This window comes from Hordeum vulgare, chromosome 7H, assembly GCF_904849725.1.
Source record: "Hordeum vulgare subsp. vulgare chromosome 7H, MorexV3_pseudomolecules_assembly, whole genome shotgun sequence".
Classification (NCBI taxonomy): Eukaryota; Viridiplantae; Streptophyta; class Magnoliopsida; order Poales; family Poaceae; genus Hordeum; species Hordeum vulgare.
The window spans coordinates 490,575,518-490,863,875 of record NC_058524.1 but is presented as its reverse complement, the minus strand read 5'-3'; the positions used below and the strand labels follow the sequence as shown (position 1 = coordinate 490,863,875).

General features: G+C 44.6%; 1 protein-coding gene across 1 annotated transcript; it reads left to right on the top strand.

The window, feature by feature from the left end:
• Positions 1 to 190,641: 190,641 nt before the first annotated feature.
• LOC123407310 (26S proteasome regulatory subunit 8 homolog A) lies at positions 190,642 to 194,137 on the top strand. Its single transcript, XM_045100414.1, has 8 exons — positions 190,642 to 190,953; positions 191,435 to 191,532; positions 192,236 to 192,460; positions 192,534 to 192,596; positions 192,683 to 192,846; positions 193,015 to 193,270; positions 193,353 to 193,463; positions 193,833 to 194,137. Exons 1-8 carry the CDS (start codon positions 190,740 to 190,742, stop codon positions 193,971 to 193,973), a joined length of 1,272 nt encoding a protein of 423 aa, XP_044956349.1. The 5' UTR covers positions 190,642 to 190,739; the 3' UTR covers positions 193,974 to 194,137.
• Positions 194,138 to 288,358: the final 94,221 nt, after the last annotated feature.

Here is a 288,358-nt window from a genome sequence, read left to right as displayed (position 1 = left end):
ATGTCGACCGCAGGTATGATCAAGGTTACTGCAGGATGTCCTACCTTCGAAGGAAAGGACTTCCCCTACTGGAATACCAAGATGCAAATGCATCTTCAAGCTATTGACAATGATCTCTGGTATATTGTGGAAAATGGTATTCCATGCATCACTGCTACTATCTCTACTGCTGATGTGAAGAAGTTCAAGCAACTTGACTCGCAAGCGAAGAATATCATCTGCGGCCATACGGGCAAAGGTCAGTATGTCAGAGTGAGTGCTTTGGGCACAACTAAGCTTATCTGGGATAGGTTGTCCAAGGTCAATGAGGGAGTCTCAACAAAACATGACTCTCGTGTTAGTGTTGTTCGCAATCTCTTCAATCACTTCAAGAGGCTTGAGAATAAAAGCTACCAAGATAGCTTTGATCACCTCATTGACATCTCAAATGAACTGCAAGCACTGGGAGCTAGAGACATCACTAACCATGAAGTTGTGAAGAAACTGCTAAGATCTCTTGATCCATCATTTGACACACTGGTTCTGATGATTCAAGAACGAAGAGACTACACGATGCTTGATCCTGGTGATATACTTGAGAGACTCAATACTCATGAATTACAACAAGAAGAAAAGAGAGATCTGTATGGACCAAGCTACTCAAGACCTCGTGTGCTGAAGGCTAAGGCTATTTCCTCATCTGAAGAAGACTCGGATTGCAGTATTGGTGACCCTGAAGAACTTGGACAGGAACTTGCAATGCTCGTGAGGAAATTCCAGAAGTTCACAAAGCATGGCCAGTTCCAAAAATCTTCAAGAAGAGATATGAGGAAATCATAATCTTCATCCGAGGACTACTAGAAAAGAACCTGCCACAAATGCAAGAAATTTGATCACTACATTGCTGATTGTCCTCGCTGTGTGAAAGAATCAAGGATAAGAAATACAAGGATGAAAGTTCTGATGACTCGAAAAAAATAAGAAATCTTCAAAATCCTCATCTTCAAAGTCCTCATCGCACAAGAAGACCAGTTTCAGAAAGGCTCGGGCACTCATTGGCAAGGAAATGGATTCTGAAGAAGAATCTGAGGAATGTGATGAAGAGGAAGGTTCTGAAATGGAGTCTAAGTCTGGTGTGGCAAGTCGTGCACTGGCTACCACATTCGTGAGCAAGTCAATATTCAACCTTGAAGAAAATGACAACTATCTATACTGATGAATATGCTGGTGACTTCGCTCCAACCTATTGCTTCATGGCAAAAGGTTCAAAGGTACCAAACCATACTTCCTCCTCTGATTCTAGTGACTGTGAACGTGATGATTATCAAAAACCCAGTTACTATAAACTTGCCAACATTGCCACTAAGCAATAAAGTGCCATGGAAAAGCTTCAGAGACAACTAGACAGAAGCGATGATCTGTTGAACGATGAAATGAATCGTACTCAAGTCCTCACTAAAGATGTAAAATGTCTCTAGTCTAGATTTGATAGTCTTCAAGATCGTTATGGCACACTCTTGGCTGATCATGAGAAACTTTCCTATGAATTTCTTCAAAGGAAGCTTGATCTTGAAAAGTTGAGAATGTCTCATGACGATCTTCGAATGGAAAATGATTCATTGCTTGCTGAACAGATCAGTACCGCTCAGGTTGAATTCATTCCACCACGTCTGAAATGCATCGAGTGTGAAACTGTTAATTCTTCACCAGAATCATCAAATGCTTCTATCACTACAAATTCTTCAACTGTTCATGTGGTATCAAATTCTTCACTTGAGGAAACCACAAATGCTACTAATGAAAATGCAGGGTTGAAGGAATTGTATGTGACAGGCATATACAAAAGTCTCAAAGGGCATCAAACCCTTTGCGATGTGCTCAGAAAGCAGATTCTGAACACGAACCCTAGGAAATAAGGCATTGCCTTTGAGAGGAAATTGAATGCCGATGGATCAGAGTGGAAACCCGAGCACCCCAAAACCTCACGGGTTGCTGCTAAAGGCTTTGCATGTGAAATGTCCTATTCCTGTGATGAGTCATTTGACTCCAACTATAAACTATTCAAAAATCAATTTGGTGAAGTATTTGCTTGATATGTTGGAACTAAATGCAGGAATGGAACACCCTTGAGGAAAATCCGGGTCCCCAAAATTGCTTGGAAAATCTTCACGTGAATGTCCTCATGGCACCACCAGTGAAGAACCAGAACCCTAGATCAAATTCCTCAAGTGGACCAAAGTTTTCACGAGGATCAAATTCCTCAAAAGGTCAATATTATGCTCGTACTCGCACTAATGCTTCTGATATGCAGGGAAAATGAAAGGGACATGAATATGAGTGTTATTCCTGAAATCATTATGTTCATAAGTCCTTGAAAAATTTCTCTGCCTATTCCTTTGATTACTCTAAGCCCACTATTGTGAAAAGAAGTGCATTAGCTTCAATGCCTCCATTCTCATATGGTGCTCGCAAAATGATGAACTCTTTTCCACCCCTTCAGATGTGGGTGGTGAAGAAATTGAACTAATCACTTGTGTAGGTCAAGTCTCGAGATGAAAGTCATCATCTGAAGAATTTGCTGGAGACCTGAGGAAATTGCTTGATTGGACGCAAGCTAAAAATACTGAAATGATAACATTTCACACGTCCTCAAATTTACTGTTTATAATGAAATTCTTATCTGATGAAATTGATATCATATACTTCAAGTCTGAAGCATATGAGATTGTAAGCTGTACTAATTCATCTGCAGGATGACAAACCCAAGAATATAGAATGGGTTCTTGACAGTGGTTGCACAAATCACATGACTGGTGACAAAATCTTGTTGATCAATATGCCACTGACTCCATCACCACTGAAGCAAATCACTTACGCTGGTAAATGTAAAAGCAAGGTATTGGGACTTGGTAAAGTGGCTATCTCCAAGGACCGTCACATGGACAAAGTCATGCTTGTCGAATCCCTTGGGTTTACCCTCGTGTCAGTCTCAATGCTTTGTGATCTTGATATGATTGTCATCTTTGGAAAATATAGATGTGTAGTCATCATGGAATCTGACAAATCCAAAGTCCTCTAAGGCTTTAGGAGAGGAGATTTGTATATTGTTGTTTTTTCCACAAGTCCTCAACCAGCCACATGCTTACTAGCAAAAACCTCAGAGGGCTGGCTATGGCATCGACGACTTGGTCATGCAGGAATGAGGAATTTGCACACACTCGCGAAGAAGAAGCATGTAATTCACATCGAATCTGTCAAATTCCTCAAGGACCATCTTTCCAGTGCTCGTGAGTATGGAAAAATAACCAGATCCAAACACCCCTCGAAGACTATCATGACTACTACTCGTCCGTTTGAATTGCTTCACATGGATCTGTTTGGACCTGCTCATTATGCTATTTTGACCAACGCAACATATTTATATGGCTTCGTCATCGTTCATGACTATTCTCGTTATACTTGGGTACACATCATTCTGTATAAAACTGAAGTGCACGAAGTCTTCAAAACTATGTTCCTCAAGGGCCTCGACGAACTTCGGCGTCAATATCAAACACATCAGGAGTGACAATAGGACATAATTCAAAAATACTAGTCTTGATGATTATCTTGATGAACTTGGTATTAGTCATGAATTGTCTGCTCCTTATACTCCTCAACAGAATGGTGTCGTTGAACGCAAGAACATGACTCTGGTTGAAATGGCACAGACTATGCTTGAAGAATACCAGACTCCTCGTCGCTTCTGGCCTGAAGCAATCAACACTGATTGCCACATCATCAACCGGGTATATCTTCACAAATTCCTCAAGGAAACCTCATATGAACTCCTCACTGAAAAGAAACCCAATGTAAGTTATTTCAAAGTCTTTGGTGCAAGATGCTGGATTAGAGATCCTCACCGTATATCCAAGTTTGCACCTAAAGCACATGATGGTTTTATGCTTGGTTCTGGAAAGGACTCGCACACCTACAGAGTCTTCAACACCTATCACAACAAGGTTGTTGAAACTGTAGATGTGCGGTTCGATGAAACTAATTGCTCGCAAAGAGAGCAACTGCCTCCTATGCCAGATAAATTACCTCCTGAGGAAGCCATCAAGCTCAAAGCTACTGAAGATATCATTCCTACTGAGGAACAACCCCTTGTTGAGTAAGTCGTACCCAATACTGAGGAAATTCAAGCAGGTGCACCTGAGGAAAATGCTATAGATCAAATTCCTCAGCCCAAGCAAAGTCTTCAACCAGCTCATCCAAGGATTGCAAATGAAGTGGAACTTGACAAAATCCTCGATGACATCAATGCGTCAGTCCTCTCACTCGCTCAAAAGCTTCACATTTAGTTAACTTTTGTGGGCATTCCTCGTTTGTGTCTATCATAGAACCCTCAAAAGTTGCTGAAGCCTTCATGGAACCTGAGTGGATTCAAGCCATGCAAGATAAACTTCTTCAGTTCAAGCTAAATGACGTATGAGAACTCATCAAAAGACCAGATCCTCGCAAGCACAATATCATCGGTACCAAGTGGATTTACCAAAACAAGCAAGATGAGGATGGTCAGGTTGTGAGGAACAAGGCACGACTTGTAGCCCAAGGTACACTCAGGTTGAAGGAATTGACTTCGGTGATTTTTTTGTACCTGTTGCTAGACTTGTAGCTATTCTAATATTACTTGCTTATGCTAACCATCACAATATTACTCTATATCAAATGGATGTGAAAAGTGCATTCCTCAATGGTAAGCTTGAGGAATAAGTATGTGTTGCTCAGCCCCTAGGTTTTGAAGACCCGAAGCATCCTGACAAAGTCTTCAGACTCAAAAAGGCACTCTATGGCCTCAAGCAAGCCCCTCGGGCGTGGTATGATACATTGAAGGAATTCCTCATGAAGAAAGGCTTCAAACCTAGTTCACTTGATCCTACTTTTTTCACAAAATCCTATGACAATGAACTATTTATGTGCCAAATATATGTCGACGACATTATTTTTGGTTGTACTGACAAACGTTATAGTGATGAATTTGCCTACATGATGGGTGAAGAATATCAAATGTCCATGATGGGGGAGCTGAAGTTCTTCTTAGATCTGCAAATTCGTCAACAACGCAATGACGTCTTCATATCTCAGGAGAAATACCTCAAGGATATTATGAGGAAATTCGGCATGCATTAATGCAAAGGCGTCAAGATTCCTATGCCTACCAACGTGCACTAACGAAAATGGTAAAGATTTCGATCAGTAGGTATATCGTTCTATGATTGGCTCGTTACTGTACCTATGTGCATCCAGACCAGATATTATGCTTAGTGTTTGCATGTGTGCTCGTTTGCAAGCAAAACCGAAGGTGTGACCATAAGGCTGTGAAACATATTCTTCGATATCTAGCTCACACACCAACACTAGGATTATGGTACCCCAAGGGCTCAAATCTTCACCTCGTTGGATATTCTAATTCTGATTATGTTGGTGACCGTGTGGATCGCAAGTCAACATCAGGCATATGCCATATCCTCGGAAGATCATTAGTCTGTTGGTACTCAAAGAAGCAGAACTGTGTGTCACTCTCCACTGTTGAAGCTGAATACATTGCTGCTAGATCTTGCTGTGCTCAACTGATATGGATGAAGAAAACCCTCAGAGACTACGACATCAACATGAAGAATGTGCCCCTCTATTGTGACAATGAGAGTGCAATCAAGATCGCCTACAACCCAGTACAACACTCAAAGACCAAGCACATCCAGATTCGTCATCATGTTCTTCGAGACCATGTCCTCAAGGGAAACATCGTCATCGACAATGTGAAGATTTATGATCAACTAGCAGATATCTTCACAAAGCCCTTGGACGAGAGAAGGTTTTGCAAGTTGCGGTGTGAGCTAAATATCCTAGAATCTTCGAATGTCTTGTAAACATGCACACATCCTGACACTTATGCAAAATTGATGACTTAGATGTGCAACACACAAAGTAATGATTTTCTTCAATCAATGAAGAATATCACTCTAAGTGTGAAGAAAACAATGAATAATTTGGTTCTTAGGGCCCTACGACAATTGTACGCGGTGCCTGAAATCATCATTCATTTACATTGGGTCACGCCACCACCCAACTTCAAAATTCTTCAAAGTTGAAATTCTTCAATCTGGGACTTTGTCACAAAATCCTCAAAATTTTCAAAGTCTTGAAATTTTCCAAATTCTTCAAAACTTTTTGTGATGATCTTCATTTTACTATATATATATATTGAGCTTTCAATGTCGTCAACAACATTCACTTATTGCTCGGTCTTCAATTTGAAATTTCTTCTAAGTGAATGTGATCGGACCCGACTCCCCTCTATGCTAAGCTCAACTCAGTCTATTCTCAATTCTTCATATGCATTCTGTTTGACACTTATTCAAAAATTCTCATTGAGTCCTTGTCAGCTGAGGGCTTTGCAACGAAATCCTCAAAATTCATAATTATTTTGAATGTTGCCACAGTAACCGCACCCACTACTCACGTTCAGATAACCACGATCTCCACCGCTTTGATCGTGGGTAGCACGTGTCATGCCAAGACGAAGGGGCAAGGCAGTTCGGTCCGAAAGTTTCGGCCCGGACCAATTTTCACCTGAGCTATAAATAGCCCCTTACCCCCCTCAGTCAAAACTCTTCTCTTCCTCTCGACTTCTCCGCTCGAGCTCAAACCCTAGCGCCGCCACTAGCATCTTCATCGCCGGTGAGGAAAAGCTTCACTGCCTTGCCCTCTTCGTCGCTGGACTCACACCGACTGCGGAACATCTTCCTCCGCCGCTGCCATAGATGTCTTCAGTCGCCAAGTTAGGGCACTGAACATCTAGACCGAATAACTTCTTCTTTTACTACTTTAGTTCATCGTGTTCTTCACACATGGTAAATAAAATCCTATTTTATTGCCCGTGTTGACCTCTTTATTCTCTTTAGATTCGTGAAATCAGTTTTTCCTCAGAAATTCTCTCAGCTGTGCACACCCATGTCTAGAACACTTGATGAATTTCACTAAGACACTAAATTCTTCACGAGATTCCTCAATTGTGTAAATTTTCGAATGTGCACAACTCTGGAACCCAAGATCAGAATGCTTAATCAAATTTCTCAACAAAAGCCTGAGCAAAAGCCTCAGCTGAAGAAAATGGAGGAAGACCAAAAACAGAAAGGTGGTAAGAAGCTGGAACAGAACACTGCTTTTGAGATCCCCGAGGAGATCTATGCTGAGTACTGTACACCCGATGAGGAAATTCATGGTAAAGAGACCATGGAAAAGCGCAAAATAAGGCTTCAAAAGATTGAGCGTAGATGGGCAAAGGAGTGGAAGGAGTATAGGTATGCCACTCCAAAATGTGCCAAGAAACTTGCCCTGAAGCCTCCGTGGAGAAGGTTGCCACAGGGAGATCAACAAGCTGCACATCCCTCAAGCGTAGCCACAATTGAGGATTACCGTGATGAAAAAGACAAATATTTGTCTAAGTTGCAGAAAAAGGCTAAAGCTGCAGTCACAAAATTCAGTGAGGACTCTCCTGCTGCAGCTACTGCTGCCACATCTTCTGATGCTGAGGATTCTGCCACAGCAAATCCTCAGAAGAAGGCTGTGTTGAAGAAACCAAGTCTGAAGCCAAAAGCCTCAACAACAGTATCAAAAGAGCAACTTCCTCAGAAAGTAGCAACAATTGCAAAATCCTCAACTGCAGCAAAGTCTTCACCTCCTCCGCACAAGGAACTCAGTAAGCTTCAATAAAAAAACCCAAGTTCCTTTGTACCATCAGCCTCGGGCTCAGCTTCAAAATCTTCATCAAGTCTATTGAAGACTAAGATGACTGCTAGTAGAGGTACCAGACCAAGTCCAGGCAAAGTCGTCAACATTCCTTCTGCATTAGAAGGAAGTGAAGAATATGATGATGAAACTCTTCAAGCCATCATCAGAAACAAGCAACAAAGAGTTGCACAAGCCACTGGTAGCACCATTCCCCTCGTACTGGATCCGAAGGAATTGCTAAACTTCATCGATCTTTGGAATGAGGATCCAAACACTCCAATTGATGATTTGAAGCTTCTTCCTGGAGTAAGCCATATGGTTGCAACTTTCATCAATGAAGCAAAATGGAAGGATCAACAAGCCAAACAAGTTAGGCTTGCAAAGATAAAAAAGGAGAAATTCTTGAAGCAGAACCTCCTCAACCTATCCCCTGAGAAACTTGTTTCTACTCAGGATGAGCTGAAGACCCTCACTGATAGATATACAAGTCTTCATGCTGATCAAAAGGGTGCGAAAGTGCAATTCATGAAAGCCGCAACTGCCGCTGTTGATGAATACAACAACAGGGTTGCCGCTCCAAAGTAGCCAACAAAACCTCATCCAAGCTATACTGTGCAAATGGCTGAGGATGATGAAAATGAAGAACGAGCTGCTGAAGAAATTCCTCAGAATATTTTAGCTGAAGAATCTGCCAGGCCAGACACTAAAAGGCAGTGCCTGATAAATCTGCACCTTCACCTAAGTCTTCAAAGGTGAAGAAAGTGACTACTCCGTCTGGAGCAGGCGTGAATAAAACCAAAGCTATTGAAAAAGAAGCTAAGAAAAGAAAAACTTCAATTACTTCAGAGTCTTCAGAGGCAAAACTTCTGAAGACTATGCCTTGAGAGTCTTCATCAGCCCTAGTGGATGCTACTCCCCTCAATGTGGCACCATCGTATATGATTGTTCCATTCGGTGAAGAATACGTAATTCCAGAAGAGGATGAAGAAATGGAAGACAACCGCTCTGGTGCATCCACATCGATGGATGAGGAAATTCAAGCAGATGATATTCCTCAAGTCACAACACCTCCAATGACTACTGAAGAAAAGGAGGGTGATGAAGAAATTGGATGCAGCACACCAGTTATCCATGATGAGTTCTAGGAAGAGTCTCACCCAAACTCACCAAGAACAACTCCAATTCCTCAAACTCCTGCAACCATGGAGATTCTGACTGGCTCTGATGAAAAGAGCTCACATGAGGAATCAACACAAGACCGAGAATCAACTGCATCAGTTGAAGAAAATGCAGCACCAAAAACTGCAACTGCTTCCTTGGATCAGGAAATTCCTCAAGCTTAAGAAAATGCTCCTGCCCAAAATGCTGAAACTGCAATTGTCGTGGTAAATCCTGAAACTGCAATTGTGGTGGCCACAACTCCTCAAGAGCATAATATTCAACCAAAGCCTCATCAGGACTTCTCCAAGGGGACGAAGTTTCAGAAGGAAGCATTCTATGATGAACGTCATTACTTCATAGGACAAAAATCCCTATGATAGGCTTCACATCAGGCACATAAAGTTCTGGACCAGAACTCAATTCAACTACTATGCTTCTGTGCTCTATGCAAGAAAAAATATATTTCATCACACTCACATTCCTCACTGTGACATGGAGGAAATACCTTGCTTCACCCTAGTCGTGAATGTTCTTCACGAAGCAGGGCTACTGCCATCCTGTACAGATATCGGTGACTGGAATACTGACATAATTCTTCAATTCTATGCCACACTGCATATCTTTGGAGACCCCAAAGACGTCAACACATGGGTCTTGGACTGGATGACTCAGCACACTCATTACAAAGGTTCAACCACAGAATTGCTTCGAGCTCTTCAAATATTAATTCCTTCAGAGGATGCAGTCAGAATGTATGATGAAAGAGACCTGCCAAACAAGCTCATGGAAGTCCTCATGAAGCCTTTGGCTCAGGGCCAACCTCCAAGGACTAGATTCCTAGTGAAGGACTTGAAGTATGAGCCTAGAACTGTCTATAGAATCTTGTCATATTCCTTCACACCTATCAAAGGGCATGACAATGAAGAATATGTTGTAGGCATCATGAAGAATATCCTGTTCAACTTCATTCATGGAATCCCTATGAACCTTCATGATTTCTTCTTGAGGACTTTGGCTGACAATGCTTTGTCACCATTTGAGCTGAAGATTTATGCGCCATGGATCATGAGATTCATCAGGAACAGATTCGCCATCAACTACCAAGCTGACTTCCAGAATCACCTTGGCTATCTGCCGCCTATCAAAGTCATCAAGGAATCGTTTGAACCAGTTGAAGGCAAAGGCAAGTCAGTGATTGATGAAGGAAATTGGCCCCTCGATCGTCAATTTCGCAAGGCTGACTCTTATTCCTCATATGATGACACTGCCACTCAAAACCTTCAAGCCCAACCGCCTCAAGGGTGATGACTAACAGAGAGCTTCTCCTCAGTCTTCACCAGAAAGTCGATCGCAATCACAATTGGGTGAAACGCCAGTTTGGCGCCATTGTGAAAACCCTCAACGAGACTCAAAATGCAGTGAAGAAAAATCACTATTATGTTAATGAGGTATTTGATCGCACTTGGGCCACCTTGGCTCACCTGAAGGCTCCCGAGGAATTTGAAGAAATGGAATTTACTCAAGACTTTGACTGGTCGTGGCCTCCAAAGAAGAAAGTCGAGCCTATTCCAGTTCCTGACTTGGAGGACAATTCATTTTCTTCATTTCGCACTGCAAAATCAGATGAAGAACTAGAGGATACTGCAACTGGTCCAAGAAAGAAGCCTGCCTCCAAGGATGTTGATGCCTCTACATCAACACAACAATGAAATTCTTCAAGGGCGTTAGTCCTCAGTTTTGTCCCTTTTCGTCACTGGATGACAAATGGGGAGAAATCTGAGAGATAGTCTTCCAGCGGGATTCATTATGGGCTTATAAATTTTACTAAGTTACAAACTCTTGGTTCTTCTAAAGTTTTTGATGTAATGAGTTGTAACTTAAGCCCGATGGTGTGCTGACTCTTTTGAACGTTTCTCCTCACATGCTTATTCCTCAAAGTTTATTAATGCAGGCATGCTGAAATTCGTCAGACACCAATTTTCATCATGCATTTAAAATTCCTCATACTATATGTCAAATGCATGCATAATTTGCAAGATATAGGGGGGGGGTCTCCATGATATAAATCATCAATGTGCATCTGCTGTACAAAGCTAATTCCATAATATATGCACATCTTCAGGGGGAGTTTCTTTGTATCTTGATTTTAAATTACTCAAACTCTGTACTTACATTCCATATTATTATCCCCGTTGAAAACTTAACCTAATTGTCATCAACCACCAAAAATGGGGAGATTGTAAGTGCATCTAGTGCCCCTTAGTGATTTTGGTGGTTTGAAGACTTATAGGTTAAGAGACTGACATGTTTGTGAGTGTACACAAACTCTATAAGTCGATGAGGAGTTTGAGTTATCCGATGAATATTGACCCCTAAAAATGTATGGCTTCAGGTGAATACTTTGGTCTTTCCTTGAAGACTTTGATCGCGAATAAATTGCGATGAAATTGATATTCCTCTTGAAGGTATTGAAATGAGGAATTCGGTGTGTCCTAAAGAAAACACTCTGAAGACTTTGAAGTGTGAAGATTTACTCTTTCTATTTCATTCTCTTTACTCTTGAGTCATAGAAACACCATACTGTTAAAGGGGGTCGATGTAAAACTACGGAATGATTTTCCTCATGATGCTCAACCCAAGCCTAAGTGTACCAAAGTCTCAAAGTGAGGAATATGAGAGACATGAGGACTTTCACAGTTGAGACCGTTCTCACGCCACGCGCCACCTCACTGATCTTATCCACCCAACGGACATATTATTAAAGGGCATTTAGGTCAAATCATGTCGCGATGCTCCCAAGCTATAAATAGCTGCCCCCACAACCACTAGCTGGTTGGCTGCTCCGAGAGAAACTGACACTTGTAATTTAGAGCAACCCAGATTCCTCAGAGTCTTTGAGAGAAAATCATCAAGTGAGGAAATACCCCAAACACCAAACCCAAACCAAAAATCCAAGTGATTGACTATCACTGAAGAAGTTGTTCCTGTGTGGAACCGACGCTTATTACCTTTGAGGACTGTGTATCCTCCATACGGTTAGGCGTCGTGGTCTAGAGCATCCAGTAGTCAATTGTGGATCATTAGGTGACCGAGTTTGTGAGGGTTTGGAAGTCTGCCCTGAAGACTTACCACGAGCATTGGGCGAGGACTGTGTGTCCTTAGCTCAAGGAGAATACAGTAGGGACTGTGTGTCCCGTGACTATGTGTCATTTGGTTTCAATACCAAGCCGCTCCGAACCAGACGTACAACTGTCACAACAGTTGGAACTAGGTCATCAACAACTGTCTTCATCAAGCTACGGGTTCTATTTCTTTAACCTTCTCATTTCATCAGTTGTATGTTGAAGACTTTTATGTGTGTTGTTTGAAGAATTTGTCTGAGGACTTTTGCTGAATTTCTTCAACCTCAAATTCTTCACTTGAGTTAATCTTCACCTGCTTACTCTGTACTTGCGAACTGTGCAAACCGAATCTCTGACATCTCATTGAGTACTTTGTTGTAAACGTTTTTGCACACCTCATCCTATACTATTTCCGCTGCACTCAGTTCATGACTGAGGACTTTCCTCACTAGGAATTTCCTTAGTGCTGAAATTATAAAAATGTCCTATTCACCCCCCTCTAGTCGATATAACACACTTTCAGGAAAAGGCAAAAAATATCTTGTCAATTCCTCTATTGAGGGTATAGGGTGTACTTGACATACTTTCGATCCTACAAGTGGTATCAGAGCTTTGGCCTCCATTTCATTGGTTTAACGACCTAGGAGAGTGTAACACCCAAGATGCGACCCTATCCTTATTTTGGCGCGAGGGCCTCGACAGAGATAGATTCACATCTCGTCGTTTCACAAGACTGGATATCGTTACAAGTACATGTACTGAAAATATGAGTATAAGGAGTTGGCTTACAATCACCACAAGCTACATCAAGTTCACTTCAATACAACAATATACAGTCATCATGAAGAATAGCAGGGTCCGACTACGAATGAGAACAAACGATAAAAGAACGACGTCCATCCTTGCTATCCCAGGCAGCCGGCCTGGAACCCATCTTAGATCGATGAACAAGGAGAAGAAGAAACTCCAAATGAACAATCAACACGCTTGCGCCAAGTAACCCTTTACCTGTACCTGCAACTGTTGTTGTAGTAATCTCTGAGCCACATGGGACTCAACAATCTTATTTCCAAAGGTATCAAGACTAGCAAATCTTAATGGGTGAGGTATGGTTAAGTGGTGAGGGTGCAACAAGCGACTAAGCATTTATTTGAGGTGGTTAACTTACGAGTACAAGAATAAAAGAGGGGAATGATCTACGCATAGCGGACATGAACTACTGATGATCAAATGAATGACCCTGAACATCTACTGACATCAAACATAACCCCACCATGTCCTCAGTCAGAGCAGGAGCTCACGAAAGGGACAGTCACGGTTACACGGTCAGTTGTCAAGTTTTTAAATTAAGTTTACTTATCTAGAACTGGATGTTAAACAAAGTTTCAAAGTTTCCCACATAACCATGGGCATGGCTTTCCCAAAGATTTAACCCCTGCAGGGGTGCTCCAACTAGTCCATCACAAATTACCACAAACCGCATAGAAAGCCTTGCTCATGAAACACATCATATCCTCGGATTCCTTAGTGGAAAACCTCAACTCTAAGATAACCCAAAGCATCACCGGAATCCCGATGCAAAAGATATTTTGCAAAAGGTAAAACAAGTCCAACAAGGCCACCCGACGTGTCGACAAACCCAATAAGACCCGCGTATCTCGTTCTCACGACACGATTGGATGGGACTAGCTACGAGTAAAACCAATCCTCGAGTTTCCTCGCGGTGGCCCCGTAGGCAGCCCGTTTTGGACCAATAATCATGAGGAGCACTGGCCCGGTTTGTTGATTAATTCTCCACGGGGTCCGAAAAGTCCCTATGCAATTTTATTAGGTTATTAGGCAAATGTATTACCAAAGTTAGGCCTTGCCAAACAAGCTTTAACTCAGACGAATTATCAAGGGGGTCCCCATAACAAACCCGATCGTGTTAGGAGTGCTCAGTTATGGACTATAACACGGGTAGCCTAAACTAAGGCGACAAAGGTGGAACAAAACACCAGGCTAGAAAGCCGAGCCTTCCACCTTTTACTAAGTATATAGGTCCATTAAATTAATTATCAAATAATATGGTGATATCACAAGGAACCGATGTTATCACATGGAAGCAACTGCACCTGCAACCAGCAACGCTAACACATGGTTAAGAAAACGGTAACATAGCCAAACAGTGGTTTGCTAGGTTGTAGAAGGTTGAAGGTTGCATGGCAATGTTGAGAGGCTGACATTTGACAGGTGGTAGGTAGCGAGACATAACGAAAGAAACAAGACACCTAGCATGGCAATGATAGTAATGGCATCTAGGCAAATGGCCATCTTGTCTGAGATCCCGCTTCGAAGAAGAACGACTCCATGAAGCAGACGAACCAACGTAGTCGAACGGATCCTCACATTCTGACACGCCTGCGGAACTCTATCGAGAATAAGCAATCCGGAAACAAGAATCAACACACAATATTCACCACGGCGCATGCACGATATGATGCACAACCTAATATGATGCATGTCCGCTTCAATTATGCAAGGCATGGGATGACAATTCATAATAGTCAAACACTACACATTAAGTGAAGCTCAATATGCAACAAGTTTCATATTGACAAAACTCCACATACGAATTATTTAGTTCACTCCCATTAAGGTACACGACAAATTTAAAATATTGTTAACATGGCAAGAGGTGAAGCATGTGATCCTACATTGCATTCTAGCTATCTTACAACTTAGAACAAATGAACTGAGCTACGGTCTACCAGATACGTGCAACACAAGATACTATGCCAAGGATGCAAAATGTATGCAATGTGTGTGTGTGTGCAAAAAACTAAAGCAATCATGTAAAAAATATTGGGGGGCATGGGACTCAAACCTAGGACCTCATGGAAGGATGTCGTGGCTTTGCTAACCAGCAAGGCTAATGCATTATATGTGTTACAAATGGGACTCGTCTATTGATAAATGTGCTACTCTAAGTGAGCTTGACCAAAACACAAGCGAAGGACGTGAACAATAAAAACAAGGAAAACTTTGGAGCCAGCCTATGGTTCAAACCACGGTCTCCTTGTTTGACTCAAGAGGCGCTAGCCACTCGGTTACTCAGCATGCTCATGCTCAAACTTAGCCGCGAAACCAAATGACCTCTCCATACTAGAACGGATCTCACAACACGAAACTTTCAGGTATGCACGAGTTTCATTACAATGGGGAACCAGAGGACCTAGCACGATAGCAGCTTGTCGCGGGAGCTATGCATCGCGGGGATGTAGCCCACGCAAGCATGTGTTGGAATTATGCCCTAGAGGCAATAATAAATATAGTTATTATTATAATTCCTGTATCAAGATAATCGTTTATTATCCATGCTATAATTGTATTGAATGAAGACTTATATACATGTGTGGATACATAGACAAAACACTGTCCCTAGCAAGCCTCTAGTTGGCTAGCCAGCTAATCAAAGATAGTCAGGGTCTTCTGATTATGAACAAGGTGTTGTTGCTTGATAACTGGATCACGTCATTAGGAGAATCACGTGATGGACTAGACCCAAACTAATAGACGTAGCATGTTGATCGTGTCATTTTGTTGCTACTGTTTTCTGCGTGTCAAGTATTTGTTCCTATGACCATGAGATCATATAACTCACTAACACCGAAGGAGTGCTTTGTGTGTATCAAACATCGCAACGTAACTGGGTGACTATAAAGATGCTCTACAGGTATCTCCGAAGGTGTTCGTTGAGTTAGTATGGATCAAGACAGGGATTTGTCACTCCGTGTGATGGAGAGGTATCTCGGGGCTCACTCGGTAATACAACATCACACACAAGCCTTGCAAGCAATATGACTGAGTGTAAGTTGCGGGATCTTGTATTACGGAACGAGTAAAGAGACTTGCCGGTAAACGAGATTGAAATAGGTATGCGGATACTAACGATCGATTCTCGGGGAAGTAACATACCGAAGGACAAAGGGAATGACATGCGGGATTATATGAATCCTTGGCACTGAGGTTCAAACGATAAGATCTTCGTAGAATATGTGGGATCCAATATGGGCATCCAGGTCCCGCTATTGGATATTGACCGAGGAGTCACTCGGGTCATGTCTGCATAGTTCTCGAACCCGCAGGGTCTGCACACTTAAGGTTCGACGTTGTTTTATGCGTATTTGAGTTATATGGTTGGTTACCGAATGTTGTTCGGAGTCCTCGATGAGATCACAGACGTCACGAGGGTTTTCGGAATGGTCCGGAAACGAAGATTGATATATAGGATGACCTCATTTGATTACCGGAAGGTTTTCGGAGTTACCGGGAATGTACCGGGAATGACGAATGGGTTCCGGGTGTTCACCGGGGGGGGGGGGGGGCAACCTACCCCGGGGAAGCCCATAGGCCTTGGGGATGGCGCACCAGCCCTTAGTGGGCTGGTGGGACAGCCCAAGAAGGCCCTATGCGCCATAGGAAGAAAATCAAAGAGAAAAAAAAGAGGAGGTGGGAAAAAGGGGAAGGACTCCACCTTCCAAACCTAGTTGGGTTCGGTTTGGAAGGGGAGGACTCCCCCCTTGGCTCGACCGACCCCCTTGGGGCTCCTAGAGCCTCAAGGCAAGGCCCCCCCTCTCCCACCTATATATATGGAGGTTTTAGGGCTGATTTGAGACAACTTTGCCACGGCAACCCGACCACATATCTCCACGGTTTTACCTCTAGATCGCGTTTCTGCGGAGCTCGAGTGGAGCCCTGCTGAGATTAGATCACCACCAACCTTCGGAGCGCCGTCACGCTGCCGGAGAACTCATCTACCTCTCCGTCTCTCTTGCTGGATCAATAAGGCCGAGATCATCGTCGAGCTGTACGTGTGCTGAACGCGGAGGTGCCGTCCGTTCGGCACTAGATCGTGGGACGGATCGCGGGACGGTTCGCGGGGCGGATCGAGGGACGTGAGGACGTTCCACTACATCAACCGCGTTTCTTAACGCTTCTGCTGTGCGATCTACAAGGTGTTGGAATTATGCCCAAGAGGCAATAATAAATATAGTTATTATTATAATTCCTATATCAAGATAATCGTTTATTATCCATGCTATAATTGTATTGAATGAAGACTCATTTACATGTGTGGATACATAGACAAAACACTGTCCCTAGCAAGCCTCTAGTTGGCTAGCCAGTTGATCAACGATAGTCAGTGTCTTCTAATTATGAACAAGGGGTTGTTGCTTGATAACTCGATCACGTCATTAGGAGAATCACGTGATGGACTAGACCCAAACTAATAGACGTAGCATGTTGATCGTGTCATTTTATTGCTACTGTTTTTTGCGTGTCAAGTATTTATTCCTATGACCATGAGATCATATAACTTACTAACACCGGAGGAATACTTTGTGTGTATCAAACGTCACAACGTAACTGGGTGACTATAAAGATGCTCTACAGGTATCTCCGAAGGTGTTCGTTAAGTTAGTATGGATCGAGACTGGGATTTGTCACTCCGTGTGACGGAGAGGTATCTCGGGGACCACTCGATAATACAACATCACACATAAGCCTTGCAAGCAATGTGACTTAATGTAAATTGCAGGATCTTGTATTACGGAACGAGTAAAGAGACTTGCCGGTAAACGAGATTGAAATAGGTATACAGATACTGACGATCGAATCTCGGGCAAGTAACATACCGAAGGACAAAGGGAATGACATACGGGATTATATGAATCCTTGACACTGAGGTTCAAACGATAAGATCTTCGTAGAATATGTAGGATCCAATATGGGCATCCAGGTCCCGCTATTGGATATTGACCGAGGAGTCTCTCGGGTCATGTCTACATAGTTCTCGAACCCATAGGGTCTGCACACTTAAGGTTCGACGTTGTTTTATGCGTATTTGAGTTATATGGTTGGTTACCGAATGTTGTTCGGATTCCCGGATTTGATCACGGACGTCACGAGGATTTCCGGAATGGTCCGGAAACAAAGATTGATATATAGGATGACCTCATTTGATTACCGGAAGGTTTTCGGAATTACCGGGAATGTACCGGGAATGACGAATGGGTTCCGGGAGTTCACCGGGGGGGGGGGGGGAACCTACCCCGGGGAAGCCCATAGGCCTTGGGAGTGGTGCACCAGCCCTTAGTGGGCTGGTGGGACAGCCCAAGAGAGGCCTATGTGCATTGGGAAGAAAATCAAAGAGGAAAGGAAAAAAAAGAAGGAGGTGGGAAAGGGAAGAAGGACTCCACCTTCCAAACCAAGTAGAATTCGGTTTGGGAGGGGGAGACCTTCCCCCTCGGCTCGGCCGGCCCCCTTGGGAGTCCTTGGACCCCAAGGCAAGTCTCCCCCCTCCTCCTCCTATATATAGTGGGGTTTTAGGGCTGATTTGAGACAACTTTGCCACGGCAGCCCGACCACATATCTCCACGGTTTCACCTCTAGATCACGTTTCTGCGGAGCTCAGGCGGAGCCCTGCTCAGACGAGATCATCACCAACCTCCGGAGTGCCGTGACGCTGCCGGAGAACTCTTCTACCTCTCCGTCTCTCTTTCTGGATCAAGAAGGCCGAGATCATCGTCGAGCTGTACGTGTGCTGAACGCGGAGGTGCCGTCCGTTCGGCACTAGATCGTGGGACTGATCGCGGGATGGTTCGCGGGGCGGATCGAGGGACGTGAAGACGTTCCACTACATCAACCGCGTTCACTAACGCTTCTGCTGTATGGTCTACAAGGGTACGTACATCACACATCCCCTCTCGTAGATGGACATCACCATGATAGGTCTTCGTGCACGTAGGAAATTTTTTGTTTCCCATGCGACGTTCCCCAACAGTGGCATCATGAGCTAGGTTCATGCGTAGATGTCTTCTCGAGTAGAACACAAAAGTTTTTGTGGGCGGTGATGTGCGGTATTGTTGGATCGAAGCGGCTCGGACCGACATTACTCGTACGCTTACGAGAGACTGGTTTCATCGCTACGAGTAACTCCGTTGCTCAAAGATGACCGACGAGTGTCAGTTTCTCCAATTTTAGTTGAATCGGATTAGACCGAGGAGGTCCTTGGATGAGGTTAAATAGAAATTCCTATATCTCCGTTGTGGTGTTTGCGTAAGTAAGATGCGATCCTACTAGATACCCATGGTCACCATGTAAAACATGCAACAACAAAATTAGAGGACGTCTAACTTGTTTTTGCAGGGTATGCTTGTGATGTGATATGGCCAACGATGTGATGTGATATACTGGATGTATGAGATGATCATGTTGTAATAGTTAATATCGACTTACACGTCGATGGTACGGCAACCGGCAGGAGCCATAGGGTTGTCTTTAAACTAACGTTTGTGCTTGCACATGCGTTTACTATATTGCTAGGATGTAGCTTTAGTAGTGAATAGCATGAGTAGCACGACAATCCCGATGGCGACACGTTGATGGAGATCATGGCGTGGCGCCGGTGACAAGAAGATCGTGCCGGTGCTTTGGTGATGGAGATCAAGAGGCACATGATGATGGCCATATCATGTCACTTAAGAATTGCATGTGATGTTAATCCTTTTATGCACCTTATTTTGCTTAGAACGACGGTAGCATTATGAGGTGATCTCTCACTAAAATTTCAAGACGAAATTGTGTTCTCCCCGACTGTGCACCATTGCTATAGTTCGTCGTTTCGAGACACCACGTGATGATTGGGTGTGATAGACTCAACGTTGACATACAACGGGTGCAAAACAGTTGCGCACGCGGAACACTCGGGTTAAGCTTGACGAGCCTAGCATGTGCAGACATGGCCTCGGAACACATGAGACCGAAAGGTCGATCATGAATCATATAGATGAGATGATTAGCATAGGGATGCTTACCACTGAAACTATACTCAACTCACGTGATGATCGGACTTGGGCTAGTGTAAGTGGATCATGAACCACTCAAATGACTAGAGAGATGTACTTTTTGAGTGGGAGTTTAGCGAATAATTTGATTAAGTTAAACTCTAATTATCTTGTACATAGTCTAAGTCCACTTTGAATATATTTGTGTTGTAGACCATGGCTCACGCGACAGTCATCCTGAATTTTAATACGTTCCTAGAGAAAGCTAAGTTGATAGATGATGGAAGCAACTTTGTAGACTGGGCTCGTAATCTTAAGCTAATCTTACAAGCTGGGAAGAAGGATTATGTCCTTAATGCTGCGCTAGGAGATGAACCACCCGCTACGGCTGATCAGGATGTTAAGAACACTTGGATAGCACGTAAGGAGGACTACTCAATAGTTCAATGTGCAGTCTTGTATGGCTTAGAACCGGGACTTCAACGTCGCTTTGAGCGTCATGGAGCATTTGAGATATTCCAGGAGTTGAAGTTTATCTTTCAGAAGAACGCCCGGATCGAGAGGTATGAGACCTCCGATAAATTCTATGCTTGCAAGATGGAGGAGAACTCGTCTGTCAGTGAGCATGTGCTCAAAATGTCTGGGTACTCAAACCATCTAGCTGAGCTGGGGATTGAACTCCCGCAAGAAGCTATCACTGACAGAATCCTTCAATCACTGCCGCCAAGTTATAAAGGCTTTGTGTTGAACTACAACATGCAAGGGATGAACAAGTCTCCCGACGAGTTGTTTGCGATGCTGAAAGTCGCAGAGTCTGAACTCCGTAAAGAGCATCAAGTGTTGATGGTGAATAAGACCACTGGTTTCAAGAGAAACGGCAAAGGCAAGAAGGGTAAATCGAAGAAGAGCGGCAAGCCTGTTGCCAATCCGACGAAGAAACCCAAAGCTGGACCTAAGCCTGAAACAGAGTGTTACTATTGCAAGGGTATGGGTCACTTGAAGCGCAATTGCCCCAAGTATCTGGCTGATAAGAAGGCGACCAAAGAAAAATCAGGTATATTTGATATAAATGTTATTGATGTGTACTTAACTGGCTCTCGTAGTAGTGCCTGGGTATTCGATACCGGTTCTGTTGCTCATATTTGCAACTCGAAACAGGAAATGCAGAATAGACGAAGGCTGGCGAAAGATGAAGTGACGATGCACGTGGGAAATGGTTCCAAGGTTGATGCAATCGCCGTCGGCACAGTCTCACTTTAGTTACCATCATGATTAGTTATGAACTTAAATCATTGTTATTTAGTGCCTGCGTTGAGCATGAACATTATATCTGGATCTTGTTTATTGCGAGACGGTTACTCGTTTAAGTCAGAGAATAATGGTTGTTCTATTTCTATGAGTAACATCTTTTATGGTCATGCACCCAATGTGAGAGGATTGTTCATATTGAATCTTGATAGTGATACACACGTACATAACATTGAGACCAAAAGAGTTAGAGTTAACAATGATAGCGCCATATTTTTGTGGCACTGCCGCTTAGGTCATATTGGTGTAAAGCGCATGAAGAAACTCCATGCCGATGGACTTTTGGAGTCACTTGACTTTGATTCACTTGACACATGCGAACCATGACTCATGGGCAAGATGACTAAAACTCCGTTCTCCGGAACAATGGAGCGTGCAAGTGACTTGTTGGAAATCATACATACCGATGTGTGTGGTCCGATGAGCGTAGAGGCACGCGGCGGATATCGTTATTTTCTCACCTTCACTGACGATTTGAGTAGATATGGTTATATCTACTTAATGAAGCACAAGTCTGAAACATTTGAAAAGTTCAAGCAATTTCAGAGTGAAGTTGAAAATCATCGTAACAAGAAGATCAAGTTCCTACGGTCTGATTGTGGGGGTGAATATCTGAGTTTCGAGTTTGGTGCTCACTTAAGACAATGTGGAATTGTTTCACAGTTAACACCGCCTGGAACACCACAGCGTAATGGTGTGTCCGAACGTCGTAATCGTACTTTATTAGAGATGGTGCGATCTATGATGTCTCTTACCGATTTGCCATTATCATTTTGGGGTTATGCATTAGAAACAGCTGCATTCACTTTAAGTAGGGCACCATCAAAATCCGTTGAGACGACACCATACGAACTGTGGTATGGCAAAAGGCCAAAGTTGTCGTTTCTTAAAGTTTGGGGATGTGATGCTTATGTCAAAAAGCTTCAGCCTGAAAAGCTGGAACCCAAAGCGGAAAAGTGCATCTTCATAGGTTACCCAAAAGAGACAGTTGGGTACACTTTCTATCTCAAATCCGAGGGCAAAGTGTTTGTTGCTAAAAACGGAGCTTTTCTCGAGAAGGAGTTTCTCTCGAGAGATTTGAGTGGGAGGAAGATAGAACTTGACGAGGTTGTCGAACCTCTCATCCCTCTGGATGGTGGCACAGGGCAAGGGGAAACCTCTGTCGTTGCGACGCCGGTTGAGGAGGAAGTTAATGACGATGATCATGAAACTCCAGTTCAAGTTTCTGTTGAACCACGCAGGTCGACGAGACCACGTGCTGCTCCAGAGTGGTACAGTAATCCCGTCTTATCAATCATGTTGTTAGACAACAATGAACCTGCAAATTATGAAGAAGCAATGGTGGGCCCAGATTCCAACAAATGGCTAGAAGCCATGAAGTACGAGATAGGATCCATGTATGAGAACACTTTGGAGGTACTACCTGAGGGCCGCAAGGCTATTCAAAACAAATGGATCTTTAAGAGGAAGACGGACGCTGACGGAAATGTGACCGTTTATAAAGCTCGACTTGTGGCAAAGGGTTTTTCACAAGTTCAAGGAGTTGACTACGATGAGACATTCTCACCCGTAGCGATGCTTAAGTCCGTCAGAATCATGTTAGCAATAGCTGCATTTTTCGATTATGAAATCTGGCAGATGGATGTCAAAACGGCGTACCTTAACGGTTTCCTTAGGGAAGAGTTGTATATGATGCAACCCGAAGGTTTTGTCGATCCTAAGAATGCTAACAAGGTGTGCAAGCTCCAGCGATCCATTTATGGACTGGTGCAAGCATCTCGGAGTTGGAACAAATGCTTTGATGAGGTGATCAAAGCATTTGGGTTTATACAAGTGGTTGGAGAATCTTGTATTTACAAGAAAGTGAGTGGGAGCTCTGTGGCGTTTCTAATATTATATGTGGATGCCATATTGCTGATTGGAAACAACGTAGAGTTTTTGGAGAGCATAAAGGATTACTTGAATAAAAGTTTCTCTATGAAGGACCTAGGAGAAAGTGCTTACATTCTAGGCATTAAGATCTACATGGATAGATCAAAACGCCTGATAGGACTTTCACAAAGCACATACCTTGATAAAGTTTTGAAGAGGTTCAAAATGGAACAGTCCAAGAAAGGGTTCTTGCCAGTTTTACAAGGTACGAGATTGAGTAAGACTCAGTGCCCAGCAACTGATGAAGATAGAGAGCATATGCGCTCCGTCCCCTATGCTTCAGCCATAGGTTCTATCATGTATGCAATGCTGTGCACTAGACCGGATGTTAGCCTGGCCATAAGTATGGCAGGTAGGTTCCAGAGTAATCCAGGAGTGGATCACTGGACGGCGGTCAAGAATATCCCGAAGTACCTGAAAAGTACTAAGGAGATGTTTCTCGTGTATGGAGGTGACGAAGAGCTCGCCGTAAAAGGTTACGTCGATGCAAGCTTTGACACAGATCCGGACGACCCTAAGTCGCAAACCGGATACGTATTTATTCTTAACGGGGGTGCGGTAAGCTGGTGCAGTTCCAAGCAGAGCGTCGTAGCAGATTCTACATGTGAAGCGGAGTACATGGCTGCCTCGGAGGCAGCTAAGGAGGGTGTCTGGATGAAGCAATTCATGACGGATCTTGGAGTGGTGCCAAGGGCACTGAATCCAATAACCTTGTTCCGTGACAACACGGGTGCCATTGCCCTAGCAAAGGAACCACGGTTTCACAAGAAGTCCAAACACATCAAACGACGCTTCAACCTCATCCGCGACTACGTCGAAGGGGAGGACGTAAATATATGCAAAGTGCACACGGATCTGAATGTAGCAGACCCGCTGACTAAACCTCTTCCACGGGCAAAGCATGATCAACACCAGAACTGTATGGGTGTTAGATTTATTACAATCTAAATCGCATGATGATGTGAGGGCTAGATTATTGACTCTAGTGCAAGTGGGAGACTGTTGGAATTATGCCCTAGAGGCAATAATAAATATAGTTATTATTATAATTCCTGTATCAAGATAATCGTTTATTATCCATGCTATAATTGTATTGAATGAAGACTCATTTACATGTGTGGATACATAGACAAAACACTGTCCCTAGCAAGCCTCTAGTTGGCTAGCCAGTTGATCAACGATAGTCAGTGTCTTCTGATTATGAACAAGGGGTTGTTGCTTGATAACTGGATCACGTCATTAGGAGAATCACGTGATGAACTAGACCCAAACTAATAGACGTAGCATGTTGATTGTGTCATTTTATTGCTACTGTTTTCTGCGTGTCAAGTATTTATTCCTATGACCATGAGATCATATAACTTACTAACACCGGAGGAATACTTTGTGTGTATCAAACGTCGCAACGTAACTGGGTGACTATAAAGATGCTCTACAGGTATCTCCGAAGGTGTTCGTTAAGTTAGTATGGATCGAGACTGGGATTTGTCACTCCGTGTGACGGAGAGGTATCTCGGGGCTCACTTGGTAATACAACATCACACATAAGCCTTGCAAGCAATGTGACTTAAGTAAGTTGCGGGATCTTGTATTACCGAACGAGTAAAGAGACTTGCCGGTAAACGAGATTGAAATAGGTATACGGATACTGACGATCGAATCTCGGGCAAGTAACATACCGAAGGACAAAGGGAATGACATACCTGATTATATGAATCCTTGACACTGAGGTTCAAACGATAAGATCTTCGTAGAATATGTAGGATCCAATATGGGCATCCAGGTCCCGCTATTCGATATTGACTGAGAAGTCTCTCGGGTCATGTCTACATAGTTCTCGAACCCGTAGGGTCTGCACACTTAAGGTTCGACGTTGTTTTATGCGTATTTGAGTTATATGGTTGGTTACCGAATGTTGTTCGGAGTCCCGGATGAGATCACAGACGTCACGAGGGTTTCCGGAATGGTCCAGAAACGAAGATTGATATATAGGATGACCTCATTTGATTACCGGAAGGTTTTCGGAATTACCGGGTACCGGGAATGACGAATGGGTTCCGGGAGTTCACCGGGGGGTGGGGGGGGGGGCAACCCACCCCGGGGAAGCCCATAGGCCTTGGGAGTGGCGCACCAGCCCTTAGTGGGCTGGTGGGACAGCCCAAGAGAGGCCTATGCGCATTGGGAAGAAAATCAAAGAGGAAAGGAAAAAAAAGAAGGAGGTGGGAAAGGGAAGAAGGACTCCACCTTCCAAACCAAGTAGAATTCGGTTTGGGAGGGGGAGACCTTCCCCCTTGGCTCGGCCGACCCCCTTGGGAGTCCTTGGACCCCAAGGAAAGTCTCCCCCCTCCTCCTCCTATATATAGTGGGGTTTTAGGGCTGATTTGAGACAACTTTGCCACGACAGCCCGACCACATATCTCCACGGTTTCACCTCTAGATCGCGTTTCTGCGGAGCTCCGTCACGCTGCCGGAGAACTCTTTTACCTCTCCGTCTCTCTTGCTGGATCAAGAAGGCCGAGATCATCGTCGAGCAGTACGTGTGCTGAACGCGGAGGTGCCGTCCGTTCAACACTAGATCGTGGGACTGATCGCGGGACGGTTCACGGGGCGGATCGAGGGACGTGAAGACGTTCCACTACATCAACCGCATTCACTAATGCTTCTGCTGTACGATCTACAAGGGTACGTAGATCACACATCCCCTCTCGTAGATGGACATCACCATGATAGGTCTTCGTGCGCGTAGGAAATTTTTTGTTTCCCATGCGACGTTCCCCAACACAAGGGTGCGTAGATCGAATATCCCCTCTCGTAGATGGACATCACCATGACAGGTCTTCGTGCGCGTAGGAAATTTTTTGTTTCCCATACGACGTTCCCCAACAGCATGGTCAACGGCTGCGCCTGCATCTTGCTAGAACGACACGAACATGACGACGTGTGACTCCTAGTTCAAAGAAGAGGAGCCAGCTGTGGTGCGAGGTCTGGACGGCTTGCCGAATCCTTCATGAAGAAGCACGGGGATGAAGTCCGGTTGGAGACGAGCACGGGCAGAGGAGCTTGGCAAGGCGGCGACCTTGATAAGGTGTTATTCCTACCCATTCAAAAGAGAGAGAGAGAGAGGCACAATTGAAAGAGAGGGATGAAACGCGAGGAGGAAGTTGAGCAGAGGAAGAAGGAAAAGGACCAGGGACGATGCTCATCTGCTGGGTGCACCGTAGATGTGCTGGTGGTAGAGGTGGAGAGGCCGGGGCCTCCGCCTGGAGAAGAAGCACGAGAGGCCCACGTAGACAGAGGCGCGCAATATGCTGGTGGCGCGCTCCGACCTGGCGGCGAGGTGCTCGGGGACGTGCGCGGGGACGCCCTACTTATGCGGTCTCTCGCGACGGCAAACTGCTTGAGGTCGACAATGAGGCTACGCCTCGGGCTGCAGGGGCGCTACAACACGCGGAGGGTGAGCCTCGGGCTCCTTTCTTGCGGCGGACGCGTCCAGGAGGACATGCGAGCGGATCGGCTAGAACTTTAGTTGACTTGGCGGAGAAAACATGGTGGTAGGCGGCTGGATCGGGAGGCGATCCCGATGGAGAGAGGAGTGGCGGCGGACGATGTGACAAGAGGATAGGATCTAGAGTTAGGGTAGGATTGGACTGCATTTTGTATATAAATAGCCACTATTTTCTACATAGGGTCTGATTGGCCCTCCAATCTAAATCGAACGGTCATAGAAAAATAGGCTGGGGGGTCCTATTGAAAAACCGATGACAGTTTGCGGTAAAACGGGGTTGATCTGGACCCAACGGTCACAACCGCCTAGTTCGGGACCGGGAAGTTTCTGGACTAGGTTGCAAGCAGGTCGGTGCACTGTACAGAGGGGCTAGGCGGAGATGAGAGGGAAAACGGGCAACCAGGCGAGAGAGTTTAAAACGGCGAAAAACGTCCGACGATGGGCCAACTATAGTGCCGCTATAGGTTTAACGGTTCGGGTATCAAACAAAATCCGATTGCGACGAAAGTTGACATGCGGCCTACCTACACTATATTAAGACCGCACACCAAGTTTCATCCTAATCCGAGAAAGTTTTAAACACACTTTTAAAAACAAGATTTTATAAATGCCGCGGACGCGTGTGTCTGTGGTTGGACTCAAGACGGTCAATGACGGAAACGAAGAGAACCGGCAACTAATAACGGATGCAAGTTTTGAAAACTGGCGGCAATGAAGTGCCGATGCAATCCAGAAGATACACAAGACGCGATGATGAATGCGACAAACAAATAAATCACACGATGACAATGAAATAAAAGGGGAATTTTCTGGAGCGCCGGTCTTGGGCTGTTGCAAAGAGTATGGCTTCTAGTGAGGGAAACTATCACTATAGATGTCCATATTTCGATGGCACTAATTTTGCTAGTTGGAAGCATAAGATGAAAATGCATATTATTGGTTTTAATCCTCATGTTTGGGCTGTTATTCGTGTTGGTATGCAAGGTAACTTCTTTGGATAAGGACAAGAACTTGATCGTGATGCGACAACTCATGAATTGAAGATGTTGCAACTCAATGCTCAAGCCTGCGACATCATCTTCAACTGTCTATGCCCCGAAGGATTCATCAAAATTAATCGTCTTGAGAATGCAAAAGAAATTTGGGATACTTTGATCGATATGCATGAAGGTACTGATTCTGTCAGAGAATCTAAGTTGGATGTGCTTCAAAGTAAGCTTGATAAGTTCGAGATGAAGGATGGTGAAGGTGTCACTGAAATGTACTCTAGGCTAGCTCTCATCAGCAATGAGATTGCTGGCTTAGGAAGTGAAGAGATGACCGACATATTAATCATCAAGCAGATACTTAGAGCTCTCGATGGCAAGTATGACACAGTGTGCACATTGATCCAAACGATGCCAAACTACAAAGATCTCAAGCCAACTGAAGTCACTGGTAGGATTGTTGCTCATGAGATGTCACTCAAGGACAACAAAGAGCTGCACAATAAGTCAAGCGGTGCTCACAAAGCTTCATGTGATGCCCCGCTACTTCAAATGACAATCTTGTCACTGATGAAGAGATAAGCCTGATGGTCAGAAAATTCAACAAGTTCTACAAGAGTAGAGGCAAAGAGAGAAGCTCAATCTCAATACATGATGAGAAGCGTGCGTCCAGTCGTGACCAAAACTGCTACTGTTGTGGGAAGCCCGGACACTACTCCAATGAGTGCTTGGCTCCCTACAAACAAAGAGAAGAGTCACATCAAAGATGAAGCTCAAGAGACGAGTCACCTCTCAGAGAGAGAAGGAGTAGAGAAGATCGCTATGAACGAAGACACTCACAGAGAGGCAAGGAATCGAAGAAGAAGGACAACTACGCCAAGAGCAATTCAAGAAGAAGACATCAAGCTCATGTTGGTGAATGAGTTTCTGGATCCGAGTCTGATCACCACTCCGAGAGAAGCTATCACTCCAACTCCGACTATAGTCAAGATGATGGTGTTGTCGGCATTGCACTTGTTTCCTGCAACTCCTACGACCTATTTGACTCACCAAATGAGGGGTTCAGAAACTACTTCATGGCTAAAGGCCCCAAGGTATCACACCCCGAGTATCTTGATTTTAATAGTGATGAGGATGACTTGTTTGGAGAATATGACTTGCTCTTTGATAAAACTAGTGATTGCAATGAAAGTGAACTTGCTAATCATCATGCTAGTCAAGAGAAATCGAATGATGATGATAAGAAAGAGATTGAACGACTAACTCAAGAGTTAAACACTCTTAAGTTAGCTCATGAGACTACTCTAGAAGCTCATAGAGATCTTGCAAGAACCCATTAGAAGCTACGTTTCGATAAGCTCAATTTGGAGCAAGAGCATGAGTTCCTAAAAGTGATCAATGATGATCTTCGAAAGAAGAGTCCTTCTTATCTAGCCAAACGACTACTCTTGTCTAATTTTGTTCCACAAGTTAAACCTAGGAACACTAGTAACAGAGGCAAGAAATTTTCTTCATCTAGTAACAACAATGCTAAAGCTAAATCCAATAATGTTGTTGCTAGTAGCTTTATTGATTCCACTAATGATTCTCTTAGCCAAGTTACACTTGAGCAAGAAAATGATCTATTAAAAGGGACTATAGAGAGAGGTGTCTTCAAGAGTCTTGCCGGAAGTAAGCCATTCGAGGAAATTGTGCGCAAGCAAGGAGGACATCGGAAGAAGCAAGGTGTTGGCTACTTCAACATCAACGGAGATGATTGGGAAGAGGGTCCATATCCCATTCCTAAGTTTGTTCCCCCAAGAAGAGAAGCATCATCCTACTCCTCCCGAAGGAACAAGCTCACAAGATGGCCTTCTACCACAAGACCACAAAGGCAAGGGAAAGCTTCAAGATGACATTGGCCAATTTGAAGAAGAACCCCAAGTCAAGGTTAAGTGGGTTCCCAAGGACAATACTAAATCTACCTCAACTAGTGCTACCATAACTCCAAGGATTCCCATCAATTTGACGTGGATCCCCAAGAGGAAGAACTAGGAAGTTCTTGACGGGTGACTCCGACAATGAAATTCACTCTTATTAATTTTGGCAAGTGTAAGTGCATCTAGTGCCCCTTAGTGATTTTGGTGGTTTGAAGACTTATAGGTTAAGTATCTAATGTGTCTATGAGTGTACACATGATCTATAAGTCATTGAGGAGTTTGAGATATTTGAAGAATATCGACCCCTAAAAATATATGTCTTCAGTTGAAGAAATTGGTCTGAAGCTGAAGAAATGAATCGCGAGGAATCTGCGATGAAGTTGATATTCCTCATGAAGATACTGATATTGAGAAGTCCGGTGTGTCGTGAAGAAAATCACTCTGAAGAATTTGAATCATGAAGACTTACACTTTCTGTTTTATTTTCTTCGCATTTGAGTAATAGGAACACCGTACTGTTAAAGGGGGTCGAAGTTACACTATGGAATGAATTTCCTCATGATGCTCAACCGAAGCCTAATCCTACCAAAAGCCTCAAGTGAGGAATATGAGTGACATGAGGACTCTCACAGTTGAGGGTTCCGACCGTTTCGATACCCACACCAAGTCATTGGTCTTATCCACTCCAACGGTCATATTATTTAAGGGCATTAGTGTCAAATCATGTCGGGATGCTCCCAGGCTATAAATAGCCACCCCCACAACCATTAGCTGGTTGGCTGCTCTGTTAGAAACTGACACTTGTCATAAGAGCAACCCAATTCCTCGGAGCCTTCGATAGTAATTCATCAGTGAGGAAATACACCATACATCAAAACCACAAACCAAACCTAGTGATTGAGCATCACTGAAGAAGTTGTTCCTGTGTGGGACTGAAGCCTTTTACCTTTGAGGACTGTGCAACCTCCAGACGGTTAGGCGTCATGGTCTAGAGCTTTCCAGCAGTCAATTGTGGATCACCGGGTGACCAAGTTTGTGAGGGTTTGGAAGTCTGCCCTGAAGACTTACCACGAGTGTTGGGCGAGGACTGTGTGTCCTTAGCTCAAGGAGAACACGGTAGGGACTGTGTGTCCTTTGGTTTCAATACCAAGCCACTCCAAAACAGATGTACGACTGTCACAAAAGTTGGAACTGGGTCATCAACGACTGTCTTCATTGAGAAACAGGTTCTAATTCCTCAACTCCTTACTTTCCTCGTATTATGTGTTGATGACTTTCACTGCGACTGTTTGAAGAATTTGCTGAAGACTTTCTCTGAATTTCCTCAACCCCAAATTCTTCGCGTCAGTTAATCCTCATCTGTATTCTGCGTGCCTGCTCACAGTGCAATCTGTTTTCACTTTCTTCACTCTGAAAAACTGCTGTTGTGAAACTTTGCACTTCTGATCCTTTACTGTTTCCGCTGTAAGTTAGTCATCAGTGAAGAATTTCCTCAAAAGGAATTTCCTCAGTGATGAAATTCTAAAAATCTCCTATTCACCCCCCTCTAGTCGATATAACGCACTTTCAATTGGTATCAGAGCAAGGTACTCCCTTGTTCTGTGTGATTTTGGTTTAACCACCTGGAGTTTTAGTTATGTCGACTGCAGGCATGTTTAAGGTGACTGCAGCATGTCCTACCTTCGAAGGAAATAACTTTCCCTTCTGGAAGAACAAAATGCAAATGCATCTACAAGCTATTGATAATGATCTCTGGTATATTGTGGAACATGGCGTCCCCATCATCTCTGCCAGTGTCTTTGCTGCTGATGTGAAGAAATTCAAGCAACTCGATTCTCAAGCGAAGAATATCATCTGTGGCCATCTGAGCCCAGGCCAGTTTGGAAGAGTAAGTGCTTTGGGCTCTGCAACACTGATCTGGGAGAGACTATGCAAGGTAAATGAAGGAGTATCAACCCAGCGTGACTCTCGTGTTAACATTCTTCGCAATCTCTTCAATCGCTTCAAGAGACATGACAATGAAAGCTGCCAAGACACCTTTGATCGCCTCACTGACATATCAAATGAACTGCAAGCAGTGGGAGCTCGAGACATCACTGATCACGAAGTTGTGAAGAAACTGCTGAGATCTTTGGATTCTTCATTTGATACTTTAGTTCTGATGATTCAAGAAAGACCAGATTACAAGATGCTTGATCCAGCTGATATACTAGAAAGGCTAAATACTCATGAATTCCAGCTAGAAGAAAAGAGAGATCTATATGGACCAAGCTATTCCAGACCACATGCACTGAAGGCTAGAGCAATTTCCTCATCTGAAGACGAAGACACAGATGACAACATTTGTGACCCTGAAGAATTTGGACAGGAGCTTGCAATGCTCGTGAGGAAATTCCAGAGATTTACACGACGTGGCCATTTCGGTAAATCTTCAAGAAGAGACATGAGGAAATCAGAATCTTCATCTGAGGACTACAAGAAACGAACCTGTCACAAGTGCAAGAAATCAGGTCATTACATTGTTGATTGTCCCCGTTGGGGAAAGGAATCAAAGAAGAAGAAATACAAGGATGACAGTTCTGATGACTCGAAGAAGAAGAAGAAATCTTCAAAATCCTCATCTTCAAAGGCCTCATAGCACAAGAAGACTAGTTTCAGAAAGGCTCAGGCACTTATTGGCAAGGAAATGGACTCCGAGGCAGAATCAGAGGAATGTGATGAAGAAGAGGGTTCTGATGAAGACTCAGAATCCAGACATGCTAGTCTTGCACTGGCAACCACTTTCGTCAGCAAGTCAATCTTCAATCTTGAAGAAAATGATAGCACCATCCGCACTGATGACTATGCTGATGACTTCGCTCCAACCTTTTGCTTCATGGCAAAAGGTTCAAAGGTACCAAATAATGCCTCCTCCTCTGATTCAAGTGACTGTGAACCTGATAATTATAAGAAACCCAGTTACAGTAAACTTGCTATCATTGCCACTAAACAACAAACTGCCGTGGAAAAGCTTCAGAAACTTCTAGATAAAAGTGATGATCTGTTGAATGATGAAATGAACCTTACCCAAATCCTCACTGAAGATGTGAAAAGTCTTCAGTCTAGATTTGATAATCTTGAGGATCGTTATGATACACTCCTCACTGATCATGAGAAGCTTTCCTATGAATTTCTTCAAAGGAAGCTTGATCTTGAGAAGCTGAGGATGTCTCATGATGATCTTCGTATGGAAAATGATTCATTACTAGCTCAACAGATCAGCGCTGGTCAAGTTGAATTCATTCCTCCATGTCTTAAATGCATTGAACGCGAAACTGCTAATTCCTCACCAGAATCATCAAATGCTGCTATTGCTACAAATTCTTCAACTGCACCTGTTGTGTCTATTTCCTCACTTGAGGAAAACACAAATGTTACTGATGAAAATGCAGGGTTGAAGGAATTGTACGTGACAGGCATATACAAAAGCCTCAAAGGACATCAAACCCTTTGTGATGTGCTCAAAAAGCAGATCTTGAACAGGAACCCGAGGAAAGAAGGAATTGCCTTTGAGAGGAAATTAAATGCTGATGGATCTTATTGGAAACCTGAGTAGTATCCCAAAACCTCTTGGGTTGCTGCTACTAGGCCTCCTTTTGATCCATCTAATCTAACTGGTTTTTCATGTGAATTATCCTATTCCTCGGATGAGTCATTTGACTCCAACTATAAACTATTCAAAAATCAATCTGGTGAAGTATTTTCTCGATATGTTGGAACTAATTGCAGGAATGGCCCTCCCTTGAGGAAAATCTGGGTTCCCAAAAGCTGTCTCGAAAATCTTCAGGTGAATGTCCTTATGACACCACCACTGAAGAATCAGAACCCCAGATCAAATTCCTCAGGAGGACCAAAGTCTTCAAGAGGATCAAAATCCTCAACTGGTCAAAACTATGTTCATAGCCATGCTAATGCGTCTAACATGCAGGGAAACTACAAGGAATATGAATATGAGCGTTACTCCTCAAATCATTATGTCCATAAATCCTCAAACCAGTTCTCTGCATATTCATATGAGTACTTTAATCCCCCTACTGTTAAGAGAAGTGCATTGGCTTCAATGCCACCTTTCTCATATGGTGCTCGCAGGATGATGAATGCTTTGCCACCCCTTCAGATGTGGGTGGTGAGGAAATCGAACTAATCACTTCTGCAGGTCAGGTCTCCAGATGAAAATCATCATCTGAAGAATTTGTTGGAGACCTGAGGAAATGCTTGATAGGATGCAAGCTAATGATTGATGAAATAGAAATATTTCACACGTCCTTACATTTCTGTTATGATGAAATTACTGATCTGATGAAATTAGTATCATATTCTTCAAATCTGAAGCATATGAGATGGTAAGCTGTACTAATTCATCTGCAGGATGACAAACCCAAGAATACTGAGTGGGTTCTTGATAGTGGCTGCACACATCACATGACTGGTGATAAAAGCTTACTGATGAATATGCCACTAACTCCATCACCTCTGAAGCAAATCACATATGCTGACAAAGGTAAAAGCAAGGTATTGGGACTTGGCAAAGTGGCTATTTCGAAGGATAGGCATATGGACAAAGTGATGCTTGTTGAATCCCTTGGTTATAACCTCATGTCAGTCTCGATGCTTTGTGATCTTGATATGATTGTTATCTTTGGTAGATATAGATGTGTAGTCATTATGGAATCTGGCAGATCCAAAGTCTTCGAAGGTGTAAGAAGAGGGGATTTGTACATTGTTGATTTCTCTACAGGTCCTCAACCAGCCACTTGCTTGCTAGCAAAAACCTCAGAAGGATGGTTGTGGCACCGAAGACTAGGTCATGCAGGCATGAGGAATTTGCACACGCCCGCGAAGAAGAAGCATGTCATCGGCATCGAATCAGTCAAATTCCTCAAGGATCATCTCTGCGGTGCTTGTCAATCTGGGAAAATGACCAGATCCAAGCATCCCTCGAAGACTATCATGACCACTACACGTCCATTCGAATTGCTTCATTTGGATCTATTTGGACCTACTCACTATGCCACACTAACCAATGCAACATCTTTATATGGCTTCGTCATAGTTGATGATTATTCCAGATATACTTGGGTGCATATCATAGTGTATAAAACTGAAGTGCAGGAAATCTTCAAACGATTTTCTTCAAGGGCCTCGACGAACTTTGGCATCAAGATCAAACATAGCAGGAGTGATAATGGAACCGAGTTCAAAAACACTGGTCTTGATGATTATCTTGATGAACTTGGTATTACTCACAAATTATCTGCTCCTTATACTCCTCAGCAGAATGGTGTCGTCAAAAGGAAGAACAGGACTCTGGTTGAAATGGCAAGAACTATGCTTGAAGAATATCAGACTCCTCGTCGCTTTTGGCCTGAAGCAATCAACACTACATGCCATATCATCAACAGGGTATATCTTCACAAATTCCTCAAGAAAACCTCATATGAACTCCTCACTGACAAGAAACCCAACGTAAGTTATTTCAAAGTCTTTGGTGCAAAATGCTAGATTAGAGATCCTCACCATAGCTCAAAATTTGCACCTAAGGCACATGAAGGTTTTATGCTCAGTTATGGAAAGGACTCGCACACTTACAGAGTCTTCAACAACTATCACAACAAAGTTGTTGAGACTGTAGATGTGCGGTTCGATGAAACTAAACGCTCGCAAAGAGAGCAATTGCCTTCTGATCCAGATAAGTTGTCTCCTGAGGAAGCAATAAAGCTCAAGCCTACTGAAGACATTGTTCCAACTGAGGAAATTGATGAAGAAACGATCCCTGTCACTCATGAAAATCAAGAAGATGCTCCTGAGGAAATTGCACCAGCACCACTTCCTCAGCCCAGACAAAATCCTCAACCAGCTCATCCGAGGATTGCAAATGAAGTAGAACTTGACAAAATCCTCAATGACATCAACGCGTCAGGTCCTCTCACTCGTTCAAAAGCTTCACACTTAGTTAACTTTTGTGGGCATTTTCCCTTTGTATCTATCACAGAACCCTCAAAAGTTGCTGAGGCTTTTCTGGAACCGGAGTGGATCCAAGCTATGCAAGACGAACTTCTTCAATTCAAGCTGAATGACGTATGGGAGCTCGTCAAACGACCAGATCCTCGCAAGCACAACATCATCGGCACCAAGTGGATTTTCCGAAACAAGCAAGATGAGGACGGTCAAGTGGTGAGGAACAAGGCACGACTTGTAGCCCAAGGCTACACCCAGGTTGAAGGAATAGATTTCGATGAAACTTTTGCACCTGTTGCTAGACTTGAAGCTATTCGAATACTACTTGCTTATGCTAATCATCATAACATCATCTTATATCAAATGGATGTGAAAAGTGCATTCCTCAATGGCAAGCTTGAGGAAGAAGTACATGTTGCTCAGCCCCCAGGTTTTGAGGATCCAAAGAATCCAGACAAAGTCTTCAGACTCAAAAAGGCTCTTTATGGTCTCAAGCAAGCCCCTCGGGCATGGTATGACACATTGAAGGAATTCCTCATGAAGAAAGGCTTCAAACCTGGTTCACTCGATCCAACTCTTTTCACTAAATCCTATGATAATGAGCTATTTGTGTGTCAAATATATGTCGATGATATCATATTTGGCTGTACTGACAAACGATACAGTGATGAATTTGCTTACATGATGAGTGAAGAATATCAGATGTCCATGATGGGGGAGCTGAAATTCTTCTTAGGTCTTCAAATTCGTCAACAAAAGCAATGGAATCTTCATATCACAGGAGAAATACCTCAAGGATGTTCTGAGAAAATTCGACATGCATGAATGCAAAGGTGCCAAGACTCCAATGCCTACCAACGGCCACCTCGGCACTGATGAAAATGGTAAAGATTTCGATCAGCAGGTATATCGTTCTATGATTGGCTCTTTATTGTATCTATGTGCATCTAGGCCAGATATAATGCTTAGTGTTTGCATGTGTGCATGTTTTCAAGCAAAACTGAAGGAATCACACCATAAGGCTGTGAAACATATTCTTCGATACTTAGCTTACACACCAACACTAGGATTATGGTATCCCAAGGGCTCAAATCTTCATCTGGTAGGGTATTCTGATTCCGACTATGCTGGTGACCGTGTGGATTGCAAGTCAACGTGTAGCACATGCCATTTCCTCAGAAGATCACTAGTTTGCTGGTCCTCAAAGAAGCAGAACTGCGTATCACTCTCCACTGCCGAAGCTGAGTACGTTGCTGCTGGTTCTTGCTGTGCTCAATTACTTTGGATGAAGCAAACCCTCAAGGACTACGGCATCAACATGAAGAATGTGCCTCTCTACTATGACAATGAGAGTGCTATCAAGATTGCATACAACCCAGTACAACACTCGAAGACCAAGCACATCCAGATTCATCATCATTTTCTTCGGGACCATGTCCTCAAGGTCAATATCCTCATCGACCATGTGAAGACTGATGATCAACTGGCAGATATCTTCACTAAGCCCTTGGATGAGAAAAGGTTTTGCAAGTTGCCGTGTGAGCTAAATATGTTAGAATCTTCAAATGTTTTGTAAAAACATGCACACATCCTAACACTTATGCAAAATTGATGACTTAGATGTGCAACACATGATGAATCGATTTTCTTGAAATAATGAAGAATGTCACTCTGAATGTGAAGAAATCAACGAAGAAATTGATTCTCAGGGCCCTACGACAATTGTACGCGGCATTTGTAATCAACATTCTTATATGGTGGGTCACGCCACCGCCCAATGTGAAATTCCTCAAGTTGATTTTCTTCAAATGTTCTATTTCCTCAAAATGTGTTTTTCTTCAAAACAACTGTTCTTCATTGTGATGATTTATCACAAAATCTTCAAAAACACTTGATGACTTTCATTTGACTAGATAGACTGTGATTTCTAGTCCTCAACATCATTCACTTATTGCTATTTCTTCAAGTTGATTTTTCTGCTAAGTGAATGTGATCGGACCCTACATTCCCTCTATGCTATACTCATCCAGTCTATTCAATTCTTCATATGCGTTCTACTTGAAACTTTGTTCAAAATCCTCACTGCATCCTTGTTAGCTGATGATTTTGTAACAAAAATCCTCAAATCTTCAAAAATTGTTTCTTTAATACACAGTAACTGAACCCCACTTCCCACGATCGGATAACCACGATCTCCACTATCTCCACCGCACTGTTCGGGAGCTACACGTGTCATGCGGAGACATAGGGGCAGGGGCTGTTCGGTTCGAAATTTTCGCGCCAACAGTAACTTTTGGCTATAAATATGTCCTTATCCCCCTCTGTATACTCTTCTTCGCTCCATCTCTCTCCTGCCACATCATACACCACCGAACCCTAGCGCCATCGCTGGTAGTCTCTGTCGCCGGTGAGGAAGAGCTTCACTGCCTCGACTTCTCCGTCGCCGGAACCACGCCGGAGTCGGACCATCTTCGTCCGCCGCCGCCGTAGACGTCCTCTGTCGCCGGGTTAGGGTGCATTGGACACGCGACCGAAGAGCTTCTCCATACACACCTTTCTGTGTTCTTCTTGCGCACCTTCGAGGGTAAATAAATCCCATTTTTACCGCAAGATTAGATCTAAATTTTTACATCTTCTATGTGAAATCTGTTTTTCCTCAAGAATCTATAAGCACTTGATTCCTCAAACACTACCTTTCACCACATCATTGATGAACTATGCTAAGCATCTAAGATTTTCATGAGATTCCTCAATTGTGCGAATTTTCGGATTTGTACAACTCTAGAACCCAAGAACAGTATGCTTAGGCAAATTCCTCAACCACTGGTTATATTCCTCAAACTGTCAAACTTTTTCATTTTCTTCAAATCTGAGAACGCATATGACCTCTCCAAATTCCTCGCAACTATACTCTGTTCACAGGTACACGCATGTCAGCTGATGAATCTCTCGGTTCTCATCACATTAACTCATTTGCAGCGTTTCTGGAAGAAAATCTTCAAGTCTCATCAGAATCCTCAAGAGTTCAATCTCATCAGCAAAATCCTCAGCTAAAGAAAATGGAGGATGGCAGAAAACAGAAGGGAGGAAAGAAACTTGAGCAAAACACAGCTGTGGATATGCATGAGGATATCTACTTGGACTATTACACGCCTGATGAAAATGAGACAATGGCAAAGAGAAAGATACGGCTGCAGAAGATAGAACGCCGATGGGCGAAGGAATGGAAGGAATACAGGTTTGTGACTCCCAAGTATGCCAAGAAATTCGCTCTGATGCCCCCTGGCAGACGGGCCCCACTTGAGGATCATCAAGTAGCACATCGCTCAAGCCTCATGACCATTGATGACTATCCAGATGAGAAAGAAAAGCATCTGGCTAAGCTCAAGAAGCAGGCAGAAACTGCTGTGAGGAAATTCAATGAATCCTCAGCTGCTGCCTCAGCTGCTGCTACTTCCTCTGTTGCAGAAACCTCTGGCTCAGAAATTCCTCAAATGCAATCTGTGCCGCCAAAGCCAAGGCTCCAAAGCCTCAAGAGAAGTCTGCTCAGGCTTCAGTCACAAAACCCTCAGCACCAAAACCTTCAACACCAAAACCATCAGCGCCAAAGCCCTCAGTACCAATCTCCTCAGCTCCAAAATCCTCAGCACCACCACCAAAGCCTCAAGAGAAACTAGTACAGAAGCAAGTCATGAAGCCTATGACCGCCAGCTCCAGCTCCTCACTCCCAGCTGCAACCAGCTCGGAGACAAAGTCTTCAACACCTCCTGCGAAGAGTCTGGTAACTACTGAACGTGCAACTCTGCCAAGCCCCAGCAAAATCATCACCGTCCCGTCTGCATCAGAGGACAGTGATGAATATGATGATGAAACCCTACAAGCCATCATCAGAAACAAGCAGGAAAGAGTTGCTCAGGCATCAGGCAGTGCCATTTCTCTGGCAATGGACCCCAAGGTCCTCCTTGACTACATCAACATCTGGTATGAGGACCCAAATACTCCACTTGATGATTTGAAGCTTCCCCCTGGCATCAGTCACATGGTGACCACTTTCATCAATGAAGCCAAGTGGAAAGAACAGCAGGCCAGGCAGGCCAAAGTTGCAAAGATTAAAAAGGAGAAATTCCTCAAACAGAATCTCCTCAAATTAACTCCTGATGCACTGGTGTCAACACAGGCAGAGCTTAAGAAATTGACTGACAAGTACTCCAAGCTGTCAGATCGCAAAAGTCTCAAGAGAAATTTCATCAAGCTGGCCACTAGTGCTGTTGATGAATACAATAAGAAGACCGCACCCCTAGCACCAACTTCTCAGCCCCTGATTGAGGAGCCAGCAGATGAATCTCCTCATGATGAGGAAACTCCTCAAGCTGAGGAAGTACACCAAGAACGCCGTGTGGATGAACCGGCTATTGAAGAAATCATCATGGAAACTCCTGCTGATGAATTTGCTGCAGCTGATGAGACTGCCCCTGACCCAGTTGCTTCGCCAAAGCAAGCTGATGACTCTGTTCCAGCTGGTTCCTCAATACCAGCTAAAGAATCTGTCAAGAAAACCCCTTCACCGAAAGCTTCAACGGTGAAGAAGATGACTCCGTCTGCATCAGACGTGAAGAAAACCAGGGCTGCTGAGAAGGAAGCCAAAAAGAGAAAGGCCTCCTCAGCAGAAGAAGAAGCAGAGGCCAAGCGCCTCAAAGCACTTGAAGAAACTGCTCCTCTGGACCCTGTGCCACTGAATGTCACTCCTTCCTATGAAATGGTCATCATTGATGATCCAGCGAAAAAAGTAGATGAGGAAATGAAGGATGCCGCCTCTGAGGAACACACTGATGAGGAGATTCAGATAGACGAAAGTCCTCAGCCTTTCATTCCTCAGAAAGACACTGTTCAAGCATCAGCTGCACCAGCTGATGAAACTGCATCTGCCACCAAGCCAGCTGAGGAAGAACAAACTGAAAATCCTCAAGATGATGAAATTCAATGCTCTGAGCAGAATCCTCAAGATGAGGAACATGCTGACCCAACTCCTCAAACTGAGCAAGAAGAAGCTATTCCTCAGCTTGATGCACAGCCAGAGCAAGCCCCTCAGCCTGAAGAACCAGCCGCTGAAATTCCTCACCGTGAGGAAAATGCTGAGGAGAATGCACCTGACCAAGACAACGCATTCATCGTGCTCAACCTAGAGACTGCCATTGTTGTCTCCCCTCCAATTCCTGAGCAAAATCTTAAGCCAGTTCAGCGTCAGCCATTCTCCAAGCGTCCTAAGTTTCAAAAGGAAAACTTCTTTGAAGAACGCATGTACTTCATTGGAGAGAACCCATATGACAAGCCTCAAATGAGGCATCTGAAGTTTTGGACTAGGACTCAGATGAACTACTGTGACTCTGTGCTATGTGGACGAAACAAGATATTCCAGCACACGCATATTCCTCATGTTGAACTTGAAGCAATACCTTGCCTGGAGCCAGTCCTCAGTGTACTCCATGATGCTGGTTTACTCCCAATGTGCTCTGACATCTCTGACTGGAAGATCGAGCTAATTCTTTAGTTCTATGCCACTCTTCACATATCTGGCAACCCTGAAGACATTAACACTTGGGTGTTTGATTGGATGTCACAAAACACTCACTACAAGGCTCCTGCTACTGAACTCCTCAGAGAACTGCTTGTACCAATTCCCTCAGAAGAGGATGTGAAGCTTTATGGTGAGCGTGAGCTGCCCAATGGGATGATGGAAGTCCTCATGAAACCTTTGGCTGAAGGAAAATCTCCGAGAACAACCTTCCTCGTCCACGAGCTCAAGTACACACCCAGGTCTGTTTAGAGAATCCTTTGCAGTGTGCTCGCACCGATCAAAGGCCATGATGATGAAGAAGATGCTGTAGGCCTCATGAAGAATATCCTCTTCAACATTATCCATGGTATTCCTATCAACATCCATGATTTCTTCTTGAGGACTTTGGCCGACAATGCTATGTGTCCTTTTGATCACAAGATATATGCCCCATGGATCATGAGATTCATCAGGACAAGGACAGGTATCAACTTCCACGCTGATTTCCAAAACCATGTTGGTTATATGCCTCCTATCCAGGTCAACAAGAAGACTTTCGAGTCCATTGAAGGAAAAGGAAAATCTGTGATTGAAGAGGGCAGTAGGCCACTTGATGGCCAGTTCAGAGAGCCAGAAGCTTATTCCTCATGGGATGATACTGAGACTCGTCCGGCAAGCCCCGTTCCTCCTCGCGTGATGAATACAAGAGAGCTCCTCCTCAGTCTTCACCAGAAGGTGGATCGCAACCACAAGTGGGTCAAACGCCAGTTTGGTGCCATTGTGAAAACCCTCACTGAAACACAGAACTCTGTGAAGCTAAACCATCACTATCTACATGAGGTCTTTGATCGCACCTGGGCTACACTTGCACATCTGAAGACTCAGACTGAGCTTGAAGAAATGGACTTTGAGCGAGACTTTGAATGGTCATGGCCTCCCAAGAAGAAGTTCAGACCTATTCCAGTGCCAGACCTTGAAGACAGCTCCTTTTCTTCATTCCCACTGCTGAAACTGATGAAGAACAGCTTGACACTGCTACCGGTCCAAGGAAGAAGACTACTCCCAAGAAGCATCACGACTCTTCCTCAACTGCCACAAAGTGAAGTCTTCACGGACGTTAGTCCTCAGTTTGTCCTTTTTGTCACTTGATGACAAAGGGGGAGAAACTTGAGAGTTAGTCTTCAAGCGGGATATTTTTGGGGCTTATGAACTATATTTAAGTTACAAACTCTTGGCTCTTCTGAAGTTTTTATGTAATGAGTTGTAACTTAAGCCCGATGGTACTCTGACGCTTTTGAACATTTTTCTTCGCATGCTTATTCCTCAAGTTTTAATGCACGCATGCTGTATTTCGTCAGATACCATCTGTCATCATGCATTTTCATTTTCTTCATATGATATGTTATATGTATGCATGATTTACAAGACTCAGGGTGAGATCTCCATGATATAAATCATCAATGTGCATTTTCTGTGAAAAGCAAAATCCTCAAGATATGCACATCTTCAGGGGGAGTCTCTCTGAATCTTGATTTCAGATTCCTCGAATGAGTATTTACACTTCATATTTTTGATCCCTGTTGAAGACTTAACCTAATTGTCATCAACCACCAAAAAGGGGGAGATTGTAAGTGCATCTAGTGCCCCTTAGTGATTTTGGTGGTTTGAAGACTTATATGTTAAGTATCTAATGTGTTTATGAGTGTACACATGATCTCTAAGTCATTGAGGAGTTTGAGATATTTGAAGAATATCGACCCCTAAAAATATATGTCTTCAGTTGAATAAATTGGTCTGAAGCTGAAGAAATGAATCGCGAGGAATCTATGATGAAGTTGATATTCCTCATGAAGATACTGATATTGAGAAGTCCGGTGTGTCCTGAAGAAAATCACTCTGAAGAATTTGAAGCATGAAGACTTACACTTTCTGTTTTATTTTCTTCGCATTTGAGTAATAGGAACACCGTACTGTTAAAGGGGGTTGAAGTTACACTATGGAATGAATTTCCTCATGATTCTCAACCCAAGCCTAATCCTATCAAAAGCCTCAAGTGAGGAATATGAGTGACATGAGGACTCTCACAGTTGAGGGTTCCGACCGTTTCGATAGCCACGCCAAGTCATTGGTCTTATCCACTCCAACAGTCATATTATTTAAGGGCATTAGTGTCAAATCATGTCGGGATGCTCCCAGGCTATAAATAGCCACCCCCCACAACCATTAGCTGGTTGGCTGCTCCGTTAGAAACTGACACTTGTCATAAGAGCAACCCAATTCCTTAGAGCCTTCAAGAGTAATTCATTAGTGAGGAAATACACCATACACCGAAACCACAAACCAAACCTAGTGATTGAGCATTAGTGAAGAAGTTGTTCCTGTGTGGGACTGAAGCCTTTTACCTTTGAGGACTGTGCATCCTCCAGACGGTTAAGTGTCATGGTCTAGAGCTTTCCAGCAGTCAATTGTGGATCGCGGGGTGACCAAGTTTGTGAGGGTTTCGAAGTCTGCCCTGAAGACTTACCACGAGTGTTGGGCGAGGACTGTGTGTGCTTAGCTCAAGGAGAATACGGTAGGGACTGTGTGTCCTTTGGTTTCAATACCAAGCCGCTCCAAACCAGATGTACGACTGTCACAGTAGTTGGAACTAGGTCATCAATGACTGTCTTCACTGAGAAACGGGTTCTAATTCCTCAACTCCTTACTTTCCTCGTATTATGTGTTGATGACTTTCACTTCGACTGTTTGAAGAATTTGCTGAAGACTTTCTCTGAATTTCCTCAACCCCAAATTCTTCGCGTTAGTTAATCCTCATCTGTATTCTGCATGCCTGCTCACAGTGCAATCTGTTTTCACATTCTTCACTCTGAAAAGTTGTTGTTCTGAAACTTTGCACTTCTGATCCTTTACTGTTTCCGCTGTAAGTTAGTCATCAGTGAGGAATTTCCTCAAAAAGAATTTCCTCAGTGATGAAATTCTAAAAGTCTTCTATTCACCCCCCTCTAGTCGATATAACACACTTTCAGCAAGAGCTATATGCAATCAACCTCAACCATATTCATTAGTTCAAGGAGTCACACATTCCCTCAAAGGTAATCAAGGAACAAGGTAATTAATGCATCGTTGGACATCATCCCATTTGTGTTTCACTCCATTTCCACAGATATTCTTGCATATGTTCCTCGTGCTTTGGGACTAACCCATGTAGGTGAGAAGAGTAAGAAAACAACTAGGATTGCTCCCAACTCAAGATGATCTTCATCACTTCGAGCATCCACTACTACTTCACTTACTTGAAGTCTTCTATGACAAAATCCAAGGTTAGTTGATCCCTCTTAGGGGGGATGTCATATCAAGGGGGAGCTTTACTCTAAGACTTGAGTATAAGCATCTCCTAAGGATATGAACACATTAATCCTTATGTAAAAGTGGTAACCCCACTTGTGCTTAACGATGAATATGACCTATGATCAAGTATTCTTACTTGGATCCTATGTCAATATACTCATATATAGATGACTTTTGTCATCGCCCAAGTGCTTGATAGATGTTAGGATGTGTGTGCATGTTCACCATGATTTATCTCTCATTCTTATTGTGTGAGAATGTTGGTCTGCATGTGTTTGATCATCGGAGGACATCCGATTGTTGTTATTTGTCTCTTGATTTATCTTTTGCCAATTCGATGGAAAAGAATGCCTAGGACCCTTCTCTAGCTATCTATGCTATCTCATCTCAAGTTCTATTCATGCTTTTTAACAAAACTTGAACAAGCACTTGTCGATCCCTCTAGGTGAAGGTGCACTCGGAGTTCCGTATCGTCAATGGCCCACTTACAAAACCTCCTTGAGACCAACTTCACAGAATCGGTTCCACCAAATTTACAAAGTTGATCTGGTTTTCCATCTCGGTACCACCGAAATCACAAACTCGGTTACACCGAGTTTCCCTGTCAACAGACAATAGAGGAACTGAGTGGCACCGATTTCCTCATCTCGGTGACACCGACAACGCAAGGGTATATATTCAAACGGAGTGAATCTTTGATTTCCAATCGTCAAAGACGTTTCGCCTCAAGCCCCAAGCTACTTTCCCTAACTCCTGGTCGTGGCCCTTTACTCCACGTGCATCTCCGCCGCTCGGAATCACCATCGTAGATGTATTCTTAACCGCCATCGCCACCGTAGCTAGACCGCCACCAAATTAGGGTATGGTTTGGATCTCCTTTTGCGTTCCTCTATCCAAATCTTACGCATTGGGAAGTTTTATCCACAAGCCACAATGTGCAATCCCTCCATACACCAGATGCTCCTATAGATGAGAGAACAAGGAAATTTTTAGGGTTAGCCGTCCGCAGAACCCATCTCGGTGCCTCCGAGTTGCAAAACTCGGTGAGACCGATTTTGAACCTAGGGTTCCTCAGAATGGACTCGGTGAAACCGAGTTGTCAATTTTGGTTCCACCGAAATGATGACCAAGTTTGTGTAAAGGAGTTCATGTGTCTGGTGACTCCGAAAGTTCAAGCTCGGTGCTACCAAAATGTGATTTGCAGAAATCTAAAATTCAGGATTTCTTTGTTCAATTTTTTTGAAAACATGTGAAATTTGTGATGCTTAACCCTTCTGTCTTTCCTATATCTAGTTCACAGGTTTTGCTGTTTGCTTCTGCGTTTCTGCTTGTGTGCCAGAGATGTCTAGTTCAGAAGATAGTCAGAATGATTCCATAGAACAAAGTGTTGAGATGACTTAGGCACTAGTACACAGAAGTCCGACTCTGACCCTGGATCCTATAGTTCCCATGGCTTGCCCAAGGCAGCCACCAGGCAGAGGAAGAAGCTGAATTCTAATGAAGAGGACTCAGACTTTGTGCCGGAGGAAACTTCAGCTCCTCCAAAGGCTCCAAGGAAGATTGTCAGGAAGGTAACTGCTGATCCCGCTGATCTGAGAGCACCTGCTTATGTAAGGAGAAGCTCAACACTTTCCAGTGATGAACCTATCAAGAAGGCTAGAGTTAAGAGAGCAAGGAAAAGGATAGTTCGTGTTGTGGGGAGACCTACTTCTATGTATGAAGAAACTGAAGAAGCTGCTGAAGAAGAAGTTTCTCGTGAGATCCCAGTTCCTCCTAAGAAGAAGAAGCTCATGGAAGATGCCATGAAATCTGTTCCTAAGCCTCCATCCAAGGCAAAGAAGGTTGTAGCTCCCAAGAGGACTACAAAGGACATTCCTGTAGCTGCCAAGGAGAAAGGCCCTGCATCCAGTGCCCCTGCTGCAGAGGAGGTAGAAGATGATAATGCACTAGTTCTCGGGAAGCTTAGACCAACCCTGCCAACTCACAATGTTGCTCACCTAGTAGCAGAGGATACGAGGAATAGAAAGGATGCATGTTTGAGAAAGTGGAGAGCTGTTGACCCATATGCTGTCAGAAGAAGAACTGTTGTTGATCCAAGGTTTCACACCAAGGAACAACAAGATTTTTATGAGATAGTCTTGTTTGACAAGAGTCCAGCTGTCAGTGATATGAGGTATGTTGACTCGGAATATATCAAGGATAATGAAGACTTATTTCCCCATGTCCGAGAAAATTTCAGGTTAGTGGAAATTGAAGATTTTGTTGGAAAGGATATGACCCCATAGAATCATGAGCTGATCATGCAATTTTACGCAACTGTTCATTTCTATGGAGATGGTTCTTTGGTCTGGATGCCTGATGGTCACAAGTGCGAGTCTACGATTGATGAGTGGGCCACTATCATTGGTGCCCCAAAGCAGGAAGATCGAGATGTTGATGTCTATTCTGAAGCAAAGAAGAGCCACAACTCTATGGCCAATATGTACAAGCCAATTCCTCACAAGTATTTGGCTAGTCACAAGATGGGCTCAGTATACTTTTTGCAAGCAGGAATACCCACTATTAACAATATTATGAGACACACCTTGATGCCTAAATCAGGTGATGATAAGATGATCAGAGGACACTCCATCAACTTTCTGCACCTTTTGGACACCCACACCGGATTCAGAGTGATGGACTTGATAGTAGAGACTATCCGAAGAACTTCTGCTGATCAGAAGAGATCATATGGACATGCCTCTTACATTCAGATGCTTATCAATGCCAAGCTAGGCAAGCATGTATATCTACTTGATCGTCCCCATCTACCTCTTTAGCCAGAGTTTAAAGACAACAAAGTGCTAATGGATGACAATGATCCCAGCTCGACTGTAGCTAGAATGGCAGCAGAGGTAGCAAAAGCCGAGGCTGCTAAAAATAGGCCACCACCAGTTCCACAGCTCAGAATTCAAGCTGAGCAAATGGTATTTCTAGTTAGCTATGTACAAGGCATGGAGAAGAACATCCAGGAGATACTGAAAAGTCAGGAAAGCCTTGAGAGAGTCGTGGGAACAAAGTTTCATGACATGGATGTGAACGTTACTGAGTTGACCACTATAGTCAAACAACTTCGACATGAAGTTGAATCAGTAGAGATCACACACTCAGATGATGAAGAAGAGTCTCCTCCTTCCACTACCACACGGTTCAACACTAAGCCTAGATCAGCTGTTGTTCCTGCTCATGAGAAAAGACAGACATCTTCAGCTCAAGCATCGACGCCTTCAGCACCAACTCCAGCTCAAGCACCTCTAGTATTAACTCCTCCATCTCCAGGACACTCAACAGATGCCTTCGTGGACGCTCCTCTGTCGACTCTGTCATCAGCTGCCCAGAGAGATGAGTAGTTCTATACTTTTTGAACTTTTTGGCAACTTGTTTCCAAAGGGGGATAAATGTATATATCATAGACTTCGACAGAGAGAGAGAGAGATTTTGACTTTATTTCGTCTCGTTTGTTTTCAAAAACTTTGGTCTTTTGTATGAGTTTATCCCGTTACGCGTGTTTGATCATACGCTTTCGATTGATTGTTGCTACACTAATATCTTTTAGCTATCTATGTGATGATCATCCACTTATCTTGTTGGTGTCACGTGCATTGCTATTCATTCTTATCTTGTATGCGCACCACCAAGATGTATGTGACATGGAAGAGTGACCCATGATCCTAATCGATTGTGCATTTGCATTCAAACACAAATTTTAAATAATGCACAAATTTAGGGGGAGCTCTTGCTTTTCACATACTTCTCAAAAGCGTCGATGCTAATCATTGATTATATCTTTTGTCGAAGCTTTGATCTATATGTTGTCATCAATTACCAAAAAGGGGGCGATTGAAAGCACAATTGCTCCATAGGGTGGTTTTGATAATTTATCACAACATGTGCATCATTTGACTAATATGTATTCCAAGTATATTTCAGAAAAGTTCAAAAGATTCTATGGCTAAAGGCTTATGTGGAGATGCCCCTTGATGCGAGAAAGGAATAATATTGGCTCAAGCTTCAAGCTATAAGACTCTTCATTTTATATTTGTGAGAAATCACATTTGAGTCCATAGGAAAGCCAATACTATTATAAGGGGGTGAGGTAGTTAAAATGACCTGGAAATTTACGAGGATTTTTTGTGGAATATATAAAAAATACTGGCGCAAGAATCACCTGGAGGGAAGGAGCCAGGAGCTCACAAGCCCACCAGGCCCGACCCCCCCTGGTCGGGCCTGGCAGGCTTGTGAGCCCCTCGTGGCTCCGCCGCCTCCAATTCCAGCTCTATATATTCTCTTTCGACCGGAAAAAAATAAAGGAGAAGAGTTCATCGCATTTTACGATACGGAGGCACCGCCACCACCTGTTCTTCCTGTGGAGGGCAGATCTGGAGTCCGTTCTGGGCTCCGGAGAGGGGAAATCATCGCCGTCGTCATCAGCAACCATCCTTTATCGCCAATTCCATGATGCTCTTCACCGTTCGTGAGTAATCTCATCGCAGGCTTGCTGGACGGTGATGGGTTGGATGAGATCTATCATGTAATCGAGTTAGTTTTGAGGGGGATTGATCCCTAGTATCCACTATGTTCTGAGATTGATGTTGCTACTACTTTGCTATGCTTAATGCTTGTCACTAGGGCCCGGGTGCCATGATTTCAGATCTGAACCTATTATGTTTGCACCAATATATGTGTGTTCTTGATCCTATCTTGCAAGTTGTAGTCACCTTGTATGTGTTATGACCCGGCACCCGTAGTGACAATGTCCGGAACTACTCCCGGAGATGATCGTAGTATGACGAGTTCATGTATTCTCTAAGTGCTAATGCTTTGTTCTAATTCTCTATTAAAAGGAGACATTAATATCCCTTAGTTTCCATTAGGACCCCGCTACCACGGGAGGGATGGACAATAGATGTCATGCAAGTTCTTTTCCATAAGCACGTATGACTAAATACGGAATACATGCCTACATTACATTAACGAACTAGAGCTAGTTACATATCTCCCCATGTTATAACTGTTACAAGATGAATGTCAACAGACATAATTATCCATCACCGATCCAATGCCTACGAGTCTTTTCCTACTAGTCCTTGTTGTCACTGCTGCTACTGTTACCGCTATTATTGTCACTGTTGCTACTGTTACCGCTATTGTTGTCACTACTGCTACTGTTACCACTGCTACCGTTACTATCATGCTACTCTGCTACTGAAACTTTGCTGAAGATACTAAATCTTTCAGGTGTGGTTGAATTGACAACTCAACTGCTAATACTCGAGAATATTATTTGGCTTCCCCTTGTGTCGAATCAACAAATTTGGGTTGCATACTCTACCCTCAAAAACTGTTGTGATCCCCTATTCTTGTGGGTTATCAGTCCCCTATGCTTCAGCCATAGGGTCTACCATGTATGCAATGTTGTGCACAAGACCGAACGTCAGCCTACCATAAGTATGGCAGGCAGGTTTCAAAGTAATGCAGGAATGGATCACTGTAAGGCGGTCAAGAATATTCTAAAGTACCTGAAAAGGACTAAGGAAATGTTTCTCGTTTATGGAGGTGACGAAGAGGTCGTCGTAAAGGGTTACGTCGATGCAAGCTTTGACCCCGATCCAGATGACTCTAAATCTCAAACCGGATACGTATTTATTCTTAATGGGGGTGCGGTAAGCTGGTGCAGTTCCAAGAAAAGCATCGTAGCAGATTCTACATGTGAAGCGGAGTACATGGTTGCCTTGGAGACAGCTAAGGAGGGTATGTGGATGAAGCAGTTCATGACGGATCTTGGAGTGGTGCCGAGCACACTAAATCCAATAACCCTGTTTTGTGATAACACTGGTGCCTTGCTTTAGCAAAGGAACCAAGGTTTCACAAGAAGACCAGACACATCAAACGATGCTTCAACCTCATCCGCGAGTATGTCAAAGGAGAGGACGTAAATATTTCCTTAGTCGAGGTGAAGATACCCCGAACAAGCTCCTCAAAGGATTAGTTTCCATAGTGACAAGTGACAATAAATTTCAGCACACTATATAAATGTTCCCTTACCAGATTCCACTCACCAAAGGCACTTCACTCCCTGGCAACGGCACCAGAAAAGAGTCTTGATGACCCACAAGTGTAGGGGATCTATCGTAGTGCTTTCGATAAGTAAGAATGTCGAACCCAACGAGGAGAAAAAGGAAATGACAAGTGGTTTTCAGCAAGGTATTCTCTGCACGCACTGAAATTATCAGTAACAGATAGTTGTGTGATAAGATAATTCGTAACGAGTAGCAAGTAACAATAGTAACAAAGGTGCAGCAAGATGGCCCAATCCCTTTTGTAGCAAGGGACAAGCCTGGACGAACTCTTATATAAGGTAAAGCGCTCCCGAGGACACATGGGAATTTCTGTCAAGCTAGTTTTCATCATGTTCATATGATTCGCGTTCGCTACTTTGATATTTTGATATGTGGGTGGACCGGTGCTTGGGTGTTGTCCTTACTTGGACAAACATCCCACTTATGATTAACCCCTCTCGCAAGCATCCGCAACTATGAAAGAAGAATTAAGGCAAAGTCTAACCATAGCATCAAACTAGTGGATCCAAATCAGCCCCTTACGAAGCAACGCATAAACTAGGGTTTAAGCTTCTGCCACTCTAGTAACCAATCATCTACTTATTACTACCCAATGCCTTCCTCTAGGCCCAAATAATGGTGAAGTGTTATGTAGTCGACGTTCGCATAACACCACTAGAGGAAAGACAACATACAACGCATAAAAATATCGAACGAATACCAAATTCACATGACTACTTATAGCAAGACTTATCCCATGTCCTCACGAACAAACGTAACTACTCACAAAGCATAATTATGTTCATGATCAGAGAGGTGTTGAATAGCATTAAGGATCTGAACATAAGATCTTCCACCGAGTAAACCAACTAGCATCGACTACAAGGAGTAATTAACACTACTAGCAACCTTACAAGTACCAATCGGAGTCGCGAGACGGAGATTGGTTACAAGAGATGAACTAGGGTTTCGAGATGAGATGGTGCTGATGAAGATATTGATGGAGATGAGTCCCCTCCGATGAGAGGAGTGTTGGTGATGACGATGGCGACGATTACCCCCTCCAGGAGGGAAGTTTCCCCGGCAAGATGGCCCTGCCGGAGCTCTAGATTGGTTCTGCTCAAGTTCCGCCTCATGGCGGCGGTGTTTCTTCCCGAAAGCTCTCCCTTTGATTTTTTCTGGGACGAAACCCTCCTTATAGAAGAAGATGGGAGCCGGAGGGGTAACAAGGGGCCCATGTGCCACCCAGGCGCGCCCAGGGGGGTAGGGCGCGCCTGGCAGGCTTGTGGCCTCCTGATGGCTCCCCTCCAGTATTTCTTCCGCCCAGTATTTTTTATACATTCCAAAATAATTCCTCGCTGATTTTCACGGCTTTTGGAGTTGTGCAGAATAGGTATCTCAAACTTGCTCCTTTTCCAGCCCAGAATTCCAGTTGTCGGCATTCTCCCTCTTCATGTAAACCATATAAAATAAGAGAGAAAAGGCATAAGTATTGTACCATAATGTGTAATAACAACCCATAACTCGATAAATATCAATATAAAAGCATGATGCAAAATGGGCGTATCAACTCCCCCAAGCCTAGACCTCGCTCGTCCTCAAGCGGAAGCCGAGATCAATAAATATGCCCACATGTTTAGAGATAGAGGTGTCGATAAAATACAATACGGACATACAGGCATCATGATCATATTTAGAACAGCAATATCGTCATATAACCTCTTATGCTAATGTGACAATTCCTTCACAATGTAAAGTATGCATCAAGAACCTTATTGAGAATTAACAACCAATAGTCTTTAGTCATTGAAGCAATTGCAATTTATCATAACATCGGAAAGAGTCAAATAAGAGCTTGTAAAGCAAATCCACATACTAAACCATCTTTAGTCTTCTACAATGGCTAATACTCACGCGGTACTCATGAGATCAAATTTTCAGTTGGACACAGAGAAAGATAGGGACTTATAGTTTCGCCTCCCAACTATTTACCTCAAGGGTAATGTCAACAATAATAGTTCATGATTACTTACTTCCAAGTTGATATATGAATATAGATCTTTCCCTAGCACATGACGTTAGCCAAGATACTAGCGAAATAAGGAATTGGTGTCGATCACCATGACTCTTTTAAAGATAAAAAGTAAAGGTACAAGATAGGCCCTTCACAGAGGGAAGTAGAGGTTGTCATGCGCTTTTGAGGTTTGGATGTGTGATCTCTTAGTGTGAAGGAACGTCACTTTATATTGCCTCCTGTGATAAAGAACTTTATTATGCAGTCTGTTGCTCTTATGTCTTCCTCATCACAGGTTCGTACAAAGCTTATTTTCCACACACTAATAGATCATACATATTTAGGGAGCAATTTTTTATTGCTTGCACCGATGATAACTTACTTGAGGGATCTTATTCAATCCATCGGTGGGTATGGTGGACTCTCATGGCAAAACAGGGTTGAGGGTTAATGGATGCACAAGTAGTATCTCTACTTAGTGCGGAAGTTTTGGCTGATATGAGGTGGAAGCAAGTGTCACATGCTAAGGGATCTCTGGTCATATAACATTGTTCGGAACCAAGCAAACATAATTCATTATGCTGTCTTCCTTGTCCAACATCTACTTCTTAGCATGTAATAGTTTAATGAGTGTTCACAATCATAGACGGTGTCAAAGATGATATAATTATATGTGAACCTCTCTTTCTTTATTACTTCCTATTAATTGCAACAATGACCAAGGTCTACATTTGTCCACCCACAACAAGTTTAAATCAACATTGTTTTTATATGTGAAGCCATCACTTCCCATAAGATCATTACATGATCTTTCATGCTTTTGTTCTTTTATTATTCTTTTCTTTAGATCATGGCATGAAGCAAGGCCCTTAACTAAAACACTCCTCAATATATAACTCACGAACTCAATTACATTGGGGGTAACACAAAGCCAAACTCAAGCCTAGAGCATGCTAAGAACTTTATTCTACTAGATAAATATATTACTAAAAAGGATCGAACTAAGAAAAAGGTAAAGGCAAAAGATGTGATGGTGATATGATACCGGGGTCACTCCCCTAAGCTTGGCACAAGCCAAGGGAAGTGAGCATACCCGTGTGTTTAATTATCTTCCTTCAGGGGTGATGGTGATGAAGTAATCCTGTCTTTTAGTTCCAAGAGGGCCATCAATCTTCGATTTATACTTTGGAGCTCTATGATTCGTTTCTCCAACAAAATAACTTCACGGGTGAGATAAGTATTGCAAACACGAGTTATTTCACATAACCTCAAGAGTTCGATAAAGGATGGAGATAGCAGGTGGAGGTAGGGTTGGAGGAAATCCTGTTCCTCAGCTTCTTCCTTGTTGAGCACATATTTCCCTTTGTCCGACGCCGGATTCTCCTCCTTAGTTTTGCCCTTGGTTTCTTCCAACAGCTCTTCCTTAGCCCCCGTGACTTCCACCCTTTTCAAATCAGCATTTACCTCTTCATAGACTTGAGGGAAATCATTCTCCCCGACAGATTCTTGAGATGACATAATTTCCCTAAATCTGCTACTGAAACAAGCTCGAAACAAAAACAGAGAAAATTTGTGTGATACAAGGATCAGACCTTTCGGGAGACAATATAATGAATTTTTACCGACCATAAGGAGTATTCCACAAGAAAACGGAGTCCGGGAGGCACACGAGGTGCTCACGAGTCCCCCAGGCGCGCCCAGGGGGTAGGGCGCGCCTGGCAGGCTTGTCGCCTCCTCGTGCACTTTCCGGACTACTTTAAATTTTTCTATTTTTCTAAATATTCCAAAATGGAGAAAAAATTTCTATTGGAAAAGTTTTGATGTCGGTTTACTTACCGAATCACATACCTCTTCGTTTTTGGAGTCTGAAACAAGCTGGTAAATATCCCTTATGTACTCCTGCGGAGTTATGGTATTAATAATATTGCTTTCAACATTTATGGGAGTACCTGAGATATAATGCTTGATTCTTTGCCCATTTACAACTCTCGGGAAATTACCTTCCGCGTTTTTGATTTTTATGGCACCGGAACGATATACTTCCTCAACAATGTAAGGACCTTCCCATTTAGAGAGAAGCTTGCCTGCAAAAAATCTTAAACGAGAATTGTATAGCAAGACATAATCACCTACATTGAACTCACGTTTTTGTATCCTTTTATCATGCCACCTCTTAACCTTTTCTTTAAACAACTTGCATTTTCATATGCCTGAGTTCTCAATTCATCAAGTGAGCTAATATCAAATAACCTCTTCTCACTGGCAAGTTTGAAATCAAAGTTGAGCTCTTTGATTGCCCAATAAGCCTTATGCTCTAGCTCAAGAGGTAAATGACATTCTTTATCGTAAACCATTTTATACGGAGACATGCCCATGGGATTCTTATAAGCTGTTCTATAAGCCCACAGTGCATCATCAAGTTTCTTAGACCAATTCTTTCTAGACCTATTAACAGTCTTTTGCAGAATTAATTTAATTTCTCTATTACTTAACTCTACTTGACCACTAGACTGAGGATGATAAGGGGATGCAATTCTATGGTTGACATCATACTTAGCAAGCGTTTTACGGAAAGCACCATGAATAAAATGTGAACCACCATCAGTCATTAAATATCGAGGGACTCCAAATCTAGGAAAAACGACTTCTTTAAGCATATTAATAGAGGTGCTATGATCAGCACTACTAGTTGGGATAGCTTCTACCCACTTTGTAACATAATCAACATCAACTAGAATATGAGTATATCCGTTGGACTTTGGAAAAGGTCCCATATAATCAAAACCCCAAACATCAAATGGTTAAAAAACAAGTGAATAATTCATAGGCATTTCCTGACGTTTACTGATATTACCTATTCTTTGACATTCATCACAAGAAAAGACAAACTTAGGAGCATCCTTGAAGAGAGTAGGCCAATAAAACCGGATTGCAATACCTTGTGTGCAGTTCTATCTCCCGCATGGTGTCCTCCGTAAGCCTCGGAGTGACACTTTTGTAGAATCTGTCCCTGTTCATGCTCAGGTACACAACATCTAATAACACCATCTACTCCTTCTTAATAAAGGTGATCATCCCAAAAGTAATGTCTCAAATCATAAAAGAACTTTTTCTTTTGTTGGTATATGAAACTAGGTGGTATATATTTAGCAACAATATAATTCGCATAATTAGCATACCAAGGTGTACTACGTAAAGCATTGATGACATTCAATTGTTCATCAGGAAAGCTATCATCAATAGGTTGTGGGTCATCAAGAACATTCTCTAACCTAGACAAGTTATCTGCTACGGGGTTCTCAGCACTCTTCCTATCAACGACACGCAAATTCTTGTAGCGAGAGAACCCATCTAATAAGTCTAGGTTTAGCATATTTCTTGTCCATGAGATATTTAATAGCAGCATGATCAGTGTGAATAGTAACTTTGGAATCAACAATATAAGATCTAAACTTATCACATGCAAACACAACTGCTAAAAATTCTTTTTCAGTAGTAGCATAGTTTCTTTGGGCACTGTCTACAGTTTTACTAGCATAGTGAATAACATTTAATTTCTTATCAACTCTTTGTCCTAGAACAACACCAACAACATAATCAATAGCATCAGACATAATTTCCAAAGGTAGGTTCCAATCAGGTGGTTGAACAATAGGTGCAGTTACAAAGGCCTTCTTAAGTATTTCAAATGCTTCTTCACAATCACCATAAAAAACAAATGGAATATCTTTTTGCAAGATATTGGTGAGAGCCCTAGAAATCTTAGAGAAGTCTTTAATGAACCTTCTATAGAAAACAGCATGACCAAGGAAACTTCTTATACCTTTAATGTCTATAGGGCATGGCATTTTCTTGATCGCATCAACATTAGCCTTATCGACTTCAATACCTCTTTCAGAAATTTTATGTCCTAAGACGATGCCTTCATTAACCATAAAGTGGCACTTCTCCCATTCAAGACAAGGTTAGTATCTTTACATCTCTGCAAAACTCGATTAAGGTTGCTCAAGCAATCATCAAAAGAAGATCCGTAAATGGAGAAATCATCCAGGAAAACATCAACAATCTTCTCACAAAATTCACAAAATATAGCCATCATACATCTTTGAAAGGTACCAGGTGCATTGCATAAACCAAAAGGCATACGTCTATAAGCAAAGGTACCGAAAGGGCAAGTAAAAGTGGTTTTCTCCTTATCAGAGTGTGCAACATGTATTTGGGAGAAACCAGAATAACTATCTAGAAAGCAGAAGTGTGTATGTTTAGACAATCTTTCTAGCATTTGATCAATAAAAGGCAAAGGGTAATGATCTTTCTTAGTAGCTTTATTTAATTTCTTAAAATCAATTACCATCCTATGGCGAGTAACAATTCTCTATGGGATCAATTCATCTTTATGATTAGGGACAACGGTAATACCTCCCTTCTTAGGGACACAATGCACCAGACTTACCCAATCACTATGAGCAACATGATAGATATAATACCTGCTTCGAGGAGCTTTAGTATTTCTTTTCTTACCACCTCTTTCATCTTAGGATTTAATGTTCATTGATGATCGGCAACTGGTTTGGAATCAGGATCATTTTTAATTTTATGCTGGCATAAAGTGGGACTAATGCCCTTAGGATCATCAAGAGTATATCCAATAGCAGCACGGTGCTTCTTCAGAGTTTTCAATAATTTCTTTTCTTCATGCTCTGAAAGGTTAGCACTAATAATAACAGGATATATCTCTTTTTCATCCAGATAAGCATACTTAAGAGTATCAGGTAATTGTTTAAGCTGAAACACACGATCACCCTTTGGTGGAGGTGGATTTCCAAGTAATTCAACAGACAAATTATTCTTAGGGATAGGATGTTGTTCAAAGATTACTCTATCTATCTCATTCCTTTCATCCATTTGCATATCATTTTCATGTTCAAGAAAGTATTGCTCTAAAGGATCAGTAGGAGGCACAACAATAGAAGCAAGAGCAATAATTTCATCCTTACTAGACAATTCTTTTTCATGAGGTTGTCTACCAAACTTAGAAAAATTAAATTCATGTCACACACCTTCAAAGCCAACAGTAACAGTTTGTTTCTCACCATTAATCTGAGCATTAACAGTATTGAGGAAAGGTCTACCAAATATGATGGGACAAAAGCTATCTTGTGTGGTAGCAAGAATGAGAAAATCAGTAGGATACTTAGTTTTACCACACAAGACTTCGACATCTCTAACAATTCCCATAGGACAGATAGTATCTCCATTAGCAAGATGAATAGTAACACCAATAAATTCCATCTCGACAAGTGCAATCTCATCTTTAATTTCATTATATAAATATCGAGGTATTGCACTAACACTAGCACCCATGTCACATAAACCATGATAACAATGATGTCCTATCTTAACAGAAACAACAGGCATGCCAACAACAGGTTTATGTTTGTCTCTAGCATGAGGTTTAGCAATTCTAGCAGCATCTTCACAGAATTGAATAGCATGCCCATCAACATTATCGGCCAAGAGATCTTTAATAATATCAATGCTAGGTTCAACTTTAATTTTCTCAGGGGGTGTAGGTGTTCTAATGTAGCCCTTACGTATCACAGTTGAAGCTTTAGCATGATCCATTATTCTAACAAGGAAAGGTGGTTTCTCAATGTAAGCACTAGGAACAATAGAATCATTATAAGCAATGACTTTCTCTTCAACTGGATTGGGTTTTACTACATTGACTTCTATGGGAGGATGATATTTAAACCACTTCTCCCTAGGGAGATTAATATGAGCAGCAAATAATTCACATAATGAAGCTACTATCTCAGAGTCAAGTCCATGTTTAGCGCTAAAATCACGAACATTATTTGTTTCATCAAAGAATTTAACGCAATCAAACTTAAGATTCATACCTGACTCCTTACATTCATCAAACTCCCAATCTTCAGAGTTGCATTTAATTCTTTCCAATAAATCCCATTTGAAGTCAATATCTCTCTTCATAAACGAACCGGTACAAGAAGTGTCAAGCATGGTGCGATTATCATGAGAAAGCCGAGCATAGAAGTTATGAATAATAATTTCTCTCGAGAGCTCATGGTTGGGGCATGAATATGACATTGACTTAAGCCACCCTCAAGCTTGAGAGATACTTTGTCTATCACGAGGCCAAAAATTATAGATATAATTCCGATCACGATGTACCAAATGCATAGGATAAAACTATTGATGAAATTCCAATTTCAATCGGTTGTAGTTCCATGATCCAGTGTCATCACATAGCCTATACCAAGTCAATGCTTTATCCCTCAAATTTAAGGGAAAGACCTTCTTCTTGACCTCATCCTCGGGAAAACCTGCAAGCTTAAATAAACCACAAACTTCATCTACATAGATTAGATGCAAGTCGGGATGTGATGTTCCATCTCCTATAAAAGGATTAGCCAACGGTTTCTCTAGCATACCCGAAGGAATTTGATAATAAATATTTTCAGTAGGTGTAGTAGGTTGAGGAGCATCTCTTTGTGCTTTCGGTCGAGGTGAATATACCCCGAACAGGCTCCTCAAAGGATTAGTTTCCATTGTGACAAGTGTCAATAAATTTCAGCACACTATATAAATGTTTCCTTACCAGATTCCAATCACCAAAGGCGCTTCACTCCTCGGCAACGGCGCCAGCAAAGAGTATGGATGACCCACAAGTGTAGGGGATTTTTCGTAGTCCTTTTGATAAGTAAGAGTGTCGAACCCAACGAGGAGCAGAAGGAAATGACAAGTGGTTTTCAGCAAGGTATTCTCTACACGCACTGAAATCATCGGTAACAGATAGTTGTGTGATAAGATAATTCGTAACGAGTAGCAAGTAACAGTAGTAAAAAAGGTGCAGCAAGATGGCCCAATCCCTTTTGTAGCAAGGGACTAGCCTGGACGAACTCTTACATAAGGTAAAGTGCTCCCGAGGACACATGTAAATTTCTGTCAAGCTAGTTTTCATCATGTTCATATGATTCGCGTTCGCTACTTTGATATTTTGATATGTGGGTGGACCGGTGCTTGGGTGTTGTCCTTACTTGGACAAACATCCCACTTATGATTAACCCCTCTCTCAAGCATCCACAACTACGAAAGAAGAATTAAGACAAAGTCTAACCATAGCATTAAACTAGTGGATCCAAATCAGCCCCTTACGAAGCAACGCATAAACTAGGCTTTAAGCTTCTGTCACTCTAGCAACCCATCATCTACTTATTACTTCCCAATGCCTTACTATAGGCCCAAATAATGGTGAAGTGTTATGTACTCGACGTTCACATACCACCACCAGAGGAAAGACAACATACAACGCATCAAAATATCGAACGAATACCAAATTCACATGACTACTTATAGCAAGACTTATCCCATGTCCTCATGAACAAACGTAACTACTCACAAAGCATAATTATGTTCATGATCAGAGAGGTATTGAATAGCATTAAGGATTTGAACATAAGATCTTCCACCGAGTAAACCAACTAGCATCAACTACAAGGAGTAATTAACACTACTAGCAACCTAACAAGTACCAATCGGAGTCGTGAGACGGAGATTGGTTACAAGAGATGAACTAGGGTTTGGAGATGAGATGGTGCTGATGAAGATGTTGATGGAGATGAGTCCCCTCCGATGAGAGGAGTGTTGGGGATGACGATGGCGATGATTTCCCCATCCGAGAGGGAAGTTTCCCCGACAGGATGGCCCTGCCGGAGCTCTAGACTGGTTCTGCTCAAGTTCCGCCTCGTGGCGGCGGCGTTTCTTCCCGAAATCTCTCCATTTGATTTTTTCTGGGACGAAACCCTCCTTATAGCAGAAGATGGGAGCCGGAGGGGTAACAGGGGGCCCACGAGCCACCCAGGCGCGCTGCTACCTCTTGAGCTTGCGTTGGTTTTTCCCTTGAAGAGGAAAGGGTGATGCAGCACAGTAGCAGTAAGTATTTCGGTGAGTTTGAGAAACAAGGTATCCATCCAGTAGGAGAATCAAGCCAAGTGTCCGGAGTACCTGCACAAACACAAACGAGCTTGCACCCAACGCTATAAAGGGGTTGTCAATCCCTTCAAGATTGATTGCAAAGTGAGATCTGAAGGTGGAAAGTGCAACAAAGTAAAAGGGTAAGGCTGAAAATGTGGTGTGAAGTAGACCCGGGGGGCCATAGTATTCACTAGAGGCTTCTCTCAAGATAGCAAATATTATGGTGGGTGAACGAATTACTGTCGAGCAATTGATAGAACCGCGCAAAGTCATGACGATATCTAAGGCAATGATCATACATATATGCATCACGTCCGAGACAAGTAGACCGATACTGTCTGCATCTACTACTAATTACTCCACACATCGACCGCTATCCAGCATGCATCTAGTGTATTGAGTTCATGACGAACAGAGTAACGCCTTAAGCAAGATGACATGATGTAGAGGGATAAATTCATGCAATAGATATAAACCCCATCTGTTTACCCTTGATGGCAACAACACGATGCGTGCCTCGCTACCCCTTCTGTCACTGGGTGAGGTCACCGCACGGTATGAACCCAAAACCAAGCACTTCTCCCATTGCAAGAATCATAGATCAAGTTGGCCAAACAAAACCCACAACTCGAAGAGAATTACAAGGATACGAAGTCATGCATATAAGAGATCAGACGAAACTCAAATAAGATTCATAGATAATCTTATCATAAATCCACAATTCATCGGATCTCGACAAACACACCGCAAAAGAAGATTACATTGGATAGATATCCATGAAGATCATGGAGAACTTTGTATTGAAGGTCCAAGAGAGAGAAGAAGCCATCTAGCTACTAGCTATGGACCCGAAGGTCTATGTTGAACTACTCACGCATCATCGGAGAGGCAATGGTGTTGATGAAGAAGCCCTCCGTATCCGAATCCCCCTTCAGCAGGGCACTGGAACGTGCCCCAGATGGGATCTTGCGGAGACAGAAGCTTGCGGCGGTGGAAAAGTATTTTCGTGGATCTCTCGCGTAGTTTTGGATTTTTCGAGAATATATAGGCGGAAGAGGTAGGGTAGACGAGTCACAGGGGCCCACAAGCCTGCTAGGCGCGGGCCCCCCTGGCCGTGCCTAGGGGGCTTGTGGCCTCCCCTGGTGGCCTCTGCCTTGGTACTCACGCCTCCTGCGTATCTTCTGTTCCAAAAAAAAAACTTTTCGGAAGTTTTATTCCGTTTGGACTTCGTTAATTATTCTCCTCTGAAAAGGGTCAAAAACACGGAAAAAACAGGAACTGACACTTGGCACTGAGTTAATAAGTTAGTCCCAAAAAAGATATAAAAGGCATACAAAACATCCAAAGTTTGACAAGATAATAGCATGGAACCAGCAAAAATTATAGATACGTTGGAGACGTATCACCCGCCCAGGGAGGTAGGGCGTACCTGGCAGGCTTGTGGCCTCCTGGTGGCTCCCCTCCAGTATTTCTTCGGCCCAGTATTTTTTATATATTCCAAAATAATTCCTCGCTGATTTTCACGGCTTTTGGAGTTGTGCAGAATAGGTATCTCAAACTTGCTCCTTTTCCAGACCAGAATTCCAGCTGCCCGCATTCTCCCTCTTTATGTAAACCTTATAAAATAAGAGATAAAAGGCATAAGTATTGTACCATAATGTGTAATAACAGCCCATAATGCGATAAATACCAATATAAAAGCATGATGCAAAATGGACGTATCACTGGATCAAAAAGGCGGAGATCGTCATCGAGTTGTATGTGTGCTGAACGCGGAAGTGTTGTCCGTTCGATGCTAGATCGGGACGGATCGTGGGACGACGGTGATTTGAATCACGAAGTTGTACCACTACATCAACCGCATTTCTTAACGCTTCCCGCTTAGCGATCTACAAGGGTATGTGGATCCGATCTTCCACTCGTAGATGAACATCACCATGATAGGTCTTCGTGTGCGTAGGAATTTTTTTGTTTCCCATGCAACGTTCCCCAACACAGTCAACGAGGTCGAAACATCACGACGACGTTTGATTTCCTTTAATAATAGATATAATCATCTAATCATGGGTTGGTTCACACTTTATTTATTTGTTTTGTTGACCAGTTTATGTGGTGCGAAAGAAATATATTCTCTTTGTTACTAAATATAAAACATTTTATATTTTTATTATAAACTACATACAAATACATATATATATATATGTGTGTGTGTGTGTGTGTGTGTATTTTAAAGTGTAAGAGAAACTCCAACGCGCCGATCCATTTCGTGTGCGCGTGTCCATTTTGGTCGCTGCGGAAAGAAAAGTCGTCCCAACACGTCGACCCAAATGGACGCACCTCCGCTTTTTGTCCATCTACGGACCCATTCCCCACACATTTTTGAGCCTCATTTGCATCGACATGGACATGAGACGGTCGCGCATGCCACACGCCAACTACTCCCCCTGGCCCGCCAGTTGGTGGCAAATCCTCCACCATTTCCCTCCACTTTCCCAAAACCCTCCCGCCCGTGCGCGCTCCCGGCCACTCGCCATGGATGACGACCTCAATCTCGCCATCGGCCTCACCTTCCTCGCCTCGTCCGGCAGCATGACCACCTCCTCCTGCAAAGCTTGGAGGATCCCAACAAGACCTCGAAGCTTTACCACGATGGAATGTGGCTCCGAGGTGACCTCAACCGTCTAGGGTGCTCAAACACCCAAGAGTAACAAGATCCGCAACGGATTTGTGGGGGGAATCAAATATATCTTGGTGGAAGTGTAGATCAAGGCCCTCTCAAGCAATCCCTAGAAAATCAACAAGTTTTATTGGCTAGGGAGAGAGATCGGGCAAAAATAAGCTTATGGAGCAACAATGGAGCTTGGAGAGGTTAAAGGTGAGCTCCTCGAAGAAGAAGACACCTTTATATAGTGGGGGGTAAGATCCAACCGTTACGCACCCACCACATCAATAGCCAAGTGGTACTACCGCTCCTAAGAGCGGTACTACCACTCTGCATCTCACCAACCACGGTAGTAATAAATTACTACCCTGGCTACTACTATGGGCGAAAAGTATGCGAAAAAGTCCGTCGGAGCGGTAGTAAAAAATTACTACCACTCTGAGGGCGGTAGTACGTACTGCTCATAGAGCGGTAGTAAATAATTACTACCGCTCCTAGAGTGGTACTACCGTTGTGCCAGTGGTACTACCGCTAACACCGGCGGTACTACCGCTAGCCCTTTTGCATAAAGATCAAAGATGGGTATGGAGATCCATTGTAGCTAGGGAAAAGGTGGTGCACTAAATGTGTACGTGATGATTCCACCCAAACCTTTCCGACATGGACCCCCTCTTAATAGTATGGCTTTCCTATGACTCAAATCCACCAAAGAGAAACATGGAAAGCAACCATCTTTGAGAGATTCCGAGGGGCATCGAATTGTCTTGTGCCTAGATATGAGTTATATGAAATGCTCAATGCACACGATTAGTCCGCACAGGCATTGTCATCAATCACTAAAACCACTTAGGGATAAATATGCCCTAAAAATCTCCCTCTTTTTGGTGGATTGATGACAATATATGATTTGCACATAACAGATATAGAGAAAGCATACGCAAACCCAAAATTTATAAACTAGAGACACACTCCTCCTGGGTGTGTGCATACCAACACACAATGAAGGACAAAGCACCCCCCTAGATTTTATAGACTATGCAATCCTTTCAACATAAAAGAGTAGATAATTATATATGGAAGCAAGGCATAACATGTGAGCATGAAGATAAAGGCACAATATAATAAGACTCACAAGCTATTAATAAAAAAGGTAATAATGAGAAAAAGGATAGGGAAGATATAGCATATATCTCACACCATATGACAAAGTCTAACATCTCATAGTTTCACCCATAAAGCAAAGACAACCAGAGAAAGCAACTAAAGTTCAACAAACAAAACAACCATGAAAACGAGAAAACAGAGCAAATCCTATAAAACGAGAAAACAACCATGAAGATGGCGCAGTTTGATGGACTCATGATGAATCCAATTAGGAGCAAGAAAGTCAACAGCTTGAAATGCATTGGTCCATGTCATCTTGATTAGGTAGAATAGGTAAGGACCCTAGATTGGGACCTTACGGTTGAAGACCGCGGAGTACAGATTGCTCCACATAACATGAGAGACATCCAATGATCCAGAGGGGCGAGTCCGCCCCTTCTGACACATTATAAGCATATCTACCAGGTATGAGTGGATCTGGTCCTTGTTGCCAACTCTAGGAAACAGTGTGTTGCGAAAAATGTTGTGCATCACATCCAGACAAGGGTTCATAACATAGGAGACCTCACCATATGGGGTTTCCTTCACAATATAGAATGTTAGCAACTTCTCCTTGGCTATAGCAGTAGGGTTAGCATGTGGGCGCAAGCCAACTGGGTGGTGAAGCCCCTCATCCTGGACATGCATAATATCCATGAAGTCCTTCCACTTAGCAGACAATACTTCTCCATTTGTTAGCCAGGTCATCGTGCGGTCACCATAAAGTTCGAAAGTGAACAGTAGCAAAGAAGTGTGCCACTACCTCATAATAAAAATCTTGCTGAAAAGTGATGAGCTCCTCAATCTGAAGTTGTTCCACTATGGACAGAGCATCACCAATGTATGCAAGGTCTTTCTTCAGATGGTTGATATCAATCCAGTGCATAGGAACATACATATTCTTCTTTGTTTTGATGACGTCTTCAAAAATAAGAAACTGGTCTTTGTTCCAGAACATTTCACCTCCAGGGAACTATTCCCTACTGCTGTGTAGGGCTTGACCTTTCGGCGCAGCTGAAACTCTGCAAGTGGCATGGTATTCCAGTCAACAGTGTTCCTGGGCTTCTGAGCAGTTTTCTTGAAGTTGCACTTGGGTGATTTAGAAACTTCAGGGACATCTGATGAGCGGGGATGCTTGGAGCTGGCATCCCGAGGTGGGTTAGAGCGCCTGGAACCACCACCTATGATACACAAAAAGCAAACACAACACAGAGGACACAAGACGTCAAGGCAAAGATCAAGAATCAACAGAAAATCCCAAAAAAAGAGGGTGCAATGTGTGTGCTAAAGTAGGAGTAGTAGTACCACCGCTGGCGCGTGCTACGACAACAGACAACAGTGCCAGAGATTGACACATTGACGGAGACTGGGCTTGCGTTGGCCTTTTTCCCTTGAAGAAGAAAGGGTGATGCAGCACAGGAGCAGTACGTATTTCCCTGAGTTTGAGAACCAAGGTATCAATCTAGTAGGAGAATTTCGTCAAGTCCAGAGTACCTACGCAAACACAAACGAGCTTGCAACCAACGCTATAAAGGGGTTGTCAATCCCTTCAAGATTGTTTGCAAAGTGAGATCTGAAGGCGGAAAGTGCAATGAAGTAAAAGAGTAAGGCTGAAAATATGGTGTGGAGTAGACCCGGGGGCCATAGTGTTCACTAGAGGCTTCACTCAAAATAGCAAATATTACGGTGGGTGAACAAATTACTGTCGATCAATTGATAGAACCGCGCAAAGTCATGACGATATCTAAGGCAATGATCATACATATAGGCATCACGTCCGAGACAAGTAAACCGATACTTTCTACATCTACTACTATTACTCCACACATCGACCACTATCCAGCATGCATCTAGTGTATTGAGTTCATGACGAACAGAGTAACGCTTTAAGCAAGATGACATGATGTAGAGGGATAAACTCAAACCAGTGATGAAAAGTCCATCTTTTTACCCTTGATGGCAACAACATGATGCGTGCCTCGCTACCCCTTCTGTCACTGGGTGAGGTCACCGCACGGTATGAACCCAAAACCAAGCACTTCTCCCATTGCAAGAATCATAGATCAAGTTGGCCAAACAAAACCCACAACTCGAAGAGAATTACAAGGATATGAAATCATGCATCAGAGATATCAGAAGAAACTCAAATAATATTCATAGATAATCTGATCATAAATCCACAGTTCATCGGATCTCGACAAACACACCGCAAAAGAAGATTACATCGGATAGATCTCCATGAAGATCATGGAGAACTTTATATTGAAGATCCAAGAGAGAGAAGAAGCCATCTAGATACTAGCTATGGACCTGTAGGTCTATGGTGAACTACTCACGCATCATCGGAGAGGTCATGGTGTTGATGAAGAAGCCCTCCGTATCCGAATCCCCCCTCCGGCAGGGCACCAGAACGTGCCCCAGATGGGATCTTGCGGATACAGAAGCTTGCGGTGGCGGAAAAGTACTTTCGATGATCTCCTGATTTTTTCTGGAATTTATGGGAATATATAGGCGAAAGACCTAGGGCAGGGGAGGCCCGGGGAGCCCACAAGCCTGGGAAGCGCGGGCCCCCCTGGCTGCGGCTAGGGGGCTTGTGGGGTCCCTGGAGTCCCCCTGCCTTGGTTCTCAAGCTTCCCGATCTTCTTCTGTTTTGGAAAAAATCTTTTTGGAAGTTTCGTTCCGTTTGGACTCCGTTTAAAATCCTCCTCTGAAAAGGGTCAAAAACATGGAAAAAACAAGAACTGGCACTTGGCACTGAGTTAATAAGTTAGTCCCAAAAACATATAAAAGGCATACAAAACATCCAAAGTTTGACAAGATAATAGCATGGAACCATCAAAAATTATAGATACGTTGGAGACGTATCAAGCATCCCCAAGCTTAACTCATGTTCGTCCTCGAGTAGGGAAGTGATAAAGACTGAATTTTTGATGTGGAATGCTACCTAGCATAGTTGTCCTTTGTAACTTCTTTCATGTGACATGAATGTTCAGATCCGTAAGATTCAAAACAATAGTTTGCTATTGACATGAAAACAATAATACTTCAAGCAAACTAGCAAGGCAATCATGAACTTTCAAAATAACAAGGCCAAAGAAAGTTATCCCTACAAAATCATATAGTCTGGCTATACACCATCATCCTCACACAACTAATGTAAATCATGCACAACCCCGGTATTGGCCAAGTAATTGTTTTCGCACTCTTACTTTCTCAAACTTTTTATAACTATCATGCAATACATGAGCGTGAGCCATGGATATAGCACTATAGGTGGAATAGAGTGTGGTGGTGATTGTGAGGCAAAAAGGAGGAGATGGTCACATTGACTCGGCGTATCAAAGGGCTATGGAGATGCCCATTAGTAGATATCAATGTGAATGAGGAGGGATTGCCATACAAAGGATGCACTAGAGCAATAAGTATGTGAAAGCTCAAAAGGAGAACTAGTGGGTGTGCATCCAACTTGCTTGCTCACGAAGACCTAGGGCAATTTTGAGGAAGCCCATCATTGGAATATACAAGCCAAGTTATATAATAAAGATTCCCACTAGTATATGGTGGTGACAAAACAAGAGGCTCTCAATCATGAAGAACATGGTGCTATTATGAAGCACAAGTGTGGAAAAATATAGTAGCATTATCCCTTCTCTCTTTTTCCCTCTTCTCCTTTTTTTATTTGGGCACTTGGGCCTCTTTTTTTCTTTTTTTATTTGGGCTATTTGGACTCTTTTTTTTCCTCACATGGGACAATGCTCTAATAATGATGATCATCACACTTTTATTTACTCACGGCTCAAAGCTTAGAACGATGATGACTCTATGGGAAATGCCTCCGGCAGTGTACCGGGATGTGCAACGATCTAGCTTGGCGTATGACGTTGCAACATCTCGCTAGCTATCTTACGATCATGCAATGGCAATATCAGAGTGACGGCACAAGTCATGAGACGGAACGGTGGGAGTTGCATGGCAATATATCTCGGAATGGCTATGAAAATGCCATAGTAGGTAGGTATGGTGGCTGTTTTGAGGAAGGCATATGGTGGGTTTGTGTGCCGGCGAAAGTTGCGCGGCACTAGAGAGGCTAGCAATGGTGGAAGGTGAAAGTGCATCTATACCATGGACTCACATTAGTCCTGGAGAACTCACATACTTGTTGCGAAAGTTTTTATTAGTAATCGAAACAAAGTGCTAAACGCATACTCCTAGGGGAAGGGTTGGTAGGTGTTAACCATCGCGCGATCCCGACCTCAACACAAAGGATGACAATCAATAAATCAATTATGCTCCAACTTCCTAACATAGTGGTTCACCATACGTGCATGCTACGGGAATCACTAACTTCAAGACAAATATTTCAAGATTCACAACACCCTACTAACATAACTCTTGATATTACCAAATCCACGTCTCAAAACTAATTGAGAGGAATCAAGACTTCTCTTTCTACTCAATGCACATGAAAATGGAGGTTTTTGTATCCTCTTTGGGTACCTATCACCTTGGGACTACTTTCATAGCATAAGCCAACTACCAAGTTACGCACCTCCGTGCTCTAAAAGATCTAAGTGAAGCACATAGAGCAAAATTATCTAGCTCAAAATATATAAGTGAAGCACGATGAGCATTCTAGCAAAATCACGATGATTGCATGTCTCTCTCTAAAGGTGTGTAGATAGGATGATTGTGACACAACAAAAAGAAAAGACTCCTACGATACAAGACTCTCCAAGCAAAATGCTGGAATTTTGTCCAATTATTTGAGCCAGCCCAATATATAATTCCTAATAAATCATAGAGGCCCACGCAACCCATTTGTGTAAGGCAAGAGGTGGAAATGTTTAGTCCCACATTGCTAGTTTAGTGGGAGTTGGATCTCCTTATAAGGGAGGATGTTTCCACACGTGTATGAGCTTGAGAACAAGAGAGATATACACGCGCGCTCCTCCTCCGCCGCCGCCCGCCTCGCCTCGTCACGGTGCCCCGCGGGTTGCGGGAATGAGCCGAACTAAATTTTTGCCACGCACGACTGGTATATGAAAGTCCACTCGGAGAAGTTGAACGTGTTTGCTAGTGGATATTGAAAGTGAATGCTGCAGTTTCATCGCTGCAGTCTGTTCGTTTCATATCTCGTCGTTCTCTTCGGCTCCCGTCGCTGGCCTCTCGCCTCCTTCTCCTGAGCCTATAAAAGAGAGGTCGCTCCTCTTCAAAAGTGTGCATCACAAGTTCCTCTCGCCACCGGTTCCTTTCTCTGTGTTGCTGGTACGTTCTTCCCCATCCCGTCTTGCGGCGTGCACCGTTCGTCGGGACAGTAGGCCTCCGAAACTCCGTCTCTTCGAGTCCTGTACGGGAGAAGGGCGATAAGGTTTTTGGGGAGCACTCAGCACGACTACTGGCTTCCATCATGGACACCGACGATTTCTTCCCGGACGATGACTACTTCCACGACGTCGACCACCTCTCTGGTAACATGGCCAACGACAACGCCAACACCAATCCTGATGCTGCTGCAACTCGGTACGTAATCATGTTCTTCTTCTTTCAGTTTCTATCACAACTTTTTTCTATAGTATCTCTTCTAGATATGTTCCGTGTCTGCTCATCACTTCCTATGATACCTTGTCTATATAGAACGGTTACACATATGTTCTTTTCTAGATCATATGTGCACATGTCTTTTGTCATTTCATCTCTATATTGCATGCCTTCTGCCGTCTTAGTTATGATGGTTATGTTTATCCTAGATTTTATTTTAATAAAATCCTTTGGTAAATTGCTCATATTTCCAATACAAAACACATATCATGTGGTGAATAAAAATATAGCTCCAACTAATGTTACCGATGGATTGAAGACGAAAGAGGGGATGCCTTCCCGGGGCATCCCCAAGCTTAGGCTTTTTGGTGTCCTTGAATTAGGCTTGGGATGCCTTGGGAATCCCCAAGCTTCATCTCTTTCCACTCTTTATCCCTTTGTCCATGAGAACATGACCCAAAACTTGAAAACTTCACAACACAAAACTTAAACAGAAACTCGTGATATCATTAGCACAAGAGAAGAAACTACCACCTCTTTAGGTACTGTAGCAATCTTGATTTCTATTTATATTGGTGTTGGGATACTGTATTCTCACTTTTTCATGGCTATTACCCCCCGATACTATCCATAGTTTCATCAAAAAAAGCAACCAACTCAACAAAAACAGAATCTGTCAAAAACAGACCAGTCTGTAGAAATCTGTATACTTTGTATACTTCTGGTATCTCAAAAATTCTAAAAACTTACGACTGCGTGGGAAAAAGGCGTATGAATAAACTCAAAAGCTCTTTCTGAATAAAAATTAAAAATCATCTCGTGAGCGAAAAGTTTCTGTCTTTTTCCAGAAGGATCAAACAACCATCACCGAGACTAGTCATAAAGGTTTTGCTTGGCTCAAACACAAAAAGAAACACAAAAGACACAATCATAACAGAATTATGATAGTCTGGACGCAACAAAACATAAAGAAAGATAAATTTATTGGGTGCCTCCCAACAAGCGCTATTGTTTAATGCCCTTAGCTAGGCATAAAGCGATAGAATCACGTATCGTCGTCTTTAGTGCTCAAACCATAAGTAGCATGATCACTCATCATCTTAAGGTCTTCATCTTTCTTACTAGATGACTCACCACTATTTTTAGGAACAAAAATAGACTTGGTGGCCTTAATGTGGGCAAAGTTTGGAGTATTCTGCACAGCGGGAAAAGCGGAACCCAAGTTGGTTATAACATCCTCTAGTTTGCCAATCCTAGCGGAATCATGACCTAGTTTTTCGTTAACTGTGGATTCCTTCTCCTTTAAATTTTTCAAAATCTTTCCCACCTTGGATCCGTACCGAGTGATTTGATTTTGGCTATTTTTATCAAAATTCTCAATAAGTATGATCGTAGCAACTTTATTTTCAATGACATCCAGCCTACGCATCACATGTTCCAGAGTTAAGGTAGTTCCATTAACCATGATTGGGGGTGAGCCTACCAAATTTATTACAGCTCCGTAAGAATCAAGGGTATGGCTACCCAAGAAATTTCCACCTACGATGGTGTCAAGAATATACCTATTCCAAGGAGAAACACCCACATAAAAACTGTGAAGCAGGACGGTAGTAGATTGCTTATGAGTAGACCTACTCTGAGCATTGCAAATCCTATACCAAGCGTCCTTAAAGTTTTCTTCCTCAATTTGTTTGAAATTGAGGACTTCGTTCTCGGGAGTATCGTTTGAAGTGGTGGATCTAGCCATGAGGACAGGTAGACTATCCCACATAAACGAACAGAAAGCAAGCGAGAGAAAAGGGCGAACGAAAAGGCAAACGAAAAAGGCAAATATTTTTTGTAAATTTTTGTTTTTGAGAAGTGGGGGAGAGGAAAAAAGAGGCAAAAAAAGTAAATGTAATAGATGAGTTTGCGACACTTACTTGGATGAGTTCTTGACTTGATCCTCCCCGGCAACGGCGCTAGAAATTCTTCTGCTACGGCAACAGACAATAGTGCGAGAGATTGACACGTTGACGGAGACTGGGCTTGTGTTGGCTTTTTTCCCTTGAAGAGGAAAGGGTGATGCAGCACAGGAGCAGTAAGTATTTCCCTCGGTTTGAGAACCAAGGTATCAATCCAGTAGGAGAATCTCGTCAAGTCCAGAGTACCTGCGCAAACACAAACGAGCTTGCACCCAACGCTATAAAGGGGTTGTCAATTTCTTCAAGATTGTTTGCAAAGTGCAACGATGTAAAAGAGTAAGGCTGAAAATATGGTGTGGAGTAGACCCGAGGGCCATAGTGTTCACTAGAGACTTCTCTCAAAATAGCAAATATTACGGTGGGTGAACAAATTACTGTCGAGCAATTGATAGAACCGTGCAAAGTCATGATGATATCTAAGGCAATGATCATACATATGGGCATCACATCAGAGACAAGTAGACCGATACTTTCTGCATCTACTACTATTACTCCACACATCGACCGCTATCCAGCATGCATCTAGTGTATTGAGTTCATGACAAACAGAGTAATGCTTTAAGCAAGAGGACATGATGTAGAGGGATAAACTCAAACCAATGATGAAAACCCCATCTTTTTACCCTTGATGGCAACAACACGATGCGTGCCTTGCTACCCCTTCTGTCACTGGGTGACGTCACCGCACGGTATGAACCCAAAACCAAGCACTTCTCCCATTGCAAGAATCATAGATCAAGTTGGCCAAACAAAACCCACAACTCGATGAGAATTACAAGGATATGAAATCATGCATAAGAGAGATCAGAAGAAACTCAAATAAGATTCATAGATAATATGATCATAAATCCACAATTCATGGATCTCGACAAACACACGGCAAAAGAAGATTACATCGAATAGATCTCCATGAAGATCATGGAGTACTTTGTATGAAGATCCAAGAGAGAGAATAAGCCATCTAGCTACTAGCTATGGACCCGTAGGTCTATGGTGAACTACTCACGCATCATCGGAGAGGTCATGGTGTTGATGAAGAAGCCCTCCGTATCCGAATCCCCCCTCCGGTAGGGCACCAGAACGTGCCCCAGATGGGATCTTGCGGATACAGAAGCTTGCAGCGGCGGAAAAGTACTTTCGATGATCTCCTGATTTTTTCTGGAATTTATGGGAATATATAGGCGAAAGACCTAGGGCAGGGGAGGCCCAGGGAGCCCACAAGCCTGGGAGGCGCGGGCCCCCTGGCCGCGGCTAGGGGGCTTGTGGGGTGCCTGGAGGCCCCCTGCTTTGGTTCTCAAGCTTCCCGATCTTCTTCTGTTTTCGAAAAAAATCTTTTTGGAAGTTTCGTTCCGTTTGGACTCCATTTAAAATCTTCCTCTGAAAAGGGTCAAAAACATGGAAAAAACAGGAACTGGCACTTGGGAGTGAGTTAATAAGTTAGTCCCAAATAAGATATAAAAGGCATACAAAACATCCAAAGTTTGACAAGATAATAGCATGGAACCAGCAAAAATAATAGATACGTTGGAGACGTATCAGAGCGGTAGTAAAATTTTACTACCGCTCTCGCAGTGGTAGTACCGCTCCGAGAGCGGTAGTACCGCTGCTCGAGCGGTAGTAAAATTTTACTACTGCTCTAACAGCGGTAGTACCGCGCCCAGTCGTAGTACCACTCCAAGGGGAGCGGTAGTACCGCACTGGAAGTAGAGTGCCAGATCTGCCAGTTGCATGAAACAAAAACTCCCCCAAAAATTTAGATTTGGAGCTACCGGGGTCCCATCACACAAGGCACCCTACTACAGGAAGGATCTACCACCGAAGAACTTCCCTAATTCATCTAGCAAGAGGATATGGTGCCATGACAGAAAGAACACATACATGCCCCTAACCCTAGATTCAACAAAAAACTAAACTAAAACGAAGGGAATGAGGGGCAGTACCGAGGTCCATGGCATGAGGGAGAGGATGCCACCATTTGGAATCAGAGAAGGATGGCCGGAGATGGAGATCAGCGAGTCCCTTGGGCAGCAACTTGAGAGAGGAGAGATAGAAAAGAAGAAGAACTCGGGATGAATGGGAGAAGGGGGAAAACTATCTCCCCTGCCCTTTAAATAAGCCCTGAGGTCGTTGTAGTGCGGTAGTACCACTGTCATTGCGGTAGTAGCGCTAGGCCAGCGGTAGTACCGCTCTCCCAGCGGTAGTAAAAATTTACTACCGTGCTGGGGTGGTAGTACCGCTTGGCCAGCGGTAGTACCGCTCTCCCAGCGGTAGTAAAATTTTACTATCATGCTGGCGGCGGTAGTACCGTGAACCTATTGTCAAAACTGCCTGGAAAACTTGCTCTACTCTCCTCGACAATAAAAAGGATTTGAATAATGCGAGTGATCAAGAAAAAAGAAGAGAAAACCAAAACAAGGATAAGAAGCAACTGATGACGAGATGATGTATATACTTCTCGCACCTCCACTACAAGAAATATACTCATATGTGATGTTTTTTAAAATGTCGTTGATGAATTCGTCATAAATCTATGACGATTTCATCCGAGATCGTCGTAAACCGTTTGAGGGGATCAAATCTACATATAAATTACGACGATGTGAGTCAAAACGTCGTAACCGCATAAGATGAGATCGTCATAACTTTTACGACGATTGTAAAAATGTCGTAACATGTTCTAACTATGTTGACATGTCACTCGTGGGTCCATTATATCCCACCTCATCCTAGTTTGTGAAGCAACCTACTATTCTATCATTCCAAAAATTCTCGAAAAATTCTCATAAATACTTTGGATCATATATTTCTCAAATATGTGAAAACCCTTCCTTCCATAGTTCAAAAATAATTCAGCAATATTCATTTTCCTATTCTGTTCAGAATAGCACTTCGTGAAGGAAGTGTTATTTCTATTTCTTTGATTACCCTCATATTTTTTTGGGCACTCTTTCCTATCCAAATCATTGCCTCATGAAAACTTTTGTAACGATTTGCCTAGTAAATCTTTCTCAACAAATATCCAAAGTTTGTGTTCAGCTAATAGCTTTGTGAAGGAAGTACTAGATAGGAATATCCTGATGAGTTGAATTTTTTCCACATCATCAATGTGCCCAAAACATAGCTCTCCATAAAATTGTAGCCACATCTCACAATCCATGTGAGCTCATGATCCAATCTTTGTTTCTGGTAATATTTTCATTTTGTGAAGCAACTACATTTTATATTGCTTTATAGTTGATGAAAATTTACCATGGGATGACACTGACCATATAACCTTACTCCACCAAATTTTAGCACATTTAATTCAGCCAGTTTCTCTCAATATTTTTCCCAATATTCTGTTCAGTAGAGAGCATTGTGAAGGAAGTACAATTTTTGTTTATCCAAATTTTATGAAATTTTTACAGTACCTTAATGTGCCCAAATTATCATCCTCCTCCAAATTTCAGCTCAATCCAATCATCTATGTGAGCCCAGTTTCAATTACCATTTTTTGTCCAGATTGGCACATTGTGAAGGAAGTGTCACTTTGGCATGTCCAAATGGTATAATTTTTATACAGTGCCTTCATATGCCCAAATTAACATCATACACCAAATTTCAGCTCAATCCATTCATTAATTTGATCCCACCTTCAACATTCATATTTCTGCACAGTGTGTTACTTTACAAAGAAAGTGCCACCTAGGTTCATCCATTTGAGCTAAAAATTTGCCAATAGAGTGTCCTTAGTAGATAATCATCCTCAGCCAAAATTTAGGCCCATTGTCTATGTGAATTACCCGCACCGCTAATCAAACACTTGAGTGCTAATTCATGTTTGAGCTTAGTTCAGTCTCCTCGTGAGATTCTTCTATTGTATTCTTCTTGCTAACACCTACCGAAGGATTGTCCAACCCATGAGACATGCATATTCCACCTAGAACGCGTGGCAACGCAACAGTCAGGCGGTGACCATGCGGCTGGCATACAAGTTCATGCACTCTGGAGTTGGGCCCTCGACCACCATCCAAACCTCAACGTCAAGGCACCACACCATGTATTTCTGATTAAATAGATAATTATGTACCAAAAAATGATTTTTGGGAAAAATAAAGAGCAAACTATAATGCAGCTGCAGTTCAAATTTAACTCGCTTCCAACTGAATCGACATAAATTTGTCTTTTTCACGAGAGGTGGATAAAAGCTTTTAACATCCAACCATTTTGTAAATTGTACATTAAATATGACCTAGTATTCTATAAAAATGATTTGGTCCAATTTTGAAACAAATATATGGTAGGTCCTTCACAAAAAAATTCATTTTGGGCACTTGAAAAATGAAAAATGATTTTTACATACAAGGAAAATGAAAACTTCCTTAATCAACATTGTTTTTCATTCCAATATGCATCCTTGTGCATAATATTAGATCATTTCAACAAACTATGTCATGAATGTGACCATAAGATTGATCATTTGGCTTGAAAGCCATGAATCTTCCTACATGATAGCCCATTTCTAAGAACACTTTTTAAAAATAATTGTTGTATTACAAGTTTATTATTTTTCCTGGTAACTTTGTCACATATAATGACACAATGCGAAGGTTTCCCATTTTTTTGATTTTTTTGAATTTTTCATAGCCATTTCAAAATGCGGTCAAAACGACGGCCATGACCGTTCGTAGCTAGGGCTTGATTTTTGCAACTACTTCGGAGTATCTATGAAGAAATAGATACTCTTGTACCTAGAAATACTTTTTGAAAAAAATAAATAGCAAACTATGAGGCAGCTACAGTTCAAATTTGACCCGCTTTCAACTGAATCGGCAGAAAGTTTTCTTTTTCACGATAGGTGGATAAAAGTTTTTGATACCCAACCATTTGGTCAATTGTATACTAAATATGTACTAGTATTTTAGAAAATTGATGGAGTTCAATTTTGCAACAAATATTTGGTAGGTTCTTCAAAAAAAACCCATTTTTGCCACTTAGAAAATGATTAAAAATAGCTATAAAGATGAGAAATGCATATAAATTGATCCTCATCCATAAAATGTGGTCTAACTCTAGTGAAAATTTGTGTGATGCCCTTTTGCAATATATTTTTGATAGATGCTTCATAAAATTCCTCTATTTTTAGTAGTTGGAAAGTATTTTAAATCACTTATTTTTCGAACCAATCAGAACTCTTCCCGCGGATCGATGACATGGCGCCCATCCATCCATCCATCTATCTCATCATCTCATATCCATCCATCCATGTATTACAGAAAAATGAAAAAAGAATAACCCCACCCGCTGTCCAAACCCTAGCTCAGACCCCTCCCTCCTCCCCATCTCTTCGCCGCCGCCACCTCCTCCCCATATCCCCACCACCTCGCTCCCCATCTCCTCATGGAGCCTCCCTGGCCGAGCGAAGGGGCAGGGCCAGCCATGGCCACCGCCAACCTGTCCAACGTGGTGGTGGCGGTCGACGGCAGCAAGGAGAGCATGAAGGCGCTGCGCTGGGCGCTCGACAGCCTCCGCCTCCGCCCCGACGGTGCGCTCATCGTGCTGCACGTCCTGGCGGCGGAGTTGCCGACGGGCACCATCCGCTACTCCTGCAAGATCTTATCCATCGACGAGCACTTCGACGGTGCCAAGATCCTCCACCTCGCCCACGGCTCGACTCTCCGGAAAAGGTGCTGGTAGGCTGCGACGGGATCAACTCCGTTTAGTAAGCTATTCTCTACATCCATGGCGATGCCCTGATGTCCGATGTCCATTTAACGGCTCGCGTTGACTGACGTGACGTGCAGATGATGGTGTCGACAAGAGTCGCGCCAACATGAAGCAAAACATGCTGATGAAGCTGAGAAGCTCCAAGGTGCCCGCGGAGGCACTGGATTTTTTGGAGAGGACCGAGGATGCGCCCGTCACGCCTCTGCGGTTCCGGGCACCCCTGTCCCTCTTTTTCGCGGGCATCAGCAAGGGGAACGTGTGTGTGGCAGGTTCTTCAATGGGCCGCGGCGTTGGGTGCTCAGGGGGTGGCGGAGGTGTCGGTGTTCACGCAGGCCATCGAGTCGCACCAGCGGCGGATCCCAGAGGCGATCCTGGAGCACGCGCTCAAGATTTTCTCCGATAAGAATGTAAGTGGGGGTGATTAAATGAGGCACATCTGTACTGATTGCTGAATTCTTGTGATTTAGCCCGGCTGCTCATGCTTGAATGGTGCTTAAATTGGGTTGGATTCTTGGTCTGTTGAAGGTGGAGGTGAAGACACACGTGGTGGTGGGGGATCCCAAGGAGAAGATATGCGAGGTGACGACCGAACTCAAGGTCGATCTGCTCGTCATGGGGTGTCGTGCTTTTGGTCCTATCAAGAGGTAAATTGAAACACCAGCATTGTCTTTTGCACTTTGGTTAGCTGATGAATGCCTGATTGTTCTGGCGCTGGCTTCCTACCTGACACAAACACGAACTGCAAACGAAATTTGCGGTTTCTGAATTCAGCTTTCTTGCCAGTACAACCCCTGTGGTGAAACTCATTTGTTCCAGAATCCAAATTCTACTGAAGATATCGCTTGGATTTACTGCAACACACTACAATATTTGGGCAAAACTGGGTTATCAGAAAATTGTGCTATGATATAAAGACCATTTTGTGTTTGAACCTGATACAGTGTAAAGTTTATGTTACATTTACTCCCACAGGCATGAGACTGTATAGACAAATTTCTCTTGATCTGTAACGCATCTCTTTCACTTGCTAATGTCTTACTAGTTGCTGCAAACAACTAGCATTTCTTCTCTCACAGTGAAGAACTCTAATTCTACAGCCAAAACTGATAATGAGTCTGACAGCAAAACCGCATACTCACATTCTTTAGTGCACTCATGTATAGCAGTAATCTAGCAGCCTTCTAGGTCAGTTCATCTAGTAATCTAGTGTTGATGCATTTAGATGATGAAGTTTCTAGGATAATTCTGGATGGCTTCCAAAGTTTGATTGGGCTATTTTTGCCTTCCTTAGTGAAGGATACTGTTTACCAGCTTGGCATCGTATGCCCTACAGTATTATTGAGATTATGAAGTTTATTTATTTACAGTGTACTGTTCTCCTATCTTTAGGAGATTGGAGAAAAACTATCATAAATCGGAGGCAGGTCGTTGCTTGGCAAAGAACTCATACATGTTGTAAGAAAATCAGGGGAGGATCCAGCCATTCATGTGAAAATAACTTATTATTTTGGTTTCTGTAAATGTGTACACTGTCGAACAAACATCTTAATTATAATGTAACACATCTGTAGATAACTTACTCATGTAGCTATTTGCCGCTTACTTGCATTCAGGAATTAATTTGATTTCCTGTACTGGACGGTCATGTAATCACCTCTACTGTAGAAAGTATTATGTTTGTTTGCATTCACAAAATGGTTGGATGTTCTGCTAGCATGTACTAGATGGTCATGTATTTGTGAATATATGCCTGCAAGTCTTGTCTTTGTTTTACGCAAGCAAATTGTCGATGCTCTGCTCTCGCCTGCCGCCTAGTTTCTATCTATATATCCTGGTTCGGTCATGAATAACTTATGCATGTGGTGTAGGAAGCATGGTAGAGTGGCTAGTATATATAGCTGACCCTATCACTTTATTCTTTAGAGCTATGAATGATGTACACACCACTGTTTTGCTGTGGCCGAAAATTCCTCCTCTCTGAATAAATGAAATGAATCCCCTTTTCCCGTATCGTCTTTGTTGGTGCAGCGTCCAGAGGAGGTGGACCAGCGGGCCAACATCCATCTTCACCTCCCACCTAGCGGCTGGACCGCCCCTTGCAGCGAACATGGTGAGCCCAACTACCCCCTCATCTGAATATCACCTGCACTTTCTACGTTTCGGTTGAAGTCTGGTTCAGTTTGTACGTTTCTTTACTTTAGTTCACCTGCACCTTCTGTTCTCCTGTTCTGTACTTTAGTTTCCTTTGGCATTAACTGCAGACTTGGCAATGCAATGCTCTAATTGCCAGTCGAAATGGTAGATCAACTTTAGGACTTAATAAACCATACTAAACAAATTTATCGCAATATGTGGATTCTTATTGTGATTTGTAGCTGTTGGACATGATTAAGCATAGCTCGAGCATTAATCTTTACGAGCATTAATTTACGCTCTGAATGTGTGCCACCCAAAATAAAGTTCCTTCACAAATAATTCAACCATGACATAATTGTGCCAGTTCGCTGTTTTCCTAAGATACATTTTAAGAAGAAAGTGTATTTTTCAGTTTGCTGTTTTAGAATTTATGTGTCAGTTCGCTGTTTTAGAATTTGTAGGTGTCAGTTCACTGTTTTTCTAAGATCAAGGCTCACGGTAATCTTCTTGTTAAAATGTATTTTTCTAAGATCAAAGCTCACGGCAATGTTCTTACACCCTGGTTTGCACCTGGTTATCACACTAATGTGGAGTAGCTCATTTTGTATTATCTTACATGTCTTCTAATTATTGTGTCATTGACTCCTGCTTTTGTCAGTGCTTAAATTCCTCCACTAAAGCGAAAATACCAAAAAGATATTGAGTTTGGTTGTCTGCATTTTCTTTGTCCAGAATTTCCTGGAACAATCTTAGATAGTTTGAAGTTTAATTTTCTGTTTCTATGACCTGTTTAGGTTGGACTAAGTATACTCCAGAATTTATATCTCAGGATTTTTAACATCATCTTCAGGAACATAGTGGCAGCTCTATTCATTCTTATAGATTTGCTACCATCTATATTATAATACTTTTTTATTTGAAACCATAATTTTTTTGTTGTTACAGTGCTTCAAAGGATACATGCTAGACAATGGACGAATGAGCAGACCATCCTCGAGCAGAGACTGCTCTCAACAACATCCTTCCATGTGTGGACGCGAGTACAACCAACCGAACCATAGAAGCAAGTGCTGCTTTTGATTTGCTTCTAGCCTTATGCTGGAAGCAAGTGAAACTTTGTTTGTAGTAGTGTCAGTTTACTAGTTTATCAGCCATGTTGGTGTTGGTGTTAAAGTGTAGTGAAACTTTGTTTGTAGTAGTGTCAGTTTACTAGTTTATCAGCCATGTTGGTTTTGGTGCTAAAAGTGTGTATTTTGATTGTGCAAACCTGGGAGATGTATTATGTGATGTTATATGATGGATGATTTTAATTCGACTTGGAGCTTTCTTGATTTGAATATGAAATAGTGCTACATTTAATATTGGACAAATAATTGGTTGAAAAGGCCCAATAAATAGAAATGAAACCAAGTTCTGGAAAAAAAATCTTGAATTCAAAAATGAAAAAGGCTAAAACTAAAACTGGATCAAATGTATTTGGGCATGAAAAGGCCAGGGCCCAAATTAGAATGATAAAAAAAATTCCAAAAAAAAATACTAAAGTGGCTGTAAATAGGCCAAGGCCCAATAAGAAAAGCCCCAAAAAATAAAACGAGCCCATGTTATCAATTGAAATGGGTTGGGCTGATTTCAGCCATGACGTTTTGATTTCGTCGTAATTTTGCCACGTAGGACTGCCACGTAGGACTGGGTTTGATTGTCAGCGATGATTTAAGATCGTCGTAGAGATTACGACGATTCAGGAATCGTTGTAAAGTTACGACGATTTTGACCAAAACGTCGTTGCTGTTCATTTCTGACGCTCCGTTTTCGACGCTTGGTTTTTCGTCGTGCGATCGTCGTAAATGAAAAACCGTGACGATGTAGCGACGAAAAAATAGCGTCGCGTACTAGCATATTCCTTGTAGTGCTCGTTGGTTACCCCAAGTGGAAGGTTGAGACGTAGTCACCAACAAGTTTTACCTCACACGGAGATTGTAAGGTTCATCGAACTAGTAGGACTCCTAGGATCAACAAGTAGGTGTCTTCCACCCTGGCGCTAGCAGAAGACGTGGACCTGCATACACACAAATAACTTTGCTCCCAACGAGCACAGAGAGGTTGTCAATATCTCCGGCCTTGTAGTTTGCAAAGGATCAAAACACAAGCGGGAATAGTAATAGTGATTGCAACGGAAAAGTAAATGAAAACGGTAAATGATGGAGATGTAAACAATGATGGTGATATGGACCGGAGTCACATGATATTCACTAGTGATATCTCTCTCCTAAAAGACAATAATCAACTATGCTTGGGTAAACAAATTACAGTTGGGCAATTGAAAGAATTTTGAACGCACCGCAATGCTAATTATGCTACTTGATAGTTAGAGGTTCAATAGTAATGGGCACTACGCCAAGACAAGTAGACCGTTTATTCATCAGCATCTACTTACTAATCATCCACCTTGAGATATCTATCCAGAACATCTCGTCTGTATTAAGTTGCGAGCCCCACCCAAAGTGTAAACTCAAAGCAACGGACAACTGCATTACCGAACTATGCGTAAGGATCCTAGCAACCATGGTCACAAGCACCGTTGTTTTCTCCCTGGTGGCAACAACACATCCCCTAGTCTCATGTTTCTGTCACTCAAGCTAGACATCGATGGGCATGAACCCACAATCATGCATAACGCTCCCTCAGGAGTTACAATCTACTACTCGGCCAAAGCAATAAATAACAACGGAGAACAGGCATGAATCACTAAGGAACATAATATAAAAGGATAATCAAATATATAACTCATAACAATCTGAAAATAATCTCATAATCCATCGGATCCCAACAAACCCAGCATAGCAATAGCAAGAGAATTACATAGATGCCTTGATCATATAGGGCAACTCACAAGGACTAACCATTGAAGCACAAGATTGGAGAGAAGACATCACATAGCTATTGGTCATGGACCCATGGTCCAAGGAGAACTACTCACGGCACGTCCATGAAGTGTCCATGGTGGTGGAGAAGCTCCCGGAGGTCAATCCTCCCTCCGGCAGGGTGCCGGGAAGGGGTCTCCAGACGCTCCCGTTCTTGAAAGCGCTGTGGCGGTGGAATGATGGAGAAATTCGCGATTATGGATATGATGGAAGGTCTTTCTAGCGGAGGAGTAAATATAGGCCAAAGGAGGGCACCCGATGAGGTGGGACCCAACCAGGCGGCCTCCAAGCACGGCCAGGGGGTAGGCCCGCCAGGGGGTCACCTGAACGGCCCGTGGCCCCCTGTGGCCCATCTTCGGTGATCTGGAAGCTTCTGTTACACTGATTTTTTATATTTTTTTCCTAGAATTTTTCGGGCTTTAGAAAATTGGGTAAAAGTCCCGGCAAAATAGACATCAGCAGACAGAAACTAGCACTGGGTGCACTGAGTTAGTAGGTTAGTTCAAATATGTGTAAATTGATATAAAAGTGTAGCAAAACATATAACAATGTCACCCAAAAGATCATGGAACAAGCAGAAACTATAGATACGATTGGGACGTATCAACATCCCCAAGCTTAATTTTTGTTCGTCCTCGAGTAGATAAATGATAACACAATAATTTATGTGGTGACATGCTAACACGCATGTAAGAACTTCGAAGTAAAGCAAGTAAGATATGCAATTCAAGTCAAGACAATAACAAGCAAAAGTTTATATCTAGTATTGAGTTTAGCAAAGTAAGAACATAAAGGTGCAAGAGCTCTCGCTGTCCGTGACTCGAGTGTCTCCAAATGGTGTTTGCGTGCAAGAAATGGGAGATGGTTTTAGATCATAAAATATTTTTTAATTGAGAACTGAATCTACTAAACCTCACACTTGGTCTCCTTCAGAATCTTATTTTGACTCATCCCCAGACCACTAGTCAGGCACAAGTCAAAATGATCCTCTCCCTTTCGACTTTGAGCACTCATGCAATGTATGAGCGTAAGAAAGATATGTTGGCACTTAGGATGGAAAATAGAATAATGATGGGGAAGGAAGACAAAAAGGTGTGAAAGGCTCACATCAATGAGGACAACCATAGGCGAGAAAAAGCCAAATGATAGATATGATGTGAGGAGTAGGGATTTCCATGTAATGGATGCACAGATGAGCTAAGGTAAGCTCTCTAATGGAACTAGTGGGGGTGCATCCAACTTGTTTTCTCATGAAGACCTAGATCTCATTTGAGGAGGCTCATCATCGGAATATGCAATCCAGGTTCTATAGTGTAAGGGTCCCCACATAGTTATGCATGAATGATAATCTCTATGTAGTACAAATACAACAATGGAGTACGAGTGTGAATCTTTCAAAAGGAATAGTAGTGTTGCCCCCTTCTCTCTTTTTTTCTTTTTTTCTTTCTTTCTCTCTCGCTTTTTTTCTTTTTTGTGGCCTCTTTGGCTCTTTATATTTATCTCTCGTTTGTCCTCTTTGGGATATTTTGTTTGTCCTCTTTGGGATCTTTTCCTCACTTAAGAGAAACACTCTATGTTTTACATGAATAAAAAGGAGATCGTCACACTTTATAAGAATTACTCAACATAAATACAAGTGAAAACTATCATGATGTATGCAAATGTATGCCTCTGCGAGTGTAGTAGGATATGCAATGATACTAGCGCGCCATGTAGCAATAATTGCGGCAAAGCCCAACTATCAGGCGGCTCTACGATCAAGCAAAAGCATGTATGACATGAAGATCAAGTCATGAGATGGTGGATGTTGCATGGCAATGTATCTCGGAAAGGCTATGGAAATGCCTTAATAGGTAGGTATGGTGGCTGTTTTGAGGAAAGATATAACGAGGCTTATGTATGACAGAGCGTATCATGTCATGGGTTTGGATGCACCAGCGAAGTTTGCACCAACTCTCAATGTGAGAAAGGGCAATGCACGGTACCGAAGAGGCTAGCAAAATATGGATGGTGGAAGTGGCAACAATCGAATACTCACATTAGTCCGAAGAACTCATACACTTACTATCGGTAACTCTCTATCTAATTAGGAAATTCACAAAGAGACAAGTACCCCGAGGAGGATTGTTTGGGGGTTTGGTTATTCTTGCGCATCCTCGACTCATGGTAACGTGAGGGTACTCTATATATTCCAACCCCTCCACAGGTTAGCGATCAATTTAGTAGCTAGAGTTCTCAACTAATTTTTAGTTTTTGAAAAACACATGGATTTCCCAAAATACGACACCTATCACTAATAGGCTCAAGTTCTTGGCACCAATAGTCCAAACATTACTCAAAGCAATACATAAAAAATATTGCAAGTTACTACTATACTTAAATAGCAACCTTAATTACCTACTCATGCAAGACACACAACTCAGTGCAACAAGCCAACTCTCTAAACAAGATAAGCATGATAACTCAAGAGAGTTCCAAAACCTACCTAAATAAAAGCTCTTAAAAAGATAAGCATGAAAACTAAGAGCTAAGCATGAGAGTAGCTATGGAAAGATAAAGAACACACAAAAAGGATAAGCATGAAAACCTATGTTCTGTTCTAGAGTGGAATGGAGCGTGTTTCTCTCCCAAACAAGGTAGGCTAGGTTCCAACTTGTTACGAACAACAAGCAAAACTAAAACAAACTAAAAAGTAAATAGCGGGACGCTCCAAGCACAGCACATAACATATGAAGTGATAAAAATATAGCATGGAGATGGACGAACTGATGATTGTTGATAGAGAAGGGGATGCACGGGGGCATCCCCAAGCTTAGATGCTTGAGTCTCCTTGAATATTTCTTGGGGTGCATGGGGCATCCCCAAGCTTGAGCGCTTGACACTCTTGTATCTTCTTTCATCATCTCCCATCGCATACTTGAAAACTCCCTTCATACGAAACTCATCATAAGCTGATTAGAGTGGTTAGTACCCTTAATAAAATAATTCATTACCTGCTGGAAATAAAGATTTTCATGAAAAGCTATTATTTCTCATGATTGCCAAAAGGTTTTTGCAAATAAAAAATAATCTTAGGATTTGCAAAACATGGCAGAATCTGTGAAAAACAGAACAACCGGTAGTAAATAATTTATTCGGGGCACTTCTGCAACTCAAATAAAAAAATCACAACAGATGCCAGAAGGCAATTATATAGAGCATGCTTTCAAAAAAATCAGATAAAAAAGATGATCTGGTGATTTTTGGCAAATTGTTTTGTCAAGGAGACAAAATCTGTTTCTGGACAGCATGTCACAATTTTTGAACTTTCTTGCAACCAGAGGCTATAACTTGGTACAAAGCTTAAAAATAAAGATACAATGATGTTGCTATAGTAGTAACAAGCATCAAGACCACTAAAACTGAAAGTAAAAACAAATTGGGTTGCCTCCCAACAAGCGCTTTCTTTTATGCCTTTGAGCTAGGCATAATGCAAGAAGGAGGATCAAGATTCTACGAGGTCATCGGAATTATAAAAACCTTCAAACGGATCCTCAACAAGTTCATCCTTATTTTTCCTAGGGAACGGGTACGTACCTTTCGCTTTTGCTTGGAGGAAGTCCCTTCCAAGCACTATGTTTCCTTGGCTTGGATCCATGATGAAGAAATCAACCATTGCATTCATTTTAGAGAATGTAACCTGGACATCTTTTATCTTTCCCTGGATTTCAGTAATATCCCCATTACCATGTTCATGAGAAGATGAAAATTTGTCCATGTCTAACCAAAGAGAATCATAAACAACTTTTGGCATTGTAGAAACCATGGATCCAATATCACAATAAGCAAGGAAGTCTTGGTTAGAGATGCTAATTCTAAGAAAAGGCTCCGAGTCATCATCTGTTTTTAAAATTATTTGCTTATCAATCATGGGTTTCTATCTTTCTCTTAAGTCTAGAGCATCTATTCTTCTTTCAATAATAGCAAGTTTATCTATAATAGTGCAAAATCCATGATAATAAACAAAGTAATTGGGTAGACCATGTATAATATCAAGAGCTCTAGCCTCATCACACTCTAAAAAATTTCCTTCAGCTTTAATATCAAGAGAGTGTTGACACCACCTACAAATACCATGATAAAAATTTCTAAGCACAATTTTGATAGGGATCCAAGGCATAATTCTTTTATGTGCTTAAGAAATTCTATCCCAAGCTTTCTTCACATTCTGTCCAACCCTTTGATGGAAATCTAGGACCTCAGACTCCCTCAAAGCACCAAATCCTAACATGCTTGACAACTAAAAGCAAGGTAACTAATTTTTTTGTGGTTTTTGGTATAAGACTCTAAAGCAAAAACTAAAAAGCAAACTAACAAGACTAAAAAGCAAAGGTAAAGGATAGCGTGCAACTCCTCTATCTTGAAGACTGGAGTCCCCGACAACGGCGCCAGAAAACTTTGCTTGATGATGAGATGATGTATATACTTCTCGCACCTCGTTGGTTACACCAAGTGGAAGGTTGAGATGTAGTCAGCAACAAGTTTTCCCTCACACGGAGACTGTAAGGTTTATCGAACCAGTAGGACTCCTAGGATCAACAAGTAGGTGTCTTCCACCCTGGCGCTAGCAGAAGACGTGGACCTGCACACACACAAATAACTTTGCTCCCAACGAGTACAGAGAGGTTGTCAATCTCTCCGGCCTTGTATTTTGCAAAGGATCAAAACACAAGCGGGAATAGTAATAGTGATTGCAATGGAGAAGTAAATGAAAATGGTAAATGATGGAGGTGTAAAAAATGATGGTGGTATGGACCGGAGTCACTTGATGTTCACTAGTGACGTCTCTCTCCCAAAAGATGATAAACAACTATGCTTGGGTAAACAAATGACAACTAGGCAATTGACAGAATTATGAATGCACCATAATGCTAATTATGCTACTTGATAGTTAGAGGTTCAATAGTAATGGGCACTACGCCAATACAAGTACAACGTTTATTCATCAGCATCTACTTACTAATCATCCACCTTGAGATATCTATCCAGAACATCTCGCCGGTAATAAGTTGTGAGCCCCACCCAAAGTGTAAACTCAAAGCAACGGACAACTGCATTAACGAACTATGCGTAAAGTAAACAATCCTTGCAACTGTGGTCACAAGCACCGTTGTTTTCTCCCTGGTGGCAACAACACATCCCCTAGTCTCATGTTTCTGTCACTCAAGCTAGACATCGACTGGCATGAACCCACAATCATGCATAACGCTCCCTCTTGGAGTTACAATCTACTACTCGGCCAAAGCAATAAATAGCCACGGAGAACATGCATGAATCACTAAGGACCATAATATAAAAGGATAATAAAATATATAACTCATAACAATCTGAACATAATCTCATAATCCATCGGATCCCGACAAACCAAGCATAGCAATAGCAAGAGAATTACATATATGCATTGGTCATCTAGGGCAGCTCACAAGGACTAACCATTGAAGCACAAGATTGGAGAGAAGACATCACATAGCTACTGGTCATGGACCCATGGTCCAAGGAGAACTACTCACGACACGTCCGGGAAGCGTCCATGGTGGTGGAGAAGCTCACGGAGGTCAATCCTCCCTCCGGTAGGGTGCCAGGAAGGGGTCTCCTGACGCTCCTGATCTCGGAAGCGCTGCGGCGGCAAAACGATGGAGAAATTCGCGATTCTGGATGTGATGGAAGGGTTTGCTCGCGGAGGAGTAAATATAGGCCAAAGGAGGGCACTAGAGGAGGTGGGACCCACCCAGGCGGCCTCCTGGCGCAGCCAGGGGGTAGGCCGCGCCAGGGGGTCGCCTGGACGGCCCCTGGCCCCCCTCTGGCTCATCTACGGTGATCTGGAAGCTTCCGTTATGCTGATTTTTTATATATTTTTCCTGGAATTTTTCGGGCTTCGGAAAATTGGGTAAAATCCCCTACAAAATAGACATCGGCACACAGAAACTGGCACTATGTGCACTGAGTTAGTAGGTTAGTCCTAATATGTGTAAACTGATATAAAAGTGTAGCAAAACATATAACAATGTCACCCAAAATATCATGGAACAAGCAGAAATTATAGATATGTTTGGGACTTATCAGCAACACATACATACAGAACCGAATCTTCTGACGGGGAGAGGGCGGTGGCCGAAGCCACCAATGTTTGAGACAAGTGGTATGACACCGCGAAGAATTATCCTTTTGTTCATGACCACTGCTCGTCTTTGAAGCACAAGTGCCATCAACAATGGCTAATGTGAAAGACTTGATCAATGTATGCATGATAGGGGGAGGAGAAGTTCATTGAGAGAACACCACTCCCCCTATGTCCATGCCTACACCTAGTGCCAAATATAATGATGAGTGAGGTGTGGTGTGCTTGGTTTCAATCTACATTACTTGATTCAATGATATTTAGCTCATGCCTTAACTTGAGAAACCTTGCTTCATCTAGAGGTTTGGTTAAAATATCCGCAAGTTGCTCTTGAGTGTTGATGAAGAGGACCTCAATATCTCCTTGCTTGATATGATCTCGAATGAAATGATGACGTATATCAATATGCTTGGTCTTGCTATGTTGCACTGGTTTAAGGGATATATTGATAGCACTATCATTGTCACACAGAAGAGGCACTTTGTCACAAGTGACACCGTAATCCTTTAAAGTTCGCCTCATCCATAATATTTGAGCACAACTACTTACAACAACGACATACTCAACTTCGGTGGAAGAAAGTGACACACAGTTTTGCTTCTTGGAAGACCAACTTACCCAGGAACGACCAAGGAATTGTCATCCTCTAGAGGTTGACTTCCTTCCAACACAGTCTCCAACCCAATCTGAGTCAGAGTAACCTACTAAACTAAAGCTTGCTCCTTTGGGGTACCATAAGCCAAAGTTTGGGGTATGAGCCAAATATCGAAAGATTCGTTTGACTGCCGCATAGTGGCTTTCCTTTGGTGTGGATTGAAACCGTGCACAGATTCCCACATTCAGCATGATATCGGGTCTAGATGCACAAAGGTAAAGCAAGGATCCAATCATGGAGCGATATACCTTTTGATCCACGACTTTACCATTGGGATCATTGTCGAGCTTGCATTTGGTTGGCATGGGAAACTTGACTGGCTTGACATACTCGAGCTCGAACCTCTTGAGCATGTCTTGAGTGTACTTGGCTTGTTTGATGAATGTTCCTTCTCTTCCTTGTTTGATTTCAAACCCGAGAAAGAACTTCAACTCTCCCATCATTGACATCTCAAACTTGTCGGTCATTAATGCAGCAAATTCTTCATTGAAAGATTTGTTTGGAGAACCAAATATAATATCATCAACATATAGTTGGCATATGAACAACTCCCCTTTGACCTTCTTGGTAAAAAGAGTGGGATCATTTTTCCCAATCTCAAACCCACGGTCTTGCAACAACTGAGTAAGGTACTCATACCATGAACGTGGGGCTTGTTTAAGACCATAGAGTGCCTTCCTGAGTTTGTATACATGAGTGGGGAACTTGGGATCCTCGAACCCGAGGGTTGTTTGACATATACCAACTCATTTAAAGGACCAATAAGAAAAGCACACTTCACATCCATTTGTTGCAATTTAAAGTCATGATGAGAAGCAAAAGCAAGTAACATGCGAATAGATTTAAGACGAGCGACATGAGAAAAGGTTTCACCGTAGTCGATACCCTCGACTTGGGAGTAGCCTTGCCCCACCAGTATTGCCTTGTTTCGAATGACAACACCATTTGCATCCTGCTTGTTCTTGAAGATCCATTTGGTTCCAATGACATTATGTTCCTCCGTTGGCCTCGACACTAATTCCCAAACTTGATTGTGCTCGAAGTTGTTAAGTTCATCATGCATAGCTTCAATCCAATCCTCATCATCAAGCGCATCATCTACCTTTTGGGGTTCAACACACGAAACAAACGTGTGATGCATACAAAAGTTTGATAATTGTTGACGAGTGGTTACCCCTCTATTGAAGCTACCAAGTGATACGTCTCCAACGTATCTATAATTTTTTATGGTTTCATGCTATTATCTTGTCAAACTTTGGATGTTTTGTATGCCTTATATATATTTTTTGGGACTAACTTATTAACTCAGTGCCAAGTGCCAGTTCCAGTTTTTTCCATGTTTTTGACCCCTTTCAGAGGAGGATTTTGAACGGAGTCCAAACGGAATGAAACTGCCAAAAAGATTTTTTCCGGAACAGAAAAAGATCAGAGAGCCGGAGAATCAAGGCAGGAGGCCACCGGGGACCCCACAAGCCCTCACGCCACGGCCACCAGGCTTGTGGGCTCCCTCGGGCCCCTTTTCCCTAGGTTTTGCGCCAATATATCCCCAAAAATTCCACAAAAAATTAGGAGATCATCGAAAGAACTTTTTCGCCGCCGCAAGCTTCTGTCTCTGCAAGATCCCATCTGGGGCACATTATGGTGCCCTGTCGGAGGGGGATTCGGATACGGAGGGCTTCTTCATCAACACCATGACCTCTCCGATGATGCGTGAGTAGTTCACCATAGACCTACGGGTCCATAGCTAGTAACTAGATGGCTTCTTCTCTCTCTTGGATCTTCAATACAAAGTTCTCCATGATCTTCATGGAGATCTATCCGATGTAATCTTCTTTTGCGATGTGTTTGTTGAGATCCGATGAATTGTGGATTTATGATCAGATTATCTATGAATCTTATTTGAGTTTCTTCTGATATCTCTTATGCATGATTCCATATCCTTATAATTCTCTTTGAGTTGTGGGTTTTGTTTGGCCAACTAGATCTATGATTCTTGCAATGGGAGAAGTGCTTGGTTTTGCGTTCATACCGTGCGGTGACCTCACCCAGTGACAGAAGAGGTAGCGAGGCACGCATCATGTTGTTGCCATCAAGGGTAAAAAGATGGGGTTTTCATCATTGGTTTGAGTTTATCCCTCTACATCATGTCATCTTTCTTTAGGCGTTACTCTGTTCGTCATGAACTCAATACACTAGATGCATGCTGGATAGCCGTCGATGTGTGGAGTAATAGTAGTAGATGCAGAAATTATCGGTCTACTTGTCTCGGACGTGATGCCTATATGTATGATCATTGCCTTAGATATCGTCATGACTTTGCGTGGTTCTATCAATTGCTCGACAGTAATTTGTTCACCCACCGTGATATTTGCTATTTTGAGAGAAGCCTCTAGTGAACACTATGGCCCCCGGGTCTACTCCACACCATATTTTTAGCCTTACACTTTTTACTTCGTTGCACTTTCCGCCTTCAGATCTCACTTTGCAAACAATCTTGAAGGGATTGACAACCCCTTTAAAGCGTTGGGTGCAAGCTCATTTGTGTTTGTGCAGGTACTCTGGACTTGACGAGATTCTCCTACTAGATTGATACATTGGTTCTCAAACTGAGGGAAATACTTACTGCTCCTGTGCTGCATCACCCTTTCCTCTTCAAGGGAAAAACCAACGCAAGCAAGTCTCCATCAACGTGTCAATTTCTGGCGCTGTTGTTTGAGAAGTAGCAAGAAGAATTTCTGGCGCCGTTGCCGGGGAAGGACTTTTGTTGCCATAGCAGAAGAATTTCTGGCGCCGTTGCCGGGGAGGATCAAGTCAAGAACTCATCCAAGTAAGTGTCGCAGACTCATCTCTTGCATTTACTTTGTTTGCCAGTTGCCTCTCGTTTTCCTCTGTCCCACTTCACTATTTGCCTTTTTTTCGTTTGCCTTTTTCGTTCGCCCTTTTCTCTCGCTTGCTTTCTGTTCGCTTGTGTGCCATGTGCCTTCAATATGCTTGCATCTTCGCTTGCTGAAAATCTAGTGATATGGATCCTCACCCACTTGCTAATCTCTTTAAGAGATCCACTTATGTGGAACCAATTGCTAGTGAGTTGAGTGCACTTGACTTTCTCTATGGAGTTTTGCTTGAGATGCGTGAATCTGAAAATCGTGATGAAGAAATTTATGAAATGGTTCACGAGGGCTCCTTGAATGAAAACCATGGTTGCAATTATTTCATTATAAATTCTATTAATGACAATCATGCTAAAAATATGCAAAACCCTAAGCTTGGGGGTGCTAGTTTTGCTATCTCCACTACTTGTTGCAATGATATTTGCAATAATATTGAAAGTGGGTTTGGAGAAGTCATGACTTTAGTTGATGATAATCCCACTATTTTTGAAGAGCGTCAACTTTGCATGCATGTGGAGCATGAAAAGAATATCCTTTGTGATAGCTATTTTGTTGAATTTGATTATGATCCCACATGTAATTGCTATGAGATAGGAAAATATTGTGGTAGAAACTTTCATGTTAGAAAATTACCTCTCGTTATGTGGAGATTGTTATTGTCTTTCTTCTTCCTTGCATATGGCAACTATTGGTTGTCTTGACAATCTGTTTTCCTATAAAATGCCTATGCATAGGAAGTATGTTAGACTTAGATGTGATTTTCACATGCTTTATGATGCTCTCGTTGTGCTTCAATTCTTGTCTTTAGTGTGAGCATCATTGATTTATCAATACCTAGCTAAGGGCGTTAAACAATAGCGCTTGTTGGGAGGCAACCCAATGAATTTATCTTTTTCTTTCTGTTTTGTTGCGTCCACACCATCATAATTCTGTTGTGATTGTGTTTTTTGTGTTTCTTTTTGTGTTTGAACCAAGCAAAACCTTTATGACTAGTCTTGGTGAGGGTTGTTTGATCCTGGTGGAAAAAGACGTAAACTTTTCGCTCACAAGATGATTTTTCATTTTTATTCCGAAAGAGCTTTTGAGTTGATTCTTTTTGCTGCTGGTTGATATGCCTTTTGCCCAGGCAGTCATAATTGTTCAGATTTTTTGAGGTACCAGAAGTATACGAAGTATACATATTTCTACAGACTGGTCTGTTTTTGATAGATTATGTTTTTGTTGAGTTGGTTGCTTGTTTTGATGAAACTATGGTTAGTATTGGGGGGTACTAGCCATGGAAAAGTGAGAATACAGTAGCCCAACACCAATATAGATAGAATTCAAGTTTGCTACAGTACCAAAAGAAGTGGTAGTTTGTTTTTTTGTGCTAATGTTATCACGAGTTTCTGTTGAAGTTTTGTGTTGTCAAGTTTTCAAGTTTTGGGTGATGTTCTCATGGAAAAAGAGATAAGGAGTGGAACGAGCTCAAGTTTGGGGATTCCCAAGGCATCCCAAGCCAAATTCAAGGACACCAAAAAGCCTAATCTTGGGGATGCCTCGGGAAGGCATCCCCTCTTTCGTCTTCAATCCATCGGTAACATTACTTGGAGCTATATTTTTATTCACCACATGATATGTGTTTTGCTTGGAGCGTCTTGTATCATAGGAGTCTTTTCTTTTTGTTGTGTCACAATAATCCTTGCTGCACACCTTTTTGAGAGAGAGATACATGCACTCATCGTGATTTTGCTAGAATGCTCATAGTGCTTCAACTATATCTTTTGAGCTAGATACTTTTGCTCTATGTGCTTCACTTATATCTTTTAGAGCACGGCGGTGCGTGACTTGGTAGTTGGCGTATACTATGAAAGTAGTCCCAAAGGTGATAGGTACTCAAAGATGATACAAAAACCTCCATCTTCATGTGCATTGAGTAGAAAGATAAGTCTTGATTCCTCTCAATTAGTTTTGAGACGTGGATTTGGTGATATTAAGAGCTATGTTAGTAGGGTGTTGTGAATCTAGAAATACTTGTGTTGAAGTTAGTGATTCCCATAGCATGCACGTATGGTGAACCGCTATGTTAGGAAGTCGGAGCATAATTGATCTATTGATTATCATCCTTTGTGTTGAGGTCGAGATTGCGCGATGGTTAACACCTACCAACCCTTTCCCTAGGAGTATGCGTTTGGCACTTTGTTTCGATTACTAATAAAAACTTTCGCAACAAGTATGTGAGTTCTTCATGACTAATGTGAGTCCATGGTATAGATGCAATTTCACCTTCCACCTTTCCTAGCCTCTTTAGTGCCGCGCAATTCTCGCCGGTGCACAAACCCACCATATGCCTTCCTCAAAACTGCCACCATACCTACCTACTATGGCATTTTCATAGCCATTTCGAGATATATTGCCATGCAACTCCCACCGTTCTGTCTCATGACTTGTGCTGTCACCCTCATATTGCCATTTCATGATCGTAAGGTAGCTAGCAAGATGTTTTCAACGTCATACGCCATGCTAGATCGTTGCACATCCCGGTACACTGCCGGAGGCATTTCCTATAGAGTCATCATCGTTCTAAGCTTTGAGCTATGAGTAAATAAAAGTGTGATGATCATCATTATTAGAGCATTGTCCCATGTGAGGAAACAAAAGAGGCCAAAGAGCCCAAATAAAAAAAGAGAGGCCCAAGTGCCCAAATAAAAAAAGAGAAAAGGAGAGAAGGGACAATGCTACTATCTTTTTCCACACTTGTGCTTCATAATAGCACCATGTTCTTCATGATTGAGAGCTTCTTGCTTTGTCACTACCATATGCTAGTGGGAATCTTCATTATATAACTTGGCTTGTATATTCCAATGATGGGCTTCCTCAAAATTGCCCTAGGTCTATGTGAGCAAGCAAGTTGGATGCACACCCACTAGTTCTCCTTTTGAGCTTTCACATACTTATAGCTCTAGTGCGTCCCTTGTATGGCAATCCCTACTCATTCACATTGATATCTATTAATGGGCATCTCCATAGCCCTTTGATACGCCGAGTCAATGTGACCATCTTATCCTTTTTGTCTCACAACCAACACCACACTCTACTCCACTTATCGTGCTATATCCATGGCTCACGCTCATGTATTGCATGATAGTTATAAAAAGTTTGAGAAAGTAAGAGTATGAAAACAATTACTTGGCCAATACCCGGGTTGTGCATGATTTACATTAGTTGTGTGAGGATGATGGAGCATAGCCAGACTATATGATTTTGTAGGGATAACTTTCTTTGGCCTTGTTATTTTGAAAGTTCATGATTACCTTGCTAGTTTGCTTGAAGTATTATTGTTTTCATGTCAATAGCAAACTATTGTTTCGAATCTTACGGATCTGAACATTCATGTCACGTGAAAGAAGTTGCAAAGGACAACTATGTTAGGTAGCATTCCACATCAAAAAATCATTCTTTATCACTTCCCTACTTAAGGACGATCAGGAGCTAAGCTTGGGGATGCTTGATACGTCTCCAACGTATCTATAATTTTTGATGGTTTCATGCTATTATCTTGTCAAACTTTGGATGTTTTGTATGCCTTTTTTATATTTTTGGGGACTAACTTATTAAATCAGTGCCAAGTATCCTGTTTTTCCATGTTTTTGACCCCTTTCAGAAGAGGATTCTGAACGGAGTCCAAACGGAATGAAACTGCCAAAAAGATTTTTTTCCGGAACAGAAAAAGATCAGAGAGCCGGAGAATCAGGGCACGAGGACACCAGGGACCCCACAAGCCCTCACGCTGCAGCCAGGGGGGCCTGTGGCCACCAGGCTTGTGGGCTCCGTGAGGCCCCTTTGCCCTAGGTTTTGCACCTATATATCCCCAAAAATTCCACAAAAAATCAGGAGATCATCGAAAGTAGTTTTCTGCCGCCGCAAGCTTCTGTCTCCGCAAGATCCCATCTGGGGCACATTCTGGTGCCCTACCGGAGGGGGAATTCAGATACGTAGGGCTTCTTCATCAACACCATGACCTCTCCGATGATGCGTGAGTAGTTCACCATAGACCTACGGGTCCATAGCTAGTAACTAGATGGCTTCTTCTCTCTCTTGGATCTTCAATACAAAGTTCTCCATGATCTTCATGGAGATCTATCCGATGTAATCTTCTTTTGCGGTGTGTTTGTCGAGATCCGATGACTTGTGGATTCATGATCAGATTATCTATGAATCTTATTTGAGTTTGTTCTGATCTCTCTTATGCATGATTTCATATCCTTGTAATTCTCTTCGAGTTGTGGGTTTTGTTTGGCCAACTAGATCTATGATTCTTGCAATGGTAGAAGTGCTTGGTTTTGGGTTCATACCGTGCGGAGACCTCACCCAGTGACAGAAGGGGTAGCGAGGCACGCATCGTGTTGTTGCCATCAAGGGTAAAAAGATGGGGTTTTTGTCATTGGTTTGAGTTTATCTCTCTACATCATGTCATCTTGCTTAAGGCGTTACTTTGTTCGTCATGAACTCAATACACTAGATGCATGCTGGATAGCGGTCGATGTGTGGAGTAATAGTAGTAGATGCAGAAAGTATCGGTCTACTTGTCTCGGACGTGATGCCTATATGTATGATCATTGCCTTAGATGTCGTCATGACTTTGCGCGGTTCTATCAATTGCTTGACAGTAATTTGTTCACCCACCGTGATATTTGCTATTTTGAGAGAAGCCTCTAGTGAACACTATGGCCCCCGGGTCTACTCCACACCATATTTTCAGCCTTACACTTTTTACTTCGTTGCACTTTCCGCCTTCAGATCTCACTTTGCAAACATTCTTGAAGGGATTGACAACCTCTTTAAATCGTTGGGTGCAAGCTCATTTGGGTTTGTGCATGTACTGTGGACTTGACGAGATTCTCCTACTGGATTGATACATTGGTTCTCAAACTAAGGGAAATACTTACTGCTCCTGTGTTGCATCACCCTTTCCTCTTCAAGGGAAAAAACAACACAAGCAAGTCTCCATCAACGTGTCAATTTCTGGCGTTGTTGTTTGAGAACTAGCAAGAAGAATTTCTGGCATCGTTGCCGGGGAAGGACTTTTGTTGCCGTAGCACCAAGCACATTCTTGAAGATGTGTTGTCGAACTCGGAGCTTGTTGGCTATCTTGGCAGCACGACGCTTCATGACTTCCCTACTTGATAATGTAGGGTTTTCTGCTTGAACACTTTGAGCACCGTCTTGAGCTTGATCTTGTGGTATCACTTGATCTTGAGGTTGCACTAGATCTTGAGTAGGCTCAGAATCTCGAGCATGATCTTGGATATCATTTGGTGCAACACCATCTCCATGAGGTTGATCTTGTCCTTGATCAGGTTCGTCGGATTGAGGGCCTTCACTTTGTTCTTCGGAAGCGTGTGGGTCTAGCGAGGGTGATGGCTCCACTTGAGTAGAGCATTGTCCTTCTCCTTAAGCCACAAGGGTTTCCTCACTGGGAGTATTTGACCAATCCCCATTCTTCTTATGGCTTGAGGAGGAGTTTCATCACCTACATCACAAAGACCACTTTGCTCCACTTGGGAGCCATTATTCTCATCAAACTCCACATTACACGTCTCCTCAATGAGTCCGGTGGACTTGTTGAGAACACGGTAAGCATGGGAGTTTGTAGCATAAGCAAAAAAGATGCCATATTGAGCTCTAGCTTCAAATTTAGACAAACAAACATTTTTCTTGAGTATGAAATACTTACAACCGAACACCCGGAAGTACTTGAGGTTGGGCTTGTTCCCGGTAAGAAACTCATACAGGGTCTTGTTCAAGCCTTTGCGGAGGTAGAGCCGATTGGATGCCTGACACGTGGTGCTAATGGCTTCAGCCCAAAAGTTGTACGGAGATTTGAATTCCGCCATCATGGTTCTTGCCGCGTCCATCAATGTTCGATTCTTCCTTTCCACAACACCGTTCTGTTGGGGGTATATGGTGCTGAATATTGATGCTTAATACCCTCACCACAAAGGAACTCATTTAAGGTGTAGTTCTTTAACTCAGTGTCGTTGTCACTTCTAATCTTCAATATCTTTGCTTCTTGTTGACGTTGATCTTCATTAGCAAAGTCGATGATAGTTTGTTGAGTCTCACTCTTCTTCTTGAAGAAATATACCCAAGTGTATCTTGAGTAGTCATCCACAATCACCAAGCAATACTTTCTTCCCCCAAGACTATCAAAAGAGGGAGGTCCAAAGAGATCCATGTGAAGGAGCTCCAAAGGCCTCTTAGAGTAGATGATAGTTGTGGGACGGTGAGATGTTTCATGAAGATTTCCTTCAATACAAGCACTGCAAGCACGGTCTCTGGCAAAACTCACATTTGTGTGGGGACCCCGACTTACGAGTCGAGATCGCCAAATGAACGTGCTCAGTGATCCCAGAGATCAATGCTCACCGAAGACACAGATGATGAATAATAAGAGTCTTACATCCAAGTACCGAATTATTACAACACATGACCGAATGGTCAAGTTCACAAGGTAGGGCCTATAAGGCCAAATCACACTCATACAACTAGTAGCGGACATCTTAGGGCTAAGCGGGTGTCCATGCCATCAGCCTACCCCCAACAGGCATTCTGACTAGGAAGCGTCCTAGTTCGCAGGGCCGTCTCCGAAGACGTACTCTTGTCCAAACTCCGGTCCTTCCATGTCTGGTCAATAATATAACCAGTAGCAAGCCAATGAGTACTTTGAATGTACTCGCAGCAGCCCACGATATGAACAATGCAATTGGTATATTAACAAGTACTATGCAGTTGGTGAATAGCTGCTTAATTGTAAATAAACATGTTCATGGATATGCAACATAAGCTAGATGTTGTTTGGAAGAACAAGTTACATATATCAATATATCTGTTATGGGTTGAACACTCCAGGTTCACCCGATATGCCAAGTCACCAAACTTGGTCATATCCACTCTTTCTCAGGTAACACCATTAAACACACAAACACACACTTGCACTTGGTTTATGCGGAAACGACTGGACGTAGTTTAAGCAGGATTACCCAACTGTCCTTGACCGTGGACATGGCTTTTCGAATAGTTTTACACTCTACAGAGGTAGTACGTTGGACCCACGAGATCCGAGAAACTTCCGTGTCATCCACGACTCGCGGTATATAACATACCCGAGGTAAGTACCCGATCAATGCCTTTCCACTGACGATACTAGACAAAGAGGTCCACTCGATTGGTACCCAGCCCACATGTTGTATGTGTTACGAGCACTGACTCTGGATAGTATCAACCATGCGAGGACCAACAGTGTGCCCGGATCACATAAAAACGGCATAGTCGTCCTACCTGGCATGACCCCGTCACGAGAGTGACCACACATCACTCCCGCCACTAGTAATGTGGTTCTTTGCTAGCACCAACCAGAGTAATCAACAAAGCTCCATCCCATAAAGGGGTAACATGGTCGTACATGTAAGGTTGGGACGGTCGACACATCATAAATCTATTCCCATTTCCGAAACCATATACACACAAAATACCCGGTGCACCACTTCACCAAAAGTGGTCACCTAACTCATCATCACCTTCGGGCAGTAGTGGCACCCGACGAGGTTTTCATAAACCTTTGATTTATACCATCATCATGCTCATGCTACTATTATGCTTAGCTCTACTTGTCAACATGATATTAGTGTGACCCTCATAGGTGGTAGGATCATGCTCAAATACAAGTGCTTCAGAGGAGCCATCGGTAACATCACTTCAATGATTCACCGTTACTTATGATCATATGCAACGGAAATATTTTCTTTCTAGCATGCAATATAACATATGCTCAAACATGGTCAAAGGGCTGCTTCCCTTGATCACCTAAGTATCCGGGGTCTTCGGGGTCTTCAAGTCCAACTCCTTCGTCAAATGGGGTTTCTATCGTCGTAATAAATAAAAAGCAATAAGTAGCTCACTCAAAAACATCTCACAAAGTCACTTTAAAAATGTTGTTTAATTCTGTTAAATCCATATTATTATTTTCAAAATATTTGTCTCTGGTTTTAGTGAAATGAATATTTTTAAAATCAATTTAACAGAAGCAAAACTATTCCAAATTAGCCTTTTTAATTATTATAAAACAGAGATGTTGTCCTAAAAATTTCTCTAACAGTTCTATTAAATACTCCACATTTTTAGAAGAATAATGGTGGAAGAATCATTAATTTCCACTGGTTAAATCTTTTTATAAAGATCTTTTAAAACAGAGTTTTAAAATAAAAGGGAAAGGGCAACAGCCCTGGCCTGGCTCGGCCTGGGGCTCGGCCAGCCCAGATGGCCAGCCAGCCTGCCTGCCCACGCGCACACGCCGTCAGGTTTGAACCTGACACGCGGGCCCCTGTGGTCAACGGCTGCGGGGCGCGAGGGAGAGGAGGATGGGCCACCGACAGGTGGGACACACCTGTCGGGATCGTCTCCTACCTCTGGACAAAGAGGAGGAGGAGCACGCCCGCGTGGCTACCGACGTCCTCGGGCCCTAACAACGGAGGGAATGGGTCCGACTCATCGTCGCTTACCTGCTGGTGGTCGAGTCGACGATGGGGTGTACCTGGTTCACCGGCGACAAGGTGGCCACGGCGGAGAGGTTTCGGTCAACGGTGGAGATGGTGGCTACGGGCACGGAATCGATCGGGGAAGTGGGGGGAAAGTTCCTGGGGTCACGGGGAGTGTGTAGGTGGGCAGAGGGGTGTGAGAACCGACGTGTAGCCGGAGATCGACCAGAGCTCCGAGGCAGGGGGCTCGGTCGATCTCGAGCACCGGGGCTCCTCTTGCTCAATGGGGTGGCTAGGGAGGTGATTGGGGTCTAGGTGGAGTGGAGTGAGGGGTGCTGGAGCGAGGGGTGGCCTTATATAGGCCCGCGACGGTGCACCGGGCGGGAAGCTCCGGTGGTTTCACCATGGCACACAGGGGAGCACAGAGAGAGGTTGGGGACGAAACCACGGTCTCAGGACATGGTTTTGGACCTCTAGGCTCACTGCGAGAGAGAGGGGAGCGAGGAGTGGCGTGCCTGCATGGACGCATTCGTCTGGCTGAACCTGGTGCGCAAGGGCACGTGTTGCACCGGCTCTCAGCGTGGGAAAGGAGGGGCCCTGGGGGTGCCTGATGCAGAGGAGCTGTCAGGGGAGAGGAGAGACACCGCGGGGAGGCTGGAACTGGCCGTGGGAGGTCGCCCCCACCTCGGTTGCTCTCTGTAGAACGCCCAGAGCGTAGCTTTGGCATTCCACGACATGATGGCGCGCTCTGGGTGCCTTGGACGCATCTGGCGTGTCCTAGGCCCTTGCTTGGAGATGCCTAGCCGTTGGAATCCCGTGGGAGCTTCAGCTAGTCAAAGGAGGGGCGGAAACCGGATGCTGTCAGCCTTGGGCTGAAGCTTAGATTGGGGTTTTTGGATTTTCTACTTAGAACCAGAGAAGAGCCACTTGACTGGAGTTAGGCATTGATGTTGGCCACCTAATCTAGGAGTTTGAGAGAAAGGGCATGGGTGAAGCTAGGGTTAAGAGGGGTTTTGCCAAACTGTCAGAAGGTGCTCGACAGTGGTTTGGGGTGGTTACACTCCACCACTGGCTATGCAACTTAGCATGATTAGGTTTGGTGCAAAAACATGAGGCTATACCAAGTTTGAGCTCCATAGGATAAGTTTAGTAATGTAAACTTGAAATCACTCCTAAATGGCCAGATCTGTCCCTTCCAAAGTAAGTGTGGGCAAATCAAGTCCTACAAATCCTATTTTTGGCAGGGAGTCTTCATTTGAGGTATTAGGCACTCCTGGAAATTTCAGCTCCAATGGATAAACTTTGCTATGTAGAGTTGCTCTAACTTCATACTGGACAAAAAGGGTTTTGGAATTATTTGGTGACCCTAACCACCTTGGATCAAGATGAAACTTTATATGGGCATCAAATACGGTTTAGGGAGGTCACTCGAATTTTCTAGGAATTTATTGAGAATATTTCCTTTGGAAATATTTCGAAAGGTCAAAACAAACATAATAGGTTTTCAGGGTTTTACTCAAATATTTATAATATAAATAGGGGTTGAAAATCTTATGTATGGAAATATATGTGCTCTGAGTATCTCCAATTTTTCTCAGATTTTTCTAAGGCAGAAAAGTATTTTTCCATATAGGAATATCATTTCTGGCCTCAGAAATGGACATGCAAATAAAATAGGAAAATAATTTATAAAATAATTATTTTATGGTTTTGGTAAACTAAAATAGTTTTAGAACCAGATCACCAACTTTGGGTAAGAGCACTCTCTTGCCATCAAGGACTTGTAGTGCAATCCAAAGGAGGGTTTTGAAATAACTAGAAATAAGAAAAAGGATTTTGAGAATATTTAAGTTATGAAAAACATGGTTTTGATAATACACAATCAAGCATACAAGCATAAATGACAACCATGGCACTCACAACATTGGTTTTGGAAAAGTTTTAATAAACTCGGATTTTTGAATTACAGTAGAAGTGCAGTGAAAACAGCGTGTGACAATTTGTTAGTCCACGAACATGGTCCCCTTTGAGGAGACTTTGCAAAGATCTCATATTGACATGGGCTAGTTGGTGATGCCATAGCCAACCCACATCAACCTTAGCCATTATACAAGTCGCGGTCTTAGTAGATCGCTCCGAAAAGTTCACTACATAGAGACCGTTCTCGACATATCCAACAAAGGCTACTTTAAGAGTCTTGCTCCACAAAAGGGCCATGGTATCAAGATTAAAGAATGTGGCAAAGACAATAATTGCAAGCTGACGAACAGAAAACAAATTGTATGCAAGGGACTCAACAAGCATGACCTTCTCTATAGATAAATCTTGATAGATGACCACCTTACCAAATCCCATTACCTTAGATGTTGAAGCATCAGCAAATTGGACATGGGTGGGCATAGATGGTATTGGATGCACATCCACCACCAAGTCATTGCTCCCGGGCATATGATTTGTTCCTCCACTACCGAGAAACAATGACGCTCCACCGGAAGCAAACTTCTTATTTATACCTTTGTCTATGAGGCACTTGGCGATACGGTTCTCGTTGGTGGTGCCGAAGAGAGATACCTTGGGGGAGAAAGTGGCAACGGCGACGATGGCCGTTGCCATCCCCTCACGGCCTGCATCGTCTTCATCATCACCGGAGGTGTACTCTTCATGGGCCACCAAGCCCCTTGGATGAGTCTTCTTGGTGAAGGTGTTCTTATTAGGGAAGGACTTGGGCCTATCCTTGCGAATGAGCTTGCCCCCGTTGTCCTCCCTCTTCTCATAAGGACAATCTGCAACAAAGTGACTCACATTGCCGCAGTTGTAGCATGTCCATACTCGTTGTTTGTTCTTGGACCCACTTGAGTTGTCCTTAGAGAACTTGGGTCTTGAGTTTCTTTTGTTTCCCCCAAAACTGCCTTGAAGCAAGAGCCATGTGCTCATGATAAGCATATTTTGTGTCTTCGGGGCAGCCATCTTCTTCCTCTTCTTCTTCATCAACAATGGCCTTGATCTTTAAGGCAAGGTTAGCTGATGTTGTTTTTGACCGAACACGAGAAAGTGCATTCTCGGCGGTCTTGTTCATAATATCCATAGCAATGAACTCATCCAACACTTCGCCTGAGGACAAAGACTGAAAATCTGGTCTTTGCCGAATGATGGAATACATGGCTTTGTTGAAAGGCATGATTGCCTTGAGAAACTTGCGCTTGATCCACGTGTCATCCGTATCTTTGCTCCCATGGTCTTAGAGAGTAACAGCGAGGGCAGTCACCCTCCGATAGAGATCACAGGGATCCTCATCTTCTAGCATCACAAACTCATCGGCCTGATCAAGGACCACTTCAAAGTTAGACCATTGAATGCTTGAGATCCCCTTGTACAGCACCATGATGTGCTCCCAACAATCCTTTGCACGAGTGAAAGGGCGCGGGTGTGGGAGATCTTCTGGTGGAACTATGGATTGAAGGATCAACAATACGGAATGATCGTATTGGTTGTTCGCTTCTTCTCTTGGAGTAAGGTTCCTTCGATCATGAGGGTAATAGCCTTGCTCGATGATTCTCCAAAGATTTGTTGAGCTGTGATTCAAATGAGACTTGATGGAGAAAAACCAATTAGCGAAATCACCTTTAACAAGTTCTGGAGGAGGTCCTAGGTTATTAATATGCGGGGTAGGAAACGGTCCTCCATAGACCGGGGGAGGGGGAACCGAGGCAAACGTCCCCGTCCCATTCTTGTCATGATATAAGGAAGTTTGAGTACCTTTAACCGCTTCCTTATAGGAATTGGCCTCCAACACCGATGAGGTGGGTTTAACCACAAGCAACGGGTCGGGAGAATTCGTCATCCCCTCAAGTAATTATTTAAGCATGGATTTGACTTCCGTCATCACAGACGTCTTGAGTGAAGCCATGGCCTCATTCAAATCGTCTCGTGTGACAGAAACCACCTCCACAGCCTCAGACCCTTCGGGCCGAACCTCACCATCGTCAACCATACTCTTCGGGTGGTGAAACCCTTAATAAAGAGACGTAGCTCTGATATCAATTGAAAGGATCGATATGGTTGACTAGAGGGGGGTGAATAGGCAACTACCAATTTTTAGCTTATCTTAACAAACTAGCGTTAGCAACAAAGGTTCTCTATGTGAACAACTAGGTGAGCGCCCTATATGATGCTAACTACAAGGATAACAAGTGCAAGCAAATAATATACCACAACAACAATAAGTACAAAGTAAAGGTGAGAAATAACCGCAAGTGGAACCGATGGAGACAAGGATGTGTTATAAAAGTTCCTTCCCTTTGACAGGAAGTACGTCTCTATTGGAGCGGTGTGGAGGCACAATGCTCCCCAAGAAGCCATTAGGGCCATCGTATTCTCCTCACGCCCTCACACAATGCGAGATTCCGTGATTCCACTATATGTACCCTTGAAGGCGGCGACCGAACCTTTACAAACAAGGTTGGGGCTATTTCCACACAAAGCTTGGAGGCTCCCAACAAGACCACGAAGCTTCACCACAATGGAATGTGGCTCCGAGGTGACCTCAACCGTCTAGGGTGCTCAAACACCCAAGAGTAACAAGATCCGCAAGGGATTTGTGGGGGAATCAAATATCTCTTGGTGAAAGTGTAGATCAAGGCCCTCTCAAGCAATCCCTAGAAAATCAACAAGTTTGATTGGCTAGGGAGAGAGATCGGGCAAGAATAAGCTTATGGAGCAACAATGGAGCTTGGAGAGGTTAAAGGTGAGCTCCTCGAAGAAGAAGAAACCTTTATATAGTGTGTGGGGGGGGGGTAAGATCCAACCGTTACACACCCACCACAACAATAACCAAGCGGTACGACCGCTCCGCATCTCACCAACCACGGTAGTAATAAATTACTACCCTGCCTACTACTGTGGGGGGGAAAGTATGCGAAAAAGTCTTCAGAGCGGTAGTAAAAAAATTACTACCGCTCTGAGGGCGGTAGTACCGCTCATGGAGCGGTAGTAAAAAATTACTACCGCTCTTAGAGCGGTACTACCGCTGACACGAGCGATACTACTGCTGGCCCTTTTGCATAATCATCAAAGATGGGTATGGAGCTCCATTGTAGCTAGGGAAAAGGTGGTGCACTAAATGTGTACATGATGATTCCACCCAAACCATTACGACGCGGACCCCCTCTTAATAGTACGGCTTCCCTACAACTCAAATCCACCAAAGAGAAACGTAGAAAGAACCGTCTTCAAGAGAATCCGAGGGGCATCGAATCGTCTTGTGCCTAGATATGAATTCTCTGAAATGCTCAATGCACATGATTAGTCCGCACAGGCATTGTCATCAATAACTAAAACCACTTAGGGAGAAATGTGCCCTTATAGTAGTGCAGCGGGAGGATAAGGGAGCCGCTCTTTTACGTAGGGTTAAACCCTGGACAGCACGGGCTCGCCAACACCACCATGGCCACGACCAGCACAGGCTTGTCTATGTTTCCTTGGATGGTGCTGCGAAAGTCACCCCGCGCATCGACGACTCACCTAATTCTCGGCTTCCACGTCTACCCGCAAGCCTCACGCCTCTAAGGAGAATGCTCGCCAGAGGTGAGTGTGGTGGCGCCTTCCACGCCCGCGCCCCGCGCCCGTCGACCTCAATGCCACACCGGTAGCCGGTGGATCATTGATGACCCACAAGTATAGGGGATCAATCGTAGTCCTTTTGATAAGTAACAGTGTCGAACCCAATGAGGAGCAGAAGGAAATGACAAGCGGTTTTTAGTAAGGTAATTTTTGCGAGCACTAAAATAGCGGTAACAAGTTGTTTGATAGCAAGATAATTGTAACAAGTGACAAGTAGCAATAGTAACAATAGGTGCAACAAGGTATCCCAATCCTTCTGTGGCAAAGGATAGGACATAATGGTTTCTTATAATAGGCATAGCGTTCTTGAGGGCACACCGAAATTTCATCTAGGCACTTTCGTCATGTTGGGTTAATTCGCGTTTGGTACTTTGATAATTTGATATGTGGGTGGACGGTGCTTGGGTGTTGTTATGACTTGAACAAGCCTCCCACTTATGATTAGCCCTCCCGCAAGTATCGCAACTATGAGAAAAGTACTAAGAATAAATTTTAACCATAACATTAAACATATGGGTCCAAATCAGCCGCTTACGGAATAGCGCATAAACTGGGTGTAAGTTTCTGTCACTCTCACAACCCACCATCTAATCACTACTCCACAATGCATTCCTTTAGTCCCAAAGATGGTGAAGTGTTATGTCGTCGATGTTCACATAACACCACTAAGGGAATTAGAACATTCACATCATCAAAATATCGAACGAATATCAACTTCACATGGCTACTTGCAACCTGACCTATCACGTGGCCTCAAGAACAAAAGTAACTACTCACAAGTAATAAACATGCTCATGATCAGATAGGTATTAATAGCATATTGGATCTGAACATATAATCTTCCATCAAATAAACCAGGAAGCATCAACTACAAGATGTAATCAACACTACTAGTCACACCCCATGTACCAATATGAGGTTCCGGCACAAGATTGAGCACAAGAGATGAACTAGGGTTTTGAGAGGAGATGGTGCTTATGAAGATGTTGATGAAGATTGGCCTCCCCAAGGCGAGAGGGTTGTTGGTGATGATGATGGTTTCGATTTCCCCCTCCGGGAGGGAAGTTCCTTTGGCGGAATTGCTCCGCTGGAGGGAAAAAGTGCTCCAACCCAGGTTCGGCCTCGAGACGGCGGCGCTTCGTCCCAAAAGTTATGTCCTTTTTTAGGTTAAAAGAGAATTTATACCAGAAGATAGTCGCCGGAGGTGGGCCAGGGGGGCCACTAACCACCAAGCCACGCTAGGGACATGGCGTTCCCTCGTTCCTAGTGGTCGTCGGGTAGCCCCCCTCTGGTACTTCTTTCCTCCAGTATTTTTCATTTTTTCCAACATAAATATGTGCAAAGTTTCAGCCCATTTGGAGATGTGCAGAATAGGTATCTTTGATGTAGCTTTTTCAGGCCCAGAATTCCATTTGCCGACATTCTCCCTCTTGATGTAAACCTTGAATATTATGAGAGAAAAGACATTAGAATTACTCCATAAAGTGGTATAATGCATAAAACACTATAAATAACAGTAACAAAACATGATGCGGAATGGATGTATGAACTCCCACAAGCTTAGACCTCGCTTGTCATCAAGCGAAAGCCGATAACGAAAATCATGACCACATGCTTTGAGAGAGAGGTGTCGATAAAAAGAAAATAAGGACATAGTAGCATCATGCTCATTATTATAACAACAAATAAAACTTCATAACATACTGCATCACAGCATTTTCATCATATAACTTTCATCATAAAGGCTTCTTATAAACAAGTAACAATATATCACAACATCGAAGTATGAAGGAGAAACTCTAGTGAAAACAAACAAATTATGTTTTCACTCAACTTTGCAACATAATTCATCACATTTTCAGGAAGGATCACATATCGGAGCTTTTAAGCAAGTCTACATACTCAACCATCATTTAGTCTTCTATGATTGCTAACACTCACTGCATCCATACAAGGAAAAGGTTTCAACTGGACACATAGAAAGATAGGGGCTTAAACTGTCGCCTCCCAACGTATTCACCTTAAGGGTGATGTCAACAATTATAACTCATGACCACCCACATTCAACTGGATGTATATGCTGTAGTACCCCAGATGTAATCCTTCCATATTTGGAACCTATCTCATGTGGGTCCACCTTGCCAATGCTATGAGAGAGCCCATGCTCATTATTTCATGTGTTGTCACCTTATTATTTTCTCATCCTTTGCTTGCATGCATTCCATAACATGCCATGTGTTCTTGTTGTTGCATTGTGTTCTTGTGATTTCATGTCTTGTCCTGGTGTTGTTGTGCATGTGATGTGTGGCTTGTGTGGAGTGAAGCATGTGTTAGCAAGTGCTAAGTTTTCAAAAACAAACCACCTTCACTCCCTCTCTATTTTCCCTTATGTAAAATTTCACCTCTTCCTTTCCCCTTTTAAAAATGCCCATGTTTTAGCTAAAATTGTGGTGGATGAGTGATGTGTATTGCTGGTTTTGAATGGGTGTACAAAGGTGCATAAAATTACAAAACAGATCAAACTAATGCTGTTTTGTAAAATATCTACGTGCTCCTAAATTCTTGTTCTTATTTTTATTAAGTAGGATTTGGTTTTCCAAGTCCATGGATGTGCTTGTGATATTTTTTATCATTTGTATACACCCATGGGCATTTCTTTCTTCCCTAATTATTTCTGTAAATAGGAAACCAAAGGGAATGGTTTATTCCTTATCTGCCGCCCTGGTGGGATGGCTCCCGCGCAGGCGTGGCCCATCTACCCCCTCCCTCGCGCGTAGGAGCCCAGTCCCACAACGCCTACTTCCTCCTCTGACGCCGTGTCTTTCCCCTGCATCTTTTCCGTCAGACCAACGAGAGCGCTTGTTGACGCCGTGAGGGCGCCAACGTCGAGGGGCCTTTATAACCTGGGCGTTCGTGCCTCCCCCCTCCTCCTAGGGTTCCTACTCTTCCCAGTTCGCCGTCGCCACCTCTCTTCCTTCCTTTCTCTCTTCTCCCATCGGCAGGTGAGTCTCTGTAGGGTTAGACTGAGAGAGAGCAGCTCCTCGCCGGTGTATGCCGCGCTCCCATCTCCGTTCGCCGCCGTCGCCATGTCTGGGAGCTCGGGGTGGATCCCCGTGATCCATTCCCAGCGCTAGGAGCCCCAAGGACCGACTGCTCTCACGGACCCGACCACGTCTACGGCGAGTTCCCAGTGCTCCTTCCCCTGCATTGGTTCTGCAGATCAGGAACTTCTTCGTCTACGGCCTTCTTCCCCTCCGGCGCTTCTCCCTCCACAGATCGGCCCCCTTCCTTCCCAAGGAGAGGCTGCACGTCTCCCCTGTGCCTCTTCCTCCTTAGGTCGGCCGGATCCACCGTGTGCTCGCCGTGCCTCCCGTGTGTTGCAGTTCGTCAGGCCAGTAGTTGTTGTGGTGCAATAGCTTGGCGCGCTAGGTGATCGAGAAGCAGGGCTTCTTCCCCCCTCGTAGTGGTGTGTAGATGTGCAGTGGATCCCCTCCGGCGTGCAGTAGCAGCGGGATGCGGCGACCTCCCTGCCACCTTGCTCTCTGTTGAAGAGAGCAGCAGCTTCGTGTTGTAGTGTGTTTCTTCTGTGTCAAGTGCGCCATACTTGTGTGTAGCATTAGCAAGGCTCCCTTCCCCCCGCGTAGCAGCATCGGCAGCAGTGACTTACCCTGTTGTAGCGCAGCAGCAGTAGCAGGCTTGCTCCGGCGACCTCTCTGTTGTCGGCTCGCTGTGCAGAATCGAGCAGGGCGTTGAAGAAGGTTACCTTGTTTACATCCTCCTCTCTATCAGTAACCTTGCCCGTAGTGTAGTTGTAGTGCTTGCTGAATGCCTGATGAGAAGGCGCGGGTTCGATCCCCCCTCGGCACATCTTTTATTTATGATTTTTTTCATGCACAGCAGCAGACACGGACATGTTACTCTGCTCTGTTCCCCTCTCTCTATCAAAACAATGCCAGCAGCAGAGTGGTAGGAGTCAGTGTGGTGCACTATGGGGTACAGGGTTCGAATCCCTTCCAGCCCCTTTTGCTATTTTCTTCTTTCTTTCTTATTTTTGTTTTCTTTGCTATGCTTTGCTACTTTTTGTGCCTAAATGATGGGCATTAAAAGGAGTGCAATTATTTCTCCTTCCTGCAATGCATTAGAGGTGTGTTATATATGTGTGGTGTGAAGGTGGTGTGTTGTGCACATACATGGTGATGTGCATGTGTGTGTGTGTGTGTGTGTGTGTGCACATGGTGATGTGCATGTGTGTGCAAGTATCATGTAGTGTGTGCACCTTGTGAGTGATTGGCACCATGAGATGATGCATAAGTAGATGCATGTGCTAGTATAATCTTGTGCTTGCAAGCATAGTGGAGTGCATGTATGTGTTGTTTCCAAGTTTACTTGTTTAGTAGATTTTACCTTCATGTTATACTTTGGTTCAAGTGCTTGTGAAGTGTGTGTGATGACTAGAGTTTCATATGTAAGTGCATGTTATGGGGGTTATGATGTGTGTATGGTGGCCATGTGATGCAAGCTATGATTAGCATGTGTAGGTATGTGATATGATCTTGAGCAAGATGTGCTGGTGGGTGATGCGGAGTAGATGTGTGTGTGAGAAGCAATCCACCTTGGCAAGCAAAGCCATGCACCTCCACATGTCCATATGTGAGAGGGCATGGTATATTGTTTGTGTGGGAAGCTTAGTAGTAGGGGTTGTGAAGTTGATGTGCATGACACAAACATGGGGTTCAAACCCCCATGTCACTTTGTCATTGTGCACATGAGCTCAACCTTTGTAGTTGTTGTTCTAGTAGGAACTACATGAAATGATGCCCATTCCCTAGGCATGATTTGGAGTAGATCCCTCTCCCTTAATTTGTGGTCACTTGTCCCAAGTAGGTGCCCACATTTTATATATGATTTTAGGGTAGAAACTCCCAAGGAATCCAGTGGTGAAGTTAGTTTTGCCATTGGGATACTTTATGGAGTTGACATATTCAGATTTGTTGCAAGGTTGCTCTTTGTTGTTTCCATGGAATAGGTGGAGCCCAAGGACATGAGCTTTTGTGTGATAGTAGTAGGGGTTTTGCTCTACACCATAGTGGTGTCATTTATCACTTGGTGTTATTTGTGTGCAAGCTATGCCTAGACAAAGTGGGCATGTGGCTGAAAAAGTCCAGCTTAGTGAAATCTGGAATTTCACTAAGTCTGGGAATTCTGGAAACATTTTCTTCTCCTATAGATGAGGATGTGCTGGTCATTGTGTTGAGAACTAGCCTTAGTTAAGTTCTAGGATTTTGGACCTGATATGTTTGTGAAGCTCCCTGTAAAATTTCATCTCATTTGGAATCCAGTAGGTTGTGTTTTGATTGTTGTCAAAAAGCTTCAGAACAAAGACAGAAAGTCAGGTGCAGGAATTTTCACTAAGTCCCTGAGATCTGTTGGTTTTGGGAAAGTTTGTGGCCTTGTATCTTCTAGAGTTTAATTCCTTTTGCTGTGATTCTTGCTGGTGTTGGTAGTGTTCTTGGTTGGCTACAGCCACATGTATTATTTGTCATGTTTGGAGGTCTGTAGCTATGTTGCATGTAGCTCCCAAAGAGCTAAGATGCAGTTTATGGCAGATTATGTAGTATAGTCATTTTGATCAATGTGTGTGCTTAGTTGATGTTGTGATGTTCTTCCTTGCTCCAATCCATTCATGTTGGGTTGTTATATGTCTTGGCAACCTGGGAATACCAGATTTGGGCCAATTGAGTGTGTGTTGTTGATTCTTCCACGTAGAGCTTCATATCTTGTTTCGTTGATTCCCGTTGAACCGTAGCTCCGTTTGTAATGTTATTTATATGGTTTTGCATCGTTTTCACGAGCCGCATCTGTTCATGAAATCCTCATGCATGTCAAAATAGCTTAGTGTACAGTTCTGTCCAGAAACTTGTAGTAGTTTCTTTTGCTTGTTCTAGTGATAGAAATAGTGGTGCATGCTCATTTTTCATCTCATGCATCATGTGATTGTTGCATCTTGTGGTGCTGCTGTTCATTAGTTGTTATTCTTATGTTGGGTAGCACCGGGATCGGAGAATGAATACGTGGAGTCAGGAGAGTACGTGCAGGACGAACCAGAACCATTCCAAGCTGAGGATATCACAAGCAAGATGATATGACCTTGATTCCATCTCTAGACTTGTTATGCTAGTTTTGTTTCCATGTCATATTGCTCGCTGCCTACCACTGAAATTAAATTGCCTCTTCACATGCCATGAGCCCAAACACTGTTCCCCTTCCTAGCAAAACTTGTATGGCTAAGTAGGCTTTGCTCAGCTACTAATGTTAGCATTGCTAGTTGCAGGGGCTTTGACTCATGTAATAACATGAGCTTGATATCATTATCTTAAATTCTGTTATTTAATTAATGCACCTATATACTTGGTAAATGACGGGAGGCCTAGCCTTTTGCCGGGTGCTTTGTTCCGTTATTGCCGCCTTAGTTACCGGTTACCGGTGTTTGTTTCCATAATGATCGCTCCTAACACGTTCGGGGTTGTTATGGGGACCCCCTTGATAAATCGCGTAGTGCTAAGGCTTGTCCGCCAGGACCCAACATTGGTTTTAATCTGCTAATCACATAATAACCTGCATAGGGAATAGCTACCCCGAGGAATTTAATCAACAACCCGGGCCAGTGCTCCTCATGAGTGTTGGCCCCACCTGAGCGATGTCTGGGGCCCCACTGGTCACCCAGAGGTTTAGCCATCCCGACATCTAGCTCATCCGTCGTGTCCTGTGACTGAGATACGCGGCTCTTATCAGGGTCGTCGACACGACGGAAGGTCCTGCTAGCCTTGTCTTACCTTAGCGGTATATCTTGTGTATAGGAATCCCAGTGAAACTTTGGTTTCCCCTAGAGTTGAGGTTTTCCTCTAAGGAATCTGACGAGATCACGAGATTCGTGATAGAGGACGCCTTTGCGGCCTGTGTTCGTTTCTGATGGACTAGTTGGAGCACCCCTGCAGGGTTTAATCTTTCAGAAAGCCGTGCCCGCGGTTATGTGGCAACTTGGAATATTTTGTTAACATCCGGTATTAGAGAACTTAAACATAAGCTAATAAAATTTCCAACTGTGTGCGTAACCGTGACTGTCCCCTCGAAGATCTCTCTTCGATCGGGAACATGATGGGGTTATGAATGCCGTAGGTAGGTGTTCAGGATCACTTAGTGATCAAGTAATCCCGACCACTAGTGTAGACCACCTTCACAATTACTTTGCGTAAGTTAGCCACTTAATCAAGCTTAGGATGTTGCAGCCTCATACACCTCACCCTTACCCTACCTAATAACATGACTAGTTCTGGCACCAAGTGTTGGAAATATGCCCTAGAGGCAATAATAAATTAGTTATTATTATATTTCTTTGTTCATGATAATCGTGTATTATCTATGCTATAATTGTATTGATTGGAAACACAATACTTGTGTGGATACATAGACAAAACACTGTCCCTAGTAAGCCTCTAGTTGACTAGCTCGTTGATCAAAGATGGTCAAGGTTTCCTGACCATAGGCAAGTGTTTTTACTTGATAACGGGATCACATCATTAGGAGAATCATGTGATGGACAAGGCCCAAACTATGAACGTAGCATATTGATCGTGTCGTTTTATTGCTATAGTTTTCTGCGTGTCAAGTATTAGTTCCTATGACCATGAGATCATATAACTCACTGGCACCGGATGAATACCTTGTGTGTATCAAACGTCACAACGTAATTGGGTGACTATAAAGATGCTCTACAGGTATCTCCGAAGGTGTCCGTTGAGTTAGTATGGATCAAGACTGGGATTTGTCACTCCGTGTGACGGAGAGGTATCTCGGGGCCCACTCGATAATACAACATCACACACAATCCTTGCAAGCAATGTGACATTGTGTATGTCACGGGATCTTGTATTACGGAACGAGTAAATAGACTTGCCGGTAAACGAGATTGAAATAGGTATGCAGATACTGACGATCGAATCTCGGGCAAGTAACATACTGAAGGACAAAGGGAATGACATACGGGATTATATGAATCCTTGACACTGAGGTTCAACCGATAAGATCTTTGGAGAATATGTAGGATCCAATATGGGCATCCAGGTCCCGCTATTGGATATTGACCGAGGAGTCTCTCGGGTCATGTCTACATAGTTCTCGAACCCGCAGGGTCTGCACACTTAAGGTTCGACGATGTTTTCGTTATAGTTGAGTTATAGGTGTTGGTCACCGAAAGTTGTTCGGAGTCCCGGATGAGATCTAGGACGTCACTAGGAGCTCCGGAATGGTCCGGAGGTAAAGATTGATATATAGGAAGTCCTGTTTTGGTCACCGAAAAAGTTTCCGGCTTCTTGGTAATGTACCGGGAGTGCCTGGTGGGGTGCCGGGGACCATCGGAGGGGTGTCACGCCCCAAGGGGTCTCATGGGCTATGTGAAGATATAAACCAGCCCCTAGTGGGCTGAAATAAGTTCCCACTAAGGCCCATAAGGTTTGAGAAGGAAAAAACACAAGGTGGAAAGAGTTTCCAAGTGGGAAGGTGGAATCCTACTCCAAATAGGATTGGAGTAGGACTCCTCCACCTCCAATTTCGGCCAAACCTTGAGGTTTTGAGGCTACCTCCTCCCCTCCCTCCCTCCTATATATACTAGAGGTATTGGGGGTTTTTGAGACACAACTTTGCCACGGCGGCCCGACCACAAACCTACACGGTTTTTCCTCTAGATCGCGTTTCTGCGGAGCTCGGGCGGAGCCCTGCTGATATAGATCACCACCAACCTCCGGAGCACCGTCATGCTAACGGAGAACTCTTCTACCTCTCCGTCTCTCTTGCTGGATCAAGAAGGCCGAGATCATCGTCGAGCTGTACGTGTGCTGAACGCGGAGGTGTCGTCCGTTCGTGGGATGGTTCGCGGGGCGGATCGAGGGACAGGAGGACGTTCCACTACATTAACCGCGTTTCTTAATGCTTCCTGCTATGCGATCTACAAGGGTACGTAGATCGGAAATCCCCTCTCGTAGATGGACATCACCATGATAGGTCTTCGTGCGCGTAGGAATTTTTTTGTTTCCCATGCGACATTCTCCAATAGTGGCATCATGAGCTAGGTTCATGCGTAGATGTTATCTCGAGTAGAACACAAAGTTTTGGTGGGCGGTGATGTGCGATTTGCTGCCCTCCTTAGTCTTTTCTTGATTCCGCGGTATTGTTGGATCGAAGCGGCTCAGACCGACATTACTCGTACGCTTACGAGAGACTGGTTTCATCACTACGAGCAACCCCGTTGCTCAAAGATGACTGGCGAGTGTCGGTTTCTCCAACTTTAGTTGAATCGGATTTGACCGAGGAGGTCCTTGGAGATAGGTTAAATAGCAATTCATAAATCTCCGTTGTGGTGTTTGCGTAAGTAAGATGCGATCCTACTAGATACCCATGGCAACCACGTAAAACATGCAGCAACAATTAGAGGACGTCTAACTTGTTTTTGCACGGTATGCTTGTGATGTGATATGGTTAACGAGGTGATGTGATATATTGGATGTATGAGATGATCATGTTGTAATAGTTAATTTCGACTTGCAAGTCGATGGTACAGCAACCGGCAGGAGCCATAGGGTTGTCTTTAAACTAACGTTTGTGCTTGCAGATGTGTTTACTATATTGCTAGGACGTAGCTTTAGTAGTAATAGCATGAGTAGTACGACAACCCCGATGGCGACACGTTGATGGAGATCATGATGATGGAGATCATGGTGTGGCGCCGGTGACAAGAAGATCGTGCCGGTGCTTTGGTGATGGAGATCAAGAAGCACATGATGATGGCCATATCATGTCACTTATGAATTGCATGTGATGTTAATCCTTTATGCACCTTATTTTGCTTAGAACGACGGTTGCATTATGAGGTGATCTCTCACTAAAATTTCAAGCTCAAATTGTGTTCTCCCCGACTGTGCACCGTTGCGACAGTTCGTCGTTTTGAGACACCACGTGATGATCGGGTATGATAGACTCAACGTTCACATACAACGGGTGCAAAACAGTTGCACGCGCAGAACACTCGGGTTAAACTTGACGAGCCTAACATGTGCAGACATGGCCTCGGAACACATGAGACTGAAAGGTCGAGCATGAATCGTATAGTTGATATGATTAGCATAGAGATGCTTACCACTGAAACTATTCTCGACTCACGTGATGATCGGACTTGAGATAGTGGATTTGGATCATGTACCACTCAAACGACTAGAGAGATGTACTTTTTGAGTGGGAGTTCTTAAGTAATGTGATTAATTGAACTAATTATCATGAACATAGTCTAATGGTCTTTGCATATTACGATGTAGCTTGCTCTATAGCTTTACTATTTTTAAATGTTCATAGAGAAAATTTAGTTGAAAGTTGATAGTAGCAACTTTGCGGACTCAGTCCGTAAAACTGAGGATTGTCCTCATTGTTGTGCAGAAGGCTTATGTCCTTAATGCACCACTCGGTGTGCTGCACCTCGGGCGTCGTCTGTGGATGTTGCGAACATCTGACATACACGTTTTTTGATGACTACATGGTACCTCAGTGCGCAATACTAAATGGCTTAGAAGCAAGGCGCCAAAGACGTTTTTAAAACGTCGCAGAACATAAGAGATGTTCAAAGAGATGAAATTGAGATTTCATGCTCGTGCCCTTGTTGAGAGGTATAAGACCTCCGACAAGATTCTTTGCCTACAAAGTAAAGGAGAAAATCTCAAAATCACTGAGCATGTTCTCAGATTGTCTGAGTACAACAATCGCTTGAATCAAGTGGGAGTTAATCTTCCAGATGAGATAGTGATGGTTCTCCAAAGTCACTGCCACTAAGATACTAGAGCTTCGTGATGAACTATAAACAAACCAAGGATAGATATGATGATCCTTGAGTGATTCACAATGTTTGACACTGCAAAAGTAGAAATCAAGAAGGAGGATCAATTGTTGATGGTTAGTAAAACCACTAGTTTCAAGAAGGGCAAGGGCTAGAAGGGATACTTCATGAAACGGCAAACCAGTTGCTACTCTAATGAAGAAACCCAAAACCCAAACCCAAGACTAAGTGCTTCTGTTATGAGGGGAAAGGTCACTGAGGCGGAGCTACCCTAGATACTTGGTAGATAAGAAGGTTGGCAAAGTCGACAGAAGTATATTTGATATACATGATATTGATGTGTACTTTACTAGTACTCCTAGTAGCACGAGGGTATTGAATACCGGTTCGGTTGCTAAGAGATTAGTAACTCGAAATGAAAGCTACGGAATAAACGGAGACTAGCTAAAGGCGAGGTGACGATACGTGTTGGAAGTGTTTCCAAGGTTGATATGATCGAACTCGCACGCTCCCTCTACCATCGGGATTAGTGTTAAACCTAAATAATTGTTATTTTGTGCTTGCGTTAAGCATGAATATGATTGGATCGTGTTTATTGCAATACGATTATTCATTTAAAAATAATAATGGTTACTCTATTTGCTTGAATAATCACCTTCAATGGTTTAATGAATCTCGATCGTAGTGTTACACATGTTCATGATATTGGTGCCAAAAGATACAAGGTAATGATGATAGTACCACTTACTTGTGGCACTGCCGCTTCAGTCGTGTTGGTATAAGTTGCATGAAGAGGCTCTATACTGATGGATCTTTATACTCACTTGATTTTGAATCACTTGTGACATGCAAATCATACCACATGAGCAAGGCCTTGTTTTCATTGAGATGAGACAAGATAGTAACTTGTTGGAAGTAATACATTTTGATGTAAGCAGTCCAATGGGTGCTGAGGCACGCAGTGGATATCATTATGTTATTACTTCAATGACGATTTGAGTAGATACAAGAGTATTTACTTAATGAATCACAAGTCTGAAATATTGAAAAGGTTCAATTCTGTTTCAAAGTGAAGTTCGTCGTAACAAGAGGATAAATTGTCTACGATATGATCATAGAGATGAATATCTGAGTTGCAAGTTTTGGTACACATTTAAGACAATGTGGAAGTTGTTTCACAATTCATGCCACCAAGAACACCATGGTGTGATGGTGTCATAGCCACGACCTATTTGATATGGTGCATGCTATGATGTCTCTTATTGAATTACCACAATCATTTATGGGTTATGCATTAGAGACAACCGCATTCACTTTAAATAGGGCACCACGTAATTCCGTTGAGATGACACAGTATAGACTGAGGTTTAGAGAAATCTAAGTTGTCGTTTCTTAAAAGTTTGGGGCTGCGACACTTATGTGAAAAAGTTTCAGTCTGATAAGATCGAACCCAAAGCGGGTAAATGCATCTTCATAGGATATCCAAAACAGTTGGGTACATCTCCTATCTCAGATCCGGAAGCAAAGTGTGTGTTTCTAGAAACGGGTCCTTTCTCAAGGAAAGGTTTCTCTCGAAAGAATTGAGTGGGAGGGTGATAGAACTTGATGAGGTTAGTGAACCATCACTTCAACTAGTGTGTAGCGGGGCGCAGGAAGTTGTTCCTGTGGCGCCTACACCAATTGAAGTGGAAGCTGATGATAGTGATCATTGAGCATCAGATCAAGTTACTACAGACCTCGTAGGTCGACAAGGTTGCGTACTACTACAGAGTGGTACGCTAACCGTGTCTTGGAGGTCATGTTGTTGAACAACAATGAACCTACAAGTTATGGAGAAGCAATGGTGGGCTCGGATTCCGACAAATGGCTGGAGGCCATGAAATCCGAGAGAGAATCCATGTATAAAACAAAGTGTAGACTTTTGAAGAACTGCTTGATGGTAGTAAAGCTATTAAGTAAAGATGGATCTTTAAAAGGAATACACACGATGATGGTGATAAGTCACTATTAAGAAAATCTCGACTTGTCGCAAAGATGTTTTCCACAAGATCAAAGAGTTGACTATGAAGTGACTTTCTCACTCATAGCGATGCTAAAAGTCTGTTGGAATTATGTTAGTAGTTGCTGCATTATTTGTGAAATATTTCACATAGGAAGTCAAAACATTCTTTCCTTAATGGTTTCCTTGAGGAAAGATTGTATGTCATACAATCAGAATGTTTTGTCGATCCTAAGGATACTAACAAGTATGCAAGCTCCAGCGATCCTTCAATGGACTGGTGCAAGCATCTCGGAGTTGGAATATACACTTTGATGAGATGATCAAAGATTTTGGGTTTGTACAAGGTTTATGAGAAACTTGTATTTCCAAAGAAGTGAGTGGGAGCACAATAGAATTTCTGATAAGTATATGTGGTTGACATATTGTTGATCAGAAATAATGTAGAATTTCTGTGAAGCATAAAAGGTTGTTTGAAATGAGTTTTTCAAAGGAATACCTGGATTGAGCTACTTGAACGTTAAGCATCAAGATCTATGGAGATAGATCGAAACACTTAGTAGAAGTTTCAACAAGATGCATGCCTTGACAAGTTTTTGAAGGAGTTCAAAATAGATCAGCAAAGAAGGAGTTCTTGACTGTGTTGTAAGGTGTGAATTTGAGTAAGACTCAAAACCCGACCACGGCAGAATAAAGAGAATACACGAAGGTCATCTTCTATGCCTTGGCAGTAGACTCTAAAGTATGCCATGCTGAGTACCGCACCTGATGTGTGCCTTGCAGCAAGTCTGTTAAGAGGTACAGAGAGTGATCCAGGATTAAATCACTGAGGAGCGGCCAAAGTACCTTAGTAACTAAATGGACTAAGGAATTTTTCTCGATTATGGAGGTGGTTAAAGAGTTCGTCGTAAAGGGTTACGTCGATGCAAGTTTTGACACTAATCCGAATAACTATGAGTAGTGAAACGAATTCGTATAGTAGAGTAGATATTTGGAGTATTTCCGAATAGCACGTAGTAGCAGCATCTATAAGATGACATAAAGATTTTTAAAGCTCACTCGGATCTGAAAGGGTTCAGAACCGTCAACTAAAACCTCTCTCACAAGCAATACATGATCAAACCCCAGAAATGTAAGGGTGTTGGATTCGTTAGAATCACATAGTGATGTGGACTAGATTATTGACTCTAGTGCAAGTGGGAGACTGTTGGAAATATGCCCTAGAGGCAATAATAAATTAGTTATTATTATATTTCTTTGTTCATGATAATCGTTTATTATCCATGCTATAATTGTATTGATTGGAAACACAATACTTGTGTGGATACATAGACAAAACACTATCCCTAGTAAGCCTCTAGTTGACTAGCTCGTTGATCAAAGATGGTCAAGGTTTCCTGAACATAGGCAAGTGTTGTTACTTGATAACGAGATCACATCATTAGGAGAATCATGTGATGGACAAGACCCAAACTATGAACGTAGCATATTGATCGTGTCGTTTTATTGCTATAGTTTTTTGCGTGTCAAGTATTTGTTCCTATGACCATGAGATCATATAACTCACTCGCACCGGAGGAATACCTTGTGTGTATCAAACGTCACAACATAACTGGGTGACTATAAAGATGATCTACAGGTATCTCCGAAGGTGTCCGTTGAGTTAGTATGGATCAAGACTGGGATTTGTCACTCCGTGTGACGGAGAGGTATCTCGGGGCCCACTCGGTAATACAACATCACACACAAGCCTTGCAAGCAATGTGACTTAGTGTATGTCACGGGATCTTGTATTATGGAACGAGTAAATAGACTTGCCGGTAAACGAGATTGAAATAGGTATGCAGATATTGACGATCGAATCTCGGGCAAGTAACATACCGAAGGACAAAGGGAATGACATACGGGATTATATGAATCCTTGACACTGAGGTTCAACCGATAAGATCTTTGGAGAATATGTAGGATCCAATATGGGCATCCAGGTCCCGCTATTGGATATTGACCGAGGAGTCTCTCGGGTCATGTCTACATAGTTCTCGAACCCGCAGGGTCTGCACACTTAAGGTTCGACGATGTTTTCGTTATAGTTGAGTTATAGGTGTTGGTCACCGAAAGTTGTTCGGAGTCCCGGATGAGATCTAGGACGTCACGAGGAGCTCCGGAATGGTCCGGAGGTAAAGATTGATATATAGGAAGTCCTGTTTTGGTCACCGAAAAAGTTTCCGGCTTCTTGGTAATGTACCGGGAGTGCCTGGTGGGGTGCCGGGGACCATCGGAGGGGTGTCACGCCCCAAGGGGTCTCATGGGCTATGTGAAGATATAAACCAGCCCCTAGTGGGCTGAAATAAGTTCCCACTAAGGCCCATAAGGTTTGAGAAGGAAAAAACACAAGGTGGAAAGAGTTTCCAAGTGGGAAGGTGGAATCCTACTCCAAATAGGATTGGAGTAGGACTCCTCCACCTCCAATTTCGGCCAAACCTTGAGGTTTTGAGGCTACCTCCTCCCCTCCCTCCCTCCTATATATACTAGAGGTATTGGGGGTTTTTGAGACACAACTTTGCCACGGCAGCCCGACCACAAACCTACATGGTTTTTCCTCTAGAACGTATTTCTGCGGAGCTCGGGCGGAGCCCTGCTGATATAGGTCACCACGAACCTCCGGAGCACCGTCATGCTAACAGAGAACTCATCTACCTCTCTGTCTCTCTTGCTGGATCAAGAAGGCCGAGATCATCGTCGAGCTGTACGTGTGCTGAACGCGGAGGTGTCGTCCGTTTGTGGGACGGTTCGCGGGGCGGATCGAGGGACATGAGGACGTTCCACTACATCAACTGCGTTTCTTAACTCTTCCTGCTATGCGATCTACAAGGGTACGTAGATCGGAAATCCCCTCTCGTAGATGGACATCACCATGATAGGTCTTCGTGCGCGTAGGATTTTTTTTGTTTCCCATGCGACGTTCCCCAATACCAAGGTCTTAGATTGCTAAGTCCCCGTGGCTCACGGATTCCTCCGAAACTCCCAACAGGTACAGGTACCCCAGAGACAGATGATCCCGATGGCAAGCAGCTGGCGTGGCAGTACGACGAGGAGACAGACCGCCTCTACGTGAACTATCCAGAGGACTGAGGCGTGGTCGGGATCGTGGGCCTGCAGGCAGGGTAGCATAGCATTCTCATGTTTTGTAGTCCGTAACGGAACTACCTTGATTGTATCTATGATGTACTCTGAGTTATTAATGAGAAGACAGTTGAATCCCGAATTGTCTACTTTTATTATTATTTGTGCTATGTTACTTTCTTGCAAAACGCTTAGATGCGCTTGTTTCCTATTCGGGGCCCTCGACCCCGAGATCGGAAAGGACCGCATCTTGGTCGTTACAAGTTGGTAATCAGAGCCTTACGACCATAGGAGCCTTTGTGTGATCGTATTTGGCCAAGTCGAGTCTAGAAAATGTTTTGAGTCTTAGTTATATCGGAGAGTAGGATTCTTTTTTCTCCTCTTCTATGCTCTAGTGAGGTTCCCGTCTTAGGAAATCTTTAACTCTACTCCTTTTCTCGCTCAAAAATTTTTTAGGATCACGCGGGTATTTGTGAAATCTATATGATTTCAATGTGATGGAATCCTGTCCTGGTGCCTCCTATCTGCTCTAAGTATCAGGGGAGTTGAGCTCCAGGGATTATCGCGCACATCGCCATCATTCAGATTTCTGAGTATCTAAGAACAGAGGGTGTTCGTTATTGCTTCAATACTTGTAGTGGTGAGATAACCCCGATGTCCCCAGTACTGGTGTAAATTGTTCGGGGGTATTACCACACTTGGTATCGTTGTGATCACGAGGATCTGTTGTAGATGAAGGTCCGAGATGCTGATTGTGTGTTGAAGGATGTGATACAGGTGACGGGTTAGTTTAGGAGTTGTGTGAAATACTCCTTGTATCCTTGTACCTGATTGCATGACCAGTTATTTCGGGAATTCATAGGTGGGATATCTAGTAGTATCTTATAGGACTATCTTCCTACAGACGCTTGATTGAGGTTTGGGAAATCTCGGTCATATGTTTGTTCCGAGCAGTTCTAGCTCACACTTGTTTGCAGTGGTCCTTATCTGAATTTTGTCGTCTGTTACTTTGAGGATGCACTCTTGCTATGTTGTTCGAGTGCAATGCTAAATTCTGTTCAGATATTCTGTCTTTTGATTCAGCAATATCTTCAATTATTCTGTGGACTAATATGTTGTCCGTCTTCAGGATGGCTCCAACGACTCGTCAGACCCCAGCGCGTGAGGATATGCCTCCACCACCTCCTCCGCCGCCGCCGCCACCTCCTCCTCCTGCAGAGGCCTGACAGGCGATGATGGCAGCTACTAATGCAAACACTTAGATGTTGTTGTAGTTGATCCAGGAGAGAGCCAATCATCAGCAGGGCAATTTCCAGCAGGGTGGCAATCACTTCGCCAATCTGAGTCAGTTCCTATCAAACCAGCCTAAGACGTTCACTTCTTGCGACCAGTCGTTTGATGCGGAAGATTGGATCCGTTGTATGAACAAGCATATTGAGTGTAGCAATGTGAGTCCGGAGGACTATGTCAAGTTTGCAACGTTTCAGTTGAAGGGACAGGCTTCTATATGGTGGCAGCAGCTCAAGGATTCCAGAGGTGACAGGGTGATGTCTTGGGACGAGTTTTATCGTGACTTCAGGTCCCACTACATCCCTTCCAGTTTTGTTGAGGATATGCGTGAAAAGTTCAGGCGTTTGAAGCAGGGCAGCAATTCTGTGTACAATACAATGTCGAGTTCCACGAGCTGGCCCGTTACGCGCTGCAGGATGTCCCGGATCAGAAGAGCAAGATTTACCAGTTCAGGGGTGGCTTGAAGGAAGACTTGCAGTTAGCGCTTGCTTTGCACGATCCTGAGGAGTTTGACAAGTTCTACAACTTAGCTCTCCAAGCAGAGTCAGCCTTGCTCAGGGTGGAAAACTCCAAGAAGCGCTTTAGAGATTCCAGCTCTTCCTCGACTCAGGTGGTTCAGAAGCAACAGAGGTTTTGGGTTTCTCCTCCTCCTCCTCGGCACTCACAGCAGCTGAAGCACTCAGGTGGACGTGGTTCTTCCCACCCACCCAACCCTGGCTTCCAGCAGAGATACCAACATCAGAAGCAAGGGCCTCCTCAGATTCAGTTCCGGCAGCCAGTAGATGTCACTTGTCACAAATGTGGGTAGAAGGGCCACTATGCCAACAAATGTACTTCTCAGCTCCGTTTGCTGCCTCCTCCTCCACGCAAACCTCCAAGCAACGCTCTTGTCAAATTCAACCCCAGATCAGCTCGATTCAACAAGGTGAATGCAGCTGAAGCAGACAACTCCTGTGATGTGATCATGGGTAATCTCCTAGTCAATGATTTTCCTGCTCAAGTGTTATTTGATTCTGGTGCTTCGCATTCGTTCCTCTCCATTCCATTTGCATCCAAGCATAATGTTCCTGTTGAACAGCTTCCTAGTCCGTTGTCAGTAGTTTCACCAGGCAAGTTCATGCATGCTAGTACTCGTGCTCCCGATGTTTCTATCAAGATGGGCAATTATTCTTTTCTGGCCTCTCCGTATGTCTTCGGCAAGTCCGACATCGACTTGATTCTTGGTATGGATTGGTTGGCCATGAACAAGGCATCAATTGATTGTGAAGCTAAAGAAGTGAAGCTTACCCACTCTTCGGAGGATGTGATTATATTCACGGCGCGCGATGATACAATCCGTCTGTTCTCCTTGAATGAAAAGGGTGAGATCAATCCTATTGAGCAAGTTCCAGTAGTCTGCGAATATCAAGATGTGTTTCCTGAAGAGCTACCAGGCATGCCTCCGCACCATGAAGTTGAGTTCTTCATTGAGCTTGAGCCAGGCACAGAGCCAGTGTGCAAATAGCCGTACAAGCTGGGTCCAGAAGAATTGAAGGAACTTAAGAGGCAACTCGATGAGCAGGAGCGTTTGGGTGTGATCAGACCAAGCTCGTCTCCGTGCGGATGTGGTGTTCTATTTGTCAAGAAGAAGGATGGTTCAGACCGGCTGTGTGTCGATTACCTCCCATTGAACAAGAAGACAATCAAGAACAAATATCCACTTCCGAACATAACTAAGTTGTTCGAACAGTTGAAAGGTGCTAAAGTATTCTCCAAGCTTGATCTCAGAATGTGCTATCATCAGATTCGCATTCGCGAGGAAGACATTCCGAAGATGGCATTGAGGAGTAGTTTTGGCTCGTATGAGTATATGGTCATGTCTTTTGGTCTGGCTAATGCTCCTCCAACAATTTTGTCAATTGATGAACTATATTTTCTCACCATATGTCGTGGGTATAATCCTGACAGTAGATGTGTAGGGTACGAATGAAATGGGCAGAGTCCTAGCTACGGCGAGGTTGTATGAGTTCAGGCCCCTCTACGGTGGAGGTAATAGCCCTACGTCTCAGTGCTCTTGGAGCTTGTTACCGAGTGTAATATGGAGTACAATGTTTTTCTAACCCTTTTACCAGTGGGGGAGGGCGGCTTATATAGAGTGCGCTGCCCTCCACAACGGTTCTGATTCAAGGGTGGAGTAGTGGCGATTGAATGCATGCGTTACAGGTAACGTATGCTATAAATGCTAGTTAATGCACCCGGAAACGTACGGCAGTTTCCCTCCAGGGAGGTTACGACGCACCGAGTGTATCTAGTCGGTAGGTCCGGTGTCCTCCGAGTCTTAGTCTCCGACTGGATGATTCTGGGCCCGTTACCGACTGGATGATGGGGGCACCTTAATACAGTCGGGCATACTTAAGGTCATGTCCCTTGCGTGGGGTAGTCCTTGGGTAGGACCTGTAGGACAGGCCTATGACCCTACCCTAGGACTATGACCCCATCATTAGTCCCCGAATGGATTGGGGTTGAAACGTCAAAGCAGTGCTCGATGTTCAGATCCGACTGGACTAAGTTCGGCTTGGGCGTTGCTTGCCTCTATCCATTCTATCTCTCGTGGCCAAAGATCCGAGTGGATGTGTTCTGCGGAACGGACTGTCGGGAACCGAGTGCTTTCGCGGCATCTTTTGACACGACCGGTCAACTGACAGCGGCGGATTTTCCGGGATCTCAAATTTCGGGTTCCGCACGCTTAGCGGGGGCGACGTCAGCGTGCTCGAGTAGCGCCTGACTCCTCGATCCTCGCGCCTTCAACTCTTCCGCCGATATCGCCGCGGCTGGTTGGGCGGATAAGATTTCGGGCCCGCTCGCGAGCGACCCAGTCGATGTTCTATTTAACTCTGGCCGACGAGACCCTTCGGTTACGCTCGCCGAATCCTCTGCTCTTGCTTGCTCCGTCTTCCTCGCCACCTCTTGCGCTCATACACCTTTCTCTTCCCATCCTTCTCGAAAGCTCGCCATCGCCGCCATGACCAAGGGCCAGACCAGCAAGATGGAGGCAAGGAAGAAGAAGGGCAAGGCGGCGGCTGCTCAGCGGCGGTAGCGGCCATTGCCAGCGGGATGGATCCAGGGAGACTTTCTCCTCTCCACAGTGACGGAGGGGGACCTGCTGGAGCTGGTAGAGCACGGCCAGCTCATGCATAAATCTTGGAGGTTGCCGGTGGACGACGAGGTTGAGCCGGCGCCATGGGAGGGGGAACGCGTCTTGCTCCTCAGCCACGTTCACCGAGGTTTCTCTCTGCCCCCCCCCCCCACCCTTTCTTCAAAGGCATCATGAATCATTTTGGTGCTCAACTCCATCACTTCCCTCCAAATGCCATTGCCCACCTTTCTGCCTTCATTGTTCTGTGGGAATGCTTTATCGGTTTCCCCCCTCATTGGGGTTTATTCAAACATATCTTATCCGCCCGCTCTCAAACCATCAAACGTCTTAGTCAGTCGGATGACAAGACGCATCTCCTCCAGCTCTGCGGGGGTTTAGGGTTTCAGAAAAAGAGTCGGAGTAGCTACCCTGCTCTCCAGTTGAACGAGTCGGTTAGGAACTGGTAGTCGACGTGGTTCTACTGCCAGGACATAGCCTGTCCGAACGCATCGACTGGGCTGCCTCCATTTAGTCTAGACCGCCCTGCTCCACCCAAGCAACTCGCCCTCTCGAAAGCCGAGAGGAATGACATCCGGCCTTTGGTCGAGGCACTCGCGGATGTTGTCAAGAGGGGGGTCACCAGTATTGACCTGTTGGAAGTCTTCATCGGTCGGCGGATCTAGCCTCTTCAAGCTCGCCACCATGCTATGTGGCTCTACACAGGGCCCGAGGATTCCACTCGGACCGTCGCGGTGGGCATACTCGAGGAGAAGGTGACCTCGATAGTGCTCCAAATCACGGGACCTTGCGAGAACCCTAAAGGAGCTCGCCGCGTGGTGCCTTACAGCGCGGACAACCCGCCACCGAATCAGGTGAGTAGCATTAGCCGAATATATCGAACTATTTTGATTTCAGTCGTTCATTTATATCCTCGTGTGATGCTTAATGTTTCCGACTGAATCTCATGTAGGAATGGACCAACTGGTCCTCCCCTGTCTCGAACGGGGATCCGGAGGAGGAGGAGGAAGAAGGTAGCCAGGAGGGGAGCATGGATAGCGCTGAATATGTCTCCGACAGCAGGGAGTCGGAGGAGGAGGACAGCGAGGAGGAGGAAGAAGACGAAGAGCGCGACTCTCCGCCTCCACCGCTAGAACAGCGGAGTAAGCGTCGACATGAGCCTGTCGTCCCTTCGGCTCCTCCCGCGTTGTCGAGTGCTCTACCTACCGCTCCGGCGGTCCCGAGTGCTCGAGGCACGAAGAGGTCCAGGGACGCCCCCGCTGAGCCTGCAGGCCAATCTCCCAGGGCGCCCAAACCGAGTGGGACCAAACCTCGGAGGGCTCTGCCGCGCATGAGGGTTGCCATCCCCGTCACATCCACGTAAGCGAATACAACTCTCGGCTTTTTATGTTATCCGAGTGAACTCCCGCTTTACAAGTCGAATGGGCTTCACTTGACAGGGTCGCCACTTCTACAACCTCTCCGGTCCGCCAAGGGGATGACCCCATGGACACAGACAACGTCGTCTCGTCCCAGCCGGGTATGTTGTAGGAGAGTCAGGTGTTTTATTCCTGTAGACTGTACTATCCTTTTCTTTTTCTGAATCATCATGCTATTCGGCTTGTCAGGGGCGATTCACCCGGACGAAGACGGGCAAGGGAGAGCCGAGGCGGCCGCGGAGCCTGTCGTGGAGCCTGTCCTTGAGGTTGCTCCTCCTGCTGCTGCCCCTGCCGCCGACGCTCCGCCGACTAAAGTGCCTCCACCGACCGAACCAGTGTCGGTGGGCGACGAACAGACTGGGGCGAATCTTGGGATGCCCCAGGATCTTCCCACGATTCCCGGTTCGTCGAATGTTGAATTCAGCATTCGGTGTGTCCCAGAGGAGCAGGTGGGAGCGGCCAAGGGAGCCATGATCCAAGCGGAGCTGATGACCGGGGAGGCCAAGAAGGCTTATGACTCCGTTGCGGCTTTGTACCAGCGGAGCTTGGAGCTGCGCGACGACATCCGAGTAAGTAGTCTAGTAAGTACTTACTTTTCTTTTGTAACCCACTGGGTGTTGTCGTAGTCTGTTGTTTGCAATGGGTTCACTCCGAGTGAACCCAGTGGGTGTAGTTCCCGAGACTTCTGTCGAGTGCTTGCACCGACGGTTGTCTTTATACATTTGGTCTTTATTTTTGTCGTGTCCGTAGACAAGATTTCTGAGTGCAAGTTCTTCCTGCAGTCGGAGCACTCTTGCGGTAAGAGTTCCCTAGAGTAAACTGCACACAGGTGGAGTAGCTTTAGCCTCGGAGGCGTAGGTAAAAACGTGCACCTCAATAGGGCAGACCTGCTTGAGGTGCATGCCAGTGGGGTCACTCTTAGTGAACCCACTGGGTGTAGTCCCCGAGACCGCTGTCAACTGCTTGCGTCGGCAGGGGTCTGAAGAACATAGTTTGTATTGAGAAAGTTGCTGATAACCCTTTGTTTCGTTTTGTAGAAAACTTGTGATATGGGGAGCGCTTATGAAGCCTTGAAGGCTGAGAAGAACCAATATGCTGGTGAACTAGAAGCCGCGACGCTCGCCATGGCTGGCCTGAAGAACGCGTTGGAAGTTCGAGAGAAATCCTTGGAGGAAGCGTTGGAGGCAAACAGGGCGTTGGTGGCGGAGGTGGAGAGGCTAAAGAAACAGAGGACCGAAGTGTACGATCAAATGGCTGCTCGGAATAAGCGATGGACAGCTCAGGAGAAGTATGTGAACGACTGGGCTGTTCAGATGATGAGTCGTCTGGCTGGTAAGTCTGATGATTTGTCGAGTGGTTGTATCTTGTGACGAACACTCGGTTTGTAATTTCTATTTGCTCGTTTGTGGCAGATTTTTGTGGTGACGCTGAAGCTGAAGCGGCGGCCGTGGAACGATCCATGAAGGACAATGTGCCACTCAGTGAGGACGCCAACCGGAATCTACTCCGGGCTCATATCCGCGTAGGCAAAGTGGGTCCGTTCATCAACCGACTGAGAGAAATCTTCGGCCGCATTGAAAAGGAGCTTTGGCCGGAAGACGAGTCGCGGGAGAAGATGGAGACTCTGTTGGGGCGACTGGGGGAGATTCCGGCCCGAGTGCAATCTTGGAAGAAATCGGCAGCGCGTTGCGGTGCTGATGTGGCGCTGTCCTTGGTCCGAGTCCATTGCAAAGAAGTGCGGGAAGATAAGCTGAAAGCCTTGAAAGTCGCCAACACGAAGAAGCTTCAATTCGAAGACTTCATGGAGACATTCCTGGAGACGGCGACCCGCATTGCTGATGGAATCGACCTGGATACCTTTGTGGAACCCTCCAGTCCTGACGCGGGCCCAACTGACTCATGATCGAACTTTATCCTCGGTATGCCGAGTGTTTGCGTGTACGATATTCTCGCCACTTCTGTTGGCCGTCATACTTTTGGATCGGTGCGGGTAAGCTTGATCCGCACCGAGTCCGTTATCGTTTCTAGACTGCTGGAGTCACAACGAAAACACTTATTCTTTTGCTTGTGTGCTGTTTGGAGTTGAACACTTAATGTGTACTCGTAGAATATTAGGACTTAGGTGATTCATGATCAGTGCTAAGTTCCCGAGTGTAACATATAGAGCACACTCGGAGGAGCGATTAGTACTTAGGCGATGCAGGATCGCAGCTAAGTCCTCGAGTGTGACGTGAAGTGCACACTCGAAGGAAGATTAGTACTTAGGCGATGCGTGATCGCAGCTAAGTCCCCGAGTGTGACGTAAAGTGCACACTCGGAGGAAGTTAATACTTAGGCGATGCGTGATCGCAGCTAAGTCCCCGAGTGTGACGTAAAGTGCACACTCGGAGGAAGTTAATACTTAGGCGATGCGTGATCGCAGCTAAGTCCCCGAGTGTGACCTGAAGTGCACACTCGGATTAAGTTAATACTTAAGCGATGCGTGATCGCAGCTAAGTCCCCGAGTGTGACGGAAAGTGCACACTCGGAGGAAGTTAATACTTAGGCGATGCGTGATCGCAGCTAAGTCCCCGAGTGTGACGCAAAGTGCACACTCGGAGGAAGTTAATACTTAGGCGATGCGTGATCGCAGCTAAGTCCCCGAGTGTGACGTAAAGTGCACACTCGGAGGAAGTTAATACTTAGGCGATGCAGGATCGCAGCTAAGTCCCCGAGTGCGACGTGAAGTGCACACTCGGAGAAGTTAATACTTAGGCGATGCGTGATCGCAGCTAAGTCCCCGAGTGTGACGTAAAGTGCACACTCGGAGGAATTTAATACTTAGGCGATGCAGGATCGCAGCTAAGTCCCCGAGTGCGACGTGAAGTGCACACTCGGAGAAGTTAATACTTAGGCGATGCGTGATCGCAGCTAAGTCCCCGAGTGTGACGTAAAGTGCACACTCGGAGGAATTTAATACTTAGGCGATGCGTGATCGCAGCTAAGTCCCCGAGTGTGACGCAAAGTGCACACTCAGAGGAAGTTAATACTTAGGCGATGCAGGATCGCAGCTAAGTCCCCGAGTGCGACGTGAAGTGCACACTCGGAGAAGTTAATACTTAGGCGATGCGTGATCGCAGCTAAGTCTCTGAGTGTGACGTAAAGTGCACACTCGGAGGAATTTAATACTTAGGCGATGCAGGATCGCAGCTAAGTCCCCGAGTGCGACGTGAAGTGCACACTCGGAGAAGTTAATACTTAGGCGATGCGTGATCGCAGCTAAGTCCCCGAGTGTGACGTAAAGTGCACACTCGGAGGAAGTTAATACTTAGGCAATGCAGGATCGCAGCTAAGTCCCCGAGTGTGACGTGAAGTGCACACTCGGAGAAGTTAATACTTAGGCGATGCGTGATTGCAGCTAAGTCCCCGAGTGTGACGTAAAGTGCACACTCGGAGGAATTTAATACTTAGGCGATGCAGGATCGCAGCTAAGTCCCCGAGTGCGACGTGAAGTGCACACTCGGGGAAGTTAATACTTAGGCGATTCGTGATCGCAGCTAAGTCCCTGAGTGTGACGTAAAGTGCACACTCGGAGGAATTTAATACTTAGGCGATGCGTGATCGCAGCTAAGTCCCCGAGTGTGACGCAAAGTGCACACTCGGAGGAAGTTAATACTTAGGCGATGCAGGATCGCAGCTAAGTCCCCGAGTGCGACGTGAAGTGCACACTCGGAGAAGTTAATACTTAGGCGATGTGTGATCGCAGCTAAGTCTCCGAGTGTGACGTAAAGTGCACACTCGGAGGAATTTAATACTTAGGCGATGCAGGATCGCAGCTAAGTCCCCGAGTGCGACGTGAAGTGCACACTCGGAGAAGTTAATACTTAGGCGATGCGTGATCGCAGCTAAGTCCCCGAGTGTGACGTAAAGTGCACACTCGGAGGAATTTAATACTTAGGCGATGCAAGATTGCAGCTAAGTCCCCGAGTGCGAAGTGAAAGTGCACACTCGGAGATAGTTAATACTTAGGCGATGCAGGATCGCAGCTAAGTTTTTTTTTGTGACCATAGTCTGCAACCACGGAAGAACTCTGAATCTGCAAAAGAAATTGAATCTGCTGTATATTATTTATCCAAAACTTGTTCGTTACACTGCTTCAGTCGGCGATCACGTATAAAAACGCTTGAGGAAATTGAATCTGCAAAAGAAATTGAATCTGCTGTATATTATTTCTCCAAAACTTGTTCGTTACACTGCTTTAGTCGGCGATCACGTATAAAACGCTTGAGGAGGTCTCGGTTCCACGCGCGGGGTTCGTCGGTCTCCTTCCGAATGTTGTAGAGTCTGTATGCCCCGTTGTTCAGCACCTTTGAAATGATGAAAGGACCTTCCCAGGCCGGAGCCAACTTGTGTGGTCTTTGCTGATCCACTCGGAGCACCAAATCGCCAGCCTGGAACGTGCGGCTTCTGACATGTCGTGCGTGAAAACGTCGCAGATCTTGCTCATAAATTGTTGAGCGAGTAACTGCCATCTCGCGCTCCTCCTCTAGAAGATCGACTCCATCTTGCCTTGCTTGTTCTGCTTCGGCTTCGGAGAAGAGTTCGACTCGCGGGGCATTGTGAAGCAGGTCACTCGGAAGGACCGCTTCTGCTCCATAGACGAGGAAGAACGGTGATCGCCCTGTTGACCTGTTCGGAGTGGTGTGGAGGCCCCAAAGTACTGAAGGTAACTCGATTACCCATGCACCAGCAGCATGTCCTATCTCTCGCAAGAGCCGAGGCTTCAAACCTTGGAGGATAAGTCCATTTGCACGCTCAGCTTGTCCATTGGATTGCGGATGTGCTACGGAAGCAAAATCCACTCGGATACCTTGACTCGCGCAGAAACCTTTGAATCTGTCCGAGTCAAAGTTTGTCCCATTGTCCGTGATTATGCTGTGAGGCACTCCGAATCTGGAGATGATGTCAATGACAAACTTCACGGCTGTGGAGGCGTCGAGTTTCTTGATGGGCTTGGCTTCTATCCACTTTGTAAACTTGTCGACTGCCACCAACAGATGTGTGTAGCCTCCTTGGCCTGTCTTGAATGGTCCGACTGTGTCTAATCCCCAAACTGCAAACGGCCACACAAGTGGGATTGTCTTTAGTGCAGATGTTGGCTTGTGGGACTTGTTGGAGTAGAACTAACAGCCTTCGCATCGATCGACCATAGCTTTGGCCATTTCGTTAGCCTGCAGCCAGAAGAATCCAGCCCTGAACGCCTTGGCGACGATTGCTCTTGAAGAAGCATGATGGCCGCAGGTTCCCGAGTGGATATCCTCTAGGATCAACTGCCCTTCCTCTGGGGAAATGCAACGTTGGAGAACGCCTGAAACACTCTCCTTATACAATTGACCGTCAATGACAGTGAACGCCTTCGACCTGCGAACTATTTGTCGGGCTTGGATTTCATCTTCTGGAAGTTCTTGCCTTAGGATATATGCCACAATCGGCACAGTCCAATCGGGAATGATTACCAGAATCTCTGTGACCAGATCAACCATAGCAGGCACATCGACTTCAGTCGGGTCTGTTGCGCTCTTGGGTTGTACTGGCTCTTCTGTGAAGGGATCTTCTTTGACTGAAGGAAGATGGAGGTGCTCAAGGCAGACATCACTCGGGACGGGTCTCCGAGTGGATCCGAGCTTCGCCAACTCGTCCGCCGCTTGGTTCTTCAGTCTTGGAACATGATGAAGTTCTAGACCTTCAAACTTCTTCTCCAGCTTCCTGACTGCATTGCAGTAGGTTGTCATAGTGGGGTTCCTTACGTCCCACTCTTTCATCACTTGGTTGACCACCAAGTCTGAATCACCGTAGACCATCAGGCGACGGACGTCGAGTGAGATGGCCATGCGCAATCCGTAGAGAAGGGCTTCATACTGTGCCTCATTGTTAGTGGAATCAAAGTGTATCTGAAGCACATACTTGAGCTTGTCGCCCTTTGGTGATACGATCACAACGCCAGCGCCGGATCCATTCAACATCTTAGACCCATCGAAGAACATTGTCCAATGAGCTGAGTAGATGTGAGTCGGTTGCTGTTGTTCTAGCCATTCTGCTATAAAGTCAGCCAGGGCTTGAGACTTAATAGCTTTCTTGGCCTCGAACTTCTTCGCAGTCAAATAGATCCCATAGATAAGCTTTTGATAATGGGGATACCTCTGCTTGGAAGGTGTCAGGACTTCGGAGACGTAGTACACTGGCCGCTGAACTTTGTATGCTTTGCCTTCTTCTTCTCGCTCGATTGTAAGAACAGTACTGACGACTGGATTTGTAGCCGCGATATACACAAGAAGGGGCTCTTTACTGAGCGGAGCAGTAAGAACCGGCTGGGTGGAAAGTAGGACTTTGAGGTCGTCGAACGCGACTTGGGCTTCGTCTGTCCACTCGAAGGTATCTGATTTCTTCATGAGTCGGTACAGAGGAAGTGCTTTTTCGCCGAGTCGACTGATGAACCTGCTCAAAGCTGCTAAGCAACCTGTGAGTCGTTGAACATCGTGTATTCTGACCGGCCTCTCCATTCGGATGATGGTCCCGATCTTTTCGGGGTTTACATCGATCCTCGTTCGGAAACGAAGAAACCGAGTAACTTTCCGCTGGGAACACCGAATGAACACTTGGCAGGATTTAGCTTGATATCGTACCTACGAAGGTTGGCCAATGTTTTTGCCAAGTCAGTCAGCAGGTCGGAACCTTTGCGGGACTTGACTACGATATCATCCTTGTATGCCTCCACATTGCGACCGATCTGGTCGAGGAGACATTTTTGGATCATGCGCATAAAGGTAGCTCCTGCATTCTTCAGACCGAAAGGCATGGTGATGTAGCAGAAGCACCCAAACGGGGTGATGAAAGCTGTTTTCAACTCATCGGGACCATACAGACGGATCTGATGATAGCCCGAGTAGGCATCAAGGAATGATAAACGCTCGCACCCCGCAGTCGAATCGACAATTTGATCTATGCGAGGGAGCGGAAAATGGTCTTTCGGGCAGACCTTATTGAGGTGCTTGAAGTCAATGCACATTCGGAGTGACTTGTCCTTCTTGGGCACCATGACTACATTGGCGAGCCACTCGGAGTGGTGAACCTCGCGAATGAATCTGGCACCTAGCAGCTTAGCCACCTCTTCTCCAATTGCCTTCCTTTTGTGCGCGGCGGACCGGCGCAGGCACTCTCGGACGGGCCGAGCAGCGGGATCCACATGCAGTCGGTGCTCAGCCAACTCCCTAGGTACACCCGGCATGTCACATGGCTTCCATGCGAAGATGTCCCAGTTCTCACAGAGGAATTGGGTGAGCTCGGCTTCCTATTTGGGATCCAAGGTGGTGGAGATGTTCGTCGGGGCGGCAGACTCGTCCGTCAGGTGGATGCTGACCTTCTTAGTCTCTCCCGCCGACTGGAACGCGGACTCAGAAGCTGGCTTCTTTGAGCGCATTAAGTCGGCGGGGTCGACTGTCTTCTTGTACTCTTTGAGCTCGAGTACAGCCTCGTTGGCGATCCTCGACCCCTCTTGCAGACACTCCTCGGCTCGCTGGCGGTTGCCGGTGATGGTGATAACGCCTTTTGGACCGGGCATTTTCAACTTCAAGTACACATAACACGGTCGTGCCATGAAACTCACATATGCCGGGCGGCCCAAAATTGCATGGTAACCGCTCTGGAAGTCCACCACCTCAAACATGAGCTTCTCCTTGCGAAAGTTCTTGTCGGAGCCGAAGATGACCTCCAATGCAATCTGGCCGAGTGATTTGGCCTTCCGCCCTGGGACGACTCCGTGGAACTGCATATTGCTCTCGCTGAGTCTGGACATCGGAATGCCCATCCTCTTGAGAGTGTCGGCGTACATAATATTCAATCCGCTGCCGCCGTCCATCAGGACTTTGCGCAGTCGGACTCCTTCCACCACCGGGTCGACGACCAGAGCCTACCTTCCTGGGGTGGGGACTTGTGTTGGATGATCCGACTGATCGAAGGTAATCGCAGTCTGAGACCATTTGAGAAACTTGGGGGCAGTCGGAACGGCCATGTTGACTTCTCTGTTTACTAGCTTCAGTCGACTCTTGCTTTCGACGTCAGCGAAGATCATGAGGGTTGCATGGACTTGGGGGAACGGATCCTCCTTGTCCTCCTCATCCTGTTCAGGATTCTTCTCACTCGGCTGCCCTTCGCTGAAACCCTGGATCAGGAGACGGCACTGCCGAGTGGTGTGCTTTGCGTATATGGGGTTACCTTCCTCATACATCTTCGTATGGATTGGACAAGGCTGGTCCAGGATGGGATTGTTGAAAGGCTTTTTCTTGGGGGTGAACTGCGCTTTCCCTTTGCCCTTGAATTTGGCGTTGGTTACAGCTGCAGCTTCTGCTTGCGGTGTGGGCGGAACCTTCGGTTTCTGCTTCCGAGTGTTACCTCCGTCGGCATCGCCGACTGTCTTGTGTTTACCGCTCCGGATGCGGTCCTCTTCTTTGCCATTTGCATAGCGAGTTGCTATCTCCATCATCTTGCTCATGGAGATGTCGCCGGTTCGACCAAACTTCAAGTACAGCTCCCTGTACCGCACGCCTGCCTTGAAGGCGCAGACTGCTTGATGCTCGGTGACGTTCTCCACCGTGTGGTAAAGAGTCGTCCATCGCTGGATGAAGTCGCGCAAGGGCTCATTCGGCTTTTGGACACAGTGCTGAAGCTCCACAAGACCTGCAGGGCGCTTGCACGTTCCTTCGAAGGTTCTGATGAACACTCGGGCTAGATCTGCCCAACTGTAAATGCTTGAGGGGGCCAACTGGTTCAGCCAAGCTCGTGCCGAACCGTCGAGCATCAGAGGGAGGTGCTTCATAGCGACATGGTCGTCTCCTCCTCCGATCTGGACCGCCACTCGGTAGTCGTCTAGCCATGTTTCGGGCTTGGACTCTCCTGAGAATTTACCGATTCCCGCAGCCAATCGGAAGTTGGGCGGGATATCAGCCGAGCGGATGGCTCGACTAAAACACTCGGGGCCAGATATGATGGCCCTGCTTCCACTCGGACGGTCCATATCGCGACCATCGCGGTGGGCTCGACCCCTGTCAACTCTTTGCTGAGCGATTCGGCCCCTTGCGTCGGTTCTTGGGTCGTAAGTGTCGTCGACTGAATGCCGATCATCATGATGCCGGGACCCGTAGGGCCCACCCCGTGGAGGGGTGCGTGAGCGACGGCGATACTGATGAGATCCAGGGCTGTGAACCGATCTATGCGTGTTTGCATGGACGGAACTATTGCGGATCCGATTGTGTGACTGGGAGACTGCCGAATTCTGCTGCTGCGCCGTGCGCAACAGGGCTCGGATTTGTTCGATTCCCCTTCCTGCCTCTGAATCAGTCGGCTGGAGGGAATCGGCAATCTGGGCAGCCGCGGCCAGGTTGAGGAGAGGTGTGCGGAACACCTCCATGTTGCTCCGCCGAGTGTGTCGGCTGGCAGAACGACGAGGCGGACGACGCGCACCGGATGCTTCGCCAACTTCACCTCGGTCGGCTTGACGAGGATCTTCATGGGAGTTGGCCATGTGTACTTCTGCTGCAGGCCCACGACCCACGTACTCGGTAGGAAGCTCAGTCGGAACCGAGTCCGAGCACTGGGAGCGTGGGGCGACTACAACAGAGTCCAGGACTGCCACCTGAGAGGACGCGAACTGGCGCGCTCGGGCATGCTGCACCCAACGTTGTAGATGCGGACTGCGTGATCGCCTGCTGCGGCGCACGACGAGGGTGCAAGCCGGCAATGGAGCCGATTGTTGGAGAAGAAGAACGCCGCGAGTGCCAGCACGGAAGTGCGTGGCCCCGCGACGGGGAAGCGCCTCGATGTCGAGAGGTGCATCCCGAAGCCACGCCGAATCGTCGACGACGAAGGAGAGAGCGCCGAAGAGGATCTGGTGACCCATGCTCGAACCTCCACCGGACGACATGACGAAAGGAAGTAGTCGCAAACTCGCCGGAAGTCGCTTAGACGCCTGCCCTACGGTGGGCGCCAACTGTCGTGGGTATAAGCCTGACAGTAGATGTGTAGGGTACGAATGAGATGGGCAGAGTCCTAGCTACGGCGAGGTTGTATGAGTTCAGGCCCCTCTACGGTGGAGGTAATAGCCCTATGTCTCAGTGCTCTTGGAGCTTGTTACCGAGTGTAATATGGAGTACAATGTTTTTCTAACCCTTTTACCAGTGGGGGAGGGCGGCTTATATAGAGTGCGCTGCCCTCCACAACGGTTCTGATTCAAGGGTGGAGTAGTGGCGATTGAATGCATGCGTTACAGGTAACGTATGCTATAAATGCTAGTTAATGCACCCGGAAACGTACGGCAGTTTCCCTCCAGGGAGGTTACGACGCACCGAGTATATCCAGTCGGTAGGTCCGGTGTCCTCCGAGTCTTAGTCTCCGACTGGATGATTCTGGGCCCGTTACCGACTGGATGACGGGGGCACCTTAATACAGTCGGGCATACTTAAGGTCCTGTCCCTTGCGTGGGGTAGTCCTTGGTAGGACCTGTAGGACAGGCCTATGACCCTACCCTAGGACTATGACCCCATCACCATACAAGAATGAATTTGTCTTGCTCTATCTCGACGACATTCTGGTCTTTTCTGAGAATGAGGAAGAACATGAGAGACATCTCAGGTTGGTGCTTGATAAATGAGAGAATACAAGTTGTATGCCAAGTTTTCCTACTGCGAGTTCTGGCTGACAGAAGTGGTTTATCTTGGGCATATTATCTCTGCCGAGCGCATTAAGGTTGACCCGTCCAAGGTTCAAGCCATTGTTGAATGGGAACCTCCGCAGAATGTGAAGCAGCTTCGAAGCTTTCTCGGGCTTGCCGGATATTGCAGAAGATTCATTGAGAACTTCTCCAAAAGCGCCAAGCCGCTCTCTAGTCTTCTTCAGAAGGGTGTTAAGTATGGTTGGTCTCGAGAGTGTTAACTGGCTTTCTATACACTCAAAGAGAAGCTTATCTCCACTCCGGTCTTGGCCCCTCCAGATGATTCCAAGCCGTACCAGGTCTTTTGCGACGCCTCTCTCCAGGGTCTCAGTGCAGTCTTGATGCAAGATAGGAAGGTGGTTGCTTATACCTCCAGGCAGCTGAAGCCTGCGGAGAAGAACTATCCTGTGCACGATCTCGAGCTAGCAGCTGTTGTGCACGCCTTGATGACTTGGAGACATCTCTTGTTGGAACGTAAGGTTGAAGTTTTCACCGATCACAAGAGTCTCAAGTATATCTTCACTCAGCCTAACTTGAATCTTCGGCAAACACGTTGGGTGGAAATGCTCCAGGATTTTAATCCGAGTGTTGAGTACACGCCAGGCAAGGCAAATGTTGTGGCAGATGCATTGAGCAGGAAGGCATATTGCAACAGTCTGATTCTGCAACCTCTCCAGCCGGGTCTTTCTGAGTCTTTCAGGAAGCTTAATCTTCAGCTAGTTCCTCAGGGTTTTCTTGTGAACCTTCAGATCTCTCCTACCTTGGAAGATCAGGTCAGAGCAGCTCAGCTACTTGACGCTATCGTGAAGAAGGTCAAGATTGGCGTGGAAAAGAGTCTCCCCAAGTATAAGTGTTTCACTGTTGATGCCAGGGACACGTTGTTTTTCGAGGATCGCCTTGTCGTCCCGAAAGGTGATCTCAGGAAGGTGATCATGGAAGAAGCTCATAACTCTCTGCTCTCTATTCATCCTGGAAGTTCCAAAATGTACCATGACTTGAAGCAGACTTTCTGGTGGACTCGTATGAAACGTGAAATTGCACGGTTCGTAAATGAGTGTGATGTATGTCGAAGGGTGAAAGCAGAACATCAAAGACCAGTAGGCCTCTTGCAGCCTTTGCCGATTCCCGAGTGGAAGTTTGATCACATTGAGATGGACTTCGTCACCGGGTTTCTGAAGTCCAAGAAGGGCAATGATGCTATCTTCGTCGTCATCGACAAATTGAGTGAAGTGGCTCATTTCCTTCCAGTTAAGGAGTCCATTTCAGCAGCTCAGCTGGCAGAGTTGTACACCTCCAGGATTGTCTCTTTGCACGGCGTGCCGATGATGATCTCTTCAGGTCGCGAAAGTATCTTCACTTCCAAGTTCTGGGACTCCTTTCAGTCTGCTATGGGCACGAAGATCCGCTTCAGCACAACGTTCCACCCTCAGACTAGTGGTCAAGTGGAGAGAGTGAATCAAGTTCTTGAGGATATGCTGAGAGCCTGTGTTATCTCTTTTGGCATGAAGTGGGAAGATTGTCTGCCTTTCGCGGAGTTCTCGTATAAGAACAGTTAACAAGCTAGTTCTGGCAAGGCTCCGTTTGAAATTCTCTATGGCAGGAAGTGTCGTACTCTGCTCAACTGGTCCGAGACCGACGAGCATCAGATCCTTGGCAATGATATGATAGAAGAAGCTGAAGAGATGTGTCGGATCATTCGTGACAACCTCAGAGCAGCTTAGTCCCATCAGAAGAGCTATTACGATAGCAAGCACCGTGACATGTCCTATGAGCTTGATGACTTTGTCTATCTCAAGGTGTCGCCTATGAAGGTATGCAGAGCATTGGCATCAAAGGCAAGCTTGTGCCTCGTTTTGTTGGTCCGTTCAGAGTGGTTGGCAAGAGGGGCGACCATGCGTACCAGCTCGAGCTTCCATCAACCTTTGCAAATGTCCATGATGTGTTCCATGTTTCTCAGCTTCGGAGGTGTTTCAAGACCCCCGAGCGCACTGTGAATCTTCAAGATATCGACCTTCAGCCTGACCTTTCTTATCGTGAGCATCCAGTTGCGGTTCTCAAGGCAACTGAGCGCAAAACCCGTAACAAGACTGTCAAATTTCTCAAAATGCACTGGTCTCACCATTCCGATAAAGAGGCTACATGGGAACGCGAGGATCACCTCCGTTCCGAATTTCCCGATTTCTTTCAGTCTTAGATATCGAGGGCGAGATCTTCTTTGTAGTGTGGGAGAGTTTGTAGTGCCCCAGATGTAATCCTTCCATATTTGGAACCTATCTCATGTGGGTCCACCTTGCCAATGCTATGAGAGAGCCCATGCTCATTATTTCATGTGTTGTCACCTTATTATTTTCTCATCCTTTGCATGCATGCATTCCATAACATGCCATGTGTTCTTGTTGTTGCATTGTGTTCTTGTGATTTCATGTCTTGTCCTGGTGTTGTTGTGCATGTGATGTGTGGCTTGTGTGGAGTGAAGCATGTGTTAGCAAGTGCTAAGTTTTCAAAAACAAACCACCTTCACTCCCTATCTATTTTCCCTTATGTAAAATTTCACCTCTTCCTTTCCCCTTTTAAAAATGCCCATGTTTTAGCTAAAATTGTGGTGGATGAGAGATGTGTATTGCTGGTTTTGAATGGGTGTATAAAGGTGCATAAAATTACAAAACAGATCAAACTAATGCTGTTTTGTAAAATATCAACGTGCTCCTAAATTCTTGTTCTTATTTTTATTAAGTAGGATTTGGTTTTCCAAGTCCATGGATGTGCTTGTGATATTTTTTATCATTTGTATACACCCATGGGCATTTCTTTCTTCCCTAATTATTTCTGTAAATAGGAAACCAAAGGGAATGGTTTATTCCTTATCTGCCGCCCTGGTGGGCTGGCTCCCGCGCAGGCGTGGCCCATCTACCCCCTCCCTCGCGCGTAGGAGCCCAGTCCCACGATGCCTCCTCCCTCCTCTGACATCGTGTCTTCCCCTGCACCTTTTCCGTCAGACCCACGAGAGCGCTTGTTGACGTCGTGTCTATAACCTGGGCGTCTGTGCCTCCCCCTCCTCCTAGGGTTCCTCCTCTTCCTAGTTCGCCGCCGCCACCTCTCTTCCTTCCCTTCTCTCTTCTCCTGTCGGCAGGTGAGTCTCTGTAGGGTTAGACCGAGAGAGAGCAGCTCCTCGCCGGCATACACCGCGCTCCCGTCTCTGTTCGTCGTCGTCGCCATGTCCGGGAGCTCGGGGTGGATCCCCCGATCCATTCCCGGCGCTAGGAGCCCCGGGGACCGACTACTCCGACGGACCCGACCACGTCTACGGCGAGTTCCCAGTGCTCCTTCCCTTGCATCGGTTCTGCAGATCAGGAACTTCTTCGTCGACGGACTACTTCCCCTCCGGCGCTTCTCCCTCCACAAATCGGCCCCCTTCCTTCCCAAGGTGAGGCTGCACGTCTCCCCTGTGCCTCTTCCTCCTTAGGTTGGTCGGATCCGTCGTGTGCTCGCCGTGCCTCTCGTCTGTTGCAGTTCGGCAGGCCAGTAGTTGTTGTGGTGCAATAACTTGGCGCGCTAGGTGATCGAGAAGTTGGGCTTCTTCCCCCCCCCCCCTCGTAGTGGGTGTAGATGTGCAGTGGATCCCCTCCGGCGTGCAGTAGCAGCGGGATGCGGCGACCTCCCTGCCACCTTGCTCTCTGTCGAAGAGAGCAGCAGCTTCGTGTTGTAGTGTGTTTCTTCTCTGTCAAGTGCGCCATACATGTGTGTAGCAGTAGCAAGGCTCCATTCCCCCCGCGTAGCAGCATCGGCAATAGTGACTTACCCCGTTGTAGCGCAGCAGCAGTAGCAGGCTTGCTCCGGCGACCTCTCTGTCGTCGGCTTGCTGTGCAGAGTCGAGCAGGGCGTCGAAGAAGGTTACCTTGTTTAGATCCTCCTCTCTGTCAGTAACCTTGCTCGTAGCGTAGTGGTAGTGCTTGCTGAATGCCTGATGAGAGGGCGCGGGTTCGATCCCCCCTCGACACATCTTTTATTTCTGATTTTTTTTTCATGCACAGCAGCAGACAGGGACATGTTACTCTGCTCTGTTCCCCTCTCTCTGTCAAAACAATGCCAGCAGCAGAGTGGTAGGAGTCAGTGTGGTGCACTATGGGGTACACGGTTCGAATCCCTTCCAGCCCCTTTTGCTATTTTCTTCTTTCTTTCTTATTTTTGTTTTCTTTGCTATGCTTTGCTACTTCTTGTGCCTAAATAATGGGCATTAAAAGGAGTGCAATTATTTCTCCTTCCTGCAATGCATTAGAGGTGTGTTATATATGTGTGGTGTGAAGGTGGTGTGTTGTGCACATACATGGTGATGTGCATGTGTGTGTGTGTATGTCTGCACATGGAGATGTGCATGTGTGTGCAAGTATCATGTAGTGTGTGCACCTTGTGAGTGATTGGCACCATGAGATGATGCATAAGTACATGCATGTGCTAGTATAATCTTGTGCTTGCAAGCATAGTGGAGTGCATGTATGTGTTGTTTCCAAGTTTACTTGTTTAGTAGATTTTACCTTCATGTTATACTTTGGTTCAAGTGCTTGTGAAGTGTGTGTGATGACTAGAGTTTCATATGTAAGTGCATGTTATGGGGGTTATGATGTGTGTATGGTGGCCATGTGATGCAAGCTATGATTAGCATGCGTAGGTATGTGATATGATCTTGAGCAAGATGTGCTTGTGGGTGATGCGGAGTAGATGTGTGTTTGAGAAGCAATCCACCTTGGCAAGCAAAGCCATGCACCTCCACATGTCCATATGTGAGAGGGCATGGTATATTGTTTGTGTGGGAAGCTTAGTAGTAGGGGTTGTGAAGTTGATGTGCATGACACAAACATGGGGTTCAAACCCCCATGTCACTTTGTCATTGTGCACATGAGCTCAACCTTTGTAGTTGTTGTTCTAGTAGGAACTACATGAAATGATGCCCATTCCCTAGGCATGATTTGGAGTAGATCCCTCTCCCTTAATTTGTGGTCACTTGTCCCAAGTAGGTGCCCACATTTTATATATGATTTTAGGGTAGAAACTCCCAAGGAATCCAGTGGTGAAGTTAGTTTTGCCATTGGGATACTTTATGGAGTTGACATATTCAGGTTTGTTGCAAGGTTGCTCTTTGTTGTTTCCTTGGAATAGGTGGAGCCCAAGGACATGAGCTTTTGTGTGATAATAGTAGGGGTTTTTCTCTACACCATAGTGGTGTCATTTATCACTTGGTGTTATTTGTGTGCAAGCTATGCCTAGACAAAGTGGGCATGTGGCTGAAAAAGTCCAGCTTAGTGAAATCTGGAATTTCACTAAGTCTGGGAATTCTGGAAACATTTTCTTCTCCTATAGATGAGGATGTGCTGGTCATTGTGTTGAGAACTAGCCTTAGTTAAGTTCTAGGATTTTGGACCTGATATGTTGTGGTGTTCTTCCTTGCTCCAATCCATTCATGTTGGGTTGTTATATGTCTTGGCAACCTGGGAATACCAGATTTGTGCCAATTGAGTGTGTGTTGTTGATTCTTCCACGTAGAACTTCATATCTTGTTTCGTTGATTCCCGTTGAACCGTAGCTCCGTTTGTAATGTTCTTTATATGGTTTTGCATCGTTTTCACGAGCCGCATCTGTTCATGACATCCTCATGCATGTCAAAATAGCTTAGTGTACAGTTCTGTCCAGAAACTTGTAGTAGTTTCTTTTGCTTGTTCTAGTGATAGAAATAGTGGTGCATGCTCATTTTTCATCTCATGCATCATGTGATTGTTGCATCTTGTGGTGCTGCTGTTCATTAGTTGTTATTCTTATGTTGGGTAGCACCGGGATCGGAGAATGAATACGTGGAGTCAGGAGAGTACGTGCAGGACGAACTAGAACCATTCCAAGCTGACGATATCACACGCAAGATGATATGACCTTGATTCCATCTCTAGACTTGTTAGGCTAGTTTAGTTTCCATGTCATATTGCTCGCTGCCTACCACTAAAATTAAATTGCCTCTTCACATGCCAGGAGCCCAAACATTGTTCCCCTTCCTAGCAAAACTTGTATGGCTAAGTAGGCTTTGCTCAGCTACTAATGTTAGCATTGCTAGTTGCAGGGGCTTTGACTCATGTAATAACATGAGCTTGATATCATTATCTTAAATTCTGTTATTTAATTAATGCACCTATATACTTGGTAAATGATGGGAGGCCTAGCCTTTTGCCGGGTGCTTTGTTCCGTTATTGCCGCCTTAGTTACCGGTTACCGGTGTTTGTTTCCATAATGATCGCTCCTAACACGTTCGGGGTTGTTATGGGGACCCCCTTGATAAATCGCGTAGTGCTAAGGCTTGTCCGCCAGGACCCAACATTGGTTTTAATCTGCTAATCACATAATAACCTGCCTAGGGAATAGCTACCCCGAGGAATTTAATCAACAACCCGGGCCAGTGCTCCTCATGAGTGTTGGCCCCACCTGAGAGATGTCTGGGGCCCCACTGGTCACCCAGAGGTTTAGCCATCCCGACGTCTAGCTCATCCGTTGTGTCCTGAGACTGAGATACGCGGCTCTTATCAGGGTCGTCGACACGACGGAAGGTCCTGCTAACCTTGTCTTACCTTAGCGGTATATCTTGTGTATAGGAATCCCAGTGAAGCTTTGGTTTCCCCTAGAGTTGAGGTTTTCCTCTAAGGAATCTGACGAGATCACGAGATTCGTGATAGAGGATGCCTTTGCGGCCTGTGTTCGTTTGTGATGGACTAGTTGGAGCACCCCTGCAGGGTTTAATCTTTCGGAAAGCCGTGCCCGCGGTTATGTGGCAACTTGGAATATTTTGTTAACATCCGGTATTAGAGAACTTAAACATAAGCTAATAAAATTGCCAACTGTGTGCGTAACCGTGACTGTCCCCTCGAAGATCTCTCTTCGATCGGGAACACGGTGGGGTTATGAATGCCGTAGGTAGGTGTTCAGGATCACTTAGTGATCAAGTAATCCCGACCTCTAGTGTAGACCACCTTCACAATTACTTTGCGTAAGTTAGCCACTTAATCAAGCTTAGGATGCTGCAGCCTCATACACCTCACCCTTACCCTACCTAATAACATGACTAGTTCTGGCACCAAGGTCTTAGATTGATGAGTCCCCGTGGCTCACGGATTCCTCCGAAACTCCCAACAGGTACAGGTACCCCAGAGACAGATGATCCCGACGGCACCCAGCTGGCGTGGCAGTACGACGAGGAGACAGACCGCCTCTACGTGAACTATCCACAGGACTGAGGCGTGGTCGTGATTGTGGACCTGCAGGAGGGTAGCATAGCATTTTCATGTTTTTTAGTCCGTAGCGGAACTACCTTGATTGTATCTATGATGTACTCTGAGTTATTAATGAGAAGACAGTTGAATCCCGAATTGTCTACTTTTATTATTATTTGTGCTATGTCACTTGCTTGCGAAACGCTTAGATGCACTTCTTTCCTATTCGGGGCCCTCGATCCCAAGATCGGGAAGGACCGCATCTTGGTCGTTACATATGCCTAGATCTTTACCCACCACATGATGCTTGCAAAAGAGAAAATAAAAAGGAGTAGAGAGGAATACTTTGATTCTTGCACAAAAGTAAATACATAAAAGTAAAAGATAGGCCCTTTGCAGAGGTACCCAGAGGTTATCATGCGCTTTTTGATTGTATGCCAAATCCCTTAGTGCAAATGAACGTTACGTTACATTGCCCCTTATGATGGAAACCTTTATTATGTGTTTTATTGCTTTTATTATTGCCATCACAAGTTCGTACAATGCTTAATTTCCCTTAGACTAAATGATCGAACACATTTAGAAGCATTTTTTATTGCCTTGTGCACCGATGACAACTTACTTGAAGGATCTTACTCAATCCATAGGTAGGTATGGTGGACTCTTAAAACATGGATTTGGATTTAAGGTTTTGGATGCACATGTAGTATCTCTACTTAGTGTGGAGTTTTGGCTCGCAAAGATATTGGGAAAGCACCACATGTTAGAGGATTTATAAGAATATAACTTCTATGTGAATGTGAACAAACATAAATCATTACGTTGTCTTCCTTGTCCAACGTCAACAGTTTTGGTATATTATAATTAATGGGGGATCAAAATCATAAAAGATGTCACGGGATAGTGTATTTGCATGTAAATCTTCTCTTCCCTTATTAATTCTTTCATGGGTTGCATCACCGACCAATGATATGTTTGTCAATCTTCAACAATTTGTACCACTTATACTTTTCCTTGTGTGATGTCACTACTTACTATAAGATTATCATACGATCTTTTTCATTATTTTTCTTTATTTTGATTGCAGCAAGAAAGTAAAGAAGCAAAACTCAAACTAAACTTTATTATATAACTCTCACTCGATTACATAGATAGATAGATAGATCACAAAACTAGCACTCAAAAGGATGGACCAAACTAAACTTTTATTTGACTAAATCACGAAATAGCCAAGATCAAACTAAGATGGATAAAGATAATAAGAGTGATGGTGACATGATATTGGGGCACCTCCCCCAAGCTTGGCACAAGCCAATGGGAGTGCCCATGCTCGTGTACTCAAGTCTCCTTCTTTGGTGATGAAGATGGAAGTGGTGGTGTAGATGATGAGGTAGCGTCAAACTTGTCCTCCGGATTCCATGGTAGTGGCTCACCATTATAAGAGGAGGCACGAGTCTCGAGAGTCCTGCAACTGGCAGCTAAACTCATACCTTTAAACCTTGCTTTATACTTAAAGATTTGATTTTGAAGATCGAAGATTTGGCCTTGCTGAAAATTGATTTGCTCGTTGAGGGTGAAGACGATATCCTCCAAGGACCTTCCATCCACCTTTTGATCGCTGGTGAATTCCGTGATCATGGAGTGGTTGACACCGTGTCCATGCTCCACCATGCCTTGGCACTTGAAGATCTCCTGCTCCACTCATAATCCCCAAGTGCAAGGAATCATCGTAGCAATTTCCAAAGGTGGAAGTGATAAGTATGGAGTGTCGAACCCACAAGGAGCTAAAGTTAAGATCAATATTCTCTCAAGTCCTATCTTCCAATGATACGACTCTATGTACGCCAGACGTTTGCTTCCAACTAGAAACAAGAAATAAAACTATGTTGTGGGTATGAGGAGACTAGCTTTGCATGATGACGGAGAACTAGAATATATAAATAGGTGATATTATCAAAAAGTTATAATATATTACAAACAGCAAGTGTGGAATAATGATGGGTCGGTGTGCGGAATTGTCCTAGGCAATTGTTAACAAGATCGGTAATCATTATTGCAATTTTATATGACGGAGAGGCATAAGCTAACATACTTTATCTACTTGGATCATATGCACTTATGATTGGAACTCTAGCAAGTATCCGCAACTACTAAAGATCATTAAGGTAAAATCCAACAATAGCATTAAAGCATCAAGTCCCCTTTATCCCATACACAACAACCCCCTTACTCGGGTTTATGCTTCTGTCACTCAAGCAACCCACTATAAGCGAATCATGAACGTATTGCAACACCCTATAGCGCGAATCCTTCACGTGTGCGTGGCACAGACGACACCATAGGACAACACCAAAATAAATATACAACTCACACCAATCTAGATCATCAATCAACCCAAAGGACAAAAGTAATCTACTCAAAACATCATAGGGTGGTAACACATCATTGCATCATAATATGTGGCATAAAGCACCATGTTCAAGTAGGGGATTACAGCGAGGTGCGGGAGAGTGGACCGCTGAAACAAGATGAGGATGGTGATGAAGAAGGTGATGTTGATGAAGACGATCACCGCGGTGATGGTTCCCCCGATGCCACTTCGGTGCCACCGGGAGAGAGAGGGAGAGAGAGAGAGAGAGGTTCTCCCCCTTGTGCTTCCTCCTCCATGGCCTTCCCCCTGAGTGGGGAGAGGTTCTCCCTCTGGTCCTTGGCCTCCATGGCGATTATGGAGACCGCCGGGATGATGAAGATGGCCTCTGGTGAAGATAACCTCCTCTGTCACGGTACCGGAGAGGGCCAAGATTGATCCTTCGTGACTGTGGAGGCTTGCAGCGGCGGAACTCCCGATCTAGGTTTCTTTTTGGGGATTTTGGTATTTATAGGAATTTTTGGCATTGGTCTCACGTCTGGAAGGTTCCCGAGGAGGTCACGAGCCACAGGGGCGCGACCTAGGGGGTGGTCGCGCCTAACAGGCCTGTGGCTTCCTCATCCACCTCCTCGCCCAACTCTGGTGCTTCGTGTTGGGGAACGTCGCATGGGAAACAAAAATTTTCCTACGCGCACGAAGACCTATCATGGTGATGTCCATCTACGAGAGGGGATGAGTGATCTACGTACCCTTGTAGATCGTACAGCAGAAGCGTTAGTGAACGCGGTTGATGTAGTGGAACGTCCTCACGTCCCTCGATCCGCCCCGCGAACAATCCCGCGATCAGTCCCACGATCTAGTACCGAACGGACGGCACCTCCGCGTTCAGCACACGTACAGCTCGACGATGATCTCGGCCTTCTTGATCCAGCAAGAGAGACGGAGAGGTAGAAGAGTTCTCCGGCAGCGTGACGGCGCTCCGGAGGTTGGTGATGACCTTGTCTCAGCAGGGCTCCGCCCGAGCTCCACAGAAACGCGATCTAGAGGAAAAACCGTGGAGGTATGTGGTCGGGCTGCCGTGGAAAAGTCGTCTCAAATCAGCCCTAATACCTCAGTATATATAGGAGGGAGGGGGAGGCAAGAGGCAGCCTCAAACCCTCAAGGTTTGGCCGAAATTGGAGGTGGAGGAGTCCTACTCCAATCCTACTTGGAGTAGGATTCCACCTTCCCACTTGGAAACTCTTTCCACCTTGTGTTTTTTCCTTTTCAAACCTTATGGGCCTTAGTGGGAACTTATTCCAGCCCACTAGGGGCTGGTTTATCTCTTCCCATAGCCCACGAGACCCCTTGGGGCGTGACACCCCTCCCGATGGTCCCCGGCACCCCTCCCGGCACTCCCGGTACACTACCGATGAGCCCGAAACTTTTCCGGTAATGCACGAAAACCTTCCGGTAACCAAATGAGGTCATCCTATATATCAATCTTCGTTTCCGGACCATTCCGGAAACCCTCGTGACGTCCGTGATCTCATCCGGGACTCCGAACAACATTCAGTAACCAACCATATAACTCAAATACGCATAAAACAACGTCGAACCTTAAGTGTGCAGACCCTGCGGGTTCGAGAACTATGTAGACATGACCCGAGAGACTCCTCGGTCAATATCCAATAGCGGGACCTGGATGCCCATATTGGATCCTACATATTCTACGAAGATCTTATCGTTTGAACCTCAGTGCCAAGGATTCATATAATCCCGTATGTCATTCCCTTTGTCCTTCGGTATGTTACTTGCCCGAGATTCGATCGTCAGTATCCGCATACCTTTGTCCTTCGGTATGTTACTTGCCCGAGATTCATATAATCCCATATGTCATTCCCTTTGTCCTTCGTTTGAACATCATGAACATGTGTAACACTACGATCGAGATTCAATAAACCATTGAAGGTGATTATTCAAGAAAATAGAGTAACCATTATTCTCTTTAAATGAATAATCGTATTGCAATAAACACGATCCAATCATGTTCATGCTTAACGCAAGCACCAAATAACAATTATTTAGGTTTAACACCAATCCCGATGGTAGAGGGAGCGCGCGACGTTTGATCATATCAACCTTGGAAACACTTCCAACACGTATCGTCACCTCGCCTTTAGCTAGTCTCCGTTTATGCCGTAGCTTTCATTTCGTGTTACTAATCACTTAGCAACCGAACCGGTATCCAATACCCTTATGCTACTAGGAGTACTAGTAAAGTACACATCAACATTATGTATATCAAATATATTTCTCTCGACTTTTGCCAGCCTTCTTATCTACCAAGTATCTAGAGTTGCTCCACCTCAGTGACTGTTCCCCTCATTACAGAAGCACTTAGTCTCGGGTTTGGGTTTAGTCTTGGTTCTCTTCATTAGCGTAGCAACTGTTTTGCCGTTTCACGAAGTATCCCTTCTAGCCCTCGCCTTTCTTGAAACTTAGTGGTTTTACTAACCATCAACTATTGATGCTCCTTTTGATTTCTACTTTCGCAGTGTCAGAACATCACGAATCGCTCAAGGATCATTGTATCTATCCTTGATATGTTATAGTTCATCACGAAGCTCTCACAGCTTGGTGGCAGTGACTTTGGAGAACCATCACTATCTCATCTGGAAGATTAACTCCCACTTGATTCAAGTGATTGTTGTACTCAGACAATCTGAGCACATGCTCAACGATTGAGATTTTCTCCTTTACTTTGTGGACAAAGAATCTTGTTTGGAGGTCTCGTACCTCTTAACAAGGGCACAAGCATGAAATCACAATTTCATCTCTTTGGAACATCACTTATGTTCCGTGACGTTTTTACAACGTTTTCGGCGCCTTGCTTCTAAGCCATTAAGTATTTTGTACTGAACTATCGTGTAGTCGTCAGAAACGTGTATGTCGGATGTTCACAGCATCCACAGACGACGCTCGAGGTGCAGCACACCGAGTGGTGCATTAAGGACATAAGCCTTCTGTGCAGCAACGAGGACAATCCTTGGTTTTACAGACTCAGTCTGCAAATTTTGCTACTTTCAACTTTCAACTAAATTTTCTCTAGGAACATATAAAAACAGTAGAGCTATAGAGCAAGCTACATCGTAATTCGCAAAGACCATTAGACTATGTTCATGACAATTAGTTCAATTAATCATATTACTCAAGAACTCCCACTCAAAAAGTACATCTCTCTAGTCATTTGAGTGGTACATGATCCAAATCCACTATCTCAAGTCCGATCATCACGTGAGTCGAGAATAGTTTCAGTGGTAAGCATCTCTATGCTAATCATATCAACTATACGATTCATGCTCGACCTTTCGGTTTCATGTGTTCCGAGGCCATGTCTGCACATGCTAGGCTCGTCAAGCTTAACCCGAGTGTTCCGCGTGCGCAACTGTTTTGCACCCGTTGTATGTGAACGTTGAGTCTATCACACCCGATCATCACGTGGTGTCTCGAAACGACGAACTGTAGCAACGGTGCACAGTCGGGGAGAACACAATTTCGTCTTGAAATTTTAGTGAGAGATCACCTCATAATGCTACCGACGTCCTAAGCAAAATAAGGTGCATAAAAGGATTAACATCACATGCAATTCATAAGTGACATGATATGGCCATCATCACGTGCTTCTTGATCTCCATCACCAAAGCACCGGCACGATCTTCTTGTCACCGGCGTCACACCATGATCTCCATCATCATGATCTCCATCAACGTGTCGCCAACGGGGTTGTCGTGCTACTCATGCTATTACTACTAAAGCTACGTCCTAGCAAAATAGTAAACGCATCTGCAAGCACAAACGTTAGTTATAAAGACAACCCTATGGCTCCTGCCGGTTGCCGTACCATCGACGTGCAAGTCAATATTATCTATTACAACATGATCATCTCATACATCCAATATATCACATCACATCGTTGGCCATATCACATCACAAGCATACCCTGCAAAAACAAGTTAGGCATCCTCTAATTTTGTTGTTGCATGTTTTACGTGGTGACCAAGGGTATCTAGTAGGATCGCATCTTACTTACGCAAACACCACAACGGAGATATATGAGTTGCTATTTAACCTCATCCAAGGACCTCCTCGGTCAAATCCGATTCAACTAAAGTTGGAGAAACCGTCACTTGCCAGTCATCTTTGAGCAAAGGGGGTTACTCGTAACGATGAAACCAGTCTCTCGTAAGCGTACGAGTAATGTCGGTCCAAGCCGCTTCAATCCAACAATACCGCGGAATCAAGAAAAGACTAAGGAGGGCAGCAAAACGCACATCACCGCCCACAAAAACTTTTGTGTTCTACTCGAGAAGACATCTACGCATGAACCTAGCTCATGATGCCACTGTTGGGGAACGTCGCATGGGAAACAAAAATTTTCCTACGCGCACGAAGACCTATCATGGTGATGTCCATCTACGAGAGGGGATGAGTGATCTACGTACCCTTGTAGATCGTACAGCAGAAGCGTTAGTGAACGCGGTTGATGTAGTGGAACGTCCTCACGTCCCTCGATCCGCCCCGCGAACAATCCCGCGATCAGTCCCACGATCTAGTACCGAACGGGCGGCACCTCCGCGTTCAACACACGTACAGCTCGACAATGATCTCGGCCTTCTTGATCCAGCAAGAGAGACGGAGAGGTAGAAGAGTTCTCCGGCAGCGTGACGGCGCTCCGGAGGTTGGTGATGACCTTGTCTCAGCAGGGCTCCGCCCGAGCTCCGCAGAAACGCGATCTAGAGGAAAAACCGTGGAGGTATGTGGTCGGGCTGCCGTGGAAAAGTCGTCTCAAATCAGCCCTAATACCTCAGTATATATAGGAGGGAGGGGGAGGCAAGAGGCAGCCTCAAACCCTCAAGGTTTGGCCGAAATTGGAGGTGGAGGAGTCCTACTCCAATCCTACTTGGAGTAGGATTCCACCTTCCCACTTGGAAACTCTTTCCACCTTGTGTTTTTTCCTTCTCAAACCTTATGGGCCTTAGTGAGAACTTATTCCAGCCCACTAGGGGCTGGTTTGTCTCTTCCCATAGCCCATGAGACCCCTTGGGGCGTGACACCCCTCCCGATGGTCCCCGGCACCCCTCCCGGCACTCCCGGTACACTACCGATGAGCCCGAAACTTTTCCGATAATGCACGAAAACCTTCCGGTAACCAAATGAGGTCATCCTATATATCAATCTTCGTTTCCGGACCATTCCGGAAACCCTCGTGACGTCCGTGATCTCATCCGGGACTCCAAACAACATTCGGTAACCAACCATATAACTCAAATACGCATAAAACAACGTCGAACCTTAAGTGTGCAGACCCTGCGGGTTCGAGAACTATGTAGACATGACCCGAGAGACTCCTCGGTCAATATCCAATAGCGGGACCTGGATGCCCATATTGGATCCTACATATTCTACGAAGATCTTATCGTTTGAACCTCATTGCCAAGGATTCATATAATCCCGTATGTCATTCCCTTTGTCCTTCGGTATGTTACTTGCCCGAGATTCGATCGTCAGTATCCGCATACCTATTTTAATCTCGTTTACCGGCAAGTCTCTTTACTCTTTCCGTAATACAAGATCCCGTAACTTACACTAAGTCACATTGCTTGCAAGGCTTGTGTGTGATGTTGTATTACCGAGTGGGCCCCGAGATACCTCTCCGTCACACGGAGTGACAAATCCCAGTCTCGATCCATACTAACTCAACGAACACCTTTGGAGATACCTGTAGAGCATCTTTATAGTCACCCAGTTACGTTGCGACGTTTGATACACACAAAGCATTCCTCCGGTGTCCGTGAGTTATATGATCTCATGGTCATAGGAACAAATACTTGACACGCAGAAAACAGTAGCAACAAAATGACACGATCAACATGCTACGTCTATTAGTTTGGGTCTAGTCCATCACATGATTCTCCTAATGATGTGATTCCGTTATCAAGTGACAACACTTGCCTATGGCCAGGAAACCTTGACCATCTTTGATCAACGAGCTAGTCAACTAGAGGCTTACTAGGGAAAGTGTTTTGTCTATGTATCCACACAAGTATTGTGTTTCCAATCAATACAATTATAGCATGGATAATAAACGATTATCATGAACTAAGAAATATAATAATAACTAATTTATTATTGCCTCTAGGGCATATTTCCAACAGTCTCCCACTTGCACTAGAGTCAATAATCTAGTTCACATCACCATGTGATTCCAATGAATCCAACACCCATATAGTTATGGGGTCTGATCACGTCTTGGTCATGAGAGAGGTTTTAGTCAACAGTTCTGAAACTTTCAGATCCGTGTGTTCTTTACAAATCTTTATGTCATCTTATAGATGCTGCTACTATGTGCTATTCGGAAATACTCAGAATATCTACTCTACTATACGAATCCGTTTCACTACTCATAGTTATTCGGATTAGTGTCAAAGCTTGCATCGACGTAACCCTTTACGACGAACTCTTTAACCACCTCCATAATCGAGAAAAATTCCTTAGTCCATTAGTTACTAAGGATAAATTTTGACCGCTGCTAGTGATTCAATCATGGATCACTCTCTGTACCTCTCAACAGACTTTGAGTCAAGGCACACATCAGGTGCGGTACACAGCATGGCATACTTCAGATTCTACGGCTAAGGCATAGAAGACGACCTTCGTCTATTCTCTTTATTCTGCCGGGGTCGGGTTTTGAGTCTTACTCAAATTCACACCTCACAACGCAACCAAGAACTCCTTCTTTGCTGATCTATTTTGAACCCCTTTCAAAAACTTGTCAAGGCATGCATCTTGTTGAAACTTCTATTAAGCGCTTTCGATCTATCTCCATAGATCTTTGATGCTCAACGTTCAAGTAGCGTAATCCAGGTACTCCTTTGAAAACATCTTTCAAACAACCTAGTATGCTTTACAGAAATTCTACATTACTTCTGATCCACAATATGTCAACCACATATACTTATCAGAAATTCTATAGTGCTCCCACTCACTTCTTTGGAAATACAAGTTTCTCATAAACCTTGTACAAACCAAAAATCTTTGATCATCTCATCAAAGTGTATATTCCAACTCCGAGATGCTTGCACCAGTCCATTGAAGGATCACTGGAGCTTGCATACTTGCTAGTATCTTTAGGATCGACAAAACCTTCTGGTTGTATCACATACAATGTTTGCTCAAGGAAACCGTCGAGAAAACAATGTTTTGACATCCTACGTGCAATATTTCATAAATAATGCATCAACAACTAACATAATTCTAACAGACCTTTAGCATCTCTACGAGTGAGAAAGTCTCATCATAGTCAACTGTTTGATCTTGTCGAAAACATCTTTGCGACAAGTCGAGCTTTTCTTAATAGTGACTTATCACCATCATCGTCTGTCTTCTTTTAAAGATCCATCTTTACTCAATAGTCTTATGACCATCAAGTAGTTCTTTCAAAGTCTACACTTTGTTTTCATACATGGATCCTCTCTCGGATTTCATGGCTTCCAGCCATTTGTCGGAATCTGGGCCCACCATCGCTTTCTCCATAACTCGTAGGTTCACTGTTGCTCAAACAACATGACCTCCAAGACAGGGCTACCGTACTACTCTGCAGCAGTACGCGACCTTGTCGACCTACGAGGTTTGTAGTAACTTGATTCGAAGCTTGATGATCACCATCATCAGCCTCCACTTCAATTGGTGTAGGCGCCGCAGGAACAACTTCCTGCGTCCTACTACACACTGGTCGAAGTGATGGTTCACTAACCTCATCAAGTTTTACCACCCTCCCACTCAATTCTTTCGAGAGAAACCTTTCCTCGAGAAAGGATCCGTTTCTAGAAAGAAACACTTTGCTTTCGGATCTGAGATAGGAGATGTACCCAACTGTTTTGGATATCCTATGAAGATGCATTTATCCGCTTTGGGTTCGAGCTTATCAGACTGAAACTTTTTCACATAAGTGTGAAACCCCAAACTTTCAAGAAACGACAGTTTAGATTTCTCTAAACCTCAGTCTATACTGTGTCATCTCAACGGAAATACGCGGTGCCCTATTTAAAGTGAGTGCGGTTGTCTCTAATGCATAACCCATAAACGATAGTGGTAATACGATAAGAGACATCATAGTATGCACCATACCAAATAGCGCGTGGCTATGACGTTCAGACACATCATCACACTATGATGTTCCAGGTGGCATGAACTGCGAAACAATTTCCACATTGTCTTAACTGTGTACCAAAACTCGTAACTCAGATATTCATTTCCATGATCATATCATAGACAGTTTATCCTCTTGTTACGACGAACTTCACTCTGAAACGGATTTGAACTTTTCAACATTTCAGACTTGTGATTCATTAAGTAAATACTCCTGTATCTACTCAAATCGTCGGTGAAGTAAGAACATAATGATATCCACTGCGTGCCTCAGCACCCATTGGACTGCATACATCAAAATGTATCACTTCCAACAAGTTACTATCTTATTTCATCTCAATGAAAACAAGGCCTTGCTCATGTGGTATGATTTGCATGTCACTAGTGATTCGAAATCAGGTGAGTACAAAGATCCATCAGCATGGAGCCTCTTCATGCAATTTATACTAACATGACTCAAGCGGCAGTGCCACAAGTAAGTGGTACTATCATCATCAACTCGTATCTTTTGGCACCAATATCATGAACATGTGTAACACTACGATCGAGATTCAATAAACCATTGAAGGTGATTATTCAAGAAAATAGAGTAACCATTATTCTCTTTAAATGAATAATCGTATTGCAATAAACACGATCCAATCATGTTCATGCTTAACGCAAGCACCAAATAACAATTATTTAGGTTTAACACCAATCCCGATGGTAGAGGGAGCGCGCGACGTTTGATCATATCAACCTTGGAAACACTTCCAACACGTATCGTCACCTCGCCTTTAGCTAGTCTCCGTTTATGCCGTAGCTTTCATTTCGTGTTACTAATCACTTAGCAACCGAACCGGTATCCAATACCCTTATGCTACTAGGAGTACTAGTAAAGTACACATCAACATTATGTATATCAAATATATTTCTCTCGACTTTTGCCAGCCTTCTTATCTACCAAGTATCTAGAGTTGCTCCACCTCAGTGACTGTTCCCCTCATTACAGAAGCACTTAGTCTCGGGTTTGGGTTTAGTCTTGGTTCTCTTCATTAGCGTAGCAACTGTTTTGCCGTTTCACGAAGTATCCCTTCTAGCCCTCGCCTTTCTTGAAACTTAGTGGTTTTACTAACCATCAACTATTGATGCTCCTTTTGATTTCTACTTTCGCAGTGTCAGAACATCACGAATCGCTCAAGGATCATTGTATCTATCCTTGATATGTTATAGTTCATCACGAAGCTCTCACAGCTTGGTGGCAGTGACTTTGGAGAACCATCACTATCTCATCTGGAAGATTAACTCCCACTTGATTCAAGTGATTGTTGTACTCAGACAATCTGAGCACATGCTCAACGATTGAGATTTTCTCCTTTACTTTGTGGACAAAGAATCTTGTTTGGAGGTCTCGTACCTCTTAACAAGGGCACAAGCATGAAATCACAATTTCATCTCTTTGGAACATCACTTATGTTCCGTGACGTTTTTACAACGTTTTCGGCGCCTTGCTTCTAAGCCATTAAGTATTTTGTACTGAACTATCGTGTAGTCGTCAGAAACGTGTATGTCGGATGTTCACAGCATCCACAGACGACGCTCGAGGTGCAGCACACCGAGTGGTGCATTAAGGACATAAGCCTTCTGTGCAGCAACGAGGACAATCCTTGGTTTTACAGACTCAGTCTGCAAATTTTGCTACTTTCAACTTTCAACTAAATTTTCTCTAGGAACATATAAAAACAGTAGAGCTATAGGGCAAGCTACATCGTAATTCGCAAAGACCATTAGACTATGTTCATGACAATTAGTTCAATTAATCATATTACTCAAGAACTCCCACTCAAAAAGTACATCTCTCTAGTCATTTGAGTGGTACATGATCCAAATCCACTATCTCAAGTCCGATCATCACGTGAGTCGAGAATAGTTTCAGTGGTAAGCATCTCTATGCTAATCATATCAACTATACGATTCATGCTCGACCTTTCGGTTTCATGTGTTCCGAGGCCATGTCTGCACATGCTAGGCTCGTCAAGCTTAACCCGAGTGTTCCGCGTGCGCAACTGTTTTGCACCCGTTGTATGTGAACGTTGAGTCTATCACACCCGATCATCACGTGGTGTCTCGAAACGACGAACTGTAGCAACGGTGCACAGTCGGGGAGAACACAATTTCGTCTTGAAATTTTAGTGAGAGATCACCTCATAATGCTACCGACGTCCTAAGCAAAATAAGGTGCATAAAAGGATTAACATCACATGCAATTCATAAGTGACATGATATGGCCATCATCACGTGCTTCTTGATCTCCATCACCAAAGCACCGGCACGATCTTCTTGTCACCGGCGTCACACCATGATCTCCATCATCATGATCTCCATCAATGTGTCGCCAACGGGGTTGTCGTGCTACTCATGCTATTACTACTAAAGCTACGTCCTAGCAAAATAGTAAACGCATCTGCAAGCACAAACGTTAGTTATAAAGACAACCCTATGGCTCCTGCCGGTTGCCGTACCATCGACGTGCAAGTCAATATTATCTATTACAACATGATCATCTCATACATCCAATATATCACATCACATCGTTGGCCATATCACATCACAAGCATACCCTGCAAAAACAAGTTAGGCATCCTCTAATTTTGTTGTTGCATGTTTTACGTGGTGACCAAGGGTATCTAGTAGGATCGCATCTTACTTACGCAAACACCACAACGGAGATATATGAGTTGCTATTTAACCTCATCCAAGGACCTCCTCGGTCAAATCCGATTCAACTAAAGTTGGAGAAACCGTCACTTGCCAGTCATCTTTGAGCAAAGGGGGTTACTCGTAACGATGAAACCAGTCTCTCGTAAGCGTACGAGTAATGTCGGTCCAAGCCGCTTCAATCCAACAATACCGCGGAATCAAGAAAAGACTAAGGAGGGCAGCAAAACGCACATCACCGCCCACAAAAACTTTTGTGTTCTACTCGAGAAGACATCTACGCATGAACCTAGCTCATGATGCCACTGTTGGGGAACGTCGCATGGGAAACAAAAATTTTCCTACGCGCACGAAGACCTATCATGGTGATGTCCATCTACGAGAGGGGATGAGTGATCTACGTACCCTTGTAGATCGTACAGCAGAAGCGTTAGTGAACGCGGTTGATGTAGTGGAACGTCCTCACGTCCCTCGATCCGCCCCGCGAACAATCCCGCGATCAGTCCCACGATCTAGTACCGAACGGGCGGCACCTCCGCGTTCAGCACACGTACAGCTCGACAATGATCTCGGCCTTCTTGATCCAGCAAGAGAGACGGAGAGGTAGAAGAGTTCTCCGGCAGCGTGACGGCGCTCCGGAGGTTGGTGATGACCTTGTCTCAGCAGGGCTCCGCCCGAGCTCCGCAGAAACGCGATCTAGAGGAAAAACCGTGGAGGTATGTGGTCGGGCTGCCGTGGAAAAGTCGTCTCAAATCAGCCCTAATACCTCAGTATATATAGGAGGGAGGTGGAGGCAAGAGGCAGCCTCAAACCCTCAAGGTTTGGCCGAAATTGGAGGTGGAGGAGTCCTACTCCAATCCAACTTGGAGTAGGATTCCACCTTCCCACTTGGAAACTCTTTCCACCTTGTGTTTTTTCCTTCTCAAACCTTATGGGCCTTAGTGAGAACTTATTCCAGCCCACTAGGGGCTGGTTTGTCTCTTCCCATAGCCCATGAGACCCCTTGGGGCGTGACACCCCTCCCGATGGTCCCCGGCACCCCTCCCGGCACTCCCGGTACACTACCGATGAGCCCGAAACTTTTCCGATAATGCACGAAAACCTTCCGGTAACCAAATGAGGTCATCCTATATATCAATCTTCGTTTCCGGACCATTCCGGAAACCCTCGTGACGTCCGTGATCTCATCCGGGACTCCAAACAACATTCGGTAACCAACCATATAACTCAAATACGCATAAAACAACGTCGAACCTTAAGTGTGCAGACCCTGCGGGTTCGAGAACTATGTAGACATGACCCGAGAGACTCCTCGGTCAATATCCAATAGCGGGACCTGGATGCCCATATTGGATCCTACATATTCTACGAAGATCTTATCGTTTGAACCTCATTGCCAAGGATTCATATAATCCCGTATGTCATTCCCTTTGTCCTTCGGTATGTTACTTGCCCGAGATTCGATCGTCAGTATCCGCATACCTATTTTAATCTCGTTTACCGGCAAGTCTCTTTACTCTTTCCGTAATACAAGATCCCGTAACTTACACTAAGTCACATTGCTTGCAAGGCTTGTGTGTGATGTTGTATTACCGAGTGGGCCCCGAGATACCTCTCCGTCACACGGAGTGACAAATCCCAGTCTCGATCCATACTAACTCAACGAACACCTTTGGAGATACCTGTAGAGCATCTTTATAGTCACCCAGTTACGTTGCGACGTTTGATACACACAAAGCATTCCTCCGGTGTCCGTGAGTTATATGATCTCATGGTCATAGGAACAAATACTTGACACGCAGAAAACAGTAGCAACAAAATGACACGATCAACATGCTACGTCTATTAGTTTGGGTCTAGTCCATCACATGATTCTCCTAATGATGTGATTCCGTTATCAAGTGACAACACTTGCCTATGGCCAGGAAACCTTGACCATCTTTGATCAATGAGCTAGTCAACTAGAGGCTTACTAGGGAAAGTGTTTTGTCTATGTATCCACACAAGTATTGTGTTTCCAATCAATACAATTATAGCATGGATAATAAACGATTATCATGAACTAAGAAATATAATAATAACTAATTTATTATTGCCTCTAGGGCATATTTCCAACAGTCTCCCACTTGCACTAGAGTCAATAATCTAGTTCACATCACCATGTGATTCCAATGAATCCAACACCCATATAGTTATGGGGTCTGATCACGTCTTGGTCATGAGAGAGGTTTTAGTCAACAGTTCTGAAACTTTCAGATCCGTGTGTTCTTTACAAATCTTTATGTCATCTTATAGATGCTGCTACTATGTGCTATTCGGAAATACTCAGAATATCTACTCTACTATACGAATCCGTTTCACTACTCATAGTTATTCGGATTAGTGTCAAAGCTTGCATCGACGTAACCCTTTACGACGAACTCTTTAACCACCTCCATAATCGAGAAAAATTCCTTAGTCCATTAGTTACTAAGGATAAATTTTGACCGCTGCTAGTGATTCAATCATGGATCACTCTCTGTACCTCTCAACAGACTTTGAGTCAAGGCACACATCAGGTGCGGTACACAGCATGGCATACTTCAGATTCTACGGCTAAGGCATAGAAGACGACCTTCGTCTATTCTCTTTATTCTGCCGGGGTCGGGTTTTGAGTCTTACTCAAATTCACACCTCACAACGCAACCAAGAACTCCTTCTTTGCTGATCTATTTTGAACCCCTTTCAAAAACTTGTCAAGGCATGCATCTTGTTGAAACTTCTATTAAGCGCTTTCGATCTATCTCCATAGATCTTTGATGCTCAACGTTCAAGTAGCGTAATCCAGGTACTCCTTTGAAAACATCTTTCAAACAACCTAGTATGCTTTACAGAAATTCTACATTACTTCTGATCCACAATATGTCAACCACATATACTTATCAGAAATTCTATAGTGCTCCCACTCACTTCTTTGGAAATACAAGTTTCTCATAAACCTTGTACAAACCAAAAATCTTTGATCATCTCATCAAAGTGTATATTCCAACTCCGAGATGCTTGCACCAGTCCATTGAAGGATCACTGGAGCTTGCATACTTGCTAGTATCTTTAGGATCGACAAAACCTTCTGGTTGTATCACATACAATGTTTGCTCAAGGAAACCGTCGAGAAAACAATGTTTTGACATCCTACGTGCAATATTTCATAAATAATGCATCAACAACTAACATAATTCTAACAGACCTTTAGCATCTCTACGAGTGAGAAAGTCTCATCATAGTCAACTGTTTGATCTTGTCGAAAACATCTTTGCGACAAGTCGAGCTTTTCTTAATAGTGACTTATCACCATCATCGTCTGTCTTCTTTTAAAGATCCATCTTTACTCAATAGTCTTATGACCATCAAGTAGTTCTTTCAAAGTCTACACTTTGTTTTCATACATGGATCCTCTCTCGGATTTCATGGCTTCCAGCCATTTGTCGGAATCTGGGCCCACCATCGCTTTCTCCATAACTCGTAGGTTCACTGTTGCTCAAACAACATGACCTCCAAGACAGGGCTACCGTACTACTCTGCAGCAGTACGCGACCTTGTCGACCTACGAGGTTTGTAGTAACTTGATTCGAAGCTTGATGATCACCATCATCAGCCTCCACTTCAATTGGTGTAGGCGCCGCAGGAACAACTTCCTGCGTCCTACTACACACTGGTCGAAGTGATGGTTCACTAACCTCATCAAGTTTTACCACCCTCCCACTCAATTCTTTCGAGAGAAACCTTTCCTCGAGAAAGGATCCGTTTCTAGAAACAAACACTTTGCTTTCGGATCTGAGATAGGAGATGTACCCAACTGTTTTGGATATCCTATGAAGATGCATTTATCCGCTTTGGGTTCGAGCTTATCAGACTGAAACTTTTTCACATAAGTGTGAAACCCCAAACTTTCAAGAAACGACAGTTTAGATTTCTCTAAACCTCAGTCTATACTGTGTCATCTCAACGGAAATACGCGGTGCCCTATTTAAAGTGAGTGCGGTTGTCTCTAATGCATAACCCATAAACGATAGTGGTAATACGATAAGAGACATCATAGTATGCACCATACCAAATAGCGCGTGGCTATGACGTTCAGACACATCATCACACTATGATGTTCCAGGTGGCATGAACTGCGAAACAATTTCCACATTGTCTTAACTGTGTACCAAAACTCGTAACTCAGATATTCATTTCCATGATCATATCATAGACAGTTTATCCTCTTGTTACGACGAACTTCACTCTGAAACGGATTTGAACTTTTCAACATTTCAGACTTGTGATTCATTAAGTAAATACTCCTGTATCTACTCAAATCGTCGGTGAAGTAAGAACATAATGATATCCACTGCGTGCCTCAGCACCCATTGGACTGCATACATCAAAATGTATCACTTCCAACAAGTTACTATCTTATTTCATCTCAATGAAAACAAGGCCTTGCTCATGTGGTATGATTTGCATGTCACTAGTGATTCGAAATCAGGTGAGTACAAAGATCCATCAGCATGGAGCCTCTTCATGCAATTTATACTAACATGACTCAAGCGGCAGTGCCACAAGTAAGTGGTACTATCATCATCAACTCGTATCTTTTGGCACCAATATCATGAACATGTGTAACACTACGATCGAGATTCAATAAACCATTGAAGGTGATTATTCAAGAAAATAGAGTAACCATTATTCTCTTTAAATGAATAATCGTATTGCAATAAACACGATCCAATCATGTTCATGCTTAACGCAAGCACCAAATAACAATTATTTAGGTTTAACACCAATCCCGATGGTAGAGGGAGCGCGCGACGTTTGATCATATCAACCTTGGAAACACTTCCAACACGTATCGTCACCTCGCCTTTAGCTAGTCTCCGTTTATGCCGTAGCTTTCATTTCGTGTTACTAATCACTTAGCAACCGAACCGGTATCCAATACCCTTATGCTACTAGGAGTACTAGTAAAGTACACATCAACATTATGTATATCAAATATATTTCTCTCGACTTTTGCCAGCCTTCTTATCTACCAAGTATCTAGAGTTGCTCCACCTCAGTGACTGTTCCCCTCATTACAGAAGCACTTAGTCTCGGGTTTGGGTTTAGTCTTGGTTCTCTTCATTAGCGTAGCAACTGTTTTGCCGTTTCACGAAGTATCCCTTCTAGCCCTCGCCTTTCTTGAAACTTAGTGGTTTTACTAACCATCAACTATTGATGCTCCTTTTGATTTCTACTTTCGCAGTGTCAGAACATCACGAATCGCTCAAGGATCATTGTATCTATCCTTGATATGTTATAGTTCATCACGAAGCTCTCACAGCTTGGTGGCAGTGACTTTGGAGAACCATCACTATCTCATCTGGAAGATTAACTCCCACTTGATTCAAGTGATTGTTGTACTCAGACAATCTGAGCACATGCTCAACGATTGAGATTTTCTCCTTTACTTTGTGGACAAAGAATCTTGTTTGGAGGTCTCGTACCTCTTAACAAGGGCACAAGCATGAAATCACAATTTCATCTCTTTGGAACATCACTTATGTTCCGTGACGTTTTTACAACGTTTTCGGCGCCTTGCTTCTAAGCCATTAAGTATTTTGTACTGAACTATCGTGTAGTCGTCAGAAACGTGTATGTCGGATGTTCACAGCATCCACAGACGACGCTCGAGGTGCAGCACACCGAGTGGTGCATTAAGGACATAAGCCTTCTGTGCAGCAACGAGGACAATCCTTGGTTTTACAGACTCAGTCTGCAAATTTTGCTACTTTCAACTTTCAACTAAATTTTCTCTAGGAACATATAAAAACAGTAGAGCTATAGGGCAAGCTACATCGTAATTCGCAAAGACCATTAGACTATGTTCATGACAATTAGTTCAATTAATCATATTACTCAAGAACTCCCACTCAAAAAGTACATCTCTCTAGTCATTTGAGTGGTACATGATCCAAATCCACTATCTCAAGTCCGATCATCACGTGAGTCGAGAATAGTTTCAGTGGTAAGCATCTCTATGCTAATCATATCAACTATACGATTCATGCTCGACCTTTCGGTTTCATGTGTTCCGAGGCCATGTCTGCACATGCTAGGCTCGTCAAGCTTAACCCGAGTGTTCCGCGTGCGCAACTGTTTTGCACCCGTTGTATGTGAACGTTGAGTCTATCACACCCGATCATCACGTGGTGTCTCGAAACGACGAACTGTAGCAACGGTGCACAGTCGGGGAGAACACAATTTCGTCTTGAAATTTTAGTGAGAGATCACCTCATAATGCTACCGACGTCCTAAGCAAAATAAGGTGCATAAAAGGATTAACATCACATGCAATTCATAAGTGACATGATATGGCCATCATCACGTGCTTCTTGATCTCCATCACCAAAGCACCGGCACGATCTTCTTGTCACCGGCGTCACACCATGATCTCCATCATCATGATCTCCATCAACGTGTCGCCAACGGGGTTGTCGTGCTACTCATGCTATTACTACTAAAGCTACGTCCTAGCAAAATAGTAAACGCATCTGCAAGCACAAACGTTAGTTATAAAGACAACCCTATGGCTCCTGCCGGTTGCCGTACCATCGACGTGCAAGTCAATATTATCTATTACAACATGATCATCTCATACATCCAATATATCACATCACATCGTTGGCCATATCACATCACAAGCATACCCTGCAAAAACAAGTTAGGCATCCTCTAATTTTGTTGTTGCATGTTTTACGTGGTGACCAAGGGTATCTAGTAGGATCGCATCTTACTTACGCAAACACCACAACGGAGATATATGAGTTGCTATTTAACCTCATCCAAGGACCTCCTCGGTCAAATCCGATTCAACTAAAGTTGGAGAAACCGTCACTTGCCAGTCATCTTTGAGCAAAGGGGGTTACTCGTAACGATGAAACCAGTCTCTCGTAAGCGTACGAGTAATGTCGGTCCAAGCCGCTTCAATCCAACAATACCGCGGAATCAAGAAAAGACTAAGGAGGGCAGCAAAACGCACATCACCGCCCACAAAAACTTTTGTGTTCTACTCGAGAAGACATCTACGCATGAACCTAGCTCATGATGCCACTGTTGGGGAACGTCGCATGGGAAACAAAAATTTTCCTACGCGCACGAAGACCTATCATGGTGATGTCCATCTACGAGAGGGGATGAGTGATCTACGTACCCTTGTAGATCGTACAGCAGAAGCGTTAGTGAACGCGGTTGATGTAGTGGAACGTCCTCACGTCCCTCGATCCGCCCCGCGAACAATCCCGCGATCAGTCCCACGATCTAGTACCGAACGGACGGCACCTCCGCGTTCAGCACACGTACAGCTCGACAATGATCTCGGCCTTCTTGATCCAGCAAGAGAGACGGAGAGGTAGAAGAGTTCTCCGGCAGCGTGACGGCGCTCCGGAGGTTGGTGATGACCTTGTCTCAGCAGGGCTCCGCCCGAGCTCCACAGAAACGCGATCTAGAGGAAAAACCGTGGAGGTATGTGGTCGGGCTGCCGTGGAAAAGTCGTCTCAAATCAGCCCTAATACCTCAGTATATATAGGAGGGAGGTGGAGGCAAGAGGCAGCCTCAAACCCTCAAGGTTTGGCCGAAATTGGAGGTGGAGGAGTCCTACTCCAATCCTACTTGGAGTAGGATTCCACCTTCCCACTTGGAAACTCTTTCCACCTTGTGTTTTTTCCTTCTCAAACCTTATGGGCCTTAGTGAGAACTTATTCCAGCCCACTAGGGGCTGGTTTGTCTCTTCCCATAGCCCATGAGACCCCTTGGGGCGTGACACCCCTCCCGATGGTCCCCGGCACCCCTCCCGGCACTCCCGGTACACTACCGATGAGCCCGAAACTTTTCCGATAATGCACGAAAACCTTCCGGTAACCAAATGAGGTCATCCTATATATCAATCTTCGTTTCCGGACCATTCCGGAAACCCTCGTGACGTCCGTGATCTCATCCGGGACTCCAAACAACATTCGGTAACCAACCATATAACTCAAATACGCATAAAACAACGTCGAACCTTAAGTGTGCAGACCCTGCGGGTTCGAGAACTATGTAGACATGACCCGAGAGACTCCTCGGTCAATATCCAATAGCGGGACCTGGATGCCCATATTGGATCCTACATATTCTACGAAGATCTTATCGTTTGAACCTCAGTGCCAAGGATTCATATAATCCCGTATGTCATTCCCTTTGTCCTTCGGTATGTTACTTGCCCGAGATTCGATCGTCAGTATCCGCATACCTATTTTAATCTCGTTTACCGGCAAGTCTCTTTACTCTTTTCCGTAATACAAGATCCCGTAACTTACACTAAGTCACATTGCTTGCAAGGCTTGTGTGTGATGTTGTATTACCGAGTGGGCCCCGAGATACCTCTCCGTCACACGGAGTGACAAATCCCAGTCTCGATCCATACTAACTCAACGAACACCTTTGGAGATACCTGTAGAGCATCTTTATAGTCACCCAGTTACGTTGCGACGTTTGATACACACAAAGCATTCCTCCGGTGTCCGTGAGTTATATGATCTCATGGTCATAGGAACAAATACTTGACACGCAGAAAACAGTAGCAACAAAATGACACGATCAACATGCTACGTCTATTAGTTTGGGTCTAGTCCATCACATGATTCTCCTAATGATGTGATTCCGTTATCAAGTGACAACACTTGCCTATGGCCAGGAAACCTTGACCATCTTTGATCAACGAGCTAGTCAACTAGAGGCTTACTAGGGACAGTGTTTTGTCTATGTATCCACACAAGTATTGTGTTTCCAACCAATAGAATTATAGCATGGATAATAAACGATTATCATGAACTAAGAAATATAATAATAACTAATTTATTATTGCCTCTAGGGCATATTTCCAACACTTCGAGGGTCTCTTTTGGTCCATAAAAAATCATCGTAAATTTTAGCCCATTCCGAGAACTTTTAGTTCTACACAAAAAACGACAGCATGGCAGTTTTGCTGAAAACAGCGTTAGTCTGGGTTAGTTCTAATAAAATCATACCAAAATCATATAGAATTATTGTAAACATGGCACGAATACTTCATAAATTGTAGATACGTTGGAGACGTATCATCCACCACCTCAAGCCTAGCTTCCATGGTCCCCGCCTTCTTGGGCCCTTGAACATCCCGGATTTGAGGCACCCCCTCACGCATCTCAATGGTTTGAGGGTGATTCATCACCTCCGACAAGTAGGGGTTGATGACCCTCTCAAAGAACTTGTCCTTGGAGGTGCTTGATGAAGCCATGGTGATCTAGATCTGTCAGAAAAACAACACGAAACAAGAACAAAGGATTTCTCCGTGGATACTCGGGTCAAATAATCGGGAGATATATATAGAGAATTGTTTATACAAGGAAATATGTGTCCCACAAGAAAACAGAGCCAGGGAGGTGCCCGAGGGGCGCACTAGCCACCAGGTCGCGCCAAGGGGGGCTAGTGCGCCCTGGTGCCTAGTGGGAACCTCGGTTGCCTTCCCGTGTGTTTATCAATTTCCTATTTTTTCTAAAATTCCAAAGCTGACAAAAAAATATTTTTGCGGATTTTTCTGAATCCGTTTACTTACCGTATCACATACCTCTTCCTTTTAAGGGTTCTAGAGTGTTTTGGAAGATCTCCTTAATGTTGTCCTCTGGTGTCATGATTTGTATAATATTTGTTTCAACATTAACTGGTGTACCTGAAATGTAGTGCTTTATTGTTTGTCCATTGACCACCTTCAGGTTTGTGATGCCCTCGATTTAATCGTACGCTAACCATACACGCAAATGCGTACGATCAAACCCAAGGACTCACGGGAAGATATCACAACACAACTCTAGACACAAATAAAATAACATCAGCTTCATATTACAAGCCAGGGGCCTCGAGGGCTAGAATACGAAAGCTCGATAAACACACAAGTCAGCGGAAGCAACAAATATCTGAGTACAGACATAAAACATGGGGTGCCTTAGAGAAGGCTAGCACAAAAGATACAACGATCGAACGAGGCGAGGCCTCCTGCCTGGGAACCTCCTAACTACTCCTGATCATCAGCGGCCTCCACGTAGTAGTAGGCACCGTCGGGGTAGCAGTCGTCGGTGGCGGGGACCTCCATCTCCTGGACTCCATCATCTGGTCGCAGCAACGGATCAAGGGAACAAGGGGGGGGGGCAAAGCAGCGGTGAGTACTCATCCAAAGTACTCGCAAGTCTTACATCAGAACTATTCTAATTATGCATCAGTATCAAAGAAGGGGGGTTATATGTGGACTGACTGCGGCAATGCGAGAATAGAGAGAGAAGGCCTAGTCCTAGCGAAGTCTAGCATCTTCAGGGTCTTGCAGCAATAGACGAGAGTAGAACAGGGGTAACACATTAATAGTCATATTGTTGCAGCAATATTAAAGTGAGGTCACGCCTAAAGATCCTCCCTCGACTCCCTGCGAGGAAGCAATCCCGAGGCAAACTAATTCCAGTTAAGTAACAATTGTAGTTGTATAAGATCGGGGCACAACTCCAAGTCATCCTGTAACCGTGGACACGGCTATCCGAATAGTTAATTTTCATCCCTGCAGGGGTGCACCACATGTCCCGTCACGCTCGATAACACTCTGGCCGGACATACTTTTCTGGGTCCTGCCCGGCCTCGGAATATCGACACGTCGCAGCCCACCTAAGACTAATCAGAGAGGCCAGCCCGCCGGTCTAACTCCTAAGCACAAAGGGTTCATGGGCCCAGTTCCCCTTCGCGCTCCTGCACGTGGCGTGGGCGGCCGGCGTCAGTCCTAGCATCCCTTAATCACAAGAGCGATGCATCTCGGGACCACTCGGGCGCGCGCCGCTACATTGCTGGCATCTGAAAAGCTTCAGCTGATACCGCGACGTCGAGTACCCATAATTCTTCCCGCGTAGCCGGTTAGTGCGAAAAGGTCTCCGACCAACCCAGATCAAATACCCAAATCCATTAATATTTTAATTAGGCCAACAACACAGTCTCACGGGAATCCACCCGTCTTACAACTAATCATCAATGATCCCAGTAACATGGTCGAGTAACTGTGTGGTTGTAACATCGGGGGGGGTCCGAGGTATCACCCTCGTTGGACTCCGAACGATGTACCCGTCAAGGTGGGCTTAGAGGAATCACCCTCGGGGGTCCCACACTTGAGGGGTTGCACGACAGGGGCGTCATCGGGAATGGTGAAAGAGGAATCACCCTCGATAACCACGACCGACTAGCTATACTACAGAGATATCATCAGGAGTACTTAGTGAGGTGTCACCCTCGGTACCCGATAGTATCTCTGTAGCGTCGTACAACGAAGGGGGTTGTATGTGCTGTGTCGGGTCTGGCTCGTCGATCAGAGATCGAGATTTGAAAACAAGCGAGGCAACTGAACTACGGGGTCAGAGGGGATGACTGCTCCACCTATACTAAGCAGATTAAAGGTACAGGACTGAAAGTAGCAGTTCATCAAAAACAGGCTATGCATCAGATATAGGAGCTAACTACAACAGTAGCAAAATACTAATGCAAGCAGTAGGAAGAAAGACATAGGCGATATAGGAATGATCAAGGGGGGTTTGCTTGCCTTGCTGCTCTACGGCAAAGGACTGATCGACAGGATCATAGATGTACCCGGCAGCAGCGTCAGTCTCGGGGTCTACCTGTAAGAAGAGGGGGAAGAAACAATAAATAATAGCACCGATGCAACACAAAGCAAGACATGGCAAGATGCAGGCTAGACATGAGCTAACGTAGCAACATCCGTCATAGACGGGTCGGAAGAATATCTGACGATATTTTCCGGGTCTCGGGCTACTACCGGTTATACTGGAAACGAAGGAAAACTTCCAAGTTTGCTATGCTAGGGACGCGTGACAGACGAACGGGCCGTGTATCCGGGTTCGTCTCGTATTGCTGATCAACTTTCATGTTGAAAATATTTCGATCTGACTTACGGATTATTTAATATTAAATTTTAAAGTTTTATTTAATAATTAGGAATTAAAAACAGATTTAAATATTTAATAAAATCCTATTATGACATCATCGCGATGTCATGCTGACATCAGCAGTTGACTGGTCAACTGACCACTCGGTCCCGAACGTCATAGGCACAAGTTTTAATATCGATTAAATATTGATTTATCAGATTAATTTAATGAGGGACCCACGTGGCATTCTCTCATTATTCTAATTAATTAATTTAACTAATATATCTATTTATTTATTTATTTAATAAAAACATTATTTTTATTTTTATTTTAACTATCGCGTGGGGCCTCCCTGTCATAGACAGCGGGTGCGTTGGCCCCACCGGTAAGTGACCTTAGGCCAAAATACTCGATTTTTTCCATAGATATAAACATGCAAATATCGTATTCCTCCAATATCTATATACGCAATACATACATAAATACAGGTATCAAATACATACATACATACATACGGAATACAACATTTGTTTTTATTTTCTTTTAACTCAACAACACTCCCATCTCTCTCTGTGTTAACAGAGAGAGACACAGAACTCTCTGCTAACTCAACATAGGAGAGCACGTTCTTCAAATCCTCCTACCGGTCACTACCGTCGACGGATCGGGGTCCCGTTTGCCGGAACGAAACCGGGACGGTGAGGGGAACGCGACGGTGGGAGGAGCCCGAAGAGGGGCTCACCAACGTTGACGGGACGGCCCGATGAAGCCGGAGTTCGCGGGAAGTGGAGGTGACGGAGAGGAGGAGGACGAGGCGGTGACGGTGACGGCGCTGTTCCGGTGGTGAAGGGGACGGTGACGGCGCGGTTCTGGTGAGGAAGAGGTGTAGGGGAGGCCCGGTGGGGGAGGGGCTCACCGGCGTGGTGAAGGGGCCAAGGGGGCCGGTCTCCCTGCCCGGTCCCTCCTGGACCGAGCGGGAGGAAGGGGGGCGTGACGGGGGGGAGGCCCCTGGCCTGGGTCGGCCGGCCAGGAGGAACCCGGGAGGGCCTCGGCCGCAGGAGGCCGCTGGAGGTCCGGCCAACGGGGGGGTGCCGGCGGTTGGAGGAGCAGGGAAGGGGCTCGCCGGCCGGGGGTGAGGGGTGGAGAGGAGGGCCAGCGGGGGAGCTCGCCAGCGGGAGAAGGAGGCCGGGGCGGAGGGGAGATGCGAGGGGAGGGGAGAGGGTGGATCGGGCAGGGAAGGGGGCGGCTCTTCCGTGGGGGGCGCTAGGGTTTGGAGGGGTGGGGTGGCCGGCTGGGCCATTTGGCCCAGTTGGGCCGGTTGGTTTTTCTTTTTTCCTTTTTTTCATTATTTATTTTACTATTTGATTTTTCTTTTTTTAATTTTTTTTTTATATATACTTTATATTATCATTATTATTTTTAATACTTTCCTTTTTATATACATTCTTTTAATATTTGTAATGAACTTATAAAGTACCTTTCTTTTGTTTTCAAATTTGGAATCCGGATAGACTTGAATCCACGCGGGTCTGAGATGGGAATTCTCGGTGATGTGGCATCATTAGCGGGTGATCATTGTAGCTTAATTACAATAATTACTGAGCAAAAGTCGAGGATGTCACAAGGTTAGTGCCCTCGGGATTATTGATCTTAATAGCTCCACACCGATAAACTTCTTCGATGATATAAGGTCCTTCCCATTTGGAGAGAAGTTTTCCTACAAAGAATCTAAGATGAGAATTGTACAATAGAACGTATTCACCAACTTTGAATTCTTGCTTTTGGATTCTTTTGTCATGCCATCTTTTAACTTTTCCTTGAATAGTTTGGCATTTTCATAAGCTTGGGTTCTCCATTCATCTAATGGGCTAATATCAAATAACCTCTTTTCACCAGCAAGTTTGAAACCATAGTTGAGTTCTTTAATTGCCCAATAAGCTTTATGTTCTAACTAAAGAAATAAATGACATGCTTTCCCATACACCATTTTATAAGGAGACATACCCATAGGATTTTTATAAGCTATTTTGTAGGCCCACAATGCATCATCTAATTTCTTAGACCAATCCTTTTGGGACCTACTGACAATATTTTACAATATTAATTTTATTTCTCTATTGGTTAATTCTACTTGACCACTATATTGAGGATGATAGGAAGATGCAATTCTATGGTTAATATCATATCTAGCAAGCAACTTACGAGAAGCACCATGAATAAAATGTGTACTTGACCACTAGATTGAGGATGATAGAAAGATGCAATTCTATGGTTAACATCATATCTAGCAAGCAACTTACGAAAAGCACCATGAATAAAATGTGAACCACCATTAGTCATCAATTATCTAGGGACTCCAAAACGTGGGAAAATAACTTCCTTAAGCATTTTAATAGAGGTGTTGTGATCATCACTATTGGTTGGAATAGCTTCTAACCATTTAGTGACATAATCAACAACAACCAAAATATGTGTATACCCATTAGACGAAAGAAAAGGTCACATATAATCAAATCCACAAACATCAAATGGTTCGATAACAAGTGAATAATTCATAGGCATTTCTTGATGTCTATTAATATTACTAGTTCTTTGACATTCATCACAAGAGAGGACAAACTTACAAGCATCTTTGAAAAGAGTAGGCCAATAAAATCGAAACTGTAATACCTTGTGTGAAGTTCTATCTCCCGCATGGTGTCCTACATAAGCCTTGGACTGACACTTCCCAAGGATTTCTCCCTATTCATGCTCAGGTATACAACGTCTAATAATACAACCTACTCCTTCTTTGTAAAGATGTGGGTCATCCCAAAAGTAATGTCTCAAATCAAAGAAGATTTTTTCTTTTGCTCATAGGTGAAACTAGGCGGTATGTATTTAGCAACAATGTAATTAGCACAATCAGCAAACCATATTGTGTTATGAGAAACATTGGCCATAGCGAGTTGTTCATCACGAAAGCTATCATCAATATGTAGTGGGTCATCAAGACCATTTTCTAACCTAGACAAATTATCATCTCCTTTCCTATCAATGATATGCAAATTAAATTCTTGTAGCAAAAGAACCCACCTAATAAGTCTAGGCTTTGCATCTTTATTTTCCATAAGATATTTAATAGCAGCATGATCGGTGTGGACAATTACTTTAGAATCAACAATGTAAGATCTGAATTTATCACAAGCAAATACAACTGCTAAAAATTCTTTTTCAGTGGTAGCATAATTTCTCTCAACACTTTCTAGAGTTTTACTAGCATAATGGATAACATTTAATTTCTTATCATCTCTTTGTCCTAGAACAGCACCAACAACATAATCACTACCATCACACATACTTTCAAAAGGCAAATTCCAATCAGGTGGTTGAATAATAGGTGTAGAAGTTAAGGCTTTCTTAAGTGTTTCAAATGCTTCTGCACAATCATTATCAAAAGTGAAAGGAACATCCTCTTGTAATAAATTAGTAAGAGGCTTAGAACTTTTAGAGAAGTCTGTAATAAACCTCATATAGAAACCAACTTGACCAAGGAAACTACAGATGCCTTTAATATCTTTAGGACATGGCATCTTCTCAATTGCATTAACTTTAGCCTTATCCACCTCAATACCTCATTCGGAAATTTTATGACCAAAGACAATACCTTCGTTTACCATAAAATGACACTTCTCCCAAATTAATACAAGGTTAGTTTGCTCACATCTCTGCAAAACTCGATCAAGGTTGCTTAAGCAATCATTAAAAGAAGTTCCATAAATGAAAAAAATCATCCACAAAGACCTCAACAATCTTTTCACAAAAATCAGAGAATATAGGAGTCATACTCCCTCCTTTCCGGTTTACAGGGCTCATCTCAAAATTTTCAGATTTTCATTATATTAGGCTTATTTTGAGTCTAGTGAGTTAAAGTGCTTTGAGTCTCACGCCATATTTAATTCATAGAGTTCAGAGAAAGGAGATGAGTGGCTATGCATGCATCGTTTTCTACATCCACCATGCAAGTCCAATGAAAGGAAGGATGCTACATTTATTGTCTTGGAAATTGAATATGTGAGAAATATTTATTGGCTAGTTTAAACTAGTGTCATCCACTCACAATTCACCTTGGTTGATGAGATTTCAGATTTGAGCCCTATAAACCGGAAAGGAGGGAGTACATCTTTGAAAGGTAGCAGGCGCATTGCATGATCCAAAAGGCATACGCCTATAAGCATAGGTTCCAAAAGGACAAGTAAAGGTGGTTCAGAGAAAGGAGATTGTGAAATAGGTATTTGAGAGAAACTAGAATAACCATCTAGAAAGCAAAAAATGTGTGTTCTTCGATACTCTTTCTAGCGTTTGGTCTATGAAAGGTAAAGGATAATGATCTTTTCTAGTACCTTTGTTTAATTTTCCAAAATCAATTACCATTCTATAGCCAGTCACAATTCTTTGTGGAATGAGCTTACTTTTATCATTAGGAACAACAGTTATACCTCCTTTCTTAGGAACACAATGAATGGGATTTACCCATCTACTATCAGCTATGGGATAAATTATACCCGCTTCCAGAAGTTTTAATATTTCATTTCTTACCACTTCTTTCATTTTGGGATTTAGTCTCCATTGGTGATCAACAACGGGTTTAGCATGTGGTTCCATATTAATCTTGTGCTGATAGAGAGTGGGACTATTGACCTTAAGATCATGAAGAGTATACCCAATAGCAGCTCGGTGCTTCCTTAGAGTTTTTAACAATCTTTCTTCTTCATGCTTTGTAAGGTTAGCACTAATAATAACAAGATATATCTTATTTTCATCAAGATAAGCATATTTCAAAGTGTGAGGTAATTGCTTTAATTCAAACACAAGATCACCCTTGGGTGGAGGAGGACCTCCTAGAGTTTCAACAGGCAAGTTGTTTAAGGATAGGCTTTTTCTCAAAGAACATATTATCTAGTTCATTTCTTTCACGCATATGCATATCATTTTCATGGTCTAGCAAATAATGTTCTAATAGATCAGTAGGAGGAATGGCAATAGAAGCAAGACCAATTACTTCATCTTTACTAGGCAATTATTTATCATGGGGTTGCTTACTGAACTTGGAGAAATGAAACTCATGAGCATACCACCGAAATTAACACTGACAGTTTCCTTTTTGCAATATATTTGAGCATTGACAGTGTTCAAGAAGGGTCTACCAAATATTATGGGACAAAAATAGTCTTGTGGTGAGCCAAGTACTAGAGAATTAGTAGGGTATTTTACTTTTCCACACAAGACACGTAAACCATGATAGCAATGATCTCCTATTTTGGCTAAGAAGAGAGTGATGCCAACAACAGGTTTGTCAATTCTAGCAGCTTCATCGCAGAAACAAATAACATGCCCATCAATATTATGTACCAAGAGATCTTTAACCATAGCAGCACTAGGTTCTACCTTGATTTGCTCAGAGGGTTTGATTGTTCTAACATAACTTTTGTTAACCACGGTTGAAGCTTTAGCATGTTCCTTTATCCTAACAAGGAAAGATGGTTTCTCAATATAAGCAGTAGGCACAACTCGCTCAACATTGTAAATGATAGTTTCATCTTCAACTTTAACTGGTTCTTCAACTTTTTATTTAATACGTGGATGATATTTAAACCATTTCTTTTTAGGGAGATCAACATGAGTAGCAAAGGTTTCACAGAATGAGGCTACTATCTGAGAGTCAAGTCCATATTTAGTGCTAAAATCATTGAAAGCATCGGTGTTCATAAAATATTTAACACATAAAACTTAAGTTTTATACCTGACTCTTTACCTTTATCAAGTTCCCAATCTTCAGAGTTGTGTTTAATTCTTTCCAAAAGATCACATCTGAATTCAATAGTATTCTTCATAAAAGAACTAGAACAAGAAATATCGAGCATGGTTTGATCATTACGAGAAAGCCGAGCATAAAATTTCTAAATATTAATTTCCCTCGGGATCTCATGATTGGGGCATGAATATAACATTGATTTCAGCCTCCCCCAAGATAGAGCAAAACTTTCTCCTTCACGAGGCCAAAAATTAAAGATAAAATTCCGATCACGGTGAACAAGATGCATAGGATTTTTTTTTGGTGAAACTCCAATTGCAATCGATTCGAGTTCCAAGATCGTGTATCATCACATAGCCTATACCATGTCAATTCTTTCCTCCTAAAGATAAAGGGAAAACCTTATTCTTGACTTCATCTCCGGATAAACCTGCAAGCTTAAATAATCCACAAACTTCATCCACATAGATTAGGTGCATATCAGGGTATTTTGTTCCATCTCCTCCATAAGGATTAGCCAGAAGTTTCTCTATCATACCCGAAGGAATTTCATAATAAACATTTTCAGTAGGTTCAATAGGTTGAGGGAGAACTCTTGGTGTTCCTGATCGAGGTGAAGATACCCCTAACAAACCCCCCAAAGGACTACTTTCCATAGTGTCAAGTAACAGTAAATTTCAGCACGTAATATAAATTTTCCCTTACCAAATTCCACTTACCAAAGGTGCTTCGCTCCCCGACAATGGTGCCAGAAAAGAGTCTTGATGACCCACAAGTATATGGGATCAATCATAGTCATTTCAATAAGTAAGAGTGTCGAACCCAACGAGGAGCAGAAGGAAATGACAAGCGGTTTTCAGCAAGGTAATTTCTGCAAGCACTCAAATAGCGGTAACAAGTTGTTTGATAGCAGGATAAGTGTAACAAGTGACAAGTAGCAATAGTAACAATAGGTGCATCAAGTTAGCCCAAACCTTTTGTGGCAAAGGACAGGCCGAGACGGTTTCTTATAATAGGCAAAGCGTTCTTGAGGACACACGGGAATTCTATCTAGTCACTTTCGTCATGTTAGGTTAATTCGCGTTCGGTACTTTGGTAATTTGATATGTGGGTGGACCGGTGCTTGGGTGCTGTACTTACTTGTAAAAGCCTCCCACTTATGATTAACCCTCCCGCAAGCATCCGCGACTACGAGAGAAGTATTAAGAATAAATTCTAACCATAGCATTAAACATAGGGATCCAAATCAGCCCCTTACGGAGTAGCGCGTAAACTTGGGTTTAAGTTTCTGTCACTCTCGCAACCCACCATCTAATTACTACTCCACAAAGCATTCCCTTAGGTACAAAGATGGTGAAGTGTTATATAGTCGACGTTCACATAACACCACTAAGGGAATCAGAACATTCACATCATCAAAATATCGAACGAATATCAACTTCGCATGACTACTTACAACATGACTTCTCCCATGGCCTCAAGAACAAAAGTAACTACTCACAAGTGATAAACATGTTCATGATCAGAGAGGTATTAAATATCATATTGTATCCGAACATATGATCTTCCACCAAATAAACCATGAAGCATCAACTACAAGTGTAATCAACACTACTAGTCACACCCCAGATACCAATCTGAGGTTCCGGTACAAGATTGAGCACAAGAGATGAACTAGGGTTTTGAGAGGAGATGATGCCGATGAAGATGTTGATGAAGATTGGCCTCCCCAGGATGAGAGGATTGTTGGTGATGACAATGGCTTCAATTTTCCCCCTCTGGGAGGGAAGTTCCTTCGATGGAATAACTCCGCTGGAGGCCAAAAGTGCTCCTGCCCAGGTTCCGCCTCGAGACAGCGACGTTTCGTCCCGAAATTCTTCTCCTGATTTTTTCAGGTTAAAAGAGAATTTATACCAGAAGATGGTCACCACAGGTGGGCGAGGGGGCCCATTAACCACCAGGTCGCGCCAGGGGGCTGGCGTGCCCTGGTGCCGAGTTGGCGCCTGGTAGCCCCCTGTGGTACTTCTTTCCTCCAGTATTTTTCATTTATTCCAAAATAAATCTTTGTAAAGTTTCAGCCCATTTGGATATGTGCAGAATAGGTATCTTTGACGTAGCTTTTTCAGGTCCAGAATTCCATGTGCCGACATTCTCCCTCTTGATGTAAACCTTGCATATTATGAGTGAAAAGGCATTAGAATTACTCCATAAAGTGGTATAATGCATAAAAACACTGTAAATAATAGTAACAAAACATGATGCAAAATGGACGCATCACTCGTCATCCGGTGGGCCGAGGAAACTCGTCATCCATATGGTATGCATGCGTACGCCCCTTTGTTTGCACACACATTTCCATATTCATTTGCTAATATGTTTGTTGTAATTCATTTGTAGGCATTCCAAGCTTTGGAGGCATTCAAGGCCCAACACGAAGGCAAGTCGTTCAAGCTTTCTCATTGTTGGAGGATCAACAAAGATGAGGAGAAGTTCAAACTCCAATATGTCGCCCTCAAAGCGCACGCGGACGACAAGAAGGATGTGGCGTCGATCGCCTTGATCGCAGTCGTGGAGGGCATGATGACCAATAAGGATTCAAGGGAAGAGAAGCAAAGTCAAGACAAGGAAGAGAAAATGAACGCCTTCTTTATGGAGATGCAAAGGAGGAGGCTTGAGATGGAGGCGGAGAAGCAAGTCGGGATGCTTGAGATGGAGGCGGAAAAGCAAGCCAAGATGTTAGAGATCGAGGCCGCCAATGCCGAGACCAAGGCAAAAGAAGTGGCTCTCGCTAGCACGATGGTGGGGGTGAAGATCATGAAGCTGGATCTAAACACCGTGACGCCAAGGAAGAGGCCGTGGTTCGACAAGATTCAGAACGACATGGTCAAGTTCGATGACGAGTGATCTATTTGTTGGGGTAACGTAGCATAAATTCAAATTTTTCCTACGCCATATTCAGATATTCCTATGGAGAGACCAGCAACGAGAGAGGGGAGAGTGCATCTTCATACCTTTGAAGATCGCTAAGCGGAAGCTTTGCCAGAACGCGGTTGATGGAGTCGTACTCGCGGCGATTCAGATCGCGGTGTGATTCCGATCTAGTGCCGAATCACGGCACCTCCGTGTTCAACACACGTGTAGCCCGGTGACGTCTCCCGCACCTTGATCCAGCAAGGAGGAGGGAGAGGTTGCGGAAGATCTCCGGCAACACGACGGCGTGGTGTCGATGGAGAGACGAGGTCTCCCGGCAGGGCTTCGCTAAGCACCGTGGGAGAGGAGGAAGAAGAGAGACAGGGCTGCGCCAAGAGAGATGGAAAACTGTGTTCTCAAAGGCCAAACCCCCCCCCCCCCGCTATATATAGGGGAAAGGGAGGGTGGCGCCCCCTTTAGGGTTTCCCACCCTAAAGGGGGCGGCAGCCCTAGATGGGAGAGGGGGTGGCGGCCAGGAGGGGGAGAGGGGGTGGCGCACCCCTGGTGGGCCTTAGGCCCACCAGACTTAGGCCCCCCCCGTTTCCCTCTCTAGGCACCTTGGGTTGGGTGTGGGGGGCGCACCAGCTCACCCAGGGGCTGGTTCCCTCTCACACTTGGCCCATGTAGCCTCCTGGGGCTGGTGGGCCTCCGGAACCCTTCCGGTGGTCCCAACACTTTGCCGGTGGTGTCCGAAACATTTCCGGCGTCCAAACCCATCCATCCTATATATCAATCTTTACCTTCGGACCATTCCGGAGCTCCTCGTGACGTCCGAGATCTCATCCAGGACTCCGAACAACCTTCGGTAACCTCGTGTAGCAATTCCCCATAACCCTAGCATCATCAAACCTTAAGTGTGTAGACCCTACGGGTTCGGGAGGCATGCACACATGACCGAGACACTCTCCGACCAATAACCATCAGCGGGATCTGCATACCCATGGTGGCTCCCACATGTTCCATGATGATCTCATCGGATGAACCACGATGTCAAAGATTCAATCAATCCCGTATGCAATTCCCTTTGTTTGTCGGTATAGAACTTGCCCGAGATTCGATCGTCGGTATACCCATACCTTGTTCAATCTCGTTACCGATAAGTCTCTTTACTCGTTCCATAGCACGTCATCCTGTTACTAACTCCTTAGTCACATTGAGCTCATGATGATGTACTACCGAGTGGGCCCAGAGATACCTCTCCGTCACACGGAGTGACAAATCCCGATCTCGATTCGTGCCAACCCAACAGACACTTTCGGAGATACCCGTAGTGCACCTTTATAGTCACCCAGTTATGTTGTGACGTTTGATACACCCAAAGCACTCCTACGGTATCCGGGAGTTGCAGAATCTCACGGTTGAAGGAAAAGACACTTGACATTAGAAAAGCTTTAGCATACGAACAATACGATCTAGTGCTATGCTTATGATTGGGTCTTTTCCATCACATCATTCTCCCAATGATGTGATCCCGTTATCGATGACATCTAATGTCCATGATCAGGAAACCATGATCATCTATTGATCAACGAGCTAGCTAACTAGAGGCTTGCTAGGGACACATTGTGATCTATTTAGTCACACATGTATTACTGTTTCCTGTTAATACAATTATAGCATGAACAATAGACGATTATCATGAACAAGGAAATATGATAATAACCATTTTATTATTGCCTCTAGGGCATATTTCCAATAGTCTCCACCTTGCACTAGAGTCAATAATCTAGTTACATTGTGATGTATCGAACACCCATAGCATTGTGGTGTTGATCATGTTTTGCTCGATGAAGAGGTTTAGTCAACGGGTCTGCAACATTCAGATCCGTGTGCACTTTACAAATATCTATTACTCCACTCTGGACATGGTCCTGGATGGAGTTGTAGCGGCGTTTGATGTGCTTGGTCTTCCGGTGAAACCTGGGCTCCTTGGCTATGGCAATGGTCGCACTGTTATCACAGAAGAGTGTCATTGGACCCGACCCGCTTGGGACCACTCCAAGGTCGGTGATGAGCTCCTTCATCCAAATCCCTTCATGAGCCGCTTCTGAAGCAGCTATGTACTCCGCTTCACATGTAGATGCTACCACGACTTCTTGCTTGCTGCTGCACCAGCTCACCGCCCCGCCATTCAATACATACACGTATCCGGTATGTGACTTAGAGTCATTCGGATCTGTGTCGAAGCTAGCATCGACGCAACCCTTTACGACAAGACCTATGAGGCGTCTCGATGTATCTCTATAGATCTTGATGCCTAATATGTATGCAGCTTCTCCAAGGTCCTTCATTGAAAAACTCTTGTTAAAATAGGCCTTTATGCTCTCCAACAACTCTATATTATTCCCCATCAATAATATGTCATTCACATATAGTATGAGGAAAGCTACAGAGCTCCCACTCACTTTCTTGTACAAACAGGCTTCTCCATAAACCTGTATGAACCCAAACACTTTAATCACCTCATTAAAGTGAATGTTCCAACTCCGAGATGCTTGCACCAGCCCATAGATGGAGCGCTGGAGCTTGCATACCTTGTTAACACTCTTAGGGTCGACAAAACCTTCTGGTTGCATCATATACAACTCTTCCTTAAGATACCCGTTAAGGAATGCTGTTTTGACGTCCATTTGCTAAATTTCATAATCATGAAAAGCGGCAATTGCTAACATGATTCAGACTGACTTCAACTTTGCTACGGGAGAGAAAGTCTCATCGTAGTCAACTCCTTGAATTTGTCGAAAATCCTTTGCGACAAGTCGAGCTTTGTAAACGGTCACATTACTGTTTGCGTCAGTCTTCTTCTTGAAGATCCATTTATTTTCTATGGCTCGCCGATCATCGGGCAAGTCCACCAAAGCCCATACTTTGTTCTGATACATGGATCCTATCTCGGATTTCATGGCCTCAAGCCATTTGTTGGAATCCGGGCCCACCATTGCTTCTTCATAGTTCGAAGGTTCACCGTTGTCTAACAACATGATTTCCATCACATGGTTGCCGAACCACTCCGATGCGGAGTGTACCCTTGTGGACCTTCGCGGTTCAGTAGCAACTTGATCCGAAGCTTCATGATCATCATCGTTAACTTCCTCTTCAGTTGGCATAGGCGCCACAGGAACAATTTCCCACGCTGCGCTACTCTCCGGTTCGAGAGGGGGTGTAATTACCTCATCAAGTTCTACTTTCCTCCCACTTACTTCTTTCGAGAGAAACTCTTCCTCTAGAAAGGATCCGTTCTTGGCAACAAAGTTTTTACCTTCGGATCTAAGATAGAAGGTATACCCAATAGTTTCCTTAGGGTATCCTATGAATACGCATTTCTCCGCTTTGGGTTCGAACTTCTCTGGTTGAAGTTTCTTCACATAGCATCGCAGCCCCAAACTTTAAGAAACGACAGCTTAGGTTTCTTGCCAAAACATAGTTCATACGTTGTCGTCTCAACGGATTTAGACGGTGCCCTATTTAAAGTGAATGTTGTAGTTTCTAATGTGTATCCTCAAAATGATAGCGGTAAGTCGGTAAGAGACATCATAGATCGTATCATATCTAATAAAGTGCGATTACGACGTTTAGACACTCCGTTGCGTTGCGGTGTGCCAGGCGGCGTCAGTTGTGAAACAATTCCACACTTCCTTAGGTGTGTGCCAAACTCGTGACTCAAATATTCTCCTCCACAATCGGATCGTAGACACTTAATTTTTCTGTCACGTTGATTCTCAACCTCACTCTGAAATTCCTTTAAATTTTCAAATGTTTGAGATTTGTGCTTCATCAAGTAGATATACCCATACCTACTCAAATCATCGGTGAGAGTGAGAACATGACGGTAGCCACCGGGAACTTCAACGTTCATTGGACCACACACATAAATATTTATTATTTCCAATAAGTCGGTCGCTCTCTCCATTATCGGTGAAAATGGAGTCTTAGTCATCTTGCCCATGAGGCATGGTTCGCGTGTGTCAAATGATTCAAAGTCAAGAGACTATAATAGTCCATCAGTATGGAGCTTCTTCATGCGCTTAACACCAATATGACCATGGCGGCAGTGCCACAAGTATGTGGGACTATCATTATCAACTTTACATCTTTTGGTACTCACACTATGAATATGTGTAACATCACGATCGAGATTCATCAAGAATAAACCATTCACCAGCGGAGCATGACCATAAAACATATCACTCATATAAATAGAACAACCATTATTCTCTGACTTAAATGAGTAGTCGTCTCGCATTAAGCAAGACCCTGATACAATATTCATGCTCAAAGCTGGTACCAAATAACAATTATTAAGGTTTAAACTTAATCCCGAAGGTAGATGTAGAGGCAGTGTGCCGACGGCGATCACATCGACCTTAGAGCCATTCCCGAGGCGCATCGTCACCTCATCCTTGGCCAGTCTCCGCTTATTCCGCAGTTCCTGCTTTGAGTTGCAAATGTGAGCAACAATGCCGATATCAAATACCCAGGAGCTACTACAAGCGCTGGTAAGGTACACATCAATAACATATATATCATATATACCTTTAACGTTGCCGACCTTATTGTCTGCTAAGTACTTGGGGTAGTTCCGCTTCTAGTGACCTTTTCCCTTACAATAGAAGCACTCAGTCTCAGGCTTGGGTCCATTCTTTTTATTCTTCCCGGTATCTGGCTTACCGGGCGCGGCAACGGCTTTGCCGTCTTTCTTGAAGTTCTTCTTACCCTTGCCCTTCTTAAAACTGGTGGTCTTATTGACCATCAACACTTGATGCTCTTTCTTGAATTCTACTTTTGCAGATTTCAGCATCGAGTGCAACTCGAGAATTGTCTTTTCCATCCCTTGCATGTTGTAGTTCAGCACAAAACCCTTGTAGCTTCTGAGAGAGACTGGAGGATTCTGTCAATTATAGCGTCATCCGGAAGTTCGACTCCAAGTGAAGTCAGACGACCGTGTAACCCAGACATTTTGAGTATATGCTCACTGACAGAACTGTTCTCCTCCATCTTACAGCTAAAGAACTTGTCGGAGACTTCATATATCTCGACACGGGCATGAGCTTGAAAAACCACTTTCAGCTCTTGGAACATCTCATATGCATCGTGTTGCTCAAAACGCCTTTGGAGCCCCGTTTCCAAACTGTATAACATGCCACACCTAACCAGAGAGTAGTCATCACTTCACGTTTGCCAGACGTTCAGAATGTCTTGGGCCGCTGCGGGAGCAGGAGGGTCACCTAGCAGCGCATCAAGGACATAAGCCTTTTTAGCTGCTTCGAGGATGAGCTTCAAGTTGCGGACCCAGTCCGCATAGTTGCTACCATCATCTTTCAGCTTGTTTTTCTCTAGGAATGCGTTGAAATTGAGGTTGGCGTTGGCCATCTACAATATTTATAAAGACAACTTTTAGACTAAGTTCATGACAATTAAGTTCATTTAATCGAATTAAGCATGAACTCCCACTTAAATCGACATCCCTCTAGTCATCTAAGTGATACATGATCCATGTCGACTAACCCGTGTCCGATCATCACGTGAGACGGACTAGTCGTCATGGTGAGCAACTTCATGCTAATCGTATTCAACCACACGAATCATGTTCGACCTTTCAGTCTCTTGTATTCGAGGTCATGTCTGTACATGCTAAGCTCGTCGAGTCAACCTAAGTGTTTGGCGTGTGTAAATCTGGCTTACACCAGTTGTATGCAAATGTTAGAATCTATCACACTCGATCATCACGTGGTGCTTCGAGAGAACGATCCTTCGCAACGGTGCACACTTAGGGGAATACGTTATCGAAATTTTATGAGGGATCATCTTATTATGCTACCATCGTTCTAAGCAATAAGATGAAAAACATGATAAACATCACATGCAATCATATAGTGACATGATATGGCCATTATCATCTTTGCTCTTTCGATCTCCATCTTCGGGCATCGCATGATCATCATTGTCACCGGCGTGACACCATGATATCCATCATCATGATCTCCATCATCGTGTCTCCATGAAGTCGTCACGCCAACTACTACTACTACTACTACTACTACTACTACTACTACTACTACTATAGCTAACCATTAGCAATGAAGTAAAAGTAGTAAACACATGGTGTTGCATCTTATACAATAAATTAAGACAACTCCTATGGCTCCTGCCTGTTGTCATACTCAATGACATGCAAGTCGTGATTCCTATTACAATAACTTGATCATCTCATACATCACACATGTAACATCACACCTTTGGCCATATCACATTACATGTCAAACCCTGCAAAAACAAGTTAGACGTCCTCTAATTGTTGTTGCAAGTTTTACGTGGCTGATTTGGGTTTCTAGCAAAAACGCCTTCTTACCTACGTGAAAGCCACAACGATGATATGCCAAATCTATTTATCCTTCATAAGGACCCTTTTCGTCAAATCCAATCTGACTAGAGTGGGAGAGACAGACACCCGCTAGCCACCTCTTATGCACGGTATGCATGTCGGCCGGTGAAACCTGTCTCACACAAGCATACGTGTAATGTCGGTCCGGGCTGCTTCATCCCAAAATACCGCGGGAAAAGAATAAGACTAGTAGAGGCAAGCAATTGACAAATCAGTGCCCACAACCTTTTGTGTTCTACTCGTGCATAGAATCTACGCATAGAAAACCTGGCTCGGATGCAACTGTTTGGGGTAATGTAGCATAAATTCAAAATTTTCCTACGCCATATTCAGATCTTCCTATGGAGAGACCAGCAACGAGAGAGGGGAGAGTGCATCTTCATACCTTTGAAGATCGCTAAGCGGAAGCGTTGCTAGAACGCGGTTGATGGAGTCGTACTCGCGATGATTCAGATCGCGGTGTGATTCCGATCTAGTGACGAATCACGGCACCTCCGCGTTCAACACACGTGTAGCCCGGTGACGTCTCCCGCACCTTGATCCAACAAGGAGGAGGGAGAGGTTGGGGAAGATCTCCGGCAGCACGACGGCGTGGTGTCGATGGAGAGACGAGGTCTCCCGGCAGGGCTTCGCCAAGCACCGTGGGAGAGGAGGAAGAAGAGAGATAGGGCTGCGCCGAGAGAGATGGAAAACCGTGTTCTCAAAGGCCAAAACTCCCCGCTATATATAGGGGAAAGGGAGGGTGGCACCCCCTTTAGGGTTTCCCACCCTAAAGGGGGGCGGCACCCTAGATGGGAGAGGGGGTGGCGGCCAGGAGAGGGAGAGGGGGTGGCGCACTCGTGGTGGGCCTTAGGCCCACCAGACTTAGGGTTCCCCCCCTTTCCCTCTCTAGGCGCCTTGGGCTGGGTGTGGGGGGCGCACCAGCCCACCCAGGGGCTGGTTCCCTCTCACACTTGGCCCATGTAGCCTCCTGGGGCTGGTGGCCCCTCCCGGTGGGCCTCTCGAACCCTTCCGATGGTCCCGACACTTTGCCGGTGGTGCCCGAAACATTTCCTACATCCAAACCCATCCATCCTATATATGAATCTTTACCTCCAAACCATTCCGGAGCTCCTCGTGACGTCCGGGATCTCATCCAGTAGTCCGAGCAACCTTAGGTACCCTCGTATAGCAATTCCCTATAACCCTAGCGTCATCGAACCTTAAGTGTGTAGACCCTACGGGTTCGCGAGGCATGCATACATGACCGAGACACTCTCCGACCAATAACCATCAGCAGGATTTGGATACCCATGGTGGCTCCCACATGTTCCACGATGATCTCATCGAATGAACCACGATGTCAAAGATTCAATCAATCCTGTATACAATTCCCTTTGTGTGTCGGTATAGAACTTGCCCGAGATTCGATCGTCGGTATACCCATACCTTGTTCAATCTCGTTACCGGTAAGTCTCTTTACTCGTTCCATAGCACGTCATCCCGTTACTAACTCCTTAGTCACATTGAGCTCATGATGATGTTCTACCGAGTGAGCCCAGAGATACCTCTCCGTCACACGGAGTGACAAATCCCGATCTCGATTCGTGCCAACCCAACAGACACTTTCGGAGATACCCGTAGTGCACCTTTATAGTCACCCAGTTATGTTGTGACGTTTGATACACCCAAAGCACTCCTACGGTATCCGGGAGTTGCACAATCTCACGGTCGAAGGAAAAGACACTTGACATTAGAAAAGTTTTAGCATACGAACAATGCGATCTAGTGCTATGCTTAGAATTGGGTCTTGTCCATCACATCATTCTCTCAATGATGTGATCCCGTTATCAATGACATCTAATGTCCATGATCAGGAAACCATGATCATCTATTGATCAACGAGCTAGCCAACTAGAGGCTTGCTAGGGACACATTGTGATCTATTTATTCACACATGTATTACTGTTTCCTGTTAATACAATTATAGCATGAACAATAGACGATTATCATGAACAAGGAAATATGATAATAACTATTTTATTATTGCCTCTAGGGCATATTTCCAACACTATGACGGTGAACACCATCCTTTTTTGTATGCCGACAAGTGTGCTGGCATGACCACGACCGCGATGGCGTGGTCAAACTCCCGCCCCTTTTTGTGTGCTCGCGTGTGTACCGACCGCTGGCAAGTGCGTCAACATAAACTGTATGGTGTTTTCTAAAGCTGGCATTGTATGCCGGCCGTTGGCATGGTGCCAACATGAACCTTGGGCGACGATATGGTTGTTGGCTTGATCTACGACCGCATGCCTTTTCAAATGCGTGCGCGGACATAAAATGAGTCGCGGATGTTGGATGCACCGCCGACCCAAAATGTTAAACAGGACGGACGTCGAGTGGGCCACCGATCCAAACAGACAAAACAGACAAAAACGTCATTCGTTTGGATCGACGCGTTGAAATTACTCTAAATTAATTTATTTTACTTTGTATGAAGTCTATATTGAAAGGTAAACGTTTATTTGGATGGAACAAATGTGGTGACCCTTCTTTTCCTAACTGTAAACCTTATCCTGTGCCTCTCCCTTATCTCTTTCTGAATCTTATCCTGTGCCTCTCTCCCTTCGTCCTCCTCGTCTCATTCTTTTCCTCATTCCTTTTCCAGTTGCTCCCTTCCTCCATGACTCTTTTTCATTGACCTTCACTTTCTTTGTTAAGGCATCCATGGCTGCCCGCACACGCCCTACTCCTCTCCCGTAATGCTGTCGGGGGGTGCCGGAGCCCCTGCATGCTGTAGTTTTCTCTACGAGACCAAGCTAAAGCTGCAACCAACATAGTGCCCTGTTACAACAGGCGTCATGTTTTTCTACAACCATGGCCTGGGAGCTTGGTGGAGCAGCAGCATCAGCCGTGGAATATTGGTTGTAACAATTTCAATCCCCGGTGGTAGCAAATATCTACTACGGTTGCAGCAAAACGACGTCATCGTCATCGCGGGTCGCAACTGAGATAAGATGTTTGAAACTTTTTTCAATGCGGTTGTAACTTTTGTAAATGCCGGTTGCAACTTTTCGTTTTTCGTCCATGGCTTCGTCTTCACGGTTGAAACTTTTTCATAGTCGGATGAAGCTTTTTTCGTCGCTAGATGAAACACTTTTGTCACCGGTTGTAACTTTTGTTGGTCATCCATAGCTCCCGTCGTATACTGGTCGAAGTTTTTTTTGTAGCCGACTGAAGCCTTTCCTGTTGCTAGTTGTAGCTTTTTTGTCGTCGATTGTAGCACTCGGCATCTTCCCCTGAGCTCTTTTTTGTTGTTGGAAGTTGCACATCGGGGATGAGCGGCAGCGAGCACACCAGCGAGCTCCAGTCGTCCCAACCGGAGCCACAATGGTCTCAACAAAAGCTTCAACCGCAGGGTGCGGCTGTTGCACGGGGCACCAACATGGCAACCGCCGAGCCGACGAGCTACTCCGGCGAGCGGTGATGAGCTGCTTCGGCGAGCGGCGATGAGCTACTCTGACGAGCGGCGACGGCGACGGCGACGAAAGCCTGCGCGCGGAGCTGCAAGAGGAGGCTAGGGGAGGAAGGGGTGATCAAGAGGAGCCTAGAGGAGGAAGGAGTGATCAGGCGAGGAGGAGATGCGGGGGAGTTCGTGGGAGCGAGGAAGAAGACGACTGATCCCAGTACAAACCGTTTTTTTCCGATGCGAGTGCGTGCGCCATCTAACCGTCTTGGTGGTTTCGTGCATGTCAAATCCAAAGAGACACGGACGAGCGGTCTAGTGTTTTAGGCCGGCACACACTGCCCATATTGAAATCTCTGAAAAGAAAAACGGAGGGAGTACAATACAAAGTGTGGGTCAACAGTGCCCGCTCCGATCTGTGGCCGTGTCCGTCCCCTTCTCGCACCTACTACTCCGAACCGAACCGTGCCGCACCCCGCACCACGCACCACCGGGCGATCGACCCGTCATATACGGCACGCCCGTCCAGCCCCGAGAACCAAAAGCCAGAAGCGAACCAAACGTGCCGGAAAAGAAAGCTCCCCTCGAACCCGAGCAGACTCGAGCCACCTACAGAGCGGCGGAGCAGACGAGGGTGCCCCGATGGCGGCGGTGGCGATGGACATCGCGAAGCCCTCGGCGCTTCCGGCGAGCGTCGACGACCCGTCGGCGGCGTCGGCCAAGGGCAGGGCCGGCGGCGGGGAGGGGCTGCGCCAGTACTACCTGCAGCACATCCACGACCTGCAGCTCCAGATCCGGACCAAGACGCACAACCTCAACCGCCTCGAGGCCCAGCGCAACGACCTCAACTCTCGCGGTACGCACGGCCCCGATCCCCAGCCTCCGTCTGCTGTTTCCAGTCCGCCGCGCAACCCTAGTTCCTCCCATGTGCGCGTGTCTGTCATGGCAGAAAAGTCGATCCGCTGCGTCATATCGTTTGATTGCGATTCGCTTGATCCAATTGCGCCTGGACCTCTTGTTCCGAGCTTCAACCATGCTTAATCCGATGGCGTGTAGATAGTGTCCCCGATTTTAGGCTTCTTTTGGTGATGTTCACGCGTCCCACTTATGCGTCATGTTCGTGATTGGTGGAAATTTTGTTTTTTTAGCGTGTATAAATAGTCCTAACTCTGCTCACATGTCTTTCGTTAATTGAAATTCAACAGCTTTTTTGGGGTATTGAATTTGTTGTTCATTTAGAATATGGAATGCTTCTGAGACATTGAATTTTGTTTGATTATAATGTGTGATCTCTTGTGCTGAAAATTTAAATGCTCATCACAATTTTGGTATTCCAGTTAGAATGCTCCGGGAAGAGTTGCAGCTGCTTCAAGAACCGGGCTCATATGTTGGCGAGGTTGTGAAGGTTATGGGCAAGTCAAAGGTTCTAGTCAAGGTACATTATGTTTCACTGTTACTTCTTTCAAGCTATGCTTGTGCACATCTGTTTTGCTTTAGGCACAATGGATGACCAGTATTTTGTTGCAAACCCTCAATTGGGTAGGTCAGCCATATGTTTTTATCCTCGGTGGAACATTATTTTTGTCTGGCAAGGAAAAGTAGCCACTTGATTTCCTTAACACAAAAATTAAAAAAGGAAAATTTGTTTAGCAAGGAGAAAAGGACACTAAAAGTATATGGCTTTGTGATATATTGACATCCTCATGTGCATGACTGTATTATGTTAACATTTTTTAAGTTTCTATATGGCTAAACATGCAATGGAATGAAAACTTGAACTAATGTTTTATTTGTGATGTTCAACTTAGTGTTCAGAACCAGGAATTCACATTTCATGTGACATTGTTCGTTTCGCCTGTAAGAATATCAACGATTTAAAGCTGACAAATAATTATGATAATAGAGTTTGCCAAAAAGGCTGTTTGCTTGGTTCAGTTGTGCTCATAATTTCTTTATTCTTGCATATGGTGGCTCACTGTGCTTACTAGTCTGTTGCAATTTTGTGTAACATAAAACATGCATAGTTATGTTGTACTGAGGCTCTTGGTTCTGTTGGCCTATATGTTGTATATAAGTTGGAGCTCTGAGTTCCAGTCTCCTTTTTTACTGTAACTAAATGGTTAAGTGCGATCTCTCAGGTTCATCCAGAAGGCAAATATGTCGTTGATCTTGATAAAAGTATTGATATTACAAAGATAACCCCTTCAACAAGAGTTGCTCTTCGGAACGACAGCTACATGCTTCACCTTATCCTGCCCAGCAAAGTCGATCCACTGGTTAATCTTATGAAGGTGGAGAAGGTTCCTGACTCTACCTACGATATGATTGGTGGGCTTGATCAGCAAATTAAAGAGATCAAGGAGGTTCGTAAATATATTCAATGTACAGTACATTTGTTGTATCATTAGCACTCTGGCTTAACAACTTGATTTTCAGGTGATTGAGCTTCCCATTAAGCATCCTGAGCTGTTCGAGAGTCTCGGAATTGCCCAACCAAAGGTTTGAGTTTGTGTACCAATTTGCACTTTATTTGGCATTGGTTCAGCCAGTTATTCAGTGGTAAATAATTATCCTTGCTTTTTCAGGGCGTCCTTCTATACGGGCCTCCAGGTACGGGGAAAACATTACTTGCTCGTGCAGTTGCTCATCACACCGACTGCACCTTCATCAGGGTGTCAGGTTCTGAGTTGGTTCAGAAGTATATTGGAGAGGGTTCCCGGATGGTCCGTGAACTCTTTGTGATGGCTAGGTAAGCACTATCCGTCTGTGCTGCATTCAAATTATTCCTATTTACCTGTCAGATTTCTTTTTCGGAAAACCATTTCAGTCAGATTTTGAAATGATTCCCTGTAAAAGGATCTTTGCATTATCTATTTATTTGTACCGGAGGCTAACACATTTGTTCTGAATTTGGTAGGGAGCATGCACCATCCATTATATTTATGGATGAAATAGACTCTATTGGATCTGCTAGAATGGAGTCAGGATCCGGCAACGGTGATAGCGAGGTTCAGCGTACTATGCTTGAGCTTCTGAACCAACTTGATGGTTTTGAAGCATCGAACAAAATTAAGGTTCTTATGGCAACAAATAGGATAGACATATTGGATCAAGCTCTTCTAAGGCCTGGTCGTATCGATAGGAAGATCGAATTTCCAAATCCTAATGCAGATGTAAGTGATGCAGTACTCACAATAATTAAGTTCATATTGTTTGCTCATATCGGTGCTAACTCTGAATTATCTCTTTTTTCAGTCCCGTGGTGATATTTTGAAGATTCATTCAAGGAAAATGAACTTGATGCGTGGCATTGATCTGAAAAAAATTGCCGAGAAGATGAACGGAGCATCAGGAGCAGAGCTAAAGGTATTTATTGTTACCATTGTAGAGAGCATTTCAAATTTTAATATATTTATGATAAACTGAAAATACATTCTAAATTGTACCATGCTAATAAGTTACAATGTAGGCGAGCACATGCTACAGAACATATATAATCTGCGGCAGATAAAATGTCCCATTGAACTTATGTAGAAATCCAGGCCCAGCTACCGTTTTTACCCATTCTAAATTACTATAAACTCAGAGCCTGGTCCTGGTAGCAGGTATTAAGTTATGTCCCGTTGAGGTCTTGAGACCAACGTATGGGCCGGTATGTCTGGGCCGGTATTATGTCTCAAGTAGTGTGCATCAAACAATTCATCACGAGTCTAACTAACTTTGATCTATCATCAGGCGGTCTGCACAGAAGCTGGAATGTTTGCGCTCCGTGAGAGAAGGGTGCACGTCACCCAGGAGGATTTCGAGATGGCTGTGGCGAAGGTGATGAAGAAGGATACCGAGAAGAACATGTCGCTGCGGAAGCTATGGAAGTGAGGCCCTCGTTTTAGCGTCCCTGCTTTCGCCGGCATGTACCCGTGGTTTAAGCTTATAGCGGCACATTTGCCAGATGAGCTGCGGATTTCTTGAATTGTGTCGAGAACTGTAACTTGCAGTGCCGTGCAGCTGCCTCATCAAGGTTAAATTTCTTTATTGGGTTATTATGAGATGTGAGAGGGAACCGTTCGCTTGCTTGTAATGTATGTTTCCTTGTCCACTACCACTAGACTAGATTGGTAGCCTCGCTGTGCTGAGAACGGCGACCGTTCTAGGGAAACCATTCTTCACTTCGCAGTAGATTTGCAAAATTCTAGCACTGAGGCTAGGTCCTCGCTAGATTGCTACTACAATGATAGTTTAGATTCACCATGATACGGTGAATCAGACAGCATATTCTAGAAGAAACAGGACTGGTTAAAACTATATAGCAAAACCTATGTACGAAGCTAGTGCCAAAGTTAATTAAACACACGAATTCACTTGCCAGGATGCACGCCTCTGGCTGATGGAATTACAGAGCACGGTGCATGAAGACCAGTTTGTCAAAGCTATAGTTACTACGTGGTCTATGTGGTGGGTGCGAAAGTCATCCACGAACAACGGTACCAATCTCCGTAGTCAACATTGCGCTTCATAAAGAACTATAACGGATGTATATAGACATATTTTAGAGTATAGATTCATCTATTTTATTTTGTATGTAGTCATGAAGTATATTGCTGATCTTTCTCGTGTCCCGGAGAAGCGACAAACCAACCGGACGATTCTCTCTCGCGCAACAGAGAAAGAGGAGCCATCGCTACAATCTGTTGTGATCGTAATGTCATGTTTTGGGAGCATTGGCTGTGGTTGTACTCCCTCCGTTTTTAAATATAAGTCTTTTTAATTTTTTTATTATAGCCTATATACGAAGTAAAATGAGTAAATCTCCACTTTAAATTATGTCTGTATATTTTCGTGTGTAGTCTCTAGTGAAATATCTAAAATGTGTTATACTCCCTCCGTTCCAAAATAAGTGTCTTAAGCTTAGTACAATTTTGTACTAAAGTTAGTACAAAGTTGAAACAATTATTTTGGAACAGAGGGAGTATTTAGGAACGAAGGAAGTAGAAGATATGAATGCTCCAGAAATCTTGGAGGCAATGGCGTGCAATGAGGGGCTATCCCTGGCTTTGGACCTGAACGTCCAACAAGTGCAGGTTTCCACGGACTGTCGTGCAACAGTCAAGCATATTCAGGAGCCATTTCTGGGCCAGAGCAAGGCTGTTACAGAGGAGATCAAGACGAGGCTGGAGATGATACCTCATTCACAAGTTATACATGAGAAACGTGGTTGTAATATGGAGGCTTTTAACCAAGCTCTCATGGCTAAACAAGCATGGCGGATTTTGCAGGTTCCTTTATCGTTATGCGCAAGAGTGTTAAAAGCAAGATACTTCCCGGACTGCTCGATATTATCTGCAACGTACCCTCAAATGGATCTTTTACCTTCAGGAGTATTATCCATGGCAGAGATCTCTTGAATATGGGGCTGATCTGGAGAATAGGGGATGGCAGCAAGATTCGGATCCACCATGACAATTGGATACCAAGGAGTGACAGTCTTAAACCCTTAGGTGCAGTTTTTGTTCACGGGGTGACTAAGGTCGCAGATCTGATCGCCTCGGACGGAGAAGCATGGGGTAACGCCAAGATTGCAGAAGTTTTTCCGCCAGACGAAGCAGTGGACATCAAACAAATAGCAATTGGTGGACCGGGATCGGAGGACTACCTAGCATGGAATTATACCAAGAATGGGGTGTTCTCGGTGCGATCTGCTTACCACCTGAGGATGGCTCTAAATAAGACACGATCTGGATAGCCGGAAGCGTCGTCGTCGGTAAACAAACACAAAGGTTTCCTGGGGATTTGGGATACAAGCGCACCTCCTAAAACAAAGATCCATATGTGGAGACTGATTCGGAATGGACTGGCTGTTGGAACTGAACTTCATCGTAGGAGGATAAAACCGGGTGTCTTCTGCTGTGTTTGTGGGAGAGAGGAGACGTCTTTGCACAGGTTTTGGATCTGCTAGCACTCCGTCCTGTTCTGGGATCAGCTGCGCATTCAGCAGGGGATGAGCATTGCGGCTCCGCCTTGTAACATTGCATCCCAGAGCGCCCTAGCCAACTGTTTGCTGGGGTGGTTTGCTGAAGCTTCGAGCGAGCAAAGGGAGACCATGGTTCAAGCAGTCTACGCTCTGTGGCTGGCGCGCAATGAGACCAAGGAAGGGAGGAAAATCGAAGCTCCACATGAAATCACAGCTTGTGTTTGCGGTTACATACAGGAATGGAGGGAGGTACATGCTACAAGGGCTCCGGTGACGACACAAGCGGTGATACAGCGCTAGTCCCCTCCTCAAGAGGGATGGACGAAGGTAAATTTGGATGGAGCTACAGATAGGTAAGGATGCAAGGGTGAAGGTGGAGCAGTGTTTAGGACTGACAATGGGGGGTTTATAGCAGGCGTCTGTCATTTTTTCCCTCACATTGGAGATCCTGAATCAGCGGAGATTAAGGCCTGCCAGAGGGCTCTGAAAATTGCGGCAGATATCCAAGTCCAAATGATCCACCTAGAGCTGGACGACCAGGCTCTAGTGCAAAAGATCAATCATCAAGGGAAGGATTTATCTGCCACAGGAACATGGGTAGAGGACATCAAATCTCAACTATGTGGGTTCATTGGCTCCCGAGTTTCTTGGGTTAGGCGTTCTGCTAATGTTGTCGCGCATAAGTTAGCTAAGATAGGAGTAGGCGAAGGACTATGTAAGGTATGGCAGGGTTCACCTCCAGATTGCATTCTGGATGTGATTGCCGATGACATTCCAAACTTTGTTTGAGTTTCAATAAGAGCGGCAAGATTTTCAAAAAAATAAATCAATACTGAAGCGCATCAAACCCATTAAGCTACGCGGAAGGGGCGGATGCTCATGCTACCCACGTGTCCATTTTTCCTTTTTAGATTAGCCATGGAAAGTTTCGTCATGCCCTTTGCTAAATATAGGACATATCGTGTCACGCCCAAGATGCGACCCTATCCTCAATTTGGCACGAAGGCCTCGTCAGGGATAGAAGCGCATCTCATCGTGTCGCAAGAATTGATATCGTTACGAGTACATGTACTGAAAAGAAGAGATATATATAGAATTGGCTTACACTTGCCACAAGCTACATCAGAGTCACATCAGTACATTACATATTCATCAAGAGTAAGATCAGGGTCCGACTACGGACGAAAATAAACGACAAAAGAAGAACGACGTCCATCCTTGCTATCCCAGGCTGCCAGTCTGGAACCCATCCTAGATCGATGAAGAAGAAGAAGAAGAAGAAGCAACTCCAAATGAGCAATCAACGCGCTCGCGTCAAGTAACCTTTACCTGTACCTGCAACTGGTGTTGTAGTAATCTGTGAGCCACAGGGGACTGAGCAATCTCATTTCCAAAGGTATCAAGACTAGCAAAGCTTAATGGGTGAGGCATGGTTAAGTGACGAGGTTGCATCAGTGGCTAAGCATATATATGGTGGCTAGCTTACGAGTACAAGAAATAAGAGGGGGATGATCTACGCATAACGGACGTGAACTACTGATGATCAAATGAATGATCCTGAACACCTACCTACGTCAGACATAACCCCACCGTGTACTCGATCGGAGAAGGAACTCACGAAAGAGACAGTCACGGTTACGCACACAGTTGGCATATTTTAATTAATTAACTTCAAGTTATCTAGAACCAGTGTTAAACAAAGCTTCCATGTTGCCACATAACCGTGGGCACGGCTTTCCGAAAAGATTTAGCCATGCAGGGGTGCTCCAACTAGTCCATCACAAATTAGCACAAGCCGCATAGAAATCCTCAATCACGAAGCTCGCGATCTCGTCGGATTCCCTAGTGGAAAACCTCAACTCTGAGATTACCCAAAGCATCAGCGGAATCCCGATGCACAAGATATCTCGTCAAAGGTAAAACTAATCCAGCAAGGCCACCCGGTGTGTCGACGAACCCGATAGGAGCCGCGTATCTCGTTCTCAGGACACACCGTCTATGCAAAGTGGACGGGAACCAAACCTCGAGTTGCCCCGTGGTGGCACCGCCGACTGCTAGGTGGCTGGACCAACACTCATGAGGAGCACTGGCCCGGGGGTTGATTAAATTTCCTCGGGTTAATTACTCCCTATGCAGTTCATTAGTTATTAGGCAAATGTAGTACCAAAGTTGGGCCCTGCCAGACCAGCTTTAATCTAAAACGAATTATCAAGGGGGTCCCCATAACAACCCCGTTCGTGTTAGGAGCACTCGTTTATGGAACATAACACCGGTAGCCGAAACTAAGGGGGTAAAGGTGGAACAAAACACCAGGCTAGAAAGGCCGAGCCTTCCACCTTTTACCAAGTATATAGGTGCATTAAATTAAATAGCATTAATATGGTGATATGACAAGGAACCCATGTTATCACATGGAAGCAACTACACCTGCAACTAGCAACGCTAACAACAAGGTTAAGCAAGCAGTAACATAGCCAATCAGTGCTTTGCTAGGTCGAACAGGTTGAAGGTTTCATGGCATTGTTGAGCGGCTGATATTTAACAAGTGGTAGGCAACGAGACATAAACGATAGAAGCGATAAACTAGCATGGAAATGATAGTTATGGTATCTGGGGAAATGGTCATCTTGCCTGAGATCCCGCTTGGAAGAAGAATGCCTCCGTGAAGCAGACGAACCGATGTAGTCGAACGGATCCTCACAATCCGGCACGCTGCGGAACTCTATCGAGACGGGGAAAACCGGAACAAGTATCAACACACGATATTCACCACATGATGCACAACACAAATGATGCATGAGCAGCTGAACGCATGCAAGACACGGCATGGCAATTCACGACAAACAAACACTACACATTAAGTGAAGTTCAATATGCAACGAGTTGCATATTGACGAAACTCCACGTTAATTATTTAGTTCTATCCCGATTAGGTACACGGCAATATTAAATGTGGATAAACATGGCAAGAGGTGAAGCGTAATTAAACTAACTATCTAGGCATTTTAAATGAGGTCGGAAATGACATATAGCATCTCCGAGACGACCTCACATGTTAATTTATAATTCTGTCTAGATCTGAGTTAACACATTTAATTAGTCATTAAACAGCAAAACAAATAGGTTCTCGTGATTCTACGCGTCATTTCAAGCAATCTACACATAGAGATCATCTCCAACGGAGCTACGGATCAAAAGTTACAAGCACCGCAAGATATGATGGCATGAATGCAATATGTGTGCAACGACGGCTACGAGCACTTCAAAACATACAAATAGCAAGATAAAATGAAACTACACGAGATTCTAAGCAAGTTTCATGTAGGACACGATCAAATCAGAGCTACGGTTCAACAACTACGAGCAAAACAAGAAATCTCTACAATCTGCCAAAATCAGCCACATAGCATTTTCTACGCCCCACAACTATGGGCTACACAAGTCCGATAAACTCAAGGAAGGCATGACACGAAAGAGGGCAAGAAGCACTACTACAAACAACTAACAACAACTAGCATGGCATCATGGATCACTAGGGAAAGAAGACACAAAATGGCATCTCACACTCTATTTCAGACTTGGTGAAAATTACACCTCATGAAAGTGCAGTTTTTGATCTGAAGCTATATTGACAGCAGCAAAACCTTAAGCTACAGGTCTCCAAAAGGCATGTAAATTCACAGCATGCTAGAGAAACACAAGGGTTACAACTAACTCCATTAGACCAACTCAAAAGAGCTACAAAGCACAAGATACAAGCAAGGCAAGATATCAACAAAATATAACAGATTCCAGACTTAGAAATATTTCAGCACCTCCAAATCAGCACTATTTCTAGCAACTTGAGAGCAAGCAAACCACACCTAAACAAGCATTTCTATTACAACCGAAAATACTGGGGGCTAGACAAAACATCAAAGAAGAACTCCCTAGTTGACGACTCCTTCAAACGAAGCACGTAATAAATCCTACGAAATAAACAAAAGGGCATCACGGCAAAATATCACACGAACTAACTTGCTCTAATGCTAAAACTAATTGCATAGAAAAATCCCTCGGAAACATATAAAATATGTGGGGTTGCAACACAATATAATGCCACACATAAATGCGAGAAAATAACCTATACACGGAAAAATAAATTAGCGGCAATTCCCTACACGCAAAAATACAAATGACCGCTCTAAAATACATGAAAAACTGGTCCCTAAAACATGGACATTTAATCTACGGTATACGGGCAATCCGGACACGCACGAGAAATAACTACGGAACGGATCCTATTGAAACAACACGCAAAACGATGCATTAGGCACTTCAAACTGCCTCAAATAATTATGCAAGTTAGAAATTCGAAATCTACGCGGAATTCTACACAAAATCCATATGCTACACATTCCGATCCGATACACGTATTAAAAGTTATACGCGTTTTAATATTTAGTAACTTCCTGAAATTAACTAATTCGTAAAAACTCCAATAAACCTATTGGGCCGAAACCAGTGGCGCAGAATAGCTACGAGACGCCTAGGGCGTGGGATTGGGCAGGCAGAGGAGGAGGTCACCTTGGGGCCAAGGCCCAGGGGGAGAGGCAGGCCGGCTTGGGGCAGTGGAGGCGAGGCGGGCCGACGAGGCCAGCTGGGCCTGGGGGCGCGGCCCAGCGCGGAGGGGGAGCGCTGCTGGTCAACGCGGGGGCGAGCAGAACCTGTACACTCTCCCGATCCAGCGCTCCGGCGGCGGTTCTCGGCCGGAGGGGTTGCACGCGTCCTGGCTCGAGATGGCGGCGCAGTGCCGGCGCGGGGAGGCGGCGCGGTGCCGGCGGCGGGGGGGAAGGCAGCAAGGCGGCGGGAGATGGAGGCAGCAGCGCGGGCGACGACGGGACGCGGCCGCGGTTCCGGTGGCAAGGCGCGGGACGAGGGGCTGCGCTTCCGGCGGCTCGCCGGCGATGGCGGGCGGCGCTCCGGCCAGTGGTGGCTCCGGCGAGGGCAGGGGAGGCGGCGACCGACGAGGGGCGACGGCGACCTCCGGCTAGGGGTGCTCGGGGCAAGAAGAGAGGAGCTCGGGCGTAGGGAGAGTGGGGCGGCGGTCGGATGGGCTTCGGGCGGGCCCGACGGCTGGGGGAGGAGAGAGAGGTGGAAGATTTAGGGTTAGGGGTAGGTGGGCGCGGAAAACAAGGAGGGATTAGAGGGAGGCTGTCTAAAATGCACCCGGGGGGGGTATTTATAGAGGAAAATGGGGGCTAGGTTAACCGGAATCGCGTTCCGGATCCAACCGTGCGGTCGGATTCGGACGATTCCGAACGTGGGAATGGTTACGAGACCGTGTAGAGTGGATATCCGGAGACGAGAGGGAGAACGGGCGACGCGGGAACGAATTTTAAAACACCGACAGACGTCCGACGGTACACCGAATACGGTGCCGCTATGGTCGACCGTTCGGGTACCAGATGAACTCCGATCGCGACGAAATTCGACAGGCGGCATAGCTATATTAAATTAACACCGCACGTCAAATCTCACCCCAATCAGAGAAAGTTTTACGCACACTTTAAAAACAGGGTTACGACGGTGCCGCGGGCGCGTGCGTGTATGGTCGGGCTCAGAACGGATAACGACGAGAACCGGTAACTAACAACGGATGCAAATTTGAAAACTGGCGGCAACGGAGATGCCGATGCAATGCAGATGATGCGAATGATGCGATGATGATGCAACAAAAGAAAATAGACACACGACGAAAACAGAATAAAGGGGGGAATCTTCTGGAACGTCGGCATCGGGCTGTCACAACTCTCCTACACTACAAGAGGATCTCGCCCGAGATCCAAGAATGAAAGGGGGAGAGGATGAGAAAGAACAAGAGGTAAGAACTTAGTCGCTTCTTTGACAAACCAGTGAAACCAACGATCCCTGAAGGTAGCAAAGAGATGAGGAATGATATGAGAAAGAAGCAAGAATTCACGGAAAATTTCGGCAGCACTTCGGTAGGAAAATGGGACAAAAAATTCGATAAGATGGAAGAATTAGACAATATACATAACAAACAACTAAATAGAACAAGGGAACACCATGAACTTGATAGGATAACATGATTGACCCAAAGAGCAACATCACAATGCCTCCGGAACAAGAGAATATGAACTAGCTCATACGGAAGAAGAGAATGAAGAGAAAAATGACAACTACTATCTCCAATGAACTTGGTAAGCATCCTTGCAAGAAGAATTGGACGGAGTTGTTGGACAAACAACAATGAAAAGAAGAAGATAGAAGTGGGCTTATGGAAAGCTTTTCAAACTAATGAAGTGACAACCAGCCACTAACAGAAACAAGGATTGATTGGGAGAAACAAGATATGAACACTTCTTACACCAAGAGGATACCTTGAGAACTTGGGCAAATGACAAGTACCATAATAGCAACAAACCATAGGAAAAGCTTTAGGTGAAATCCAAATGAAGATAGCTCAATGAAGAAATCATGGGTTGAAAATATCTCATGATCATAGAATTGGTGGTTTAATTATCTCATTCTTGAAATGAAATATCTTCGAGGCTCCTACACTAACAAGAATGATATAATACCACCTCAAAGGATAAAGGAAGAACAATTGCACATATAAATGCAAGAGAAAGGATACTTGAGGTTCTCCAACAAGAATCTTGAAGAAGACTTGAAAATGGATTGAAACCTTGATGAACCACCATGAAGGACCTCCGTATACAAATGAATGAAGCAACAATAAGAAGGTAGAAAAGAATAAGATTATGACCTTGCCAGGATTTAGATGAAGCCTCACAAAGAGATACTTAAAAGAACTTGAAACTCCGGAAAAGAAAAGATAAGCACACTTGAGAAAAAGGAATTGATATCGTGAGCCGCTCTGGAAGAAGAATTCAGATTACTATTAACAAGAATAAGAATTATGTTATGCTAGTCCTTCATCAAGTTTAATTGATGACAAGCAACGGATTTAGCATACCACTTATTCTTCTTGAAGGAAACTTGAAGAGAGAGATAGATAAGCACCACTTGAAGCATAATTGAAGGAAGCACCGGTAAGAATTCACAATTGAATGGAATATCAAGAAAGCATGGAGACACAAGAGAACGAAGAGATCATAAGCCAGCTGAGAGAAAACTTGAACAAGGCACCGGATAATCGAGAGACGAGCGAAGAGACAACAATTGAGAAGAATTGAGGGAGAAAGCTGAAAGCTGAGAACGAAGAATCTTCTGAAATGATGGCCTTCGGAGGATCGAGAATGAAAACAACTCAGAAATGCACCGAATAACGAGAAATGATTTACTCATGATTGACAACAATTAAGATGATGGCGCAAAGCTGGAATGACGAATATCCAAGAGAATGAACCAAGATTGAGAGAAACACTCCTTCGGATAGCAAGCTGAGAATAAGGAGGAGAACAACACCAAGAATTATTGAGACACTCCGGAATAAAGATGAATGAAATGTTGAGCCAAAGAATGAATCAATTCAAATAGATCTTGAAGAAGGAATATGACTGATGAAATTCATACTTACGTCATAGTTGAAAAGAATTAAAGATCTCCGAAAAGATTAGAAGAGACATATAAGATCCTGGGAAAAACCTGTGGGTTATGGGACCACTCAAAGAAATCACCGTTGACAAGATTGCTTAGAAGAGGGATATTGCACCGGTACAAATGAAAACTAGATGAGGTTGAGAACCTCGAAATAATGAAAGATCTGAAACAAGAAACTCTGAGATATCTTCAACGCACCGGATGAAAGAGAGGAATGAATAACCAAGATAGGATGAAAGAATCTCCAACATGAAAGAGAATTACAAGGATAATTAGGATATGATGAACACGGATAGCTGAATTAAATTCACCGGTAAGGATGATAAGAATGAACAAATATGACACGAATCTCCTGAGAATCTTCACAATGATTCACCGGGTAAGAGAGAAAAGAACAGACAGCGGGAGCACAATGAAAAGAAAACTCTTGGATGAAAATTGAATCACTGAAGAAAAGGGCAGGAGGGCGGGGAAAAACAAAGACAACTTGGGACAGATGAGATGAACTCCGAATGGAAAAAAAGAATGCTCTTGACAAATTGGAGAGGATTGAAACAACTTGGAGAGAAACACACCGGTTGAATGGAATTGATACGATGACTCCGATTGAAAGGAATTGATAAGACAATTGATAGAGCAAAAGAATTAATACTCTCATAAAAATATGAGAACACCTCTTAGAAAAGATCTGAAATCACCACTTGACATCGAAGCAACAAGAATTTGTTGGAAGATCGTCCTATAAGTAACTACTTGAATTCCCACCTATGAATTCCCGAAATAACTGGTCATGCAATCTGGTACACGGATACAAGGAGTAATAATCACACAACTCCTATACTAACCCGTCACCTGTATCACATTCGTCAACACAACCAGAATCTCGGACCTTCCTCTACAACAGACCCTCGTGATCACAACGATACAAAGTATGGCAGTACTCCCGAACAATCTGCACCAGTACTTGGGACATCGGGTTGTCTCGCCACTACTAGTATTGAAGCAATTAAGAACATCCTTCGTTCTGAGATATTAAGAAATCTGAATGATAACGATGTGCTCAAGAATCCCCTGGAGCTCAACTCCCCTGAAACTCAAAGCAGATAGGAGGCACCAAGACAGAACTCCGTCACATCGGCATCATATAGATTTCAAAAATATCCGCGTGATCCTAATTTTTTTGAGTGAGAAGAGAAGAGAATTATATTATTACGTCAAGATTCCTCACCAGAGCATAGTAGAGGAGAAAAAAGAATCCTACTCTCCGATATATAACTAGACTCAAAGCAGTTTTTCACTAGACTCGACTCAGCCAAGTTCGAACAATCAAGGGGGCTCCTAGGTCGGTACTTCTCTAATACCAACTTGTCACGCCCAAGATGCGACCCTATCCTCAATTTGGCACAAAGGCCTCGTCAGGGATAGAAGCGCATCTCGTCGTGTCGCAAGAATGGATATCATTACAAGTACATGTACTGAAAAGAAGAGATATATATAGAATTGGCTTACACTCGCCACAAGCTACATCAGAGTCACATCAGTACATTACATATTCATCAAGAGTAAGAGCAGGGTCCGACTACGGATGAAAATAAACGACAAAAGAAGAACGACGTCCATCCTTGCTATCCCAGGCTGCCGGCCTGGAACCCATCCTAGATCGATGACGAAGAAGAAGAAGAAGCAACTCCAAATGAACAATCAACGCGCTCGCATCAAGTAACCTTTACCTGTACCTGCAACTGGTGTTGTAGTAATCTATGAGCCACAGGGGACTCAGCAATCTCATTTCCAAAGGTATCAAGACTAGCAAAGCTTAATGGGTGAGGCATGGTTAAGTGGTGAGGTTGCAGCAGCGGCTAAGCATATATATGGTGGCTAACCTACGAGTTCAAGAAATAAGAGGGGGATGATCTACGCATAACGGACGTGAACTACTGATGATCAAATGAATGATCCTGAACACCTACCTACGTCAGACATAACCCCACCATGTACTCGATCGGAGAAGGAACTCACGAAAGAGACAATCACGGTTACGCACACAGTTGGCATATTTTAATTAATTAACTTCAAGTTATCTAGAACCAGTGTTAAACAAAGCTTCCACGTTGCCACATAACCGTGGGCACGGCTTTCCGAAAATATTTAACCCGGCAGGGGTGCTCCAACTAGTCCATCACAAATTAGCACAAGTCGCATAGAAATCCTGAATCACGAAGCTCGCGATCTCGTCGGATTCCCTAGTGGAAAACCTCAACTCTGAGATTATCCAAAGCATCACCGGAATCCCGATGCACAAGATATCTCGTCAAAGGTAAAACTAATCCAGCAAGGCCACCCGATGTGTCGACAACCCGATAGGAGCCGCGTATCTCGTTCTCAGGACACACCGTCTATGCAAAGTGGACGGGAACCAAACCTCGAGTTGCCCCGTGTTGGCATCGCCGACTGCTAGGTGGCTGGACCAACACTCATGAGGAGCACTGGCCCGGGGGTTGATTAAATTTCCTCGGGTTAATTACTCCCTATGCAGTTCATTAGTTATTAGGCAAATGTAGTAGCAAAGTTGGGCCCTGCCAGACCAGCTTTAATCTAAAACGAATTATCAAGGGGGTCCCCATAACAACCCCGTTCGTGTTAGGAGTGCTTGTTTACGGAACATAACACCGGTAGCCGAAACTAAGGGGGCAAAGGTGGAACAAAACACCGGGCTAGAAAGGCCGAGCCTTCCACCTTTTACCAAGTATATATGTGCATTAAATTAAATTGCATTAATATGGTGATATGACAAGGAACCCATGTTATCACATGGAAGCAACTACACCTGCAACTAGCAACGCTAACAACAAGGTTAAGCAAGCAGTAACATAGCCAATCAGTGCTTTGCTAGGTCGAACAGGTTGAAGGTTTCATGGCATTGTTGAGCGGCTGATATTTAACAAGTGGTAGGCAACGAGACATAAACGATAGAAGCGATAAACTAGCATGGCAATGATAGTTATGGTATCTGGGGAAATGGTCATCTTGCCTGAGATCCCGCTTGGAAGAAGAATGCCTCCGTGAAGCAGACGAACCGATGTAGTCGAACGGATCCTCACAATCCGGCACGCTGCGGAACTCTATCGAGACGGGGAAAACCGGAACAAGTATCAACACACGATATTCACCACATGATGCACAACACAAATGATGCATGAGCAGCTGAACGCATGCAAGACACGGCATGGCAATTCACGACAAACAAACACTACACATTAAGTGAAGTTCAATATGCAACGAGTTGCATATTGACGAAACTCCACGTTATTTATTTAGTTCTATCCCGATTAGGTACACGGCAATATTAAATGTGGTTAAACATGGCAAGAGGTGAAGCGTAATTAAAGTAACTATTTAGGCATTTGAAATGAGGTCAGAAATGACATATAGCATCTTTAAGACGACCTCACATGTTAATTTACAATTCTGTCCAGATCTGAGTTAACACATTTAATTAGTCATTAAACAGCAAAGAAAATAGGTTCTCGTGATTCTACGCGTCATTTCAAGCAATCTACACATAGAGATCATCTCCAACGGAGCTACGGATCAAAAGTTACAAGCACCGCAAGATATGATGGCATGAATGCAATATGTGTGCAACGACGGCTACGAGCACTTCAAAACATACAAACAGCAAGAGAAAATGAAACTGCACGAGATTCTAAGCAAGTTTCATGTAGGATACGATCAAATCGGAGCTACGGTTCAACAACTACGAGCAAAACAAGAAATCTCTACAATATGCCAAAATCAACCACATAGCATTTTCTACGCCCCACAACTACGGGCTACACAACTCCGATAAACTCAAGCAAGGCATGAAACGAAAGAGGGCAAGAAGCACTACTACAAACAACTAACAACAACTAGCATGGCATCATGGATCACTAGGGAAAGAAGACACAAAATGGCATCTCACACTCTATTTCAGACTTAGTGAAAATTACACCTCATGAAAGTGCAGTTTTCGATCTGAAGCTATATTGACAGCAGCAAAACCTTAAGCTACATGTCTCCAAAAGGCATGAAAATTCACAGCATGCTATAGAAACACAAGGGTTACAACTAACTCCATTGGACCAACCTCAAAAGAGCTACATATCATAAGATACAAGCAAGACAAGACAACAACAAAATATAACAGATTCCAGACTCAGAAATATTTCAGCACCTCCAAATCAGCACTATTTCTAGCAACTTGAGAGCAAGAAAACCACACGTAAACAAGCATTTCTATTGCAACCAAAAATACTGGGGGCTAGACAAAACATCAAACAAGAACTCCCTAGTTGACAACTCCTTCAAACGAAGCACGGAATAAATCCTATGAAATAAACAAAAAGGCATCACGGCAAAATATCGCGCGAACTAACTTGCTCTAATGCTAAAACTAATTGCACAGAAAAATATAAAATATGTGGGGTTGCAACACAAAATAATGCCACACATAAATGCGAGAAAATAACCTATACGCGGGAAAATAAATTAGCGGCAATTCCCTACACACAAAAATACAAATGACCGCTCTAAAATACATGGAAAAATGGTCCCTAAAACATGGACATTTAATCTACGGTATACGGGCAATCCGGACACGCACGAGAAATAACTACGGAATGGATCGTATTGAAACAGCACGCAAAACGATGCATTAATCACTTCAAACTGCCTCAAATAATTATGCAAGTTAGAAATTCGAAATCTACGCGGAATTCTACACAAAATCCATATGCTACACATCCCGATCCAATACACGTATTAAAAGTTATACGCCAATAAACCTATTGGGCCGAAACCAGTGGCGCAGAATAGCTACGAGATGCCTAGGGCGTGGGATTGGGCAGGCAGAGGAGGAGGTCACCTTGGGGCCAAGGCCCAGGAGGAGAGGCAGGCCGGCTTGGGGCGGTGGAGGCGAGGCGGGCCGACGAGGCCAGCTGGGCCTGGGGGCGCGGCCCAGCGCGGTGGGGGAGCGCTGCTGGTCAACGCGGGGGCGAGCAGAACCTGCATGCTCTCCCGATCCTGCGCGTCGGCGGCGGTTCTCGGCCGGAGGGGTTGTAGGCGTCCTGGCTCGAGGTGGGAGCGCAGTGCCGGCGCGGTGCCGGCGGCGGGGGGGGGGGGGGGAAGGCAGCAAGGCGGCGGGAGATGGAGGCAGCAGCGCGGGCGACGACGGGAGGCGGCCGCGGTTCCGGTGGCATGGCGCGGGACGAGGGGCTGCGCTTCTGGCGGGGCGATGACGGACGTCGCTCCGGCCAGTGGTGGCCCCGACGAGGGCAGGGGAGGCGGCGACCGGCGAGGGGCGGCGACGACCTCTGGCTAGGGGTGCTCGGGGTAGGGAGAGAGGAGCTCGGGCGCAGGGAGAGTGGGGCGGCGGCCGGATGGGCTTCGGGCGGGCCGCGCGCGGGCTCGGGCGGGCCCGACGGCTGGGGGAGGAGAGAGAGGTGGAAGATTTAGGGTTAGGGGTAGGTGGGCGCGGAAAACAAGGAGGGATTAGAGGGAGGCTCTCTAAAATGCAGGGGGGGGGTATTTATAGAGGAAAATGGGGGCTAGGTTAACCGGAATCGCGTTCCGGATCCAACCGTGCGGTCGGATTCGAACGATTCCGAATGTGGGAATGGTTACGAGACCGTGTAGAGTGGATATCCGGAGACGAGAGGGAGAACGGGCGGCGCGGCAACGAATTTTAAAACACCGACAGACGTCCGACGGTAGACCGAATACGGTGCCGCTACGGTCCACCGTTCGGGTACCAGACAAACTCCGATCGCGACGAAATTCGACAGGCGGCCTAGCTATATTAAATTAACACCGCACGTCAAATCTCATCCCAATCAGAGAAAGTTTTACGCACACTTTAAAAACAGGGTTACGACGGTGCCGCGGGCGCGTGTGTGTGCGGTCGGGCTCAGAACGGATAACGATGAGAACCGGTAACTAACAACGGATGCAAGTTTGAAAACTGGCGGCAACAGAGATGCCGATGCAATGCAGATGATGCGAATGATGCGATGATGATGCAACAAAAGAAAATAGACACACGACGAAAACGGAATAAAGGGGGAATCTTCTGGAACGTCGGCATCGGGCTGTCACTTATTGAGTGTATGGAATTTTCCAGAACATAAATTAATCAACATTCCTGCAAAATATAGGCCACTCAGAGTTTCCATGCAAAGATATAGTACAAAAAAATGACAATGGCCATCTATAGCACCACATACATGACAACAGAGACAAACACTTTCTTTCTCTGGTGTGGTAGAGTTTTCTTGCATCAAATAGGCATTTTCAAATGGCCATAATAATTGATATTATCATCCTACGCAAATGATCTATATAGGAAAACCCATCTACTTCCTCTAAACTAGCCAGTGGTGGAATTTCCATGCATGATAGGCTCTGTTAAGCCATCATTTTCTTTGTTAAAAAGTGCGTCATACTGTACATTTCCTTAAATAGTTAAAACTTGCATGTTCAAGCATGGACATTTTTTTGCCCGTGGTATATATCGAGATGAACTCACATGCATGCTATTATACAAGTTTTGCTCTTTCCAGTGATGCCCATGTTTGCGATGTAAGTTTCCTGTAGCACGTTCAATTTTTGTCCATAAGTGTGCATCATGATGTTAGTTTTCTACCTAAGTCAAAACATTGCATTTTATTAAATGCCTCACATTCGTTTGTCTGAATGCACCAACATCAAACCCTTGGCGGCACACCGCGGAAATCTACGACGAAGACCTACAAAGTAGGGAGGAGGGAGGAGGGAGAAGGAGGAGGACGACAAGGAGGAAAGAGGCTTACTAAGGCCGGTGACAACGACAATGTGGCGATGGAGGGAGGAGGAGTGGTCGCGCACGACGATGAGAGAGGGAGAGAGAGTGAGGAGAGGGAGAGTGAGGAATAAGAGACATGGAGAGGATAAGAGTGGCTTAGTAGTAGCGCGGGTCGCGCTACTACTAAGCATAGTATCTGTACTGCGATGTTTACGGTCTGCGCTGTTGCTAAGTGGGACCCACGAACTCGCCCTATGTATCCACAGCGGTAGCGTGTGGTCTAGGGCACATGCTTATGCTACCTCGTTAGCTGCACTATGGGTGTTGGAACCCACGCTGCTCGCAAGGCCTGTCCCGTGGGGCAAGGTGGAGACCACTTAACAGTAGTGGACGTTCCCTAAGCCCACACTAGTGATGTGTCCGCAACATATATATAATTTTTGATTGTTCCATGCTACTCCCCCCGTCCCAAAATAAGTGTCTTAAGCTTAGTATAACTTTGTACTAGAGCTAGTACAAAGTTGAGACAGTTATTTTGGGACAGAGGGAGTATTATATTATCATTCTAGGATGATTTTTAGGCATATAATTGATGTTTTTTATTTTTTGAACACTAACCTTTTAACCGAGTGCCAAGTGCTAGTTGCTGTTTTCTACATGTTTTTGGCTTTTCAGAAATATTGTATCAAACAAAGTCCAAATACGCCAAAACTTTTCTATGATTTTTTCTGGACAAAATAAGGACTTGGAAGCTTCAAAAGAAAACAAAAGGCCCCACAAGATGACTCCAAGACAACAGGATACACCCAGGGGGGGTGGCCGCACCCTCATGGCTTGGGGCCACCTCTCTTGGCCTCCGACGTTCCACTGTGTCCTAAAGTTTCTCATTAATCCCCAAAACCCTAAGGAGCCTCCTGAAACACTTTTTCCGCCGCTGCAAGTCTTTGTTCCACCGTGTGCCCATCTGGAGCCCTGTTCTGGTACCCGCCACAGAGGGGATCAATCACGGAGGGGCTCTACATCAACCTTGCTACTCCCATCGTGATGTGTGAGTAGTTCACCATAAACCTACGGGTATGTAGTTAGTACCAATCTCTCTCTCTCTCTCTCTATCTATCTATGTTCTTCGTTGCCATGATCTCCGCGATCCTCGCGGTGGTCTATATCATGTAATCACTTTGTGCGGTGCGTTTGTTGGGATTCGATGAATTGTTGGTTTATGTCGAGATTATTAATGAAATATATTTGAGTCCTCTACGAATTCTTATATGCATGATTATGATAGCTTCATAATTCTTTCTGACCTATTGATTTGGTTTGACCAACTAGATTGATCTATCTTCAATGAGATAGGTGCATTGTAGTGGGTTCAATCTTGCGGTGCTCTATATCCTAGTGACAAAGTAGGGGACAATACACGTATTTGTATTGCTCCCACTAAGGATAAAACGATGGGCTTGATTCATATTAACTGGATTTTCCTTGTCTATATCATGTCATTGTTTTCCAAGCACTACTCAGTTTTACTTAATACTCTAGATGCATGCTGGATAGCGTTCGATGGGTGGAGTAATAGTAGTAGATGTACGTAGGAGTCGATCTACTTTCTTATGGACGTGATGCCTATAATTAATGATCATTGCCATGAATCAATATTGCATAACTATGTGCTTTGTCGTCAATTTCCCAACAGTAATTTATTTACCCACCGTATGCTTTCTACGAGAGAGAAGCCTCTAGCAAAAACTATGGCCCTCGGGCCTATTCACAAATATATTTACAAAAAATTTAAATACCTCGATGTATTTCATTATTTGCATTCATTTTTTATATTTAATATACTTCAGCTATCTATCTATCACTACTTATAGCTTGCAAGTAGCAAGTTTAAGGGGATTGACAACCCTCTTGCCCATGTTGGGTGCAAGTGTATGCTCCTTTGTGTGTAGGCGCTAAATACGGGAAATTGCATGGTTCTCCTATTGGTTCGATAACCTTGGTTCTCACTAGGGGAAAATAATTATCTATACTGTGCTGCATCATCCCCTCCTCTTCAGGAAAAACCCCAACGCAGATCACAAGTATCAGGAAGGATTTCTGCCGCCGTTGCGGAGGAGCATCATCAATTTCCTATCAAGTACCTTCTCACAAATTATCATTCACTTGTTCTACTTTTTATATGCTGTTATATTTTGCTTTCTAAATTAAATAAAAAATACAAACATATTTATCCTTCCTACTTTACTTGTTTTCTTGCAATAATCATGTCATCACACAAAAATAGAAAATAAAGACTTATGGATCCACATAAAGTTTTCTACTTAGATCAACTTCGATCCATTCGTGCTTGTGCAGAAACCCCAACTAGCTTAGTTGAGGGAAAATCATTAGATGAGCATGCTCATTCTATGCATCCTCGATTGTCTCAAAAGGGTAAGCTCTTATGGAATCAAATAAATTATTTGCTATGCTATGCTTGGAATCTCTGTGAAATTTATGATTTTACTTGTTTCTCTAAGAACACTGAAAACACCTCCTCTAACTATATGAGTTTAATGATAATGAAATCTCATCTTCCTATGCCAAGGACGTTTATAATTACTAGGATATCAAACAAATTGAAGACTTTGTTGCTTTTAAGGGTGCTTGTGAAGTTGCTTCTTTGATTGAAAAGTATGATGCTACTCTCTACAAATCGGAATTTTTTTCCATACTTAAATATTTCTATGAAAACATGCTCCTAATGCCTATGTTAAAGAATTTGTTGAGAGAATGTCTGCTACTTTGGAAGAAAATTATGATTCCATTGATTTGATTGAAATATCCTCCCTTGATGAACGTGATGCTTGCTATTCTTATGGCCACAATGCTAATATTTATGATTCTTATGAAGATGAACTTGCTATAGTTCCTTATGTTGAAAATGAAATTATTGCTATTGCACCCAATAAGCATGATTGCAATGATGTTACTATAATTTCTATTAATGTCAATCGTGCTAAAGATATGCAAAGCGACAAGCATGGGGATGATAATTTTGTTATCTCCACTACTTATTGCAATGATCATGATTGGGGTGATGATGTTTGTTTTGATCTTGAAAATTTATTTAAGCCTCATGATGAGTATGTTATTGATAATAATGTTTGCAATAATATCGAAAGTGGGTTTGGAAGAGTGTCAACTTTAGGTAAAAGTAACCCTACACATTCGGAGAATGTTCAATCTTATAACATTTCAATGTTCAATCTTATAGCATTTCTTATAAAAGTGGGATTGGAGAGGTCATGACTTTAGTTGATGTTAATCCCACTATCTTGGAAGATTATAAAACTTTTATGCATGTGGGTTATGGAGAAAATATTTTGTATGATACTATATTGTTGAATTTGAAAATGATGCTACATGTTATTGTTATGAGAGAGTAAAAATATGGTTATAGAAATTTTCATGTTATTCCTTCACCTCTCTCGATGTTCAATTAGTTAATGCTTCCCTATTTGCCTATGCTAGATATTACTTATGTTGATAATTTATATGCCTATAAAATTCCTATGCATAGGAAGTATGTTAGACTTAGATGTGTTTTTCACATGCTATATGATGCTCCCTTTGTGCTTCAATTCTCATTTTTCATGCGGGCATCATCATTATCCCAAGCCTATCTTCATGGCTATAAAGTAAGAGCTTGTTGTGAGGCAACCCAATAGTTATCTTATTTTTCTTGTTCTACTTTATGTTCATGTGAGTAAACATGATTATTGCTACTGTAATGATTGTGTTTTATGTTTAAATTAGTGTTTGTGCCAAGTAAAGCCTTTGGGATGATTTGAACGATGAGTAGGATTGATACAATGCAAAAAAGAGAAAATTTTGCGTCCAGTGTTGAATTTATTTGTTTTTACTCGAACATATTTTTTATCTGAATTTGTTATACAATATTTCTATACAAATTCCTCAAGTTGTACTCATGTTTCATAATTTTTGGAGTTACAGAAGTAGGATGTCTTTGCGGATCACTACAGATTGTTTTGTTTTAGACAAATTCTATTTCTGCTTGCATAGTTTGCTTATTTTGATGATGCCATGGATTATATCAGGGTTGTAAGTCGTGGAAAAGTTTGAATACAACACATTATGCAAAAATAAAATATGAATAAATTTATAACAATACCCAATGTTTATGGTTCGTCCACCCTACTAACGGATCTCACGAGTTTTCTCTTGAGTTTTGTGTGCTGAAGTTTTCAAGTTTTGGGTGTTATCACAATGGATGAATTAATAAGGAGAGGAAAATATCCTAAGCTCGGGGATGCCCATGGCACCCAAGTCAAATTCTAGGAAGACTCAAGCATCTAATCTTGGGTATGCTGTGACAGCCCGAGACCGACTCCCCAGAAGATTCCCCTTTTATTCCGTTGACGTAGTGTGATTATTTTGTTTGTCACATTCAACATCGCATCATTCGCATCATGTGCATTGCATCAGACTCCATTGCTTCCAGTTTTGAAAACTGCATCCGTTATTAGTTGTCGGTTCTCCCCGTGTTCGTCTTGACCGTTTCGAGACCAACCACACACGCCCGCGCCCGCGGCATCGTTAAAAATCTTGTTTTTAAAGGTGTCCAAAAAATATTCTCGGATTGGGTTGAAACTTGGCGTGCGGTCTTAATATAGTGTAGGTAGACCGCGTGCCAAATTTCGTCGCAATCAGAGTTCGTTTGATACCCGAACGGTCGACAGTAGAGGTACCGTCATCGGTTTATTGTCGAACGTTTTTTGGTGTTTTTAATTCTCTGTCGCCGGGTGCCCGTTTTCCCTCTCATCTCCGCCTAGACCCCTCTACACAGCCAACAAATTCATACTAGCCAACCTCGCGACCGGAGCCGTTCGATCGAGATCGAACGCTGCAAAAACGGACAAAACCCCCTAACCTTAGCCCCTATCTATAAATAGACAACCACCGTGCCATTTTTGGACCTAAACCTAATCCTCCCATGATTTCCATGCATTCCCAACCCCAGCCGCCACCTGGTTGCCTCCCATCCCCAGCGCCGTAAGGGCCCACTAGACCCAGATCTGGCCCGCCCGGGCCCGATCCGGGCCACGCAACCGCCGCTGCGAGCCAACAGCTCGAGGGGAGGAGCCCCCAAGCCAGCCGCATCCCTGCCACCGAATCTATGCCTCGTCGCCGCGCACCTGGCTCGCCGGAGCTCCGCCGCCGCTAATCGGGCCGATGCCCCGCAGTCCCCACCGCTAGCCGTCGCCCCGAGCAGGAGGAGCAACAGCCCGAGCTGCACATGCCCTCCCCTCTGCTGCCTTTTGCGTCCGCCGCCGGCCCGATCTCCGCGGCGCCCGACCACCTCCTGGCATCGCCGCCAGCCAAAGCCGCCCTGCCCTGCCTTAGCCGCCGCATCGCGAGGAACTCCCGCCGGCCACTGCTTCCATAGTCCTGGTCTGGATCGAGCGGATCCAGATCCAGCGACCTGCTGCTCGCGTTGACTTGGGCCGCATCGCCCCGGTCCGCTTCGCCCCGCCTAGCCAGCCACCGGCCTCCTCCAGCGAGAGGCCCAGCAAGCCGGCCCACTTCACAAGCCCAAGCCGGCCCAACTCGGCCTCCTCTCTGGCCGGGCCAACGTGTGAGGTGAGCAACCGCTCCTTATCCCTCGCCCTAGGTGGTGCCATGTTATATTGCGCCCGCCAGATTTAGGCCCGTTTAGTTTTTTCCGTCCTGTGATTTTTTTCCATTTACGACGAATTTAAAAAAAGCATGATTTTCAAATGCACGTATCTTTCAATCCGTGCGTCGGATTGCAACAAGTTATATATGTAACTTGGCTAGAATTTCACATAGATTAATATTTTCTAACTCTCATGCATGTTTAAAGCTGTTAGTCATGCTGTTTGCATTGGTTTGCGTGTCGACGTGTTAGAAATGGTTTAGTTCGTGGATAATTAACCGTAGCTCCGTTGGAGATGAGCCATATATGTAAATGTACTAGAATGACCTGTAGTTTCACGTGAATCACTTTCTTTTGCCATTTAACAAACATAAAATGTGATTAGGACAAATCTGTACAGAATTAGAATGTAACCCGTGGGGTCGCTTTGGAGATGCTATATGTCGTTTCCGGCCTCATTTAAAATGCCTAGATAGGTAGATTATTTGTGCTTCACCCCCTTGTCATGTTTAACAACATTTAATATAGCCGTGCATCTAAACGGGAGTGAACTAAATAATTAAACGTGAAGTCCCGTCAATATGCAAAGCTTCACTTAACGTGTAGTGTTTGATTGTGTGAATTGCCATGACATGCCTTGCATATTTGAAACTCGACATGCATCATATTAGGGTGTGCATCATATCGTGCATGTGCCATGATGAATATAGTGTGTTGATTCTGGTTTCTGGTTTGTTTCGTCTCGATAGAGTTCCGATCCGCTTCAAAGTGTGAGGATCCGTTCGATTACGTTGGTTCGTCTGCTTCACGGAGTCGCTCTTCTTCCATGCAGGATCTCACGCAAGATGAACATTTCCCCAGATATCATTACTATCATTGCCATGCTAGTTGTTTCGTTTCTACCGTTATGTCTCGCTGCCTACCACCTGTTAAATATCAGCCTCCCAACATTGCCATGAAAACCTTCAACCTGTTCACAACCTAGCAAACCACTGATTGGCTATGTTACTGCTTGCTTAACCATTGGATAGCGTTGCTAGTTGCAGGTGCAGTTGCTTCCATGTGAAAACATGGGTTCCTTGTTATATCACCATATTATTGCTAATTAATTTAATGCACCTATATATTTGGTACAAGGTGGAAGGCTTGGCCTTTCTAGCGTGGTGTTTTGTTCCACCTTTGCCACCTTAGTTTCGGCTACCAGTGTTATGTTCCATAAATGAGCGCTCCTAACATGCTTGGGGTTGTTATGGGACCCCCTAGATTCTTGTTTTGGGATAAAGCTTGTTTGACAAGGCCCAACATTGGTACTATATTTTCCCAACATAATAATCCTAATAATACTGAAAAACACAGGGCGTCATGAACCCGAGGAGTAATTCAACATAATACAGGGGGGCAGTGCTTATGGTGTTGGTCCCAAATGGGCTGCCCGCGGGGCCACCGCGACGAAACTCGAGGTTTGGTTTTACTCGTAGCTAGTCCCATCCGATCGTGTCCTCAGAACGAGATACGCGGCTCCTATCGGGTTTGTCGACATGCCGGGCGGCCTTGCTGGATTTGTTTTACCTTTCTCGAGCGTCTTGTGCGACGGATTCCGAGGATGCTTTGGGTTATCTCGAGGTTGAGGTTTTCCAATAGGAACCCGAGGAGATCACGGGTTTCCCTGATCGAGGTCCTTCCGTCGCAGCATGTGGTAGTTTGTGATGGACTAATTGGAGCAGCCCTGGAGGGTTAAATCTTTCGGAAAGCCGTGCCCGTGGTTATGTGGGAACGTGGAAACTTTGTTTAACATCCGGTTATAGATAACTTGAAGTTAACTTAATTAAAATTTGCCAACTGAGTGCGTAACCGTGACTGTCTCTTTCGTGAGCTCCTTCTCCGGTCGAGGACACGGTGGGGTTATGTTCGACGTAAGTAGGTGTTCAGGATCATTCATTTGATCATCAGTAGTTCACATCCGCTATGCGTAGATCATCCCCCTCTCTTATTCTTGTACTCGTAAGTTAGCCACCTCAAATAAATGCTTAGTCGCTTGTTGCAACCTCACCACTTAACCATACCTCACCCATTAAGCTTTGCTAGTCTTGATACCTTTGGAAATGAGATTGATGAGCCCCTGTGGCTCACAGATTACTACAACACGAGTTGCAGGTACATGTAAAGAGTTACTTGACGCGAGAGCATTGATTGTTCATTTGGAGTTTCTTCTTCTTCTTCTTCTTCTTCTTCTTCTTCTTCGATCTAGGATGGCTTCCAGGCCGGCAGACTCGGATAACAAGGATGGACGTCATTCTTTTATCGTTTGTTTTAGTCCGTAGTCGGACCCTGCTCTTCTTCATGATGATTGTATGTATTGTACTGATGTGACTCTGATGTAGCTTGTGGCGAGTGTAAGCCAACTCTTTATAGTCATCTTTTCAGTACATGTACTTGTAAGGATATCCATTCTTGCGAAACGACGAGATGCGTTTCTATCCATGTCGAGGCCCTCGCGCCAAAATAAGGATAGAATCGCATCTTGGGCATTACAGATGCCCTGGAAGGCATCCTCTCTTTCGTTTGAATCCATGGGTACGTCACTCGGGGCTATATTTTTATTCATCACATGATATAAGTTTTGCTTGGAGCGTCGTGTATTAGAGTTTGCTTTTGTATTAATTTTCCACAATCAGTATTTGCTGGACACACTCACTTGAGAGATACACATGTTCACCATGATTTGTTAGAATACTCTATGTGCTTCACTTATATCTTTTGAGCTAAGTAGTTCCTCTAGTGCTTCACTTATATCTTTTAGAGGACGATGGCACATATATTTTCTAGAAATAATTGCACTCTTGTTCTTCAATTAAATTTGTTTGAGGTTTAATAAATAGTGCTAGTAATTTGCATGGGTTATAAGACTAGTCCAAAAATAACACGTATTCAACGAATGCATAATCAAAACCACATGTAGCACATAAAAGTGAAATTGTGGATTAATGATGTTGATGTGGTAATATGAAAGGGTGTGCATGCATGGTTGTTGGTTAGTAAAAATATTGATAGTTAAAGGGTGTTCATTTGCTGTTCAACTAAGTATTGGTTATGGCATGGTGATGATGTGTGAGCATTCCTATTCCTCATTGAAACCGTAGTGCTATTTATTTCGGGGGCATGTGATGGTTAATTCCTACCAACCTCCTCCCTAGGGGCATGCGAGTAGTACTTTGATTCGAGAGAGCTAATAAAATCTTGCCATAAGTATGTGAGTCATTTATGACTAATGTGAATCCATGGATGTACATACTCTCACCACCTCATATTTGTAGCCTCTTCCATACCGTGCATTGTCCATTCTCACCTCGAGGATCGGTGCAAACTTCGCTGATGCGTCCAAACCCCGCGATATGATACACTCTGTTGCACATAAGCCACTTTATATCTTCCTCAAATCAGCCACCATACCTACCTATAATGGCATTTCCATAGCCATTCCGAGGTAGACTACCATGCAACTTTCACCGTTACATCATATAACTAGTACACTCATTGTCGTATTGCTCTGCATGATCATGTAGTGTCATAGTATTTGTGGCAAATCCACCATTCATCATTATTATACATGTTACGCTAGATCATTGCACATCCTGGTACTCTACCAGAGGCATTCATATATAGTCATATTGTTTAGTAAATTTTCATATCGAGTTGTAAATAAATAGAAGTGTGACGCTTTTCATTATTAGAACACTGTCTGTGTGAGAAAAGGATGATGGAGACAATGAGCCCCCACAAGTCAGGATGAGACTCCGAACAAAAAAAAGAAAAGGATTTTTTAAGAAACTATAAAAAATAAAAACTAAAAAGAAAACATCAGGTAAAAGTGAGAAGGGATGGTGCTATCATGTTTTTTTTCCACACTTGTGCTTCAAAATAGCACCATGTTTTTCATATAGAGAGTCTCATGTTTTGTCTCTTTCATAAGCTAGTGGATTTTTATTATAGAATTGGCTTGTATATTCTAATGACGGGCTTCCTCAAATGCCCGAGGTCATCATGAGCAAGCAATTTGGATTCACACCCACTTAGCTTCACTTCAACTTTCATACACTTACATGTAGCGACCCGGCTCAAGACGAGTCAAGCCTCTGGTGTTGCCGTACCATCCCAAGATCATGCTGGTACACACTCAGTACATAATGTATATATTCAAGAGTTCAATCACACAGCTTTATTAATCGAAATCTCATAATGAGTACTTTATTACAATAAAGGATTACAATAAAGTGGTTGAAGGCCATCTCATGAGATATCTAACGAAGACTAGCCGAAGCATCAGGTAGACGAGTCCATCCGACTCCAGGGCATGTCGCTGAGCGTAGATCGTAGCCTCACTCCTGGTTGGAAAAGTACTCTACAACATGATACGTTGCAGCCGTGTAGGTCAGCATATGGAATATGCCGGCAAGTCATCAAAGAGGAGTAAAATAATAATCAACTATCTCTACATGCATATTTGGCAGGTGGGGCTATAAGTTTTTGCATAAAGCCAATTTTATCCTACAACAAGAGGGGCTGGAAGCAAAATATTACTACATTGTTTGTTGTTAACGAGATGGTTCCGCCAACCAATTCTCGTACCCGAATAGTTGTTAACACCCACATCATTATTAAGTTGTGTCGAGAGTTCAGGGGAATTTCAATGCCTTCGGCTCAAGTTGTCCATGACCGTGGACACGGTTAATCGATTAGGTTGGGCACTCTGCAGAGTTTTGCACACGTTCCCCACAAGATTTGATCGCCTCCGTGTTTGTCCTCGCACTTCAGGGTGTTTGAAGACCGGAAGATCAAAACATGGTCTTTTAACGGGTCCCTCCGAATTCCTGTCGGTGCCCATCCATTCCTACCGTTCTTCTACATCTGCTAGCACCGCCTGTCCAGAGTCGCCGCATTGTCCAACCAAGCCAGAGCCCATAATGACTTGTGGCTGTGCAGGTAAGCCTTGAGTCTTGAAGTCTCCATCCGTCTCTTCGAGCCTGGGTGAAGCTTTCTGCAGGATGTCATGGCCGTTTCCAGCATCCCGGGTCATCCACTGGTTTCTCCAGGGCGCCGATCAACCGTCCTTCACCCAGAGTTGCATTGCGTCCGAGGTCTTGAAAATTTTGTCTTAACCGGTCTTGATTATTTAATCAACCTCGCATCACTCGTGTTATGCACTCAACCGAAAACCCGTCTACTCAAGCATAGCAATAAGAAATTTGTCATCCCGGGGCCAAGTATCGGGGTTGTTGTGTGCCTACGACATGATACTACAACCTATACTAAAATTTCCAAGTACCTAGGCAGCATGCAATTGGGAAAAGAAAGGTGAAACTACCATGCATCGAAAACATAGGAAATAGAATGATCAAAATGACTTGCCTTGATGATAGTTGTCTTGATCGAGCGCTTCTAAGTAACAAGCTTCGCACTCCAGGTGATCTACCGATACAAACAAAATACACACCATAAGCACTACAATCAAGCAACAAGTAAAATAACATCACAAGTAAAAGTTTGCTATGGCCTAAGTGAAAGAATTCACTACACGTCACTAAGGCAGAAACTTGTTTCTGTTAAAAACCCAAGTAAAAATATTTGAAATTTTTTGAAACTTCTACCACAGTAAGAAATAATCACTAGGAAGCAGTAGCAAAAAGAATCAACTCAAAATCATTTTTTAAACTCCTGGAATAAGCAAAACAAGGTTTAAACTAAATCTGATCTAATTCATATTTGAAAATTTCAAACATAGACAAAATATATGTTTTTAAAACCTATAGAAAAATTGGGATCTACTAGAACAAGAATCAACATCATTGTACTTCGGGATGAAAAGCTATGGTCAAAACAAAACTGAAACTTTGCTGTTTTTGGAACTAAACAGAAAATAAAACAGTAGCTAACAGACTACGTGACAGTCCCTGATTGGCTAAGGGGTGAGTGCTGCGTAGCTAATCCAACGAACGTTCGCAAAGTAAAGAAAAAAAAACTGCTCGGCTAACTAATACTAATAGAAAACCGAATGGTTTTCTTAACAAAACCGAAGGGTTACCTACTTCTAATCTAGCGCGTAGGTGTAGGATCCAACGGTGGAGGAGGGGGATGGGGGTGCTCACCGGCGGGGATGACTCCGGCGAGAGCTTGACGGCGGCTCGGGCGAGGTCGGGGACGGCGCTGCAGAGGGTCTCCGGCGGCGGCGAGAGCTCCAGAGGGTGCGGGCGAAGGTGGCGAGCGCGATGGTGGCGTCGGGGAGTGGTCGGGGTGGCCGGAGGCGGCTGCGGTGAGCGGCCGGAGGCGGCCGAGCTTCGGGTGCTCCGGCGGCGGCTGCAGCAGGGCGGCTTGGGGGCGGCGTGGAGATGGGGAACGGGGTGCGGGCGGCCGGGGCAGTATATATAGGCGGGGTGGGGCGCTCGGGAGGGAAGGGGGCAGGGGGATCCGGGGAGATCCCGGCGATCCTGGGAGGCTCGGGCTCGGGCTCGATTTTTGGAAAGGGGAGAGGCGAGAGGAGGAAGGAGATGGCCGAGCTGGGGTGGGTTTCGGCCAGGGGGGCCCGCTGGCAGTGAGAGGGAGAGAGAGGCACTGGGGTCGGTTGGCCGATCCTTAGGGATCTCGGATCCCGGCCTCTGGGGATTTCGGCCCACTGCTATCAAGCGCCGGCTGCGGTTTCCTTTTGAAAAAAAACCTTTCCAATTTTAATCTTTTTCCGAAACAGAAATTAAAAGGGAATAAAAAGGAAACAAATAAAATATTTAATATGGGGTATTATATACCAAAAAATTCAGAAAAATATCCTCTACTCGATTAACATTTTTCCAAAGCAAAAATAAAAACTTTTAAAAAATGTTTTTTCAGAAGATCCCCTAAATGCTTTATTTCTTTTTGCAAATATTCTCATGATAAAACTTTGGATTTCTTGGCTCCAATTATTTCAGAAATGCCCCGCACTTTGGAGGGTCATTTTCCTCCGCTCTCTCTCTTGCGTGCAAGAGATTATTTTCCCGGCATTTCTCGTGTGAGGAAAAATAGAAATGCAAAAACAAAAGTCGAAAGAATTCAAATGCCAACTTTATTTCAATCAATATGCATAGATGCTTAGCTACAATGTAAAACATTCCCAATTAGGAAAATTGGGATGTTACAAACCTACCCACCTTAAGATGAATCTCGCCCTCGAGATTCGGGTTGGCTAGAAAATAGGTGCGGGTGGTCTCGACGAAGATCCTCTTCTCGTTCCCAGGTGGCTTCTTCCTCGGTGTGATGGCTCCAAAACACCTTGCAGAACTTGATGATCTTGCTGCGGGTAACTCTGTTGGCAGTCTCGAGAATCCTGACGGGTTTCTCCTCATACGTCAGATCACTGTCAAGCTATATGGCCTCTAGGGGCACTGTATCTCTCAACGGAACATCGGCCATCTCAGCGTGGCATTTCTTCAACTGGGAAACATGGAAGACATCATGAACTCCGGACAATCCTTCCGGCAGTTCCAGTTTATATGCAACTTTGCCTCTACGCTCAAGAATTTTGTAGGGGCAATGAATCGGGGTGCTAACTTTCCTTTCACACCAAATCTCTTGATTCCTCGAAGTGGAGACACCCGAAGATATGCTCGGTCTCCCACTTCATACGTTACTTCCTTGCGTTTGCTGTCAGCATAACTTTTCTGCGTGGACTGAGCTATCTTGAGTCGGTAACGAATTAGCTTGACCTTCTCTTCAGAATCTTGGATAAGGTCGGGACCAAAAAGTTGTCGGTCACCAACTCCATCCCACATCAACGGTGTTCTGCACCTCCTTCCGTATAGAGCTTCTAAAGGGGCCATCTTCAGGCTGGTCTGATAGCTGTTGTTGTATGAGAACTCGACATAAGGTAAATTGTCATCCCAACTAGACCCATAGTCTAGTGCGCAAGCTCTCAACATGTCCTCTAGAATCTGATTGACTCTCTCGGTCTGTCCATCTGTCTGTGGGTGAAAAGCTGTACTGAACTCCAATCTCGTTCCCAAGGTTTCATGCAGTTGGTGCCAAAATTTTGATGTGAACTGAGTCCCTCTATCTGACACAATACTCTTCAGTACTCCGTGCAGACATACGATCCTGGTCATATATATCTTGGCCAGCTTGGCACTCGTGTAAGTAGTCTTCACAGGAATGAAGTGAGCTACCTTGGTCAAACAATCGACCACAACCCAAATAGAATCATAGCCAGAACGGGTCCTGGGTAATCCTGTGATGAAGTCCATACCAAGCTTTTCCCATTTCCATTCGGATATCGGCAGAGGTTGGAGCAAACCTGCTGGCTTCTAATGCTCAGCTTTTACTCGCTGACAAACATCGCATATTGCTACAAACTCGGCAATGTCTTTATTCATTCCTGTCCACCAGAAACTTTCTTTCAGATCCAGATACATCTTGGTGTTGCCGGGGTGTATCGAGTACGGGGAATCATGGGCCTCCTGAAGTATCAGCTTCCTGAGTTTGGGATCATTGGGCACATAGATGCGATCCTCAAACCATAAAGTTCCGTGTTCATCCTCACGAAAACCTTTAGCCTTCCCGTCTTTCATTTTCTGCTTAATCTCAGCTATCTCCTTGTCTGATTTCTGTGCCTCGCGGATCTTTTCTGTCAAAGTGGACTGAATTTCTAGTGTGGCAACAAATCCTCTTGGAACCATTTCCAATTTGAGCTCTCGGAGGTCATCGACTAACTCCTGGGGTAATCCTCCTGCCATGAGTGTGTTCACATAACTCTTGCGGCTCAACGCATCGGCTACAACATTTGCCTTGCCTGGGTGATAATGCAATCTCATGTCATAGTCCTTGATCAATTCCAGCCATCGCCTCTGTCTGAGGTTCAACTCCTTCTGCGTGAAGATATATTTCAGGCTCTTGTGATCAGTGTAAACATCACAACTATTTCCGATCAGGAAATGTCTCCAGGTCTTGAGAGCGTGCACTACGGCTGCTAGTTCCAAGTCATGTGTGGCGTAATTCAACTCATGGGGTATGAGCTGTCTGGATGCATAGGCTACAACTTTACCTTCTTTCATGAGCACTCCTCCGAGTCCTTGACGAGAAGCGTCACAGTAAACCTGGAAATCCTTCCGAATGTTCGGCAATATCAGCACTGGGGCTGTAACCAGACGTTTCTTCAACTCTTGAAAGCTGATTTCACATTCCTCAGTCCAAACATACTTGGACTCCTTCTTCAAAAACTCTGTCATGGGCTTGGCGATCTTTGAGAAATTCTCAATGAACCTCCGGTAATATCCGACAAGTCCGAGGAAACTGCGGATCTCCTTGACTGAAGTGGGTGCTACCCATTCGGTGACTGCTGCGACCTTGGCAGGGTCCACTGCTATTCCTTCCCTTGAGATGACGTGTCCGAGGAATCCGACTTCCTTCAATCAAAACTCACATTTGCTAAACTTTGCATACAACTTATGCTCTCGAAGTTTCTCCAGAACTAGACGCAGATGTTCCTTGTGTTCCTCTTCGTTCTTGGAGAATATTAGTATGTCATCGATGAACACCACGACAAACTTGTCCAAGTATTCCATAAATACCTTGTTCATCAGATTCATAAAATATGCCGGAGCATTAGTCAGTCCAAATGACATGATCGTGTACTCATACAAGCCGTACCGAGTGGTGAAGGCTGTCTTGGGTATATCCTGTTCACGAATCTTCAACTGATGATACCCGGATCGAAGATCGATCTTGGAGAATATGCGGGCTCCAACTAACTGATCAAACAAATCATTGATCATCGGCAAGGGGTACTTGTTCTTGATGGTCACCTCGTTCAATGCACGATAATCGACAACCATTCTCAAGGACTTATCCTTCTTTTCAACCAAGAGCACTGGGGCTCCCCAAGGCGAAGAACTTGGGCGAATATACCCTTTGTCCAACAACTCCTTAATTTGCTTCTTGATTTCTACCAAGTCATTTGCGGGCATCCGATAGGGTCTCTTGGATATCGGGGCTGTTTTGGGTAATAGCTCGATCAGGAATTCAATCTCTCTATCAGGTGGCATGCCCGGCAATTCCTCCGGAAATACATCTGGGTACTCCTGTACAATCGGTACTTCCTCCTGGACTACTCCCGTGAGAGAGTTTACTCGTTTACTCCGTGTCCGGCGCTGAGACACGTACTTAATCTGCTTCTGCTCGGGGGTGGTGAGCAAAATAGACTTAAGGGCACAATCAATATTCCCTTCATACTTGGCCAACCAATCCATGCCTAGGATTACATCCAATCCCTGGGACTCTAATACGATGAGGTCGGTGGGAAAATTATGGTTCCCGATGTTGAGACTCCAAGCATGGCATCCTATCCCGGCTGTCATCATGCCTCCTGGGGAACTGACCTTAATAGGCTGGCTGAGGGTTCTAGTTGGCAAACTATACTTTTCCACAACTACCCTTGATATGAATGAATGCGTTGCACCAGAATCAAAAAGTACCAATACTGGACGTGAATTTAGCAAAAACTTACCAACCACAATATCGGGGTGATCATAGACCTCTTCAACATCAATGTGATTCACCTGAGCTCGAGGAAAATGATTGGGCTTCTTTGCTGCAGAGTTGCCGTTGCCATTTCCATTTCCCTGCTTGTTCTGGGGACATTCAGTGGCATAGTGTCCCGTCTTCTGACACTTGAAGCCGGTGATGTGGTTCAGATCCTTCTGAGCTGGAGCTGAATGCTGCTGAGTGTCAGTACCGCCATTCTTGAAGTTGCTGTTGTTGCGGTGGTTCCCATTTCCTCCATGGTTGTGGCCTCCATGGTTGTGCACTGGGTGGTTATGCTGGACGTGTCCTCCAAACTTACCGGATCCAGTCCCGGTATTCCCTGAATAGGGGGTGTAGCGAGGCTTCTGCTGAGTGTCGGAGTTGAACTTTCCAATCCCATACTTCCGCTTGCGGTTCTCCATCTGCTGGTGTTTCCCCTCCAAGATGAGGGCCTTATCCACCAGCTCCTGGTAGTTGTTGAAGGTGGCTACAGTCAGCTGAATGCTCAGCTCATCATTGAGTCACTCCAAGAACTTTTCCTGCTTGGCCGCATCATCGGCCACATCTCCAGGTGCATAACGGGCGAGCATGCTGAATTCATCGACATACTGAGCTACAAAGCGATTCCCCTGGCATAAGTTGCGAAACTCACGCTTCTTCAGACTCATTGCACCAGCTGAGACATGTGTGGTACGGAAGGCTTGCTTGAACTGCTCCCAAGTGACTCCAGCGATGGGGTATGTGGTGGTGTAGTTCTCCCACCATGTAGCTGCCGGGCCTTCAAGTTGATGCGCGGCAAAGCGCACCTTCTCAGCTTCAGTACAACCAGCAGTGATAAGTTCACACTCCATCTTGCGGAGCCAATCATCTGCCACAATGGGCTCAATGCTGCTGGAGAAAGTTGGAGGGTTCAACCTCAGGAAACGGGTGAGATTGTCGGCCTGGGGTGGATGATGGTTGTTGTTATTGTTCTGGTTCTGGATGATCAGCTGCATCAGGGTGTTCTGTTGCTGGATCAACTGGGTGAGTTCCGGCGGAAAGTTGGACTCAGGGGCGCGTCTCGGAGGCATCTGATGTTTGTAGAGGGGTGAGATTAGCATAGAACAATGGTCTAAGAGTAATTACACTACCCATATGAGATGCAACAAACACGTATCACACCACACATTTTATTCAATACCATCACAAAGGTTCACACGGGGATACAAAAATTCGATAATCCTAAACATCGGCCTAAAACGTTTAACGATAAAGTAAATTTGGTGGTCTAGTCTAAGTGTCCTCCTCAGAAAAGCATGGTGATGGGTCCTTTGGTGGAGCCTTCTTCATAGTCCTCGTCGTTGCTGATCAAGGGGGCTACGTCACCTTCGGGATGAAGGTTCTCGCCCATGTCCAGTTCCTCCTCCAGGTATGCAACTCGAGTCTTCAGCTTCTCGATCCTCTCCAGAAAGTCCTTCACCTCCAGTTCGTGCTCATAGTGGGCTTCCGGGGCTGCTTCTTCGAGTTCGAGTTCGCGGAGCGACAGTTGCTTTATCTTCCTGGCGTCCTTGATCACACGATGCTCCAGAGTCCCGCTGTGCTTCTCCAAGGTCTGGGCATAAGACAGGAGAGCGTCCTTGGTCTTGCTTGAGATGATTTCTTTGTCTTCGCTTCTCCGGGATACCGTGAATAGGTCTGGTGAAATAGGGCAGCCTTTGTACTCTTCCTTGATACGTCCGAGTGCACAATGGACCGCCATGTCCCTTCCGAGAATCCAGTTGGGTGCGATGAACTTGAAATCCACCGGCTCAGTGCGCGGCTCGAATGTCCTTCCGGGAACGTGCACCTCGATCCTGTAGCGTGAATCCTCCGGGTAAGACGAAGTCGGCTTCCCTGTGATAGTCGGCAGAGCAATCCTCAAGTCCTTGGTCATCTGTACCAGCTCCTTTCCGAAAGGCATAGCGGCGTCGGGCTGGCAAAACTCCGTGAACTTAACAGGGATGAAGGTGGCCATCTAAAACATTGGAAAATCGGAGAGAAGTCAGAAATGATCAGAAGAGAAAATAGAGGATTTATAGACATAAGAAAATAGTTTTCTTCCTAAGGCTTTTCCATTCCTAGAGGTTACGTCCTATGGTCAGCGTGTGCTCTGAATACCATTTTTGTAGCGACCCGACTCAAGACGAGTCAAGCCTCTGGTGTTGTCGTACCATCCCAAGATCATGCTGGTACACACTCAGTACATAATGTATATATTCAAGAGTTCAATCACACAGCTTTATTAATCGAAATCTCATAATGAGTACTTTATTACAATAAAGGATTACAATAAAGTGGCTGAAGGCCATCTCATGAGATATCTAACGAAGACTAGAGGAAGCATCAGATAGACGAGTCCATCCGACTCCAGGGCATGTCGCTGAGCGTAGATCGTAGCCTCACTCCTGGTCGGAAAAGTACTCTGCAACATGATACGTTGCAGCCGTGTAGGTCAGCATACGGAATATGCCGGCAAGTCATCAAAGAGGAGTAAAATAATAGTGAACTATCTCTACATGCATATTTGGCAGGTGGGGCTATAAGTTTTTGCATAAAGCCAATTTTATCCTACAACAAGAGGGGTTGGAAGCAAAATATTACTACATTGTTTGTTGTTAACGAGATGGTTCCGCCAACCAATTCTCGTACCCGAATAGTTGTTAACACCCACATCATTATTAAGTTGTGCCGAGAGTACAGGGGAATTTCAATGCCTTCGGCTCAAGTTGCCCATGACCGTGGACACGGCTAATCGATTAGGTTGGGCACTCTACAGAGTTTTGCACACGTTCCCCACAAGATTTGATCGCCTCCGTGTTTGTCCTCGCACTTCAGGGTGTTTGAAGACCAGAAGATCAAAACATGGTCTTTCAACGGGTCCCTCCGAATCCCTGTCGGTGCCCATCCATTCCTACCGTTCTTCTACATCTGCTAGCACCGCCTGTCCAGAGTCGCCGCGTTGTCCAACCAAGCCAGAGCCCATAATGACTTGTGGCTGTGCTGGTAAGCCTTGAGTCTTGAAGTCTTCGTCCGTCTCTTCGAGCCTGGGTGAAGCTTTCCGCAGGATGTCATGGCCGTCTCCAGCATCCCGGGTCATCCACTGGTTTCTCGAGGGCGCCGTTCAACCGTCCTTCACCCAGAGTTGCATTGCGTCCGAGGTCTTGAAAATCTTGTCTTAACCGGTCTTGATTATTTAATCAACCTCGCATCACTCGTGTTATGCACTCAACCAAAAACCCGTCTACTCAAGCATAGCAATAAGAAATTTGTCGTCCCGGGGCCAAGTATCGAGGTTGTTGTGTGCCTACCACATGATACTACAACCTATACTAAAATTTCCAAGTACCTAGGCAGCATCCAATTGGGCAAAGAAAGGTGAAACTACCATGCATCGAAAACATAGGAAATAGAATGATCAAAATGACTTGCCTTGATGATAGTTGTCTTGATCGAGCGCTTCTAAGTAACAAGCTTCGCACTCCGGGTGATCTACCGATACAAACAAAATACACACCGTAAGCACTACAATCAAGCAACAAGTAAAATAACATCACAAGTAAAAGTTTGCTATGGCCTAAGTGAAAGAATTCACTACACGTCACTAAGGCAGAAACTTGTTTCTGTTAAAAACCCAAGTAAAAATATTTGAATTTTTTTGAAACTTCTACCACAGTAAGATATAATCACTAGGAAGCAGTAGCAAGAAGAATCAACTCAAAATCATTTTTTAAACTCCTGGAATAAGCAAAACAAGGTTTAAACTAAATCTGATCTAATTCATATTATAAAATTTCAAACATAGACCAAATATATATTTTTAAAAACTATAGAAAAATTGGGATCTACTGGAACAAGAATCAACATCATTGGACTTCGGGATCAAAAGCTATGGTCAAAACAAAACTGAAACTTTGCTGTTTTTGGAACTAAACAGAAAATAAAACAGTAGCTAACAGACTACGTGGCAGTCCCTGATTGGCTAAGGGGTGAGTGCTGCGTAGCTAATCCAACGAACGTTCGCAAAGTAAAGAAAAAAACTGCTCGGCTAACTAATAGTAATAGAAAACCGAACGGTTTTCTTAACAAAGCCGAAGGGTTACCTACTTCTAATCTAGCGCGTAGGTGTAGGATCCAACGGTGGAGGAGGGGGATGGGGGTGCTCACCGGCGGGGATGACTCCGGCGAGAGCTTGACGGCGGCGGCGGCTCAGGCGAGGTCGGGGACGGCGCTGCAGAGGGTCTCCGGCGGCGGCGAGAGCTCCAGAGGGTGCGGGCGAAGGCGGCGAGCGTGATGGTGTCGTCGGGAAGTGGTCGGGGTGGCCGGAGGCGACTGCAGTGAGCGGCCGGAGGCGGCCGAGCTTCGGGTGCTCCGGCGGTGGCTGCAGCAGGGCGGCTTGGGGGCGGCGGGACGACGTGGCGATGGGGAACGGGGTGCGGGCAGCCGGGGCAGTATATATATGCGGGGTGGGGCGCTCGGGAGGGAAGGGGGCAGGGGGATCCGGGGAGATCCCGGCGATCCTGGGAGGCTCGGGCTCGGGCTCGATTTTTGGAAAGGGGAGAGGCAAGAGGAGGAAGGAGATGGCCGAGCTGGGGTGGGTTTCGGCCAAGGGGGGCCCGCTGGCAGTGAGAGGGAGAGAGAGGCGCTGGGGTCGGTCGGCCGATCCTTAGGGATCTCGGATCCCGACCTCGGGGGGATTTCGGCCCACTACTATCAAGCGCCGGCTGCAGTTTCCTTTTGAAAAAAAACCTTTCCTATTTTAATCTTTTTCCGAAACATAAATTAAAAGGGAATAAAAAGGAAACAAATAAAATATTTAATATGGGGTATTATATACCAAAAAAATCAGAAAAATATCCTCTACTCGATTAACATTTTTCCAAAGCAAAAATAAAAACTTTTAAAAAATGTTTTTTCAAAAAATCCCCTAAATGCTTTATTTATTTTTGCAAATATTCTCACGATAAAACTTTGCATTTCTTGGCTCCAATTATTTCAGAAATGCCCCGCACTTTGGAGGGTCATTTTCCTCCGCTCTCTCTCTTGCGTGCAAGAGATTATTTTCCCGGCATTTCTCGTGTGAGGAAAAATAGAAATGCAAAAACAAAAGTCGAAATAATTCAAATGCCAACTTTATTTCAATCAATATGCATAGATGCTTAGCTACAATGTAAAACATTCCCAATTAGGAAAATTGGGATGTTACATTATAGCTCTAGTGCATCCGTTGCATGGCAATCCCTACTCCTTGCATTGATATGATTGATGGGCGTCCATAGCCCGTTGATCCGCTTGGTTGATGCTAGAGTTTATTCTTCTCTACTTTTACCCATTTGAAACCTACCATCACATTCTGTTCCACCTATATGCTATGTCCATGGTTCACGCTCATGTATTGAGTGAGTAATAAAAAGCCGAAGCTTGTTAGAAAGTAAAATCCGATTGTCTGGCTTAATACCATGGTTCTTGACATTTGTATTTATGTGGTGAAGACGGATCCATGCCATGCCAATATGAGGAAATGAATGGGGGGTAAACATTCTTTAAGGATCGTATATTCTGAACATTGATAATTATGTTACTTATGTTCATGGATATTACTATGTTGATGTTTGTTAATTCATTGTTTCTTAATGATCATACCTGCAAGAGATTACATGTTTGGTATCATGTCACATCAAAAATTATGTTTTTGTCATTTACCTACTCGAGGACCAGCAGGAATTAAGCTTGAGGATGCTCATACTTCTCCAATTTATCTATATTTTTTATTGTTTTACGCTATTATATTATCACTCTAGGATGATTTTTAGGCATTTACTTGTTGTTTATATTATTTTTGAGCACTAACCCATTAAACGAGTGCCAAATGCCAATTGTTGTTTTCTGCATGTTTTTGACTTTTCAGAAATACGATACCAAACGAAGTCCAAATACCCCAAAATGTTATGAATTTTTTTCTAGACAAAATAAGGACCTCGAAGCTTCAGAAGGAGATCGGAGGCCCCAGGAGGTGGCGCGAAGCCAATAGGGCGCGCCTGGGTGATTGGCCGTGCCCTGATGGCTTGGCACCACCTCCCTTGGCCTGGGACGTTCCAATCTGTCCTATACATTCTTACTAATCCCAAAAACCCTAAGGAGCCTCCCAAAACACTTTTTTCGCCATCACAAGTCTGTGTTCTGTTGTGTGCCCATCTGGAGCCCTATTCCGGTGCTCTGTCGGGGTTCGATCATGGAGGGCCTCTATACCAACCTTGGTGCTCCCACGATGATGTGTTAAGTTCACCATAGACATACAACTTTGTAGTTAGTACCTAGATGGATATCTCTCTCTATGTTCTTTGTTGTCATGATCACCACGTTCCTCGCGGTGGTCTATCTTATGTAATCACTTTGTGAGGTGCGTTTGTTGGGATCAGATGAATTGTGGGTTTATGTTTATATTATTCATAAAATATATTTGAGTCCTCTGTGAATTATTATATGCATGATTATGATAGCTTCGTAATTCTTTCTGATCTATTAATTTGGTCTGACCAATTACAATGATCTATGTTCAGTGTGAGAGGTGCGTTGTAGTGGGTTCAATCTTGCGGTGCTCTATATCCCACTGACAAAGTAGGGAACACGACACACATTTGTATTGCTGCTACTAAGGATAAAATAATGGGGTTGATTCATATTAATTGGATTTTCTTTGTCTACATCATGTCATTGTTCTTCAAGCACTACTCCGTTTTACTTAATACTCTTGATGTATGCTGCTTAGCGGTCAATGGGTGGAGTAATACTAGTAGATGCAGACAGGAGTGGTCTACTTGCTTACAGATGTGATGCCTATATGTGATGATCATTGCCATGAATAAATATTGCATAACTATGCACTTTTCTATCAGTTGTCCAACTCTAATTTCTTTATCCACCGTATGCTTTCTACGAGAGAGAAACCTCTAGCAAAAACTATGGTCCCCGGGTCTATTCACAAATATATTTACAAAACTCTAAATACCTCACCACCTTTTATTATTTGCATTTACTTTTATATTTAATATATTTCAGCTATCTATCTATCACTACTTATCGCTTGCAAGTAACGAGTTCAAGGGGTTTGACAACCCTCTTGCCCGCGTTGGCAACAAATGTGTGGTCTTTTTTGTATAGGTGTTGGTAACGGGAAATTGCGTGGTTCTCCTATTGGTTCGATAACCTTGATTCTATTGAGGGAAATACTTATCTATACTTTGCTGCATCATCTCCATCCTCCTCGAGGAAAAACCCAAAACATATCACAAGTATCAGCTACTGCTATGGTTTACCTGCAACACCGCCTTTTACAAAACGTGCGCTAGTGCTACGCGACTTCTTTATTCCGTGTCACTATTAAATTACTGTGTATAGTTTTTTTTCTAGTAGTGCACGGATCAAACGTTCGGTTGCCTAAGAAAAGTTCAATACGTGGTCGGATGGTTAGTAGTCAGTGGTTTCGCCAGGCTCCAGCCCATCAGGATTCAAGTCCTAGACCTGATGCTCGCATTTTTCCGAATGTATTTCAGACCTTTCGATGATATGCTTTCAGTGGAAGAAAATGTTCCCGTCAACTACAAATGTGCCGTGGCGACTTCATCAATCTCAAGATGGCGTCCTGCTATGTCTCTCAAAGGTGTTCACAGGTATAAGATATGCATGCATGCGTTCATAGCGATGAATGTATATGCACATGTATGAGCGTCTGCTTTGTACTATGTTAGAAAAATGTCTGCCCCATATTGTCACCCTATATTGCTAACACACATGTGTTTATTCCATCTTACAACACTCGTTCTTTTTGTGGCACAATTCCATCTTACTTGATCGACAAAGTTAGACAGTAGCGGAAACACGGAAAATGCATTGAAGCACCCGGGTGTCGCACGTCCCTATATGTAAACAACATTAAATAAAATATCAGAAAATTTAAAAAATCTGAAATTTTGACATATGAAACATGAATGCTCATTGTACACCGGGTTCATTTTCGTAGGGAATGGATTCCCATGATACCCGTGACATAAAAATGACGGTCCGACATACGTTACGTGTTCAGTTTTTTTTGCACATACAATTTTTTTTTGTCTTTTTTACTGATATTACCACATGGGTCCATTTTCCATGAAACTGAACACGGGTGTGCAATGACATACGTCCATTTCAGAATTTTTAAAAGTTTTAATATATATTTTTAGTGCTATATTCATATAAAGGTGTGTGACATTCGAGAACCACAAATCCCCTTCCCGAAAAGACAAGTTTTTATACATATATCGGGTGCCACCTGGAATGGACTTAAACTTGAAAATATGTATCAGGCCGTGCCCAGTCTGCAGCCGCCATGTGCCGGTCAATCTTTTTCTTTGAGCAAATGCGCCTGTCATCTGGTCAACACGTCAATGCAACACCGTAATTTTGTATGCTGCCGTACTTCAGGCAGCGTACTGAAGACCACCAAGTCCATCAATTTCTACTTGGAAAAAAGTTAATCAAACTGCAGCAGCAGCGGCGACACGCCAAAGCCTTGCGCTAAATCCTTAAGCCGACCGGACACTATAAGTTGCCCCCGAAACGTTGGTGGCAGCACTGCATCCTCGACGAGTACGTACAACCTTTACCCGAGGCTCTGGTGTCTGCACTCAACTCAGCTCATCATGCTCAACCTTTACCCGAGGCTCTCGGCGAGCTCCCGCTACAGCGACGGCGACGCCGTCGGCAACAACGACGTCGCCAGGTATCGCGCCTTCTACGGCATCGCCGTCGCCTGCGTGGCCATCCTTCTCTTCTGCGTGCTCGCCGCCACCGTCGGGGCCTGGAAGGCCGGCGCCTTCGCCGTAGCTGTCGCGTCGCTGCTCGTCGTCCTCGGCTGCTTCGCGCCCAGGACATCATGGGTTCGCCGTGGTACGGGGAGGCCGGTGAGTCCTGTGCTTGCTCTCACGGCTAGGTCAGGTGGGAGGCCGGGGGCACCCGGCCGGTGCGCGCGCGCGCACGTGCTGGACGCGCCTGCGGCGTTCGCGTACGTGTGCCCGCTGGAGGCAGGCGACAGCGACGCCGAGCTGGCGGCCCCAAGCTGCGTGATGTGCCCGGTTTGTCTGGAGGACATCCACGGCGGCGAGATGGTGCGGCAGCTGCCGGCGTGCAAACACGTCTTCCACGTGGAGTGCATAGACATGTGGCTGGACTCGCACAGGACGTGCCCAATGTGCCGGTGCGTGATCTCGCCGCCCCCGCCGCGGATGACAGCCAAAGCCTCCGAGCCGGAAGAGGCGCCGCAGTCGTCGGATGAGAGGTTGCCACCAGTGTAGTTCTGTTTTGCTGCTAATTAAAACTTGCACGTACAAACGGAGCTGAGAAGAAAAAAGATTCTACCATTCACGGGAGCCGTGCATTCTCCTGGGACGTGTTTGATGGCTGGTTGTGAATTTGTGTGCATTGCATGTATGTCTTAGTTGAGCCTACTTGAGAAAAAAAACACGTAAAAAATCATCATATGTACGTCGTTTGGTTGCCCGCACTGCATTAGGGAAATAATTTTGGCCCGACGTTTGGTGCCTACATTCACTTGGCTCATGCAACTAACGGTATTTGGTTGCATATATGAAATATAATTAAGAATTAATACTCACACTTAAACACAGAGTTACATTAGAGTGCTTCACGACTGCTGTGGATGATGACTACGGCGTCGCGTCCGACACGACAAGCATGGAGTCGCGGGCGAGCGTTCCCGTCGGCGCCATGCCGAACTAGTTGCTACCATCGTCAATGGAGAAAAAGATTGTGCAGAGGAGCACTGAGGCAACAACGGGAGAGGAGAAATGAAGTGCGCGCACCATGGCAGCGTTAATGTAGTTGGATACGGGAGATAAGGCTGAAAGGAACGACACCGACGACTATGTAGTAGGACAGAGACAAGGAGGCCGAGAGAAAGGACACGGACAACATCGTAGTAGGACGCATGCGAGGAGGCCTAGAGGAACATCGTCGGCGATGGCTCCAGTGTAGCACGACATGGGAGAGAAGGCCGGAAGTAATGACGCCGACAACCATGCCCATGAAGTAGGACGCGGGAGTGGAGTCCGAGATGAACGAAAACGACGATGACGCCTGTGCAGCGGGGGGCGAGAGAGGAGTGTAAAGTTGTTTGGGAAGCGTAGAACCCTTTGTTCAGTCCGCAGTTATATTTATATGGGGAATCAACAGATCTTTTACACAGAAGGTCGGTATTGAGAGGAAATAAATAGAAGAAGAGATAAAAGTGCATACAACTTTAAACACAAAGTCCTATCTGTGTACTACTATTCCAACCTCCCCTTAATCTAAACCTAAGTGACTCTTCCAAGGTTGAGATTGTACCTCAACTCATCCAGCCTTCTCACGCTGAGAAGTTTTGTGACCCCATGAGTTAGTTGATCACCAGTAGATATGAACCTTATGTGAAATACATTGCGAGCTACTCCTTCTTTGAGAAGTGGAAATCAACAAAAAAACATGATTAGCTGAAAGATAGGTTGCACCAATATTATCACACAATAATCTTACAGTTTGTGGAGTTTTGATTCCAAGCTCAGAAAGCAAAGTTTGAATCCACATAAATTCAGCCGTGGCATTTCCTAGAGCCTTATACCTAGCCTCAGTACTTGATTTGGAGACTGTTTCCCATCTTTTTGCACTACATATTATAAGATTTGTTCCTAGGAAGACAACAAATCCACTTGTGGGTCTTCTTTCTCAGCATACCCAACGCAAACTATATCTTAATAAGCAGTAACTAGTAGAAAAAGGGTTTTTCGGCCGAGGACCGAAAGACCATTAGTCCCGGTTCAAATCAAAACCGGGACCAATGCCAGGCATTGCTCCCAGTTCGGTTCATCTCATTAGTCCCGGTTCGGGGCAAAACCCGGGACTAAAGATCCAGCGACTGCCACATGGCATGCCACGGATCATTAGTCCCGGTTTGTGGCACGAACCGGGACTAAAGGGTAGGCTATTAGTCCCGGTTTCAGATAAAAACCGGGATTAAAGTGCTGCCTATATAAACCCTCGCCCCTGCCCACCCTCTCCTCTGTTTTTGGGCGTTGAGGTGTGACCATGCATGCCTTGCTCTTGCCACTCTAGTTCATGCACATGAGGTGTTTGATGAAATGCCCGAGCCACCATATATGAGAGAAGAAGAATGTCGACTGTTGTTGTGGGGGTCGCTTCTCCTTCTTCTCCTTGTGCTAGATATTTGTTATGCACTAGGGGAAGAACGAGTAGCGACCATCATCGACGGTCAAAAATCACGTGAGTGAGTGTCCACCATATATGAGAGAAGAAGAATGCCGACTGTTGTTGTGGGGGTCGCTTTTCCTTCTTCTCCTTGTCCTAGATATTTGTTATGCATTAGGGGAAGAAGGAATAGCGACCATCATCGACGGTAAAAATCAGATGAGGGAGTGTCCACCATATATGAGAGAAGAAGAATGCCGACTGTTGTTGTGGGGGTCGCTTCTCCTTCTTCTCCTTGTGCTAGATATTTGGTATGCACTAGGGGAAGAAGGAGTAGCGACCATCATCGACGGTCGAAAAATCAGGTGAGGGAGTGTCAACCATATATGACTTAATTGTTGCCTATATAAACCCTCGCCCCTGCCCACCCTCTCCTCTTTTTTGGGCATTGAGGTGTGACCATGCATGCCGTGCTCTTGCCACTCTAGTTCATGCACATGAGGTGTTCGATGAAATGCCCGAGCCACCATACATGAGAGAAGAAGAATGCCGACTGTTGTTGTGGGGGTCGCTTCTCCTTCTTCTCCTTGTGCTAGATATTTGTTATGCACTAGGGGAAGAAGGAGTAGCGACCATCATCGACGGTCGAAAAATCATGTGAGGGAGTGTCCACCATATATGAGAGAAGAAGAATGCCGACTGTTGTTGTGAGGGTCGCTTTTCCTTCTTCTCCTTGTGCTAGATATTTGTTATGCATTAGGGGAAGAAGGAATAGCGACCATCATCAACGATCGAAAAATCAGGTGAGGGAGTGTCCACCATATATGGGAGAAGAAGAATGCCGACTGTTGTTGTGGGGGTCGCTTCTCCTTCTTCTCCTTGTGCTAGATATTTGTTTTGCACTAGGGGAAGAAGGAGTAGCGACCATAATTGTCGGTCGAAAAATCAGGTGAGGGAGTGTCCACCATACATGAGAGAAGAAGAATGCCGATTGTGGTTGTGGGGGTCGCTTTTCCTTCTTCTCCTTGTGCTAGATATTTGTTATGCACTAGGGGAAGAAGGAGTGGCGACCATCATCGACGGTTAAAAAATCAGGTGAGGGAGTGTCCACCATATATGAGAGAAGAAGAATGCCGACTGTTGTTGTGGGGGTCGCTTCTCCTTCTTCTCCTTGTGCTAGATATTTGTTATGCACTAGGGGAAAAAGGAGCAGCGACCATCATCGACGGTCTAAAAATCAGGTGAGGGAGTATCCACCATATATGAGAGAAGAAGAACGCCGACTGTTGTTGTGGGGGTCGCTTTTCCTTCTTCTCCTTGTGCTAGATATTTGTTATGCACTAGGGGAAGAAGGAATAGCGACCATCATCGACGGTCGAAAAATCAGGTGAGGGAGTGTCCACCATATATGAGAGAAGAAGAATGCCGACTGTTGTTGTGGGGGTCGCTTCTCCTTTTTCTCCTTGTGCTAGATATTTGTTATGCACTAGGGGAAGAAGGAGTAGCGACCATCACCGACGGTTAAAAAATCAGGTGAGGGAGTGTCCACCATATATGAGAGAAGAAGAATGTCGACTATTGTTGTGGGGGTCGCTTTTCCTTCTTCTCCTTGTGCTACATATTTGTTATGCACTATGAGAAGAAGGAATAGCCACCATCATTGACGGTCGAAAAATCAGGTGAGGGAGTGTCCATTATATATGAGAGAAGAAGAATGCCGATTGTTGTTGTGGGGGTCGCTTCTCCTTCTTCTCCTTGTGCTAGATATTTATTATGCACTAGGGGAAGAAGGAGTAGCGACCATCATCGACGGTCAAAAAATCAGGTGAAGGAGTGTCCACCATATATGAGAGAAGATGAATGCCGACTGTTGTCGTGGGGGTCGCTTTTCCTTCTTCTCCGTGTGCTAGATATTTGTTAAGCACTAGGGAAAGAAGGAATAGCGACCATCATCGATGGTCGAAAAATCAGGTGAGGGAGTGTCCATCATATATGAGAGAAGAAGAATGCTGACTGTTTTTGTGGGGGTCGCTTCTCCTTCTCCTTGTGCTATATATTTGTTATGCACTAGGGGAAGAAGGAGTAGCGACCATCATCGTCGGTAGAAAAATGTGGTGGGTAAAATGATGACACCATGCCAACTTTCAATATTTTCAGAGTTCATTTGTAGTGCATTTCAATTTGAGGGTCAACTAGCTCAAAAAAAAGTAAATGCACGAAAAATACCAAATGAAGTTAGAAATTGTTGAGAATTTGTGATGTGCCTTTGAATGGTGCATTGTGAACACACAAAAAGTATGGAGTTCAAATAAGTTCAAAAAAGTTGAAATCCCTTTGTAACAGATGAGTTCTCGTTCGAAACCCTCATACTTCGAGAGAGATTGTCCGTTTTGTACACGAAGTGCATCCAGTTTTTGTCGTAACCCTCTCAACTTTTTAGCACATGCTATGTGGGTGAAATGATGATACCATGCCAACTTTCAACATTTTCAGAGTTCATTTGTAGTGCTTTTTAATTTCAGGGTCAACTAGCTCAAAAAAAAGTAAATGCACAAAAAAAGCAAATGAAGTCAGAAATTGTTGAGAATGTGTGATGTGCCTTTGAATGGTGCATTTTCAACACACAAAAAGTATGGAGTTCAAATAAGTTCAAAAAAATGAAATCCCTTTGTAACAGATGAGTTCTCGTTCAAATCCTGATACTTCTAGAGAGATTGTCCGTTTTTTACACGAAGAGCATCCAGTTTTTGTCGTAACCCTCTCAACTTTTTAGCACATGCTATGTGGGTGAAATGATGATACCATGCCAACTTTCAACATTTTCAGAGTTCATTTGTAGTGCTTTTCAATTTCAGGGTCAACTAGTTCAAAAAAATATGTAAATGCACAAAAAATACCAAATGAAGTTAGAAATTGTTGAAAATTTGTGATGTGCCTTTGAATGGTGCATTTTCAACACACAAAAAGTATGGAGTTCAAATAAGTTCAAAAAAATGAAATCCCTTTATAACAGATGAGTTATTGTGACAACCCGATGCCGACGCCCCAGAAGATTCCCCTTCTATTCCGTTTTCGTCGTGTGTCTATTTTCTTTTGTCGCATCATCATAGCATCATGCGCATCATCTGCATTGGATCGGCATTCCGTTGCCGCCAGTTTTCAAAAAAATTGCATCCGTTGTTAGTTGCCGGTTCTCGTTGTTGTTCGTTCTGAGCCCAGCCGCACACGCACGCACCCGCGACATCGTTCGAACCCTGGTTTAAAGTGTGCGTAAAACTTTCTCTGATCGGGGTGAAACTTGGCATGCGGTCGTAATTAGATATAGCTAGACCGCCTGTCGAATTTCTTCGCGACCGGAGTCCGTCTGGTACCCGAACGGTCGACCCTAGCGGCACCGTCTTTGGTTATTCGTCGGATGTTTTCGGGGTTTTAAATACCATGTTGCCGCGCCGCCCGTTTTCCCAATCACCTCCGCCTAACCACTCTACACAGCCACGTTTCCATTCCCACGTCTGTGGCCATCCGTTCACGAACCCGTGGTCGAAATCGGATCCCGATTCGGATAAACCTAGCCCCATTTCCTATAAATAGACCCCAAAACCTGCCTACTCTAGCTAACCCTAGTCCCACCTCGAGATCCGCGCCGCCCCACCTCTCCTCCTCTCCACGCAGCCACCCTCTCTCTCCCCTCAGCCTCCCACCAGCCTCGCGGGCCCGCCGAGCCCATTGCAGGCCCGCCCGGGCCCGAGCGGCCGCCGCCCGCGAACTGCCTCCCGGAGCTCTCGTCCATGGCCTGCCCGCGCCCCTCCGGGCTTCCCCCGAGCCCCTGTCTTCCTCGCCGCCGGCCATCGCATCCGGCCTAGCAGCCGTCGTCGCTGCTCGCGCCAGATCCCGCACCTCCCGTCGAGCCGGCCTGCGGCCGCGCCTCGCTAGCTGGATCCCGTCGCTCCACCGCCCTGCAACAGCCGGAGCCCGCGCCGCCCTTGCTGCCTCACCCCGCCGGCGGCCAGATCCGGCGAAGTACGGCCAGATCTGGCCGGCTCCGCCCCCTCCCGTCACCTTACCTCCCCCGTGCAGCGGCTCCTTCCCCACCGTGCCAGTTGCGTGCAAGCGCCGCCGCGAGCAGTTGTGGTCGAGGGAACGACCGAGGGGAACGACGCCCCTCCCAGCGCGCTTGGGCCACAGTGCCCCAGGCCAGCTCGGCCTCCCCACGGCCCAGTCCCAGGTGGGCCGGCCTCGCCTCCCGGCCCAGCTCCACCAACCACCGGCCCGAAGCTCCCTCCTCCCGATTCGGCCCAAGTGGCCAGCGTGAGCACCCCCCTGCGCCTGTGCATTTTCTTTTATTTTTGTTGTTGTGCTAGTTGTGTTGGGCCTAGTAGTAGATCTGGCCCATTAGATATTAGGTTATTTTCGGAATTATTTAAATTCCAGAAAAATAGACGGTTATTAAAACGCCCGTAGATTAGTATCCTTCAGTCGGAACGAAGCGAGTAATATATGGTTTTGTGGTAGTTTTGCGCGTAGAATACGAATTTAAACATGCATAATTGTTTGACATAGTTTAAGCCGCCATATGCCTAGGTTTACGTGCTATCTAGATAGGATAGTGCCCATATTTATTTTTCGCGCAAGTCCGGTTAGTTCGAATGCCGTAGTAGAAATGCCCATGTTTTAGGAACCTATTTTCCATGTATTTTAGAGCAGTCATTTGTATTTTTACGTATAGGGATTTGCGCTAGTTTATTTTTCCGTGTCTAGGTCATTTTTTCGCATTTATGTGTGGCATTATTTTGTGTTGCGACCCCACATGTTTTATATGTTTTCGGGGTAGAAAAATCCATGGGATTTTTCTGTGTATTTAGTTTTAGCTTTTGAGCAAATTAGTTCGCGCGATATTTTGCCGTGATGCCCTTTTGTTTAATTCGTAGGATTTATTCTGTGCTTCGTTTAAAGGAGTTGTCAACTAGAGAGTTGTTCTTGGGTGTTTAGTCTAGCCCCGGGTATTTTTGTTGGCAATAGAAATGCATGTTTAGGTGTTGATTGCTTGCAATGGAGTTAGTTGTAGCCCTTGTGTTTCTCTAGCATGCTGTGAATTTTCATGCCATTTGGAGTCCTGTAGCTATTGGTTTTTCTGTTGTCAATATGCCTTCAGACCGAAAACTGCACTTTCATGAGGTGTTATTTTCACAAAGTCAGAAATAGTGTGTGGGAAGCCATTTTGTGACTTCTTTTCCTAGTGTTCCTTGCTGCCATGCTAGTTGTTGTTAGTTGTTTGTGGTAGTGCTTCTTGCCCTCTTTCGTGTCGTGCCTTGCTTGAGTTTATCGGAGTTGTGTAGCTCGTAGTTGTGGGGCGTAGAAAATGCTATGTGGCTGATTTTGACAGATTGTAGAGATTTCTTGTTTTGCTCATAGTTGTTGAACTGTAGCTCCGATTTGATCGTGTCCTACATGAAACTTGCTTAGAAACTCGTGTAGTTTCATTTTTTCTTGCTGGTTGTATGTTTTGAAGTGCTCGTGACAGCCGTTGCACACATATTGCATTCATGCCATCATATCTTGCGGTGCTTGTATCTTTTGAACCGTAGCTCCGTTGGAGATGTTCTCTATGTGTAAATTGCTTGTCTTGACGCGTAGAATCACGTGAACCTATTTGTTTTGATGTTTAACAACCAATTAAATGTGTTAGATCAGATCTGGACAGAATTGTAAATTAACATGTGAGGTCGTTTCAGAGGTGCTATATGACATTTCCGACCTCACTTAAAATGCCTAGATAGGTAGATTAGTTGTGTTTCACCTCTTGCCATGTTTAATCACATTTAATAATGCCGTGTATCTAATCGGGATAGCACTAAATAATTAAACGTGGAGTTTCGTCAATATGCAACTCGTTGCATATTAAACTTCACTTATTGTGTAGTGTTTGATTGTGTGAATTGTCATGCCGTGACTTGCATATATTCAGCTGCTCATGCATCATATGTGTTGTGCATCGTGTGGTGAATTTCGTGTGTTGATTCTTGTTTTCGGTCTCCTTCGTCTCGATAGAGTTCCGCAAGCGTGTCGGATGGTGAGGACCCGTTCGACTACATCGGTTCGTCTGCTTCACGGAGGCATTCTTCTTCCAAGAGGGATCTCAGGCAAGATGACCATTTCCCCAGATACCATTACTATCATTGCCATGCTAGTTTTACCACTTCTATCGTTTATGTCTCGTTGCCTACCACATGTTAAATATCAGCCTCTCAACAATGCCATGTTAACCTTCAACCTGTTCGACCTAGCAAACCACTGTTTGGCTATGTTACCGCTTGCTTATCCTTGTGTTAGTGTTGCTAGTTGCAGGTGCAGTTGCTTCGATGTGATAACATGGGTTCCTTGTTATTTGACCATATTAATACTATTTAATTTAATGCACCTATATACTTGGTAAAAGGTGGAAGGCTCGGCCTTTCTAGCCTGGTGTTTTGTTCCACCTTTGCCCCCTTAGTTTCGGCTACCGGTGTTATGTTCCATAATTGAGCGCTCCTAACACGATCGGGGTTGTTATGGGGACCCCCTTGATAATTCGTTTTAGATTAAAGCTGGTCTGGCAAGGCCCAACATTGGTACTTTTTGCCCAACATAATAATTTTGATAACACTGAAATGCATAGGGAGTTTGCGCTAACTGAGGAGTAATTTTACATAAACAGGGGGGGCCAGTGCTGATGGTGTTGGTCCCAAAAGGCCAGACTGTGGGGCCACCACGGGGCAACTCGAGGTTTGGTGCCTGTAGGCTTTTCCATCCGTTGTGTCCTGAGAACGAGATACGCGGCTCCTATCGGGTTCGTCGACATGTCGGGCGGCCTTGCTGGATTAGTTTTACCTTTGACGAGATATCTTGTGCATCGGGATTCCGGTGATGCTTTGGGTAATCTCAGAGTTGAGGTTTTCCACTAGGGAATCCGACGAGATCGCGAGCTTCGTGATTGAGGATTTCTATGCGGCTTGTGGTAATTTGTGATGGATTAGTTGGAGCACCCCTACAGGGTTAAATCTTTTCAGAAAGCTGTGCCCGCGGTTATGTGGCAACGTGGAAACTTTGTTTAACACTGGTTCTAGATAACTTGAAGTTAACTTAATTAAAACTTGCCAACTGTGTGCGTAACCGTAACTGTCTCTTTCGTGAGCCCCTGCTCCGATCGAGGACACGGTGGGGTTATGTCTGACGTAGGTAGGTGTTCAGGATCATTCATTTGATCATCTGTGGTTCACGTCCGCTATGCGTAGATCTTCCCCCTCTTATTTCTTGTACTCATAAGTTAGCCACCAAATATATGCTTAGTCGCTGCTGCAACCTGACCACTTAACCATACCTCACCCATTAAGCTTTGCTAGTCTTGATACCTTTGGAAATGAGATTGCTGAGTCCCCTGTGGCTCACAGATTACTACAACACCAGTTGCAGGTACAGGTAAAGGTTACTTGATGCGAGCGCGTTGATTGTTCATTTGGAGTTGCTTCTTCTTCTTCTTCTTCATCGATCTAGGATGGGTTCCAGGCCGGCAGCCTGGGATAGCAAGGATGGACGTCGTTTTTATTTTTCTCGTTTGTTTTCGTCCGTAGTCGGACCCTGCTCTTACTCTTGATGATTATGTAATGTACTGATGTGACTCTGATGTAGCTTGTGGCGAGTGTAAGCCAATTCTATATATATATCTCATCTTTTCAGTACATGTACTTGTAACGATATCTATTCTTGCGACACGACGAGATGCGCTTGTATCCCTAACGAGGCCTTCGTGCCAAATTGAGGATATGGTCGCATCTTGGGCGTGACATGTTGGTATCAGAGCAGTACCAACCTAGGACCCCCCTTGATTGATCGAACTTGGCCGAGTCGAGTCTAGTGAAAAACTGCTTTGTGTCTAGTTATATATCGAAGAGTAGGATTCTTTTTTATCCTCTTCTATGCTGTGGTGAGGAATCTTGACGTAATAATTTATTCTACTCCTCTTCTCACTCAAATTTTTTTAGGTTCACGCAGATATTTTTGGAATCTATATGATGCCGATGTGACGGAGTTCTGTCTTGGTGCCTCCTATCTGATTTGAGGTTTAGGGGAGTTGAGCTCCAGGGGATTCTTGAGCACATCGTTATCATTCAGATTTCTTAGTATCTCAGAACGAAGGATGTTCGTAATTGCTTCAATACTGGTAGTGGCGAGATAACCCCGATGTCCCCAGTACTGGTGCAGATTGTTCGGGAGTACTGCCATACTTTGTATCGTTGTGATCACGAGGGTCTGTTGTAGATGAAGGTCCGAGATTCTGGTTGTGTGTTGACGGATGTGATACAGGTGACGGGTTAGTATAGGAGTTGTGTGATTATTACTCCTTGTATCCGTGTACCAGATTGCATGACTAGATATTTCGGGAATTCATAGGTGGGAATTCAAGTAGTTTACTTATAGGACAATCTTCCAACAAATGCATGATGTTAGGTTGGGGTTCGACATCTAGTGGATCCGTTTGTTCACGGTCGACTTACAGCGGTACACGTTGTGTCTTAAAGGGTCCTTGTAGCTTGCTACGACTCGGGGACACTTCGTATGTCGGGTGCACTGCCTTGCACTTGATGGCTACTGTAAAATCGAGCCCGTGCGATCCTGTCCACGAAAATATCGGACGAAATCTTTCTCATGAGTTTGTTCTGGCTTGTTTCATAAGCCTCATCCCTTTGTTTTGTTGATTATGGTAATTCTTGTTGCTTCGATGTGAAGTGGTGATTTTAGATCTTTTCTAAGCGGTGTTCTCATATTTTTATGAGAGTATTAATTCTTTTGCTCTATCAATTGCCTTATCAATTCCTTTCAACCGGAGTCATCGTATCAACTCCATTCAACCGGTGTGCTTCTCTTCAACTGAATTCAATCTTATCTAATTTTGCAAGATCATTCTCTCTTTTATGCCGGAGTTCATCTCATTTGTTCCAAGTCGTCTTTATTTTTCCCCGCCCCCACCCTTTTCTTCAGTGATTGGACTTTCATCCAAGAGTTTTCTTTTCATGGTGCTTCCGTTGTCTGTTCTTTTCTCTCTTACCCGGTGATTCATTGTGAAGATTCTCAGGAGCTTCATGTTCATCCGTATTCAGTCTTGTTATTTTTCTGGTGAATTCAATGTAGTTGTGAGTGTCATCTTATCCATTCATCCTTGTAATTCTTTCCTATGTTGGGAATTCTAATGAGCCTATCTTGTTATTTATTCCTCTCTTTTCGATCCGGAGCGTTGAAGCTATCTTAGAAGTTTTTGTTTCCAATCTTTTCAGTTATTTCAAGGTGCTAACCTCATCAAGTTTTCTTTATACCGGTGCAATATCTCTCTTCCAAGTAATCTTTTCTATCGGTGGTTTCTTTGAGTGGGCCCATAACCCACAGGTTCTTTCCCAGGATCTTTCCTGGCTCTTTTAATATTTTCCCGGAGATCGTTAATTCTTTTCAGCTATGACGTAAGTATGAATTTCATCAGTCATATTCCTTCTTCAAGATCGCTTCAAAATTATTTTTCGTCATTGGCTCAACCTTTGGTTCTTCATTATTCCGGAGGTCTCAGTAATTCTTGGTGTTGTTCTCGATAATTCTCAGCTTGCTATCCGACGGAGTGTTTCTCTCGTATCTTGGTCCATTCTCTTAGACATTCATCATTTCAGCTTCGTGTTATCATCTTGAATGTCTTTCCAATCATGAGAATCTATTTCTTGCTATCCGGTGCTTCTCTGAGTTGTTTTCATTCTCGATCATCCGAAGGCCATCATTTTAGAAGATTCTTCGTTCTCAGCTTTTAGCTTTCATCCTCAATTCTTCTCAATTCACTACTGGAATCCAGAAATTTGCCGTCAGCCAGTTCTTTACCGTCTGCTGGCTGACGGCAAAGAACCTCTTTGCCATCAGTTGACACAATACAGACGGCAAAGAACCGACACATGGAAAAAATACTATTTGCCATGTGTGGGTCCTTTGCCGTCTGCCAGCAGACGGCAAAGAGCCCCAGGGAGCGGCCCCCGTGAGAGGAGGTCGACCACCCGCGAAGCCGAGAGGCACTAAAGGTACACGTTGTATTCATGTTGGTATTTATGTTGTACTCATGTTGTATGCATATTGGTATTTTATTACTCATGTTGGTATTTATGTTGTACTAAAGGTACACGTGGCCGCGGGAGAGGTAGGGCTACACGGTCTCCGCCACCACCCCAAGCTGATTCACCTGAGCACAGGAGGACTTCTAGGGTGGATTCGTCTGAGGCGGAGGCTACACGGTCTCCGGTTCACGAGCCTCGGGTCGACGAGCCTCAGGTCGACGAGCCTTTGACCCACGAGACTCGTGTCCCACAGGCTTCCTTCCACACGACTGCGGAGCACAGCAGGGATGAGGGTACGTCCCAAGAGACCCAGTGGGATACCTGGCCTGAGCCAACTGGCCATGCTGGTAGCGACGAGGAGCTGGGTGAGGGGGATACCCAGTGGGATACCGTCTACCAACGTGGTAGTTCGGGGCTCCCGCTCGTGCCAGCGACCCCCGACCAGAGGTGGTCGATTAGGCCAAATGGGGACAAGTAAGTTAATTTACTCTTATTTAACCTTTTGCCTTCGCGTTTTCTCAAATATCTAATGTTTTGGCTTCAATTTGTCATACTGTAGGGGTTGGATTGTTGCCAAGGGTGTCCGCAAGCCCAATAGCGTCCTCGGTGTTCTTTGCCGTCAAAACTTCCCAGGGTTTGTTATGTTGCCCGGTCGGGAGCGAGAGGTAGGGATGACCTGGGAGCACTACTTGGGTGCCCCGGCCCCGCCGGAGGTGGAGATCGACGGTGTTTTGTGTGACACGAGGGCAGACATGGTGATCCGAAAGTTTTGGGTAATTTCTCTTTCACACAATTATAAATTAACCATAACTATTTATTGTACTAATCGGTGTTGTCTCGTTTGCAGACCTTCTACAGGTGTGAGGAGGGATACGAGGACGACGCGGCAAAGGTTATCGAAACCGAATGTCACCGCCTACTTCAAAACTTTCGGCACGAGGCTCGGGTGCAGGCTGTTCGAGACTACTATGCCACGCGGCGTATTAGGATTGATAAGGCGAAGTGCGGTGATGCTAAGATGGAGAAGGAGCATTACATGAAGGTAATTACATATTATTAAGGCTTTGTAGTTAGTTTCCTTGATTTGGTTCTTACGCACTCAATTTTCTCTTTATTAACTTAGGTGCCCCCGAGATGGTGTGTGGATAAGATGGATTGTTGGGAGGCCTTGGTGGACCAGTGGTGCTCCGAAACGTGGGAGACCAGCCACAACAACGCCAAGGAGAGGCGTGGCAAAATGGTTGGCGTGCCACACCATCAAGGGAGCGTCAACTTAATCCAATTTGGCGAGAACTGGGTATGTGGTTTGCTTCATGCCTCATGCAATTCATTCTTAATGCTATCTTGAGCCCTTTACCAATACAATTTTCTGCTCTCTCTCTTTTAGGCGCGTCACAATAAGACGGAGGCGCCACAGATGTACGACCTGTATGCGATGGCCCATACTGCCTCGTACAAGAAGGTCAAGGCATTCTCTCAGTCTGACCTCGAGCATCCAGAAAACTTCACCAACATCTCCTCCCACGACAAGCTCGTGAAGTACAGAGATCACGGGAAGGCGAGGAAATGGGAGGACTTTAACCCGAGCGAGGGGCCTATTGATCCAGAGCTGGTGATGATAGCTGGCAACGGGAGGCCCCATGGCTCGCTCGCCATTGGAGACGGCCTTATACGTTGTCCTAGCACTCTCCGGCAGATAAAGGCACGCCAAACGAGCTCTTGTCCGGAGATAACACGTCGTCCACGGCCAGTCGAGCTCGCCATCGAGGTTAGTTTAATGGACTCAACTATCTTTCCGCATTATGTTGTGCGTTGGAACCAATATGATTACATTGCTAACAATGAGTTGTGTTGCAGGCTGCTATTCAGAAAGAGAGAGCGGCAATGCAGGCGGCTATGGCGGAGAAGGATAAGGAAATTAGGGAGCTGGAGGAGAGGACGACTGCATTGGTGGAGGCGGAGAGGGCACGGAATGAAACGTCTACCAGGGCCATATACGAGCTCTTCGTGGTAAGTTTCTTCTTCATGTTATTTCAAATCTTGCATTTGAATGTCCGTTTCATTAATAAATAAAAAGTTTGACTTGTCGAAACCAAATGTACAGTCTATGTGCGAGAAGAACGGCCAAGTCCCTCCGCCGATGCCAGTCATTAACGTGGCGGGGACGGCGAGTTTCATTTCAGTGGAGTGATCTTAAGAGTGTCCTCATGCTAACTACACATTGCAAACGATGTTTGGTGCAGAATATGTCCCGAAACGCATCGCACGACCCTTCTACAGTCGAGCCTTCTCCAAGGCGGCCTTCTCCAGGTGAAACAAGCCAGAGCCACCGTGCTTCACCCTAACTTAGGTATGTTATTTCTAGTGTTTTAATAAAAAATAGCTAGACTTCCATCTAATGACATAATTAGCTTAGTTAGCTGCAAAATAGCTAGACTTCCATCTAATGACATAATTAGCTTAGTTAGCTCCAAGAAGAAGGAGGAGAGGGAGGAGGAGAAGAAGAAGGGGACAAAAGGATAAGAAGAAGAATGAGAAGAAGGGGACTTCCTCTTTTTCTCCTTCTTCTTCTCCTTCTTCTTCTTCTCCTCTTCCTTCTCCTTCTCCTCCTCCTCCTCCTCCTTTTTCTTCTTCTTCTCCTCTTCCTTCTCCTTCTCCTCCTCCTCCTCCTTCTTTTACTTCTTCTTCTCTTTCTCTTCACCTATAGTTAGCTAGGGTTCCACCTAAATGACATAATTAGCTTAGTTAGCTCCAAAATGGCCTATTTAATAAAAAATGACCTATACTTAGCTAATTATCCTCGAAATGACATAATTAGCTCCAAAAAGGCATTCTTAGCCAATTTAGCCCGAAGAAGGGGAAAAGAATAGAAAAAGAGGAAAATTAAATCAAGGAAGAGGAAAAAGGAGAAGAAGAAGGAGGAGAGGGAGGAGGAGAAGAAGAAGGGGACAAAAGGATAAGAAGAAGAAGGAGAAGAAGGAGAAGAAGAAGGAGAAGGAGCGGGATCCTTCTCCTTCTTGTTCTCCTTCTTCTTCTCCTTCTTCTCCTTCTTCTCCTTCTCCTCTTCCTTCTCCTTCTCCTCCTCCTCCTCCTCCTCCTTTTTCTTCTTCTTCTCCTCTTCCTCCTCCTCCTCCTTCTTTTACTTCTTCTTCTCTTTCTCTTCTCCTATAGTTAGCTAGGGTTCCACCTAAATGACATAATTAGCTTAGTTAGCTCCAAAATGGCCTATTTAATAAAAAATGACCTATACTTAGCTAATTATCCTCGAAATGACATAATGAGCTCCAAAAAGGCATTCTTAGCCAATTTAGCTCGAAGAAGGGGACAAGAATAGAAAAAGAGGAAAATGAAAGCAAGGAAGAGGAAAAAGGAGAAGAAGAAGGAGGAGAGGAAGGAGGAGAAGAAGAAGGGGACAAAAGGATAAGAAGGAGAAGGAGAAGAAGGAGAATAAGAAGGAGAAGAAGAAGGAGAAGGAGCTCCCGCTCCTTCTCCTTCTTCTTCTCCTTCTTCTCCTTCTTCTCCTTCTCCTCTTCCTTCTCCTTCTCCTCCTCCTCCTCCTCCTCCTTTTTCTTCTTCTTCTCCTCTTCCTTCTCCTCCTCCTTCTTTTACTTCTTCTTCTCTTTCTCTTCTCCTATAGTTAGCTAGGGTTCCACCTAAATGACATAATTAGCTTAGTTAGCTCCAAAATGGCCTATTTAATAAAAAATGACCTATACTTAGCTAATTATCCTCGAAATGACATAATTAGCTCCAAAAAGGCATTCTTAGCCAATTTAGCCCGAAGAAGGGGACAAGAATAGAAAAAGAGGAAAATGAAAGCAAGGAAGAGGAAAAAGGAGAAGAAGAAGGAGGAGAGGGAGGAGGAGAAGAAGAAGGGGACAAAAGGATAAGAAGAAGAAGGAGAAGAAGGAGAAGAAGAAGGAGAAGGAGCTCCCGCTCCTTCTCCTTCTTCTTCTCCTTCTTCTTCTCCTTCTTCTCCTTCTTCTCCTTCTCCTCTTCCTTCTCCTTCTCCTCCTCCTCCTCCTCCTCCTTTTTTCTTCTACTTCTCCTCTTCCTTCTCCTTCTCCTCCTCCTCCTCCTTCTTTTACTTCTTCTTCTCTTTCTCTTCTCCTATAGTTAGCTAGGGTTCCACCTAAATGACATAATTAGCTTAGTTAGCTCCAAAATGGCCTATTTAATAAAAAATGACCTATACTTAGCTAATTATCCTCGAAATGACATAATTAGCTCCAAAAAGGCATTCTTAGCCAATTTAGCCCGAAGAAGGGGACAAGAAGAGAAAAAGAGGAAAATGAAAGCAAGGAAGAGGAAAAAGGAGAAGAAGGAGGAGAAGAAGAAGGGGACAAAAGGATAAGAAGAAGAAGGAGAAGAAGGAGGAGAAGAAGGAGAAGAAGAAGGAGAAGGAGCTCCCGCTCCTTCTCCTTCTTCTTCTCCTTCTTCTCCTTCTTCTCCTTCTCCTCTTCCTTCTCCTTCTCCTCCTCCTCCTCCTCCTCCTTTTTCTTCTTCTTCTCCTCTTCCTTCTCCTCCTCCTTATTTTACTTCTTCTTCTCTTTCTCTTCTCCTATAGTTAGCTAGGGTTCCACCTAAATGACATAATTAGCTTAGTTAGCTCCAAAATGGCCTATTTAATAAAAAATGACCTATACTTAGCTAATTATCCTCGAAATGACATAATTAGCTCCAAAAAGGCATTCTTAGCCAATTTAGCCCGAAGAAGGGGACAAGAATAGAAAAAGAGGAAAATGAAAGCAAGGAAGAGGAAAAAGGAGAAGAAGAAGGAGGAGAGGGAGGAGGAGAAGAAGAAGGGGACAAAAGGATAAGAAGAAGAAGGAGAAGAAGAAGGAGAAGGAGCTCCCGCTCCTTCTCCTTCTTCTTCTCCTTCTTATTCTCCTTCTTCTCCTTCTTCTCCTTCTCCTCTTCCTTCTCCTTCTCCTCCTCCTCCTCCTCCTCCTTTTTCTTCTTCTTCTCCTCTTCCTTCTCCTTCTCCTCCTCCACCTCCTTCTTTTACTTCTTCTTCTCTTTCTCTTCTCCTATAGTTAGCTAGGGTTCCACCTAAATGACATAATTAGCTTAGTTAGCTCCAAAATGGCCTATTTAATAAAAAATGACCTATACTTAGCTAATTATCCTCGAAATGAAATAATTAGCTCCAAAAAGGCATTCTTAGCCAATTTAGCCCGAAGAAGGGGACAAGAAGAGAAAAAGAGGAAAATGAAAGCAAGGAAGAGGAAAAAGGAGAAGAAGGAGGAGAAGAAGAAGGGGACAAAAGGATAAGAAGAAGAAGGAGAAGAAGAAGGAGAAGAAGGAGAAGGAGAGCTCCTTCTCCTTCTTCTTCTCCTTCTTCTCCTTCTTCTCCTTCTCCTCTTCCTTCTCCTTCTCCTCCTCCTCCTCCTCCTCCTTTTTCTTCTTCTTCTCCTCTTCCTTCTCCTACTCCTTCTTTTACTTCTTCTTCTCTTTCTCTTCTCCTATAGTTAGCTAGGGTTCCACCTAAATGACATAATTAGCTTAGTTAGCTCCAAAATGGCCTATTTAATAAAAAATGACCTATACTTAGCTAATTATCCTCGAAATCACATAATTAGCTCCAAAAAGGCATTCTTAGCCAATTTAGCCCGAAGAAGGGGACAAGAAGAGAAAAAGAGGAAAATGAAAGCAAGGAAGAGGAAAAAGGAGAAGAAGGAGGAGAGGGAGGAGGAGAAGAAGAAGGGGACAAAAGGATAAGAAGAAGCAAGAGGAGAAGGAGAAGAAGGAGAAGAAGAAGGAGAAGAAGAAGGAGAAGGAGCTCCCGCTCCTTCTCCTTCTTCTTCTCCTTCTTCTCCTTCTCCTCTTCCTTCTCCTTCTCCTTCTTCTCCTTCTCCTCTTCCTTCTCCTTCTCCTCCTCCTCCTCCTCCTCCTCCTCCTTTTTCTTCTTCTTCTCCTCTTCCTTCTCCTTCTCCTCTTCCTTCTCCTTCTCCTCCTTCTCCTCCTCCTCCTCCTTCTTTTACTTCTTCTTCTCTTTGTCTTCTCCTATAGTTAGCTAGGGTTCCACCTAAATGACATAATTAGCTTAGTTAGCTCCTAAATGGTCTATACTTAGCTAATTTCTCTCCGAAATAACCTATATATACACTACTTCATCTAGTATTATTTTTCTAACTTTCTTATTTGTCATTTTGCAGATTACCTTCACTTCACGGGAAGCTTGGTTGATGGAATGCTTGAAGATGATTTCTTGTACCATGTGTTGTATTGAAACTATTGTAGTATATGAATATATGAAACTTTGTATGCACGTGGATGAAACTAGTGTAATATATGGTTTGGTACGGATGTAACTTCCATAATATGTATGCACTATGGATGAGAGTTATTTTAATATGGTTATGAGTACGGAAAGATATTTATTTATGTCAAATATATATATATATATATATCCTGATTATTGTTAAAAATGCTGGATATAACAAAAAACAAATAAAAAAGGGGCTGGTTCCCCTCTTTGCCGTCTGCCCCCACATGGCAAAGGGGGGGAGGCAGACGGCAAAGGGGGGAATCTGCCCCCCTCTCTCCCCTCTTTGCCGTCTGCCCCCGCATGGCAAAGGGGGGGAGGCAGACGGCAAAGGGGGGAATCTGCCCCCCCTCTCCCCCCTCTTTGCCGTCTGCCACCACATGGCAAAGGGGGGGAGGCAGACGGCAAAGGGGGGAGGCCTGCCGTTAACACTTAACGGGGACTGGTTGTCACTTCATTAGTTTGAAAGGTTTCCATAAGCCCACTACTATCTTGTTCTTTTCGTTGTTGTTTTTCCAACAACTCCGTCCAATTCTTCTTGCAAGGATGCTTGCCAAGTTCATTGGAGTTAGTAGTTGTCATTCTCTTCTTCCGTATGAGTTAGTTCCTATTCTATTGTTCTGGAGGCATTGTGATATTGCTCTTTTGGGTCCATCTTGTTGTTCTATCAAGATCATGGTGTTCCCTTGTTCTATTTAGTTGTTTGATATGTTTATTGTCTAATTCTCCTACCTTTTCGAATTTTTTTGTCCCATTTTCCTACCAAAGTGCTGCCGAAATTTTCCGTGAATTCTTGCTTCTTTCTCATATCACTCCTCAACGCTTTGCAACCTTCAAGGTTCATTGTTTTCACTCATTTGTCAAAGAAGCGACTAAGTTTTACCTCTTGCTTTCTCATCCTCTCCCCCTTTCATTCTTGGATCTCGAGGCGAGATCCTCTTGTAGTGTAGGAGAGTTGTGACAGCCCGATGCCGACGCCCCAGAAGATTCCCCTTCTATTCCGTTTTCGTCATGTATCTATTTTCTTTTGTCGCATCATCATCGCATCATGTGCATCATCTGCATTGCATCAGCATTTCGTTGCCACCAGCTTTCAAAAAAATTGCATCCAGTGTTAGTTGCCGGTTCTCGTCGTTGTTCGTTCTGTGCCCGTCCGCACACGAACGCACCCGCGACATCGTTCGAACCCTGTTTTAAAGTGTGCGTATGTCACATCCCTGACCCTTAAGCAAGATAGCATTGTGCTCATGTCTTCTTTGTAGTTGCATCTAAGAAGTTTGAACAAAAACAACAAAGTGGCAAAGGAAAAACTCAAAACCCTAGCCACCATTTCAATTAAAGGAAACCTCAAACTAGTCAAAATCAATGAACCCAAAATGGCCTCAAGAAATGTTCAAACTTTCTGATAAATCATGAAAGTAAATGAGCATTGGAGAAAACTATTTTCTTGACACCTTAAGCTTTTTGAATAAATGCAAAAGCCACTGGTTTCAAACTTTAAAATTTGAAATCAGAATCTATAAATTTCCAAAAATGTTGAAAACCTTGGAAATGAGTGGGGATATTGTAACAAATATGTGAGGAGGTCTAAAATAGTTTTTTAATTTTTGTTTTGGAGCTGAAATAATTAGCAAAACAATAGCTAGCAAAACAGAAAAACAAAAACAGAGAAAATGGAAAAAAACTTACCTGTCGCCCAAGCCTGGCCCGGCCCATCTCCCCGCTCGTCCCCTCCCTTGCACCAGTAGGCAGCAGGAGGTGGCCGCCGCCTCCTCCGGCGCGGCCACGCACCTGCGTGCCTGCCTGGCTGCTGCCTCGAGCTGGCGACGACGGGGATAAGCTCCCCAGAGCCTCCCCTATCCATTCCCCGCCTCGGTTCTCCTCCTCCTCCCGGATCTCCTCCTCCTTCTTGCTGCCGCCATTAGAGCTGAGCTCGAGCTCGAGCTGCCCGTGCCCCTAGCCATAGGATTCCCTCCCAGAGCACGCCATTAGCTCCGCCTCGTCGCCCTGGTCATCTCTGCAGAAGCCGAAGCTTCCTCGAGCCCTGCAACGCATGCAACGCCGTCGTCTTCCACCTCCGGCCGCCGGACCTCTCCCGTCGATTTGTCGCCCCCAGGCCTTCCCCGAGCCATCTAAGCTCTGATCTGCACTCCCCGTGAGCATGCGGTCGTTTCCCCTAAGTTTTCCCCGTCGATCCCCTCCTCTAGCTCTAGTTTCACCGGAGCCCGACGAGGACCGCCGTTGCCGCTCGTCGCCGGTAGCCCTCCGATGATCAGCTCGTCCCTCCGAGGGCACCAGCAGCTCCAGGACGACGCGTAGATGCCGTAGCAGCTAAGAATCGAGCGTAGATCCCCCTGTTGCAAAGACCCCGATGACGCCCGAGCCTTGGCCGCCGCCAAGCTCGTCGCCGGCGTCATCTCCGGCCAGATCAGCCCCGGCTAGGTGCAGAAATGAAGCTGTGGGAGACGTGCCGTTCCTCTGGTGCTCTCCGCGCAGCATTTGGCCCCCTGTGCGCCGTTTCCGAGCCCCTCCGCCGTGCTGGTGGTCGCCGGAGGCTCCCCGCCGGCAAAGACGACCTCGCCGCCGGTGGATGTCGACGTGGCAAGCTAACCCAGCCGATTAGTGACCTAATCACTCGCTGACAAGTGGGCCCAAGGCCAAGTCAAACCTCAGTTAGGGCTGGTTAGCGCGGGATTAGTCCCAGAGAGGCTGACGAGTGGGGCCCCCCTGTCAGGTTTGACCTGAACAGGTCGGCTGACCTGCTGACGTCAGCCTGATGCAATAAATAGAATTTCCATTATAAAACTAATTCAGGAAATTGCTAAAATTTGTAAAAATCATAGAAATTAATCTGTAACTCCAACGAAAATAATTTATATATGAAAAAGTATCAGAAAAATTCAAGGATTCTGATTATGCTATTTTCAACCATGTTTAAAAAAGTTACAGAACCCTAAATTGTGGAATAAGGAATAATTCAATTCTTTTAATCACTTTATAAATGGAATTTGCAAAAATATTCAAATTTAATTATATATGCAATGATCACACACTGCCCTAATTACAAATCAGTACCATAACATGACATTTCATGCATGTTAACATCAAGTTGATTTGAGCATCAGGTCGAATCAATTAAACCGGTATCCGAGAATACCCCGTTTGAATTGCTATCCGAATGTGGTTCAAATCAACTCTAAACCTATTACATGTTGGAAATAATAACTTATCACCTTGCATTCTCATGCCATGCTCATGCATCATTTTGAGTGCATATGATTGTTATTGATTGTTGCCATTCATTTTGAGTGCATATTCCACCGAATATCCGTCTGACGGATATCGTTCCTCCTCTGAGCAACAAGGCAAGCAACCCTTTTGATCATCCCGATAAATCCCATGTTCTTGCTCCTGCACCTATTTATTGCATTAGGATCAAATGCTTCAACTGCTTTTGCCACGATAGTTGGACCCACTTCCTTTGCATGACTTAACCTTGTCACAGTAAATAGCCAAACCTTGCAACCTAGCATACCTGGTAGTTGCTTGAGCTATGATGTGCCTTACCCTGCTATGCATGCTATGCCTAGAGTTGTGTATGGTCTGTCATCTGGGAGATGAACAGAAATGTGGAATGTGTTCGGTGAGCAAAGGTTGTGTGTTGAACTTGATCTGGTAAAGGTACCGGTGAAAGGCTGTGTAGGAGTACATGGCGGGTTGTTTCATTGGAACCGTCCTTAGGAACTGAGTTCCGTGTATGTAATCCAAGACTAGATACTACCACATGCTGGGCCCTGAAATATGACCCCGCTCGGCGTATTAATCGCGTAGTACTCGGTCCAGGAGTTGCAAGTAGTTTCTGGTGTTTATAGTAATGCTGGAGGCCGTGCATGGTGCTGACCTGAGAGGTGGACCGTGATGCGGTAGGCAGTGGCACGGTGTACCAAGTGGCACCCGGATGGTGGGCTTGGGAACCCTGCGCACATCGTTTGGGGCTGTGGCGGAAACCCCGGCCGGACTTCCGTACGGGTTACTCTCAGATAGGCGATAAACCTGGACTAGGTACTAGTGCGGTTAACGGTCGTGGCCGACTCCCTCGCAGGGCTTCCGCTTGAAGGTTGCCGAGGTGCATGACGTGCACATGGCGATAAGTGGCGGGAGCGTGTGTGACGAAGTACACCCCTGCAGGGTTATGATCTATTCGAATAGCCGCGTCCGCGGATATGGACTACTTGGAGACATATGTTGTTCATAGATAACTTCAACGGCTACTCATAAAATTGTCAAGATAAGCGTGAGTGTCGTGGACGGCATTTCCGTATGGAGACGGAATGATTCCATGATAGTGTATTGTTGTGGTGTTAGTGGACTCGTGTGCGAGAAATCAAGTTGTCAAAACTAATTTCAAAATGCAAGTTGTCTAGCCACGAGTCAAATGCTGGCTTCCCGCTTGAAACCCCACAATACCTTTTGATACCTTGCATGAGTAGTTAGTTCTCCTAAAGTCTTGCTGAGTACCTTCGTACTCATGTTTGCTTAATAAATGTTGCAGAGGTTGCTAATGACCCTAATGGAGGGTTCTTCGTAGACATCGACGACGACGAGTAGCTGGTGTCCCAGCTACGATCTGGCCCTACGTCGGCTCTGTAGTATAGTCAGGCCACGTGCCTTCTAGTTGCACTGTCTGTACCAAGACAGTTTATAACTCTTCCGCTGGCTTGTATTGTATGACTGCTATTATGGGTCGTGAGACCCTTAATGTGTAATATTATGTGTGTGGCTCTTCCGAGCCTCTTAAATAAAGCTTGTATGTTTATGGTTATGTTGTGATGCCATCTATGTATCTATACATATCGGTATGCCATGCGTACGTGTGTCTTACTTGGTATGTATGGGGTTCGAATACCTAGTCGTGAACTTTAGTAGCACTCCTTACAAGGAAATGCCCCTTTGTGATCCGACGAGCCTTGGTAGTTCGCTACTGCTCCGGACACATTGGTTGACCGGCATGTGTCCTTCTTAGATGCTGTGTCTGTCTCCTTTGGGGAAATGTCACGCGATGTAATGGAGTCCTTGTAGCTTGCTACGACTCGTCTACATTCGCCGATGACCGACACCTGCTTTGTTGGGTCATGTATGCTTGTCCTTGTGCGGTACTGCCACATTGGTTCATGACTAGACATGTCGATCCGGGTTCTTTGACATTGGATTGCTAGCGACACTATCGCATACGTGAGTCAAAAGACGCAAACGGTCCCGGCTAAGGTAAGGCTGCAGCCGTGGAGTTAACCGTGCGTGAGACCACAAAGGGATGCGATGTGTTACATGCTAGATTCCTATGGCTTAGGATCGGGGTCCCGACAGCGTTGGTATCTGAGCCTGACTGACTGTAGGATTACTAAGCCAAACTGGTCGAAGTTGAGTCTAGAATTTCTTAGTTATATCTAAGGGAATTGTTTGTGGAAGGGAACGTAACACTCTTGTTATCTTCTCAAGATATTCTATTCTGGTCATCCTCGTCTGTTCCGCGGGAATTAAGGACTAGGTTACTCATCTTCTCCTAGGCTCGTGTTTCCGATCGGTAGCTTATAGGACTACGGGTCGAGAGATATTGGGTTTCTTTTATCCCTAGGAAGCAGGAAGTAAGTTTGATGATCAGAGAGTTGAACTTGATAGTTGAGTGGTGACGCTATTTCATTTTGGGTTGTCTCAAAATTTGTTTTTGAGCATTTACAGCCGTTATGCTGCCCAATTTTGCATTCAGAGCTCTAATGCTTTTGCATTACTCTCTATTTACAGATGCCTGGCCGTCCTTCTCGTCAGGTGGTACGTCTGACCAGTTGCATTGATGTACCGGGTCATACGGCCATGCTGGTCAGGGTGATGTCGGTGTGCGGTTACCGCTGGTACCCCGAGTACACAGTGGAGGAACAGTACCGAGACTTCAACCAGAGCCAGTACATCTGCACTGTTAGGGTATTCCCAGACTACCCTAGAGCGGAGAAGCCAATCCATTGGTCCTATGGGTTGGGAGTCACTGTTGACATGGCAGTACAGGATGCTGCCTACTCAATGCTGACCATTATGAGAGCGAGACATGCACTGCTGCAGAATTCAGAGTTCTGCTATGTTCCGGCCTCTCAGTCTGGTGAAGAGGGATACCTCAGTGGAGTCTATTTTGATTCTTCTATGGAGGATCCACTACTGCAGTCCACTATGAGATGCTAGAGAACAGAGATAGGGATGCTCGTGCTCTCCGCATGGAGCTTTATGCTACCCGTGCCCGTCTGTGGACAACTTTGACGCAGCTGGCACAGGTAGTCCAGACAGGGTATGGAGAGATGGAGATGCTGAACCCTGTTAGGACCCATCTTCCGGGTCACATTGACTGGCCAGCTATAGGAGGAGTCACACCTCTTCGGGGACCCCTCTTACCACCAGTCAGGGGACCAAGGCCACATCCGTGTCCTTATGGATCCCAGGGATCTCAGGCTAGAGTGTTTCCTGATCCGCAGGTCGAGCTTCCAGGTCATGGAAGTAATCTCTATGAGATGTTCTATGCGGATGCCTGAGCTGTGAGCGGAAAGATAGTATGGTAGTAGCCGTATGTTCACAGTCCTGCATGACTTGTGAAGTATGGTAGTAATGTGAAATGAATTCCGGAGGCCTAGATAAATAATGTATAGGAAGCTTGTAAGCCTATGATGAGTAGTTCCACCATTTCAGTAGTTTTCTTTTCGAGTAAGTTTGTACTGAACCATGTAAGGGTGTGTATGAACCATGGTGTATATATAGCAGTTGCTTGTTACCATGTTGTTCGGGTATTCATTTCCGCATTCCGTGTGTTCAGTACATTCTTAATCCATAGCTAGTATTGATATGATATTGGTCTAAGCTATGAGTTTGTTTGTCAGGATGGTGTTCACCAGGTTGAACCGTGCCCTTGCTCATGAGCAAGGTGAGGGTAGTCAAGCGTCGCAGGAAGACCTGCCTCACCCACCTTCTCTGGTAGAAGTGATGCTTGAGGCAGAAAGAAACAAAAGGGAGACCAACCGACTGCTAGAACGTATTAAGCAGAATACGGCTCGACAGCCTAGGAATGCTGCAGTGTCTCTCAATGACTTTGTGAAGCTGAACCCTCCAAAGTTTCATCATTCCGTCGATCCCCTCGACGCTGATGACTAGCTGTGCAGCATCTCACGCAAGATTCGCTCGGCGAATGTGTCTGAGGCCAACAAGGTGACCTTTGCGGCGTATTTCCTGGAGGGACCCGCCAATCTGTGGTGGGAGAACTTTGAAGCTATGCGTCCCGCTGAACCAGTGGCCACATGGGCCGACTTCAGTGCAGCTTTTCGTCTGCACCATATTCCAGAGGGCCTGATGGACAGAAAGAGAGAGGAGTTCAGTGCCTTCACTCAGGGCAAGTTGTCTGTGGATGCCTATAGCCGCGAGTTCGGTAACCTCGCCCGCTATGCAACAGAGGAGGTGTCTACTGGCACCAAGAAGCAAGCAAGATTCCGTAAAGGTCTGAGCCCTGAGCTCCGTCGAGACCTGCGCCTCCATGAGTGTGCAAGTTTTCAAGCCCTGGTCAACAAAGCGATCAGTGCGGAGACTGGTCATTCTGACTTCGAAGCCACAAGGAAGCACTCCCGTGACTTTGGCTCATCTTCTGGTTCCGCGTTTCCAAAACGCAGGCTGTGGGTTCCAAACAGTTCTCTGCCGCCAAGATACACTCCGAGGCCATCCTACGTGGCGCCTCAGACGAATCAGGCCAACCCTCCAGCAAAAGCTTATGGTGGTCCAGCTAGCAATGCTGCACCACGTGCCAACCAGGTGATATGCTACAAGTGTGGAGAACCAGGGCATTATTCCCGTGAGTGTCCTCAGAATGTGGGTGCCAAGCAACCCGGAAAGTCCGTCGGGCAAGCCAAGTCGGGCAAAGCTTTTTATGTGAAGCCAACTCCTGCACGTGGCCGTGTGAACTATGTGTCAGCAGAAAAAGCTGTAGAGGATCCCGACGTCATGCTGGGTACGCTTCTTGTTAATCATCACCCAGCGTCTGTTCTCTTTGACACTGGGTCTTCTCATTCCTTCATTTCAGAAGGTTATGCACAGTTGCATAACATGTCATTTTGTGATATGCCAATCCCATTGGTTGTCCAAACCCCTGGTAGTAAATGGCAAACCTCTAGGATAACCTATGACAATGAAATTCTAGTAGACAGGCTAGTTTTTCTAGCCTCATTAATAGCATTGAAATCTTCGGATATTAATATCATCCTGGGCATGGACTGGATGTCAGCTCACTATGCCAAGATTGATACTCATTCTAGAAATGTCCAGCTTACCCATCCCTCGGGTGAGATAGTAAATGTCTCTACTCGAGTTGCCAAATGCCAACTCTATTCCCTAAATGCCAACCCTCTTCCGGAACTTGAAGACATTCCGGTAGTCCGTGACTTCCCGGATGTTTTTCCAGAGGAACTGCCAGGAATTCCACCTGACAGAGATGTAGAGTTTGTGATAGATCTTGTTCCGGGAACTGTCCCAATAGCCAGAAAACCTTATAAGATGGCACCCCTGGAGCTAGCCGAACTTAAGAAGCAATTAGATGAGGCCTTGAACAAAGGTTTCATTCGTCCTAGCTCTTCTCCTTGGGCTTGTCCCGTCCTCTTCGTCAAGAAGAAAGATGGAACGGATCGGATGGTTGTGGATTATTGACCGGTTAATCTGGTCACCATAAAGAACAAGTATCCGCTCCCCAGGATCAACGATCTGTACGATCAGCTCGCTGGATCCTTAGTCTTCTCCAAAATGGATTTGAGGTTGGGATACCATCAAATCAAGATTAAGAACGGGGACATTCCAAAAACGGCTTTTGTTACTCTTTATGGCCAATATGAGTACACCGTTATGTCCTTCGGTTTAACCAATGCCCCAGCCACTTTCTCTCGGCTGATGAACTCAATCTTCATGGAGTATCTGGATAAATTCGTCGTGGTATACCTCAATGATATTCTCATCTACTCAAAGAATGAACAAGAACATGCCGAGCATCTAAGGCTGGTATTGATGAAACTTCGAGAGCATCGCCTTTATGCCAAATTTTCGAAATGTGAATTCTGGTTACCAGAAGTGACCTATCTAGGCCACGTAATCTCTGGTAAGGGTATTGCTGTCAATCCCGAGAGAGTTCAAGCTGTCCTTGATTGGACTCAACCTGAATCGGTTAAGCAAGTTAGGAGTTTTCTTGGTCTAGCGAGCTATTGTCGCCGCTTCGTCGAGAATTTCTCCAAGGTTGCAAAGCCTCTAACTGAACTCCTCAAGAAGGATAAAAAGTTCGAGTGGACACCACAGTGTGAGCATAGTTTTCAGGAACTGAAAAGACGCCTGACTTCCGCACCTGTGTTGCTACCACCAGATTTTTCTAAGGGCTTTGTTATCTATTGCGACGCCTCGCGACAAGGATTAGGTTGCATTCTCATGCAAGAACGTCATGTGATCGCATACGCATCTCGACAGTTGCGTCCACATGAGGATAACTATCCCACACATGACCTTGAGCTTGCAGCTGTGGTCCATGCACTAAAAACCTGGCGACATTACCTTTTGGGTAATCGCTGCGAAATATTCACTGATCACCAAAGTCTAAAATATATCTTCACCCAGCCGGATTTGAATCTCAGGCAAAGACGGTGGGTTGAGTTGATCTCGGATTACGACTTAGGGATAACTTACACCCCGGGGAAGGCCAATGTTATGGCCGATGCACTAAGTCATAAATCTTATTGTAACAATTTGATGCTACAACAAGGTCAACCACATCTCCATGAGGACTTTCGGAAGTTGAATCTTCATATTGTTCCTCAAGGATTCCTTTCCACCCTGGTGGCGAAGCCTACTCTTAAGGATCAAATTATAGCTGGCCAAAAGCGTGACAAGGGAATATCACGGATCAAGGGGAATATTTTTAGCGGAAACGCTAAAGAATTTTCCATGAATGATCAAGGTGTTGTGTTCTTCCAGAATCGTTTAGTGGTTCCTAAGAACCCACATCTAAGGCAGTTAATCCTTAAGGAGGCTCATGATTCTCCTCTCACCATTCATCCCGGTAGTACTAAGATGTATCAGGACCTACGCCAGAGGTTCTGGTGGACTAGGATGAAGAGAGAAATTGCTGAGTTCGTTGCTAACTGCGACGTTTGTCGTCGAGTTAAGGCAGAACATCAAAGGCCTGCTGGCACCCTTCAACCTTTAGCTATTCCTGAATGGAAATGGGATAAAGTTAGCATGGATTTCATTACCGGATTTCCCAAGACCAAGAAAGGAAATAATGCTATCTTTGTGGTCATTCACCGTCTTTCCAAAGTGGCTCATTTTCTTCCTGTTCGTGAGAATATAACAGCTAGCCAGCTAGCAGAATTATACATCTATCGAATAGTGTCTCTTCATGGTGTTCCCCTGGAAATTAACTCGGACCATGGAAGTATCTTTACTTCTCGCTTCTGGGAAAGTTTTCAGAATGCCATGGGGACTCACCTATCTTTTAGCACTGCTTTCCATCCTCAATCAAGTGGTCAAGTAGAAAGAGTGAATCAAATCCTAGAAGATATGCTCCGAGCTTGTGTTATTTCGTTCGGTATGAATTGGGAGAAGTGCCTTCCATTCGCCGAATTCGCTTGTAACAATAGTTATCAATCAAGCTTGGGCAGAGCCCCTTTTGAAGTTCTCTATGGATGAAGATGTCGAACACCTCTTAATTGGTCAGAAACCGGAGAGAGGCAACTCTTTGGCCCGGACATGATCCAGGATGCAGAAGAGCAGGTTCGCATTATTCGTGAAAAGTTGAAAACAGCCTAGTCTCGTCAAAAGAGCCAATATGATCGTAATCATAAGGCTGTGACCTTTGAAGTTGACGAGAAGGCTTACCTTCGGGTTACACCTTTGAAGGGTACCCATCGATTCGGTATCAAGGGCAAATTGGCTCCTCGTTACATTGGTCCTTTTCGCATTCTTGCCAAACGAGGAGAAGTTGCCTACCAGTTGGAACTTCCTCCGCATCTTTCCAAGGTTCATGATGTTTTCCACGTCTCGTAACTCAGGCGTTGCTTTTGGGATCCTATCCGTGAAGTGGACCACGAAACGCTTGATCTACAAGATAACCTTTCTTACCGAGAATACCCCGTGCGTATTCTTGATCAAGCTGAGCGTACCACTCGACGTCGAAACCTCAAGTTTCTTAAAGTTCAATGGTCAAATCATTCTGAAAAGGAGGCAACTTGGGAAAGAGAGGATCGTCTCCGACTTGAATATCCTGCGTTATTCCCGACGACTTCTAAATCTCGGGACGAGATTCTTTTGAGTGGGGGTGAGTTGTCACATCCCTGACCCTTAAGCAAGATATCATTGTGCTCATGTCTTCTTTGCATTTGCATCTAAGAAGTTTCAACAAAAACAACAAAGTGGCAAAGGAAAAACTCAAAACCCTAGCCACCATTTCAATTAAAGGAAATCTCAAACTAGTCAAAATCAATGAACCCAAAATGGCCTCAAGAAATGTTCAAACTTTCTGATAAATCATGAAAGTAAATGAGCATTGGAGAAAACTATTTTCTTGACACCTTAAGCTTTTTGAATAAATGCAAAAGCCACTGGTTTCAAACTTTAAAATTTGAAATCAGAATCTATAAATTTCCAAAAATGTTGAAAACCTTGGAAATGAGTGGGGATATTATAACAAATATGTCAGGAGGTCTAAAATAGTTTTTTACTTTTTGTTTTGGAGCTGAAATAATTAGCAAAGCAATAGCTAGCAAAATAGAAAAACAAAAACAGAGAAAATGAAAAAAAACTTACCTGTCGCCCACGCCTGGCCCGGCCCATCTCCCCGCTCGTCCCCTCCCTCGCGCCAGTAGGCAGCAGGAGGTGGCCGCCGCCTCCTCCGGCGCTGCCACGCACCTGCGTGCCTGCCTGGCCGCCGCCTCGCGCTGGCGACGACGGGGATAAGCTCCCCAGAGCCTCCCCTATCCATTCCCCGCCTCGGTTCTCCTCCTCCTCCCGGATCTCCTCCTCCTCCCGGATCTCCTCCTCCTTCTTGCTACCGCCATTAGAGCCGAGCTCGAGCTCGAGCTGCCCGTGCCCCTGGCCATAGGATTCCCTCCCAGAGCACGCCATTAGCTCCGCCTCGTCGCCCTGGTCATCCCTGCAGAAGCCGAAGCTTCCTCGAGCCCTGCAACGCCCGCAACGCCGTCGTCTTCCACCTCCGGCCGCCGGACCTCTCCCGTCGATTCGTCGCCCCGAGGCCTTCTCCGAGCCGTCTAAGCTCTGCTCTGCACTCCCCGTGAGCATGCTGTCGTTTCCCCTAAGTTTTCCCCGTCGATCCCCTCCTCTAGCTCTAGTTTCACCGGAGCCCGACGAGGACCGCCGCTGCCGCTCGTCGCCGGTAGCCCTCCGATGATCAGCTCGTCCCTCCGAGAGCACCAGCAGCTCCAGGACGACGCGTAGATGCCGTAGCAGCTAAGAACCGAGCGTAGATCCCCCTATTGCAAAGACCCCGATGACGCCCGAGCCTTGGCCGCCGCCAAGCTCGTCGCCGGCGTCATCTCTGGCCAGATCAGCCCCGGCTAGGTGTAGAAATGAAGCTGCGGGAGACGTGCCGTTCCTCTGGTGCTCTCCGCGCAGCATTTGGCCCCCTGTGCGCCGTTTCCGAGCCCCTCCGCCGTGCTGGTGGTCGCCGGAGGCTCCCCGCCGGCGAGGACGACCTCGCCACCGGTGGATGTCGACGGGGCAAGCTAACCCAGCCGATTAGTGACCTATCACTCGTTGACAAGTGGGCCCAAGGCCAAGTCCAACCTCACTTAGGGCTGGTCAGCGCGGGATTAGTCCCAGAGAGGCTGACCAGTGGGGCCCCCGTGTCAGGTTTGACCTGAACAGGTCGGCTGACCTGCTGACGTCAGTCTGATGCAATAAATAGAATTTCCAGTATAAAACTAATTCAGGAAAATGCTAAAATTTGTAAAAATCATAGAAATTAATCTGTAACTCCAATGAAAATAATTTATATATGAAAAAGTATCACAAAAATTCAAGGATTCTGATTATGCTATTTTCAACCATGTTTAAAAAAGTTACAGAACCCTAAATTGTGGAATAAGGAATAATTCAATTCTTTTAATCACTTTATAAATGGAATTTGGAAAAATATTCAAATTTCATTATATATGCAATGATCACACACTGCCCTAATTACAAATCAGTACCATAACATGACATTTCATGCATGTTAACATCAAGTTTATCTGAGCATCAGGTCGAATCAATTAAACCGGTATCCGAGAATACCCCGTTTGAATTGCTATTCGAATGTGGTTCAAATCAACTCTAAACCTATTACATGTTGGAAATAATAACTTATCACCTTGCATTCTCATGCCATGCTCATGCATCATTTTGAGTGCATATGATTGTTATTGATTGTTGCCATTCATTTCGGTAGATTCCGCACCCCCGGATTCCACCGAATATCCGTCTGACGGATATCGTTCCTCCTCTGAGCAACAAGGCAAGCAACCCTTTTGATCATCCCGATAAATCCCATGTTCTTGCTCCTGCACCTATTTATTGCATTAGGATCAAATGCTTCAACTGCTTTTGCCACGATAGTTGGACTCACTTCCTTTGCATGACTTAACCTTGTCACAGTAAATAGCCAAACCTTGCAACCTAGCATACCTGGTAGTTGCTTGAGCTATGATGTGCCTTACCCTGCTATGCATGCTATGCCTAGAGTTGTGTATGGTCTGTCATTTGGGAGATGAACAGAAATGTGGAATGTGTTTGGTGAGCAAAGGTTGTGTGTTGAACTTGATCTGGTAAAGGTACCGGTGAAAGGCTGTGTAGGAGTACATGGCGGGTTGTTTCATTGGAACCGTCCTTAGGAACTGAGTTCCGTGTATGTAATCCAAGACTAGATACTACCACATGCTGGGCCCTGAAATATGACCCCGCTCGGCCTATTAATCGCGTAGTACTCGGTCCAGGAGTTGCAAGTAGTTTCTGGTGTTTATAGTAATGCTGGAGGCCGTGCATGGTGCTGACCTGAGAGGTGGACCGTGATGCGGTAGGCAGTGGCACGGTGTACCAAGTGGCACCCGGATGGTGGGCTTGGGAACCCTGCGCACATCGTTTGGGGCCGTAGCGGAAACCCCGACCGGACTTCCGTACGGGTTACTCTCAGATAGGCGATAAACCTGGACTAGGTACTAGTGCGGTTAACGGTCGTGGCCGACTCCCTCGCTGGGCTTCCGCTTGAAGGTTGCCGAGGTGCATGACGTGCACATGGCGATAAGTGGCGAAAGCATGTGTGACGAAGTACACCCCTGCAGGGTTATGATCTATTCGAATAGCCGCGTCCGCGGATATGGACTACTTGGAGACATATGTTGTTCCTAGATAACTTCAACGGCTACTCATAAAATTGTCAAGATAAGCGTGAGTGTCGTGGACGGCATTTCCGTATGGAGACGGAATGATTCCACGATAGTGTATTGTTGTGGTGTTAGTGGACTCGTGTGCGAGAAATCAAGTTGTCAAAACTAATTTCAAAATGCAAGTTGTCTAGCCACGAGTCAAATGCTGGCTTCCCGCTTGAAACCCCACAATACCTTTTGATACCTTGCATGAGTAGTTAGTTCTCCTAAAGTCTTGCTGAGTACCTTCGTACTCATGTTTGCTTAATAAATGTTGCAGAGGTTGCTAATGACCCTAATGGAGGGTTCTTCGTAGACATCGACGACGACGAGTAGCTGGTGTCCCAGCTACGATCTGGCCCTACGTCGGCTCTGTAGTATAGTCAGGCCTTGTGCCTTCTAGTTGCACTGTCTGTACCCAGACAGTTTATAACTCTTCCGCTGGCTTGTATTGTATGACTGCTATTATGGGTCGTGAGACCCTTAATGTGTAATATTATGTGTGTGGCTCTTCCGAGCCTCTTAAGTAAAGCTTGTATGTTTATGGTTATGTTGTGATGCCATCGATGTATCTATACATATCGGTATGCCATGCGTACGTGTGTCTTACTTGGTATGTATGGGGTTCGAATACCTAGTCGTGAACTTTAGTAGCACTCCTTACAAGGAAATGCCCCTTTGTGATTCGACGAGCCTTGGTAGTTCGCTACTGCTCCGGACACATTGGTTGACCGGCATGTGTCCTTCTTAGCTGCTGTGTGTGTCTCCTTTGGGGAAATGTCACGCGATGTAATGGAGTCCTTGTAGCTTGCTACGACTCGTCTACATTCGCCGATGACCGACACCTGCTTTGTTGGGTCATGTATGCCTGTCCTTGTGCGGTACTGCCACTTTGGTTCATGACTAGACATGTTGATCCGGGTTCTTTGACATTGGATTGCTAGCGACACTATCGCATACGTGAGTCAAAAGACGCAAACGGTCCCGGCTAAGGTAAGGCTGCAGCCGTGGAGTTAACCGTGCGTGAGACCACAAAGGGATACGATGTGTTACAGGCTAGATTCCTATGGCTTTGGATCGGGGTCCCGACAGCGTAAAACTTTCTCTGATCGGGGTGAAACTTGGCATGTGGTCGTAATTAGATATAGCTAGGCCGCCTGTCGAATTTCGTCGCGACCGGAGTCCGTCTGGTACCCGAACAGTCGACCCTAGCGGCACCGTCTTCCGTTATTCGTCGGATGTTTTCGGGGTTTTAAATACCGTGTTGCCGCGCCGCCCGTTTTCCCTCTCACCTCCGCCTAACCACTTTACACAGCCACGTTTCCATTCCCACGTCTGTGGCCATCCGTTCATGAACCCGTGGTCGAAATCGGATCCCGATTCGGATAAACCTAGCCCCATTTCCTATAAATAGACCCCAAAACCTACCTACTCTAGCTAACCCTAGTCCCACCTCGAGATCCGCGCCGCCCCACCTCTCCTCCTCTCCACGCAGCCACCCTCTCCCTCCCCTCAGCCTCCCACCAGCCTCACGGGCCCGCCGAGCCCATCGCAGGCCCGCCCGGGACCGAGCCGCCGCCGCCCATGAACTGCCTCCCGTAGCTCCCGTCCATGGCCTGCCCGCGCCGCTCCGGGCTTCCCCCGAGCCCGTGCCTTCCTCGCGGCCGACCGTCACATCCGGCCTAGCAGCCGTCGTCGCTGCTGGCACCAGATCCCGCGCCTCCCGTAGAGCCGGCCTGCGGCCGCGCCTTTCTGGCCGGATCCCGTCGCTCCGCCGCCCTGCAGTAGCCAGAGCCCGCGCCGCCCTTGCTGCCTCGCCCCGCCGGCGGCTAGATCCGGCGAAGTCCGGCCAGATCCAGCTGGCTCCGCCCCCTCTCGTCGCCTTACCTCCCCCCTGAAGCAGCTCCTTCCCCGCCGTGCCAGTCGTGTGCAAGCGCCGCCGCCAACAGTCGTGGTCAAGGTAACGACCGAGGGGAACGACACCCCTCCCAGCGTCCCTGGGCCACAGCGCCCCAGGCCAGCTCGGCCTCCCCGTGGCCCAGTCCCAGGTGGGCCGGCCTCGCCTCCCGGCCCAGCTCCACCAACCACCGGCCTGAAGCTCCCTCCTCCCGATTCGGCCCAAGTGGCCAGGGTGAGCACCCCCCTGCGCCTGTGCATTTTTTATTTTTGTTGTTGTGCTAGTTGTGTTGGGCCTAGTAGTAGATCCGACCCATTAGATATTAGGTTATTTTCGGAATTATTTAAGTTCTAGAAAAATAGACGGTTATTAAAACGCCCATAGATTAGTATCCGTAAGTCGGAACAAAGCGAGTAATATATGGTTTTGTGGTAGTTTTGCGTGTAGAATACGAATTTAAAACATGCATAATCGTTTGACGTAGTTTGAGACGCCATATGCCTAGGTTTACGTGCTGTCTAGATAGGATAGTGCCCGTATTTATTTTTCGCGCAAGTCCGGTTAGTTCGAATGCCGTAGTAGAAATGCCCATGTTTTAGGAACCTATTTTCCATGTATTTTAGAGCAGTCATTTGTATTTTTACATATAGGGATTTGCGCTAGTTTATTTTTCCGTGTCTAGGTTATTTTCTCGCATTTATGTGTGGCATTATTTTGTGTTGCGACCCCACATGTTTTATATGTTTTCGGGGTATGGGATTTTTCTGTGTATTTAGTTTTAGCTTTTGACCAAATTAGTTCGCGCGATATTTTGCTGTGATGCCCTTTTGTTTAATTCGTATGATTTATTCTGTACTTCGTTTGAAGGAGTTGTTAACTAGAGAGTTGTTCTTGGATGTTTAGTCTAGCCCCGGGTATTTTTGTTGGCAATAGAAATGCATGTTTAGGTGTTGATTGCTTGATCTCAAGTTGCTAGAAATAGTGCTGATTTGGAGGTGCTGAAATATTTCTAAGTCTGGAATCTGTTATATTTTGTTGTCGTCTTGTGTTGCTTGTATCTTTTGATCTGTAGCTCTTTTGAGGTTGGTGCAATGGAGTTAGTTGTAGCCCTTGTGTTTCTCTAGGATGTTGTGAATTTTCATGCCATTTGGAGTCCTGTAGCTATTGGTTTTGCTATTGTCAATATGCCTTCAGACCGAAAACTGCACTTTCATGGGGTGTTATTTTCACTAAGTCTGAAATAGTGTGTGGGAAGCCATTTTGTGACTTCTTTTCCTAGTGTTCCTTGCTGACATGCTAGTTGTTGTTAGTTGTTTGTGGTAGTGCTTCTTGCCCTCTTTCGTGTCATGCCTTTCTTGAGCTTATCGGAGTTGTGTAGCTCGTAGTTGTGGGGCGTAGAAATGCTATGTGGCTGATTTTGGCAGATTGTAGAGATTTCTTGTTTTGCTCGTAGTTGTTGAACCGTAAATCCGATTTGATCGTGTCCTACATGAAACTTGCTTAGACACTCGTGTAGTTTCATTTTCTCTTGCTGGTTGTATGTTCTGAAGTGCTCGTGACCGCTGTTGCACACATATTGCATTCATGCCATCATATCTTGCGGTGCTTGTATCTTTTGAACCGTAGCTCCGTTGGAGATGTTCTCTATGTGTAAATTGCTTGTCTTGACGCGTAAAATCACGTGAACCTATTTTTTTTCTGTTTAACAGCCAATTAAGTGTGTTAGATCAGATCTGGACAGAATTGTAAATTAACATGTGAGGTCGTTTCGGAGGTGCTATATGACATTTCCGACCTCACTTAAAATGCCTAGATAGGTAGATTAGTTGCGTTTCACCTCTTGCCATGTTTAATCACATTTAATAATGCCGTGTATCTAATCGGGATAACACTAAATAATTAAACGTGGAATTTCGTCAATATGCAACTCGTTGCATATTAAACTTCACTTAATGTGTAGTGTTTGATTGTGTGAATTGTCATGCCGTGACTTGCATATATTCAGCTGCTCATGCATCATATGTGTTGTGCATCATGTGGTGAATTTCGTGTGTTGATTCTTGTTTCCGGTCTCCTTCGTCTCGATAGAGTTCCGCAAGCGTGTCGGATGGTGAGGACCCGTTCGACTACATCGGTTCGTCTGCTTCACGGAGGCATTCTTCTTCCAAGTGGGATCTTAGGCAAGATGACCATTTCCCCAGATACCATTACTATCATTGCCATGCTAGTTTTACCACTTCTATCGTTTATGTCTTGTTGCCTACCACATGTTAAATATCAGCCTCTCAACAATGCCATGTTAACCTTCAACCTGTTCGACCTAGCAAACCACTGTTTGGCTATGTTACCGCTTGCTTATCCTTGTGTTAGCGTTGCTAGTTGTAGGTGCAGTTGCTTCCATGTGATAACATGGGTTCCTTGCTATATGACCATATTAATACTATTTAATTTAATGCACCTATATACTTGGTAAAAGGTGGAAGGCTCGACCTTTCTAGCCTGGTGTTTTATTCCACCTTTGCCCCCTTAGTTTCGGCTACCGGTGTTATGTTCCATAATTGAGCGCTCCTAACACGATCGGGGTTGTTATGAGGACCCCCTTGATAATTCGTTTTAGATTAAAGCTGGTCTGGCAAGGCCCAACATTGATACTTTTTGCCCAACATAATAATTTTGATAACACTGAAATGCATAGGGAGTTAGCCTACCCGAGGAATAATTTTACATAAACAGGCACTACTAGGAAAAGGCTTGCTAATGGCGCACCTATTTTGGCTACTAATGGCGCACTATAGGTGCGCCACTAGCATCACGCCATTAGATTTTTTTACTAATGGCGCACCACAAGTGCGCCATTCGTATCTGGTATACTAATGGTGCACGAGGCAGTGCGCCATTAGTATAGCTCATGGTGCGCTATTAGTATGTGGTATACTAATGGCGCACCAGGCAGTGCGCCATTAGTATAGCTCATGGTGCGCCATTAGTATCTGGTATACTAATGGCGCACTAAGCAGTGCGTCATTAGTATAGCTCATGGTGCGCCATTAGTATCTGGTATATTAATGGCGCACCAGGCAGTGCGCCATTAGTATAGCTCATGGTGCGCCATTAGTATGCCTCCCAGGGCCATATTTACCCACGTGCTCTGGCTTACTAATGGCGCACTAGTTGACGATGCGCCACTAGTGTGCCTTTTACAGTGCGCCACTAAAGTGGTGAGTGGTGTGCCACTAGTTTGAATATTAGGTTTTCTTATTTTTTTTCTGATATTTGCACAGGTTACAAAACATATTATTGCACAGAATATAGAGATCACACACTACAGGAAAAAACATATAAGCCGAGTGCCCGAAACACTCGGCTTACAACGGTTTACACTCGGTTTACATATAAGCCGAGTGTTTTCCTCGGCTTATAACACACGCCTTACTAAGGACCGGCTTATCTGGGGTAAGCCGAGAGCAATAGTGAAAGCACTCGGCTTACATATAAGCCGAATGTCCCCATGTAAGTCGAGTGCCAACGGGCACACGATTTGTACATAATGGCAACAACAATATATTACATATCCAATATATCACGACAACAACAATATAGATCACAACAATATATTACATATCCAATAGATCACAACAACAACAACAATATATTACATATCCAATAGATCACAACAACAATATAGTTTCACAAAAGCATGCGTACATATGCAACAAGAATTCACAAATGAAATGGTCATGCATATATATCCAATATATTACAAGTTCACAAAAATAACAAACCGATGATGAGTTCAAAGTCCACACATGCACATATCCAACATAGTTTCACAAAAACACACATACATATTCAAGGAGGGTTCACAACATGTGTACATATGCAACAAGAGTTAACAAACAAAGCATGAGTTCAACCTACAATATGCAATGAGCTTCCGCCATAGCATGTATGTCCACCATCGACGGCATCCGTGATGCAAACCTATAAGTTCAATAGCACACGCATGAGTATCCAAAGTTAAATTTTTGAAGAATATAAATCATATCAAATTAAAAGAGCACTGCAAAACTGCAACAAGAAGATTTAGTTTTACTCTCATGATTTATATTTTTGAAGAATAGAAATCATATCAAATTAAAAGACACTACAAAACTAAAACTCCTACCAAGACCATATATGTAAAAGAGATTTGAATTGAATCTCACATCAACTCCTACAAAGACCAAGAAGCAAAATATCAACCAAATGATGTTACCTACATATTTCTCAACCTGTAAAATTTAACAGCAGGAAAAATAACACTATGTACTACACTTCACAACAAACAGAGATTGGTTTTCGGTTAAAATTGCTTTTCACACAAGCACTTGATAGGAAGGAGAAGGGAGGAGAGGAGGGCATACCTCGGTTGCGACCTCATCTACGACATGAAGCTCGTGAGGAAGGAGACACAGATGATGATGATGCTACTGCAAGCTTTCAGTCATCTATAGGAGGCTGAGGCACCGCATAGAAAAACAACAAGAGGGTGCGGGTGGATACCATGACGGTCCTCATGGGTACATAAAAGAAACTGAGTTACATCAGTTTTATTAAGCCAACAACACAACAAACAAATAGTTGAGAGCTTAAGGTAAGTAAAGTGTACCTAAAGGAACTGAAACTGTGTCGATACAACAATAGGACAAAAATACAAAAAATCATTAAAAACTAATAGTTCTTGTGTATTCTGCAAGCTAAGATGGAGTTACACATATTGCTTGACACAAAAAAGCTCAATGAAAAACAAAACTTTTGTTTGTACAATATGAAATGCTTATCATGACCAGTGACCCGGAGGGGGGGGGGTCAAGACTGCAAGCATTACGGTCATGAATCGACTTCACCACTTAAGATTTGCTAATACGGGTATCATACATCTTGGAGAGAAATAGAAGTATACATCAGAAAAATGAACATAAACTGCCTCAACCCAATTGACAGACTATCAACTACTAGCAGCAATAATGTTGAGACCTATTTATTTTGGGGCATGATCTACAAAACTAAGCAGTTTGAAATAATAAACGAACCTTTCAAAGGTGTCTCTGCAAGGCTGTCTCCCAGATTCACCTTCTTTGATTTTAATTGCATCTTCAGCAGGCATACTGCAATGGAGCTTTACTGGTGCAAGTGGCAAGTTCTTCGCAATCTCACTGAAAACAGAGCATCAGAGCTTGTTATTGTTTAACAGGGCTTGTTAATAGTTTTATTGATCAATAAAAAGCATTTTGAAGACAGTGAGTCATCAGCAGCCACATTGCAATCATAGCAAAAAGAAGGAAATATGTTAATCCATCGCACGTGATTAAGACCATGACCTGCATATTTCCTCTATGTGATTAGCATCAATATTCATTTGCAAATATACACAGCCAAACAATATAGAGTTAACAGTCATATCAAGCCTCTGAACACAAAGACCAGCTTGTACCTCTATAAAAAGCTCACTGAACAATACTCCCTCCGTCCTGAATTAGTTGACTCAGATTTGTCTACATACGGACATGACTAACCACGTTTTAGTGTTAGATACATCCGTATCTAGATGAATGTAAGTCAATGAATTTGGGACGGAGGGAGTATAACATAAAAGCAACACCCATTTTGATCAACAATTACAACTAAGCTGATTGTTATCAGCAACTCCAGAATACCATGTTATTAGTAACTTGAAAAGACTGACAATGGCAAATAGCTAGCACATTCTGGCTTGCCATTTATTATTGTACCTGAACGTGATTACTCAGTTGTCACTTGGGAAGTAAACACTCAACAACTAACTTATTTTCTTTGAATATGAAAAAAAGAAGAGATTAGTTTTCAGATGCATAACTTATTCTTCTAACTTGACACTGCTCACAGAACATAACATTGCATATGCTAGATAAAGTTTTCACCGAGAAGTGTAATATTTTTAATTCAGTCCTACATAAGGTGTACCTCATCAAGCTAATAAAGGACATGAGTATCTGACAACCATAAATGAATTTATTTAGTTGCACAAAATAGCCCATAAACATGCATGTAAACAGCCAAACAACTCAGGGAGCTATGCATCTGTGGAACTCAAGAAAGAACAAATTGTAAAACTGCAGCTTTTATGGAGCAACCAAATTCCTACTCAGAAGTCAGTTTGATATGTGCAAGTGATTTGATTTTTATTTTGTAACTTCACCATAGTCCTCAGATCTATTTCATAGATGACTTCATCCCTATACTTAGAGTTTTATTTGAGTTCCACGGATCTCTTGCAAACAAACATACTATGGTATCTATTCCGGATACGAGTGTCCGTTCCTCTCTCTGAAAAAAAATGTATGTGGCAAACATCCGGATCTGCGGCGCTAGTCTGCCCAAGGAAGCAGCAGCACATGACATTGCTGCAAGCTATGTACGTACTTGGCAGGATGGGGAAGGAATAAGGGATTACCTTGGCCGTCTAGGCCATGCAGCATGTCGGCAAGGTGCTCGGAGCTGCAGCGGGAGCCTCCTCGCTCGCCGCCGTCGAGGGCCACGAGTTCCCCCATGAGACACGCCGAGGCGAGAGAATGGGGTGGACGGGGATCCACCCCACGCGGCCAGCTTGGGTCCGCCCGCCTTCATCGCGCTTTTTGTGCAGCTGCCGTCGTAGGTGGGTGCGGTACCATCGCCAGGAGAGACGCGCAGGAGGGAGGTGGCTGCCACGTCACTGTCGCCGTCGTCCAATGATGTGTGGAAGACTACTAGGGGGCGGGCTCTGCCGATGAGGGAGGGAGGTAGCGGCGCGGTGGAGGTCGGACGCGGTGGCTATGGGGTGGAGGACGAGGGCCCGGCGGCCGTGGGAGGAGGGGTCCTTCTATACCGGAGCGAGGTTGCCAGATTTGGGGAGTGGGGAGAGAACTGAGAAGCGAGATGGGAGGCGCGGGGGCGCGGGGGGCGGCGGCAGCGCAGTACGGGTCGGTGCAGTGGGCGGGTGAGAGATGGATTGGGGCAGATAGAAAGGGGACTGGGATTTTAGTGTGTGTGTGTGGGGGGGGGGAAGGGTTAGCAATGGCGCACCCCGAGCGGTGCGCCATTAGTAGTTCTTTTTTGATAGCAATGGCGCATCCCAGGCGGTGCGCCATTAGTAATCTTTTTTTTGTATACCAATGGCGCATCCGAGAGAGGTGCGCCATTAGTAATCTTTTTTTTGGATAGCAATGGCGCACCCCAGAGAGGTGCGCCATTAGTAATTTTTTATTTTTTTGGATAGCAATGGCGCTCGGTGGGAGGGAGGGGGTGGGTGGTGCGCTCTACCGATTACTGGGCATCTACACATTTAGAGAATAGTTTAGCATTGCACATCCTACTAGAATGAAAATATCACCTGCTTTGTGTTCCACGTGAAAAGTGATTCCAAATTTGCAGATAGACTGAAGGTCAAGGTCACCTGTCACATTTGTTTTCAGAAATTTGTTAGTGGTGCTACAATAGAAGTACTCCCTCCGTTCGTTTTGCGTAAAAGCACAAACCTTGTCGTTCCCATTGATCTGTTTGTGGAATCGATTTATCTTTGTTACCTACGGGAGCACAAGAGAATAAATAATCAGGCTTTACTACATGTATAAAACAAGAACAAGCAGGGGGGTTGAAGGCGTGCCTTCCACAACAACGAGAAAATCATGTATGATAAAGCAACAGACTTTCCGGTGACCGCAAGGAACAAGCCATGGAATCTGAACCCAACTTTCATACAACTCGTAAGAGCCTAAACACTTGTACTCGTATAGAATACTAGGTAAACGAATATCCTGGTACAATGAACCTGCCCTGCCAAGATGCATCCGGGCAGATCGGCGAATTCACGGACAGAGAACCGGACAGATCACCAAAAGCTCACCCCCACCGGCGACGTCGAGCCCCGAACCCTACTACTGGGCTCCTCACAGGATCGCGAAATTCCGGCATTACTACTGGCGACACCACCTCCGCGAATCGCGTGACGGATTCAGGCGAGCGCTCGCGGTTCAGAGGGCTCAACTACAGAAGACCGCTCTAGAGAGAGGCCGGGAGAGGGGAGGGGCGGACGGCATACGTACGTGGGCTTGGGCCTTGATGGAGGGGACGTGGATGGCGTCGAGCGCGGAGGCAGCGGCGCAGGTGGCGACGAGGAGGAGCGGCGTCTCCATGGACGAGGGCGAGGGCAGAGGAGAGGCGAGGGTGGGGGAGGGGGTGGGTGGCGTCTCCGTGGACGAGGGTGGGGGAGGGGAGGGCGGCGGCGGCGGTGTCGTCTCCGTGGGCGGCGTCTCCATGGACAAGGGTGGGGGAGGGGGTGGGCGGCGTCTCCGTGGACGAGGGCGAGGGCACATGAGAGGCGAGGGCAGAGGGGTTAGGAATGGCGCACCCAGAGCAATGCGCCATTAGAATGTTTTTTTTATAGCAATGCCGCATCCCCATGGAGTGCGCCATTAGTAATTTTTTTATATAGCAATGGCGCAACCCAGAGAGGTGCGCCATTAGTAATCGTTTTTTTGGATAGCAATGGCGCACCCCAGAGAGGTGCGCCATTAGTATTTTTTTTGGATAGCAATGGCGCTCGGGGGGAGGGAGGGGGTGGGTGGTGCGCTCGGCCGATTCCGTTCGAGGGAACCGAGCGAGGAGACAGGGGAGGGTGCGGGGGGTCGTCGACGGCGGTGGAGCAGGGGAGGGTGCGGGGGGTCGGCGGCGGCGTTGGAGCGGGGGAGGTGCGGGGGATCGTCGGCGGCGGTGGAGCGGGGAAGGGTGCGGGGGGTCGTCGGCGGCGGTGGAGCAGGGGAGGGTGCGGGGGGTCGTCGGCGGCGGTGGAGCGGGGGATGGTGCGGGGGGTCATCGGCGGCAGTGGAGCGGGCTGGGGAGGGTGCGGGGGGTCGCGGCGGCGATGGATCGGGGGAGGGTGCGGTGGGTGCTCGGCGGCGATGGAGTGGGGGAGGGTGCGGGGGGACACTATTGGGACACTATGATGCAAATGAGGTGAGGAGGAAGAGGCACCCAAGACAAGCTTGGATGAGGAGGTGGAGGAGGAGGAGGAGGTGGAGATAATGAAAGTGGTCCCAGGTTACTAATGGCGCACCACCTACATATGCGCCATTAGTAACCCTGGTTACTAATGGCGCACCTCCTCTGGTGCGCCATTAGTAGTTCTGCAAAAAAAAAAGTAGTGGCGCACCACCAACAGATGCGCCATTAGTAACACTGGTTGCTAATGACGCACTAGCTGTGGTGCGCCATTAGTAGTTTGCAAAAAAAAACCAATTTTTTTTATAGTAGTGGCGCACTACTAACAGATGCGCCATTAGTAACCCTGTTTACTAATGACGCACCATCTGCTGGTGCGCCATTAGTAGTTTCGCAAAAAAAATAAAAATAAAAAATATATAGTAGTGGCGCACCGAGTGTGTGGTGCGCCATTAGTGTCCATCACACTAATGGCACACCTCACATGGTGCGCCACTACTATATAGTAGTGGCGCACTGCTTGTGTGGTGCGCCATTAGTATCTATATCATCTATAGCCCTTTTCCTAGTAGTGAGGGGGGGGGGCAATGCTGATGGTGTTGGTCCAAAAGGACAGACTGCGGGGCCACCACGGGGCAACTCGAGGTTTGGTACCTGTAGGCTTTTCCATCCATCGTGTCCTGAGAACGAGATACACGGCTCCTATCGGGTTCGTCGACACGTCGGGCAGCCTTGCTGGATTAGTTTTACCTTTGACGAGATATCTTGTGCATCGGGATTCTGGTGATGCTTTGGGTAATCTCAGAGTTGAGGTTTTCCACTAGGGAATCCGACGAGATCGCGAGCTTCGTGATTAAGGATTTCTATGTGGCTTGTGGTAATTTGTGATGGACTAGTTGGAGCACCCCTGCAGGGTTAAATCTTTTCGGAAATCCGTGCCCGCGGTTATGTGGCAACATGGAAACTTTGTTTAACACTGGTTCTAGATAACTTGAAGTTAACTTAAATAAAACTTGCCAACTGTGTGCGTAACCGTGACTGTCTCTTTCGTGAGCCCCTGCTCCGATCGAGGACATGGTGGGGTTATGTCTGACGTAGGTAGGTGTTCAGGATCATTCATTTGATCATCCGTGGTTCACGTTCGCTATGCGTAGATCTTCCCCCTCTTATTTCTTGTACTCGTAAGTTAGCCACAAAATATATGCTTAGTCGCTGCTGCAACCTCACGACTTAACCATACCTCACCCATTAAGCTTTGCTAGTCTTGATACCTTTGGAAATGAGATTGCTGAGTCCCCTGTGGCTCACAGATTACTACAACACCAGTTACAGGTACAGGTAAAGGTTACTTGACGCGAGCGCGTTGATTGTTCAGTTGGAGTTGCTTCTTCTTCTTCTTCTTCATCGATCTAGGATGGGTTCCAGGCCGGCAGCCTGGGATAGCAAGGATGGACGTCGTTCTTATTTTTCTCGTTTGTTTTCATCCGTAGTCGGACCCTGCTCTTACTCTTGATGATTATGTAATGTACTGATGTGACTCTGATATAGCTTGTGGCGAGTGTAAGCCAATTCTATATATATATCTCATCTTTTCAGTACATGTACTTGTAACGATATCTATTCTTGCGACACGACGAGATGTGTTTCTATCCCTGACGATGCCTTCGTGCCAAATTGAGGATAGGGTCGCATCTTGGGCATGACAGTTATCGTTCGAAACCGTGATACTTCAAGAGAGATTGTCCGTTTTGTACACGAAGTGCATCCAGTTTTTGTCGTAACCCTCTCAATTTTTTAGCACATGCTATGTGAGTGAAATGATGATACCATGCCAACTTTCAACATTTTCAGAGTTCATTTGTAGTGCTTTTCAATTTCAGGGTCAACTAGCTCAGAAAAATAAGTAAATGCACGAAAAATACCAAATGAAGTCAGAAATTGTTGAAAAATTTGTGATGTGCCTTTGAATGGTGCATTTTCAACACACAAAAAATATGGAGTTCAAATAAGTTCAAGAAAATGAAATCCCTTCGTAACACATGAGTTCTCGTTCGAAAGCGTCATACTTTGAGAAAGATTGTCCGTTTTGTACACGAAGTGCATCCAGTTTTTGTCGTAACCCTCTCAACTTTTAGCACATGCTATGTGGGTGAAATAATGATACCATGCCAACTTTCAACATTTTCAGATTTCATTTGTAGTGCTTTTCAATTTCAGGGTCAACTAGCTCAAAATAAATAAATAAGTAAATGCACAAAAAAATACCAAATCAAGTCAGAAATTGTTGAAAATTTGTGATGTGCCTTTGAATGGTGCATTTTCAACACACAAGAAGTATGGAGTTCAAATAAGTCCAAAAAATGCAATCCCTTTGTAACAGATGAGTTTTCGTTCGAAACCGTGACACTTCGAGAAAGATTGTCCGTTTTGTACACGAAGTGCATGCAGTTCTTGTCGTAATCCTCTCAACTTTTTAGCACATGCTATGTGGGTGAAATAATTATACCATGCAACTTTCAACATTTTCAGATTTCATTTGTAGTGCTTTTCAATTTCAGGGTCAACTAGCTCAAAAAAAATAATTAAATGCATGAAAAATACCAAATGAAGTCAGAAATTGTTGAAAATTTGTGATGTGCCTTTGGTGCATTTTCAACACACAAAAAGTATGGAGTTCATATAAGTTCAAAAAAATAAAATCCCTTTGCAACAGATGAGTTCTCGTTCGAAACCCTCATACTTCGAGAGAGATTGTCCGTTTTGTACACGAAGTCCATCCAGTTTTCGTCGTAATCCTCTCACCTTTTAGCACATGCTATGTGGGTGAAATGATGATACCATGCAAACTTTCAACATTTTTGGAGTTCATTTGTAGTGCTTTTCAATTTTATGGTCAACTAGCTCAAAAAATAAGTAAATGCACGAAAAAGACCAAATGAAGTCAAAATATGTTGAAAATTTGTGATGTGTCTTTGAATGATGCATTTTGAACACACAAAAAGTAGGGAGTTCAAATAAGTTCAAAAAAATGAAATCTCTTTGTAACAGATGAGTTCTCATCCGAAACCCTGATACTTCGAGAGAGATTGTCCGTTTTATACACGAAGTGCATCCAGTTTTTGTTGTAAACCTCTCAACTTTTTAGCACATGATATGTGGGTGAAATGATGATACCATGCCAACTTTCAACATTTTCATAGTTCATTTGTAGTGCTTTTCAATTTCACGGTCAACTAGCTCAAAAAAAGTAAATGCACGAAAAATACCAAATGAAGTTAGAAATTGTTGAAAATTTGTGATAATATTTAATAGAAAACAGAAAAAGAGTCAACTAAAAAGAATCAACTAAAACATTAACTAAAATGAATGAATTAAAATAATCAACGAAATATATCAAAGTGCTTATTTGTTAAAAAGAATCAAGTAAAACATTAACTAAAAAGAAACAAAAGAAAATCAACTCAAAAGAATTTCCTTCAAGTTTTTTGGTTAAAATCTTTAATACAAAACTAAAATAGAAGAGAAAAAAATATTGAATAGCAAAAAATGAAAGTAAAGTTATTCAAAAATTTCAAAGAATTCAAATTTGAAAACTAAATATTTTGTTGTAAATAAATAAACAAAATAAGTAAAGCAAAGAACAAAACAAAAATAATGGAAAAAAATTGAAACTATATAAGAATTTATAGAAAAAATTCAACCTAAATTCAAAGTGAGCTCACTTTGAATTTAGGTTGAATTTTTCCTTTAATTTGACATATATTTTCAATTTTAAAATTTAAAGTGCGTTTAGGCCCGTATGCCTCTGATACGTCTCCAACGTATCTATAATTTTTGATGGTTCCATGCTATTATCTTGTCAAACTTTGGATGTTTTGTATGCCTTTTATATCTTTTTTGGGACTAACTTATTAACTCAGTGCCAAGTGCGAGTTCGTGTTTTTTCCGAGTTTCTGACCCTTTTCACACAAGAATATTAAACGGAGTCCAAACGGAATAAAACCTCCAAAAAGATTTTTTCCGGAATAGAAGATACGAGGGAGCTTGAGAACCAAGGCAGAGGGCGCGAGAGGAGGCCACAAGCCCCCTAGTCGCGGCCTGGGGGGCGCCTAGCAGGCTTGTGCCCCCCCTGTGGCTCCTCTGCCCTACTTCTTCCGCCTATAAATCCCCGAAAAATCCAAAACCACGGGAGAGAGCCACGAAAATACTTTTCCGCCGCCGCAAGCTTCTGTCTCCGCAAGATCCCATCTGGGGCACATTCTGGTGCCCTGCCGGAGGGGGGATTCGGACACGGAGGGCTTCTTCATCAACACCATTGCCTCTCCGATGATGCATGAGTAGTTCACCATAGACCTTCGGGTCCATAGCTAGTAGCTAGATGACTTCTTTTCTCTCTTGGATCTTCAATACAAAGTTCTCCATGATCTTCATGGAGATCTATCCGATGTAACCTTATTTTGTGGTGTGTTTGTCGAGATCCGATGAATTGTGGATTTATGATCAGATTATCTACGAATCTTATTTGAGTTTCTTCCGATCTCTTATATGCATGATTTCATATCCTTGTAATTCTGTTCGAGTTGTGGGTTTTGCTTGGCCAACTTGATCTATGATTCTTGCAATGGTACAAGTGCTTGGTTTTGGGTTCATACCGTGCGGTGACCTCACCTAGTGACAGAAGGGGTAGCGAGGCACGCATCGTGTTGTTGCCATCAAGGGTAAAAATATGGGGTTTATATCTATTGCACGAATTTATCCCTCTACACCATGTCATCTTGCTTAAGGCGTTACTCTGTTTGTCATGAACTCAATACACTAGATGCATGCTGGATAGCGGTCGATGTGTGGAGTAATAGTAGTAGATGCAGAAAGTATCGGTCTACTTGTCTCAGACGTGATGCCTATATGTATGATCATTGCCTTAGATATCGTCATGACATTGCGCGGTTCTATCAATTGCTCGACAGTAATTCGTTCACCCACTGTAATATTTGCTATCATGAGAGAAGCCTCTAGTGAACACTATGGCCCCCCGGTATACTTCACATCATATTTTCAGCCCTACACTTTTACTTTGTTGCACTTTCCGCCTTCAGATCTCACCTTGCAATCAATCGTGAAGGGATTGACAACCCCTTTGTAGCGTTGGGTGCAAGTTTGCTGTTTTTGCGCAGGTACGGTGGAGACTTGGCTTGATACTCCTACTGGATTGATACCTTGGTTCTCAAACGGAGGTAAATACTTACTGCTACTGTGCTGCATCACCCTTTCCTCTTCAAGGGAAAAACCAACGCAAGCTCAAGAGGTAGCAAGAAGAATTTCTGGCGCCGTTGCCGGGGAGTATCAAAGTCAAGAATAGTCTCCCTTCAACGCGTCAATTTCTGGCACCGGGGATTATTCTAAGTGAAGCTTATCCAAGTAACTGTCGCAAACTCATCTCTTGCATTTACTTTTTTTGCCTTTTGCCTCTCGTTTTTCTCTCCCCCACTTCTGAAAAACAAAAAAATTACAAAAATATTTGCCTTTTTCGTTTGCCTTTCCTTTGCTTGTGTGCTATGTGCCTTCAATATGCTTGCATCTTCGCTTGCTGAAAATCTATTGATATGGATCCTCATCCACTTGCTAATCTCTTTAAGAGATCCAATTATGTTTAACCATTTGCTAGTGAGTTGAGTGCACTTGACTTTCTCTATGGAGTTTTGCTTGAGATGCCTGAATCTGAAAATCGTGATGAAGAAATTTATGAAGTGATTCACGAGGGCTCCTTGAATGAAAAGCATGATTGCAATGATTTCATTATAAATTCTATTAATGACAATCATGATAAAAATATGCAAAACCCTAAGCTTGGGGATGCTAGTTTTGCTATGTCCACTACTTGTTGCAATGATCATGATTGGGGTAATGATTTTTCTTATGATCTTGAAAATTTGTTTAAGCCTCATGATGAATATGATATTTGCAATAATATTGAAAGTGGGTTTGGAGAAGTCATGACTTTAGTTCATGATAATCCCACTATTTTTGAAGAGCATCAACTTTGCATGCATGTGGATCATGAAAAGAATGTCCTATGTGGTAGCTATATTGTTGAATTTGAATATGATCCCACATGTAATTGTTATGAGAGAGGAAAATATTGTGGTAGAAACTTTCATATCACTAAATCACCTCTCGTTTTGTTGAGATTGATATTGTCTCTTTCTTCTTCCTTGCATATGGTAACTATTGGTTGTCTTGACAATTTGTTTTCCTATAAAATTCCTATGCATAGGAAGTATGTTAGACTTAGATGTGATTTTCACATGCTTTATGATCCTCTCGTTGTGCTTCAATTCTTGTCTTTTGTGTGAGCATCATTGAATTATCAATGCCTACCTAAGGGCGTTAAACAATAGCGCTTGTTGGGAGACAACCCAATGAATTTATCTTTGCTTTTTGCTTTCTATTTTGTTGTGTCCACACCATCATAATTCTGTTATGATTGTGTTTTTTGTGTTTCTTTTTGTGTTTGTGCCAAGTAAAGCCTTTATGACTAGTTTTGGTGATGGTTGTTTGATCGTGCTGAAAAGGACAGAAACTTTTCGCTCACGAAATTATTTTTCATTCCTATCCAGAAAGAGCTCTTGAGTTGATTCTTTTTGCTGCTGGTTGATATGCCAATTTCTCAAATTTCGTAATATTTAAGAATTTTTGAGATACCAGAAGTATAGGAAGTATACAGATTGCTACAGACTGGTCTGTTTTTGACAAATTCTGTTTTTTGTTGTGTTGATTGCTTATTCTGATGAAACTATGGATAGTAACGGGGGGGGGGGGGGGGGGTACTAGCTATGTAAAAGTGAGAATACAGTAATATAACACCAATATAAATAGAAATAAAGTTTTCTATAGTACCTAAAGAGGTGGTGGTTTGTTTTCTTATGCTAATGTTATCACGAGTTTCTGCTTAAATTTTGTGTTGTGAAGTTTTCAAGTTTTGGGTGATGTTCTCATGGACAATGGGATGAAGAGTGGAAAGAGCTCAAGCTTGGGGATGCCCAAGTCATCCCAAGCCAAATTCAAGGACACCAAAAAGCCTAAGCTTGGGGATCCCCGGGAAGGCATCCCCTCTTTCGTCTTCAATCCATCGGTAACATTACTTGGAGCTATATTTTTATTCACCACATGATATGTGTTTTGCTTGGAGCGTCTTGTATTATAGGAGTCTTTTCTTTTTGTTGTGTCACAATCATCCTTGCTGCACACCTTTTGAGAGACACATGCACTCATCGTGAATTTGCTAGAATACTAATTGAGCTTCACTTATATCTTTTGAGTTAGGCAATTTAGCTCACATGTGCTTCACTTATATCTTTTGAGCTAGATAACTTTGCTCTAAGTGCTCCACTTAGATATTTTAGAGCACGACGGTGTCATATTTTGGAGAAATAAGAACTCTCGATCTTCACTTATATCTTTTGAGAGTGCTCTCTCTGAGTAACTTGGTAGTTGGCTTGTGCTATGAAAGTAGTCCTAAAGATGATAGGCATCCAAAGAGGATACAATAAAACTTCCATATTCTTTGCATTGATTAGAAAGAAAAGTTTGATTCCTCTCAATTGGTTTTGAGACATGGATATGGTAATATTAAGAGTCATGTTAGTAGGGTGTTGTGAATCTAGAAATACTGGTGTTGAAGTTAGTGATTCCCGTAACATGCACATATGGTGAACCGCTATGTTAGGAAGTCGGAGCATAAGTGATTTATTGGTTGTCATCCTTTGTGTTGCGGTCGGGATCACGCGATGGTTAAGACCTACCAACCCTTCCCCTAGGAGTATGCGTTTAGCACTTTGTTTTGATTACTAATAAAAACTTTCGCAATAAGTATGTGAGTTCTTCATGATTAATGTGAGTCCATGGTATAGATGCACTTTAACCTTCCACCATTGCTAGCCTCTCTAGTGCCACGCAACTTTCGCCGGTACACAAAACCACCATAGACTTTCCTCAAAACAGCCACCATACCTACCTATCATGGCCTTTTCATAGCCATTCCGAGATATATTGCCATGCAACTCCCACCGTTCCGTCTCATGACATGTGCCTTCACTTTCATATTGCCATTGCATGATCGTAAGATAGCTAGCGAGTCATACGCTAAGCTAGATCGTTGCACATCCCGGTACACTGTCGGAGGCATTTCCTATAGAGTCATCATCGTTCTAAGCATTGAGCTGTGAGTAAATGAAAGCGTGATGATCATCATTATTAGAGCATTGTGCCATGTTAGGAAATAAAAAAAAGAGGCCAAAGTTTCCCACACAAAAAAATATATGGAAAGAGGCCAAAGAGTCCAAACAAAAAATAATAAAAAAAAGAGAAGAGAGAAAAAGAGAGAAGGGACAATGCTACTATCTTTTTCCACACTTGTGCTTCATAATAGCACCATGTTCTTCATGACTGAGAGTCTCTTGTTGTCACCACCATATACTAGTGGGAATCTTCATTATATAACTTGGCTTGTATATTCCAATGATGGGCTTCCTCAAAATTTCCCTAGGTCTTCGTGAGCAAGCGAGTTGGATGCACACCCACTAGTTCTCCTTTTGAGATTTCACATACTTATAGCTCTAAGTGCATCCATTGCATGGCAATCCCTACTCTTTCACATTGATATCTATTGATGGGCATATCCATAG

Coding starts and splice junctions, on each gene's coding strand:
- LOC123407310 (XM_045100414.1), top strand. CDS start 190,740: ATGGCGGCGGTGGCGATGGACATCGCGAAGCCCTCGGCGCTTCCGGCG. Junction 191,533..192,235: donor AGTCAAAGGTTCTAGTCAAG/GTACATTATGTT, acceptor GCGATCTCTCAG/GTTCATCCAGAAGGCAAATA. Junction 192,597..192,682: donor TCGGAATTGCCCAACCAAAG/GTTTGAGTTTGT, acceptor TTGCTTTTTCAG/GGCGTCCTTCTATACGGGCC.